The sequence below is a fragment of the Pongo abelii genome, chromosome 13 (assembly GCF_028885655.2).
Source record: "Pongo abelii isolate AG06213 chromosome 13, NHGRI_mPonAbe1-v2.0_pri, whole genome shotgun sequence".
NCBI classification, from domain to species: Eukaryota; Metazoa; Chordata; class Mammalia; order Primates; family Hominidae; genus Pongo; species Pongo abelii.
In genome coordinates this window covers 100,461,422-100,704,291 of record NC_071998.2, presented here as the reverse complement: position 1 = coordinate 100,704,291, position 242,870 = coordinate 100,461,422, and the positions used below count along the sequence as shown (strand labels likewise).

Below are 242,870 nucleotides of genomic sequence, written 5' to 3'. Positions count from 1 at the left end.
GAATTCACAGGAGCCTAAAATTAGAACCCTAGACAATGTGGAGCTATTGAAAGTTTCTGAGCAAGGGCTTACCATGACCAAAACTGTGCTTTAAAAGAATTGAACTCTGAAAGGACTGGCTTCATGGATATACAACCAGTGCAGTCACATAGACACAAAGAGCCCCATGCACAGAAGGGCCTTGCACTTGGTTAATGCACTGCTATTGTGTTGAAAGTTTCAATACTTTTGAACAATGGGCCCTTCATTTTGCACTGGGCCCTGCAAATTATGTGACTGCTCCTTAACTCAGGAGATGAAGGCTGAGTGAGTAAAATGAGGGAGAGTCAGGAGGCAAGGAGGCTTAATAATAATTCAAGTGAGAACTAGAAAGGATCTGAGGTGGAGTAGCCTTCCTAGTTTTATTAGATTCTATAAGTATTTAGGAGTAATAAAGGAAGCCTTGGGTCATAGACCCAAGGAAATCCTTTGAATCCCTCTGCCCCACCCTACACAACATGATTCTTAATTATGCCTAAGTCAGCAGGAAGTCTACGGGAAGTCATTGAAAATTTGTAAGCAGAGATGTTATAAAATTTATTCAACAAATGTTTATTGAGCACCTACTATGTACCAGGCATGGTGGTGGAATTAGAAACCTACTGGTAAGCAAAGGAGTCATAGTTGCTGCCCTAAATGCTGGCACAGAGGGGAGAAATTTGAGAACAGATATTACTGAGTTATAATCACTGCATAATTTGATCACAGTGCAAAGTGGCAAGCTGAAAGACAATGTAATGGTATGTGGGGGGTATTAGTCCATTCTCACACTGCTATGAAGAAATACCCAAGACTGAGTAATTTATAAAGGAAAGAGGTTTAATTGACTCACAGTTCCACATGGCTTGGGAGGCCTCAGGAAACTTACAATCATGGCAGAAGGTACCTCTTCACAGGGCAGCAGAAAAGAGAATCAGTGAATGCCAAGCGAAGGGGGAAGCTCCCTTATAAAAACATCAGATCTCATGAGAACTCACTCACTATCACAAGAGCAGCATGAGGGGAAACTGCCCCCAAAGTTCAATTACCTCCCACTAGGTCCCTCCCACAACACGTGGGGATTATGGGATTACAATTTTCAAGATGAGATTTGGGTGGGGACACAAAGCCAAACCATATCATGGGGGAAAGAGGTGAGCAGCACTCGCTCTGATACCTGCTTCAAGGACATGTCAGTAAGAACCTGGGCAGGAGGTGAAGAGTTCACTCCAAAATGAATTTAAATTTCATGTCAAGCAATGTGCCGTTTCAAAATGCAGTGCTAGCTTCCGGGACTTTAAAATCAGATCAACAAATCTCTAAGAATACAGCAGCCTTTGTAATATGGGTCAGCTGCACTTTTTTTTTTTTTTTTTTTTCATTTTCAGCAGGCACAACTGACAGAAAATGACCAGCTGGGACGTGGCTGAAAATATAGAGAATCATTTAGGATCATTTCAGCCTTTAACACTTGTTAGTTAGGACAGGAGCTAAGCAAAAGAACAGAACCCTTGCCCAGGGGATAACTAGACCTGCAGCCTTTCTCAACATTCCAAAGAACAGCTATTAATGGTCTAAGACCAAATGCCTTGCCAAGACATTATAACTAACTTTTTCTTTGGTTTATTCTGCCTACCCCAAGTCAGAGTTCCACACCATTGGCTTATACAACATGGAAGAGTCTAACAGAAATCTTGTCCTTGGGAATGAGCTGGCTAAGCTCTTGAACTTGTATCATCCCTGTCCCAAGAGCAGGGCTCATCTGTCTTACATGGTAAGACGAAGTTGGCAGAGATGGCTGTGAGCAGAGCAAAGGCAAAGATGTAGCTGCAAAGATGTCTGAGATTGTCATCTCCTCCTCAGAAAGTAAACAGATGTGCTTCTCTGTATTGTTCGCGTGCTTTGTCTCTTCCTATCTTCTTCCCTTATGGGAAGAAATTCCTTTAGCATAATAATGAATCAAAATTAAGTTTTCAAGGTAATGAGCATTAGCAAGAGAGAGATGAATTTTTCTGGTTGGTGCCCTGCTCTGAAGGATGCAAGGAGCCACTGTTAATCTTCCCAAGATTCTGCAACCTCAGATCAAAGGAATGGAGAGGTCCTGGGCTTCACTGTAAGGAGTAGCAGCTCAATGGAACCAGAGCCCAGGGAGTGGAATCAGAGGCTGGGCAGGAGGCAGAGGAGCAGAAGAGAAAAAAAGGAGGAAACTTTGGAAGCATTCTCTGTGCCGCAACCCAAGCTGTCATGCATGTATACTACACTTTTGTTTAACCTTCCCCTCCAGGATTGTGGTAATTGGTTCTGAGTGAGACTTGGGCCTCCCTGGCAAACAGCTAATCCTGCCTGCCCTTCTAGCTCTGCAGGGCATCATGACCCCAGTTATACAAATTTCATAACATAAACTCTTCCCAGGCTCTATGTCTCTATATGTTCTATTTCTTTGCCTCTAATTCTCTTTCTCTGTATTGACAGCCATTTGGTCATTCTCAAGATTCAACGTGCATTTTATTTCATACTAGAAGTTCTTCCTGACCTCCAAAGACTAGGAGGCTCCCCTTGTCTACAGTGCCAGGACACTCAGACACACTTCTCAGACATCTCTGACATGTGCATGGAATCGTTACTTGCATCACGGTCTCCTCCATTTGATGTGAACTGCTCAGGGGCAAGCTGGTCTTATTAATCTTGCATCCATACTAGCTTGGTCACTAGCACAGTGCTTGATGCTTTTAATTAGTGTTTAGTGAATGAAAGATGATAATAACAAAGGGCTAGCTTTTGAGAGGCATATATGCTACCCACTTGGAGATATGGACCCAAGTGATCTTCCCACCTCAGTCTCCCAAGCAGCTGAGACCACAGGTGCATGCCACCATGACTGGCTAATTTTTTTTATTTTTGTAGAGATGGGGTCTCCCTGTGTTGTAAGCCTCCAGATTACAAAATCCTAGTAGAACTTTCCATGATTTTTGCCAAAATTACATATGCTGAAATTTCCAGATAAGATTCGAGTGTAGCACAGGTATCTAATTCACTTCAGCAGACAGCACAAGTTTTCCACATGGGCATACAGTGGACTTACACTTTCCTGCTCTCTGAAGTTAGATGTGGTAATGTGATTTGCTTCAGTGAATTTAAGTTTTAAGAGTCAATGCATGGGTTGTGATGCTGCTTTTCACTCTGCCACAGCAACCTGCACCTATTAGATGGTAGTTACTCTATCCATTTGGGTTCCAGAGCAAAGACAATGAGGACCAAATCCCCCAGTTGACCCACAGTGGACACAGGCAAGAAGTAAACTTTTGTTTATTGAGGTAGATTATTACCACAAGTATAACCTAATTTTCCATGACTGATACACCACATGCAGGGTCTTACATTTTGTAACGACAAAAGGACCATTAAAATAGAGGGAAATTGCATCTCTCTGAAAGCTAAGGAAGAATGTCATCCACAAGTCATAGTTTTGAGGAATTTCAGTAAGATAAGATGAGATTAAGGAAAGGAAGAAAGGGATGATTTAAGTTACCTTCAAATAAATAATGCCTAGACATTTTTATTTCTCCATGCTAAATATGAACATAGTGAGGAAGCTCCCCAACCCCACTATCAAAAAATAATAATGGCCGGGCGCGGTGGCTCACACCTGTAATTCCAGCACTTTGGGAGGCTGAGGCGGGTGGATCACCTGAGGTCAGGAGTTTGAGACCAGCCTGACCAACATGGAGAAACCCCGTCTCTACTAAAAATACAAAATTAGCTGGGCATGGTGGCGCCTGCCTGTAATCCCAGCTACTCGGGAGGCTGAGGCAGGAGAATCACTTGAACCCAGGAAGTGGAGGTTGCAGTGAGCCGAGATCGCGCCATTGCACTCCAGCCTGGGCAACAAGAGTGGAACTTCGTATCAAAAAATAAATAAATAAATAATAACAATGCTCTCCCGATTTATATTGGCTTTGGAGAAAGAAGTGCCTTAATAGTTGCTACTTGGGCACACTGTAACAAGCACTAGCTTTGTTCCAGAACACGTGGCTTTACCTTCCCTAAGACAACACACAATATGCTCATACATGAAAAGCAAACTAGACCTCACCTCCCAGGTAGAGGTGGTGGTGTGTGGTGACTGAAAAACTTTGTGTTGCAGCTAATGCAGTGCCGAGGGACTGCCACACTGAGCCACCTCTTTTCCAACCAGTATTCATATGTTCCCTGTGTGGAAGATGCTGTCTCCTGAAACAAACCTTTGAAGCATGAAAGCAGGAATATATTTGGCATATTGCTGTTGGCTTTTAAGTCACAGAGAATAAAAATAGAAATGACACTATGTGAAATGTTATTCGCATTCTGAATAAAAAGTCTGTCTGAGTGAAATGGAAACACACACAGATTGATAGGGTATGCCTATCACACAGGGAGCAGGGAAGGGATAGGTGATGTGGCATATTAGGTAATGGAAAGGTCATACAAAAGGTTTAAAACCAGAAAAACATGAGACAACACCTATCCTTATTTAGCAGCTGAATTATTGCTATGATTTAAATATGTCCCCCAAAATTTATGTGTTGAAAACCTAATCCCCAGAACAACAGTATTGGGAGGTATGGCCTAACGGGCAGTGTTTAGGCAGAGCTCTCATTAATGGTTTAATGCTGCTATAAAAACAGCTCATGGGAATAGACATCCTCTCTTTCTCTTTGCTTTTCTGCCATTTAAGGGCATGGCATTCCTCCCCTCTGGAGGACACAGCATTCAAGGTACCATCTTGGAAACAGAGAAACCAGGCTCTAACTTTCTGGTGCCTTAATCTTGGATTTCTTAGCCTCTAGAATTATGAGAGAATAAATTTCTGTTTATAAATTACCCAGTCTCAGGTATTCTGTTACAGCAGCACAGAATTGACTAAGTTACCCTGGCTAAAATTCTTGTTAAAGCTCAGGTTCTTGATTGATGAAGATAATAATACTGCCTACCACTGGGCATTGCTGTGAAGGGAAAATAAGGTCATATGTGCACACAGGCAATTTGTAAATTGCAAAGTTTTAGTATAAATGGTAATTGTTGTCTCTGGGAAGGTCTGAGCATTATAAAGTCCTTTCTGAATCAGCTAAAAGCTGCCTCCTATATCTCCCTAATTCTCCAAATTCAGTCTCTGCCACATAGTTGGCATATGACAAATATTTGTTGACTAATAGGAAAAAAGGGAGGAGGGAAGGAAGGAAGGAAGGAAAGAAGAAAGGAAAGAAAGAAGGAAAGAAGGAAGGAAGGGAGGAAGGAAGGAAGGAAAGAAGGAAGGAAGGAAGGGAGCATGGCCCTGCTGACATCTTGATTTCAGACTTCTAATCTCTAGATTCATAAGAGAATTCACCTGTGTTGCTTTAATTCATGAAGTTTATGGTACAGGCACACCTTGCAGATATTGTAGGTTCAGTTCTAGACCACCACAATAAAATGATTATCATAATAAGCAAGTCATACTAATTTTTTGGTTTTCCAGTGTATATAAAAGTTATGTTTATACTATACTGTAGTCTATTAAGTTTGCAATATAATTGTCTTTGCTAAAAGCACAGAGTTTAATTTTAAAATGCCTTATTGCTAAAAAAAAAAAAAAAAAAAGAAAAAAAAAGCTAGTCATCATGTGAGCCTTCAACAAGTCATACAATATCTTCACAGTATCTTCACTGGTGGAGGGCCTTGTTAATGGCTTCTGACTGATCAGGTTGTGGCTGCTGAAGGTTAAAGTGATTGTGGCAATTTCTTAAAATGAGACAACAGTAAAGTTTGCCACACTGACTGATTCTTCCTTCATGAAAGATTTCTCTGTAGCATGCAATGCTCCTTGATAGCATTTTACCCACAGTAGAAATTTTTTCAAAATTGGAGTCAATCCTCTCAAATCCTGACGCTGCTTTATCAACTAAGTTTATGTAATATTCTAAATCCTTTGTTGTCATTGCAACAATGTTCACAGCATCTTCATCAGGAGTATATTTTGTCTCAAGAAACCACTTTCTTTGCTCAGCCATAAGAAGCAACTTCTTGTTCATTCAGGCTTTAATCATGAGATTGCAGCAATTCAGTCACATCTTTAGGCTCCACTTCTAATTCTTTTTTTTTTTAATACTTTAAGTTTTAGGGTACATGTGCACAATGTGCAGGTTAGTTACATATGTATACATGTGCCATGCTGGTGTGCTGCACCCATTAACTCGCCATTTAGCTTTAGGTATACCTCCTAATGCTATCCCTCCCCCTCCCCCCACCCCACAACAGTCCCCAGAGTGTGATGTTCCCCTTCCTGTGTCCATGTGTTCTCATTGTTCAATTCCCATCTATGAGTGAGAACATGCGGTGTTTGGTTTTTTGTCCTTGCGATAGTTTGCTGAGAATGATGATTTCCAATTTCATCCATGTCCCTACAAAGGACATGAACTCATCATTTTTTATGGCTGCATAGTATTCCATGGTGTATATGTGCCACATTTTCTTAATCCAGTCTATCATTGTTGGTCATTTGGGTTGGTTCCAAGTCTTTGCTATTGTGAATAGTGCCGCAACAAACAGACGCGTGCATGTGTCTTTATAGCAGCATGATTTATAGTCCTTTGGGTATATACCCAGTAATGGGATGGCTGGGTCAAATGGTATTTCTAGTTCTAGATCCCTGAGGAATCACCACACTGACTTCCACAATGGTTGAACTAGTTTACAGTCCCACCAACAGTGTAAAAGTGTTCCTATTTCTCCACCTCCTCTCCAGCAACTGTTGTTTCCTGACTTTTTTTTTTTTTTTTATACTTTAGGTTTTATGGTACATGTGCGCAATGTGCAGGTAAGTTACATATGTATACATGTGCCATGCTGGTGCACTGCACCCACTAACTCATTCCTGACTTTTTAATGATCACCATTCTAACTGGTGTGAGATGGTATCTCATTGTGGTTTTGATTTGCATTTCTCTGATGGCCAGTGATGATGAGCATTTTTTCATGTGTCTTTTGGCTGCATAAATGTCTTCTTTTGAGAAGTGTCTGTTCATATCCTTCGCCCACTTATTGATCGGGTTGTTTTTTTCTTGTAAATTTGTTTGAGTTCATTGTAGATTCTGGATATTAGCCCTTTGTCAGATGAGTAGGTTGCGAAAATTTTCTCCCATTTTGTAGGTTGCCTGTTCACTCTGATGGTAGTTTCTTTTGCTGTGCAGAAGCTCTTGAGTTTAATTAGATCCCATTTGTCAATTTTGGCTTTTGTTGCCATTGCTTTTGGTGTTTTAGACATGAAGTCCTTGCCCATGCCTATGTCCTGAATGGTAATGCCTAGGTTTTCTTCTAGAGTTTTTATGGTTTTAGGTCTAACATTTAAGTCTTTAATCCATCTTGAATTAATTTTTGTATAAGGTGTAAGGAAGGGATTCAGTTTCAGCTTTCTATATATGGCTAGCCAGTTTTCCCAGCACCATTTATTAAATAGGGAATCCTTTCCCCATTGCTTGTTTTTCTCAGGTTTGTCAAAGATCAGATAGTTGTAGATATGTGGCGTTATTTCTGAGGGCTCTGTTCTGTTCCATTGATCTATGTCTCTGTTTTGGTACCAGTACCATGCTGTTTTGGCTACTGTAGCCTTGTAGTATAGTTTGAAGTCAGGTAGCGTGATGCCTTCAGCTTTGTTCTTTTGGCTTAGGATTGACTTGGCGATGCGGGCTCTTTTTTGGTTCCATATGAACTTTAAAGTAGTTTTTTCCAGTTCTGTGAAGAAAGTCGTTGGTATCTTGATGGGGATGGCATTGAATCTATAAATTACCTTGGGCAGTATGGCCATTTTCACAATATTGATTCTTCCTACCCATGAGCATGGAATGTTCTTCCATTTGTTTGTATCCTCTTTTATTTCATTGAGCAGTGGTTTATAGTTCTCCTTGAAGAGGTCCTTCATGTCCCTTAATTCATAGTTCTCATCATTTCCACCACATCTACAGTGACTTCCTCCACTGAAGTCTTGAACTGCTCAAAGTCATCCATGAGAGTTGAATAATCAGCTTCTTCCAAACTCCTGTTGATGTTGATATTTTGACCCCCCACAGATTACAAATGTTCTTTTTTTGTTGTTTTGTTGTTTTTTGTTTTTAGACGGAGTCTCGCTCTGTGGCCAGGCTGGAGTGCAGTGGTGCGATCTCAGCTCACTGCAACCTCCACCTCTCAGGTTCAAGCAATTCTCCTGCCTCAGCCTCCCAAGTAGCTGGGATTACAGGCACACACCACCATGCCCAGCTAATTTTTGTATTTTTAGTAGAGACGGGGTTTCACCATGTTGGCCAAGATGGTCTCTATCTCTTGACCTTGTGATCTGCCCACCTTGGCCTCTCAAAGTGCTGGGATTGCAGGCATGAGCCACCACGCCTGGCTGGATTACGAATGCTCTTAATGGCATCTATGATGGTGAGTTCTTTCCAGAAGGTTCTCAATTTACTTTGCCGAGATCCATCAGAGGAATCACTGTCTGTGGGAGCTCTAGCCTTATAAAGTGTATTTCTTAAATAAGACTTGAAAGTAAAAATTACTCTTGGATCTATGGGCTGCAGAATGTATGTTGTGTTATCAGGCATGAAAACAACATCAATCTCATATATCTCCATCAGAGCTCTTAGGTGACTAGGTACATTGTCAGTGGGCAGTAATATTTTGAAATGAATCTTTTTTTGAACAGTAAGTCTCAACAGTGGGCTTAAAATATTTGGTAAACCATGATGTAAACAGACGTGCTATTATCAGGTTTTATTGTTCCATTTATAGAGAGCCCAGGCAGAGCAGATTTAGCATAATTCTTATGGGCCCTGAGATTTTCAGAATGGTAAATGATCATTGGCTTTTACTTAAAGACGCCAGTTGCATTAGCCCCTAACAAGAGTCAGCCTGTCCTTTGAAGATTTGAAGCCAGACATTGACTTCTCTTCTCTAGCTATGAAAGTCTTACATGGCATCTTCTTCCAATAGAAGGCTGTTTTGTCTCCACTGAAAATCTGTAGTTTAGTGTAGCCAGTTCCATCAGTGATCTTAGCTAGATCTTCTGGACAATGTTGCAGTTTCTACATCAGCACTTGCTGTTTCCCCTTATACGTTTCTGTTATAGAGACAGCTGCTTTCCTTAAACCTCATTAATCAATCTCTGTTGGCTTCAAACTTTTCTTCCGCAGCTTCTTCACCTCTCTCAGCCTTCATAGAATTGAGGAGAGTTAACGCCTTGCTAAGGATTAGGCTTTGGCTTAAGGGAATATTGTGGCTGCTTTGATCTTCTATCCAGTCCACTAAAGCTTTCTCCATATCTGCAATAAGGCTGTTTCACCTTCTTATCATTTGTGTGTTCACTGGAGTAGCACTTTTAATTTCCTTTGAGAACTTTTCTTTGCACTCAGAACTTGGCTAACTTTTTAGTGCAAGAGGTCTAGCTCTTGGCCTATCTCAGCTTTTGACATGTCTTGCTTACAAAGCTTAATCATTTCTAGCTTTTGATTGAAAGTGAGAGATGTGAAACTCTTTCTTACACTTGAACATTGCAGGGTTATTAATTGGCTTGATTTCAATATTGTGTCTCAGGGAATAGGGAGGACTAACAAAAGGGAGAAAGACAGAAGAATGACCAATTGGCGGAGCAGTCAGAACACACCAACATTTGTCTATTAATTTCATTGTCTTATATGCATGTGGCTTGTGGCACCCCAAAACAATTATAATAGTAACATCAAAGATCATTGATCACAGATTACCATACCAGATATAATAATAATAAAGTTTGAAATATTGCAAGAACTACCAAAATGTGAGACAGAGACACAAAGTATGCACACACTATTGGGAAAATGGCACTGATAGTCTTGCTCAACGGAGGGTTGACAGAAACCTTTAATTTGTAAAAAACACAATATCTACAAAGTGTAATAAAATGCAATAAAACAAGGTGTGCCTGTACATTCTTATGGCAGCCCTAGGAAATTTTACTAGGGGGTGAAAAAAATCTTACTCTTTTTATGTCTAAAGAACAGGTATACCTACAGTACATAAACATCAATCTCATACATCTATATATAGCTATATCCATGTTATTAAGATTTCATAGGCAGGAAGAGATTAGAAAAAAATGTCTAAACGAGCTCTTTATTCAGCTGTAATAGATAAAAGGTTGAGAAATACTGCTCTAGGCTGTGAAGAATTTGAGGAAGCCTGGGGGACTGGAAGACTAATTTAGTCAAAGGCTACTTTCTACTGCTGTTAAATTGCTATTCTTGTTCTTGGCATTTAAAATAAAGATTTCTGATTGTTTCTTCTTCCATTCTGGCTCAGATACAATTATCACAAATTCCAGAAAAAAATGTCTGGCTATCTACTTGTAATAGGATTTGTCTTAAAATGAGGCAGAACAATCACTGGCAATGTGCCACTTTTCAGTTTTGGGTCTCTTTGTTACATGTTCTCTTCTTGTCACAATTGTTGTTGTAAGGCAATGGATTTTACTTTTGGTCTCTGGAATTGCCAGTTTTGTCTCACAACTTTGATGTCTATAGGAAGACTAAAGGTAGCTGGCTATTTCTCCATTAGCCCTGCTTTTTTTTTTCTGACATTTTACATATAGCTAAAAGGAAATTGTTTATGGTTGTTCATCATCTGGCCCTCCAGGAAAGCCATGGAGTTAAGTCATATTCTATAAAGACCATGCAGTGAGCTGCCTGTTCTGGCCTGCTTCGAGTCTCAAACAGAGAGATGGTTGGCACAGCTCTAACTTTATTAGGGATATTGACAGAAACTACTTGGCAGTCGATGCAAAATGGAAGCCACTAGGGAGCTCCCAAAGACAAGTAACCCTGAGTCTTTAATGTGCTTGATTTACATCTCCAAATTCTTTACAGTGAATTACAATGAGTGCAATGATGTTAGCTGAGTAGATTTTGACAGGCATTACCCACCACTTCCATTGTAGTAGACTCTTAATCATCACGACTCCTCTGCAATGTTTCAGTTGGAACACAACGGCCTCCAAATGGGTGTGTGTGGTTAGAGTTACAGGATATTAAATGTGATCTTTCTTTTCATCACAGAGTTTCAGCTGAGAACAATAGGACGAGACCACCTACGTAGGATGGGCTAAGCATTGTGAGACAGGTGCTGCAGTCCTTTACTCATCACAGTGGGACAAGCCTGAGGATTTGTTAGAGATTGGGAAGTGGGAGCTTTTTAGAAAAAGACTTGATGTGCTGTGGCATTTCTCCCTCCCTTCCCACTGGGAAGTGGGAAAGAAGTAGGAAGTCATTCTCCAGTGTAATGCTCCCCCAACTGAGCTATTTCAGCTGCCAATGTAGGAAGTCACTCTCATATTAAGCCACATGAGCATGGGTTTCAGGTCTCAGAGAGCTTCATAGGTATACTTTGGAGTTTGAAAAACAGAATCTAGAACTGCCCCAAACCTGACACTGTCAAAATGTGAGATGTTGGCTGGCTGGCCAGAGGAGCAATTGGTGGCAGATTGAAGAAGGCTGCCTTGAAAGTCTTGCACTTGAAAAGTGTGGAAGGGCAAAAATGCATATCTTCTTCCCAGGTGTTAGATATGGATCCATCAGAAGGGAGGAGGTCTCAGGTTACCTGGAGGGATAAAGTGATGCCACCAGAGGGGATGACGGGGAGTCACTGAGGGCCAGAGGCTGTCTAGGAACATGCTACCTCAGGGAACTGCAGTAGGAGGACCCCAGGAAAGAGACCTCTGAGGAACCCAAGAACGAGCCCTGGAGAGGAGGGACTGGCATTTGTCAACTGCCCCATCCTCAGAGGGCACCAATGAAAATAACAACTGTAGCAGTCAAAGGAGCCATTTTCTGCCCCTCACCCTCTTTGCCTTTTGAGCCCTAATCCTGGAGAAGCCAGCGCAACAGAGCAGAAGAGAAAGAGTGGAAGACTGAGAAAATAGTGAGTGATCCAACCCCGACCCCCTTCCCCACTGCTGGTCTCCCGCCTGATATGGGTCCAAGCTGCAGGAGGAGATGAAAGATTGAAGTTTGCTATTCAACCAGTCTGGGCTTAATGCCTGGAAAGTTAGACAATGTATTAACCTGAGCATGACAGAAAAAGCTCAGGGAGCTTTCCAAAGTTTCATCCAGGGTCAGGAAAGGATGAGTCAACAGAGAAGTTCAAAGGGACAATAGTGAGAAAAAGTTGAGCTCGTTTAATAAGCTGATCATATGACACCCTTTGGAACAGAAATGCATCTGAAAGGTGTATCAGGATAGCCCACAAAATGTATCCTCAAATATAGGCAATATTATTCAACTGCCTCAATGTCTTAGAACAAAGGCAGAATTTGAGCAAATAAAAATATTGCTTATATGTGACTTCATAGTCCATGCTTATTACAAGGATTGAAAGAATTTAGACAATGCTGAGAAATCCTAAGCAAGTTCAGCCTGTAAACAGACTTGACAAGCCCATCATTACTGACGTTTTATTTCTTAATTTCAGGAGGCACTGATGTCTTAGAGGACTTAACTTCTATCTGCTGTCTCCTGAAGATACTCAAGGATCCTCAGAAGCCACATTTTTCCTTTCCACCCCGAAATTATTTTCCTAAGCATTCTGCTCCTCCTCTGACCTGGAAGGGTCTGCCATCTTCTTCCGGTCATGTTCAAGCTTCAGATCCTACCCAATTGAAGCTCTGTTCTGTTTTGTTCTCTACCTGCAACGTACTGGTCTTAGGAGCAGGTAAGTGCCAAGAACTCTACAAAGTCACAGGACACAATGGACAATAAGTTAACTTTTTTACTTATGATGAACATCTCATTTCTGCTACATACTCTTTAATTATTTCATTTTTGACTGGCTTTCCATCCTATTTTGATCCTCAAATAGCTCTTTTGCAACTCAGAATCTTCCAAACACCTCTCTAGAAAGTGTCTGTGCTTTGGAGTCCAAATATTCTATGTTACAAATGGACTTAAGCTTTTTTGTTCATCTAAGACTTTCAGGATCATTGTCTTGGCTAAAAAGCTTAGGTGTCCAGGAGATGGTAAGCTACCCCCATAACCTTGCTATCTGGTTGTTATGAAAGCAAGTCTCAGCCAGGGCTCGGTGGCTCATGCCTGTAATCCCAGCACTTTGAGAGGCCAAGGCAGGCGACTCACTTAAGCCCAGGAGTTCAAGACCAGCCTAGGCAACATGGCACAACCTCACTGCTACAAAAAAAAAAAAAAGCAAAATTAGCCAGGTGTGGTGGCATGTGCCTGTAGTCTCAGCTACTCAGGAGGCTGAGGTGGGAAGACAAATGAGTCCAGGAGGTAGAGGCTGCAGTGAGCTGATTGCCCCACTGCACTCCAGCCTGGGCAACAGAGGGAGACCCTATATCAAAAAAAATTTTTTTAATTAAAAAATAAAGTAAGTCTCATGCCACATGTATCTATCTGCCACAGATATCAATAAAACAAATTTTTATTAGTGAGTAGGCATAAAACCGATTATACAACCTCTTTTGTTTTTTAGGTGCTCTGACCCCACCTTTCATGCCTGAAGCAGATACCACAATATTCCAGAGGCAGGATTCTGTCACCCTTATTGTCCAAAGAAAGCACCAGAATCATCCCACGCCGTGGCTCAACTTAAAACCACTTAGGGACTAAGCCTCAAGTGCTACCCCTAAAAGGACAGGCTATAGGACTTGCTGGGGAGGTGACTGTCTCTAAAATATCATGGCCAATCCACACCTCTGGAAAATCTTTAATTTCAATAAAATGAGCCTATATCTAACATCTGTTATCCAGATTAACAAGACATAAATTTTATCCATGAAAATGCTTTTCTGACAGTTGATATGTTAATTAATGAAGTTTCTGATGGTGATTGAGATGTAGACAACTGAAATGAGGTAGCAGCTGCCTTTGGAGTATGGCCATGCTGATCACCCCTGGAGTGTGAACTGTTGATTAAGGCAAACTGACAGCCTCTAGAGAATAGCTCAGACTAAACCACACACACTCACACACACACACACACACCTTCACATTCACACACACACACATATCTACACTAAAGTAATTTAAAGTAAATTACAGACATCATAATAATATCATAACAATATACAGATAGGAACAAACATCTGCCCGAAGTAACTATTCTGTGTTGCTATGATTGACATTCACAACATTAATGAGAAAACTGATTTAAATACTGTAAAAATCATAAAATGTATTGATTTTATTCTTACAAAACTCAACTACCTTGTCATTTTTTAATTCAAGAAACAAAAAAGCATGAATTAAGTTAAATTCAACTACATCCTATATAGAACTAATGTCAACTTCTAACCCTTTTCTATGTGCTCACACACATAGACACACACTACATTTTACAAAATTGGAGAACCCTGAATATTATGTTATACACATTTGTCATTAAATATTTTTTTCAAAAATTTGAATTTACAAGGCTACAGTAAGCTATGATCTCACCACTGCACTCCAGCCTGGACAACAAAGCAAGATCTTGTTACTAAAAAACAAACAAACAAAACTTGAATTCAGATATCTATGTATTATTGTATCTGATAACTACATCATAATTTGGTAAACTAGTTCTCTACAATTTGGTAAACTAGTTCCCTATGATTTTTGATTATTTTAGGTTGTTTTGATCTTCTACTATCACAAACACTTTGTAACACTCAGGAGGACACAGTGGCACACTTACATTGGGACTTTTATGCAGAGTTTAGTGAAAGTACTATTCACAAAGTCAAGGGGAGGAGTTAGGAAAAGCAACCTCAGATAATGCACCATCCTGTGGCTGGAAATGCTGGGGAGCTGTTACCTCCCACAGGCTAAAATGTCTGGAAACTACAGAGAGCATGAGAGAGGGCTGCCAGACAGGAGCTGCAGCCTGCAGTAGGGGAATGCAGCCAAGCCACAATGACCTGGCAGGGAGGGAGCTGCAGGAATCAAACCACAGCCTTACTCCAGGCCCCCTGCCTGTGCCTCCCATCGGCCAAACCCAGCCAGAAGCCTGAGAACACGGAAGCCCATTGATGTGGCCCATATGGTCAGCCTTCCAGCATGAAGCAGGGTAAAGGATGGAGAGCCAGGCAGGAGGGGAAAATATGCCACAACCATCAGACATATTTCTCATCTTTATGCACAGAGTTCATCAAAACTTATGTTTAAAGAAAGATAAGTAGATGGTAAATAACTTCAATAATATTGGTGAGCACAGTGGGTGGTGGAAAGTGAGTTCTTTTCGGGACATGTTTAGAGGGCTCAGCTGCCTGATCCGGTGAATAAAGCTACAGCTGAATTCAGATCCAAGACGGAGCAAGCCAAGTCCCTGTGTGACTGGTGGTGAGCAAGTATTAACATTTGGCGGGGATTCTTGTGTTTCTGGATGGATCTATGGGGTGCAAGACTGTTTCAAGAGGCTTCTCATGATAATAGTTCCCGTTTTTCTAACCTTACTACCTGCCAGGTTCTGTGTTAAGCACCATACACCATTATCTTATTTAACACCAAACCACTCAATATGAATACTATTATCCTATTTTTCACAGGGGAGAAACTAAAGCTTGGAGAAGTTTGGCAATGTAGTCAAGACCACACACCTGCTAAGTGCTGGAGCCAGAATTTGGATGTAGATAGACCAGAACTCAAAGCCAGGCCACTTAACCACCCCCAGTAGATGCTTCCACCATCAGCTGTCCCACTCCAAACTGCTTTATGAAGGAATAAACAGTGGAAGCCTGGTGAATTCAGATTAAACCACTACAGGGTGTGTGGTCAATAATTAAAGAAATAGTGAAACCTCCTGAGAGTGCTACCCAGGTTACACTACAGTATTTTTTAAATTAGTAATAACAATAGTAGCATGCACTGGTCATTTCTTGAAGCTTTCTAGGCCATTGACTCACTATTCAGAAAACTGACGACATGCTAAGATCAAGCATTTATCCTGTTTTTCCTGTATGAAATGTATTTCAGGGCAACCAAACAGTTGGTAAAGGTATACTGTTTGGTTTGTTTGTTTGTTTGTTTTGAGACAAAGTCTTGCTCTGTCACCCTGGCTGGAGTGCAGTGAAGAGATCTCAGCTCACTGCAACCTCCGCCTTCCGGGTTCAAGCAATTCTCGTACCCTAGCCTCCCGAGTAGCTGGGATTACAGACGCGCACCACCGAGCCCAGCTAATTTTTTGTATTTTTAGTAGAGATGGGGTTTCGCCCTGTTGCCCAGGCTGGTCTCAAACTCCTGAGCTCAGGCAACCCACCTGCCTCAGCCTCCCAAAGTGCTAGGATTACAGGCATGAGCCACCATGCCGGGCCGATAAAAGTATACTTTTTTTGTTGTTGTTTTTGTTTTTGTTTTGGGGACGGAGTCTCGCTTTGTCGCCCAGGCTGGGCTACAGTGGCGCTATCTCGGCTCACTGCAAGCTCCGCCTCCCGGGTTCACGCCATTCTCCTGCCTCAGCCTCCCGAGTAGCTGGGACTACAGGCGCCCGCCACCACGCCTGGCTAATTTTTTGTATTTTTAGTAGAGACAGGGGCTCACCCTGTTAGCCGGGATGGTCTCGATCTCCTGACCTCGTGATCCGCCCACCTCGGCCTCCCAAAGTGCTGGGACTACAGGCATGAGCCACCGCGCCCAGCCAAAGGTATACTTTTTTTTTATAGAATTCCAGATAATATGGGCAGAAGAAATGATAGAAATGACACTTAGCAATCCCTAATGGAACAATCATTAGGACTAATTCTCTTCTTCTTTTACACATTTTGGGGTCCCTTCTTCGCCTCTAGAACATTAAGCAATCATTGGTGAACACTAAAATCATTGAATAACGGGTGGCAGGTGGGAAAACTTATGTAGAATGAATCAGGCTGACAGCTATTGAACCCACTGCTCATCTCAGTATAACGCAAAAATTGGGGCCAGGCACGGTGGCTCATGCCTGTAATCCCAGCACTTTGGGAGGCCAAGGCCGGTGGATCACGAGGTCAGGAATTTGAGACCAGCCTGACCAACATGGTGAAACCCTGTCTCTACTAAAAATACAAAAATTAGCCAGGCATGGTGGCGCATGCCTGTAATCCTAGCTGCTCAGGAGGCTGAGGCAAGAGAATTGCTTGAACCTGGGAGGCGGAGGCTGCAGTGAGCCGAGACTGCGCCATTGCACTCCAGCCTGGGTGACAGAGTGAGACTCCGTCTCAAAAAAAAAAAAAAAAAAAAAGAATTGGAAAATCAGGACACTGTGTATGTTGATGTGAGGCCTAGGAGCTATGCAGCAAAATCTGTGAATTATCCTTGCCAAAGTAACTGCTGACTCTGGATCCAACCAGGTCTCCAGACATAACTACCAGTCTATAGAAAATATAGGAGAGAGAGGAATAGAAAAACAAGTTAAAAACCATAGGAAGCAACTAGCCAAATTCAGAATGTAGAAAATTCTGCAGTAGAAATGACCACATTTCTTTCACAAATAAATGGCATGACAAAGGTGATGAAAGGAAAACTTGTAGATTCACAGACGTAGGAGAGGAACTGCTTAGCAGGTATGGGGTTTCCTTTTGGGGTGATGCAAGGGTTTTGGGACTAGATAGAGGTGGGAGGTGCACAACATTGTGAATATATCAAATGCCACTGAATTGCTCACTTTCAAATGATTGGTTTTATGTTATATGAATTTCATCTCAATATAAAGGAGAAGATACATCAGTCAAACAGTGTGTGGAGCTTGTTTGGCCTGCCTAAATGGAAGAAGGAAAAAAGAATGGCTGTAGAGTCTAGCAAATTAGAACCACAGGCTATCTCTGCTGCAAATTAGAACCACCAACTCCAATGATTTTAAGTTGGGAAGAGATAATTAAGGGTTTAAATGAGAATTTAATTCCTTTCTCAGGCTTAATACTTCCCAAAAATTATCTCCTAAAAAAATCATCCACGCTGTTTGTACCCCTCAGGGAGGGGGAGCTCATTACCTCTCAGAAAGCATCCTTTTCACCACAGAACAACCCTGCCCCTCTAGAACTTCTGCTTACTGGTCTTAATTCGGCTCTACTGGCTTACATTGATTGTTTACTAATCTTTCAACTTCAAGCATTTTGAAGCTATTGCCATATGAAAATTCTCCTTTCCGAGGTGACCATCTTTTTTTTTTTTTTCTCATTGAGAGAGGGTCTTATTCTGTCACACAGTCTGGAGGGCAGTGGCACCGTCATGCTCCACTGCAGCCTCAACCTCCTAGACTCAAACAATCCTCCTTCCTCAGCCTCCCATGTAGCTGGGACTACAGGTGCACGCCACCACACCTAACTAATTTTTTGAAATTCTTGTAGAGATAGTTCTTGCCGTGTTGCTTAGGCTGGTCCCAAGCTCCTGTGTTCAAGCAATTCTCCCACCCTCACCTCCCAGAGTGCTGGGATTATAGGCATGAACCACCACACCTGGCCAAGCTCATCCATCTTGAAGCAGAACTCAACACTTCATCCCAGTCTGCAGCAACAAATACCTTCCACCAAGCAAAAGAAAGGATATAAATTGACCAAAGATTTTATTGATGTGGTGGAAGAAAGATTCACAGCCCACTAATCCCCACCTAGTCCATCCCTTCTCCTCCACATCTTTCCCTTTGGCTGCTCTCTATTTGGTGTCTAGCTTTCTCCCCAAATCCCAGAAAGCCAGAGACCATTATTCCAAGAATGACTTTGCTTTCCACAAACAAAAGAGTGTTCAACCATGATGACTCAATGGGAAAGTTATCAATTACAAGTAACTTTTTCTTTTATAATTTTCTGTGTCACAAAAGATAGTATCTCCAATTCCTTAGACTGCTATATAAACATAATTTCCATTTCTCTTACTTTCTTAGATAAACATTTCAATTTACTCCCAGTAGTGATATTTATCTTCAGGTGTGGGGCCCCGAATCAAATGTAAAATCATGGTCTAAGCTGAAAAAAGTAGAAAAGGGCCCTCACCTCTATCATTCTAATAATTTTATTTTCATTGTTGTGGTCTAGGACCCCAAAAACTTTCATAGGGATAACTTTTCACTAGTTATTTATATTGAGGCTCCTGGCAACAGAATTCTCTTATTCATGTTTCTACTAACTCATGTCTTCCCCTGTTCTATACTTATGATATTGTATAATGGCTGAGATCTACAAGTTTTCTCTATTAAATGTAATTTTAACAGATTAGTCCATCATTTCAGTCTGTCAACGTTCTATGCACCCAGTTCCATTACCCAGCCTCTACCCATTCCTAGCATCGCATCTGAAAATTTAAGGCCCATGCTGTCTAGAAACTGCTAAAGATGGCAGAACTAAGCAAAGAGCACTATAATCTGCCCTAGAAATCTCTCTCCAAGTTAACTCTTCTCCATTAATCAACATTCTTGATGAATTCTCATGTTGGCACATTACTTTCTAAATGTTCCCAAGTAGGATTGTGGAATGTTCAATTTTTCTAAGGATCAACGTCATGTTCTTATTCCATAATTTTGTTTTTTTTGAGATGGAGTCTTGCTCTGTTGCCCAGGCTGGAATTCAGTGGTGCAATCTTGGCTCACTGCAACCTCTGCCTCCCAGGTTCAAGTAATTCTCCTGCCTCAGCCTGCTGAGTAGCTGCGATTACAGGCATGCACCACCATGCCTGGCTAACTTTTGTATTTTTAGTAGAGACAGGGTTTCACCATGTTGGCCAAGCTGGTCTCGAACTCCTGACCTCAGGAGATCCACCCGCCTCGGCCTCCACCACGCCCGGCCTTATTCTATAATTTCTGTAACCCACCCTTTTCCTGTCCTGAAACTTAGAGGCAGGGTGTGCAGATGCTATATACTTAAGAGTGCCCACATATTAGGAGGGACCATATGCATAGCAGATATCATAGATTGGAGCATTGAATATTATAAGACTCTTCCGGCAGGTGGCCATGAAGTATCCTATTCTTTAAAATCTGTATATTATGATAATTTCCCAACAGATGGAAGAAAAGCATCTTGATGAAGGGGTGCCTTTTTCTAATTCACATAAAGACTTCACTCTGCTGAAAATCATGTTGACTCAGCTCCAATCTGCTGGCCAGCACCAATTTTCTACAATTTCTCATAGATTATTGACAACAGCTTCATATAGTTCTAGCTCCTGTAATCTCTGGAAGATAATTAATCTGGGCCTGGTTCTCACTATTTTCTGAACTTTATTTGGCTGCAGTTTCCTTTTCACATACTCTTTGTTCTACCCTTTTTAGTTTGAAGACCATATCCTTGAGAGAGAGGACAGGAGAACAGATTGGAATCATTCTGTCTCCTTTGTCAGTAGCCTCTGGGTCCAGCTGCAGACTTATCATTCTCTTCTTCTTTTACACGCTTTGGGGCATCTTCTTCCCAAGTTTCCTCTTCCCACTGTTTTAGTCTGTTCTCACACTGCTAATAATGGCATACTCGAGACTGGGTAATTTATAAACAAATTTAATTGACTCACAGTTCCATATGGCTGGGGAGTCCTCACAATCATGGCAGAAGGTGAAGGGGAAGCAGGACACATCTTACATGGCAGCAGACAAGAGGATGTGTGCAGGGGAACTCCCATTTATGAAACCATCAGATCGTGTGAGACTTATTCACTATCACGAGAACAGCACGGGAAAGACCCACCCCCATGATTCAATTACCTCCCACCGGGTCCCTCCCATGACACATGGAAATAATTGGAGCTACAATTCAAGATGAGATTTCGGTGGACACAGCCAAACCATATCACCCACCCTCCTCCTAAGTGTGATCCACTAATCTTTGCCCATTGTCCAGGGCTTCCTCTCTGATCCCAGTGCACTGAAAACTGCCATTGATTTAGCTTCTAATCTCACACCTGCTTCATTGACATTCATCCTCACCAACTTCATGTGATTATCAAGCTCTCTCTCCTCTTTGGAATCAAAGGCCTCTTTTTTAATTTCCCCACAACACCTAAGTTTAAATTTCTTCTGAGTTGGTTTCATGTTCTGAAGAACCTGCCATTCAGTCTATATGAGAACTGCTGCCCAGCTGGCCTGCAACTTCCCTGGTAATGGTGCCTTTCCCTGTCATCATGAAAACATCCCTGAGGCAAATCTGTCACTACACCTGGTAGGCAATGTGGGATGAGAAACCCACAGCTCCTTTCTTCACACTTAAAATTCTACTTGATTTTTCTCCACAGAGACAATAAAGCATTTCTGCCATAAGGTGATCAATGCCATTTCTTTCTCTTTTTTTAACTGCCTTCCATTTGTCACTTCCTTGATTTACAGCTTATCACTTCCACAGTTTGTTTGACTTGCCCAGTCTCACACTGAAATGTGATCCCCAGTGTTGGAGGTGGCGCCTGGCGGGAGGTGTTTGTGTCATGGGGGCAGATCCCTCGTAAATGGCTTATTGCTGTCCTTGTGGTAATGAGTGAACTCCTGCTCTATTTGTTCCTGGAGGAACTGATTGTTAAAAAGGGCCTGGCACCTCTCTCCTTTCCTTTGGCTTCCTGGTCTCACCAAGTGGCAGACTTCCTTTTGCCTTCCTCCACGAGTGGAAGCAGCTTGAGGCCCACACCAGATGTAGATGCCAGTGCCATGCTTCTTGTAGAACCTGTAGAACCACGGGCCAAATAAACCTCTTTCCTTTATAAATTATCCAGCCCCAGGTATCCTTTTGTAGGAACACAAAACGACTAAGACACTTGGAGAAATGTTTTCTCTTCAAGCTCCCTCTTTCTAGTTTTGCCATTTATATTTCCCCTGTGCTCCCTCTATCAGGAATGCCATTGTTTATCACTAACTTAATTTGGGGCTGATGGTCAATGTTATAGCACCTTCTCCAATCATTAGAGTTGTCAAATTATTAAGGATGGAAGACCTGAATAGCAGGATTTTTATCCTAACAAATTAACACTCATTCATTCATCCATGAATTCATACATTTGTTCCACAATATGTATTGAGGATCTACTCTATGGCAAACACCAAGATGAATAAACTCATCATCTCCACCACCGGAAACCTAAAGGCAGATTTCAAATATAACTGGAGCACTGTGTGACTCCATTTTGTGCATGGAACTATATTAAAATATAGCTTGATAAAAATAAAATAAATTAAAAAGCAATTTAAACCATTCTTTGTGGAAGGTAGAGGATCATATTTTTAGTGCCCAGCAAAACACCTTTCCATTCCCTTTGCATAACTCTCTCACTATCAGTCTCTCCCAGCATCTGTCAAAACACTCCTGGGCACTTTGGGTCACCATGACAAAGTGACCTGTCATGCAAGGACCTCCTCACTCCCACCTCAGCCATCAGCATGTAGAAATCCTAAATAAAAATGCACAAACTCCTCAAAATAAAGTTTTTAAATACACAGATGAATTAGAAAGCAAGAAAAGAAATTCACAGATACCAACAATGAAAGAAGGATGCCCAGCTCAACTGGAGGGGCAAAAATGAAAGACAAATGGCTCATAGAAGAATAGTAACTAGACCTGGACCCTAGTGGTTGGGAGGCTCAGGGACACATGGCAAAGCCTCACATTCTTGCAAAAAAGGAAGATAGAATGGAGCCTCCACACCATGCCATGAGCTGTGAAGGGTTGCCTGAGATACCCCATTGGGGCATGATATTGCCACATGCTGACCTGGAAAAAGGAAAGGAGACATAAGCACCATGGTGTTGAGCTGTTTTGCTCTCTGGTGTATCCCCACATCCTAATACAATGCCTGGAACATAGTAGCTTATCAGTAAATAGTTTCCAAATAAATGAATGAATGAGGAATGGAGGAGGCCATATAAAAAAATAAATAAAAAGGAAAAAAGACTAATGTGACATAATCTTTGATGTATTTATACAAAATTATATGTGTGTATATTATAAGGAATTATATTAATTTTAACTATTTAGTGGAGATATATATAACTATGTATACATTATATATGTTTATGTGTGGATGTGTTTGTGTGTGTAAACTCGTACATGCAAAGAAAATTGCTGGAAGAAAACAAAATTTTGGAGAATAGAACTAGGGATCACAGGTAACAGGGAGAGTTTCTTTTTATTGTTTACCCCTTTGTGCCATTTGATATTTTTCATGCATATGTATAGCTTTTCACACACATGCAAAAAAAGTTTTAGAATAATTAGATATCTACTTAGTTACATAAAGAAAAAAATGTTTTGTCTATGTCACTCCAATTTTGTGATGATTTTAAATGGGACAAAATATAAGAAAAGTGCTCTCTAAACTGTAAGTTCTATGCAAATATGAATTGTTAGTATAATTCCTTCTGTTTAAATACCAGGTGTGGTTTCTGTCTCTGACTGGACCCTGATTGATATATGTTGGCACTTACCATAATAAGGAGCTGTAAACTTCCTTTTTGGGCGAAATTCTATTGGCAGTTCAGAGGGCCAGGTAAGGTGAATGAAGGCTGTCCCATGTTTCATGCAGGATGGATTTCCTCTTAGACTGAGAAGTAACAGATCTGGACAACCTCCACAGTCTTGGATAATCTTTTTTTTTTTTTGTAACTGAAACATAATGATTCACTAAGTCAGGGGTCAGGAATGGTTTGAAACACAAGGGAAAATCTCCCTCAGAGTAGCTCCTCTAGCTCCTCTCAAAAATTCATGAGTTGCTGTTGAATGGATTCTTTTATTGTGATTTCAGCTTTCCCTGTCTAAGTTACTGCTTCTCCTGCTAGATTTACTTAGAGATGGGACTGTCTGTTCTGGAACCTTCTTCCCAGTCAAAAGCAGAAATGCAATAGAAGTTTCTGCTATGAGAACACAGGCTACTAGACAGACATATTTTTTGGCCTTGCAATTTTTGGGATAAATATTTACTAAGCAGCCACAAAGAGACTGGCACCATTAAGTCTGCATGTCAGAAACTTTCAAGTAATAGTTTCTGCTTTGCGCCAGGAAAAGCAAATACCTTGTGTATTATCTCTTTTGTGATGAGAAGAGCAGACATCCTGATGGAGACAGCTCTTAGTGGAGCCATCACTCACTGTCATCTCAGCCCATTTTATCCCTGTGGTCATAGGACTCCACTGCCAGGGATCCAGGCCCCTACGTGAACATGCCACTAGCCTGGTGATTGTGCACTGGCATTGGCTCGAGACTTTGGTGTTGGCTTGGGCCTGAGCCAGCCCAGCACATATTTTCTTTATAGATTAAACCTGAACTAAAAATCAGACCAGAGGCAAAGTATGGCCCATAGTGGGAAGGAAACCTCTTCCCCACTCCTGCCCAGAACACTGCCAGGCACTGCAGGGACAACACAGGAGCACTTCAAGAGTTGGCAGCTTCAGCAGCCCTAGGAGACAGACCCCTTGCCATGAACATCAGCATCCCACCATGAGTGCTCACAGCAGCAGCAGAGTTGAGGCACTACTTTATGAACTCTCATAGGCAAAGGGATCAAGAGACTCCTCTGAAGGCAGGAGAGAAACTCACGGCAGAGGATTAGAGGTGGCCAAAGTGCTGACAGTTCAATGGAGGAACTCACATGAGATGTGCCCTGGAGGCTAGTTGACTCAGGAGAGGTTCAATTCAACACTAGTTGAAGGCCAAGGTGTCAGATCTTACAAGACACAAGATGCGACTGGGTTTTTTTTCTTTGGTGAACATGTGCTAAGTCCCAAAGATGGAGTGGGAACTCTAAGCTTAAAGAGAAGACTATAGTTCACCACTCTTAATCAATATAGTACTAGAAGTCCCAGCCGAGCAATTAAACAAGAGAAAGAATAAAGAGCATCCAAACTGGAAAAGAGAAAGTCAAATTGTCCTAGTGTGCAGACAACATTTATATAGAAAAATCTAAAGACTCTACCTAAATACCTCTTAGAACTGATAAATGCGGCCGGGAGTGGTGGCTCACGCCTGTAATCCAACACTTTGGGAGGCTGAAGTGGGCAGATCACTTGAGGCCAGGAGTCGGAGACCAGCCTGGCCAACATGGCAAAACCCTGTCTCTACTAAAAATACAAAAAATTAGCCAGGCGTGGTGGCGTGAGCCTGTAGTCCCAGCTACTCAGGAGGCTGAGGCACGAGAATCACTTGAACCTGGAAGGTGGAGGTTGCAGTGAGCCAAGATTGAGCCACTGCACTCCAACTCCAGCCTAGGTAATACAGAGAGACTCTGTTTCAATAAAAAAGAAAAAAAAACTGATAAATGAATTCAGTAAAGTTGCAGGATACAAAATCAGCATGCACAAATCAGTAGCAATTCTGTATACCAGTAACAAATTAGCTAAAAAAAAAGAAATCAGCAAAGCAATCCCATTTACAATAGCTACAAAACAAATATCTAAGAATAAACTTAACCAAGCAGGTGAAAAATCTCTACAATGAAAACTGCAAAATGCTGATGAAAAAATTGAAGAAGACACGCACAAAAAATGGAAAGACATTTCATATTGATGGATCAGAAGAATTAATGTTGTCAAAATAGCCACACTACCCAAAGTGATCTACAGATTCAATGTGATCCCTATCAAAATACCAATGACATTCTTCACAGATATAGAAAAAACTGTCCTAATATTTGTATTAAACTACAAAAGACCCCAAATAGCCAAAGCAATCCTGAACAAAAATAAAGCTAGAGGTATCATGCTATCTGAATTCAAAATATACTACAAAGCTATAATAATTAAAACAGAACGGTACTGGCATAAAAAGACACAAAAACCAATGGGACAGAATACAGAAGACAGAAATAAATCCCCTTATGCCAAGCGCACTGTAGCAAGCAAGGAAGATGCAAAACAGAATCTCAACTCTCCATTCCTGCCTCACCTTCATTGCCCTCTCCATTATTCCAGCTCTAGACATTTACTTAATCTCCTGCAGAAAAACAAATAATGGGATCTCCATCAGAGTCAAATGCATAATCAACCCAGGGAATGCAAGCAATGCGTAGGCACCTGACAGGCATCAAATGGATCAATAAGCAGAGAGGATAACTGAATAGCTGACAACTCTTCAGTCCAAGATAAGCATGAAGCTGATTCTCCAGGTTCATTGCCCAAAGCACCTTAAAGAACAGCAAGAGAACTCCTTGCAAGGCAAAAAGAAAGTGGCCCTGCCCTACCCATGGGTCACTCCCCCTTCAAGCCCTGGTGTGTTCTCTTCAGCATTTACATGGTTGTTGAAAAGCCAGGTCAACCTAGATTCAACTAAAATAGTGTTTAAAAACAGTCAGTGCTTGGTCCAGAATATGCTGAGAAAAAAGCCAAGATCTCATCTCAGCCCAAACTACCCCTGCCTGCCATGACAGTGTGCATAGAGGCACAGGAAAGTCAGTCCTACTGGGAAGCCTTAGTAATTACCACTGGAACCCACTGGATCCCACAAGGCTGGGAGAAGATGGCTTAATTAAGTGTAATCTCTGACAGTTCTGATTGGGAAATTGAGGACACAGTAACTGGGTGCCTTTTAGGCAATAATCTGTTCCTTTTGTTAAGACACAGCAAGAGTCTCTTCTTTTGCCTACAACAAACAGGAGAGCTGTAATTATGCCATGTCAAACTGCAGCTGGGTGTGCTATTTTGGATCTCATATTTTCCTGGCGAGTTTTACAACCAAAAAGATAAAGTGCCTCCCCACTTGAATGGAGGCTATATTTAAGGTACTTGAAGCACTGTAACACTCTACAGGCCTAACTCCACTTCTCATGGTAAAGAGAGGGTAGAAGCCAAAATCTGGTGGTTTATACCGTATGTGTATGCAGAAACTTTGTGTATTAGCTTCCTAGGGCTGCTGTAACAAACTATCACCAACACGGTGAGTAAAACACAGAAACTTATTGTCTTACAGTAACGGAGGCTAGAAGTCTGAGATCAAGGTTTCAGTGTGGTTGATTCCTTCTGAAGGCCATGAGGGAGAATCTGTTCTGTGCCTGTCTCCTAGCTCCTGGTTTCTTTCTGGCAATGTGGCATTCCTTGGTTTGCAGACGTATCATTGCAAACTCTGCCTTTATCTTCACATGGCTCTCCCTGTGGGCATGCCTATCTCTATGTCCAAATATCCCCTTTTTATAAGGACACAGTTATGTTGGATTAAGGCTCACCCTAATGACTTCATTTTAACTTGACCATCTGCAAAGACCTTATTTCCAAATATGGTCCACATTCACAGGTACTGAGAAGTAGGGCTTCAACATCTTTTGTGGGGACATAATTCAACCCATGACACCTTGGTTCTAACGAAATGTTACATAGATGCTCCCTGCTGGAAAAAAGAGAACAGTATAGACAAGGGTAGAGCTTCTCTGGTTGACATGAGGGTATGGAGTGGATGTTCTCAAGCCTCTTCCCATCCATCCTTTAGGTACCACCTTCCTCCTGCAGTCTCTGAGGTCTCTGCAGAGTGTGGTTCAACTTTCCCTGGTTTTAGAGCAACTAAACAGAGACAGAGAACCTGGATTTATTTATCCTCCTTTTTATAAATAAGCATGGGTCAAAGATTTATTTAACTCATTAAGAGAGCCAGTAAGAGGTTATAACCAGGTCAAATGATCATTCCAAGAATACACATATCTAAGTAATCTGGAATGCTGAAATGGGTCTACAAATAAGTGTAAAACTAGTCAATATCCACAGTGCAACAACCAACTGCATCTCCACTGGACAAAATTCATTTGCATTTCTATGGGTAAGAATCATGTGTATTACTATCAGTGTTCTACAAATTGCAGAGTTACAAAATAAAACTCCAAGGTAATGCAGATAACCAGGAAGGGTGCCCTAGATAAGACACCCAGTAGTCTTTTTTGCCGATTTCAAAGTCTTTCACAATTTTTCCTAGCAGAATATATGCCTCCCAGGTGCCAAGACTACCGAAGATACCATCAATTACTTAAGGCCTTTATGTCCCTAGGGGATGTGGTGGTCTGCTGGCTGGGGAGGGGTCAACCTCTTTCAAGTTTCAAGAACTATTAGGATGACACCTCTACCCCACCCAACCTATGTTGCTCCCAAGACCCTAACATCAGGGAAACAGAAATTCCTCTGTGGTTACAGGGATTCCTCGGCTCCTCCTGGGAGACCAGGATTTCTGGAATTCAGCACCAATCCTTTCTCTCCCACCCTTTGCCCCTGCTGCCAAGCTCCTGCCCTTACACACCCCCTCCCCAGGCCCACGACCTCTTCTCTCCTCCAGTATACACTTCAGCGATCAGTCCAGTCCTGAACAGGCATCCCCCTGAGGCCGCCTCCCTAAACTGGAAGTCCAACAGCCTCAAGAGCAACCTTTCTTTTTTTTTTTTTTTTTTGTCTTCTCTGTTGTGCCTCCTTACAACTTTTAGCCTTCAAGCTGAAAGCTGAGACCCAGAGACCTGAATTTTCCTCTTAGTGGCTGTGTGACCAAAGCTTCAGTTTCTATCATCCTAAGCTCTGAGTGTAAATGTGAGCACAGCCACTGCTGCAGTCTTCCATCCAGATCCTTTCCAGGACCTAGGACTGGGGCACTAACTCCACTAGCCCTGGAAACTACCCTCTGCCAAAGGGGGCTACCTCATCCAAGGTTACCACCCCTCTCTGGGAGCAGCACACATGCAGTGACTGGTCCAGGTGAGGTAGAAAGTCCAGCCCTCTTGCCTCAACTTGGGACATCTCTGAACGGCCACTCCAGCTTCAGAGCTCCCCATGGCATCAGCTGAGGTATCTGTTGCTACTACACACAGTTCAACTTCTCCTTCTCTCCAGTCCTGCCTCTTTCACTCCTTCTCAGGTGTGTTCCCAAGGGCTCTATCCAATAAATGCATTTCTTACACACAAGCCTTAGAGTCTGAGTCTCTTTTCTTGGAAACACAATCCTGAAACAATGAGATAATGCTAAGCATGTAATAAGGGCTCAAATATGCCACTAACAAGTTCTGTGACCTTCATTGAGTCACTTCTCTCTGGCCTCAGTTTTCTGAACTCTATAGTGAGGTTAGCCCAAAATAGTCACTAATATCCTTTTGAGCACCAACATTCTAACAGTTTCTAAATCTACACAGTAGAGAGCTAGGCATAGGCTTGGAAGACAGACACCAGCCACATCACTGCCCAGGCTTCCGCAGTACATGATTCTATGCTGATATAGTTCTCAGGAAAAAGTGGAATGGTAGGGCGTGGGGATGGTTTGTTTTCTGCTATGCTCCAATAGAGATTCCACATGGCAAGGTGGGAGGGGGACCTTCCCTGAGCACGGTAAGACAACCTGAGATTGTTTTCCTTCCACATGCTGCCAGGCTCCTGAAACTGATATCCCTGGAAAAGGCTGGCATCTTATAGAGTTACATTCTCCCATAAGCCAGCATCATCCTTAGCCAGGCCCTCCACATTGCAGATAAGAATTGAGATCTTGTCGGTCAGCACCATGGCTGCAGACACACTGGGGAGGGAGTTTTAGTCGCTTTGGGGTCACTGCTTCTTGCTCAGCAGTGCCCAGAAGCAGAAGCACATGGTGTAGCTCTCCATCCCTCAACAAGGGTACAGTATGGTACCCCAAACTGACATTTCTCATTCCCTGTTTAAGATTGAGAGGAACCTCAGGGACCCTCAGGGACCTTATAGTGCCCATAAACACAAATAGATCAGTGCTACACACACACACACACACACACTCACACTCACACACTCAAGGAAATACAAACAATTCAAGGTTACATACAGTTGCTGATTAGTTGTAAGAATCTGGACAACACAAATGTTCGAAGGCTCAGCTTATTCTTGTTTTTTTTTTTTCCTTTTTGAGACAGGGTCACACCCTGTGCCCCAAGCAAGAGTGCAATGGTATGATCATAGTTCACTGCAACCTCGAACTCCTAGGCTCAAACAAAATTCTCCCCCCTAAGCCTCCCAAGCAGCTGGGACTACAGGCACACACCATCAAATCAGCTAATTTTTTAATGTTTTTTTGAGACAGGGGTCTCAAACTCCTGTCCTCAAATAATCCTCCTGCCTCGGCCTCCCAAAGTGCTGTAATTATAGGCATGAGTCACGCCCAGCCTGGCTCAGCTTTGTAACCTGTAAAATGGGAATGTATTACAGTGTAAGTTTTACTATGTATTGCTAAGTATTACTATGTATTTTACTAAGTATTACTATGAGCTGCTCTAATAACCTATTAGAATAAACCCTAAAAATCTCAGTGGCTTAACACAATAGGAATTTATTTGTTGCTCTCATAGGGTCCGAAATAGGTGGCAGCTGTCTTCCAAGATGTGATTATAAAAGCAGCTTGCAGCTTCCAATATTCTGGCGCCTGTCTGCACAAGATGGAGGAGGAGAAAAAAACGTAGAGAGTCAGATATGGGAGCACTGTTTAGCCCAGGCCTGGAAGTAACACACAATACTTTCACGCACACACCTACAGCTAGAACTTAATCATGTTGCCATGCTTATTGGTAAAAGAGTCTGGGAAATAGAGTTTAGCTGTGAGCCCACAATGGGAAACAGGTTTGGGAGAAGCTACCCAGTCACTTCCAAGGGATGACAACCTTATAGGATTGTTGTTGACTTAACAAAGGCAATACGTAGTTCAAGTGTACAGCGAGTATTTAATAGATACTAATTGCTGCTGATATTACTACAACAAGGACAACTCAACAGGACCCTGGGAACTGGCTGGGGATGCCATGAGCGAATATGGGTCCCAGGACAGACATGGGTCTCAAGCTTGGGAGGGCAGCTCTGTCTTGCTTGGACCCACACAACACTCATAAAAGATTCTGGGTGGCCAACTCAATCTCACACTTCTGCTGACTTCCCTTGGGCAAGGGAGGGAGTGGTTTCAGTTCCAAGTTAGGAAGAGGCAGGGAAATAGTAAGTGCTTTGACTGCAGTTCAAATTCTTTCCACCAGCCAGGCATGGCGGCTCATGTATGTAATCCCAGCACTTTGGGAGGCCTAGGTGGATGGATCACTTGAGGCCAGGAGTTCCAGACCAGCCTGGCCAACATGGTGAAACGTCATCTCTACTAAAAATAGAAAAATGAGCTGGGCATGGTGGCACATGCCTGTAGTCCCTGCTATTCCAGAAGCTGAGGCTGGAGAATTGCTTGAAGCCAGGAGGTGGAGGTTGCAGTGAGCCAAGATCATGCCTCTGCACTCCAGCCTGGGTGACAGAGTGACAGAGTGAGACTCTGTCTCAAAACAAAAAAATTATCTCCACCTACCATGCTGTGGAAATTATTCTTCTGAAAATACCGGAAGGCTAACAAGACTTGCACACAGAAAAATTAATTATCCTTCCAAAGATACCCAATCAGGCTACAAGAAGGATATATGTTCTTCCCACTAATTTGATGTTGGCCTCACTCCTTGAGAAATAATAGCCCTGGCCTTATTTTCCTAGAGGCATATTTTTCTCTTTACTTCGTTTTTTTTTGAAGGGTCTCTATGTTAATCCCAAATACCTCTGCCTAAGACATTTGGGGCAAAAGCTTTATGATCAAATTTCTTCTCTCTCATCTCCAAGTTGCTCTCTTAATAGTAGGTCAGAGAAAAAGGTTTGTATTAATGCCACGACATAAAAAAGCAAATAAAAACAGTAATTATTTGACGACCTCGAATTCTACATTCCCTGCACACATGTGCACACGCACACAACACACATACACACCAGCAACAGCAGCAACCCTTGGCTAGATTTGACATTTTGGCTTTGAGGCATTAAAAAAGGGGGGGAAATAGGAAAAGAGGGAAATGACAGAAAAGGAAGATGAAGTATAGAATGATTGGGGGGAAATGTTAGAGAAACTTCTTTGGGACTTTATGTGCTGCAAATTGTTGCCCCACTCCTCCATAACCTTAGTTCTATTAATCTAGGTTCCTTATAAGATGAGCTACTGTGTTAGTTTGCTAGGGCTGCCCTAACAAAATATCATACACTGGATGACTCAAGCAACAGAAGTTTAATTTCTCACAGTGCCAGAAGCTGGAAGTCAAAGGCCAAAGTGCCAGCAGGGTTGGTTTCCTTTGAGGCCTCTCTCCTCGGCTTACAGATGGCTGCTTTCTCACTGTGTCCCCACATGGCCTTTTCTCTGTGTGAAATGCCCATGGTGTCTCTTCCTCTTATTACAGGGACACCAGCAATATCTGGTTAGGGCCCACTCTAATGGCTTCATTTTAACTGAATCACTTCTTTAAAGTCCCTGTCTCCAACTACTGCAGTCATATGTTGAGGTTCCAGGGGTTAGGGCTTCAACATATGAACTGGGGTGGGGGGGATATAATTCAGTCCATAACAGCAAGCTTGCAGCAAAAAAATTTCTTTAAGTTGAAAATGCAATAAAACAGAGAAAAAAATGGTTTTGTAACAAAACATATAGACCATTTGGAAGATATTGGTTCACCAGCTATTCAAATCTTTCAAATGTTGGCTCATTTGATTAGACAATATTAAAAGAATCCCATTTGTCAATATTACTACTAATCTTACCAGAAAAGTCTTTAAGTATTTGAGTTGTCAAGATCATGATGGCAGAAACAAATTTTCCAAAATTCTAGTTTTTGCCTGAAAACCTGTATTTTATCATTGGTAACAAATACTGTCAGTTGTTTTTCTTGAAGTGACAGGCTCCTTTTGTTCATTTTCAGAAAAACATCTGCCAAATACCCTAGTCTGAGTAACCACAGTTTGCCTGACAGTCATTCTTTTAAATAAAAATGGTGTTTCATGGAAAAAAGCTCTCAACTCCAACACACAAGTGCTTTTCTCTTAAGGCAATTATTGTACTTTGGAATGCAGCAAAAGTACTTTGTGCATACTTCATCACCTAGAATATCCTTTTAAAATGTGTACACAAGGGCCAAATTTAATAAAAGTAATAATTTTCTTACCATCTTTTTTTTTTTTTTTTGAGATGGGGTCTCACTCTGTTGCCCAGGCTGGAGTATAATGACGCGATCTCAACTCACTGCAACCTCCGCTTCCAGGGTTCAAACGCTTCTCCCGCCTCAGCCTCCCCAGTAGCTGGGACTACAGGCGCCCACCACCACTCCCAAGTAATTTTTGTATTTTTAGTAGAGACGGGGTTTCGCCATGTTAGCCAGGCTAGTCTCTAACTCCTGACATCGAGTGATCTGCCCACCTCAGCCTCCCAAAGTGCTGGGATTACAGGTGTGAGCCACCATGCCCAGCAATTTTTTACCACTTTTTAAGTGAAATTGGCAGGCTTACTTTTTCACTTCAACTGTGTGGCAGTGCTGTGGCAGTGATGAACAGCACAGTTGGACCCCATTGCCTGATTTCTGCTAAGGCCGCCAGCAGTACTACATACCACTGGTTTCACACCCCCAGTGCAAATGTCAACCCAGTGAACAAGGCAAATGGCATCTTAGTGTTTGCTACAGACTGAATGTTGTGTTCCCCCCAAATTCAAACATCGAAAATCTAATAGGCCATGTAATGATATTAGGAGGTGGGGCTTTGCGGGGTGATTATATCATGAGTGTGGAGCCCTCCTGAATGAGATGAGTGCCCTTAATAAAGAAGTCCCAAAGAGTTGCCTTCCTCCTTCCACCATGGGAACACACAGTGAGAAGATGCCGTCTATGGGCCAGAAACTGAGCCCTCACCACACACTGAATGTGCCAGCATCTTGATCTTGGACTCCCAACCTCCAGAACTAAGAGACATACATTTCTGTTGTTTCAAAGCTACTCAATCAATGGTCTTTTATTATAGCAGCCCAACTGGACTAAGACAGTTTTTACTTTGAAGATCCCCTGAAAGAGTCATAGGAACTCCTAAAAGTCCAGGGGCCACACTTTAAAAATAGCTGTTGGCTGGGCATGGTGGCTCACGCCTGTAATCCCAGCACTTTGGGAGGCTGAGGTGGGCAGATCACCTGAGGTTAGGAGTTCGAAACCAGCCTGCCCAAAATGGCGAAACCCCCGTCTCTACTAAAATTACAAAAAATTAGTCGGGCATGGTGGCGGGTGCCTGTAATCCCAGCTACTCGGGAGGCTGAGGCAGAATTGCTTGAACCCATGAGGCGGAGGTTGCAGCAGGCCGAGATCGCACCACTGCACTCAAGCCTGAGCGACAAGGGGAAAACTCCGCCTCAAAAAAAAAAAAAAAAATGCTGTCATAGATCAAGCTGAATTTCTCTTCAGTCTCCAGTAACCCCAGTTCCTCCAGCACCACTACTTCCTCACAGCCATCAAGTAACCACAAATGCAAGATTGGCATAGATCCTTAATACATACTTTTACACATGACTATATCCATAGAAAATACATAGGGTTTTTTTTCTCCATTTAGGTAAATATCATAGTGCACATGTTATTTTGCAATGTGCGATTTTCACATAACAATGTATTTTTTAAGATCTACTCAATTAGTTCCGGGCGCAGTGGCTCACGCCTGTAATCCCAGCACTTTGGGAGGCTGAGGCGGGTGGATCACGAGGTCAGGAAATCGAGATCATTCTGGCTAACACCATGAAAAACCATCTGTACTAAATGTACAAAAAATTAGCCAGGCGAGGTGGCGGGCGCCTGTAGTCCCAGCTACTCGGGAGGCTGAGGCAGGAGAACGGCGTGAACCCGGGAGGCGGAGATTGCAGTGAGCAGATATCGCACCAATGCACTCCAGCCTGGGCGACAGAGCGAGACTCCGTCTCAAAAAAAAAAAAAAAAAAAAAATCTACTCAATTAGGTTTAAACAGATCTTGTCCATTCTTTTAACTCTATAGTACTGCATGAAATGTATTAACTCCATTTTTTTTTATCGATTCTTTTACCACGGAAATTTCTCTCTTTTTCTTTTGAAAATATTGGTCCTACTTTCTTGTTTACATTTTTAAGCATGCATTTTGAAATGTATTATGAAATGTTCCATGCACCTAAAAGGCTCTATATAACATGCACGCAACGTGAAGAATAACAGGTATGAAAGCCCAAGGACAACGGTGTACTAACAACCCTGAGGGAGCCTCATATTTGGCAGGGACTAGTAATGTAGACTGCCCAGGGTAATTTGGGTCTGGTTTTCCACTCATGAGTTTTGGCAGGGCTTCCAGTACCCCATGAAGACATGAAAAGGCATCATTCTTGAAGGCTAAGATGAAACTTGCTCTTTAACTCAGGAACAAGGCTCTCCTTTTCTGGAACTGAAAGATACACAGTTTCCTTGTTTCCCTAAAGTGGGGCTCAGGTGGAAATGGCAGGTCTTCTTCCACTGTCCACTCTCAGCACAAGAAAGCACAATGACTTTTTTTTAAAATACTTTTCATATTTCTGAGGTCCCCAAGTTGTGCTGTGACAAACAAGTGATTGCCTTCGTTGATACTTAGGTGAAGTTTCAGCATTTTTTATTTTTTAAATCATAAGCATGTAGCATGTGCTTTTTTTTTTTTTTTTCTTTTTATTATTATTATTATTATTATTATTATTATACTTTAGGCTCTATGGTACATGTGCGCAACGTGCAGGTAAGTTACATATGTATACATGTGCCATGCTGGTGCGCTGCACCCACCAACTCGTCATTTGAATTTTTTTTTAGATACTTAAAAAAGAAGGGGCATTTTTAAGTTGGAGTTGAGGTTCAGAGGAATGAACATGGACTTTGCAGTAAGTCAGCAATAAATGCAACTTGCATCTCTATCCCTCAGCAGTGGTATGATATTAAGCAGATCACTTAGAGTCTTTGTCAGTTTCTGTGTTTGTCAAGGGAACACATTCCTCAGGCAGTCGCTGTGAGTATCATATAAGACAATATGTGCAAAGTGCCAGGCATAATATCAGGGCACAATAAATAACAGCTTAGGGATGCTTATATGTCAGCCAGGTGAATCATATCAAAACTTTTTGATGGATTATTTTAATTATCAGACTTACGGTTTTGACTTGAACCTACACTATTCTGAGAAACTTTATACAGCTCTTCATTTCTCCTTAGCTGCTCTTCAAACTAAACTCTGCCATCTGCTTCCAGCCCTGCCAAGTCACACAAGCTTGCTTTCCGAAGAGGCCACGACATGCACATGGCCGAGTCCAACATCATGCCCTCTTGGCAGCGATGACACCATTGACAATGTACTGCCTCTTAAGACACTTCCCTCCTTGGCTTCTGTGACCCTCATTTCCCCCGATTTACACAAGCTCCCAGGTACCAACATCCTTCATGGATTCTTACCTGGCCCCAAGTTTCCTCAGGGCTTGGTCTTGAGTCCTTATCTCTTCTCACTTTTCAATTCTCTCCCTGAGTGATCTCATTCACTCCCACACACAGGAAGATCCATATCTCCATCTCCAGACCCAGTCTCTCCCTGAACGTCAGAATCTGTTTTCCAATTCTCAAGTGAACTCCTCACATTGCAAAACATGAACATCAAAGTCAACATGTCCAAAATTCACCATCCCACATGACTTCATCCCAAATCTGTGCTGTGGGCTTCACTTTGGCAAATTCCCTGTCACCATCCCCTCAGTCACCTAAGTTGGAAGCACTGGGATACATTTAGAAGCATTGTGCTGATACCACTTGTATCAATGCTGCTTCTTTTAAAAAAAAAAAAAAATTTTTTTGAGAGAGTTTTGCTCTTATTGCCCAGGCCAGAGTGCAATGGTCTCGGCTCACTGCAACCTCCGCCTCCTGGGTTCAGGCAATTCTCCTGCTTCAGCCTCCCAAGTAGCTGGGATTACAGGCATGCGCCACCATTCCTGGCTAATTTTTGTATTTTTAGTACAGACAGGGTTTTGTCATGTTGGCCAGGCTGGTCTCGAACTCTTGACTTCAGGTCATCCACCCACCTCGGCCTCCCAAAGTGCTGGGATTACAGGCGTAAGCCACTGCATCCGGCCTTTTTTACAAAAATTCTGTTCAGAAACTCTCCAGTCAGTTTCCACTAGCCAGGTTCAGGCCCTTCCTACTGACCTCTCTGTCTCCAGTCTAGTGTCCCTTTATTAACTCCATTCTCCAATATGCATTCAGAATGACTTTTCTAAAAAAAAAAAAAAAAAAAAAAAAAAAAAATCACACACAGTGCCAACCAGATGTGGTCATATCATTTATCAGCCAAATTGAGACACCTCTGATAGTGAAAGAGTGTGCGCTATGAGTAATTACACTGGAACAACAGACAAACCCTCACTTTATACCAGGCACTGTGCTAAGTGCTTTACATACCCAATAAACTTATCCAGTAGCTATTATTATTATCTAATTGCAGATGAGGAAACTGAAGCTTAGAGAGATTAAATGGCTTGCCCATGGGCATACAGCTAGTATGTGGAAGAATGGGATTTGAAACCAGCACAATCTAATTCTAGAGTTCATCACCTTAACTACTTCTTATGCTGATCTTCTTAATCCTTTAAAAAAATGTGTTAGTCCTCACCATCCACTTCACAACAAAGCTTTCTGACATGGCCACAGCCTTCTCCCTGACCACTCATCCACAGGGACCCTTCCCTGAAGCTAGGCACAACTAGCTGCTTCTCTCCTCCATGCACTTGGTTTTTGTTTCTTCCAGAAATTTCCCACCATATCCTAATCTAATTCATCAAACTCATCAAACTCAGCTCATGGGTCACCTCTCCCAGGTTAACTGCCCCTGCAGTGGGCTCCTTCAGCATCCTGTGTGTGTATAATTCAGAGCATTAATTATGCTGTATTATTCTATATCCTATTCTGGTAAGGTTTCTTTTGTTGCCTTCTTCCAATTATTGTAGTTGAATGTGTTGCTTATTTTCCTTCATAGTTTCCTGTCTTCTGATCAGTGTATTGAAAACTCTAATTTCCCCTGTAAATACTGCTTTGGTTGTGCCTCATGCATTTTGACATGTGATAGATAACCTCTTTAACCCAAGGAGTTAAGGGACTTTTTACAAATTTTGGTTTTGATTTGGTTCTTGTTGGTTAGCTGGTTGGTTTTTCAGAAAACGGAAGACATTTTAGCTCTTTTGGAATATTCTCTGTCACCAGCTTTTATTGTTATTGATTTTTAATTTTATTGCATTATGACCACGGAATATAGTTTGCATGATGATGCCAAATCTTTGGAATAAATTGGAGCCTTTTCTGTGACCTAGAACATGGCCGATTTTAATAAATATACAATGTGTGCCCAAAAATGTATATATTATCTCAGGCTTATTAGTAATGTTATTTAACTCTTCTGTGTCTTTCTTTGCTTATTTTATGTCTGCTTTGTCCATTGGTACCCAAGAAAACTGTTAAAATGTCCAATTATCTTATTCAATATCATATTCCCAGTACTTAGCACAGGTACTAAGTGCATTACAGTTTGTTATTGAATAAATGGAAATACTGCCATGATGTATTTGATATCTAGGACTCACCTTGTTAGAAACAAATCATTTAGAAGCCAACTCAACTTAGCTCTGATTCAACATGCCCTTGGCCACGCCCATGCCACTCTGCAAAGGGAGAAAGGTTACAGAGCAGATCCAGGCCAGGGCCTTGGAAAGGGCCCGTGCAACGAGAGGCACTCACAGTTCTTTCATTTGTGAAAGTGCTTTCTCATGCCTTAGCTGTTTTGTGTTAGCTTCATGGCAGGACCACCAGGGAGGCAAATTGTATTTTATTATCCCAAATACACAGTTGAAAATCTAAAGGGCCACATCATGCTACAGGTCACACAGTCAATGACAGAGAAGCATGCAGAAGTCCCTTCACTGTTTTTAAAAAATTAGTCTGGGCATGGTGGCTCATGCCTGTAATTGCGGCACTTTGGGAGGCCAAGGAGGGTGGATCACCTGAGGTCAGGAGTTCAAGATCAGCCTGGCCAACATGGTGAAACCCTATCTCTACTAAAAATACAAAAAAATAGCTGGGCGTGGTGGTGCATGCCTGTAATCCCAGCTACTAGGGAGGCTGAGGCCGGAGACTTGCTTGAACCCAGAAGATGAAGGTTGCAGTGACCCGAGATTGCACCACTGCACTCCAGCCTGGGCTGCAGAGTAAAACTCTGTCTCAAAAGAAAAAAAAAAAAAAAATTAAAGGGCATCTTATTTTAAGAATTTGGTGATTTTCTCTTTAATTAATTTATTATCAACGGGGTATGACAGGCTGGGCACAGTGGCTCACATCTGTAATCCCAGCCCTTTGGAAGGCTGAGGCAGGAGGATTGCTTGAGCCCAAGAGTTTGAGACCACCCTGGACAACACAGCAAGACCCCATCTCTACACAAATAAAAAAATTAACTGGGCATAGTGGCACACGCCTGTAGTCCCAGGTACTCGGGAAGCTGAGGCAGGAGGATACTTGAGCCTAGGAGTTTCAGGCTGCAGTGAGCTATGATCATGTCACTGAATACCAGCCTGGGTGACAGAGGAAGACCCTGTCTCAAACAAACAAAAAGAGTATGGTTAATCAATAACAAGTGTTGGCAAGGATATGGAGTAATTGGAACCCTCAGACATCACTGGTAGGAATGTAGAATGGCGCAGCCTTTGTGGAAAACAGTCTGGCAGTTCCTCAAAAAGCTAAACACAGGACCGAGCAATTCCACTATTAAATATATACTGAAGAGAACTAAAAACATATGCTTACAATAACTTGCATATGAACATTCGTAGCAGCTAAAAATGGAAACAACCCAAATGTCCATCAACTGATAGAGAGACAAACAAAATGTGGTATATCTATACAATGGAATATTATTCAGACACAAAAAGGGGTGCAGCACTGATACATGCTACAACATGGATAAACTTTGAAAACACTGAACTCAGTGAAACAAGCCAAACACAAAAAGGCCACATATTGTATTGCTGCATTTATATGAAATGCCTGGAATGGGGAAATCTTTAAAAATAGAAAGTAGATCAGTAATTATTAAAGGCTTCAGGAGGGAGAATGGAGAGTTGCTGCTAATGAGTATGGGATTTCTTCTGGGGATTGTATTAGTCAGGACTATCTAGAGAAACAGAGCTAACAGAAGACAGATGATTGATTGATTGATAGAGATAGATAGATAGATAGATAGATAGGTAGATAGATAGAGCAATTGATTATGTGAACTGGCTCATGCAATTATGGAGGCTGAGAAATCCCACAATATGCTGTCTGCAAGCTGGAGAACTGAGAAAGCCAGTGGTGTAATTATCCTAATTCTGAAGGCCTGAGAACCAGGAACTCAAACATCTAAGAGCAGAAGATAGATGTCCCAGCTCAAAAAGAGAGATGATTAAATATTCTGCAATTAGATAGCGGTGGTGGTTGCACAGCCCCGCAGTTATTCTGAAAACGTTGAAATTGCACATTATTGTTTGTGAATCATATCTCAATTTTTTAATGGTATGGCAAATCAATAATTCTATATCACTTCTCTATATCCCAACAGAAAATTCCCTGGAAGCAACACAAAACAGTGTAGACTTTGGGAAAAGATGAAGCATATTTAAATTCTTCCCTTACACTATGACCTCCAGAACTTGAGCATTTTATTTAACTTCTCTAAGCGTCAGCTTTCTTACCTGTAAAATGAAGGCAAGATTACCTATCCTATAAAGTTGTTGTGAGGATTAAATGAAACCATCTAAGTAAAACAGCTAGTCCTCTACCACACATTTAATAGGTATGAATAAATGACTGCTCTTATCATTATGCTTTTATTATTACTATTATTATTTTCACATATTTCCGATCTTTCCTATCTAATAACTTAAGTAATATTTTTATTTGACACTTCTAATCACAGAGGTATCAAATGTTTCTTTTCTGTGAACATAATCTTGGTGAATTCTTAGAAAATATGGCTTAAAGGAAAATCTATTTTTAGCACACTGAGACATCTACTGGGCCTCCTCCATGGAATAAATAATAATTAACAAAGCAGCTGCAGGGAAAAAAAGCACATCCCATGAATTTATTCAATGTATTATGAATAGCAATAGAATTGTTTGCCCATTGCACCCCCTTGTGAGAGCTCAAGGTAACTACCTTTATTGAAGAGAGTAGGTGGTTCGGAGCCTTGCAACTCAAAGTTTGGTCCTTAGTTCAGCAGTATGGGCATCACATAAATGATTGTTAGAAACTTATTTACTTATTTTTCTCTCTTTAACTTTAGGTTATTTTAGGTTCAGGGGGTACATGTGCAGGTTTGTTACATTGGCAAATTGTGTGTTGCAGGGATTTGGGGTAGAGATTATTGAATCACCCAGGTAATAAGCATGGTATCTGATAGGTAGTTTTTCATTCCTTACCCTCCTCCCACCTTCCATTCTCAAATAGGTCCCAATGTCTATTGTTCCCTTCCTTGTGTCTACGTGTACTCAATGGTTAGCTCCCATTTATAATGAGAACATGTGGCATTTGGTTTTCTGTTCCTGTGTTAATTCACTTAGGGTAATGGCCATCCATGTTGCTGCAAAGGACATGATCTCATTCTCTTTTATGGCTGCATCATATTCCATGGTGTATATGTACAACATTTTCTTTATTCAGTTTACCATTGATGGGCATTTAGGTTGATTACATGTCTTTGCTATTGTGAATATTGCTGCAATGAACATACATACGCATGTATGTGTCTTTATGATAGAATGATTTATATTCCTTTGGGTATATACCCAGTAATGAGATTGCTGGGTCAAATAGTAGTTCTAAGTACTTTGAGAAATATCCAAACTGCTTTCCACAGTGACTGAACTAATTTACACTCCCACCAGCAATGTGTAAGCATTCCCTTTTCTCCACAACCTCTCCAGCATCTGTTACTTTTTGACTTTTTAATAAATAGCCATTCTGACTGCTGTGAGATGGTATCTCATGGTGGTTTTGACTTGCATTTCTCTGATGGTTAGTGACGTTGAGCATTTTATCATATGCTTGTTGGCCATGTGTATGTCTTCTTTTGAGAAGTGTCTGTTCATGTTCTTTGACAATTTTTTAATAGAGTTTTTTGTTTTTGCTTGTTAATTTGTTTAAGTTCCTTACAGATTTTGGACATTAGAACTTTGTCGGATGCATAATTTGCAAATATTTTCTCCTATTCTGTAAGTTGTCTGTTTACCCTGTTAATAGGCTTTTGTTTGTTTTTGTGGGTGCAGAGCTCTTTAGTTCAGTTAGACCCCATTTGTCAATTTCTGGTTTTGTTGTGATTGCTTTTGGCATCTCCGTCATGAAATCTTTGCCAGGGCCTATGTCCAAAATGATATTTCTTAGGTTTTCTTCTAGGGTTTTTATGGTTTTGGGTTTTACATTTGTCTTTAATCCATCTTGAATTAATTTTTGTATATGTTGTAAGGAAGAGGTCAAGTTTCAACCTTCTACATATGGTTGGCCAGTGATCCCAGCACCATTTATGAATAAGGATTCCTTTCCTCCTTGCTTGTTTTGTCAGGTTCGTTGAATATCAGATAGTTGTAGGTGTACAGTCTTATTTCTGGGTTCTGTATTCTGTTCCATTGGTCTATTTGTCTGTTTTTGTACCAATACCGTGCTGTTTTGGTTACTGTAACCCTGTAGTAGAGTTCAAAGTTGGGTAGTGTGATGCCTCCAGCTTTGTTCTTTTTGTTTATGTTTGCCTTAGCTATTTGGGCTCTTTTTTGGTTCCATATCAATTTCAAAATAGTTTTTTCTAGTTTTGGGAAGAATCTCAATGGTAGTTTAATAGAAATAGCATTGAATCTATAACTTGCTTTGGGCAGTATGGCTATTTTAACAATATTGATTCTTCCTATCCATGAGCATGAAATGTTTTTCTATTTGTGTCGTCTCTGATTTCTTTCAGCAGCATTTTGTAATTCTCATTGTAGAGATCTTTCACCTCCTCCCTCATTAGGTATATTCCTAGGTACTTTGTTTTTGTGTATGACTATTGTGAATGGAATTGCATTCTTGATTTGGCTCTCAGTTTGGACATTGTAGGCATATAGAAATGCTACTGATTATTATACCTTGATTTTGTATCCTGAAACTTTGTTGAGGTTGTTTATCAGCTCTAGGAGCTTTTGAGAACAGACTATGGGGTTTTCTAGGTATAAAATCATATAGTCTGCAAACAAAGATAGTTTTACTTCCTCTCTTCCTATTTGGATGCCTTCTTTTTGTTTTTGTTTGTCTGTTTTTGGGACAGGGTCTGACTCTGTCACCCAGGCTGGAGTGCAGTGGCATGATCTTACCTCACTGCAACCTCTGCTTCCAGGGCTCAAGCCACCCTCACACCTCAGCCTTCCAAAGTGCTGGGATTACAGACATGAGCCACCGTTCCTGGCCTAAAATGCCCTTTATTTCTGTCTCTTATCTGATTGCTCTGGCTAGGACTTTCAGTACCATGTTAAATAGGAGTGGTTAGAATGGACATCCTTGTCTTTCTCTGGCTCTCAAGAGGAATGCTCCCAGCTTTTGCCTGTTGAGTATGATGTTGGCTGTGGGTTTCTCATAGATGGCTCACCATTTTGAGGTATGTTCTTTCAATGACTAGTTTGTTGAGGGTTTTTAACATGAAGGGACACTGAATTCTATCAAAAGCCTTTTCTGCATCTATTGAGATGATTATGCAGTTTCTGTTTATAGTTCTGTTTATGTAATGAATCACATTTATTGATTTGCATATAATGAACCAACCTTGCATCCCACGAATAAAACCTACTTGATCATGGTGGATTAGCTTTTTGATGTGCTGCTGGATTTGGTTTGCTGTTATTTTGCTGAGGATATTTTGCATCTATGTTTATCAGAGATACTAGCCTGAATTCTTTTTTTGTTGCATTTCTGCCAGGTTTTCGTACTAGAATGATGCTGACTTCATAGAATGAGGTAGGGAAGAGTCCCTTCTCCTCACGTTTTTGGAATAGTTTCAGTAGGATTGGTACCAGCCCTTCTTTCTACATCTGGTAGAATTCGACTGTGAAACCATCTGGTCCAGGGCCTTCTCTGGTAGGTAAGCTTTCTATTACTGATTGAATTTTGAAAATCATTATCAGTTTGTTGAGGGTTTCCATTCCTACCTGCTTCCATTTTGGGAGCTTTATGTTTCAAGGAATTTATCCATTTCTTCTGTGTTTTCTAGTTTGTGTGCATAGAGATGATCATATAGTCTCTGAGGTTTTTTTGTATTTCTGTGGGGTCAGTGGTAATGTCCTCATTACTCCTATTGTGTTTATTAGAATCTTCTTCCTTTTTTTCTTTATTTGTCTAGCTAATGGTCTATCAATCTTATTTATCCTTTCAAAGGACCAATTTTTTAGTTTCATTAAGCTTTTGTATGGTTTTTCATGTCTCAATTTTTTTAGTTCAGCTCTGATTGTGATTATTTCTTTTGTTCTGTTAGCTTTGGGGTTGGTTTGCTTTTGTTTTTCTAGTTCCTCTAGGTGTGATGTTAAGTTGTTAATTTGAATCTTTCTAACTTTTTGATGTGGGTGTTTATACTATAAACTTTTCTCTTAACACTGCTTTAGCTGTGTCCCAGGGATTCTGATATGTTGTATCTTTGTTTTCATTCATTTGAAATAACTTCTTGATTTCTGCCTTGACTTCATTGTTTACAAAAGTCATTCAGGAGTATGTTGTTTAATTTCCATGTAATTCTATGGTTTTGAGAGATCTGCTTAGTATTTTCTATTTTTATTGTGCTGTGGTCCGAGAGTGTAGTTGGTATGATTTTGGTGTTTTTTAATTTGTTGAGATTTGTTTTATGGCCAAACTAACATGTGGTCAATTTTAGAGTATAAGCCATATGCAGATGAGAAGAATGTATATTTTGTTGTCATTGGGTGGAGTGTTCTGTAGATGTCTGTTAGTCCATTTAGTCAAATGTTGAGTTAGGGTTCTAAATATCTTTGTTAGTTTTCTGCCCGGATGATCTGTCTAATACTGTCATTGGGGAGTTGAAGTTTTCCTCCATTATTGTGTGGTTATCCAAATTTCTTCATAGGTCTCTACAAACTTGTTTTATGTATCTGGGTGCTCCAGTGTTGAGTGTATATATATTTAGGATAGTTAAGCCTTCTTGTTGAATTGGACTATTTATTATTATGTAATACCCTTCATTATCTTTTTTGATCATTACTGGTTTACAGTCCATTTTGTCTGAAATTAGAATAGCAATCCCTGCTCTTTTGTTTTCCATTTGGTTGGTAGATTTTTCTCATTCCCCTTACTTTGAGTATGCGGGTGTCATGGCATGTGAGATGGGTCTCTTGAAGACAGCATACAGTTGGGTCTTCCTTCTTTATCCAACTTGCCATTCTGTGCCTTTTAAGTGGGATGTTTAGCCCACTTATGTTCAAGGTTAATATTGGTATGTGTAGATTTGGTCCTGTCATCATGTTGTTAGCCAGTTGTTCTGCAGACTTGATTGTGTAGTTCCTTTACAGCGTCAGTGGTCTATGTACTTACATGTGTTTTTGTGGTGGTTGGTAAATCTTTTGTTTGCATGTTTAGCGCTCCCTTAAGGACCTCTTATAAGGTAGGCCTGGTGGTAACAAAAGCCCTTAGCATTTGCTTGTCTGAAAAGGATTTTATTTCTCCTTCACTTATGAAGCTGAGTTTAGCTGAATATGAAATTCTCAGTTGGAATTTCTTTTCTTTAAGAATGCTGAATATAGGCCCCCAATCTCTTCTGGCTTGTAGGGTTTCTGTTGCAAGGTCTGGTGTTTGCCTGATGGAGTTCTCTTTGTAGGTGACCTTCCCTCATCTCTAGCTGCTTTTATATTTTTTCTTTCATGTTGACTTTGGAGAATCTGATGACTATGTGTCTTGGGGACGGACATCTTATATAGTATCTCACAGGGGTTCTCTGAATTTTCTGAATTTGAATGTTGACCTGTCTAGTGAAGTTGTGGATATTTTTGTGGACAATATCCTAAAATATGTTTTCCAAGTTGCTTGCTCTCTCTCTCTCTCTTCCAGGTATGTTGTTGAGTCACAGATTTGGTCTCTTTATATAATCTCACATTTCTCAGAGGTTTTGCTCATTCTTTTTTATTCTTTTTTCTTTATTTTTATCTGACTGAGTTGATTCAAAGAACTGGTCTTCAAGCTCTGAGATTCTTTTCTCAGCTTGGTCTATTCTGCTATTAATATTTCTGATTGTATTATGAAATTCTTGTAGTGAGTTTTTCAGCTCTGTCAGATCAGTTTGGGTCTTTCTTAAAATGTCTATTTTATCTTTCAGCTCTTGTATTGTTTTCTTGGATTCATTAGAGTACTTGGATTGGGTTTTGACTTTCTTCTGAATCTTGATGATCTTCATTGCTATCCAGGCCCCGAATTCTATTGACATATCTGTCATTTCAGCCATGTCACCCTGGTTAAGAACCATTGCTGGGGAGCTAGAATGACTGTTTGGAGTGGAGACACTTGGCTTTTTGACTTGCCAGAGTTTTTGCAGTTGTTCTTTCTCATCTGTATGGGTTAATGTTTCTTTAACCTTTGCAGTTGCTGTCCTTTGGATGGGGTTTTTTGCTTTTACATTCCTTGATGCCCTTGAAAGTTTGATTGTGCTATATTTTGGCTTCAGTTGCTGGCTTTGTTTCTGTATAATATCAGCAGGGCAAGTCTCAGCTCAGCACTCTGGGGTTGCATGTTCTAAACCTGGAGGTCTGGTACCAGGCCTATGACTTTGTCCTCTGGCTCCTCACGCAGAGGTGTTCCCAGTCCACTGGCAACAGCCCTCCAATGCAGGAGGTGCTGGCAAAAGCACTTCACTAGGCTGGTGGCAAATACACACATGCTGCCTGGCAACAGTGGGACAGCAGGATGTGTGCACATCAGTGGGGGTAGGGTGGCAGAAGCAGGGTTCATGCACATGCACCAGTGGCAAAAGGGTAGTAAGGTCCATGAGTGCACAGATGCACATGGGCAATGCACTAGGTGGGAGGCTGCAGGCAAGTGTGTGCACTGGCAAAGCAGTAGGGGGGAGGCTGCAGGTGGATACACATCAGTGGGCCTGTCTGTCGAAGTTCTCCAGTGGTTAGGCAGGGTCTGCTGGTGAAGGAGCTATGGCAGCAGCCCACAGGAAGTGCCCTGGTTGGGCATCCAAGGCTGCACTTCCAGCAGATAGTCAACAAAGGCCAACACCACATAAAGGAGTATGGTAAGCCTTGGGGAATAGGCATCCCTGGCTGTGCTTTGCTGCAGCCATACCCACACCACCCCACTGGGCTCTGCACAGGCTAGAGTCCTGTCCCTGCCACCTCTCCAAGTAGCTCTCCCTGTCAGCCCAAATGTCCATGAGGGCCGTGGGGTCTCCTGCAGCTAAGATTCTAGGATTCTGGATTCTAGGATTTTATGGCAAGAGTGAGCCACTCCTCACCTATTTAACTCACCCCTTCCCAGGAGCTGCTAAGGGCCACGCATGAGTCCTGCTGCTCGGCAGCCCTGTGCAGGGTTCCAAGCTTCCTCCCCATCCAGCCCAAGATCTGCCTCCTCCCTCTATCCACTCTTACTGCCTTCCTTCTGAAGATCTGCTTGGAGTATGCCAGTTTTATTAATGGTTTGGTCTCTCGGTGAGAAATGCTTTTCCTGGCTCTATCTAGTCAGCCACTTTAGTTCCTCTCTGTTAGAAATTTAGATCTCAGGTCCCATCTTCTAGTCAGAATCTGCATTTTTATCACACTCTCCAGGTGATTTGTATGCACTTTAAGTTTGCAAAGTACTAGCTAATAGTGTATAGTAAAACACTTAGACTTTCACTCAGGAAACATTTATTGAGTGCTTTACTAGTGAATATTAAGTTCTGTCCTAGGAACTGGAAATACGAAGATAAGTATAATTCTTTCCATAAAGATAATTGGGATTTAAAACCTATAATAATTAGAATTAACTGTGTACTTTTTAAAAGGATAATTTTATGGCAAGTAAATTATCTTCCAATTTTTAAAAAGAAGAGTATGGCAAATCAAGAATCACAGATAACCATTCTAAATCCTAATAGAAAAGCTCCATGGAAGCAGCAGAGTACACACACAAAAAGTGTACACTTTGGGACAGAAGGATCATATTCAAATTCTACCCTTTCGAGTCAATGAACTCCAGAGGAGAGTTATGTGCACAGTTCAATGGTACACCAAGAATAAAACAACCAACTGTGATTGCAAGAACTGAAGGAGGGTTTAAGGGGGAGGTAGCATTTGAGATGGAGCAGGAGCAGGAGCAATTTAATGAGCAGGAAATTACCAGGTGAGCGACACTGAGCAGAGTATTCCAGACTGGAGGAATGCCATGAGCATATGCCCAGTTCAAAGGCATGTGATGTGTTAGAAGAATGTCAAGCTCTTTAGTGTGTCTTTGGTGGGTAAGGTATAGGTTAAAAGGCAGTTGTCTTTGGGGAATGTGATTGTGAGAAATTCTCGCTTCCTAAGGTATACATTTCTATAAGTTTGAAAGGTTAACAATGATGTTTTATTTCTGAAAAAAAAAAAGCAAAATGTTAAGTAAAAGGCTTTTCTAAAGAAGGCATTGAAAGCTCTGGAAAGTTTGGAAGACTTTCACCCTGAAAACTATAAATAAACTTTATTATACTAACCATATATTACTTCTCATAAAAACCAATAGAAAAAAGATTAGCATTAAAAAATTAAAGATTATAAGCTAACTGTAAGTATAATTATCTCTGATGATTATAGGAATTTGCAGTTTTGAGTTATATATTCTTGTAAAGTTTAATGTTTTCTTTTACAACAATCTGGAGTTATGTAGATAACATTTTTTTTCAAACTAAAGAAAACAGAAGTCAAATTTTTAATGAAGTTGTTTCTGGAAGGAAGGATATTCACAAATTATACATAGCTGCAAATAATAAGAGTTACTTCTAATTTTTAAAATTATTTTAAAAGTTAATTTATATAAATTAAAATAAGATTTTTGTCTGTATGCTGCCATATCCCACAAAATCACTGGATATACTGTCATCAAATCTGGGAGTGGGGATGACATGGAGGTGAAGGGGAGGAAGGGAGGAGAAGGAAAAGTGGCTATAGGCAGGTGGTAGGGAGTAATTAATGGGTGACTGAGCTGTGACACCCCTGAGCAACTCTGGATGTCCATGCAGCATACATGTGTTGGAATTTATTAACTGATAATGATATTAAAAAGTATAACTGTGCAACCATAGAAGTCATACTCCAATATCTCATACCAAAGAAAAAAAATCCCAGCTCACCAGCCAATCAAGAATAACAGCCAGCTCTTCTTTACCAAGTGAACTTGTTGCCCTATCACCCACCACCTCCACTCCTGAGGATGGAAATGAAGACAACTCTTGGCTGGCTGTTGAAGGAGGAATGATCACAGGTGGTGTATTCCACCCCTCTCTCCTCCTAGAACCTGGTCCAGGACTGTTTTTTGCAATGATGCTCCATGTCTTGCCTATTATTTTAGGCTAGTGACCATTCTTTTTGCTCCTTGCCCATACTGTAATGATTGTTAAGTATTTTTAATATTACCCTTCCTAGGTCCAAAACCTAGGAAGTTTCCTTTGTCACTAAAAGGACCAGCTTTGGGTCCTTTTGTAATTGACCAGCTTCCCTTGTCAATAAAAAGAGAAACAAATTAAGAGTACTAAGCGTAGCATTACCCAGTTGTAACTACAAAGGTGGAAAACAGTACACATGGGGTGGGGGGAGGGGACAGAAGGGCAAGAGATAAGCAGAAAAAAACTTTGAGAAAATAATGGTCAAATAGCTTCAGATTTGATAAAAACTATAAACACACAGACCCAAGAAGCTCAACAAACACCAAACAGAGAAATCTTAAAGAAAATCACATCAAGGCATAGATAATCAAATTGTTGAAAACTAGCAATAAAGAAGAAATGACAATAACAACAAAACCCTCTTTAAACCAGCTAGAGGAGAAAAAAGCACATTTCACAGACAGGAACAAAGATATGACACTAACTTTTTATGAGAAATAAAAGCAGCCAGAAAACAATGGAATCCATCTTTAAAATGCTGAAAGAAAAATCAACTATAATCCTAGAATCCTATGTCCAGTAAAAATACCTTTCAAAAGTGTGGCCAAATTAAAACCTCCTTAGAAAAAAAACAGAACATAAGGAAATTCATCACCAGCTAAATTGTTCTACAACACATGTTTTTTTGTTTGTTTGTTTGTTTGTTTGTTTGTTTGTTTGAGACAGAGTCTCATTCTGTTGCCTAGGCTGGAGTGCAGTGGAGCCATCTCGGTTCACTGTAACCTCTGCCTCCTGGGTTCAAGCGATTCTCCTGCCTCAGCCTCCCGAGTAGCTGGGACTATAGGTACACACCACCACACCTGGCTAATTTCTGCATTTTTGGTAGGGATGGGGTTTCGCCACGTTGGCCAGGCTGATCTTGAACCCCTGACCTCAGGTGATCTGCCCGCCTCAGCCTCCCAAAGTGCTAGGATTACAGGCGTGAGCCACTGTGCCCGGCCCAAGACATATTTTTAAAGGAACATCTTCCAGGGGAAGGAAAATAATATCAGATGAAAACTTAGATCTACATAATAAAATTAAGTACACTTGAAATAGTAATGATATGAGTAAAATTAGATTTTTCTTCATTTTTAATTAAAACGATTGACTATTTAAAGAAAATATAATATATTGTGGGATTTATTACATGTGTAGAAGTAAAATGTATAATGCCAGTAGTAAAAATGATGGAAGGAAGAAAGAAAAAAATCCTGTTACAAGATTCTTGGTCTAAAAAAACAGAGATTGTCAGATGAGATAAAAATGTTAGACCTAAATAAAGATACAGGTAGGTTAAAATTTAAATTAAGGAGAAAATGCCATGTTAACATTGAGCATAAGAAAGAAAATATCATGTTAAGATTGAGCATAAGAAAGGGTGACATTCAGGATAAAGAGATACAGAGGGACATTTTATTATAACAAAGACATAACAATACTGATTGTGCATACACCCAATAACAGCACTTTAAGTTGCATGAAGCAAAAACTGACAAAAAAGAAAAGATAAATTGGCAACTATAACTGGAGATGTCAAAATTCCTCTCTCAGTAATTGTTAAAACAAGTGGCCATAAAATTAGGTAGAACATAGGAGACTAAATAATACTATCAATCAATTTGACTTAGTTGATATTTATAGAATACTCAACCCAACAACAGCAGAACATACATTCTTTTCAAGTGCACATGGTACATTCACCAAAATATATCATGTTCAATCATAAAGTAAGTCTCAATAGATGTCAGAAGATTTAAATACTACAGAGCCTCTTCTCTGATTGCAATGGAAGTAAATTAGAAATCAATAACAAAAAAATCTGAAAAAACTTCAAATAGTTGGAAATTAACACATTTCTAATGAAATCATGGGTCAAAGGATAAATTACTTGGAAAATTGTAAAATATTTTGAACTGAATGAAAATTAAAACACAACGTATAAAAATTTGTACATACAAATAAAGCCATGATTACAAGGAAATTTAAAGCATTATCTCCTTATATTATAAAATAAGAAAGGTCTAAATTAATTATCTACACTTTCACCTTAACCTAGGAAAAAAAAAAACAAATTAAATGCAATGTAAGTAGAATGAAGAAAATAAAAACAAAAGCAGAAATTAATAAAATAGAATACAGTCAAACAAAAAAATCTATTAAACCAAAAACTAATTTCCCAGAAAAAAAATCAATAAAATTGATACACCACTAGACTGATTAAGTTAAAAAGAGAAAATATAACCAGTATCAGAAAGAAAAGAGGAAACACAAATTTCCAATATTAGAAATGAAAGAGGGATGCTACTATCGAGCTTACAGCGATTAAAAAGATAATAAGAGAATATTATTAACAATTTTTAGCCTATAAATGTAATAACTTAGATGAACTAGACAAATGCCTTAAAAGAAACAAATTATCAAAAATGACTCAGGAAGAAGACGGCAAATCTGAGTATCCCAATATCTGTTTAAAAATGTAAGTTTATAATTTAAAACCTTCTGACAAAGAAATCTCCATGCCGTTACCTTTACTGACAAATTCTATAAAACATTTAAAGAATAAATAATACCTATTCTACACAAAGTCTTATAGAATATAGAGGAGGAGGAAACACTTTCGAATCATTTCATGAGACCAACATTACCCTGACACCTAACCAAAATACATTACAAGAAATAAAAAGCAGAGATCAATAACCTTCATGATATAAATGCAAAAATCTGTAAAATCTCGACAAATCAAATCCAGCAATGTATAAAAAGGATAATACATCACAGACCAAGTGGCTGAATATTTAAATTTGACATTCAACTACTGTATTTCACCATATTAACAGACTTAACAAGATAACTCATGATTTTTTCAATACATGCAGAAGAATCATTTGACACAACCCAAATGTCTTATAAAGTTAAACATAAATGTACAGTAAGACAGCAATTTCCACTCCTAAGTATTTACCAAGAAAATGCTAACTTATCTACACAAAGACTTGTATGCAAATATTCATAGTATTGTGGTTTTATTCATACTAACCCAATACTGGAAATAATCCAAATGACCATTAATAGCAAATGGCCAAATTGTAGTTTATCCACAAGATAAGCCATGCCACAATAATAAAAACAACCTATGTTACATGCAATGACATGAATGAATCTCAACATTCTTATGCTGCTCTGAAAGGAACCAGACACAAAAAAATACATAATGTATGACTTCATTGATATGAAAGTATAAAAAAGAAAAATCTATTATGACAGAAAGCACATCAATGGATGCTTAGGACCAAAAGTGCATGGAAAATTAAATAAGGGCACAAGGAACTTTTTAGGATGATAGAAATGTTCCATATACTGATTATTTCACAATTATATTGCATGAAAATTTAAGGTGTATAAATATGTCAAAAGTCATCAAATGTGCACATAAAATGGGTGCATTTTAATATGCAAATTATACCTCAATAAAATTTTTTTTTCCAAAAGTGCACCATGGGGTTTTTTATTAAAAAAGAAGAAGAAGAAGAAGAAGAATTGTCCTTGGAGGGTCTTATAGTAGCTGGATATGAGTGTGAGCTGGACCACAGAATATTCTGGCATCACCAGTGAAGTCAGAGAAGCCTTCCTGCTGGGGCTTTGATGGTAGTTTGAAATCCTAACAGTCATACCAGTGTAGTGGGCATGGAGCAGTGCTGCTGATATTGCCAGTTCAGTGAAAATGTGAAGGTCTCAAGGCATGTGAGGAGCTTTGATTTACACTTTCGTACTTGGGTCATTTCCAACAATTCTCAGAGAAGCCAGACCTGCCTGGCTACATGGACAAGGGGACCATGTCTCCAGCCACTTTTCCAGGAACCTCCTGGTGCTGGTGCTGATGCTGTGATAAAGAGGGATGGAAAGAGAAATACCTGGGTAAGGAGGACATAGCTTTAACAACTGAGGGTCTGGTATGGTAGCACAAAGCTAGCTAGACAGGACTGAGTCTCTCCCAGGGAGGAAGTAGGAGTGAGAACCCAAGATTCATGGCTGGAAAAACAGGTAGAGAGGCACAGAGGAGACTTGCCCTTCCTTCAGGACCCAGATGGTCTTACATATCCCAATCCCTACATCCTAAGAACTTCCCTCCTCCCTCCTAATGCTGCTGGTGCCAAGTGCCAGCCTCTGGCACAGACCTCTCGCATGGATTACTCTACCTAGTCACAGAGCTGCTGCTTCATGACAATGGTTGTTTCACATACTTTCCCATTTTCCAATACTTGATGGCCACTTGTAGTCATTGGGGGTTAGAAACATGACCTTAAAATCAGTTTCACTCTCCCATTTTGCTGAGAAGGAAAGTGGAGCCATGGGAGGTGAAATCCAAATTACCAGTTAGAGAACTTCGGATGCAAACAGACCTGAGTTCAACTTCCACTCTCTCACTTACTAGCTAAATAAAAGTGGACAAATCCCCTACGCTCTTTGAACCTCCTTTGCCTTACCTGTAAAATAGGTACAATGACCCCTAGGTCATAAGGTTGTCCCTAGGATTACATAAGACAATTCTACCACACAGTAGCCCATCGACAATGGTCTTAGGCCAGGAGGCAGGAGATAGGGAAGATAAGGAGTGTTGTATCCTGCCAGGCAGTTTCCTGTCTTGACCACATCTCATTGCCTTCTCTGACCTTTACTTCTGAATAAATGGACTTCAGTGTTCATTCTGGTCTCTCATTGCTCATTAGTGTCTTTTTTCTTCTCTTTTCTTCTTTGATCTAATTAGAGGAATCTGAATACTTGAAGGTAGTTTTCTGATCTAGCCAATTCCCTTGTTCGGCTTTACAACTGAGAATGGTGACGGTGCCAGTAACAACAACGGCCACATTAATAATCCTGTTGGCTTCCTATCTCTCCCTCTTTAGAACTGGCAAAGGGCAGGGAACATGACAAGGCAGCAGACTGCCCTGGTCACTGGCAACCTAAGCCCTCTCACAGGAGCCACTAGAGCAGTAATTGCTACGTTCTCCCAACCCAGAGTGTTCTTTCCACCAGAGCACAGGCAAGCAGGAGGGACTGGGGAATGAGGCTGATTTTCGCAGGTCCCAGCCATGCCTGGAGGAGAAAGTACAGACACGTACATGTTCGAGAGGCTTTCAAACTCCAGGCCCAAGGCTTCCCTTTATCTGGAACTCACATTCTTCCCCAGGTGATCTCAGTCACTGGCCCCTTCCATCCACTTCCAACTCTACCCAATCCCTTCCTCCAGGTGGGGCTTGTGAGCCGCCTGGTGCTCGGCCTCTGATCGTTGTTCACTTCTCTGTGCATGTCTTTGCTCTGCATGATGTCATCAGGACAAGGAAGCAACTCAAAAATGGGCAACCAGAAGGGGCACTCAGGCCATCTGTCCTTAGCCAAGACCCTTGGGTCAGATTCCACTGGTGTCCTTGGTTCATTTCACTTCTGTGGTCACAAGAAAGCCAAAACTGCACAGTCTTCTAACCAAGTACATGTCATGTACCTACTGCTGAAACCTAGTAAGTGTCTATATTCTAATACTATAGATTTATCTGATGATTGATACTGCTCTCCCGATAATATCAATAATAGCTAATACTTACTGAGCATTTAACCCTGTCCCAAGAACTGTACTCAGTCTGAAATGCATGATTTCACTTAAACCTCACAACACTCTGTGAGGTAGTTACCATTATTATTCCCATTTTACAGATGAGGACACTGAGGCTCAGAGACACGGAATCACTCGCCCAACTAGGAAATAATAGGGGAGAAATTTGCACCCAAGCCTGAATGTTATTCTAATTATTATTCCCACCCTCACCCTGTCATAATCAATTACAAAGCAGAGGGGAACCTTTTCTCTGATCTAAGCTATACTATGTCTTATATGTGAACAACTTTTTAATGAATGAGACACAAGCTCTCCTATTAATGAAAAGAGAGAGATAGCCTTCTCTGTGTTGACAACGTAGCTTTACCCTTCAGGCCCAGGATTGGGATCAAGAAACAGCTGAACCTGGTAGTACACTGCTGCCAGAGAAAAGAAGAAACTAGTCATTTGGTTGCAGCTGAAACTGCCATTTTTGATCCATGTCTTTGGTATACTAATGCAGGCAATGACTCCGATTTTGCCAGGTGTTGCCATTGTCTGGGCTTTTATCCTGATGGCGTCGGCTGGATTCCATGCCCTGGAGGGCCACACTGGGGCTCTAGTAGGACACAGGGGGTTCTCAGTCTCCTGCCTCAACCGCCTGAGGGTGCTCTGATTTTCTTGCTCCCTGGTATCAACCCTGGAGGCTTCACTGCATGAGCGTATAGAAGAAACATTTTAAGCTCTTTCCTGAGAAGAGACTGCACCTAATCTGCAGGCTCCCAGCACCCCTCAGTGAGGCTGGATTTGGTGGGGGATGTGGACAAGCAGTCGGATGGGGAGGATTTTATGACAGCAGGACAAATGAGGTGCTTCCTTATGTAGAACCAAATGTCCTACTGAGTGATATAGGGTCAAAATACAAGTGTTGAAGAAGTCCAAGGAAGGGGAGAGGAATTCAGGCCACAGCGTAGGAAAAGTTTTCAGAAAAGCACAGAGATGTATTTAAGCAAAGAGACAGCATTCAGGTAAGAAGGACATTCTTAGCAGAGAACATAGCAGATGAAAGATTATCCTGAATGAGGACCAAAGGGGAGAGATGAGAGGTATGATATGTGGCTGGGGACCCCATTGGAATATAAGCATCAGAGCAGAGTGGCCCTGGAATGAGAGCAAGAGGAGACGGCAGGCTGCCAGGCAGTGCCATGAGAGGAGTGGCTTCCCAGGAACACCAAACTCGCAGAGCGTGCTGAATACAGAAGACATGGAAACAGGAGGCCAGTGACATCACCGCCTCCCACAGTCATGGGGGCCTAACATGGGACCCAGCTCCCAGCCCCTGGGGACACACTGAAGGTCACCTATAGGCAATGAGGCTAGAGTTCAGAAATTTGAGAAAACACTGAGTTGTGAAATCTTGTCCTCTCTCTGTATCTTTCCTGAATAAGACAGGCTAGGCGTTTGCTTTCCAGTTCACAGTGAGAGGCAGGAAATTGGACTCGACCTTGCAATCTTCCCAGGCTTTTGGCTCCTCTGTACCCACCCCCTCCTTGGCAGCCAGTGGGCACAGGCCTTTTGCCCTGGAAGCTCACTTTACAAGCCAGGGACTAGTACCATCACTGATGTCTTGGGTGCCTGTGGCCAGTCTTTCCTTCCTGCCTCATGGACAAGGCCATGGGCCTGGGAAGCAGGAACCTGTCTCCAACCTATGGTATCATGGCCCCTTTCCTTCAAGTAAGACTCATTGGACATGGATCCCAACACCTCCCTCTGCAACCTCCCCCAGTGCAATTGCCCCCTGAGGTCTCATTAGAGTTTCTCAAAGTCTCTTGCGCAGCACTCAACTTGGTCTTGGAGACAAATCTCATGAAAGGAGTCTGCCCAGAACTGAGCATCCTAGGATGGTTGCTTCCTGGGAAAGCTCCTTGGGACCCTCTTTTTCATCATCAGAGATACAGGAGCCATGAACCTGGATCCTTCCAAACAGGAGACTGGTTTCTCAGAAACCATTTCCTTATTCCTGCCTCCAGCTCCAAGGGCTTCCTATAGAACCTGGAAAGTTCCCGGCAGCTATACCTTGACTTACAGTTGGGGATTCTCAGGACTGGAACAGAGTTGTCTAAATGATGGTTGTTGAGTGCATAGGAATTTGAATAGGTGTCTGCAAATAGAAGCCAATCTTCTGTTGGGCATTTCTACCTGCAGGCACTAGGGCAAGGAGGCTGGTACCATCAGCCCTGTTTTAAATAAGAGAAAACTAAAGCACAAAGAGGTCTAATGGCTTGTCTGAGCTCACAGGGCTAGCCAGGGAGGAAGGCAAGATTCTCTGTCTTACTGTAAAGCCCAAATTCCTGACCCCTGTTCTCTGGTACTTTGCTGTCCAGTATGGCAGCCCCTAGCCACTACAGTAGCTATTTATATTGAAGTCTAAATTAATTAACATTTAGTAAAATTTAAAATACACTTCTTCATTGTAATAGTTACGTTCCAGGTGCTCAAGAGCCATAAGTAGCTAGTGGCCACCATGTCAGAACATGCAGACTTTAAACATTTCCACGTTTAGGGCAAATTTTCTGGAACAGCCTTGTAGTCTGAAGCTTGTTGTTCATATACTTGGGCAAGGAACTGGGCCACTGCCTCGACTCACTGCCCTCTCCCTACCCAATCCATTCACTAAAATAGCGCCACATGCATTTCAGGGCTGCTTACTCTGACTTGTCTTTCTTTCCTTGCTTCCAGCTCTCTCCAGTTTCCAAGAGTGTGACTGCACCCCTTGCCACTGACACACAAGTAAAGAATGAGATTTGCATGCTAAGAACGTGATTGTGTGGGCTTGGGCCTCCCTGCACACACACTGGCTATCTAGCAGGAGAACTGCCATGAGTGAGGTCCCCAGCCAAGGGGCAGGTTGTCTCAGTCTCAGCCTGGACATGGCTGATGCTTCTCAGGAATCAGTGTCCTCCTGGGCCCCATGCTGTGCTGTGGCTAATTGTCCCTGGAAACAAGACCTCTACTAGCTTCTGGGGTTGCAGAGGCTGACAAAGGTCAAGTTTTCCTAAGGCCTTGGATTCCTTTTGGCCTCTCTACACTCAAATCTTATGTCTGGAAAAGCACCCTCATTCTCTGATCAGCTATCATGTGGTTCCTTTCTACAAATAAACTGCTGAAAGGATTTGCCCAGCACATGGCCTGCTGGTCTTCCATGTAGAAGGCATTTAAGCTGGGTTGCCTCTACCTTCACAGCCACAATCCCCAATGCTGTCCAGGTGTGGAGAAAGGATGCTGTCTCTGCTTTTGTCTGCTTTCTAGCCAGATGGCCCATGATAAAGTGGAAGTCAAGATGCCAAAGTTCTTCCTAACCCAGCGTTGAGCAGGTAATTCCAGGCTGCAGGCTGCAATGACCAGCCAGTCAAGGGATCCTTATGGTTATCTTCTCGTTTCCTTTCCTCTAGGTTTGCCTCTTCTGTATCAGACTCAGACAGGAGGTTTCCAGTGGACACATCCTCTGAAGCAAGGATTTCTTTCCATGTGACTCTAGTCCTTTTCTCACCAACTAGGAAGTTGGTACATGCTTTAAGCCATTGGAACCACAAGGAGTAGGCATTAGGGACCCTTTTCCTGCCTGAAAAGCAGACCAAGAGCCTGTAGGAAGAGCAGCAGGATGACGAAAATATTTTGGAAGAAAGGCAGACTGAAAGAAAATGCATTTGTAAACGTTTGCTAAAGAGCCACACATTGATAGCCTATATTCATAACTATTCTATTAACTATAAAAAGAACCCCTACAAGTTGATAAGAAAAATTTCAATTGCAAACTCGATGCTGGGGAATTTTGGTTCAAATAGGGGAGGAAAGTGCATTCCAGGCACCAGGAACTGCCTGTATATATACAGAGAAACAACTGGCCTGAGCATGTTTTGAAATGACAAGGAGCTGGGTGTGGCTGTAGTACAGGAGAGTTGCGATTGCTAAAGCTAGGGAGGTAGAACTGGGACAGGCACAGAATGCCTTGCATACCATGCTGGGGAGTCTCGCTTATAGGAAACCAAGATCATATCCTGGATCTGATCAGGTTAACTTTGTAGACGATGCCTTGGGCAGGAGCATGACTGATGAACTGAAGCCTTCTTTCACAAAACCCCTACCAGGAATGTAACACAGACCACAACAGGATATGTCTGTTTTCCCACCTTTGCCTTTACACTTTTAAATTGCCTTTTTCTTTCTGGCTTCATTGACAGAGATCCTAGTTGCCTAGGCCAATATCCACTTCCTGTCTCTTGCATAGTAATAGAGATTCCAGCTTTAGCAGAGCACTAAGCTGCTTGGAATAACAACCACACTCCTCAGCCTTCCTCTTACCTAAAGCTAAGTTTCAGCTATGAAATGTAAATGAGAGCGTTGTGAAGCTGTCGGGAAATATTAAAAGACCACTGGAACATGTCTTCACCCCCTTTCTTCTTTTATCCCTTTTATTTATCTGGTGTGAACTGAGTTTTCTACTAAAAAGGATGTTAGCATGATGGTCGGAACTTATGCCATCACCTTGGACGGACCAACAAGATGGGAGAAACAAGAAAGAGCAAGCCTGGCTCCCCAGTGATTGTGGAGCTACCATTCCAGCCTTGATTTCTTACCTCTGAATTTTGTTTAAATGATAAATAATCTATCATATTTAGTTTAGTGTCATTTAGGGTTTTCTGTCACTTGCAACCAAAGTCCTAGACAAGAAAAGGATATGTATTTTTTGAGTTTTGTTTCACAAATATCTTCATCTTCCAGTGTTGCTGCCTTTAGGGAGGAACAGTTTATTCCAATGAACCAAAAGTTTAAGGAGGGCAGAGTACTCCCTGGAAGCAGTCATACCAGGCACACCCAGTGAGATATGCCAGCTGCAGACTCCCACAGCACTCCCACATTCGCAGTCTAGCTGGTCGCATCTCCTCTGCTGTATATTATTGATCTCACAAGGGCCTCCTTATCTGCCTTTGGGAGAAGTGTTTAGGCAGGATTGGCCTGAGAATCACATTTATCCTTTTATTCATTCACTATTTATTGGACATCTACTCTGGGCCTAACACTGTGATAGCCACGTTGAGAACAAGGACAGTAATGGGTCTGTTATGCTCTGCGCATATCAGACCACTTGAGGAACAGCAGATTATGTTCAGAGTACAGGGTCACATTTTGAGAGGGATATTGACAAATTTGAGCACATCCAAGGAAAAACTAGGATAGTAAATGTCTGTGCCCCACTCTAATCCCATGTTTTAATAAACTTAAAGCATGAAGATAAGGGAAATTCTGGCTACGGAAGATGTCCTATTTGGGTCTAACCAGAATCTTTTGTGTCCTTATTTTGGTAACTGACTCTCCTGCTTTGTAAAGGACATGCACCTTCCCATTCCTTGGGATTCTGGTGGGGCTCTCAACTGCAGTACTCTGACCTCCAGCTACAGGCACAGACACATGACCTGAATGAGACCAATCAAAGCCCTTCCCTGATATTTTTGTCTATATCCTTTTGGATTGTGAGTTAAAAGATATGTTTGCAAGGCAGGCCACGGTGGCTCATGCCTATAATCCCAGCACTTTGGGAGGCTGAGGTGGGTGGATCACTTGAGGCCAGGAGTTCGAGACCAGCCTGGCCAATATAGTGAAACCCCATCTCTAGTAAAAATTCAAAAAAAAAAAAAATGAGCTAGGCATGGTGGTGCACACCTGTAATTCCAGCTACTTGGGAGGCTGAGGCAGGAGAATCACTTGAACCCAGTAGGCAGAGATTGCAGTGAGCTGAGATTGCGCCACTGCACTCCAGTCTAGGCAACAGAGTGAGACTCCATATCAAAAAAAAGAAATTGTTTGCGGAGACAATGGGTACTCATAATCCCAGCCATTCAGAAGAGCTAGAAATAATGGAGCAAACACCCATCCAGAAGGCAAGCTGAGATGGAGTGCTCGGGTCCAGTCAACTGTGGAGATGGCACTGTCCTTGCCATTCAGCCATTGGCTTACAGGAGGTAATAAGTGTCTGTTTTTATTTACCTGGTTTGAACTGGGTTTTCTGTCACTTGCAGTAGAGCCTTGAGTAATGCAAGCCATGATCCCATATGTTAAAATCTACTCTCTGAAACAGGGATTGGTCATCTCTATTGGTTCAAAAAGCCAAAAACTGGACTCAAAGGTGGAAACGTCAGGGCAATAGGCTTGGGTTCAATATAAGGAGTTCCTTCTAGCAATTGGAATATTATTAATATGAGCTAGGAATAAGATTGACAGGTCAGAGGCTGGGGGCTGAAACAGGTGAAATTATGTTTCCTCTATAGCTCAATGAGTGTATTATTCTACGCGGAGAAGAAGGTAACCCCATTTCCTATATTCTTTTGAAGAAATTTGATTATTTTGTCATTGGAGAAAATAGAGGAAGAAAAGGAAATGCATTCTAACTGAACAAATACCTAGATTTGAAATGACAGCTTGAAGTTCACTATTGCATCCATCTATTCATCCATCCACCCATCATCCATTCACCAAGCCATCCATCCATTCATCTATCCATCTAGCCATCCAATGATCCACCTGTCTGTCCATCCAATAAACATCTACTATCTCTCACTCTATGCTGAACTTGTGCTAAATACTGTGTCTATAAACACAGAAGGCGTGGGCCTCATTTTTAACCTTAAGAGATACAGAGATCTTCAGAAGGAGGCAGACAGATCATCAAAACAATACCACAAAGGGTTAGAGGTGCTGGGACAAAAGTGTACAACTCACTCAATTACACCATGAACGAGCTACTAGGAAGAGTGAGGATAAAGTTGTGTTAAAAATGGCTCCAGAATAGAGATGATACCTGAGCTAGATAGAAAAGAAACACTGGTCAGGCAAAACTCAGATTGGTGGCTGTGGGGCGGGGGATAAGGTGAAAGGGGCACAAAGGCACGAACCATTTTTGGCCTTTAAAGAAAGGTAAGTGGTAGTCATTGCTAAAATTTGTGGTAAAACTGAGGTCTTGGGTTCAACAGAACCTTGTGTAACTGGATGAGAGCCTAGGGTCCACTGAAAGGCTGTAATCAGGGAGGAAATCTGACCTGAATTTAGGATTTTAAAAAGCTGTGCTCAACCGGGCGCGGTGGCTCATGCCTGTAATCCCAGCACTTTGGGAGGCCGAAGCAGGCCGATCATGAGGTCAGGAGTTCAAGACCAGCCTGGCCAACATAGTGAAACCCCATCTCTACTAAAAATACAAAAAATTATCTGGGTGTGGTAACAGGCATCTGTAATCCCAGCTACTTGGGAGGCTGAGGCAGGAGAATCTCTTGAACCCAGGAGGCAGAGGTTACAGTGAGCCGAGATCACGCCATTGCACTCCAGCCCAGGCAATAATGCGAGACTCCATCTCAAAACAAAACAAAACAAACAAACAAACAAAAGCTGTGCTCACAGTAATACAGAGAATCGATTTAAAGAGAGCATGTCTTAAGCTTCACAATCAGATATATCTGTTTTTCATCAAATATGTGTAATGCTTTACTGTCATGGTAAACTCCAAAGAGTTCAAAGCCCTAGAGTCAAAGATCTCCACTAAGGTCCATGCTCTGTCATTCGCTGACCAGGAGGCCTCAAGCAAGTTATTTAACTGCAGTGAGCCTCAGTTTCCTCATCTCTAAAATGGGGATAATAACTCACAAAGTTATTATCAAAGTTGTTGTGAGAATTGATGAAATAAATTGTGTGAAAGCATTTTGTAAATATCACATAACCACACAAATGCACAGGTTTGCTGTTTAGTTTTGAAGGACGTTTTTGTCAAGGTGTTATCATAATCATATAAAATTTACAATAATGTTTAATGTCTATAGATTAGAACTAGGGAATTTGGAGGTGACAGGGTTTTTTTTTGAGGTGACAAGGTAGACTGGATGGAGATGCCTGGGCTTTGGAATTCAGGCAGATCCAGATGACAGGTGATCATCGGTTTACAGGGAGGGGTTAGACATATGAACCTAAATTACTAGATTAGTACAAGAACGAAGGAAGAGGCAGAAATTGAGCATCACAAGCCAAGGTCCAAACTAAGTACAAGATCCAGGTGCCCACGTAGGCAGGAGACAGAGGCAATCAGCAGAAGTCTAAGTAGAAACCACAGGGCAGAGATCTGAACCACCAGGGCCGGTAGTATGAGAAGAGTTTGACCGCTGGTACCAAAGAACCCCTTCTGCAAAGACTCAAGTTTGTTCATTCAACCAATTGCATTTGAGACTCTAGGAAGACAAAGTTGAATGAGTCAAGGAGCTTACAAGCCAATAAGGAAGATAGACACACATGAGATAATTCTAATACAACCTTCTAACAACAAAGAGAAACAGAGTATCTTTGGAGGACTCAGGAGGTGCAGGTCCAGGCTACACTGTGGCAGGGATACCTCTGGTAGAATCTTAGAGGATGAATCAGAGTTAGCCAGGTCAACCAGATACTTTGGGGAATGAAGGAATGGCAGGCAGCAGGAATAGCAGGGAAGCAAGAAGTAGGAAAAAGAAGCAGTTCAATATTGCTGTGCCATAAATCAGGGACAATGGTCAGGGAGAGGTGGTTGCAGGTGATGGGAGAGAAGGCTGGAGGGGTTGACAAGAGAGGTACCAGAGCCAGCCTAGGAAAGCTGGGACTTCATCCTGAATACACAGGAAGACAAGGAAGCATTAAGCAGATGAGCAATAGGACAGGAAGTGCATTACTTAGAACCAAATTGCTATGACTGTGGAGACAAAGCAAGGGACTTGGGCACCGAAGAGGTGGTGGGCAAGAAGACACAAAGAAACAAAGTAGGAAGCTAACACTTGGAGTGAGGTCAAATGGAAAGGCCATCCCTGGAGAAGGAATGAGAAGCAAGTCAAAAGTGAGCAAAAGAGATAGCAGAAATTATGATTAAGGTTTAAATCTACATTTATTGACAGAGAAAGATGTCCACTAAATATTGTCAAGTGAAAAAGGATTGAAAGGCAGTATTTCACAACACATGTGAAACGACTTCATTTAAAAATGTGTTATATGGCCAGGCACAGTGGCTCATGCCTGTAATCCCAGCGCTTTGAGAGGCCAAGGCAGGTGGATCACTTGAGGCTAGGAGTTCAAGACCAGCCTGGCCAACACAGCGAAACCTCGACTCTACAAAAAATACAAAAATTGGCCAGGTGTGGTGGCATGTACCTGTAGTCCCAGCTACTTGGGATGCTGAGGCAGAGAATCACTTGAACCCAGGAGACAGAGGTTGCAGTGAGCTGAGATTGTGCCACTGCAACCCAGCATGGGCAGCAGAGTGAGACTGTCTCAAATAAAAAATTTAATGTGTTATGTGTATGTGCAAGTGGTCGGATATACACATACCTAAAGAAATATCTGGAAGGATAAACAAATTTATTTAGGTTTGCAGATTTTCTCTGGCTGTTGGAATTCCAGGTGACTTTTACTTTCTTCTTTATATCTTTCTGTATTATCCTTTTATTTCCACGATTGGAGTGTGTTACCCCTATTTTCAGAAAAAAAATCAATAAAGCTATTTTTCCATTTTGAAAAAATAATTTTTAATCCCAATGAAAAGTTTACCAAGTCACCCTTTGCTTCCACGTTTCCATGGTTCCTCATTGATCAAGTTTCTTGACACAGTCCACAGGGTATTTATGATGTGGCTCCTAATATGGGAATGTTGGCTACTGACCACTATTCTCACTATATAGCCTCCCCCCTCACAATGAGCCAACATCTCCCTAGACATATCCTGCTGTTTCTCCCTGTGAGTACATCCCACTCCCCTCTTTTGCTGCTAATATTTTCCCTTCTTCCTAATGAATGATTACTCTCCACAAGATTCAGCCCAGGCACCTCTCCTCCTAGAAGCCATTTCTTGATCTCTCCCAGTCTGAGTTTGGTGCCACTAGTTCAGTCCTCCATTTACGCCCAGTGCATATCTCTATCACAGCACCACCATATTGAATTCTGGTTGGCTGTGGAGTGTGAGTGTGAGTCCTTCTCCAATAGTAGATGATGTGTCTTTTTCCTCTGTCTCTCTCCAGTGTTCTGATACACAGCCAGACTCAAAAACTTTTGGTTAACTAAATGGATCTGTGAGTGATCTCTGAATCAGGAGAACTGGGATCCAGGATATATTTTATTATGGTAGTTAACAGTGGGTCCATGAAGATTTAGAAAGGTAGGTTGCTAATCTACTCCAATTCAGTAGTAGCCCTCCTCTCCTCTTTTTCTCCTCCTGCTTTGTCTCCTTCTTTCCTTTCTTTTTCCTTTTCCTACCCTACATACACCTTTTTCCCTTTTCTTTCTAGAAAAGTATTTCTCGCATTTTGATGCATGAAAGAATTACCTGGGAAGCCTATTAAATGCAGATCTCCAGGCTCTAACCACAGTTATGATTTCTTAGGTCAGGAGTAGGGCCCAAGAATCTGCATCTTAACAAGTATACCAGTTGATTCTCATCCCACTTTGCAAAACACTATCTTAGAAAATGTAGAAGTCTTCATTTTCCTTATCTACTAACATCAACTGAGTGAGGTGTGAATGGTGTTATCTACAGCATCCTCCATTTCCCAGTGATATTTCCTGATCCTATAAACTCAAACTTATCTCATTGATTCAGACTTCACATACATTTTGAGATACAGAGCAGCTTCTGGCTTGTTTCAAGTATGTACTGTGGCTAAGAAACATCTTCCCAAGGCTTCAGTGTGGTGGCCTGACTCACAGTGTGGTGACTTGGTCTTATTACACATCATAACAATAATTATCACCATGTCATGACCACAACAACTGCCACTTATTAAGCCCCTACTGGGTGCCAGATTCAGTAAAAAATATTCTGCTAGCATTGTCTCACTTAATACTCACTTAATACAGCAATTCCATGAGGCAGATATTATCATTATCCCCACTATCCCAGTGAAAAAACAGATTAGGAGAGGTTATGGTCAAGGTCATAAACTTACAAGTGGTAGAGCCACTTTGAACCCAGACTGCTCTAACTGCCTTTCCATTAAGGCTCCTAATTTACTATTCTGCCAAATATTTCCTATAACAATAATAACAACCACGTTAATAATAGTAACACTACATTACTACTTGCACCAAAATAAATTCCAGAAGGATCAAAGTTTTAAAGGTAAAAAGATGAAACATGAAAAGTATTAGAAGGACTTCAGGTACCAGACAAAATGAAGAAAGCCCACTACACCCTATCTCTCCCTAATCTCTAGTTACAACTAAAAACTATGAACAAAATATAAAAAGCAGTTACCTGAAAACTAAACAAAAGCATACAGATAGGGAATGGGGGTCAAATTTGGAGCAGCAAACCAAACAAAAATACATTTCCCGAGTTTTCCTCCCTTTTCTCTTTTCTCTTATGCCCAGTCATAGAACTGTTGTGGTGGCAGTGCAGGCAGCCCAAACTGTTTCTCTGGCCAGGATAATTGGGGAAAGAGGCCCCTGTAGTCGAAACATGTGAGAAGAATCCCTGTTGTTGTTTTTCCCTCTTTCTCCTTTTGCTTCTTTGCCTTGAAACTGTGGGTCCAGTCATGGAGCCGTGTTACAGCAGCAATGGCATAACAGATTTAAAACTCTAAGTAAAACCCTATTTTCCTGGCCAGAGCATCAGGAAAAAAAAAGGTCCTCTGTGAGCTGGGTCACAGGGGAAAGGAATTCCCTAATTCTGTGTATAAGACTGCACAAGTCCCAGGCTTAATCTTGAGCTGTGCATACACAGGAAAGACCCAGAGCAACATGGAAAAGGCTTTGGGAACTGAATTATTATTTAATCTCCCAAGTTTAATATTAACCCCTAAGTGGCACAATTAGGGGTTAATATGAGGCTTGAGTGAGTAATTAGATAGACCCAAAACACATAGCAAAGGTTTGAAAAATAAATTTACATTGGAACAACCACCCACTGAAGGGGATGAAGAACTTGCAATTTGAATCTAATGGGATCTGCTGGAACATAAAAATCAACATTTTCTATAGATTTTAATGAGACCCAGAGTCATAAAATAGTATTTTTAAATGTCCCAGAATATAATCCAAAATTACTCAGTATAGAAAAAAGAAGAAAAACATGTCTAATTCTCAATGGAAAGACAAAAGATACCAACCCTTAGATGACCCAATGTTGTATTATCAAACAAAGATATTAAAGCAACTATCATAACCATAGTCCATGAGATAAAGATGAACACTCTTGAAATTAATAGCAAGGTAAAAATCATCAGCAGTGAAATAAATCCTATAAAAAGAACCAAATGGAAATGCTGAAATTTAAAAATATGTAATCTGAAATAGATGATTCACTAGATGGATTCAATAGCAGAATGGAGATGACAGAAATAAGTCAGTGAACATGAAGACAGATGCATAGAAATTATCTAATCTGAATAATAGAGGAGATAAAGATTGAAAAATAATGGACAGAGCCATAGAGACTTGTGAAACAATATCGAAAGGTGGCCAGACATAGTGACTCATGCCTTGTAATCCCAGCACTTTAGGAAGCCAAGAAAGGTGGTTCTCTTGAGCCCATGAGTTCAAGACCAGCTTGGGCAACATGGCAGATCCCAATCTCTACAAAACAATTATAAAAAATTAGCTGGGCTTAGTGGCATGCACCTGTAGTCTCAGCTACCCAGGAGACTGAGATGGGAGGATCACCTGAGCCCAGGAGTTCAAGGCTGCAGTGAGCCATGATGACATCACTGCACACCAGCCTGGACAACAGAACAAGACCCTGTCTCAAAAAAACAAACAAAAAAAAGCCAACATCAGAAGATTTAATGTTCATGTCATTGGACTCCCAAAAGAAGAAAAGAGATTGGAAAAAAAATTTAAAGAAATAATGTCCAGAATTTCCCAAATTTCTTGAAAAACTTAAATTTACAGATTTAAGAAACTCAGTAAATTCCAAACAAAAGAAATTCAAAGAAAACCATCCCAGACACATCATAATAAAACTTCTAAATACAGCTCATCCTCAAATAATGTTTCATTTAATGTCATTTTGTCACACAGTTGAAAAGAAAAAAAATGAATTTCCAGGTGGGACCACTGTCTGTGTAGAATCTATACATTTTCACCATACCTGCAGGGTTTTTTGGTCCAGTACTCCAGTTTCCTCCCACATCCCAAAGCTGACCATATTAGATTAAGTGGCATATCTAAATAGTCTCAGTATGAGTGAGTGTGGGTGTGTATGAGTGTACCCTCCAGTGGAATGGCACCCCATCTGGGGTCAGCTCCCACCTCGCACTCTGAGCTGCCAGGTTAAGTTCCAACCACATGCAACCCTGAGCTGAAATAATTGGGTAAATAAGTATCTTACTTGTGTGTGTTTGCTTGTTTGTTTTGTTTGTTTTGAGACAGGGTCTTGTTCTGTCACCCAGGCTGGTGTGCAGTGGCACAATCACAGCTCACTGCAGCCTCGACTTCCTGGATTCAAGCAATCCTCTCACCTCAGCCTCCTGAGTACCTGGGACTACAGGCGTGTGCCACCACACTCAGCAATTTTTTTCTTTTTTTTTTTTTTTAGTTTTTTATAGAGATGTCTCACTATATTGCCCAGGCTGGTATCGAACTTCTAGACTCCCAAAGAGCTGGGGTTACAGGCATGAGTCACCATGCCCAGCCCCTTTACTTAATCTTTCTTAAATGTCTGTATAGCTCACACTTACTTCAGTGTTTAATGTTAGAAATGTTTTGACCTTTATTTGGAAGTTGGATGATGTTTTTGTGAGCAGAAATATACCATAGGAACTTAACTCATTTATTTCAATTAGCCTATGGTAAAATTAATGTTGTCATATGTCATTTTGCTGAAAGTCACTGTAAGTAACTACTTCCAAGAAAACATTGTGAAAACTTACTGTACCAACAAAAATGCGCACATGTACCATAAAACCTAAAGTATAATAATAATAATAATAAAATAAAATAAAATAAAATAAAAAAACATAAAAAGACGTAACTGAAATTTAATAAAATTTATAAGAAATTATTTACCTTCAAAAAAAAAAAAGAGTCTAGAGAAAAACAATAAATTACTTCTAGAAGAACAATGATGCAAATGACTATTGATTTCTCATTATAAACCACAGTGGCAACATTAACATCTTTAAAGTGCTAAAAGAAAATAACTTTCAACCAAAAATTGCATATCCAGCGAAAAATCTCTTTTTTTCTTTTTTTTTGAGACAGAGTCTCACTCTGTCACCCAGGCTGGAGTGCAGCGGCAATCATAGCTCACGGTAGCCTCAAACTCCGGGGCTCAACCTATCCTCCTGCCTCAGCCTCCCAAGTAGCTTGAATTACATGTGTGCACTACCACACCTGGCTAATTTTTTTTACTTTTTTGTGGAATTGGGGTCTCACTATGTTGCCCAGGCTGGTCTTGAATTCCTGGGCTCAAGAGATCCTCCTACCTTGGCCTCCCAAAGTGCTGGGATTACAGGTATGAGCCAATGTGCCTGGCCTCCAGTGAAAATATCTCAAAGGAATTTAAGTGAAATGAAGACATTCTCAGATGAGAGAAATCTAAAAGAAGTTGTCATCAGTGTGTAGGCTCTAAAATATTTGCTATAGGAAATTCTTCAGGCTAAATGGAAATAATACTAGAGGGAAACTTGGAACTTTGGGAATTAAAGAAAAGCAACAAACAAGGAAAAATATAGATATGTAAAATACTATTTTTTCCTCTTAATCTTTTAAAGTATGCATGACTATTGAAAGCAAAAATTATAGGATTGTCTGGGGGGGTTTTTGACATTTGTAGATGTAATAAATATGATACTTATAAAATAAATGGAGAAGGGTAAAGAGAACTATATGACTGTAAGGTTTCTACATTTTACCTAAAGTAGTAAAATACTAATTCTAAATATACTGTAAAAGTTTAGGTATGTACACTATACTCCCCAGAGCAAAGCTAAAAAATAAGTAAGTAAATAAACAAATAAGATACAAAAAATATATATAGCCAGAAAGCCAATTGATAAATTGAATAAAATACTAAGTATACTTAAATAATCCAAAAAAAAAAAAAGGCAGGAAAGGGGGAACCCCAGAGCAAAAAACTAGAAGAGCGAACAGAAAATAAGTAATAAAACAGCAGACCTAAATCCAAATATATCAATAATTATACCAAATGTAAATGGTCTAAACACAGCAATTAAAAAATAGAGATCATGGGGCATGGTGGCTCACACCTGTAATCCCAGCACTTTGGGAGGCTGAGGCAGGCAGATCACCTGAGGTCAGGAGTTCAAGACCAGCCTGGCCAACATGGTGAAACCCCATCTCTACTAAAAATACAAAAATTAGCCAGGCATGGTGGCATAAGCCTGTAATCCCAGCTACTAGGGAGGCTGAAGCAGGAGAATCACTTGAATTCGGGAGCTTGCAGTGAACCGAGATTGTACCACTGTACTCCAGCTTGGGCGACAAGAGCAAGACTCCCTCTAAAAAAAAAAAAAAGGTCATCTGACTGGATTTTTAAAAAAGAACCAACTATGTACTGTCTACAAGAAACCGATTTAAATTATTTATTTTTTAGAGACCAAATCTTGCTATGTTGCTCAGGCTAGCCTTAAGCTCCAGGGCTCAAAGGATCCTCCTACCTGTGCCTTCCAAGTAGGTGGGACTACAGGCACACACCACAGCACCCAGAAAAGAAAAAAAAAATTAAACATAGAGACATAGATAGGTTAAAAGTAAAAGAATAGGAAAACATATACCAGAACAGTAATCAAAACAAAGCTGGCTGGGCACAGTGGCTCACACCTGTAATCCTAGCACTTTGGGAGGCTGAGGTGGGAGAATCTCTTGAGGCCAGGAGTTTGAGACCAGCCTGGGCAATGCAGTGAGACCCTGTCTCTACAAAAGATTTAAAAATGAGCCAGGCATAGTGGGGCACACCTCTTCCTCCCCACCACCCTACCCTTCATCCCCAGCATGCAAAGAATGGTTCTGTCTTCACTAGGTTTTTCACCAGGTCTGTTACGCAAATCACTTGAGCCCAGGAGGCCAAAGCTATAGTGAGCTGTGATCGCACCACTGCACTCCAGCCTGAGCAAGAGAACAAGACCCTGTCTCAAAAAAAAAACAAAAAACAAAAAAAAAACAAAAAAAACCAGCTAATATGTCTATGCTAACATCAGATAGAGTAGACATCAGAACAAAGAATATTACCAGGTATAAAGGAGGGACATTACACAATAATAAAAGTGTCAATTGGTCACTTTAACCAGGAAGAGGAAGACATCACAATCCTAAAAGCACATGTACTTAAAACAGATCCTGAAAATACATGAAGCAAAAAAATAATAATAGAATGGAAAGGAGAAATAGATAAATCTACATCCTACTTGGAGGGTTCAACGTTTCCCTCTCAGAAACTGATAGGACAAGCACAGAAAATTGGTAAGGATATAGTAAGCCTGACCACTCTCAAACAACTTAATTTTTTTTTTTTTTTTTTTGAGACAGTCTCACTCTGTCACCCAGGCTGGAGTACAGTGGTGAGATCTCGGCCCATTGCAACCTCTGTCTCCCAGGTTCAAGCGATTCTTCTGCCTCAGCCTCCTGAGTAGCTGGGATTACAGGTGCACACCACCATGCCCACCTAATTTTTGCATTTTTTATAGAGACGGGGTTTCACCATGTTGGCGGGGCTGGTCTCAAACTCCTGGCCTCAAGTGATCCACCCACCTCAGCCTCCCAAAATGCTGGGATTACAAGCGTGAGCCACCAAGCCTGGCCTCAACCAACTTAATCTGATTGACATTTTTAGAACATGCCAAGAACATGCCACCCAACAACAGAAGAATATACATTGTTTTTCACTTCACATGGAACATTCAACAAGACAGTTGATATTCTAGGCCATGGAATAAACTTTAACAAATTTAAGAGTTGAAATCAGACAAATTGTGAATAATATTCTACTATTCTACCACCATATTAGTACAGATGTTTACTGACCTCCGATGATCGACTTAAGATTTTCAACTTCACAATAGTGTGAAAGCAATACGCATTTAGGAGAAACCATCCTTTAAATTTTCAATTTTGATTTTTTTTCAGGCTAGCAATATGCAGTATAATATTTTCTCACAAGGCTAGGCAGTAGCAGGCCACAGCTCCCAGTCAGCCATGCAATCACCAGGGTAAACAACAGATTCTCAACCATGAACTGTGTTATCAGACTGTATTAGGCCATTCTTGCATTGCTATGAAGAAATAACTGAGATTGGGTAATATATAAAGAAAAGAGTTTTTATTGGCTCACGGTTCCACAGGCTGTACAGGAAGCATGATGCTGGCATCTGCTCAGTTTCAGGGGAAGCATCAGGAAACTTACAATCATGGTGGAAGGCAAAGGTGGAGCCTGCATGTCACGTGGCCAGAGCAGCAGGAAGAGAGAGAGGGGGAAGTGCCACTCACTTTTAAACAACCAGATCCCACAAGAACTCTCTCAATATACAACGCCAAGGGGGGATGGTGCTAAACCATTCATGAGAACTTCGCTCTGTGATCCAATCACTTCCTATCAGGCCCCAATTCCAACATTCAGGATTACAATTCGACATGAAATTTGGGCAGGGAAGCAGATCCAAACCATATCATAGATGATTTTGCCCAACTATAGGCTAGGTAAGTGTCCTGAGCATGTTTAAGGTAGGCTAGGCTAAGCTATGATGCTCAGTAGGTTAGGTATATTAAACACATTTTCAGCTTACTGCATTTTCAACTTACTATGGGCTTATTGGGACATACCCCCATTGTTAATCCAGAAGCATCTGTATTTGTTTTTTTGTTTTTTTGTTTTTTCTTTTTTTTGAGACGGAGTCTCGCTCTGTTGCCCAGGCTGGAGTGCAGTGGCGCGATCTCGGCTCACTGCACACTCCACTCCCGGTTCACGCCATTCTGCCTCAGCCTCCCAAGTAGCTGGGACTACAGGCACTCAACACGACACCCGGCTAATTTTTTGTAGTTTTAGTAGAGACGGGGTTTCACCGTGTTAGCCAGGATGGTCTCGATCTCCTGACCTCGTGATCCACCCACCTCGGCCTCCCAAAGTGCTGGGATTACAGGTGTGAGCCACCGTGCCTGGCCTCAGAAGCATCTGTATTTGTACAGGAAAAAAATATGGAAGATTTCTTATGACTTTCATTTGTATGTGGGTTGGGGTATTAGAGGAGCTGTTTACTTTCTGCTATACACTTTTGTATTTCAATAGTTAATAAGGTCTATGTATTATTTTGTAATCAGAAAATAGTCCTGGGGGCTTTCTAGTCTCACTGCTTGACAGGTATAGACATGTTTTTCCTCATCAGTAACCCAGATCTCTCAAGTTTCCCCATGGCTTGGAATGCTTAACTCTCTAGACTATTGGAACCAATACGATTCCAGTAAAGTTAAAACCCAATGCCCTTTGGGTACACGCAAGCACAAAGATAGAAACGATAAACATGGGGATTCCATAAAAGGGAAGGGGAGAGGAGGAAGGGTTGAAAACCTACCTATTGGGTACTATGTTCACTACCTGGATCATTAGAAGTCCAAACCTCAGCATCACACAATAAACCCAGGTAACAAACCTACACATGTACCCCCTGAATCTAAAAGAAAAAAACAAGCTGGGTGCAGTAGTTGACACCTGTAATCCCAGCACTTTGGGAGGCCAAAGCGAGCAGATCACCTGAGGTCAGGAGTTCAAGACCAGCCTGGCCAATACGGTGCACTAAAAATACAAAAATTAACCAGGCGTGGCAGCGTATGCCTGTAATCCCAGCTACTTGGGAGGCCAAGGCATGAAAATCTCTTGAAACTTGGAGGCAGAGGTTGCAGTGAGCTGAGATTTTACCACTGCACTCCAGCCTGGGCAACAGAGCGAGATCCTGTCTCAAAAAAAAATAAAAAGAAAAAAACACAAAACAAAAAAGAAACGCAATGCCCTCAGCTCCCTTCACCTCACTGCCTCTCTTGGTTCATGCCTCATTTCTGGCAGCAGGTGGCCATTACCTTCTCCAAATCAAGAACCAAAATCATGGTTCTCATGTTAGGCTTTACATGTTTTTTTCATTAAGCGACTTCTCCTTTACTGCTTTGGGTTGGGAAGAAATCAGTTATGTGAATTTTCCTCTTGTTTGAATTATGTAGAAACCAGGAATTTATTCCACTTGTGAGTAGAAAGAACACAGTACTTTGTGTCAGAGATCCAGATTTAAATCACAGTCCTGTCACTTACCAGCTGTGTGACTTTGGGCAGCTTATTTTATTCTCTGGGCCTCAGTTTTCCCATCTGTAAAATAATTGGAGAGAGACTAAAACGATACATGTGCAGACACTGTAGTCATACCTCTTCTCCTTCTCCCTCCACCAAGGAAAGTTCTGTCTTGTTTTCCTTGGGCTCTCTTTCTTCTACCCCATCACCCCACCCCTCATCCCAGCATTTAAAGGATGGTTCCGTTGTCACTAGATTTTTCCCCCAGGTCTGTTATGTAAATCAAAGTAATTTTTTAAATATTTCAACTTATATGGGAAAGACATAGAGCTACTAGGTTGCAGGGAAAAGAAGAAAGAAGGAAGAAGGAGAAGCAGGAGGAGGAGGAGGAGGAGGAAGGAGAAGGGGAAGGGGAAGGGGAAGAAGAAGGACAAGGAGAAGGAGAAGAAGAAGAAAAAGAAGAGCTGGGAGCAGTGGCTTATGCCTGTAATCCCAGCACTTTGGGGGGCTGAGGCAGGCTGATCACCTGAGGTCAGAAGTTCGAGACCAACCTGGCCAACATGGTGAAATCCCATCTCTACTAAAAATACAAAAATTAGCTGGGCGTGATGGCGGTCACCTGCAATCTCAGCTACTCGGGAGGCTGAGGCAGGAGAATGACTTGAACCTGAGAGGCAGATGTTGCAGTACGTTGAGATAGTGCCACTGCGCTCCAGGCTGGGTGACAGAGCAAGATTCCATCTCAAAAAAAAAAAAAAAAAAAAAAAAGTTAGAGGAAACTAAAACAGGAATGTTTATTTTTTAAAATCAAGCTAGCTTGAAAGATTTGGGCTATGAGTTTGGACTGGGGAAAGAGAAGCTGCATGTGAGACAGGTGACTGGATGAATGGATGGTTGATAGATGAGGGACAGATAGAACAAATAGGAAGGGAAGAGGAGGAGAAAGGAAAGAGAAGATAAAAGAAGAAAGAGGGGCTTATGTAATGATATACTGTCTTTCAGTCCTTTTTTAAGAGACAGAAGTAAAAGTTCAAATTATTTTGCAGTGCCAGATTGCCATTTCTCAGCATGCAATGGTGCCTAGAAGAGGCCACTGAGTAATGCTAGTTTTGTATAGGCCACAGAGGAATAACCCTTTTAGCTCTCACAGAGGTAGAGAAGGTCCAATGAGATCATAGATACAAAATTATAATTGTTTTATTATTAAGTTTCTTCTGGCTTTCCAGTTGAATCTGAGCTCAGATCAGTTACCCAATGTTATGAACACCAAATAGCTTGGGTAACAGGGAAACTGTAGAATCGTAGTCTTTGCTTAAGTCTTTGAGGAAGGTACAAGTGTCACTTTACACATCTTTCAATCAGCCAAGCCCTACTGCATTGGTTTTGATCATGGGATCTCTCTTAGCCTGCGTCCCACTGTAAGGCCAACCTCTGTCCTTTCTCTTTCTCTCTCACTAGACTGAACATTTTAAGGAAGGGATGCTGCTGCTCATCTCTGTGTACCCCCACCTAGCAGGAATCTAAAACATGTTAGGCAAATAAATTTGGGATATTATGAGTCATTAACGATGTTCTCTGTGTCTGTCTCTGTCTCTGTCTCACTCTTACTCTCTCTCTCACACAAACACACATATACCCAATGGCTTGAACTTATATACAAACCTGGGGGGAAAGGGAAGAGGGGCAGATCCCTAAGCTGCATGAGAAAACCTGCAGTTGACTAAGTTTCTGCCATAAGGAGGAAGGAGTGCCCAAGAAACGGTTTAATTAAAGTTATAGAAAAAGATGGCCAGGTGCAGCGGCTCACGCCTGTAATCCCAGCACTTTGGGAGGCTGAGGCAGGTGGATCACAAGGTTAGGAGTTCAAGACCAGCCTGGCCAATATGGTGAAACCCCATCTCAACTAAAAATACAAAAATTAGCCAGGCATGGTGGCGTGCGCCTGTAGTCTCAGCTACTCGGGAGAATGAGGCAGGAGAATCGCTTGAACCCGGGAGGCAGAGATTGCAGTGAGCCGAGATACTGCCGCTGCACTCCAGCCTAGGTGACAGAGCGAGACTCTGTCTAGAAAGAAAGAGAGAGAGAGAGAGAGAAAGAAAGAAAGAGAAAACTAATTTTGTTTCACAGATCTGAATTTTGAGCCCCAAAATTCATACTCACTACAAGTGTTTGTTGAATGAATGAATGTGGGGGCTAGGGAGGTTCTGCTGCAGCAAGCTCTTGGTGGAGCAGTCCTGGCTGCTCTCCAAGGAAACCGGTAATTACCAAAAAAAGCATCCGCTTTTTAGTCCTTTCTTGGCCACTTATTATCTGTGGTTCCTTGAGTAGGTTACAAATTTCTTTGAACTTCAGTTTTCTGGCTTGTAAAGTGGGGATAATGATACCTGTCCTGCCCTCTTTCCAATGTTATCATGAGGATCAAGTGAGATAACATATATGAAGGTACTTTATATGAGATTACAATAAGGGCATGGAAATCACTCCTATCTTGTGGTCCAAGAAGCAAGAGAAAAGTAAATGAACTCAAGGATCAGAGTTCCATGGTACCCCTCTTGTCAATCAAACTGTTTTTCTAGAACTGGCAAGGAATAGCAACTAAGTTTTCCCTGGAACCACATCAGTGCTAACTGGCGGATATCAATGATCGCACTCTCAACTTCAGCAGAGAACACTTCATCAGGAAGAAATTCTCAGGGCATGAAACAGATTTATTTTCATTGTGAAATTGTCTGCCTGCTATGTGACAACAAGCTAAGCTCTGGGTGACTATTCCTGTAAAACACGTCCTGTGCTTAGCGCTGCTATTATGGGGTGAACAGACACAGCAAAGAATCAATTAAAACTCTGACACATTAAATGGAGCTCCAAGACCTGTTTCACAGGTTTCCCCAAAGGAAAATAATCATGTTACATTGTACTTTGGAAGCTGATTGAGGCAAGATTTCTGAGACAAGTTCTGAGGTTTCCAAGACAGACTTTAGCTTTTCTAAATCATTTTTTAAGTGCTATGTAAAGGATTACAGCATTCAATTCTCCAGTAGTCCAACAGCATCATGGTGGAGCAAGAGGGATTATCCTGTGGGCATCCTCCGGAAAACTCTAAGTTCCTTTCAAAAACTGCATTTAAAGAAATGATGAAAATATTGCAGTGCTTACATTTATGCCCATTTTGAAGTAAAACTGAAATTGCTTTCTATGTTATAACAGGGCTCTAATACAAAAAGAGGCAGCCATTGCATAGGAACTCCCTTTTAGGAGAAATTCTGGAATTTTAGGAAGTCTCACAAAAAGTGAATGAGAGGGCTAATGGTAGAATATGAATAATGTTTTTGGTTATCATGGCTTAAACTACACTTCTATGACAGCAAATGGGAATGTTAATGATAAGAACAACATGGTTTTGGCTCATTCAGACATCTGTGTAAACCATCTCTCAGTCTCATTGCCTGAATAACTTCTCTCAACCTGAACAAATAGAAGATTTTGAAGTTTGGGCAGTATATTTTCAGAAGTGCTGCCTACAAATGAGCTTCAGTGGAAATAAATAATTGAACAGGACCAAAGGAAGTCAAGTGTCAGCAATGATCATTGTTGAGGGACCAGTAAGGCTTGCGAACACAATTGGCGTGTCAGGAAGTGATCTGGAGGACTCAGCTAAGCCCCCATCTTTCAGATTAATTCAGAAGCAAAGAACTAGAAAGAAAAGAAAAAGTGACAGTAGAGTGTAGATGTCATAATTTCAAGTCATTTCACCAGGAGAGAGAGAGCCAGGCAGACAGAGAGAAAGAAAAGGAAACCCAGAATGTATGGACAAGACTCGACCTGCCCACTCACATGTTCAGCTTTGGTTTAGAGCAGGACATTTTCAGAGGAAATGCTCTCATGGTGCAGGAATCCGTTCAGCTAGGAAAATAAAAATGTTTGATAATTCTATTCAAGTAATATGCCCTACATCTTTTCTTTTTAAGTGTAATGAGTTGAGGAGGGGGTTGGAAACTCCCTTTTTAGCCAAGGGTGCTACTCACTATAATTTTTTAGAAAGACTTTGGTTCTTTTCTTGTTTAAGTTGCTATGTAAATCCTAAGGACCCCTCTATTACTTGGAAAAATACTTTTTGCACAATAATGTGTACTTGTGTTTGTTAATGCTTTCTTAATCTTTTTAGAACAGAGGCTTTGTAGGCTATTGATAGAGGCTCAGAAAATGCCAGGACCTTGGAGTCTTGGAGTCCTGCCAAGGTCCTTGGGGCTACAGAGAGGGAGCCAGGTCCATGCCCTGCCCTGCACCCTTCCCTTCCCTCAAATGCACACTCCAACCACACTGGGCTTTCATTTGCGATTTCATATTGGGGGGTGGGGGGGAAGGGAGGGGCAGGGAATATTTCCACAACTTAAAGCAAACAAAAAAATTGAATACCACTAAAATATTCAATCTTCTCATTGACAGAGGGGAATTTAACTTCCCAGAGACTTACAATAAGTTCATCAAAGGCAAGCCAGCAAGAGAAGCCAGGTCTAAGGGGAACTAGTTCTACCATACCGTCTTCCTTTCCCTTTGTTCAAAGGAGTTGGCAGGGTCTTTTCTGCCTTACCTACCCCTACCCCCACTTAGCTCTTCTCATATTCAAAGCCTTACATACACCATATCTTCCCTAAGGATAAAGCTGTGTGTAACCCATCCAATCCCACAAACATTTATTGAGCACCTTTGTGCAGCCCTGTGCCAGGTACTGGAGATTCACAGATGACACGGTCCTTGCCCTTGGATACACATACAACCTGTTATAATTAAAGGCATCGTATCATTGTGCTTTGACAAAAATTGTCTTGAATGTACTGTATTATTGTAACACAAGAGAAAGGAGGGGAAATGGTTTGATGGTTCTTCAAAATGTGAAACAATTACTGTGTGACCCAGCAACTTCATTTGTAGGTATATACCCAAAAGGATTGCAGATCAGTATACATGGATATGCATACACCATTCACAATGGCTAAAAGGTAGAAACAACCCAATGTCCATGAATGGATGAATGGATAAACAAGTTGTGTGATATATCAATACAACAGAATATTACTCAACCATAAAAAGGAATGAAGTTCTGATAAATGTGACCATGTGGATGAACCTTGAAAATATTATGTTAAGTGAAAGAAGCCAGACAAAAGGAAAAAATATTATTATTATTCCATTTATATGAAATATCCAGAATAGGCAAATCCATAGAGACAGAAAGCAGATTGGTGGTTGCCAGGGGCTAAGGGAGTAGAGAATGGGGAGTGACTGCTTCATGGTACAGGGTTTCCTTTTGGGGTGGTGAAAATGCTCTGCAACTAGACAGTAGTAATGGTTGCACAACATTGTAAATGTACTAAATTTCACAAATTGTTCTAAGTGGTTAATTCTATGTTATTGAATTTCACCTTAATTTTAAAAAGAGAAAGAAAGAAAAAAAGGAAGTAGAGGGCTCTAAAGAGGATGTATGTCCAGGTGCGGTGGCTCACACCTGTAATCTCAGCACTCTGAGAGGCCGAAGCAAGCAGATCACTTGAGGCCAGGAGTTCAAGACTAGCCTGGCCAACGTGGTGAAACCCCATCTCTACTAAAAATCCAAAAATTAGCTGGGCATGGTGGCACGCACCTATACTCCCAGCTACTCAGAAGGCTAAGGCACCAGAATCACTTGAACCCGGAGGCGGAGGCTGCAATGAGCTGAGATCACACGATTACACTCCAGCCTGGGCGACAGAGAGAAACTCTCTCTCAAAAAAAGAAAAAAAAAAGAGGATATGTAAAAGCCAGTAAATAAGCTTATCAGATCAACTGAAGATCAGCTCTTGCAAGCCTGGAATGTCTTTGGACTTTATTTATCCTGGGAGAAGTGGGAGAGCTAGTAAGGATTTTTAAGCAGGAACATGACTGGATCAGGTCTATATTTTACACTGAATTTTTTGAGTGGAGGCTGACAACAGCAGGGAGGTTCCTGGACCCATGGAAACGATATGTGGAGTCTGCCGGCCAGTGAATGATCATAAAGAATGTACCAGAATATGAAGTACCTGCCTGATCATGTTTCAGTTAAGTCGTTGTAATGATCTTTCACAAAATTCAAACTCAGGAATATTAACTGAGATGAGAAATACCAGCCACAATTCTTTTCAAATTGATTTTTTAAATACCATAAGCCCATCTTTTCGCACATCCTACCAGCTTTGGCATCCCACAGAGCTTTTAAAGTAAAATTAACCCACTTCATCTTCCTCCAAAGATTACTCATAAAGACCTGTCTTTGAACAAATACTTCACCAAGGAAGTAAGCCTGTTTTTTATTAGAGCAAAATGCAATCCAAAACTAGGTTTAGAAAAAGAGCTATGACCCACGATTAATAAAATTATTTTTCTTAGTCTCAATTTGAGTCACTTTAGCATGTCCCAAACTACTGCACACTAACTTTTTTTTTGGTTTTTTGTTCTTTGTTTTTCGTTTTTTGTTTTTGAGACGGAGTCTCGTTCTTGTCTTCCGGGCTGGAGTGCAATGGCGTCATCTTGGCTCACTGCAACCTCGGCTTCCCGGGTTCAAGCGATTCTCCTGCCTCAGCCTCCCGCGTAGCTGGGATTACAGGCGCAAGCTACCACGCCCAGGTAATTTTTTTTTTTTTTTTTTTTTTTTTTTTTGTATTTTTAGTAGAGACGGGGTTTCACCATGTTAGTCAGGCTGGTCTCAAACTCCTGACCTCAGGCGATCCGCCCGCCTCGGCCTCCCAAAGTGCTGGGATCACAGGCATGAGCCACCACGCCCGGCCACACTAACTTTTTAAGAGAACCAAGAGTTCGATCGGTAGCGGGAGCGGAGAGCAGACCCCAGAGAGCCCTGAGCAGCCCCACCACCACCGCTGGCCTAGTTACCATCACACCCCGGGAGGAGCCGCAGCTGCCGCAGCCGGCTCCAGTCACCATCACCACAACCTTGAGCAGCGAGGCCGAGACCCAGCAGCCGCCCGCCGCCCGCCGCTCGCCGCCCCCCGCCCTCAGCGCCAGTGACACCACGCCCGGCACTACGGGCAGCGGCACAGGAAGCGGTGGCCCGGGCGGCTTCACATCAGCAGCACCTGCCGGCGGGGACAAGAAGGTCACCGCAACGAAGGTTTTGGGAACAGTAAAATGGTTCAACTGAAGGAACGGATATGGTTTCATCAACAGGAATGACATCAAGGAAGATACATTTGTACCCCAGACTGCTAAAAAGAAGAATAACCCCAGGAGGTACCTTCGCAGTGTAGAAGATGGAGGGACTGTGGAGTTTGATGTGGTTGAAGGAGAAAAGGGTGCAGAGGCAGCACATGTTATAGGTCCTGGTGGTGTTCCAGTTCAAGGCAGTAAATATGCAGCAGACGGTAACCCTTATAGATGCCATCCACGTCGTAGGGGTCCTCCACCCAATTACCAGCAAAATTACCAGAATAGTGAGAGCGGGAGAAAGAACGTGGGATGGGAGCGTGCTCCCAAAGGCCAGGCTCAACCACGCCGGCCCTATTGCACGTGAAGGTTCCCACCTTCCTCCATGAGGAGACCCTATGGGCGTGGACCACAGTATTCCAACCCCCCTGTGCAGGGAGAAGTGATGGAGGGTGCTGACAACCAGGGTGCAGGAAAACAAGGTAGATCAGTGCGGCAGAGTATGTATCAGGGATATAGACCACGATTCTGCAGGGGCCCTCATTGCCAAAGACAGCCTAGAGAGGACCGCAATGAAGAGGATAAAGAAAATCAAGGAGGTGAGACCCAAGGTCAGCAGCCACCTCAACGTCGGTACCGCCGCAACTTCAATTACCCACGCAGACGCCCAGAAAACCCTAAACCGGCCGGGCGCGGGTGGCTCACACCTGTAATCCCAGCACTTTGAGAGGCCGAGGCGGGCGGATCACCTGGGGTCAGGAATTCGAGACCAGCTTGGCCAACATGGCGAAATCCCGTCTCTACTAAAAATACAAAAATTAGCCAGGTATGGTGGCGGGCGCCTGTATGTAGTTCCAGCTACTCAGAAGGCTGAGGCAGGAGAATCGCCTGAACCCGGGAGGCGGAGGTTGCAGTGAGCCGAGATCGCGCCATTGTACTCCAGCCTGGGGCACAAGAGCCCGAGGCATCGTCTCAAAAAAAAAAAAAAAAAAAAAAAAACCCAGAAAAGAAAACCCTAAACCACAAGGTGGCAAAGAGACAAAAGCATCCGATCCACCAGCTGAGAATTAGTCCGCTCTCGAGGCTGAGCAGGGCGGGGCTGAGTAAACGCCGACTTATCATCTCTATCATCACCCGGTTTAGTCATCCAACAAGAAGAAATATGAAATTCCAGCAATAAGAAATGAACAAAAGATTGGAGCTGAAGACCCTAAGTGCTTGCTTTTTGCCCATTGACCAGATAAATAGAACTATCTGTATTATCTAAGCAGCATGGGGTTTTTATTATTTTCACCTAAAGACGTCTCTTTTTGGTAATAACAAATGTGGTGTTTTTTTTTTTAAAGCCTGTTTTTTTCACAATACGCCTTTAAAGGTTTTTAATTGTTTCCGATCTGGTCAAGTTGAGATGTTTAAGAACTTCATTTTTAATTTGTAATAAAAGTTTACAACTTGATTTTTTCAAAAAGTCAACAAACTGCAAGCACCTGTTAATAAAGGTCTTAAATAATAATAATAATAATAACAAAAAGAGCCAATGGGATTACTTTGTACAGAGAATAAAAATCTGAATGAAACCAGAATGAAAATCTAATCTGTTCCATACTTCCTGAAGTAGCAAATTCAATGGAACTGACCAGAACCATAAAGAATCTATCAAATCAAATTTTAAAGGGGATTCAAAAAAATCTCCATCTTGTAGTTAGTGTACCTGCCAGCCAGCTTCCATTTGTCTTTTGAGAGTGGCCAGCTGTACTGACAGAAAGCCCAGGACCGAGGGGTTTTCTGGACTTTCAGTGCTAAGATCGGAACATTTGGGCACTCAGTTTCACTCCCACCAAAATCCCTTCTAAAATTCTTACACATAAGACTCATTCATTTGGAAAGTAAAAATTAACAGCAGAAATGAAGAGGAAAGAGGAAAACTCAGGCATTCTTTGGTATCCATAATGTGAAACGAAATACATTCAAAGAGGTAGAACACATTTCAATTGAGTTCTCATACTCACAACTCCAAACCTGTGTCCTATTACAGTGATGTGACTTTCAGGCAGAATGCAAGGGATTTTTTTTAACCTCCAAATCAATCACTTGGCAAATTTCTAGTGAGGTCCTATCATGTGCCAGACTGAGGATCAAGTGTTGGGATCCAGAGATGAAGATGTACCAGCCTAGCCTGGGGAGATGCTCACAGGCTAGAGGCCAAGCAGAGGGGATGTACTGGGTAACAACCATATCTCACATGATGTAATTAATATAAGCAGAGCTCCCAGCTTCTAGGAGCCTGACCATACATTATCTCTCATTCTCAAAACTACACCTGAAGATAGGTGTTATTATCCTCATTTTAAATATTAAAAATAAAACCAAAACTGAAGCCCAAAGAGGTTATAGAACTTGCCCAAGACCCCCCAGCTAATAGTGGCAGCAAGTGGGTGTAAACCAAGATTTTGAGCAAGAACCAACTGATTCCAACAGCTTTGCCTATTCTGCTATTCCCAGGACCCTTTTGGCATGATCAGGGTTAATAAGATCAAGGCCATCCAGATTTCTGACCTTAGTCCAGTTTGTCTTAGCCCTTCATCAGAGAGCACCCTATCTATACTCTGAGCTGACAGCAAAATTGCCAGGTTTTCAACATTCATGCTATCGTAGGGGCAGAATGGGGGTGGGAAAAGCTAGATATTATTGAGACATAACTAGTGGACAATTGAAAACTGCTGTTAGGGGTTAGATGCAGGTGACATCTACAGAAGAAAACTTTGGAGAAAAGCTTCATGACATTGGATTTGGCAATGGTTTCTTGGATAAGACATAAAAGGCACAGGCAACAAAAGCCAAAATAGACAAATTGGGCTTTGTCAAAATGAAAAACTTTGGTGCATTAAAAGACACTCTCAACAGAGTAAAAAGGCAACTCAGAGAATGGGATAAAATATCTGCAAATCACGTATCTGATAAGGCATTAATATCCAGAATTTATAGAGAACCCATAAAACTCAACAACGACAACAAAACAACCCAATTCAAAAATAAGCAAAGTACTAGAATAGACACTTCTCTAAAGAAGATATATCAATAGCCAATAAGGACATGAAAAGTTACTAAACATTACTAATTACTGGGAAAATGCAAATCAAAACCACAATGAGATATCACTTCACACCCATTAGAATGGATATTATTTGTTTTAAACCCAGAAAATGACACATGTTAGGAAAAGGATGTGGAGAAATGAGAACCCCTGTGCACTGCTGGTGGGAATGTAAAATGATGCAGCTGCAATGGAACATAGTATAACACTCCCTCAAGGAATTAAAAACAGAATTGCCATATGATCCAACAATTCCACTTTTGGCTATATTCCCAAAAGAACTGAAAGCGGAAAGATATATTGATACAACATGTTCATAGCAGCACCATTCACAATACCCAAAAAATAGAAGCAACCCGAGTGCCTATCAACAGATGAATAAATAAACAAAATATGGTATATTCATAAATGGAATAGTATTCAGCCTTAAAAAGGAAGGAAATTCTGACACGTGCTTCAACATGGATGAACCTTGAAAACATGCTAAGTGAAATAAGGCAATCGCAAAAGGACAAATATGATTCCACTTATGTGAGTAGTCAAGTTCATGGAGACAGAAGATGGAATGGTGGTTGCCAAGGGTTGATGGAAGTGGGGGAATGAGGAAATGTTTTTTAATGGGTACAGAATTTTAGTTTGGGATGATAAAGTTCTGGAGATGGGTAGTGGTTAGTGGTGATGGTGGCACCACAAAATGAATGAACTCAATGCCATTGGACTATAACTTACAAATAGTTATACTAGTAATGTTATGTTATTAATATTTTGCCACAATAAAATAAGAAAAGATGTGCTAGCCATGGTGGCTTGCACCTGTAATCCCAGTACTTTGGGAGGCTGAGGCAGGAGGAATGCTTGAGGCCAGGAGTTCAAGACCAGCCTCAGCAATATAGTGAGATGCCCGTCTCTACAATAAATAAATAAATAAATAAATAAATAAAAAGAAAAGATGGTATGCAGAGCATATGCATCTAGTAACTGTAAATCCCCACCCCCAACACATTCCATTTCATATGCTTTTAAAAAAACCTATTAGATGATGTGTTGTTGTTTAATAGGTATACAGTTTCAGTTTTGCAAGATGAAAGTTCTGTGGATGGTTATTGGTGATGGTTCCACAACAATGTGCATGTACTTGACACTATTAAACTGTATACTTAAATGCTTAAGGTGGTAAACTTTATATTGCGTGTATTTTACAAATTAAAAAAATGTTTTAATTCATTAGAAGCCTAGAAAGCAAGAGCAATTGCTAGCAACCCACCAGAAATGATGAGGAGTTTCTGAATGATAGAGAACAGATAGGAATGGACTGAAGGAGAAACAGGAATAAAGGGGCCTTTGCTGGAAATACTCACAAGAATTCCTGCTGTGAAAAAGGATCAAGGAGGAGGAGGAGTGATTTTCCAGGAAATTAACTGGGGCACTCTCTCGGACAGTGGTTCTCAGACTTGAGTGGGCATCAGTATCACCTGAAGGGATGGTTAAAGCACAGATTGCTGTGCCCCAGCCCAGAGTTTCTGATCCAGCTGGTCTGTGGTGGAGCCTGAGAATTTGCATTTCTAATAAGTTCCCTGATGGTGCTGATGCAGCTGATTCAGAGACCAAGATTTCAGAACCACTTTGAGAAGCTGCTGGACCTGCAGCCCTTGTCCCTCCTTCATGTGTCATGAGAGACAGAGAGCAGCATCTCTCCCAGGTGGAAGTGCTGAGTATAGATACTGAAGTCCCAGGTTCCTAGAAAATTCAAGGGGTGGAAGACAAGGAATCCTCATACCAGAGAACAACTACCAACATACAGCCTGTCCTTCCCCCACGATGATGGGAGGCACTTACTTGGACCATATCTACAATAATGATAAGCTTAACAGAGATTTCTAAAGTCAAACAAGAGTAGGCAGCCAAGAGTAGCCAAATATTTAAGGAAAGCCAACATCAGAGAAGAGCATCAATATCAAGAAAGAAAATTAACACATGAGGAAGTAGAATTAAGATGATTAGATATGTACAACTAATACTTGCAGACTCTAGAGGCACACATATACACACACAAGAAAGAAGAAGGAGGAGGAGGAGAAGGAAAAGGAAAAGCTGTTATACAAACACATAGATTTGAATTTTTTTAGACATAACATATATAGAGAGAGAGAAAAGTGCACTAACAGCACAGCTCATTGAATGTTTGTTTACACTGTATATACCCTTAACATGACCATCATGATCAAGATAAAGAATATATCTAGCCCTCCCAAAGGCTTCTTTCCCAATTAAAAACTGCCAAAGATAAACACTATTTTGCCTTTCCTCACCATTGATCTGTTTTGCCTGTTTTTGAACCTCATATAAGTGAAATCAGAGATTGTGTACACTTTCATGTCTAGCTTCTTTTGCTCATCTATGAGATCGGTCCTCTTTATTGTGCATAGCAGTAGTTTGACCTTTTTCATTGATATGTAGTATTCCATTGATAGACATAATACAGTTTATCTTTTCTCTCTACTGTTAATGGACATTTGCATTGTTTCCAGTTTGGCTCTTATAAATGATGCAGCTAAGAATGTTCAAATACATGTCTTTTGCTGAACATTAGAACTCATTTGTCTTGGGTATTTGCCATGTGACATTGTTTGGACATAAGATTACTTTTGCTAAACTTGAGTAAATACTGTCCAATAATTGACCAAAATGGCTGTATCCACCATTTAAAGTATGAGGATCCCAGTTTGTTCTATATCATTGCCAACACTAGATATTATAATGCTTTTAATGACAAGTGATGGGGGAGATATCATGTGTTTTTAAATTGCATCAGCCTAATGCATTATGATGTTGAACACTTTTTCATTTGCTTATTAACTATTTGGATGTCCTCCTCTGTGAGTAATCTTTACAGTTTTTTGCCTATTTTTTTGAATTAGATGGTATTCCTAATGATTTGTAAGAGTTCTTTATATATTCTGATTATGAGTTCTCTGTTGGATATATGTGTATTGCTAATATCCCTTATCAGTCTGTGGCTTGCCTTTTCACTCTGTTAATTGTGCCTTTTGATGAATGGAAGTTATTCATTTTACTTATCTATTTTTATTGATATGTAATAGTTGTACATGTTTTAAGGGTACATATGATACGTTCATACCTGCACACAATGTGTTATGATCAAACCAGTGTAATCAGAATATCCATCACCTCAAACATTTATCTTTTCTTCCAGTTGGGAACATTACAATTCTTCTAGCTATTCTGAAAAATATACAATAAACTACTGTTAACTATAACTTCCCTACTTACTATCAAATGCTAGAACTTATTCCTTCTATTTAACTATAAGAAGTTACTCATTTTATTTTATTCTTAAATTTTTATTTATTTATTTAGACAGTGTCTCACTCCATTATCCAAGCTGGAGTGCAGTGGCACAATCTCTGCTCACTGCAACCTCCCCACCCCTAGCTCAAGAAATTCTCATTATTCAGCCTCCCAAGTATCTGGGATTACAGGCATGCACCACCATGCCCGGCTCATTTTTGTATTTTTAGTAGAGACAGGGTTTTGCCATGTTGGCCGGGCTGGTCTTGAACTCCTGGCCTCCAGTTATCCGCCCACCTTGGCCTCCTAAAGTGCTAGGATTATAGGTGTGAGCCACCACACCCAGCCAGAAGTTATTCATTTTAATGAAGTCCAACTTATCAAGTTTTTCTCTCATGACTTATACTTTTTAGTATCCTATTTTTAAATCTTTGCTTATCTCAAGATCACGAGGATATCCTGTTACGTTGCCCTTTAGAATTTCATTATTTTATCCCTTTTATGTCTATGATTCATTATGACTTTTTGTGTATGGTATGAAAGATCTAGCTTTCTTCTTTCTTTTTTTATGGATATCCAATTGACCCAGCACCACTTACTGAAAAGTTGATACTTTCTCCACTGACTTGCTGTAGAATATTTGTCATAAATCCAATCACCATTTATGGCTGGGATTGTTGCTGGACTCTCTATTCTATTTCCTTTGTCTACTTATTTATCCATGTACCAAACTATCTTAATTGCTATAGCTTTATAAGTTGTTATCAGATATTAGAAGTCCTCTGTTCATCTTCTTCTATTGCCTTGGCTCTTCTAGGTCCTTTGCTCTCACATAAATTTTATTTCTTTATTTATTTATTTAGACAAGGGCTCACTCTGTCACCTACGCTGGAGTGCAGTGGCATGAATGCAGCCCACTGCAGCTTCAACCTACTGGGCTCAAGGGATCCTCCTGCCTCAGCCTCCCATGTAGCTGGGACCACAGGTGTGTGCCACTATGGTTAGCTAATTTTTTGACTTTTTTTGTAGAAATGAGGTCCTACTTTGTTGCGCAGTCTGATCTCAAACTCCTGGGCTCAAGCAATCCTCCCACCTCAGCCTCACAAAATGTTGGGATTATAGGAATGAGCCACTGCACCCAGCTTCACATATATTTTAAAATAAACTTGTCAATTCCACTTTAAAAAAAAAACTTGCTGAATTTTTATTGAGTTTGCATTAAAACTGCAGATCAATTTAAAGTAAATTAATATCTTATCAATATTGTGTCTTCTAATCCATGAACATGATTTATCCCTCAATTTATTTTAGTCTTCTTTACTTTCTCTCAGCAATGTTTTATGGTTGTCAGTGTACTAGTCTTTGAAATCTTTCATTAGATTTATTCCTAAATATTTAGTGGCTTTTGTTGTTATTGTAAATGGTATTTAAAATATTTTATTTTCTAGTTGTTTATTGCTAATATGTATAATACACATACAAATGAATTTTGCATATTGGCCTTGCATTCAGTTCCTTTGCTAAATTTACTTATCAAATACTTTATAAACTTCACGTTTTCTTCATATTAAAACATATAATCTGTAAATAAGTTTTATTTCTTCCTTTTCAAGAGTCATAACTTTTTAAAGCCCTATGAAGTATAATGAACAAATAACAAAATTCACCAATTTTAAGTATACAGCTTAAGGAGTTTTGTCAAAGGTATACAGTCACGTAACCACCACAATCAAGCTATAGAAAATTTCTATCTCCCAAAAAGTTCTCCTAGTGCCCTTTTGCAAAAATGACTAGAGAAAAAGTCATCTTGCTAGCCCCTTCCTGAATACAGAGAGAAAAGCTTGAGTTAATTAGCAAGAGGTTGCAGTATATAGGTCAGCTAGCTTCTCCTGAAGAGAGAGAGTGGCAGGCCAAGATTCTCCATGACGTTGTTTCCCAATCCTGGTTGCACATAAAACCAATGGGAGGACTCTTAAAATACCACTCCCTGGGCCCAGCCCTTAGAGAGTCTGATTTACTTCATCTGTGATGGAGCCCTGGAATTGGGTGTCTTTTAAAAGCTCCTCAAGATGATCCTCATGTGCAACCAAGGCTGAGAACTATTGGACTTTAGAGGAAGTTAATTTTTGCAGGTTGAGGTAGCTTTTTAAAATGGCAAAAAGCCTATAACAGCTAGGTGCAGTGGCTCACGCCTGTAATCCCAGCACCTTGGGAGACTGAGGTGGGAGGATCGCCTGAGCTCAGGGATTCAAGACCAGCCTGGGCAACATTGTGAAACCCCATTTCTACAAAAACATTTTTTTTTAATTATCTGGGTGTGGTGGTACACATGCCTGTAGTCCCAGCTACTCAGGAGGCTGAAGCAGAAGGATCACTTGAGCCAGAGGGGTCAAGGCTGCAGTGAGCCATGATCATACCACTGCACCTCAGCCCGGGTGACAAAGTAAGATCCTGTAAAAAATAATAAAAATAAACTGGCCGGGCAAGGAGGCTCACACCTGTAATCCCAGCACTTTGGGAGGCCGAGATGGGCGGATCACTTGAGTCCGGGAGGCCAGGAGTTTGAAACCAGCCTGGACAACACAGCAAAACCCATCTCTACTAAAAATACAAAAATTAGCCAGTTGTGGTAGTGCATGCCTGTAGTCCCAGCTACTCAGGAGGCAGAGGTAGGAGGATCACTTGAATCAGGGAGGCAAAGGTTGCAGTGAGCCGAGATCATGCCACTGCACTCCAGACTGGGCGACAGAGCGAGACTCCATCTCAAAAACAAAACAAAACCCAAACCAAAAAACTATATAGCTGTCACAAAAGGAAATTACTTAAAAGGAAAAGAATCAGTAATGATCCTATCAGTCTTGCACACAAATATTCTCAAGGCTCTGTCCACATGCAGACATATTTTTACACAATTGTATTCGTTGTGGCAATGCAACTTAGCTTTTACTTTTTCAGTTACCATTTATTATAAACTTCTTGTTTATATCCCTACACAGGGAGGCAGTTCAGGGTCATGATTCTGAGTGTGGGCTTTGGAGTTAGACAAACCTGGATTAAAATGTCAGGTGTTTCACGTATGAGTAGTGAGTCTTGAGCCAGCTCCTTAATGTATCTGAACTTCAGAGGCTCCAGCTGTGAAACAGGAATAATAGTACCTCCTTCATAGGTTCATTCTGAGGATGGATGTTTGTAAAGGCACAGCAGCAAAACAACTGGCACTCTTCAGGCTTTCAATGAATGGCAGCTGGGTTGGTTTGTTTGTCTGCTGGTTTCTTTGAGACAAGGTCCCACTCTGTTTCCCAGGCTGGTGTGCAGTGATGCGATCATAGCTCACTGTAGCCTTGACCTCCTGGGTTCAAGTGATCCTCCCATTTCCATCTCCTGAGTAGCTGGGACCACAGGTGCACAACATCAGGCCCAGCTAACATTTTTATTTTTTGTAGAAACAAGAGTTTCTTTATGTTACCCAAGCTGATCTTGAACTCCTGGGCTCTAGCAATCCTCCCACCTCAGCCTCCCAAAGTGCTGAGATTACAGGTGTGAGCCACCATGCCCAGCAGCAGTTGTTATTGTCATTGCACCAAGTAGTTATCCACTGAAAGGAATGACATCCCAGGGAGGTCATTGCAAACAGACCAAGGGGTTGAAAGAGGAAGGAAAGAATCTCATTCATGCTCAGCAACTGGGACTCAGGGACCCTCAGGAAGAGACTTGCAGAAGGCCGCATACACTATGTGTGTGTTTGTCTGTGCATGTGTGTACACATTTATATAAGCTCTAAACATATGGGAGTCTAGGCATGTATGGGGTGAAGTTACCACATTTGAGCATAATTCTGGAAAAGGAGAATTTCAGAGGGTCCCCAGGTCACCTGTTTCAATGGCCACACAACATAGCAACAAGAGCCATAAAGAATGAAATGCAGAGCCCAGTTGAAGACATTCTCTTGTTTTCTCTCCTTGACTCTTCAAAGGAGTCCTTGGGAAATAGGCCTGGAGGGCTGAAACTTATCAGGAGGTCAGACTCTGAGGACGAAAGAAAAGCATTCTTGTACCAGGTGGTATGCGACTATCAAGCCATTTAATCTGACTGTTTAAAAAAATGATATAGGCTGGGCGCAGTGGCTCATGCCTGTAATCCCAGCACTTTGGGAGGCCAAGGCAGGCGGATCACAAGGTCAGGAGATGGAGACCATCCTGGCTAACACGGTGAAACCCCATCTCTGCTAAAAATACAAAAAATAAGCCGGGCATGGTGGCACGCGCCTATAGTCCCAGCTACTCGGGAGGCTGAGGCAGGAGAATCGCTTGAACCTGGGAGGCGGAGGTTGCAGTGAGCCAAGATCGCACCACTGCACACCAGCCTGGGCGACAAAGCGAGACTCCATCTCAAAAAAAAAAAAAAAAAAAGATATAAATTTATAGACAAGCACTATTCCAGGCACTTTAATGAACGTAATTAAATAATTTAATCCTCACAACAATCCTATAAAATAGGTATTGCTATTATCCCCATTTTACAGATAAGGAAACTGAGGCGTAGAACAGCTAAGTAAACTTGTCCAAGGTAACAGGGTAAATGGTAGAGTCAGAACTGAAAACCCACAGATCATGTTCTTAATCACTATTGCACCCCAAGCAGGTGAAGCGGGACATATTAATTATATTATAATTAAAGTTGAATGGTCTTCATGAAGATACCATGTCATAATTTGCTCAACCATTCCCTTTTGATTTAGTATTTTCCACTTTTAACCTTAATAAACATCTCATGCATGTGACATCTTGGAATTTCCATCTTGGAATTTGTTAGCCCATTCATATTAGTTCTACATAATAGTCATTCCACAAATAAAAGGATGAACACAAGCACCCTTGTAAGCTCTGGGAGTACCAGGATGAGCAAGCTAGACCTAGTCCTTGCTTTTGTGGAAATTCAAGTCCAGTGGGAAAGGCAACTAAATCAGAGTTGGAATATAGTTTGATAAGTATTTTGGTAGAAAAACCTCAGATAATTCACTTGTGTTGAATTATCTCCTTAGGATGGTTTCCTATGAGTGGCATTCCTTGCTCTGAGGAGATAAATCACTTTATAGTTGTTATTACATGTCGTTGTAGTGTTTCCCAAGCAGGCTGCAGTTTACAATGCCACTAGCAGGTACGTGTATATTACTTTCACTACCACCTTGAGCAGTGTGGGTGGAATTCTTTGTATAAATAAATATACATTTATAAAAATATTTGTTTAGTGTAATAGCTACAAGGTTGGAAATGTGCAGCATCAGGCGTGCTAGTCAGCTTTTGCCGTGCTTCCAGGAGGTCCTGTTTATTTGAAGCCTCTTTATTCACCAAGTCAGCTCACCTGAATCTTGGCCATCATCCTCCATCAGGCCAGGCCCTGGACTTCCAAACTGTCTGAAACTTTGAGAGGTGAGGGGCCCACACTTTTGGCCTTTGGTCTATAGCCTGCACTTAATGCCACAAGACATTGGCTAGGATTTCTTTTCAACTTGACCAGATGGCTTTCCTGCAGGGAACTGTCATGATTTAGAAGCCTAGATAGCTGCCCTCCTGGTCTAGGGTAGGTCCTGAGAGTTTAACATATTCCCAGGTGCAGTTAATGCTGATGGTCCACACTTTGAGTCACAAGAACCTAAGACACCTTTATTCCTTAGACAAATCAGACAGCAAATAAAGCCCAGAAAGTCCCCATTATAACTCGCTAATTCCAGCTCTGCCACTGACACGCTCTAGGACCTTCGTCCAGTCATACCCTCTCTAAGCCTCAGTTTCCTTATCTGTAAAATGAAGGGATGAGACTAGATGCTCCCTGAGTCCCTTCTATGATTTTCATTTCCATCTTGGAATTTGTTAGCCCATTCATGTTAGTTCTACATAATAGTCATTCCACAAATAAAAGGATGAACACAAGCACCCTTGTAAGCACTGGGAGTACCAGGATGGGCAAGCTAGACTTAGTCCTTGCTTTTGCGGAAATTCAAGTCTAGTGGGAAAGACAACTAAATCAGAGTTGGAATATAGTTTGATAAGTATTTTGGTAGAAAAACCTCAGGATGCGAGGAAGCAAATAGAAAACAGATCTCACTCAGACCAGTGGGAATCCGAGAAGGCTTCCCAAAGGGATCATTCCTAAGCTGACACCCCAAGGATGAGAGGTGTGATGCAGGTGAAGCTGGGCAAAGGAAGTGGGACATGAACAAGCCAGAACTTCCCCCTCTGGCTGCAACTCTTTACCCCAACCTTTCTCCAGATTGCCATCTCTTTTTTTGTTGATTCATTGTTCTCTCCATTCCATACACTTGAGTGGAGGATCTACATGTCACACGCTCTCCTACGGGGCAGAGAGAGACTATCAAGGTGAGTAATGCCAGGCCTCGTGCTTAAAAAGACATGCCAGCCAGCAATTCCCATACAATGTGATAACTCTAATAACAGAGGTGGTACTGGGTGTGGGTGTAGAAGGTGTGTGTGCAAGTGAGCTCAGGAAAAAGCACTTAGGAAAATAATTTAAATTGTGTGGGCAGGATCAACAGGACTCTCGAGTCTTTGCTAGGATGGAAGAGGACTGGCTTTTGCTTAGTGACATTGTGGCCTTCTGTGGACGCACTTTGTGGCTCACCATCCCCTTACCTTAACGTACGTGAGTTTAACAAACCAGGCCATGGACAGTGCTGTAACTGAACAGTAGAGGGCACAAAGAGACCGTGTGCTTGACACAAACTGTCCCATACTTGCCAATCCAAAAGGAAACACTGTCAAGAAGGCTCTGAAAGAAAGATGAGGAAACAGTTGAAGCCCAGAGAGGGAAAGGATCACACAGCTGATCTCCAGCACAGCAAGCATGTTCCACCAGGCGCCTGCAGTTTACTCTTGTCATGCTGTCAATTTTCCAAACTCTCAATTCGTATACTTCAGGATGCTCCTAGAAGCACTATTCTTTTTCCTTTTTTTTTTTTCCTCTCCATTTCTTTCTTTCTTTATTTTTATTTGGGGAGGTAGGGGAGCCATGATGTAGAGGCATATTTCTGTTTATAAATCTCTTACAAATACAGTACAGTATAACACTGAGCTGTGCGCTTTCTTCCTAAATCTGAAATTGGAGTCAAGTTCCCTGGGGAAAATGCAATGGCGCAGAGCATGGGCTCTAGATAAATCTAGGTAAGTTTTGCCTCTTCTTGGTATGATCTTGGATGCATTTCTTTTTTTTTTTTTTTTTTTTTTTTTTTCTTGAGACAGAGTCTCGCTCTATCGCCCAGGCTGGAGTGCAGTGGCGCCATCTCGGCTCACTGCAAGCTCCACCTCCTGGGTTCATGCCATTCTCCTGCCTCTGCCTCCTGAGTAGCTGCAACTACAGGCACCCGCCACCACGCCCAGCTAATTTTTTGTATTTTTAGTAGAGACAGGGTTTCACCGTGTTAGCCAGGATGGTCTCGATCTCCTGACCTCGTGAACCTTACCGCCTCGGCCTCCCAAAGTGCTGGGATTACAGGTGTGAGCCACTGTGCCCTTGGATGCATTTCTTAATCGTCTCAAGGCTCTGGATCTTAATCTGTCAAACTGGGCATTGTTCACACATATACCTCACAAGGCTGTCAGGGTTAATTAAGTGCGTTGATGCAAATGTGCTCTTAACAGTTCCTGGCAAGGAGCACTTGCTCGATCAAAGTGTTCTCTTATTCTCAATCTCCTGGCTGAACAGCACTGGTCAGCCTCCCTGCACTGGTCAGCCTCCCTGCACTATGAGGAGTCCAGCCCTTGCAGTCAGCAAGTTTGTTTGGCTTCAAGTCCCAATGCTACCATGTCATTTATAGGCTGTGTGATCTTGAGGAAGTTCCTTCTCTGCCCTGGGCCACAGTTTCCTCATTCTTCAAACAAGGCTGATAAGGTCACTAGTATTACTACTGATGCTCCTCGACCTATGATGCAGTTACATCCCAGCGAACCCATCATAAGTTGAAAATATACTAAGTCAAAAATACATTTAATACACCTAACCTACTGAACATCATAGCTTAGCCCCGTCTCCCTTAAACGTGCTTGAAACACTTACATTAGCCTATGGTTGGGCAAAATCATCTAACGCAAAGCTTGTTTTATAATGAAGTATTGGTATCTCTTATTGATGTTCAGCTGAATGTGTATTGCTTTCATACCACTGTAAAGTCGAAAGTTGTAACGTGAACCCTCTGTACTACTTCTTCTGTTGCAGAAAGAATTCCTTTGGCTCAGTTCATAACACATTTTCTGATGCCCTGATACACCTTAGGCCAAGTGCTGGGTCCTGGAAAGAAAGAGACAGATGTTTGAGGAATCTAGAGGTCAAGTAGACTAGGCAGGCTGGTGGTCATGTTACCAGAGACTATGATGAATACAAGAGAAGGAGAAGTTAGGGGGCTCCAGGAAGTCTTCCTGGAGGAAGTAAAACGTTCAGTCGGCTTTTGAAGGATGAATAGGAGTTTGCCAGACTCCTTTAAAGTATGCTCTTTCTTATTCTCAATCTTCTGGATGAACAGCACTGGTCAGCCTCCCTGCACTGACCTTATCAGCCCTGTTTGAGGAATGAGGAAACTGTGGTCCAGGGCAGAGAAGGAACTTGCTCAAGATCATGTCCTTCTTTAAAGTCAATGGAGATGGTTTGTGGAATTATGAACCCTGAATGGGAGGTCTGTGACACATACCAGCCAGAGCTTTACTTCAGTTGTAACCTCAGGGCCCTCAAGCCCATTACTCCAACAAGTGTTCCTCTTTTCTCCCAAACACCCCTCTGGATAGAGGCAGGGGAGCCTTGGCAGGCTGGTGAATTAAACCTGCTTTAGAAGGAAGGAAGCCTTAATTACGGTGATTGGGAGATGGCAGGAGGCACCCAGACCACACAGATCACCTAGAGGCTGGGTCACCCTGACCAGCACCTGTCCAACGGGAGCATCCTATGGCCAAAGGTTCTCTGCATCTCTCTGCCTCCCATTGGACTGGGCATGACAATCTCAGCCTCTACTCTGCCTCCAGTGCAGCCATACCAGGGGCCCTCTAGCCTCCCATGAAGCTGTGAACTCTGCAGGAGGTGGGTGCCATGTCTGAGTTCTTTTCTGTAACCTCAGCTCCTGGCACAGAGCCTGGCTGAGAGGACCTCACTCAGTAAATGTTTGCTGAATTGAATTGAACTGAGCCCAGAATTCTTGACTCTTTCCAGTCAATGTTTTTGTTTTCCTGTCTTGGCAGGAGCAGAGGGAACAAAGAGGTAACTGGAGAGTATGTAATGAAGGGATTATTTAGAGAGACCTGAGCAGGATTAAAGGAAACCATAGCGAAGCACCCAGAGACCAGCCACTGCAGGAAGCTGTAACCAACCCTAGGCCTGCAGGGGAGAAGAAGGAGAGCTGGTGAAGGATTTGGCAAGAGCTGCAGCCAGGAGAGAGGACCTGCTTGACAGGCATCATGGATGCAATCATTGCCAAACCACAGCCTGCAGGGAGTGGCCAGGAGACTCAATGTCCACCCTCTCCTCCTAACCAGCTTCTGCTAGGGTCTCCCACTGGTGGAACCCAATGGAAGCCAGAGGCCAAAGAAGCCCAGATGGTCCGGGCCACAGAATGCAGCTGTGCAGGCACAGGGCAGAGTGACTAGAAGTAGAGAGCACATCTGGATGGGCAAGGGAGAACAGCCAGCACCAGAGGCTTTCCCCAAATTATGGTTTCCATCACATGGTCATCAGAACTACTTCAGGAGCTTGTTTCAAAAGCAGACTTCCTGGGCTCTAACCCAGACCTACTAAATCAAAATACCTATCTCCAAACTAGACCTAAATCAAATACCTATGAGGCTTGGGAATCCATAGTTGTAGGACATTTCCCCAGCTGATTTTAATTCACATGCATTTTTGATAACCACTATCTTGAACAGGTGCTTTGGATGGTATAGCAGTGGGTCCCATTAGAAGATATCTGGAAGTACAGAATTACAATAATTCTTAACTTGGTTAATTCATAATTTGAACCTATAGCATCACCTCCAGGTATTGGGACCTGATGATGTTGGTTCCCCAGGCCTGGGGGACCTCAAAGGATCAGGGAACCTCAATTCATTCATCCAATGTAACTGAGCATGTATTAACTTCCAAGCCCTGTGGAGAGTTCTGGCCACACAAAGGTGAATAAAAATGGTCCCTGCTTGGGATTTCCTAGGATAACTCTTAGATGCCATCTAGGGATTCTTCTGGGGCTCCAAAGATCATCCTCAACATGTGAGGATGACTTTTCAGTGCCTCTGCAAGCACCAGCTATGGCCAGGCAAAGTAACAAATCAAACCCATGGCTTCAACCACTATCTACACACTATGACACCCGAATACCTATGTCTCCTGAGTTCTGGGTATTCAGCTGCCTACAGAATATATGCTTGGAGGCCCCACAGTTCCCTCCTATCCACATGTGCCTAAGAGGACCCCTATTCCATCCCTGCTCACCTCCCAAGTCCCCTAACCTAAATGAATGGTGTCACCATCTGCCCAGTAGTTTAAGTAGAAACCTGGGAGCTCTCCCATTCTTCAGTAACCAGGTCTACCTCTCCCATCCCTTCACTTCTCTTGTTTACCACCAGCCTGCCGGGTGGTCTTCATTGTTCCCCTTTATTAGCGCAATGACCTAGCAAGAGTCCTTGCCTTCTCCACAATCATTATTGCCAGAGGGTCTTTTAAATAAGCAAAATACAAATATGTTACTCCCCTTCTTAAAATCTTCAATGCTCCCCAGTGCCCTAGGAACCAAGTCCAGACTCCCGGTTGTAGTATACAAGCTCTGTACACCTGGCTATGCCTGAGTTTCCACCTCATTTTCTACCACTTCCCACCATCCCCCTACACACACCCTTACACCCTCACCATGGACCTTAAATGTATATGCTTGGTCACCTTCTTCCAAGAATATTCTCCCCTTTCTATACCTGGTCAACTCCTCCTTGCCTGTCAAACCCATTTCAAGTATAATCGTATCCTTGAAAGCTTCTCTAACCCACCAGACAGGATTAGTCTCCACTTCCTCAGTATCGCACTCGCACTTCTTTAATTTTAATCTCACCACCTTATAATAGTTTATCTGTCCCTTCTATTAGCCTATGATCTCTATAAGGAATGGATCAGCCATGTCTAATTGGCCTTTGTATCCTGGTGTCTGGCAGAGCATCTTCCTATCATCATGAGTGAATGAGTGGGTTGATTTATCAACTGAATTAGTAATAGCCTCTTGCATGGAAAGGGGTCTTCCAAGAGTGGACCTAGGGCAGATGGTTTCATTCAATTTGCTAATTTTGACAGGAGTGACATCTGGTTTCACAGCTAGTGGATGCACCGGACACCCCAACAGGTTCTGTGCCGGTATAGTAATCAGGAGCAAACCCATCCCTCTAGGACTTTGTGATAGACAGGGGAGACACTGTCTTCATTAGTGATACAGTTTGGATATGTGTCCCCTGAAATCTCATGTTGAAATTTGATCCTCAGTGTTGGAGGTTGGGCCCAGTGGGAGATGTCTGGGTCATGGGGGTGGATACCTCATAAATGGCTTGGTGCCTTCTCCAAGGTAACGAGTGGGTTTTCACTCTATTGGTTCACCTAAGAGCTGGTTGCTTAAAAGGGCATGGCACCCCTCTTCTCTTGCTTGCTCCCTCTCTTGCCGTGTGACACATGGTGTCCTCTTCCCTTCTGCCATAAGTGAAGCCTTCCTGAGACCCTCACCAGAAGCTGAACAGATGCTGGCATCATGTTTCTTGTACAGCCTGCAGAACCATGAGCCAAATAAACCTTTTATCTTTATAAATTACCCAGTCTCAGGTATTCCTTTATAGCAACACAAAATGGATTAACACAGTTAGGCTCTTTCGGGCTGCAAGGAAAAGACATACTCAGGTTTCTCAGGTGATGATGTAAATGGCTAGATTAAGATAGTGTTTCTTGTATGGAGAAGTATAAGACCCCCGTGCCCTCAGCAGTAGCCCAGTACCTCTGGAGCAGCAACTCCAATGCAGGCATGGCAGGTAGATCTAATGGAGGATGGAATTAACGTTTCTTGTGCTAGGCATGGTGGCTCATACCTATAATCCCAGCACTTTGTGAGGCTGAGGTGGGCGGATTGCTTGAGCCCGGGAGTTCAAGACCAGCCTGGGCAACATGGTGTAACCCCATCTCTACAAAAAAATTTCAAAAATGAGCTAGGCGTAGTGGCATGTGCCTGTAGTCCCAGCTACTCGGTAGGCTGAGGTAGGAAGACGGCTTGGCCCCGGAAGGTTGAGGCTGCAATGAGCAGTGACGGCACCACTGCACTTCAGCCCAGACAATATAGAGTGAGACTCTGTCAAAAAAAAAAAAAACCTCTTGTATCTGCCAGCTCTTGCCCCAATAATGCTGCATTACAAACCACCTGAAAAATTCAGTGTCAAAACAACAACATTATTTGCAGTTTGGTTCTACTTCACATTTTTTCTCATTCTTCTGGGACCAGTGGTTAACTGGGCAGTCTTTTATGTCAGAAGCAGAAATATAAGCTTAACCCCATAAGCATATTTCAACCCTCTAATTGCCTCACATCTAATATCCCATTGGCCAAAGCAAGTCACAAGGCCAAGCCCAAAGTCAAGCAGGGGGAAATCCATCTACCTCCAGTGGAAGGAACTGCAAAGTCACGTAGCAAAGAACATGGCTACAGAGAGGAGCAAAGAACTTGAGCCATTAACACAGTCTACACACCTACCACACTCCTCATTTTTCAGGATGGAGCTCTAGTTACCTGGTCATCTTAGAAGCAGATATCAATGACACTATTTTGCTTCTCCTCCATATGATAAGCTCCGCAAAGTCAAGGTCTTCACTGTATTCCCAGAACCTGGAACAGTACATGGCATAGAGTTAGTGTTAATCAATATTTCTTGAATGAATGAAAACCCCCTCACCACTTCTTCACATTCTCACTTCCCAAGAGAAGGCCTCTGATTAGATACATTTGTTACCCTCAAATATGGCACAGACTAAGGAGTTTGGACTTTAACCAGTATGTAGGCCATGGGGAGAGCCACTGCAAGTTTTCAAGCAGAGGAATAGTTTATTCAAATCCAAGCCTTAATAACATTAAAATGTTATCAGTATTTGGGGGGAAAATTGAGAGGAGTCTGCAGATCAATCGGGAGGCTATTTGCAAGAGCCCTAGTGAGAGACAAGAAGGTCCTAAAATAGAAAGTGGGGCTTGGGAAGGATGTGAGAAATACTGGGGGGTGCCAAATGGAGAGAACATGTCATTTCTTTGTTTGGCAAGAGAGAGGGAGATCTTGGGACACGCGGCTTGGAGTCCAGACAACTGGGTGGATAGTTATGGATAAGGAGCAGGCTTGTAGGATGGAGTTGATCTGTTAGCTTGGGGCTTGTTAAGCTTGAAGTACATGTGGGACACCCAGCTGGAGCAACAAAAATTCAGAACTGGCCCTCAAAAGAGATTTCTCATTAATATCTTAATTAGCCATTTACATCAAATATTATATTTACATATAATATGCAAACTCTTCCAAACCTGCTAGATACCCCCATTAGTTAAAGATCAAGCAAGCAGCTTGTTGCATGTTGTTTGATTTTCATAAGTCTCTGCACAGAAAGCAGAAAAAGCCAAAGGCCAACATCAGGAAATCAGGATCAGAGACAAACACATGACTATGTCCAGGAGTAAACACCCTTCTTTTTTCAGAAGTTTAAACCCACCAAAGACAACCCCTAACTTTCACACACTCAATTAACAAGTATTTACTAGTCCATTCGCTGGGTTAGGCACACTAAGGATTAGAGACCTGGGGATGAGTAAGGAAAAGCCCCTGCCCTCAAAGAGCTTGGACTCAGTGAGGAAGGAAAGGTTATGCATTTAGGTAAGTGAAACCAGGCGTTCCAGGGGGCGCCAGGATATGAATGTCCAGGGGAGCTGGTAACAGGAGCTAGTCAATTTCATCTGACCAGAGGGTGGGAGATAGCAACAGACATCAAAGACTCTGGAGAGTTCTAAGTGGATGGGATGGACAAGAAAGAACATTCCACGCTGGATGTGGTGGCTCATGCCAGTAATCCCAGCACTTTGGGAGGCCAAGGCAGGATCAGTTGAGGCCAGGAGTTTGAGACTAGCCTAGGAAACACAGCGGGACTTTGTCTCTACTAACAAAAAAATTTTAAGATAAATTAGCCAGATGTGGTACACATACCTGTAGTCCCAGCTACTCAGGAGTCTGAGGTGGGAGAATTGCTTAGACCCAGGAGGATGAGGCTGTAGTGAGCCATGTTTGTGCCACTGCACCCCAGTCTGGGCAACAGAGTGAGACCCTGTTTCAATAATAATTAATGAATTAATTATTCATTAATTAATTATTCATATTAATGAATAATTAATGAATTAAGAACATTTCAGATATAGTACACAGCTTGAGCCAGGGCTAGTGAAAGATGTGAACCAGCATACTGCATTAGTGTTTTGGAAGGGCTGACACTTAGGGGCAGGAGGAGGGAAGGAAAAGGACCAGGGGAAGGAAAGAACAAGGTAATGCAGAGTTCAGAGCATACAGCACTTTAAACACCATGTGCAGGAACAAGAAATGTGTCCACGGTTTCCCTTCCCTGAAACATTTTATGTAGGAGGTCCCAAAGGCCTGGCTCTCCCTGATTAAGGAGGACAAGGTACCTCCTAAAGAACCCTGAATGATTACCTAAAAATGGATAAACAATTTTAATCTCCTTTATGTCATACTTATGATTAAATTCTTAAAAATCCTGTGCTTGGTGTTTCCGGTTTCAATGTGTGGTCACACACCTTACCTCATGTAGTCTTCATGGCATTCAGGAAGCAGGTGTTACCAAATTTTGTTTGACAGATGAGACACTGAGATTTAGGAGTCCCTAACAAACATTTCTCGACGTAAAAATGAAAGCTGTTTTTCAAAAAGCCTTAAAGATTAGTGTGATAATGTTTAACTGAGTAGGTGTGTGTTCTTTGTTCTCAGGAGTGAGAAAAGTGTGTTTGGCTGCCAGATGGCTTTTGGAGACTTGTGTTGGTTAGGCCAGCAAAAATGCCCTCCAATCTGTGGACCAGCTGCACCAGCTGCACCCAGGAGCTTCTTAATAATGTAGAGTGTGAGTCTCCCCCTCCAGAGGTTTTCAGATTTGGTAGGTCAGGGGTGAGAATCTGGAAGGAATATCGTTAAAAAGCTCCTCAAGTAATTCTGATGCACGGCCAGGTGGAAGATTGGTCAATTGCCTCTTTTGGTTGCAAGGATAATTTGAGGCCCTGATGATAAAAATGTGGTCTGTAAGCTACCTGTCTCAGCATCACTCAGATGCAGTTTCCTGGACCTCTCCCAGACCTACCAAATTAGAAATCTCCAGAGATGGGCATATTTTAAACAAACTCCCAAGATCCATTTGTTCATTTATTTACAAATATTTCTTCAGGTCTAGGTATGTGATAAACACCATTCCAGGCACTGGGATGTAAAGGCAAATGAGGCCAACAATGTCTCTCCCCTAAAGACACTTGCATTTTGACCCAGGTCTTTGAATGCTGGAGTTTGAGAACCACTATCTCAAAATAATACAGGGATTCAACCGAAGTTCCTATTGGGACTGCCTCAGTTATCCATTGCTGGTAACAAAACACTGCTAAAACTTAGTGGCTGAAAATGACAATGGTTATCCCCCCCTCATGATGCAATGTGTTGGCTGGGTGATTCTCCTACAGGTCTGCTCTGGGTTTGACTGAGATAAACCTGGCATGGCTGGGCCCCTCTCCATGAAGTTGTTCATCTCAGCCTTCTTAGGGCATGGTGGTTTCAGGTTTCCAAGAGGGCCAACCCCAGTGTGCCAATGCCTATCAAATATCTACCTGTCCTATGACAAACATGGCAGGTAGATATTTGATAGGCATTGGCACACTGGCAAAACGAAGTCCTATGGCCATGCTCAGCCTCAGCATGAAAGGGAAATTCACAGGAGTGTAGACACCAGAGAGTCACTTCTTTGGGGATCACTGCATTCTGTCACAGTTACTGTGGCTGCCCTCTTTGTGTATCTTCTCACTTCCCCACTGTTCTCTAGTTTAAACTCCTAGGTGAAGGAATCCAATTGGTCTTGCTAAGCACGTCCATGGCTCACAGTCACCCCTACTCATGGGGATTTTAGGACTCAGCAGGATTGCAAGCAGAGCTGGTGTAAAGGAGATGAGAAGGACACTAGGGGTATCTTAAGCACCATGGCTAAACCTCCCATAGGAGAGTCATAAAATTCCCATGGTCAGTGCTTTATTCACCTTGATATAAAAATATGCCCCTAAATATTTTATGTATTTGTTGCTGGGAGCAAAATTAAAGTTTTGTGTTTGATATTGATTACATGGATTTTTTAATGTTTCTTTTTGATTTTTGGAATAACACATATATGCTGTAGAAGTTTTAAAAATACAAAAATGAAAATTAAAATCACTAGTCATAGCATTATCTAGAAAAACCTTTTAGCACATTTGCTTTCACATTTTTGCTCATAAATTGTGTTCTTCTTTACAGAGTTAGGCCAGCAATACAGCTTTCTGTCTTACACTCTTTGAATGCTGGAGTTTGAGAACCACTCTCTTAAAATAATGCAGTGATTCAACAAGAGTTGAATCACTAGCATTATCACTAGTGCTAGCATTTTCCCACGTCATTACAATCTCCTTGTAAAATAATTTTGAGTTATATAACAATCAGTGAGACATACTATTTCATAATGATCCAGTTGCTTGTTTCATATATATATATATATATATATATATATATATATATATATATATATATATATTTTTTTTTTTTAGACAAAGTTTCGCTCTTGTTGCCCAGGCTGGAGTGCAATGGCGCAATCTCGGCTCAATGCAAACTCTGCCTCCCTGGTTCAAGGGATTCTCCTGCCTCAGCCTCCTGAGTAGCTGGAATTACAGGCATGCACCACCACACCTGGCTAATTTTGTATTTTTAGTAGAGACAGGGTTTCTCCATGTTGGTCAGGCTGGTCTCGAATTCCCGACCTCAGGTGATCCGTCCGCCTTGGCCTCCCAAAGTGCTAGGATTACAGGTGCGAGCCACCACGCCCAGCTGTTACATATTTTTTGGCAATTATCAGCAGTGCTATAATGACTCATTTCTGTTCATAAGCCTTTATCTGCATTTGGATTTTTCCATTGAATAGATGGGGTTCATATCTTTTCTTTATATAGCACAGTTTTTAAGATTACTTCAATGTTTCCTAATAAATAGCTAAAGAGATATTTTCCCTCCTGAATGGGACCAACACTTCCCTCTGTTGCATATGCCATATGGCTTTGCAGAATGGGTCTATTTCCTTTTGCTCCATTTCCTCTTGTTTGACAGGCCTTGTCTATCCCCATTTCCGTGCGGGTACACAAGAGAACCAGGCTGGGTTGGGTTTTCAGTGACTTTACCAGAACTACAGACAGAGCTGTACATGTTCCCACGGTCACCTCTTTATCCAAACCATGGAAAACTGCCCTTTTTTTTTTCCTTTCCATAACTGGCACAAGCTGTGTTTGGGTCAGGAACCCAACATGAACTACAAAGACTGACCTCCACCCAGGGAACTTGAGAAGAAGCTAGATAACACTGTTGGGAAATTATTCCCTCATGTGAATTGGCATTTGAATATGTGCTAGTATTATGCACATTTTTAAAATATCACTGAACTAAATGTAATGGAAAATAATACACTGGCCTTAGTAAGTCAAGGAACTTGGCCTGTCTTGGGCACATCAATAAGGTAATCCAATGTCAACTAATTCACTCACTCATCACACTCTCAGTAAGTGCTAGATTCTATCTAGAAGCCCAGCATAAGAAAAGATGTTAGACAGTTAACAGTTGGAGTAGCAGACTTAAACAACTGTATATAACGTGTTAAAGTGAGAATCTAGTAGATAATGCAGAGGGAGAGGCCCCTGAGCCTACCTAGGTAATCAAAGAAAGCTGGTTACTGCAGATTGTGCAGGACTGAGAGAAATATGAAGGTTGCCTCAATGCATTTACCCTACAGTGTGAGAATAAAATACTGTCACAGAGGCTGACAACATTGGGGCAGCTTCCCATGATTGATATTGCACTATACACAATTCTAGATTGCAATGAAATCAAAACCATGAGACACTAAGAGGATTTTAGCTTCCCTTTATTTCCTGATAATTTCAATGAGGGATTTTACTGACTTTTTAATTCTTCTGCTCAAATATGGAGGTCATAGGCCCCAGAGCTGGTTTGCAATTAGCTCACTCAGCAATACAGATGGACAACAAAGGAATGTGCCCCTCACCTGTAGATTTTCCTTTAAAGAAAAAATAGAGATGGGGTCTCACTATGTTACCCAGGCTGGTCTCAAACTCCTGGCCTCAAGCAATCCTCCCACCTCGGCCTCCCAAAGCAGTGGGATTACAGGCATGAGCCACTGCCCACCTGTAGACCTTCTAACACAACTAGATGACTCTTGGGTGTGGAGGTTGGTGGGTGGAGGGGACATCCTGACTTACTTGTTACACATAGGCAAGAAATTTAGACTCCATAGTGATATCCAATCACAGATTAGTTATACCTTATTTGGGACACTGCTGGACACATCTTTCTACATCTATCTATATCTCTTTTCTATCTCTCTACTGGTTGATTACTAAGCTAGCAAGAAAAATTCTGGAAGGACTTTTAACAAAGAACCTTTAGATACAACATCACCCTTCTTGCTCACTGCAGAAAAGCAAGCAATTTTTTGTAAGGGGCACATAGCCCTTTACATATCTTGCTTAGACATAATAGTCACAGCCTATATGGCTTCAGGAAGATCTTTCTAAAAGGGGCACACACATTGATAACTCAATGCAAGTCAAAATGTGATGAGAAGCATAAAAGAAAACAGATCAGTCCGGGCGCGGTGGCTCAAGCCTGTAATCCCAGCACTTTGGGAGGCTGAGGCAGGTGGATCACGAGGTCAGGAGATCCTGGCTAACATGGTGAAACCCCGTCTCTACTAAAAATACAAAAAATTAGCCGGGCATAGTGGCAGGCACCTGTAGTCCTAGCTACTTGGGAGGCTGAGGCAGGAGAATGGCATGAATCCAGGAGGCAGAGCTTGCAGTGAGCCGAGATCGTGCCACTGCACTCCAGTCTGGGCCACAGAGCGAGACTCTGTCTCAAAAAAAAAAAAAAAAAAAAAAAGAGAGAAACAGACCAAATACTCTCTGGTGCAGGGATTAGAGAGCTCATAGCTGGTGGAGATAATCTGGGAAGAGGCAGTTTCTGAGATGGACTTAACCAGGATTTCAACAGGCAGAGACAGTCGAATGTGTTGTTTCGGGAGGTTGATATAGGTGACCTTCATTTTTCAAGGGAAAGCAAGAAAGAGGTTTGTGCCTGTGCTTGAGCTGGGATGACCAAGGCTGGGCAGGGGGCGACATTCAGGACCCAACTGAGAGACACCCAAGAAGGTGAAAAATAGGGAAAGAGTAATGTTTTCTGATATGATAGCTGGAGAACTTCATAGGGATAAAGAAGAGTGTTATGGATGGAGGCCTCAGTGGCTGCTGCACAAAGTGAGTCCCTGAGCTCTGCTTGGGCATCTCAGCAGGAAGTCCTATGACCCTTATCAATCTTCACCCCTTATGTGAAGATGATGTGCCTTAGGAACTCTGCTGTCCCTGGCTGAACACGGATTCCTTTAACTTCACATGTGACTCATGTTTACAAAGGCATCGCTGGACAGTCCGTTTGGACTGTGATGCAATGACTGTGTGTACCATGGAAAAAATGAGAAAGACATCCTAGCAGGACTCCAGGGCGCAGTTGAGGAAATCCTGTGGTGTGTCATCCGTGCAACACTAGAAGCACCAGATCACTGGGCAGGCTGAATAGCATCCCCCGTTCTTAAAATGTCACCAGGAATTCGGAGCACAGTGTTCTCCTGGGCCCAGGACAGGTTTCCAGTTTCTCAGCAATGAAATGGTAAGCCAAGCAAGAATAGGTTTTCAGATGACCGTCTTTTCATGGATGTGACTTCCAGCAGAGGGCTGAGCAGTTGGAATTCTCCATCTCACTTCTCGGGCCATTCTGTTACCACCTGTATCAGGGAGGCATCATTCCTGATCCCTGGGTCACTGAAACCATTTTTCCTTTTCTTTTATCCTTATCCAAAAGCTCTCTTCTGTTCCATCCCTCAGCCACATGAATTTCCAGTAGTAGTGAGAGTTCTTGACCTCCAGCTGTTTCCTTCAAGCAAGGTATGCATTGTTGTGCCCTGGTCATTGTTAGAGCCTTGGCTTGTTAAGAAACCTGGGCTTTGCACTTCGTCAGCAAAATTTGGAGGCAGCCAAGATGGAAAACAAAATAATTCTGAAAAAATATTAGGCATGCTTCATTACTTTTTTCCAAATGAGAATGTTTTTATTTAAAATAGGTTATACATCACATGGTAGAAAATTCAGACTGGGCACTGTGGCTCATGCCTATAATCCCAGCACATTGGGAAGCCAAGATGGGAGGAATGCCTGAGCTCAGGAGTTCGAGACCAGCCTGGGCAAAAAGGCGAAACCCCATCTCTACAAAAAATACAAAAATCAGCCAAGTGTGGTGGCATGCACCTGTAGTCCCAGCTACTTGGAAGGCTGGGGTGGGAGGATTGCTTAAGCCTGGGAGGTTGAGGCCACAGTGAGCTGAGATTGCACCTCTGCACTCCTGCCTGGGTGACAGAGATAGACCCTGTCTCAAAAAAAAAAAGAAAGAAAGAAAAAGAGAGAGAGAGGAAGGGAGGGAGGAAGGGAGGGAGGAAAGAAGGGAGGGAGGAAAGAAGGGAGGGAGGAAAGGAGGGAGGGAGGGAGAGAGGGAGGAAGGAAGGAAGGGAGAGAGGGAGGAAGGAAGGAAGGAAGGAAGGAAGGAAGGAAGGAAGGAAGGAAGGAAGGAGAGAGAAATGAAAGAAACAAAAATAAAGGAAGAAAATTCAGAAGGTACAAAAAGGTTTATGGCAAAAAGTAAACTTCCATCCCTCCTCTGCCCTACTCATACAGTTCCTCTTCGGGAGGTGATGACCTTTCCAGTTTCAGTTTTGTGTGTATCCTGCATACTTCGATGTGTTTATTTTAAGGTCCACTGCTCTTAGCAAACATCACCACTACTATCCCTATTACTGCTGCCTTTACAGTCACATGGTTAGCTTGCTTCTGGTCCCAGGAGAGCATGGTGGATGACATCAGAGACCCAAGGTCAAGAGCAGAGAGCCTGAGAGCTGAGGGTCCCTATTTGTGGGTGGGGCATGCCCTTTCTCCATCTCCTCTTCCCCTCTCCTTCTACCCCTTTCTATGGGCACCTCCTTTAAGAAGTTGATGTTCTGGGCCAGGCGCAGTGGCTCACACCTGTAATCCCAGCACTTTGGGAGGCCGAGGCAGGCGGATCACAAGGTCAGGAGATCAAGACCATCCTGGCTAACACGGTGAAACCCTGTCTCTACTAAAAAATACAAAAAATTAGCCGGGCATAGTGGCGGGTGCCTATAGTCCCAGCTACTTGGGAAGCTGAGGCAGGAGAATGGCATGAACCCGGGAGGCAGAGCTTGCAGTGAGCCGAGATCACGCCACTGCACTCCAGCCTGGGCCACAGAGCGAGACTCCGTCTCAAAAAAAAAAAAAAAAAAAAAAAAAAAAGTTGATGTTCTGATCCTCAGTTCCATCCATCCAAGCATCAGTGATACCTAGAAGACCATTAGTAACATTTTCCATCCTTTAGTTTATTACTCAGACTATGTTCTTGGTGTACGTATATTGGAGGTCATAGGACAGAAGTTAATAAAACTTAGGTGTACAAAAGATTCTTATAGGCTGGGTGCAGTGGCTCACGCCTGTAATCCCAATACTTTGGGAGGCCAAGGCAGTAGGACTGTTTGAGCCCAGGAGTTTGAGACCAGCCTGGCCAAAATAGCAAGACCTCATCTAAACAAAGACACAAACAAACAAAATTAGCCAGGTGTGGTGGCGTGCACCTCTAGTCCCAGCTACTCCAGAGGCTGAGGCGGGAAGATCACTTGAGCCCAGGAAGTGGAAGCTGCAGTGACCCATGGTCACATCACTATACTCCAGTCTGGGTGACAGAACAAGACTCTGTACCAAAAATAATTATTATAGTAAATTATAAAATGCAAGTTCTTGGGTGCCACACCCAGAGATTCAGAAGGTTCATGGCTCAGGCCAGGAGTCTTGTTTTCCACACGGACTTCTTCCCCCATGGTGACCTGGTGACTGTGATCTGCATGGCTCCTGGATCACACCTCCAGAAACACTGCCTTCAATATTATTACTGACTCTCATCCCTAGAATCCTCTATTAGGGATTACTGAGTATTTCCTTCATCATTGCCAGTTTTTCAAAGCCATGACCACTGTATGACTATTCTACATTACCTGGGTGTTTTCCTCTCTCTTTGTTTTCAGTATACGAACTTTGAAGCTGTGGTTGAGAGACTCCTGACAAACCCATTTTCCCTGAGTTTTGTAAGATGACACCACCCCTTTCAGGGAAGGTGATTGTTTCCGTCAGCTGCAGTTCAGGATGCCAACTTCCACTCTCTGCATGTCTCATCGTCTCAGCTTCTGTTGATGGAAGCGTCCTCAATGCTCTGAGTTTCCAGAGCAGGATCTTAAAGTCCCTAAACTTACGTTTTTTTTTTTCCATGTGGTAGCAAATCCACATGGTGGTTCACAGGTCCATTACAGTCTGGTCCTCTGTCAGTTTTACAGTGTGGACTCCCAAAGAGTGTTTTTCAAACTCCCTCCATCCTTGAGGGTTCCCACAAGTGTCCTTGAAGGTCTGGGAATCATCTGAGTTTATTGTTTAATGTCATCTTTCCATCTCTATGATAATATTAAAAATATATGCATAATCTGGACTGTCTGGCTGACCCCCTTATAGCGGAGGGCTGCTATATAATTTTGGTTCCCTTATTTGAATCTGTATTTACCACCACACTGGCATCAACTGACCACCCCAAGGGAAAGAATTTACTTTTTGATGAGTTGACAAGCACATTTGGCAGCCATGAGGTTGGCTTGGCTCCCTGTCCAGCTGAGACTGAAAGGCTGTCCTTCTTGGGACTAGAGGATGAAGGGAGGACCCTACAGGTTCTGGTGCCTGATACCTCTCTGACTCCATCTCCTGCAGCTTTCTCCCTTGCTTCTTTAATCTAGAGATACTCCCTCAAGGACCTTGGTATCGCCCATCCTATTCTCTCTGACCAGAAGATTCTTCCCCCAGATACCAGCAAGAATAACACCCTCAACTCCTTCAGGTCTTTGCTTAAGTGTTTGCTTAAGAGATTACGTTTCTCAATCCTATTTAAAATTACAACTCTCTGCCCCCCATCCCTCTCCCTACTATACTTACCCTGCTCTTTTTACAATTCATTTATTTATGATGTTTATTGTTCCTTGTACCTTGCTCTATTAGACTGTATGCTCCATGAGAGCAGGGATATTTTTGTTTTGTTCACAGATGTCTCCCAAGCACTTAGAGTAGTGCCTGATACATAGTAGGGTATATAATAAATATTTAATGAATGAATTTACCAGTGTCTAATTGACAACAACCCCTTCATCACTGCTTTTGTACTTATACTAAATTTATCAGTTTAACAGACAAAATCCCTCTTTTACAGTGATAATTTGCAGAGGAAAGCCTTTTATTTTATTTTTTATTTATTTATTTTTTTTGAGATGGAGTCTCACTCTGCTGCCAAGGCTGGAGTGCAGTCAGTGGTGCAATTTCGGCTCACTGCAACCTCTGCCTCCAGGGTTCAAGCGATTCTCCTGCCTCAGCCTCCTGAGTAGCTGGGATTACAGGCATGTGCCACTGCACCTGGCTAATTTTTGTATTTTTTTTAAGTAGAGACAGGGTTTCACTATGCTGTCCAGGCTGTTCTCAAACTCCTGACCTCAGGTGATCTGCCTGCCTCGGACTCCCAAAATGCTGGGATTACAAGCATGAGCCACCTTGCCCAGCCGAGAAAGACATTTTTCAATGGATAAAACATTAGGCTGAAATGTTTGTGTTTCTCAAAGTGAGATCCATCAAGTCCAGGAGCCTCAGAACACAGGCTCAGGGGATGAAGTGTCCTGAATTTGACTAACACTTCTCTAGCATGTTCCTGGCTGACCACCCTCTCGCTCCTGAGCCAGAAATAAACATCTTGCTGTCATTCACCATGCCTGGTGACTCTTTGTCAGTAGACAGGGTGGGCTTCACCCTCCATGAAAGGAGCCTCTCACTTTTTTTTGAGCAATTCTGGAGTAGCCATTTTCCCTCTCTTTACATCATTTTCTTTAGCTTGCCAACTTTTGAATTTGTTTCATTTTTCCAGATTATGAAACAAACATACATAAGATTTAGAGAACTATAAAGACATACAAAAAAATAGACACCCAAAGACTTGAAATTCTCCTAATTTGTAAAAGATAACTTCTGTAGCCTGCCTCTCTGCACATAAATGCAATACTCAGACACACCACCAATAATATTTTGGTGCAGTTTTTCTAGTTTTTGTTCTATGTGTATGCATTAAATTGAAATACAGGAAGTTGCCGATGTTCAACCATTTTGACCCATAAAATGGCAATTTTATATTTATTTATTTGAGACAGAGTCTTGCTCTGTTATCCAGGTTGGAGTGCAGTGGCACAACTAGGACTCACTGCAGCCTCAATTGCCCTGACTCAAGTGATCCTCCCACCTTAGCCTCCCAAGTAGCTGGGACCACACATGGGTGCCACCACATCCAGCTAATTTTTCTCTTATTTGTAGAGACAGGGTCTCGCTACATTGCCCAGACTGGTCTCAAACTCCTGTCCTCAAGCAATCCTCCCACCTCAGCCTCGCAAAGTGCGGGGATTACAGGTGTGAGCCACTGCACCCTGCCTGGCAATTTATAGTTCAACCTACTTAATTCCCACACACCATACCATGTGTATTTTATATCATATTTTTTTAATGTCATTCTAACAGCACCACTTGCCCACGTATTTATGGATTCTCGGGCTCTTCATAAGCTTGCATTAACAGCACAAATAATTGATGAGCATTAGCATCTCAGCTCAGAGCACTGCTTTGTAAATCATTGGAGCAGTACAAGTAGGGCAGACTTCCCAAGTCTTGATGCGAATGACAATCCTCGTGATTCTTCCAAGAAACTCTTCCTATAAATTCCCTTAGCCAATTGCCTGCATACAGTGCCTGGCACCTGACTTTCTGCCCCAATGGCAGCTTCTGGGAATGCTGCTAATAACTATGTTTAGATGTTCATCTCTTGTTCCTCTTGTACGAATCTGGTCCATTACCTGTGATGTATATTCAGTTTGTAGCATATCTTACTCTCCAATAAAATGATGCTCTTTTGTTTTCTTTGTTGTTATTGTTTTTCACAGTTTCTTCATTTTTCAGCCAGGTACAGTCTACCAGCACTGAGAGACAGAGCTGACTATATTTTTGAGCTTCACAGGAGGAGGGCTGCTCTTAGGGTCCTGGCTTTCTCTCAGCAAACATCATCAGGACTATCAGCTCTCTGTCATTTCATCACAGAAAAGTCCCTGAGGAGTCCATGGACCAGGTAGTTCCATCATGTTGTGATCCTGCCTCCAAAATGATTGCCCAGAGACGGTAATCTATGTGGGTCCTCTCTGGACCAGTCGATCTGGGACTGAGTACAGCTCTATTCCCAATTGGGCTTTAATTTGCTCTACACTTGGCTGAGTTCAACAATAGCCTAAGAAGACTATGTGCCCATTCAAAAGCCCCATTTACATAAGGTTTGGGAGCTTATGATATAAGATAACTGTCATTGGTAATAATAACCTTATGTCACTCCAGGTGCAACAGCTTAAAAGGATAGACTTTAACATTTTGGCCCCAAGAATAAAACAGTAACAGGAGACTAGAACATTTAAAAGTAATCTGTAGCCTACAAACACATCAAAGGGTAGAGAAAATAAGGCAAAAAACCCCACAAAATTAAATGACATATAGCTTCTGTTATCATCAATACATGGTAATCTACTAAACAGAGAGGCAGTGTGTCCTAAAACCTAACACCCTGACTTTGAGGTCAGATTGACTTGTGTTCAAATCCTCACCCCCTTAACAGCTGTGAACAGCCCCTAGATTGTTTTCTCTTCTGTAAAACTGAGCTAAAACACCCACTCTGTAGAGTGATGGTAAGGATTAAAAAGAGAATATATATAAAATATTCATCATACTTGAACTTGATAATAGCAGTTATTGTAACTAGATATACACAAAACAAGAATTTTTAATTTGATCTTTTAAATGCTTATTATTGCAAACATGTCATTGTGACATTAATAAACTTTAAAAAAACACCCAAACTTACTACTCCAAAAAAATGACTAGTTAATTTTCCCATATTTCCTTCTAGTCTTGGTGAATGTGTCAACACCATGTTTATACAATCTATTTGTGTTTTTAGCTTTTTTTTTTTTTTGAGACAGAGTCTCGCTCTGTCACACAGGCTGAAGTACAAATGGTGCCATCACAACTAACTGCAGCCTTGACCTTCTGGGCTCAAGAGATCCTCCCACCTCAGCCTCCCATGTAGCTGAGGCCACAGGTGCATGCCACCACACCTGGATAAGTTTTTTTTGTAAAGATGGGGTCTTGCTATGTTGCCCAGGCTGGTCCCGAACTCTTGGACTCAAGCTACCTTCTCACCTGGATCTCCCAAAGTGCTGGGATTACAGGCATGAGCCACCTCACCCGACCTGTTTTCTGCGTTTTTTTTTTTTTTTTCATTTAACATTGTACGGTAAGTTTTCCCTGCTGCAACATGGTCTTTTTAACTTAGTGTAAGATAGTTATTATTTCAACTAATATACCATAACCTAATTAATCATCCCTCTGTTATTGAGTACTTAGTTTGTTTCCAATTTGGGGAGTATTCTTTCATTTTGTTCCTGCTTCTGTTATGGTGATTTAAAACGCATGATTTTTTAAATATTTAGGTCTTTCCTTTAGGTGTAAGCATGTTCCTAGCTCAAATTTGAGGGCATCGTTTAAGCTAACAGCTGTTAGCTGTGGGAAAAGAAAAGGTAGTTTCAGTCTAGGGGTCAGCAAATAAAGACAACTTCGAAAATTCACATATCCTCCGTTGACCTCGGTTTCCTCATCTCAGCAGTTGGCAAACTGGCATGAGGATGACGGCTGATTTTGGTAGGCACTCAAGAAATGGATCTTTAAGGTGGTCTACACACGTTCACGTTCCTTATGTCATTCAACTTCCACTCGGGGGCCCAGATCGAAGCGTAGGTATTCACAATGGTTGAAGCACAGAGAATAAGGCAGTGGGGAAAGGACAGAGAATGCCTCCTGCTGAGCCCGGGGGCGCTGGGTGGAGCTCTGAGGGGGGCGTCGCCTGCCCCTCCAGGGGGCTCCTCCTTCCGGGGGCTCCGGCCCCGCCCGGCTCCGAGCATGCCCAGTGCGCTCCCCGCCCGTCCGAATGGTGCTGAGCGGTCGCCGCGGCTCCAGGTTTTGCTGGCGACTCGAGGCCGGGCCGGGCCGGGCGGGGCGCGGGCGGTCCTGCCCCTGGACTCCGGGCTCCGTCGGAAATCCCCCCCACGCGACGCACGGGCGGCATCCGCTGCAGCGGCGCTATCCCGGGACGTGCGACTCCGGGACAAGGACCGAAATGAGGTTCCAGGGGCTGCCGGGGCCTCAGTCTATCCCTGGAACGACTGCCCCCAGGACGTGGCACCCAGGCCCGACTGGAGGGTTCCAGCCATCTCTGCATCCCTTCGTTCACATATTCAACAAATAATGTTTGAGCGCCTAGTGTGTGCCAGACGGTGTTGCGGGGGGGGGGGGGGTGGTCACTGCAGTAAAGACAAGCAGAGCTACAGCCCCAAAGCTGACATTTAGGAGGGAAATACAACATGAGAATTAAACAAATCGGAGGAAAAGCCAAAGTGACCGACCTCATCTGCTCCTCTGCCTCCTTGCCGTTCCCTAAGCGGTCCGGCGCTCTTTTGGGTCTTTGCACTGGCTGTTCCCTCGGCCAGGAATGCTCTTCCCCGCTTATCTACGTGGCTGAAATACCACTATCACCTCAGTGTCACCCAATCAGACCGCCCATCAGCTCAAGGGCCCTATCCGACCGCTTCACTGAAAATTCACTGCTTACTTCCAGCCCCAAATCTCCTGACCCTGCTTTTTCCTCTTAGAACTTATCACTTTCTAATATAATGCATAGTTTGCTAATTTGCTGTTTATCTGTTACCTGTCCCTCTTTCCCCAAACTCCACTGGGGGACAGAATTTTTGTCTATTTGTTCCCCACGCGAGAAAAACCAGAATAGGTGCTCAATAAATATTTGCTGAAAATGGATAAATCATGTTAAATGCTATGAAGAAAACAGAGTACATGGAGTGGCCAGGAGCAGAGGGCTAATCGAGGAAGGTGGTCAGGAAAGGCCTCTCTGAGGAGGAGACCTTTGTACAATGAGAAGGCGCCGGCCACGTGAAAAGCTGGGCAAGGACGTCCCACAGAGGGAAAGGCGGGCGCCAATATCCTGAGGTTAGTGAAGTTCGAGTGTTTGATGGACAAAAAGGTGCTCTAGGATCCGCAGGAAGGCAGGTGTGAGATGAGACAGAAGTGGGAAGCAGGAGCACAGATCAGGTAGGGGTCCCACGAGCCTTGGGGAGGTTTAACCAGGGAAGCTTACTAGTGCCAAGGGACGAGCACTGGACTGGAAGTCAGCGGGACCTCAGCTCAACCGCGCACTCGTCGTGCAAGACTCCTCATTTCAAAGTTTCTTTGGGCGCCGACTTCTTGCCTTCCCTAGGCATGAAATCACTGAGGGCCTGGCACACAGTAGGTGCCCAGTCATGGCTGTGGAACGAATGGCTGCATGCATGCGCCAGGGAACTCAGGACCTGCCCGGAGCTCGGCGGAGAGCCCCGGTGGCCCTAGGAGATGCGTCGGGGAGCGCCAGCCCAGGGCGGGGGCGGGAGAACACCGCAGGCCGGCCCGGACGCCCGCCCCCCGCCCGGCGCGCGGGCCCGTCGCGGCCAGCCCGACCGGCGGGAACCGCCCGCGGGCGGCACTGGGCATGCTCAGACGGCGGCCAGGTCGCGCCGCGAGCGAGCTTCCGCGCCGCCCGCACGCGCGACCTACCTGGGCGCTCCGCGCCCCCGGATGCTGCAGGTACGGGCCCGTGCGACCCCAGCGGGCCGGGGGCAGGGCGCGGGGCTGCCGGTGGCCGGGGTCGCGCTTGGCGCCACCCCGCCCCCACCCGTCCCTGGGGCGCGCGGCGGACGCGCGGGCGGGCTGGCGGGTGCGGCTGCACCGGGATCCCCGCACCACGTCGGGGCGGGGAGGGGGCGCCCCGCTGCGCTCACCTGGCTGGGCCGGGGCGGGAGGGCGCGGGCGGGGCGCCGGGTGGGGCTCGGCCGGGGCGGGCGGGCGGCCGGGACGCGGCGCCGGAGCGTGGGCGTGCGCTCCAGCCAGGCAGGGGCGGGCGCAACCCGCGGAGCCCGTGCGGCCGGCACCCCCGGAGGACCCCGTGCCGCCGCGACCCCGGCTCGGGGCACCGAGGGGGCGCACAGCCCGCGGGGAGCTAGCCGAGAGCGGCGGCCAGCGCTCGGCTCCCAGGGCGAATCCGCCTCTCGGCTTTCAAAGATGGCATTTCCTGGGCCTGGCACGAAACTCCAGCGCCAATAAATCCTCCCCGTTCCGCGGGCGATATGGAATGATTTATCAGGTACCTGCGGTGAGACAGCTGCAGAGGGGGGAGTGTATGTGAGAGTGCCCAGCCCCCCCGAAATTCCCATTTTCAGCTACCTAAACTTACTGAGAAGTTGCGGTTGCCTTAAAAATTCATGGGAAGTTGAGACAACTTGACACCTGGATTTTCCAAGCTGGTGGAAAGAGCTTGTGACTTGGAAACTGGAGACCTCCGTTCAAGTTGGGCTCCCCCTTGGCCACCTGGTGACCTTGGGCAAGTTGTTTAACCTCTCTGGTCCTCAGTTTCCTCCCTTGCAAACAGCTGGTAATAATGCCCACCTCGCTGGGTTGTTGAGTGGATTAAGTGGGATAAATTATGTGGAGGTGTTTGGCACCGTGCCCGGCACAAAGCTGGCAAGCAGTTGGCGTGATGTGAATTTAATTCGTTTAGAGACCCTCGTGGCTCTCATTTCAGCAGGAAATTTGAATTAGGAAACCATCTTCAGGGCCTAGTGGTGCAGTGACAGACCCTGTCTCTGTGCCCAGGAGAACTTCTGCCGAAGTCAAGGCCTTCGGAAAAACAATTTAGCCGAATTGTAATCAGAGAGCATCTCCTTTAAAAGCAGTTTTATACATTCAGAAACTCCAGAAGTTGGCAGTTTGGCTTCACTTACAAAAGATGATGCATCTTGCAAATGTTTAAGCAGATGATGGGAGAAAGTACAGCCGGCTAAGGAAGATTTCTGTTTTAAAAAGCTCCCAAATCCAACTTTAAGTGATTATTTAGATCAGGGTTTCTCAGCCTTGCACTATTGACATTTGGGGTTTGATAATTCTTTGTGTCCTGGGCATCGTAGGATTTAGAAGCATCCTTGGTCTGTAAATTCCAGTAGCAATTCGTGTCCCCCAGTTGTTCCAATCAAAAATGCCTCCAGTATTGTCAGATGTCCCCTAGGGAGCAAAATGCCACCCCCGCACCCCTTTAGAACCACCAATTTAATTCTTGCTTTCTGTCATTAGCCCAAGTTGTTTGAGAATTTCATCTTGTGCTTTTGTAATAACTAACCTTTGCATAGCCTTATAGAACTTACAGAGTACATTCACCTGTATCATCTCATTTAATCTTTACAACTCCCTTGTGAGGCTGGTGTCACTCCCATTTTACAGATGAGAACGTGGAGGCTCTGAGCAGCCAATTATACAGTATGTGGTAGAGCTGGGGTGTAACCCAAGTCTCCTGGTTCCAAGGGCAGGTCTTTTTCTTCTGCATCAAGCTGCCTGTCCCTTTGTTGTATGGAGGAGGCTTTGATATGGATGACTTTCCGGATGATTAAATCAAGATGTGAAGTATATTGGAAGTTGGAAACTTTTCTGAGATTGACTAGTTGAAAATTAACAACAGTAAGCTATTATCTGACAGAGTAGGCCATTCTAGTTAAATATTCTAGTTTATAGCGAGCTCCCATAAATCCCACATGCAGTTAATGGAATACCAATTTGCAGAGAATTAGAGTAGAATAGAACGTGCCTAATACTCTGTATTGATCCTGCGTTGTCTCTGGTGATTTGCCATCTCCTAAAAAGGGACTCATATATGCAAATTAGACATTAGCTGGGGAATATAAAAGGTCAAGTTACTGAAGGCATTTCAGAGTAGCTGAGGCATTTATTGAACTTCTATATGGCAGATGTAGTGCTGAGTGGGGATGTGGGGTGCACCCCAGAGAATCCAGGTTGCCTGCATCCACTTCCCTGTAGGAAAGGGCAGGCCCTGGTCAGGCCAGACAGGTGGTGGGCCCTCAGACAGCTTGGGGCAGGAGAAAAAGCCCAAGTTACCATGGAAGCAGATTCAGGATCCCTTATCATATCGTCAGTCATGTCTCTGACCCCTCGATTCATCTTTTATCATACAGAAGATACTCTGGTAGTTTTAAGCATTCTCATTCAAGTCTCAGAGACCTGGTTAGGGAGGCAAGGTCAGAGACAAATCTTATCCCTGGAAAAAGTTGGGGCTCCGAGGTGGTAATTGGCTTCAGAGAATTGAGAGCAACGCTTTGTTGGCTGTGAACTGGAAGGTTTCACACACAGTGGGGTTTGGTGCTGCCAAACCCCACCCTGTTCCCCACCTTGCAGATAAGGAAACTGAGCTGGCAAAGGTAGAGTGGGGCCAGGAGCAAGAGGGACCAATTTTGACCTTCTGAACTACAGGTCCAGGCACACAAGAGACATTTTCTAGGACAGGCATAACCTACCAGAAGGGCTCAGCTTTGGGTATGGGAGGGAGTGAGAAGACATGGCACCCTGCCTTTCCCCAACCCTCAGGGTTTGTGGTGGTTGAGAAGAGACCAGCAATTTGTGGTCCCTACATCTTTCCCCAGGAGAGCTCACCTTCCAGCATTGCGGTCTTGGAAAGCAGGGACAATGCCTCTTTATCTTTTCCCAAGATCTGTTGTAGAAGCTGGAATGCTGAAGGCACCCAGCACATACCCTGGTCTGGAAGGGCTGGTGGGGGTGGGATAGCCTACCCAAGCATCAGCTCTTCATACCAACTCTAATAGAGACAGGAGGAGACCAGGTCAGTGTCCAACTGCTCTTGGCTGGGTCCAGGTGACCTCAGAGCCTGATCTTATAGGTGTCTTCTTTCCTCTGGCAGAGAAGGACCTGAGAAGTGCTTGGTAAGCCCCTGGCTGAAAACTGATTTGGTAATGGGTTCTAAGACCCAGAAGTCTGGCATCTCCAGAGCTTCTGCTTGTGTGTGCACCTGAAGCTTCCCACTGCCCCCAGGTTAACTTGTTATTCTAAGACCAGGTGTGAGCACAGATTTAAAAGCAAATTGAGACATTTATTGAGTCTCTACCATGTATTAGGCCATAGGGCTACAGAGGTGAACGCTGAACCACTGCCTTGGAAGGATTCATGGTGGATTTGGAAAGACAGTTTGTATATGTGTATGTGTGTCCCCATCCATCTGTCCATGGTCCTGTAAGTACTTTAAAAGGATAAGCTAGATGCAAGAGACACCAGAGGATGCAGCCATTCATTCTGATGGGCATCAGGAGACACTGTGGGGAGTAGTTCTAACCATGGGGAAAAGTTAGTTCTAACTTCAAGGCATAATTCGAATTAAGCCTCAAAGTTAGGAACAAGATGGCATTTGGGGCAGGCAAAACAGCAGGGGCAAAGGCATGAAGAGACTTTGTGGATCGTAGGCGTGGTGACCCTTCTCCAAGTCCAACCTGGTCTCGAACTCCTGGGCTCAAACAGTCCTCCTGCCTTGGCCTCCCAAAGTGTGGAGATTATAGGTGTGAGCCACCGCACCCAGCCAAGTCCAGCCTCTTGGTGTTCACTAATAAAGAACCCACCTGCTGTGGTTAGGGTCTGCCTTATCTCTGTACATGGGCCAGGCCTCACCCAGCCCAGGGCTAAGTGCCTATTCTCCTTGTTTTTACCTGGATGGGAGCGATGCCACTGTGTTGTCTTTGAGGCAGGAGTAACTTCTGCAGGGATGCCTCTGGTTTTAGTTATCAGCATAATCTGTACTTATTGGTTGCCACACACTGTTGTGAATGCTCTCCAAATATTAACTTAATTCATTTAATCTTCACAGCAACCCTGTCGCCAGACTGCCTCCCAGGTACAAGTAGGTGGGGGCTGAACTCCTCTACCCAGTGTATGTCCCTCTGTGGGTGATGCTCTGATTGTGGCCCAGCCTCCCCCTGGCTGCCTTTACATAGATGTGCCCGGAAACAGCCCGGTCTGAATTGCAATGGAGCACTGACCCCATTTCCTTTAGGGGACCGGCAGGACTCTGCTGACTGCGTTTTCTGAACCAAAGAGTGGGATCTGTAGTGTGAAAAAAGAATGTGTGTGCCACTGCTTTGTGCAAGAGGAGGCCTGAGAAGTGTTTGGATACTGAGAGAGTGGAATTTTTGAAACATTTTGATGGTTTATGTGGAAAGTTAGGACAGAGGATTTGAAATTGGGATAGTCCTGGAAAATTCAGGCCCCATGATTTACTGTTAGGATACACAAGCTTTCAGTAAATGTTTAAGCAGTGTAGAGTGAAGTGAATTTTTTTTACTGAGCCCCATAGGGAACAAACGGTGCATTTTAGCCTCAAAATCTGACTGATTCCTTCCAGCCCCATTTTACAGATGGGGTGAGAAAACTGAGGCTCAGAGAGACGAAGTAACCACCAAAGGGCACAGTGTTTGTAAGCAGTGCAGCCGAGATTTGTCTTTTTGGTTTTTTTTGTTTGTTTGTGTTTTAAATGTAGAGAAAGGGTCTTGCCATGTTGCCAGGCTGGTCTTGAATTCCTCGGCTCAACTGATCTTCCTGCCTCGGCCTCTCAAAGTGCTGGAATCACAGGCATGAACCACTGTGCCTGGCTGCAGCCAACATTTGAACCCAAGTCTGTGCCTAGACAAATCATCTGTTGTCAAAGTCAAATAAAATATAAAAACAGATATTTCTCTAAATTTAAAATGTTTTGCTTGGGAAGTAAGAATAATTTGGGAAATCTATACAGACCAGGTGGTCTTTGGTTTGGAAAACAAAGAGAAGGTTGGGAGTTTTATTAGAATGAGAAATGTTATGTATTGTTTTGAAAAAAGTCCATCGGCACTAGAGAAGCTCTTCGGGAGCTGGCAAGCTCTGATTGTTGCATGATGGTGGTAGATAAAACTAGTCTTAGAGTCACACCAATTTGTTTCAGTAGTTATTAAATAAAACTGGTTTTAGGTTATAACAGGCAGTTTTAGCAGCCAGGCTTGCAGAGAATTATATTTTTGGAGCAATGTTATGTGCCCTGAGTATTTTTCCCCTGGCCTCTCGACTCTGATTTAGTTGGGCATGACAATAATGACCCAAATTGTATAATCAACTTCCACCCTGTAAAATGAGGATCATAATTTCACCTATTCCCTTTAAGTTGACTGTTGTCAATGAGCTAATGTGGAAAACTAACTAAGGCAAAACTTGGCATAGAAAAGGGGTCCCTCGCTTTGTGGTCAGACCCCTGACCCTCCAGACAAGTGCTTTGATCTGTGTTCAGTGCTGAGAGTCGCTGTGGGTGAGTGAAGGTCCCTCCTCAGCCAGGACCACAGGTTCTGGTTCTCAAGACTGAAGGGATGTTCCAAGAGGGAGCATCCAGGACTGTACAGGGGCCGTGGCTGCCTGAATGCTGTGCTGATGAGGGGCCCCTGGCGTAGGAGTGGGGTTGGAGACCAGGCCCATGCATGTCACCTCCCTCAGCCACATCAGCTCAAGGGCTAGCCCAGAGGTTCTTAGTGAGGGAGGCAGCAACCAGCTCCATCGGCTGTCCTTTGACCACCAGCCACTATTGGGCCTGGGGAGGGAAGGTTGGCCTCTGAGCTCAGTCTTCCCCACTGGCTCCCCCCAGTCCCCTCCCCTGGTCTGGTTCTCAAATGCATTCATGGTTCTTGTGGAAGATAAAGTGTCAGGGAACACAAGAAAAATTATGCACGATGCTTCTCATGAAAGCAGCTGGTCTACTGTCAGCACTGCCACGATCTGCACATGCCCTCTCCTGCTTCCAGTGGATTCTCTACTCCACAGATGGGGAAGTCTTCCATACACTCCTATTTCTCTCAAAATGAAGACAAAGCTGATCTCTCAGCATCTCCTGCAGGCCCTATGTTCATGCTCTTTGAACCCTCACCTCACCGTGCTCCTTCCTGCTGCAGGGACTGCAAGAGCCTGGGACCTTCTCCCCCTCCCCACTGATTACTTCATCCTGTGGGTCTCAGCTCCATGATTGCAGAGCCTTTGCTCACCTTCCTGACTTGAGTTAAATTGTTGCTATAAATGTTCATGCCACCAGATCTCTCTCCATTATAGCACTTTTCCTAGTGGCAATCTTGCAGTTAATTAATGTAATTATTTGTATTAGTACCTGTCTCCCAGCTACACTGTAAGCTGTGTGAAGGCAGGGTCTCTTTTTTAAAAAAACTTTTTCTAAGTTTTATTTTTTTCTTTTAATGTTTTATTTTGATCCAATTCAGACCCATAGGAAGATTGTAAGAATAAATCAAAGAAGTCCCATAAATTCTTCACCCAGATTCCCCAAACATTACCATTTTATTCTTTTTATTTTATCCCTGTGTGTATATATATATATATATCTATCCTGAACCATTTGAGGTTTATTTATCAATGCCTCCTTTCCCCCTGCATATATTTCCTAAAAGCAATGATATTCCATAACTACAATACAAATTTTAGAATCAATAAATTAATATTGATACAACATTGTTTAATCTATAAACCTTAAGTTTTATATACTTTTTTTGTTTTTTTTGTTTTTGTTTTTGAGAGAGAGTGTCCCTCATTCTGCCACCCAGGCTGGAGTGCAGTGGTGTGATCTCAGTTCACTGCAACCTCCGCCTCCTGGATTCAAGCAATTCTCCTGTCTCAGCCTCCCGAGTAGCTGGGATTGCGGGCATATGCCGCCATGCCTGGCTAATGTTTGTATTTTTTGTGGTGACGGGGTTTCACCATGTTGGATGCTGGTCTCGAACTCCTGACCTCAAGTGATCTGCCTGTCTCAGCCTCCCAAAGTACTGGGATTACAGGCCCAAGCCACTGCGCCTGGCCTAGATGTTAAGTTTTGCCAGTTGTCTTAGTGATGTCCTTTTTTATAGCAAAAAAAAAACTCTTATAAATGGGTTGCGTACAGTTGCCATGTCTCATTAGTTTCCTTTAAACTAAGACAGTTCCCCAATTGTTCATTGTCCTTCAGGACCTTGACTTTTTTTGTTATTGTTGTTCCGAGATGGAGTCTCGCTCTGTCGCCCAGGCTGGAGTGCAGTGGCTCAATCTCGGCTCACTGCAGCATCCGACTCCTGGGTTCAAGCAATTCTCCTGCCTCAGCCTCCCGAGTAGCTGGGATTACAGGCATGTGCCACCACGCCTGGCTAATTTTTTGTATTTTTAGTAGAGACGGGATTTCTCCATGTTGGTCAGGCTGGTCTCGAATTCCCGACCTCAGGTGATCCTCCCACCTCGGCCTCCCAAAGTGCTGGAATTACAGGCGTGAGCCACCGTGCCCAGCCGGACCTTGACGTTTTTGGAAAGTACAAGCCAATTATTTTGTAGAATGCCCCTCATTGAGTCTGTTTTAACTCACTATTTTGTCCCCAGTGCCAAGCACATTGCCTGGACCATCAAATGCCCTCAGTAAATATTTGTTGAATGAGGAGAAGGAGAGATGGAAGGAGGTGCAAGGGGAAAAGTCAGCAGGTTTTCTGCGTTCTTCCAGCCCCATGCCTTTCCCTGCTAAGTGTATTTTTTTTTTTTTTTTTGAGATGGAGTCTTGCTCTGTCACCCAGGCTAGAGTGCAGTGGTGCGATCTCAGCTCACTGCAGCCTCTGCCTCCTGGGTTCAAGTGATTCTCCTGCCTCAGCCTCCCAAGTAACTGAGATTACAGGTGTCCACCACCACGCCTGGCTAATTTTTTGTATTTTTAATAGAGATGAGGTTTTGCTATGTTGGCCAGGCTGGTCTAGAACTCCTGACCTCAAGTGATCCACCCACCTCGGCCTCCCAAAGTGCTGGGATTATAGGCATGAGCCACCTCACCCGGCCTGGATTTTGTTATTTAGTTGCAGTCATACTATATACAGGTTTGAATCCTGCTATTTTTATAACAAAGCTTTCCCCCAAAAAGAGAGGCTTCCTGAGAAGATAGTGAGCCTGCTGTCCTTGCAGGTATACAAGCAGAAGCCAGATGATGGTTTGGCAGGGATACTGGAAAGGCAAATGGAACATTTGATGAGGGGTGAGACTCATCAGGCTGGGAGTCCCTGCTAATCCTGGGTAGCCTTCTCTAACTGCAGCTCTGACTTCACAGGCCTAGGGCCCCAAGAACAGTGCAACTAGAATTTATCATCCCAACCAGAACAATTTGAGAATAAAAAGGGGTGCTATTAATAATTGCACGTGACTGACGGGCCTCAGCCGGGACTGCCCTAGGTAAATCTGGATGTGCTGTCACCCTATTTAAGAGTGACTTTGAGGTTGAGATCAGTGCAGGGTGAGCTAGCATGGAAAACCCTCTAGCACTAGGAATCTTCTACCTGGATAAAGACAAAACTAACCTCTGCATGGCCTGCAGGCCTGATGTTTGTGGCTTTGGTCCCCACACCTCTGTGGTCCCACCTCCAGTAGGATGCCATTCCCCAGCTTTGTGCCTGCCACACCGGCCTTTTGTCAGCTCTCACCTCACTATGGTACCTTTCTGCCACAAGGACTGGCAGAGTCTGGAACCTCACTCACATACCCAGGCTGGATGGAGGAGCAGGGACAGAGTTTATGATAGATGGACAGGGAAATGAACAAGCCAGCTGTGCTTCCTACTGACCAATTTCTAATAGAATTTAAGAGCCAGGGTGTGTAAGCAAAGAAGGGCAGGAGGCGGGAGTCACCCTAGACCTTATCTTCTTTCCTCTAGTGCTCACACTTCCACCTCTTCTTCCTGCACCAACGCCCACATCCCTGTTCCAGCCCTAGTTCTGAGATCATGACTAAGTCGCTGACCTTTGGCAAAGGCAGGGAAGCAGGTGGCATTGGGGACCCAGGCAGAAGAGGATGGGCATTGGATGAACAGTAGGTGCAGACAGGGACTTGGATGCAGAGAAACCAGGCGGGAAACCAGCATCTAGGGATCCCAGTAACAAGGTCACTACAGGGCCATTTATCAGGAAGCCTAGATTTGTAATATCAAGTGCCCAGACACTCGGTCAAGGGGTCAGGCTCTGGGATCCATACAGTCTGGTTCTTTAACTTATTTTCTGCCTAGAAAAAAATACAAACCTTGCCTTCTTGGATTAAAAATTATTATAGGATGAAAATGTGAAGATAATGGAGCTATTTTCTGGGAAGCATCCCAGTCATGTGAACTTTAAGAACACTGTCCAGTGCAGTCGTGTTTTTATTACTCTAGGCATCAGCAGCTTTAATGGAAAAGCCAGTTAGTAAAGGAATGTTCCAGTTCTTAGAATGCAAGATACTAGTACTGCTGAATGTTGGAAAGATTTTCTGGTTAACTGTGTTATTAGATTTTACTGCTTAAAAATGTACTTTCAGCCCGGTGCGGTGGCTCATGCCTGTAATCCTAGCACTTTGGGAGGCAGAGGCGGGTGGATCACCTGAGGTCAGGAGTTCGAGACCAGACTGGCCAACATGGCAAAACCCCGCCTCTACTAAAAATACAAAAAATTAGACAGTGCTGGTGGGTGCGTGTAGTCCCAGCTACTCGGGAGGCTGAGGCAGGAGAATCACTTGAACCCGGGGTGTGGGGGAGGAGGTTGCACTGAGCCAGATCATGCCACTTCACTCCAGCCTGGGCAAAAGAGCGAGATTCCATCTCAAAAAAAAAAAAAAAAAAAAAGTACTTCCCTCCTCCCTCCAACCCCACACAGCTGCTTAAAAGCATTTCGTTTGGGATCACTTTTTACAGGACAGGTCACAGTGTCAGAACTGGAAGTGACCTTAGAAAAGCCTTTTCTGGCTCCCTCTTTTGTGGATGGAGAAACTGAGGCTCTGCAAGGGATGTAACGTACTCAAGGGCACATAGTCAATGGCAGAGTAGGAACTGGTACCCATGTCTCAGAATTTCCAGCCCCCAGATCTTGGGTGTGTTTTCTACATCTCATCCAAGGAAGTTTATCAGATGGGCCATGTATTTTTATTATTTTGTTAATTCCTTTTGGCATTTCTCTGACTATAGAAATAAGTTGTATTGGCATTGAAGCAGTTAGGCATTTCTTGCTGAGTTTCTCTATGTAGAAGTTGCTAGGCTGTCTTTTTCTTCTTTTCGTTTTCATGTAGAAAAGATGATATATACCTTCCATTGAATTTCCGTATCCTATAGCGGTGTTTCTCAAACTATAGCACATCAGAATCACCTGGAAGGCGGGAAGGCTGGTTAAAAGAGGCTGTTAGGCCCCACCCCCAGAGCATGTGATTCTCTTGGTCTGAATCAGAGCCTCTGGTGAGGCTGGAAGGTTTGCATTTCTAACAAGCTCTCTGCTGATGCCACTCATAGGGTTTCATGACACTTTTAGATAATATGCTCTGCGCTTTGCGGCCAGCTGGGCCCTCCCTGCTCTTGCCATAATGGCCAGGGACTGCTCACTTGTTAAGACCAGAGGCAGGTTCTCATATCTCAGCCCATTTGGTCAGAGAAATTCCTCTCTGTTCCAGGGCTTCTGTGATGCTCCTCTCCCCTCCTGTCTTCCACACCTTGGCTCTTCCTCTGCTGCCTTTATCCTCTGCTCTTACTGTCCTGCAGGCCTTTTCAGGTAAACTCAGCTGGTTCTATCAGCAGGGGCTCACAGGTCTGTGTCTCCGGCCTGATCATCTCTGGGTATATTAGTCCATTCTCACACTGCTAATAAAGACATACCCAAGACTGTGTTATTTATAAAGAAAAGGAGTTTAATTGACTCACAATTCTGCAAGGCTGGGGAGGCCTTGGGAAACTTACAATCATGGCAGAAGGGGAAGCAAACACAACCTCCTTCACATGGCAGCAGCAAGGAGAAGTGCAGAGCAAAAGGGGGAAAAGCCCCTTATAAAACCGTCAGATCTCGTGAGAACTCACTATCACAAGAACAGCAGCATGGGGGTAACTGCCCCTGTGATTCAGTTACCTCCCACCTGGTCCCTCCCATGACACATGAGGATTATGGGAACTACAACTCAATGAGATTTGTGTGGGGACACAGCCAAACCATATCAACTGGGCATTTCCAATCCTGTATATATCACATCTGCACAACTCCTCATGAGTGCCCCCAGGCCCCTCCTCTGCATTTCTGAAACAGAGCTCATCACCTTCTTTCTTAAAAATGCCCTCTCCTCTAGTCCTCTCCACATAGTCTTCCTGCTTAGAAACCCAAGGTCACTCTTCACTTGTCCCCCACAACCTGTCCTGGACAAGCCTGTCCACCACACCTCAGAAATCCCTTCTCCAGCCCACTCCTCTTTTCCACTCCACTCAAACTGAGTTCTCTCGCTTCTCCCATTTGCCTCTTTTGCTTACTGTCACAAATAGACCCCTTGCGCCTGTACCTCCTTCACACAGCTACCAGAAAAACGTTCCCTTAAAAAGCACAGAAGATCACCTCATTCTGTGCGGGCTCCATCTGGCCTTGCTTTTCCCCGTCTTTTCTCCAACCCCGCAAAATGTATGCTATAAGCCAGGGCTTCCCAAGCTTTCGTGTTAAAATGCAAATACATACTCAGCAGGTTTGGGCTGGGTCCTATACTCTGCCTTTCCAGCACCCTCCCAGGTGATGCCAGGATGGGGTCTGTAAGCCACCACATGTTGAGTGGCTGGACTCTAGGGGAGATCTGTGTTTCACAGAGTCCTGCAGACCTGTCTTCCGTCTGTTCGTACTGCAAGAATTTCTAAGTTTTGTGTTGTCATTGTAATGTTTCCTGTTGTATGTAAAGTTAACCTTAAATGTTTTCAATTGTAAACTTAGATTTGCTGTTGCAGCGGTTATTTGCTATTGAAAGAATCTTCAAAGACCAGGAAAGGCTTCAGTTTTCTTCAGTTACTAAATAGGTCCAGGTGCATGGGTGTATGGGGGTCGGGGGGGATCTTGAGAATGTTTTTCCTTTAAGGGGTACACACTGCAAAGGGGTTCCCTCTCGTGAGCTGCTCCAGGACAGAGGCTCTCCCTTACTCAGTCTTTTCAGGATGGTGGTGGAAGGGGAAGGAGAAGAGTCTGGTTTCCGTAGGAGGAGATGAGTGTGGAAACTGATGATTCCGGCAGGCAAGACTGGGCGGGGAAGGGGAGCTCTCCTGGGGAAGATGCTGCCAGTCATAGGAGAAGAGGGCGAGGATCTGGGGGCTGGATCTTATATGACTCTTTTTATTTTTACTTTTTATTTTTTATTTATTTTTTTTTCTTGAGATGTACTCTCGCTCTGTTGCCCAGGCTGGAGTGCAGTGGCATGATCTCAGCTCACTGCAAGCTCCGCCTCCCGGGTTCACGCCATTCTCCTGCCTCAGCCTCCTGTGTAGCTGGGACTACAGGCGCCCGCCACCACGCCCGGCTAATTTTATTTGTATTTTTAGTAGAGATGGGGTTTCACCGTGTTAGCCAGGATGGTCTCGATCTCCTGACCTCGTGATCCGCCCGCCTCAGCCTCCCAAAGTGCTGGGATTACAGGCGTGAGCTACCGCGCCCAGCCGACTTTTTATTTTTTTTAAGACAGAGTCTCACTCTGTTACCCAAGCTAGAGTGCAGTGGTGCCATCACAGCTTACTGCAACCTCCATGTCCCAGGTTCAAGCGATCTGCCCACCTCAGCCTCCCAAGTAGCTGGGATTACAGATGCGCACCACCACGTCTGGCTACTTTCTGTATTTTTAGTAGAGATGGAGGTCTCACCATGTTGCCTAGGCTAGTCTTGCACTCCTGGACTCAAGTAATCCACCCACCTTGGCTTCCAAGGTGCTGGGATTACAGGTGTGAGCCACTGCACCTGACCTTATATGACTCTTGATAAGGCTTTGCTGTTGAGGAGCCAGCTGGGGAAACCACTGGTAGGCATGCCTGGGAGCCAGGCTTTGTCCTAGTGCAGGATGGGGGGGTCACAGAGGGCTGAGGACTGCGTGAGGATGAGCAGTCAGGAAGTAGAGCCATGTGCACCTGGGACAATCAGGATCTTGCCACAGCAGGAGGGTCAGAGAAGCAAGTCCCAGGTAGATGTGGGGTGAGGGAATGGGGTGGATATCAAACAAGGGTGCTGCTGACTTTGACCAGCCTGCTCCAGAAACCTCACTACCCTCCTGTCGCCTCTGAAGTCCAGGCACCTCAGTCCACCACTGAAGAGTTTTTCAGGATCTGGCCTCTGCCTCCTCTTCCATGTGTTCTCCACAACTTTCGCCCCTCAGTTCTAGCTCCCAGCCAAGTGTCTGTTCCTCACTTCAGATTCAGATGTCTGTCCTCAGCTCCAAGCTTCCACAGAGGTGGCTCGGCCAGGCTGCCGTGCTCAGTGTTAGCTCTCAGCACAGGTGGTGAGCCTGGGACCATCACCAGGCCCCCACTCACTCACTCCAGGGCCCTGCTCGAGCCTCCTGAGTTTCGGTCTCCACCTCTCCACACTGGAATGCCAGTGGTGTCTCCACCTCACAAGGTCGTGTGATGATCCCGTGGTGACACAGCAGCATGCTAAGTACTCAGGCACTACTGGCTCAGCTGTATGGACAGAGGGACTGCTGTGGGACATGTGTCCGCAGCTTGAGGTGGACAGAGCTGTGGTTAGTGTGCGCCACCCAGGGCAGGGTGGGGCTCAGGCAATTCTGCCTGAGGTGGACACTGCAGAGGTTGGCTTTAGTTCACCGCGTAGATGTCGAAGGCACCAAAAGATGGCAGCTCGCGACAGAGTGAAGAGGAGGAAGTTGGAATTGGAATGGAGATCGCAGCCTGTCACACTTTATACAAAATGATTCAGATTCTGTAGGTCAGGGGTGAGGCCTGAGACTCTGCATTTCTAATAGGTACTCAGTGATGCCGAAGCCGCTGGTCCAGAGACTGTACTTTGAGCGGCATTCATCCAGAATATGATTAATGATGGGGAGCCTTGTGGAGGAGAAGGTAGAGAAAAAACATGCACAGCTTAAAGTATACCCAGCTTTCTGCCTGGCTGCTTGGAGACACCTCAAAGGGGCAGGTGTATCCAGGCATCTGGGGTCTGTCGGGTTCAATTGGAATCAGATTGTGAGTGATGATGGAGACTGATTGTAAGAGCCCGGTGAGAGCTTTGGGAGACATACGGAGTGATTTGATTTTGTTGCTTGATATCTCATCCCTCACAGTCTGGCTTCACAGTTATATCCTCCTTAGAAGGCATCGCTTTCTGCCGGAGGCTGAGCCATGGTCACACCCTGGAAGGTCCTCTGTCTTAGCACTCCCCACATGGAAAGCTGTGATTTCTGCATCCCCCTCTCTCTGATTGGTTTGTGAGTTTCCAGAGAGCTAGGACCTGCGACAGCCTCTTAACCTTGTACCCCAGCACCTGCCTCACAGCTGGTGTTAGAGAGAGGGGTGGATTCAGGTTTTGAAGGAAGAGTGAGTAAAGCCTGTGATCAAAAGGGAGTAGGAGAGCCCAGTACCGAGCCAGGGCATTGGAGCCTGTCGCTGTGGACAGGAGGCCCAGCTATGGCATTAGCAAGGCCTTTGGTGAAATTGCCAGGAACATGGTCTAAAGGGGACTCGCATATTGGGTGTCAGCTCTGAGGAGTGAGGGCTGAGCTGTGAGTTCTCTGAAGGTGTGGAGGGCTCCACTGGGGAATGGCAGTTTCAGCCAAGAAGCTATCATGTTGATCTGGGAGCCAAGAGCAAACCTACTTTTCTTCTGCTGCCTTCAGGAAAGGACAGGTGCCCAGATTTATGCAGACCGGGGATCAAGACTTTTCTCCCTGTGCATCAGGGCACTGATAGCAGCTCTTCCCGAGGCTGAGTAGAAGCAGCAGATAGGGCTCCAACGTGGGGCAGTGTCTAGAGCAGCCCACAGCCTTAGCACCTGCGAGTGCTGAGGAGGACCCTGTGGGTTAATGTCAGTTTCATTTTCCTGAGGAGGAAATGGAATCTCAGAGAGGTTCAGTAACTTGTCCAAAGCCACAGATCTGGGAAGTGGAGGAGGCAGCCCGGCACTGGAGCTGGTTTCTCGGGGAGGAGTGGGTCCAGGTATGGATTAAAAGGCCAGAGCATTGCAGAGGTGGTGGGGCAGGGCGGACAGTGGATAGTGGGAGGGAACCCAGGAAGAGGAAGCAGGGTTGGGGATGCAGAAATGGGACAGGAGGCAGCAGAGAGTCAGGGGACGGAGATTTAAGCAGTTTAACACCCTGGCACCAATAAAGCATTAGGTGACAGCATTTAAAACCAAAAAAATTTGATCAGTTTGACTTTCTTCTAACTCGTCATTGCTCATCATAGAAAATAACAGAAAAGTTGAAAGAATAGAAAAACTAACATGTGTGGGGTTTTTTTGTCTTTCAGATTCCTTTGTTTTAATTAGTTGCAGTTATCCTGTAGATACAACGTTATAACAAGCCTCTTAATATTCTAATCACACAGACATCCTGTGGCTGTTTTGTGGCTTACTTAACTGGCCCTCCGAAATTGGCAAGTAGCTTTTTTGTTTGTAATTTTCAGTGTTATAAATGTTGCTGGGAGGAAAATCTCTGCAACTGAAACTTTTTTTCATGTCTGAATATATCCTGACAGCAGGTTCCTAGAAATGGAATTACTCAGTCAGACTACCTCCCAGCCCCATTGGAATGGTATACTGTGTTAGTGCTGACACAAACCTTCTAAAAGTGCAGGTGTAAGCCCTGTGTGCATTAGTTGTTCATTCATTCATTCGTTTGTGCATTTCACACGCATTTCTTAAGCGCCTATGGGCAGAGGCTCCATTTTCTATGGCCTGATCAGCAGGGGAGCAGCTGCCAGCATCTTGGACCTGACCGAAAGGTGAGGGAGTTTCTGACTGTACACGATGTCCCAGCCCTCCCTGTCTTTGTCACAGGCCCAGGAGCGCTGGACAGCCTGCGGGTCCAGAAGTAAACTTGGGTGCCTCTGTGGCTGCAGGGTCCAGGCAGTGCCCACCCATCTGCCTTCCCCTTTTGTGACACTTAGCGACATGCTACACACTGAGTATGGGGTTCGCAATTTTATCAATTTATTCATGCATTCCATAGATACTTAGTGCCTCATATGCACTGGACACTGTTCTAGATGCCATGGAGATGGCAGTTCACTACTAAAATCTCTGCCTTTAAGGAACTTACATTTAAGGAGAAATCTAAAGTAGGGCGAGAGGGAGAAGGAGTGATCAGGGAAGGCCTCACTGATGAGGTAAAATTTAAGCAGGCACATGAAGAAACTGAGTGAGAGAGCCAGGTGCATATCTAAGGGAAGGGTGTTCAAGGAGAGGGAACAGCACGTGCAAACACCCAAGGTTGGAACAAGCTTGGCACCACCTGGGAACATACAGAGAAGCATGAGACCCTGGTGGAGCAGAATGAGATCTAGCACTCAGGGTTCATTTCCCCGTCCCCTTTGGAGATTTTAGAACCAGAGGGCCACCCCTCCTCTGTGAAGCAGTTCAAACTAACCTCATGTATTTCTCTTGCTTATCTGTAGTGGGCCATCACTGAGACCTATGTTTGGTGGGGTCTGGCTTTGGAAGTCCCTGCCATGCCCTGCCCTGCCCTTGGGTTTCCTTATCTGTGCAATGAGGGACTTGAACCAGGAGACTGGCAAGGGTACATTGGGCTTTCCTCTGTCTTGTCCAGTTAGGCGCATGAGTTAGATCTTGGGTCATTTTTAGGTTAATATTAGGAGTGTGTAAATGCCATTGTTGATATTTAATTCTTAATATGTTTAGCCTATTAGATTTCCTTTGTTATGAAAGAGTCTCCCAGCCAGCTGTGGGCAGCAGTCATAAGAAGTGAGTGGAGGGATAAACCCAGTGGTTTATCCATCAGCCATCCCTCCATCCTTCCATCCATCCATCCATTCATCCAACCATCCATCCATCCAACCATGCATCCATCCATCCATCCATCCATTCATCCCACAGTAAGTTATTGAGCACCTGTTGGGTACCAGCCACTGGGCAGGCTGCCTGTGCAGCAGTGGTGAGATTTTAAAGACTCAGACCCAGGCTTTTTGTGTAGGGATGTTAGCTCTGCCAGAAGATCGTGCTGGTGAAGGACTCCACTCAGCAAGACCAGAGCAGCTAACACCTCATACCATGTACAAAAATTCACTCAAAATGGATCAATGACCTTAATAAAAGACCCTAAAGCCATAAAACTCCTAGAAGAAAACATAGGGGTAAACCTTCACAGCCTTGAATTTGGCAATGAATTCTTGGATATGACACTAAAAATGTAAGTAACGAAAAATAAATTGGGACTTCATGAAAATTAAAGCTTTTTTGCATCCAAAGGCATTATCAAGAAAGTGAAAAGGCAACCTATAGAATGAGAGAATAGGCCAGGTGCAGTGGCTCCCACTTGTGATCCCAGCACCTTGGGAGACTGAGGCAGGCAGATCATTGAGTCTAGGAGTTCAAGATGAGTCTGGGCAACATGGCGAAACCCCGTCTCTACAAAAAATACAAAAATTAGCCAGGTATGGTGGTGTGTGCCTGTAGTCCCAGCTACTAGGGAGACTGAGGCTGGAGGATCACTTGGGAGACGGAGGTTACACTGAGCCAAGATGGTGCTACTGACCTCCAGCCTGGGTGACAGAGCGAGACCCTGAAAGTCAACAGCCCACACTAACACAAAACAAATTTTAAAAATGGGCAGAAGACTTGAATAGATATTTCTCTAAAGATGCACAAATGGCCAGTAAACACATGAAAAGAGGCTCAGCATCATTAATCATTATGGAAAATGTAAATTAAAGCCACAATGAGACACCACTGCACACCTACTAGAATGGTTATGATCAAAAACAGGAAACTAACAAGTATTAGCAAGGATGTTGAGGAATAGTAACCCTCTTATATTGTGGTGGGAATGTAAAATGGTGCAGCCTCTGTAGAAAACAATCTGATTGTTTCCCAAAAAGCTGTACATAATAGGGCCAGGACGGAGGCTCAGGCCTGTAATCCCAGCACTTTGGGAGGCTAAAGCGGGTGGATCGCTTGAGCTCAGGAGTTTGAGACCAGCCTGGGCAACAGGGCGAAACCCAGTCTACCAAAAGTACAAAAGCTTAGCTGGGTGTGGTGGCACACACTTGTAGTCCCAGCTACTAGGGAAGCTGAGATGGGAAGATCCATTGAGCCTGGGAGGTGGAGGAGGCTGCAATAAGCCGAGATCGTGCCTTTGCTCTCCAGCCCGGGCAACAGAGCAAGACTGTTTCTCAAAAAAATTTTAAAAAGCTATAGATAGAACTACCATATGACCCAGCAATCCTACTCCTACGTATATACCTGAAAGAATTGAAAGTGGACTCGGACAGATACTTGTACACTGAAACGATAAAATTTAAGCGTTGCAACACCATTCACAATAGCCAGAAGGCAGAAACAATCCAAATGTCCAATGACAGATGAACTGATAAACAAAATGGAATATCATTCAGTCATAAAAAGAAATAAAGTTCTGATACATGCTAAAATATGGAGGAATCTTAAAAACATTATGCTAAGTGAAATAAGCCAGACTCAAATAGACAAATACTATATGGTTCCGCTGATGTATCTAGACTAGGCAAATTCATAGAGGCAGAAAGTAGATTAGAGGTGGCCAGGAGTTGGAGGAGGGGTGAATGGGGAGTTATTGCCTAATGGGTACAGAGTTTCTGTTTGGGATGATGAAAAATTTCTGGAAATAGTGGTGATGGTTGCATAACATTGTGAATATAATTAATGCCACTGAATTGTACACTTAGAAATGGTTAAAGTGGCAAGCATTAGGTCCTATATATTTTACAATTTAAAAAAAAAAAAAAAGACACACTTGTTTACCGGAGATTTAAAAGAACAGAAAAAAAGAAAAAGAAAAAAAGACCAGAAGAGGTAGTGGGAGGAGCACGTCTTTGACAGGAGCCACTGGTTTGGATTCTACCCTGCCACTGGGTCCCCTCAGAAACACATGGGGTAACCTCATGGGTGAAGCCTGGTCCCCTCTTTTGATGTGAGAGTCCAGTAAGATGATGAGTGTGGGCTCTCTCCTGGGTCATGGGAGTTGCTCAGGGAATGCCTTCCCATCCCCTTTAATTTCATCTTTTCCATTGTAAAAGATCATTCTACCTGGTAGAAAAGACAGAACACAGTTAACGTGGCGATTTTGCACAAATCATCATCAGTTACCTTGCTCATGTTTAGCCATCCTCCTCTAGGTGGTGGCCCAGCCCCTGTCTGTCATCTCATTCCTCCTCTCTTTGGTGTTTTTGCCCTAACTCAGGGCTCGTTGGGACCCCCACTTCCTTGGCATTGGTGCCTGTCCTTGGTCACAAGCTTCCTCTTCCTTTTCTGGGTTTACTGTGGATTCTTTCTGAAATCTGAGCTCTGCTAGTGAGAAGTCATCTGAACACCCAGCCACAGTTATGTACATCCACGTGGTGGAATATCGTAGTCATAACAGAAAGGGTCAGGGAAGTGTTTGAAATACCTGGACGAATGTTGGATAGTGATCATGAGAAAGAGTGGAATATATGATTGCATAGACAAGTTCAACTTTTTAAAAAGCACAAACAAAATTGTTGGTTGGCTTGTTTTGTTCAACCTGAGCACATCAGAGTCCAAGCCCTTTGTAGCCGCTGGTCTGAGCCTCCGTCTCCTTCCCCTCCAAGGTTCACTACCATCTGTGGTCAGATCCACCTTTTTCACAGCCACCCAGGGAGATTTCTTGCTGCCTGAGCCTCTCTCCTGGCAGGTTGAAAGAAGCTCAGAGTTCAGACACCATGAGGCTGTCCTGGATCCTCCAGAGACCCAGGCCCCTGCTACACCCAGGTTGCCGCCCCCTTGTTAGTCAGTTACTCCCGCCCCATGACTGTCCTCATCAGATCCTTGGCTCAGAGCCAGTGCATGTGCCCCCAAAGGTGAGTGAGCAAGAGTCTTATGGAGCTCTAGTTTGCTGAGAAGCTCAGCTTCCCATGGGCCGGAAGGAGTCCTGGCAGTTCCGCGATCCCTGGAGGCAGGTGCAGTGGGAGGAGAGACTGACTGGGGCCAGGGCTGGCCACCTCACTGAGGTCCGGAAGGAGAGCTGGTCATCAGGTAGGAGCGGCCCCAGGCCAAACCCAGAGCCTGGCCTCAGGAAATGAGGTGGCCTGTTTCTGCCCTCCCGCTGCTGCTAATAATTAACCCAGGGACGGCTGCCTGTGAGGCTGGAAGGGCCTTTAGACATCATGTGACACACTCCAGTCCAGGCCTTTTGCAAAAGTGGGAGGAAGTCATTTACTACATTTCCTCAATTCTGAAAGGCACGCTGGCCACACTTTAATGCTTCTGAAATCACCATGACTTTCACAGTCACAGGGTACTTTGGATGTACTGTTTCTTTAAAATAACCTTGCTGAAACACCTGTTACATCAGGTGTGTCATCTTAGAGCAGAGGGAATATGGTGATAAATACCCAGATCATTACTCAAGTTTCTAATGTTGCAGAGTTAATTAGGGGGCAAGAAGGTTTTCTGGGCCATTTCCCTTGTAAGAGGAAATTTACCAACATGAGAGCCTCGGGAGTGTTTATAAAGATTATCTCAAAAGGGTAAGAACATACCTTATTTAGTAAGTTACAGAGACAATAGTGACTAAGTGTGGGGCTCCGTTTACCACCTCCAGTGAATCACCTGTAATTCATCTCCCTCCCAGTCACGTGGATCAGTGGACTCAGAGTGGGTGGTGTGTGATGCCCCCACCTGAGCTTGGGATCATCACCCTGTTTGAAGTCTGCCTGTGTGACCTGTGTGTGGTTCTGAGTCGCGTCTCCCAATCTTGTAAAATGGTAACAGCAGTGCTACCTTCCAGGCCCATTCAAAACCAATCAGTCAGGAGTGAGGGGTGTAAAAATACTTGGAAATCGCTGAAGCCTGGTAGCACAGGAAGCCCAGAAACAGGAAAGGGAATGGCCCAGGGACTGAGAAACGACAGGTGGGAAGGGCAAGAACGTATAGGCAGCATTCACAGAGCTGGTGTTGAGTGGCTGTGGCGGGCCAGGCCCTGTGCTGCATTAAGAATGAAATCTCTGCTCCCTACAGTTATTTACAGAGGAGGAAACCGAGACAAAACATTAATTTGTTCAGGTTCGTGTCCACTTGGGAGTGGCAGAGCAGAGACTAGAACCCAGGTCTGGCTGTTCCTTCAAACCTCCAGTGGACTCTGGCCTGGCAAGACCCCTCCTGTCCCAGAGTACTCCCAAGCAAAGATCTTCCTGGTCCAGTCACGGACCACTCTTGAAATCAGTGAGAGGGTTGTCTTTATCTCTGTATTCTCAGCTCACAGCACGTGGAAGGCCTCAGTACAGATAAATGCATCAACAGCAGCAATGACATATATTATTTCCTTTTTTTCTTTACCTTTTATTTTTTAGTAGCAATTATACATTCCTTTTGTTTACTTTTTACAGTTTTTTTAAGGTTTACAACTTGTTATTTTGATAAACATATACATTTCATTCAGTTGTTCCTAAATGCTGTTCTCCTGATTTGCATTTTGGCATGCCTTTTAGAAGTCTTTTTTAAGAGTTTCCTTTCATTAATTTGCTGACCCCATTTTATCAGGGTACAAAGCCCTGGAAATCTGAATAGGCTGCATAAAAACATTTTATGGTTTCTAGAGGCACACTGGCAACCAGCAGGGTTACCGAACCTAATATAACCTGAGATGGCCCCCTGGATTAAAACCTTACAGGCAGAGAATTTTAAAGCTGGAAAAAGCTTTAGAGGCCTCTAACCTGGGAAACCGAGCCAGAGAAAAGTGAGTTAGTGACTTCACGAGTCACCTGGCTGATCAGAGACAAATAAGATGATGCTTCGTGGGGGTAAGTGGAGAGTATTTTTCTCTGTTTCCTTGAGATAAAATTATGGCGAGGGACACTGGTGGTGAGGATTGGGTTTCTCTGGCCGGACCGCCACTGGCTTCAGACTCCTTGGCAGGAACAGAGGCTGGCAGGATGGTCCGGTTGTGAGATTCCAGCTTCTTGGCTGGGATGCACCGTGATTAGCACATCTCAAACCTTTCAAAGTGACTTTAGCTGTTTTCTTTTCTGAAGGCTTCTGCTGCTTTTGGCTGTAAAAGGGTGGGGGCCAGAGCCTAAGATAGAAATATCGTGGACTGACACCCAAATGGGCGTGTCTGTGCCTGAGAGCAAATATTAGCAGAGTATTTTTGTAAGGTTTATGCAACTTGATTCATGTCCCTGTGGAGTAAATGTATTCCATCCTGATTTCCAGTCTATCTGGGGCCTAGTGGAACTACTCGGAGGGAAAATGAAATGAGATCAGTAGCTTAATTTTAGGTAGAAACAGCTAAATGTAAAACATATTCCATTGTCTATTTTTTGAGCTTTACATATTTTTGCTTGTTACAGTCCCTCATCTATTTCACGGTTTGATGGGCCATTTCAGTTTTTTCCAAGAATGAGGTATTCATTTAGAATTATTTCCGATGAGAAAATATACATGTAAGGAAATTCGGTTTTGAACAATACCACATTGAGGCTTACATGTACAGAAACTTAACTTTGGAATTGTTGAAACAGAAGTCCTGAAAGCCCAGAGTTCATCTATCCCACTCTCCACTGTCAGTCTGCCCTCTGAGGCCTTCTCACCAAGGGTCTCATCCAGCTTCTCTGCTTGATTACCTATAGTGATGAGGAGCTCACTCTCTTACAAGGCACTTCCTTCCATATTTGTGCAGGTTTAACTGTTTAAAAGCTCCTTCGTCTGTTGAAGAGAAATATGTTTCTTTCATCTTCTACCCATTGAACCTTTGGGACCTAAAAAAATCAGTCTAATGATAGTAGCTAGGTGCAAGTTAATTTGCATACACATTATCTCCAGTGATTAAAACAACCTTAGGGAAATCCTTTCTCTTTTAAAGATAGGGAAACTGAGTCTTAGAGAGGGTAAGCAGTCTCTCTAAAGTTAATCTCTCAGTAAGTGATTAAGCTGAGGTCCGCCCACAGCTGTCTGATTCTGATGCTGGTAACTTTCTCACAGCCTTACATTGTATCCTAATTCCTCTTCTGTGTGACAGCCCCTTGGATTTTTGAAGTACCTAATCTTATCCTCTCTGAGATTTCTCTAAGATTTCAGTTATTCCTCAGGAACGCCTGCTAAATCAGTTTCTGTGGAGTTCCCATACCGTGCGTGCATTTTCCCCTCCCAACCTTTGCACATGGGGTTTGCGGTGTCTGGAATGCTGCAGCTTCTCCCTGGCGAATACCCCTTATCCTGCAAGACTCCCCATGAAATTTCTGTGAACTGGTCCCGACACCCACCCCACCCTGGTGGATCCGGAGCCCTCCTCGTGTTCCTCCAGCACCCTGGGCCTTCATCTCCCCTATAACTTGATACTGCCCACTCCCTGGCCTGGCGCAGAGACGGCGCCCAGGAAATGAATATCAAGAGTAAATGATGCGGAACTCCTTTGCCAAAGTAGCAACCAAGGAGGCTAAAAGTAATTGTAAACAAGATTGACAAGCCCGTGAAATCGTAGTCAGATGCAGGTTGCTTGGAGGCTGTCGGGGGGACAGCTTCTCTGGGGTAAGTCCTGATGTCATTTTCCTCAGTATGACTTGGTTAAAACACCCCATGGGCTAGCATTTGCCCTGTTTTTCTCCCAGGAGGCAGGTTTGGTGGCTCTTAGGTGTCTGGGTTCACCAAGGTGGCACGCAGTGGGGAAAGGTTACCAGTCACCATTCAGTGACTACCTGGGCAAAACCAAATCTCATTTCTTTGCAACCCACCCAAGACATCCACATGGGTACCGAGAAGCAACCCAGGGAGAGTCGAGTCCTGTGAAATTTGGGGGTGTGCTGTTTGACACTGCATCATAATCAGATTTCCTAAAACTCTTTAAAAAAAAGAACTTCTAACACAATCTAACTTAAAAAAAAAAACTCAGGAAGATGGCGTTATAAGTCAGGAGAGAGTGGTCACCTATGGAGGGGAGTGTCTGGAAGAGGACATGAAGGGCTCCTGCTGGGCTCCTGGGGAGCACTATATTTAGCATTTGTACTTTTTCTCTCTGTGATACTTCAAGAAAAAGGTTTTTCTTTAAATTGAATGGCTTCATTTAATATACTCAGCATGAGTTTTCTGCCGGCTTCGAGGCAAACTTTGTGTTTTAGTTACTAGCTTCTCATCACAACACTGAAAACCCAGCTCATGGCACTTAAGAGATTGGTTTCTCTTTATAGCAACATTACCTCTTTCCCGAAACTGCCTGCGGCTCCCGCAGCATTCTTTATCTTGCCCTTCAGGGAGCTTAAAACTACTACTTCTTACCCTGCCAGGATCAAGTATAACTTTTATTTTGTTAGTTTTGCAAGTGTCATGGTGTTGAACCTATAAATAAAACCTATAAATAAACCCCAACTCCATAATAAGAAAACTATTTGACATTTTGAAGTTGTATGAAAAGAAGGCCAGTAATTACAGATCTTAGTTTGAATACAACAGGTCCTACAAATGACTCCACCCGGGCTTCCCAGGGGCTTCAGTCAGAGAGCCACTCCCCGAACAAATTACAGGATCTGTGGAACAAATGATTTGATCCCAAAATTGTACTTTTGGAGTATCAGGATTGACAACTGCAAGATGATTCGACGGAGTATTGTGCTGTATTATTAAAGTGACCTGTGTGAGTGTGTCTCCCTTGTGCTAGAGAAAAATCTGAAGATTCGAGTATTAAATCTGTTCATAAATCATTTTTTAATAAAAGGTATTAACACTTTCATAAATACCCAAATTTTTTAAAAGTTTTGTTCACCAGCACTGGCACTATGCTTTAAAAATGTTATTTAAAAATTAATGTTTTGGTATATAGGTTCAGGATAAATTTGTTTCTTGGCTTTAATGTTGAATTAGCCATATGAAGTATGCCTCCCTGAATAAGGATGTTTGTTTTTCTAGTTTAGCAAGTAATCAGTCACGATTATGTTTACACTAAAACCTAATTTTAAAAATAAGTTAGTGTATTTATCTTTGTATTGTTATGTAGTATTGTACTTTAGAAAATTTAAAAGCCAGGAAAGGCTAAAAACGGCAGAAGGCAGTGTTGATCAATTTATGAAATTATAGAGTTATGAGGAAAAAGATTAAATTCCAGGTACCAGTTGTACAGTAATTTTGTTATCAACTGTACTTATTTTAAAACTAGTAAAGGGAAATGTATAGGAAAGTGTTTTCTAAGATATTTGGGCATTTACAAATGAAAACTGAAATGACTAATTTTTAATTAGTTGGGCTGAATTTCATTAAAAACATTCGCAAAAAAATAAAAATGATAGTGAAAACAAATATTAAATAACATTTTTAAAAAGAACATTTTCAAACATTAAAAAGCCTAATAAATAGCACAAAATGTATGCATCTTGTTTTCTTTCATTGCTGCTGCTTTAAGAAAATGCTGGTTGACTCAACGGGTTTCTGAGGAAGGGTGTGTGCATTGTGTGGCCTTTTATAATTTGGACAAATTGTTAAGAATTGGTGTTGGTGAATGATGTGGACTCATTTGAGTGAACAAGCCAAGACATCTGGTTATGTAATATCAAGTGATACAGTCCTTTTTGAATGATGGCAGTTTTCCTGTTGCTTTCTCTATTTAGACAACAGTACTAATCCCAGCACTGACATATAGACTGGAAAATCTGTTACTTCATCAACAATGATTTAGGAAGCACTTCTCCCAGACTAAGTGACAGGACAGCTGCTAAGCTGCGGAAACTCTATTTAGCTCTGGGAAGTGGCTTGTAATATAGACAGTAAAACTGACATAAGGATGCCCACCTAACCAAGACCCTGGCTATAGGCATAGACAGGCAGAACCAAAAGGAACTCTGAAGATTGTCTGGTGGAAGATTTTCCACTGTGTGGCTCTCAGACCAGCTGCACCATTGTCATGAGGGTCAGGGGATGTTTATTTAAAATGCAACTTCAAGCTGGGTGTGTTGGTATACATTTGTAGTCCCAGCTTCTTAGGAGGCCTGAGGCAGGAGGATTGCTTGAGCTCAGGAGTTTGAGGCCAGCCTGGGCAACATAATGAGACCCTGTCTCTTTAAAAAAAAAAAAAAAGTGACTTCCATATGACAAGTAAAACAAGGCATGATCCTGATTTGGATTGTGGATCGGGGGGAGAGAAATAAAGGACATCTTTGGAACAATTTGCAAAATTTTAGTATGGACTGGATATTAGATAAGTGCTTATCATGTTAAATTTCTTCAGTGCGATAATTGTACTGTGGTTATGAAATGCCCTTGTTTGGGGGAGACACATGCTAAAATATTTCGAGATAAAGGGGCATGATCTCTACAGCAAGTGGTTCAGAGAAAAGCATGGTGTGTCTGTGCGTGTATACAGATGAGAGAGATGGGAAATAAAGTGTATGTGGGCTGGGCACGATGGCTCACGCCTGTAATCCCAGCACTTTGGGAGGCCAAGGCAGGCAAATCACCTGAGGTCAGGAGTTCAAGACCAGCCTAGGCCAACATGGTGAAACACTGTCTCTACTAAAAATACAAAAATTAGCTGGGCATGGTGGCACATGCCTGTAGCCCCAGCTACTCGGGAGGCTGAGGCACAAGAATTGCTTGAACCCAGGAGACAGAGGTTGCAGTGAGCTAAAATTACGCCACTGCACTCTAGCCTGGGCAAGAGTGAGACTCCATCTCAAAAAAAAAAAAAAAAGATGCGCATGTACCAAAATGTTAACAATTGAATCCAGGGCAAAAGGGTTATACAGGAGTTTGTTTTTCTTGCAACTTTTCTATAAGTCCAGAAAATTATTTTTTGTTTTACAATGCAGTTTCCTGGGCCCTTACTGAACCAAAATCTCAGTGGATGGTAACCAAGAATCTGCATTTTTAACAAGTCCCCAGATGATTCTTGTGTACGCTAGTTGTAAGTCACTGGTTAAAAAGAAAGTCTCATTTCAGTCACTATTTTTTTAGTATCTTGATCAGTGAGCAGACATTCTTAGTTTGAGCTCATCTTAGTGCTTAATAAATGATAAATAAATCCCCACCCAAGTGTTTGTAAATTTTTTTTTTTTGGATGAGGTCTTGCTCTGTTGCCTAGGCTGCAGGGCAGTGGTGCAATCATAGCTCCCTGCAGCCTTGACCTCCTGGGCTGAAGCGATTCTCCCACGTCAGCCTCCCAAATACCTAGGACTACAGGCAGGTGCCACCACATGCAGCTAATTTTTTTTTTTTTTTTTTTTTGTAGATATGATGGTCTCACTAGTAAATTTTATCTTTAGAAGGGAATACCCCACTTACTTCAGAGGAGTTTAAAGAACAGTTAGGCCTGGCTTTAAACAGACTGGAATGAGAAGCTGTCCTCTTTGAGGTACCGACAGCAGTAGGAAAGCGTGGTTTCTGTCTTACTAAAGGCGTAAGCAATGCGAGTGATTGTTGCTTGTTGGGGCCATGGTTGCCCCACAAAGAGCTCGATACCACGTAATGCAACCCAGCATCTGTGTGTCTACAGTGACAAGAGAGAACAACCCTGGTACTATATTAGCTGCTAAATGAATGAAGCATGTGTCTGCAATACGTTAAATATTGGCATTTGACGAGAAGCGCACTTAATTTGATGAGTCATTGTCTAGGGTGGCTGATAGCACATGTACTTTTCCATGCTAGAAATGCCCTTCTCTAGATCAGTCATCTGTTGGAGCTCAGAAATAGCTAAAAGGGGAAAAAAAAAAAAGGAGAGGAAAGAAGGCGCTTTCTGAGTTCATAGGGAAGAATTGGGGAAAGGGGATTGAGCTACGGAAAAGGGCTTCTATACTACAAAAAAGATTTTTGAAATAAGCTGAACTGTAAGCGATAAGCAAGAAAGCAGAGCTGTCCCTGTTTCCCGTGAAGAATGCCAGCGTAGGAGGTGGCATGTCTTCATCTGGTCGCCACTAGGTGGTGGCATTGGGCTAGGCCAGCTTGATGTAGGTTGATTCCTGTAGCGAGCCACCCGTGATTCATTTATACAGGTTACTTACAAATTGGATATTTATAAATCAAGATTGTTTTCTTCTCCTTTTTTTCAACTGAACTCATATTCTTCAATTAGAGACCTAAGTCCCTTACTTTAAAAAATAAGAATATGGAATACTTTGCCATTTATTTATTTGAGATAAGAGTCTCACTCTGTCGCTCAGGCTGGAGTGCAATGGCGCATCTCGGCTCACTGCAATCTCTGCTTCCCGGGTTCGAGCGATTTTCCTGACTCAGCCTCCCAAGTAGCTGAGACTACAGGCATGCCCCACCACACCCAGCTAATTTTTGTATTTTTAGTAGAGATGGGGTTTCACCATATTGGCCAGGCTGGTCTCAAACTCCTGACCTCAGGTGATCTGCCCACCTGGGCCTCCCAAAGTGCTGGGATTACAGGCATGAGCCACTGCGCCGGCCTCTTTATTTAAAATTATAATAGTGGAGTTGAGTTTGCTCTGTCATTTGCATGTGTTCCTCTCCCTTCTTTCTGTCTATGGTTCATTGGCTTGCGAAAGAACAGTTTCCCAGATCCGAATGTAGACAGACCCTTTGGAAATAAAGCAGCGGCATTACCTTTTCGTTGTCTCAGGCTTCAAGGCAGCCAGGGAGGAGCCCTGGTAGCAGCCCTGTTACCCAACCCTGACTCCCAGGGCTCTGGTGTCTCATGGGCCCAGGGCGTGGCAATTTGTGCCAGCATGCTACTGCTTCGGGTTCCCCTGAGTTTGTAGAGCGGCTCAAAGATGTATCACGTATCTATCACCACTATCTTTTAACTCTAGCAAGCTGTCTTTATTAAAGTGGATACATAAAACCTTAAGAAATGGAACATTCATATATCTGTAAGTCATTTGAAGTCAGGATTGCCCTACAAAATCTGGAATCTGTAGACAGCACCCAATGGCATTAGAAGCTTAACGTTAATAAAAGGCCTTTCATTGAGTGCCTGATATGTGTCCCACATGTGCTAGGCACTTTCCATGTGCCACTCTAACTCTCATGGTCTTTATTGTGCCCCTACTGTTTGCAAAGTGAGATGTTGCCTCTTTCTGTATTTTCCAAGTATAATCTTTGATTAAAAACTGTATTCACAGCCTGGCGCGGTGGCTCACACCTGTAATCCCAGCATTTTGGGAGGCTGAGGTGGGCGGATCATGAGGTCAGGAGATCGAGACCATCCTGGCTAACATGGTGAAACCCTGTCTCTACTAAAAATACAAAAAATTAGCCAGGCGTGGTGGCGGGCGCCTGTAGTCCCACCTGCTCAGGAGGCTGAGGCAGGAGAATGGCGTGAACCCGGGAGGAGGAGCTTGTGGTGAGCCGAGATCACGCCACTGTACTCCAGCCTGAGGGACAGAGCAAGACTCTGTCTCAAAAAAACAAACAAGCAAAAAAACCCAAAACTGTATCCACAGTAGAGCTTCTTTTGCTATTGTTTAAAACATTCTAAAGCAATAATGGATTTTTAAACTCATGCAAAGAACAGGCTTGGCTTCCATATTATAAAATGCATCAGCAGCAGCTGTAATCATTTGTGGTCAGAGAGGCCAGCATGTTCCTGGTTGCCTTGTGGCTTTGTTTAGAATTAAGAGGCTTATAAAGGAAGCCATAGAAACCCTGAGTTCCCCAATTGCTGTAGTACAGGAAACAGGGCAGTTAGTCAGCATCCATTGTCCTGACCAGATTGTTTAAGATGTAATTTCAAGACAATTTGAAAATACCACATGGCTCAATTATTGGGTTATTCAACATCAGGCTCATTCTTACCAAGGTTTGCTTTAGGAACCATTGTAGGAAGATTTCTGCAGCTTTCATAGAATACCTATTTATGACATTGTCATTAGGTTTCAAGCCCTTTATGTAACAGAGATGAGTGTGAGAAAGGGAAGTCTGTCTCTCCTGGGTTGCTGGTGGGCTTTATTTTGTCAGCTGGCTGTGTGACTGTGCTGGACAGCATCATTGCTAACCACAGTGAAATGAATAAGCCCCAGTGGCACCCACGCCAGCACGAGCAGGAGCTGCTCAGGTGAAGTCTGGAAATCAATGTCCACCATTGGAGCATCAGCCCATGTGACTTTCATTTGGAGGCACCTGTTTCAAATCCTAGTTTTTTTCTGCCTGGGGTCATTGTGTGACTATCTCTGCTTTAGCTGTTCCACAGAACAACTGCCCACCTCTTATCACACACAGTGAATTCATCCACATAGTGCATGGCTTAGATTCTGCAGATCCTGTATTCTAAGGCCATCCATCCAAAACACACCCTGAGGTTCCCTGGAAACCCACTCCTCTAGTCCTCGTTTCCCTGGCTGTTACTTTGAGGGCTTCCCAAAGGGAATGTGATCCTGTGCCACACCTGAGGATGCTGAATCACCACTGGGGGTGCGGGGACAGGCAGTTTTTAAAAGCTCCTCAGGTGATTCTGATGTGCACCTCCCACTAAAACCAACTTGAAATGGTTCTATTGTGTCTTTTGAAAAAAAAAGTAACCCACCTGAGATTCTTAGACAAGAACTAAAAAATAAAATTGACATTTTAAAGTCAATGTGGTTAAAACATTATGGAACACATTTGTTGTCTTTTGATAACTTTTTGTATTACTCAGAAAATGCATCCCTGCTTCTGATGACATTTTCATTGGAAAGGGCAAGGCGGAGGTGGTGGGGTGGGTGGAATTTTATAAGTGACTGAATAAGTTCCTTTGCACTGCTGGTCCCAGGAAGATTTTTTTTTTATTAGTATTTCAGACTCCCTATCCTTATCTAAGGAAGAAGGGAGGTTTGCTTGGAGCTCCTTAAATATAATGATATGAGACCAAGTGCTTCTCTTCCTGGATGTACTTTCTGCACAGCTTTCATTGTTGTGGTTTCTCTTTCTGCATCTAACCGGTGCCCCCTGTCATTCCCTGAAGCTTGTTTCTTAGTCCTCCAATCGCTTTGGCCACATCCTTCTGAGAGCTGAGTCACTCACTACTCCTTGCTACTGACTCCCAAATCTTTTCTCTGGCTGCACCCTGACATTAGGTGCTACTTTTCCAATTACCCGTGACTTGCGTCTGCCACAATGGACCCTGGCAGCAGCAGCAGCTTGGTCATCACCTGGGAGACAAGATGCAGACTCTTGGGTCCTATCAAGACCTACTTGAATCAGAGTCTGCATTTTAACAAGATCCCCAAGCACTCTGTATGCACACTGCAGTGTGAGAAGCACTGGTCTATGGGACATCTGTCTCCCCTCCCCTCTGCCTTCCTTCTTTCTTTTCTTGCTTTCTTTCATTTTTTAAGAGATAGAGTCTTGCTGTGTTGCCCATGCTGGGCTCTAATTCCTGGGCTCAAACAGCCCTCCCACCTTGGCCTCCAGAGTAGCTGGGACTACAGGTGCGCACTACCGTAGTTAGCTGCATTCTACTTAGACCCTCCCCCATTTTTCTCTGTCAAATTTGTCTATCCTGTTGTATTGCTATACGGTATTGTTGTACTGCAGTACTGCTATGTAGTCTGTTATATAGACTATAAATTTTAGCTTCATTTTCTATTTCATTCTTCGTTCCATTCATTCAGACATTTACTAACTGTACCAGACCTAGGTTTGGAGGTACAATGAGCAAAAGCAGACCTAGCCTTGTGGGGCTTGGCATCTAGTGGGAGAAGCAGATATCAAATACACATGATGAGTTCTAAGTGTGAAATGAGGGTGAGCACTAGTGAGTGAACTCTGTCACACAAATCTGTGACTGGTTAGGGAGACCAGGGAGGGCTTCCCAGAGGAAGTGATGCTTGTGCTGAGCACTGACGATGAGCTGGAGTTAATCAGATGAAGAGGAGCAGAAAGAGCTTTGCAAGCAGAAGGAATAGCATATGCAGAGGCCCAGCTCATCAGAGAAAGTTCGTGGAGAATTAATAAAAAAAATGTTAACTTACTCTCAGGCCCTTCATCTTTATTTGCTCTTCCACCCAACACTGTCAGATTTATATCTTCACCATTCCCTGAACCAATTTGATTTGTAGAATTACTTCACATATTCTTTTTCTTTTTTTTTTTTTTTTTTGAGACAGAGTTTTGTTCTTTTTGCCCAGGGAGTGCAATGGCGAGATCTCAGGTCACTGCAGCCTCCGCCTCCTGGGTTCAAGTGATTCTCCTACCTCAGCCTCTGGAGTAGCTGGGATTACTGGCACATGCCACCGTGCCCGGCTAATTTTGTATGTTTAGTAGAGATGAGATTTCACCATGTTGGCCAGGCTGGTCTCGAACTCCTGACCTCAGGTGATCCGTCTGCTTCAGCCTCCCAAAGTGCTGGGATTACAGGCACATGCCACCATGCCTGGCTAATTTTGTATGTTTAGTACAGATGAGGTTTTATCATGTTGGCCAGCTGATCTCGAACTCCTGACCTCAGGTGATCCGCCCGCTTCAGCCTCCCAAAGTGCTGGGATTACAGGCGTGAACCACCGTGCCCGGCTGCTTCATGTGTTCTTTGTAGAAGCCTAGATCCTCCCACCTACGTGATATAGTCATGTCCTCAGTTGCACACCTTTCCAGTCTTTTTGCCTACCTCTCCACCATTGAAATCACCAGTTAAACCAGTTTCCTTACTGTTCCCTAATATCATGGTCAGATTTTGAATGCCCTCTAATTCTCGCTTCATAAATATTATACTCTCTTTTTCAAAAAAGTAAACTTGTTATTAAAACATACATATGGAAAAGTACACAAATCATAAATGTAAAGCTTGGTAAATTTTCACAAAGTGAGTACACCAGTGTCATTAGCACCCACATCACGAAACAGAATATTAAAAGCATCTCAGAAAACCCATCTCTCCCTTCTCCTCACTACACACAAAGGTAACCGTTATCCTTTTTTCTATCAGCGTTGATTAGTTTTGCCTGTTTGTAAACTTTATATAAATGGAATCATGCAGCAGATAATCTATTGTGTCTCATATCTTTTGCTCAACATTAAAGCAATTGATTCACGTTTTGCATGTAGTGGTAGTTCATTTCTTTCTTTTGCTGTATAGTAGTATATGGTATGACTGTACCACAGTTTATCCATTCCACATTTGATAGATGGGGTCTTTTCCAGTTTAGGATTATTATGAAGATTCTTTTTTGTTGTTGTTATAAATTATTATTTTATTAGATACATATTTTGGTCCAAATCTTTGAATTGTTGTGACTTAAAAAAAAAATTTTTTTTAACAGGTCCCGAGTACATGTGTGGGTTTGTTATATAGGTAAATTGAGTGGCTTGGAGATTTGGTGTACAGATTATTTTGTAAAATGCGTCATAAGCATAGTACCTGAAAGGTAGTTTTGCAATCCTCACCCTCCTCCCACACTTCACCCTCACATAGGCCCTGGTAGCTATTGCTTCCTTCTTTGTGTCCATATGTTCTCAAAGTTTAGCTCCCACAAGATGCTGGTACATGTCTTTTAGTGAGTGAATATACATTTTTCTGCTGGGAATGTGCCCATGGCTGAAATTGTTCTATCATAATAAATGCATATGTTGAGCTTTAGTAGATACTATTCAGCAGTTTTCCATCGTACAGTGGTTGCACTGAGTTATGCTTTCACCAGCAGCGTGTGAGAGTTCTGGTTGCTCCACACCCTCTGTGGTTTTGCCAGTCTTGAATCTTAGGGGTTCTCTGCTGGGTGTGTGATACTATTGCTTTGTGGGTTTAATTTGCATTTCTTTGACAGCTAATGTGGTTGAGTACCTGTTCTTGTTTTCTTCGTATTTTCTAAGGGGTTTTCTGTTACTTCCTCTCACTAGGTTAGCGGGAGCACTTCATATATTCTTCGCAAATGTATATATTGCGAGTATCTCCTCCCACTCTATTAGTTGCCTTTTTGCTGCCCTAAATGGTGTCTCTCAATGAATAGAGGTCCTTAATTTTAATATCAGTTTATCAATGAGTCTTTTCGCGTTTGAAATCATATTTATACCATGTTTAGTTCTGTAAAACCTTAGAGGTAGAACACAAATACATAAAATTGTGAAACATAAATAAAAATTTAAAAGCCTGGGAAATATAAATTAGAAGACTCAGACCAGGGAGGTAATAAGACATGCAAATAAGCCACGTAATTCTGTGAACGTACAATTTAGCAATACATTTTGCTTAGAGCATCTTAGACGTCAAAACTCAATTGGAAACATGATCTGCTATGTAGTTCTCATTATCTGTGAGTCCCTCAGACAGTATCGAGAGGATGGGATCTGACAGGTATCTGCACTCACAAGTAACTGATGATTCGCATATCAAAGCACTAACAGGTATATCTTATGTTACAGGTTATTCAGCGATAGTTATGACCTCCCGGTTACGTGCGTTGGGTGGAAGAATTAATAATATACGCACCTCAGAGTTACCCAAAGAGAAAACTCGATCAGAAGTCATCTGCAGCATCCACTTTTTAGATGGCGTGGTACAGACCTTTAAAGTTACTGTAAGTTCTCTACTTTTTTTTTTTACTTTTCCTGAATTAATGCTCCTAACAAATAGTTTTCATCTCTTGGCTTACAAAATGAAGAAAAAAAAAATTTTTAATGAAAGCTTGAGATCTCAGATCTTGTATGTTGAGATTGCACTGGAAATACTTAAAAATGTTGCCCCCATTTCACCTCTGCCCTGAGGGTCTTCCCCCTACCCTTCTGTGTGACATGAACTGTTTGATGCTCAGATGTTGGTGCTTCTGGGAAGTCCTCATCCACTTTCTGAAGGAGACTGGTTCAGGAAGTGGATGAGGACTCCACGGAAGCACCAACATCTGGAGGCATCATGGCGCCCTATATATGCTTCATTAGAGCCCACGTCAGGTTGCATTTTTTCAAGTAGTGATTAGGGTATATGTTGCCCATGAAAGTGAGCTCCTTGAAAACAGGAAAGAATAGAAAGGGTGTTGTTTCCCTTGTGCATGGCACAAGGCTGGGCACACAGCATGTGCTCATTAAATGTGTGAGTGAGTGGGTTGTGAAACAATCAGCCTCACAGATGGCAGGGCTTGGAGAGGTCCTGGCTCATCCCACTTAAAGCCCGTGGCAGAGCGAGCACTAGAAACGAGGTCTCCAGTCTCCCAGGCCACCTGCAGGAAGATACTGGGACCATGGCTGCCTATGGTGCCCACCCACCCCAGTCACCACTGGGCCCGTGACCTTTGCCCGTCTCTTCCATCCTCTGGCCAGTCCTAACGGGATCAGTCCCAACCCTGAACTGGCTGCTGGGATCTGCCCCAACCTGTAAAGTTCAGTGTGCAAGGAAAAGCATCAGAAGAGAAGACAGGGTGAGAGAACAATTGAGGGAACAATAAAAGGCCACAAGAATGCAAGGGGTGACAAAAACTGATCCTTGGGTCTTCCGCACACCCCATACAAGTTTGCCCACTGCCGATCCCAGGTGACATGGACCTTAATGCAGGCAGGAGGAGAAGGCAGTTTGCATGGAGTTTAAGCACGGTGGGTGCTGTATCTCCTTTTCAGCAGGGATGGGGCGGTGGCCCAGTGCCTTGGCTGCAGACGTCTCCCTGTCAGTGCAGAAGACTCAGGTGGACGACCAAAGTCATGGAAGTTTGGGCCCTTTGCCTGGCAGAGAGTGGAAATGGGCAGTAGAGATGGATATTTCCCAGCCTTCTGCCCCACTCTTCCACCCACTTCCACAAGCACCCAGGCCTCCAGCTATTCCCCAGTGTCAGGGCATCATTTTTTTGTAGGTGGGAAACATTGTTGTAACAAGTAAAAACTCCAGCAAGGAAATTCAGTTGTCTAGTTAGGTGTCTCCAAAGTCTAATTAGGGGGTCTACAACATATACCTGCGACTTGTTTCTTCAGAAGCCACTTTGGAGGAAAACATCCTCTCAGGACTGTCCAAAAGAATATTCTGTGATTCTGGAAGTATTCTGTGTGTGCATTAACCCACAGGGGAGCTTCCCAGCCACATGTGGCAATTGAACATTTGAAATATACCTGAAGAACTAATTTTTTTTTTTTTTCCCTGAAACAAGATCTTTGTCTGTCACCCAGGCTGGAGTGCAGTGGTGTAATCCCAGCTCACTGCAGCCTCAACCTCCTGGGCTTAAGCAATCCTCCCACTTCAGCCTCCCAAGCAGCTGGGACTACAGGCACACACTACTACACCCATCTGATTTTTTATTTTTTGTAGAAACAAGGTCTCACTAACTTGTCCAGGCTGGTCTGAAATTCCTGAGCTCAGGCAACCCTCCCACTTCAGCCTCCTGAAGTGCTGGGATTGTAAAGCATGAGCTACCATGCCTGGCTTAAATTTTGTATTTTATCTTAATTGAAATGGAAGCAGTCTTTAGTAGTTCATAGTCCCCACTTTGGATTGCTCAGCTTTGGTTAACATTTCTTAAAGTGTGTCAGAAGCTCCTACGATGTGTGTTAAAGATGTCAATCCCTTGTCGTGCCTGGGTATTTTGAAACTTGCTCTCTGTGGGGTGGGCCTGAGAATCTGTATTGTAATTGCTCCCCGAGTTGTCTCGATGTGCTGTGCAGTTAGAGAACCACTGAATTAGGGGTCTGTTAAAAGTTGTAAATATTTCCCTTAAAAAGCAACTACTTTGGTTCTACAAAACCTTGTCTTGTATCTGATTTCCTTTTAACATAATCTTTCATAGAATTTTGTGATTACACAAGCTCCATGAAGGTCACAAATGTCTCTTCCAGATGCTGTACACTAATAGTTTAGTATGTGTCTGGCTTGTTTGTTAAAATGTGTGTTTGTCTGTCTTGGAGCTGTTCTTTAACCATTTATCCTCTTCCTGATGAAAACATGACTGTTTGTTAGTGTATAACTCATGTATTCATTCAGCATATGTTTACTGAGCACTTACTATGGGCCAAGCTTTGTTCTGGGTACAAAAAATGGCAACAGTGCACAAAACAGAACAAAACCCCTGCCTTTTTGTAGCTAACATCCCAGTGGGGAAGATGGGCCATAAAAAAATACATGCTGAGTCGGGCTTTGCAGAAAAATAAAGTAGAACAAGAGGGAGAGAGTGCCAGGGCAAGGTGAGGTTACCATTGTATAGACGTAACCAGAGACGTCCCCACTGATGAGATGAAAGAACCATGTGGTCGTCTGGAAGGGAGCACATCCCAGGGAGAAGGAACAGCGGTGCAAAGGCCCTGAGGCTGGAGCCCACTTCCTTTGGTTGCAGAACACAGTGGAGTCTGGAGTGGAATGAGCAAGGGGGGAGGGTAGCAGAAGATGAAGGCAGAGAGATAACAGGGGTAAGGGGTGGGGGATCACATGGAGCCTTGTAGATCATTCTGAGGGCACAGGCTTTTTTTTCCTACACCAGGTGGAAAGCACTGGGGCTCTGTCCACAGTTGACAATAGGAGGGATGGGGCTGAAAGACTGGTGTGGCAGTCCAGGGCAGAGATGATGACCATTGGACATAGTGGCTGTGTGGGGCTGGCTAAGAGGAAACCGAGCCCAGAAGTACTTTGAAGGTGGAGTCAATAGGGTTTGCTGATAGATGGGATTTGGAATGCGAAAGAACAGGAGGCCTCAAGGTGAATCCCAGATTTTTGGCCTGAGCAATGCAGCAAAATAGAGTTGCAGTTTATTGAGATGGGGAAGACTGTGGGAAGAACAGGTCTGAGGGTAGAAGTAATCAGTTCTGCTGTGGGCATGTTGTGGGGGAGACGCCTGTTATTCATCTATGTAGCAGTGTAGGAATGGTACGAGATAGAAGAGTCAGGAGGTTAGGGGATGGGTCCAGGCTGGGGATGCAGATGTGGATGTCACCAGGATAGAGATGGGATTTCAAGCTTGAAACTGGAGGAGATCCCCTGAGAAGCAAGTAGATGGAAGCTGCGAATGGTGCTTAAGGGTAGGAGAGGTGAGGAGCAGGCACTAAAGGAGTCTGAGAAGGACCAGCCAGGGAGGCGGGAGGAGGCCAAGAGCAAATGTCTGAGAATCCCAGCAGGAAGAGGAGTGATCAGTTCTGTGAAAAGAGGAGTGAGCATCACATCAAGCCTTAGAACAGTCTGGGTGCAGTGGTTAATGCCTGTATTCTCAGCACTTTGAGAGGCCAAAGCAGGAGGATCCCTTGAGCCCAGGAGTTTGAGGTTACAGTGAGCTAATTGTACCACTGCACTCCAGCAGGGGCAATGGAGCAAGACCCTGTCTCTAAAAAAATAAAAATGAAAGTCTTAGAGCCTGGCAAACAGTGAGCACCCAGAAATTCTTAGTTAGGAACACCATTGTTCTTATCACATGGCTGCCACCCCAAGCTTCCAGCAGCCTGGTTCAAAGCTGAGTCCCATGGAACTTGAGAAGTTGGAGGGCCTGGTTGCAACTTGGAATATCCCTCACTTTGTGTCTTTCTATGTGTAGGAATTGTTTGCACAGTCTCATTCAGACTCTTTAGCCCAGCCCACCTTGTGACCAGGAGCAGGTGTCAGGGAAGCTGACTTGGATATCAGTCATTCTTCTCTCAGCCCAGGGAGCGAGCCCTGGTGGTGACCTGGTGCAGCGAAGATGACCTCTTGCAGGCAGGGTCCAGGCCAGGAGGCCTTTTCTTATTATAAATGTGTTTTTTTTATTACATTTCAATTCCTCTTGAGAACTGGGTGAATTATGCAGAAGAGATACCTGTATATGTGAATTATGCACTTCAGAAGAGGAGATGTAGTAGGAACAAACAAACCTGAGTCAGGCAGTCAGACTGTCCTTCAGCTGATGGTGCAAGGCACAGAGCCTCTCAGTGCCTCTGCTCGTTGGCAAAGGAGATGGTGATGACTACTACACTTTGCAAAGTTGCTGCAAAGATTAGGGATCATATATAAAAAGCACATGGGCATAATGTCTGGCTCCTTGTAGATGTTCAGTAAATTGTGGTTAATAATATATGTTAAATGTAATATAAAATCATATATAAATAATTCCAACAAGGGGAGCGGCTAGCTTTTTGACATCTGGTAATGTGCAGTGTGTGGACTGGGTCATTCTTTCCCCACCTATTGTGATTCTCTTCTGATGGATGGTGCCCTGGGTAGAAGGAGCAGGAGGTACAAGCGCTCTTGGGCAGCAAAGGGGGCATGTTCAGGAAATGGGCGTGTCTCATGTTCCCCCACTTCAGACCGAATAATCTGAGGCTGCCCCAAAGAAGTCTCTGCAGGAGGGGACTGACAGTTATCTAATTCTCCCAATGCTGGTCACTGTGACCTATTTTCAAGTACATTATTTGCTCTCAGGCACTCAAAAAAAGGAGCTACCTTTGCTGTTCTATACATGGTCTATTTCTGACTCATATTGTCCTTTAGTTAAATGGTTTGGTTCAAAGGATTCCTGCAAAGTCTGCCTGTTAAAGTAGAATTTGCAGTTTTCCAAACACTCCATGCTGTTTGCCATCCCTGGGCCTTTGTGCCGGGCCATCTGATCCAAAGGCCTGTTTTTAGCTCGTGCGCCTGGAGGGGAGGGGTGATGCTTGGCGCTGTCCTCCTCCCAAACCCAGATTGGGGGGTTGCTTCCTCTACGGCCCCAGTCGAGATGACCATTTGTGTGGTCCCCTTGGGTGTCCACTGTGCCTCGACTGTTTCACAGCCCTTGACGGCCTTTGACACTCTGTTACAGCCACTGCCTCCACGGCTGGGGCAGGAAAAGGGAGCTTCTTATGGCCGTGTCCCCATTCCCACACCATGCCTGCCCCATAAACATGGAGCGGGGAAGGCAATGGAGTCCTGCTCTGAATAGGCGTGTGGTTGAACGTGCCCCTCAGCTTCCCACTTCAGATGATGGGAAGGGGAAGCAGGGAGGCAGATAATCCCACAGGGTGGCCCAGGACACATCACTCTGAGGGTATTTTGAATGGCATTTGAGTATTTTTAGCTGTCTTCCTTTAGGCTGTTAGGTGAGAGCTTTCCTTTCCTCGACATACGCTTCGGTGGCTTCTCCAGGAGTAGGAGCCACAGGTGTGTCCTGAGGAGCCAACAGAAACCGCCCTGGGGTTAGCATTTCATTGTGGGTAATCCACCGGAGGCCACAGGGAGTTAACTGTGATTATGAGAGCTGAGTTTTCCGATTTAGACATTATCACTTGGGAATTGCAGCTAAGGGGGAAGGAAGAAATCTTAGACAATTAAATTAAACTCGTATTGTCTTAAATTGTGTCGATGTTGTTTTTCTTAGCCCTACTTCCCATATGTGCTGTGTGGCTTCTTAAAATTTATTAAAGCTTTTCTTGTGGTGGGAAGTGTGTGTGCATAGCATTTCTGAATATTTTAACTCTTTTTTGCCTACAGTAAAGATGTTTTTACCACCAATTAATTTAAGACTTTTCCTACTTGATAATTTCTTTTGTTCTAGAAACAAGACATTGGCCAGGTTCTTCTGGATATGGCGTACAACCACCTGGGTGTGACTGAAAAGGAATATTTTGGTTTACAGCATGATGACGACTCCGTGGACTCTCCTGTAAGTGCCATTTTTAAAAAATGTGCTGAACTCCTTCACGGTTTGCTTTTATATTTTATGTTTTCTTGTCCAACAGAGATGGCTGGAAGCAAGCAAACCCATCAGGAAGCAGTTAAAAGGTTGGTGTGATCTTTTCATTTCAGTCGAACATTAGGTGTTAGTGTATCACAGCCTGTTTCTCCCCTCCAATCATCAGTGCCTGTGACATCTGGTACCTGGAGTTCTGGGTGTCCAGGAGTCATGAGTGAGCCGACTTCTCCCTGTCTGACTTCTGAGTCAGCAGAGATGCTTCCAGATCAGCCCTCTAGGATCCGCCCCAGCTGTGGGAAAGAAGGGGAAAAGTGAGAGCAGGCAGCTCAGAGCAAGGGAACCCACATTTCTGTATACAAGGAAGGAAAAGGAAGGAGGATGGCCTTTCTTAGCCCGATGTGAGAGCCAGGGTGGAAAAGAGAGACAGACAGATAGACAAACACAAACACCTCATACTTTCCAACAGCATAGTTGCATTCACGGAAAACCGAGCCATAAGTAGGTAATGTCACCAATAGAAAAGATTAAGTCTCCCAAACTACCGCTTATCTCTCAGGAGTGGATCCCAGTGCTGCAGTTAACTCCCAGTTGGGTGGGCAGTCAGGCCACACCATAGTCCACCCTCTGCCCTGATCTGCTCTCAGCCTGATGTTCCAACATTGCCAGTGTTGTTCCCCTTTATGCCACTCATGCCCCAGACAAACCTGGCTGATCTGCAGGGCCTCCCAGTGCCTCCCCTCAGTCTGTTCCATCTGCTGGGAATGCTTTTCCCTCCCACTTCCCTCTCTCGAAATCCTGCCTTTCTTCAAGGCTGCTCAGATCTCATTTCCTCTCCTAGAAACTGTGGGTGGCTCGACATTCTCTTAGATTTACCATCGCCCGTGTTGGGGTTCTGAACGCTCTTGTCCTCATCTGTGTTAATTGCCTTTAGTTCCCTCTCAGAACTGCAAGTTCCTTGAGGTTAGGACCCTTGTTATATTTCTCTCTGCATGCCCAAGGTGCCCAACACACAAAAAAAGTGTCCAGTGCATGGCGGAGTGGAGAAGGGCAAGTGGATTTGCGCATGCAGGTGTGCATACACAGGATGCCCCCAAACACACACACACACACCTGCCTCAGCACCCAGGCAGGAAGGAGTAGACACAGTGGCCTTCGCTCCCATCTCACTGCTGCCCCCACAGGGAGCCAGATTCTCCAAGTTCTTCCCTCCCATGAGCTGCGTCCTCTGCATTCAGAAGTAGCCGTGGGAGCCTCAGGGCCACTTGCAGACAAATACCTGCCTCATCCAAGTCCCCAGGAATGAGTCCACACAAGGCATGAATAGGTGTTGTCATTCATTCTCTCATTAACTCCTGCTTTCAGTGAACCTATCCTGAGCTCAGACTGTGGCAAGGTGCTGGGCTAAGCCCTGGGAATCTAGTCCAGATCAAATTTGGAGTCTCCCCTCAAGGAGCCCACAGCCAAGTGTGCACACAGCCCAGAGGGTTCGACATTCTATGGTAGTAGTAAGCACACAATAGAGGACAGCCAGAAAGACAAAGAGGCTATGCCTGCAGCGCAGAGATGAAAAGTTTTAGAAGAGGGGGAGGGGAGGTGAACAAGCATCCCAAGGCAGCAGGGGGACATTGTTCTCCCCAATGTGCAGATTGTCATAGCGCCATCCGCTGGTACCTAGACATGTGGACAGGTGTACTCAGGGGCACACCCCCACTAGGGATTCTTTGAACACATGCTACAGATGAAGAAAGAAAGCACTAAAGAGCAGGGAGGGTAGAGGTCAGGATGAACTAAGGTAGAGGTGGAGATCTAGCAGGCTAGTGAGAAGGACTTGAGTTGCAGAGAGCAAGAAAGTGCTCAGTGCCTAGATAGGGCTGGTGGATATTTACTGAGCGATGATGGTGAAATTGACATGAAGAAGATCTCGGGATCTTAGCAGCACAATCTGATCTTCTCCTGTTCCCGTCTCTATGAGAAGAAATGGACTAATTTTATCCACACAAGCAAATTGACTCTAGATGTTGATGCGTAAAGCCATATTTGAATATGTTCATTGTGTGATTTACTAGTATACTAACTTAATATACTTTGCATTAAAAGCATGAGATATTTTCTAGTTTAAAAATGATTTTGAAATGTGGTATAGCAGAATCAAAGATCTCAGTACTCTAATTCTGGTTTTGTCACCAGCTGTGTGACCTAAGGCAAGTCACCTCTAATTGGCTTATCTGTAAAATGGGGCTACCAGTAGCAGCCTAGCCCACTCATAGTCATGGTGGTGTTGAAATGCAGGAATGTACATGAAAATGCTTGAAACGTATAAATGGCTACACAAACGCAGGCTATTATTTCTTTTTAAATTTTACATAATAATGCCGATTTAAGGATTTTTAATATTCCTAATACAGATAACGGAGTGCAATGTTTAAACACAGCCCTAAGATAAACGTGTGATAGGAAGTAGATGATAACTTAGTCTGTGCTGATGTTGCGTAAATATTTTACTTTTTGAAGACATGGAGATAACAGTCAACTAACTTATGTACTCCATGTTTGAAATTAGCCCTTTTATAATGGAAAAAGCTGTGGTTGAGTGAAAAAATGCATCACTTATGGAAGAGAAGCAACTTACATACATTGACTTTGTCAAAGGGAAAATTTAATTTGTTTTTGAAAAATGTTGTAGGAGGTTTCCCCTGTACCCTGCATTTTCGAGTAAGATTTTTTATACCTGATCCCAACACACTGCAGCAAGAACAAACCAGGTAACAACATTTTTTTAAAGTTTTCTGTTTAGTGTATAAAAATGAGTAACCACTAAAAATGTACTCTTCATTTTATTACTATGGCCAGATAACTTCATTTGGGTGTAACTGCACCAACAATGATGATCCAAGTAAAAATCTGGGGTGCACATACTGACATTTTAATCAGCTAATGAGTTTTCAGTCTTGGGCCTGCTTCTCTTATCTCCTGATTTGGTGCCATTCCCAGCATACTCCCATCTGCCACCTCCTACCTCTCCCACCTCCTTCCACCTCCCTGGCCTCTCCTGCCTGCTGAACACACTGTGCTCAAAGGACAAAAAAGTCATTTTCTACCAATGTAGGCAGGATGTAGAAGACAAGTTTGTAAAACAGTCATCCACAGGTCAAATAGCATGATGTCTCTGAAGGGCTAAAATCAAGGCCCTTGAACTTGAAGATAACAAGACATCTCTTGTTATAAGAATTTTCTTTCTTCGTTTTTGTTTTGAGACAGAGTCTCTCTCTGCACCCTGGCTGGAGCGCAGAGGTGCGAGCTTGGCTCACTGCAACCTCCGCCTCCCAGGTTCAAGCGATCCTCCCACCTCAGCCTCCCGAGTAGCTAGGATTACAGGCAGGTACCACCATGCCTGGCTGATTTTTTTTTTTTTTTTTTTTTTTTTAACGGAGATGGGGTTTCACCGTGTTGGCCAGGCTGGTCTCCAACTCCTGACCTCAAGTGATCTGCCTCCCTCAGCCTCCCAAAGTGCTGGGATTATAGGCATGAGTCACCAGGCCAGCTTTGTTATAAGAATTTTCTGTCAGATCCCCAGTTTGCAAGAGTTAGAAAGGAGAGCAGGCTGGATTCAGCTTGTCTTCTCAGTGAATCAGCAAGTACAGGAAATATGTGAACCAGATAAAGGAAAGACGGCTGTGATAGGAGTTGTTTACCCCTCAGGGCTTGGAGTCTCTCCCAACCCTGGGCTGGTACTTGGGTTTTTCTAGGTGTGAGGGACAGAGTATTTGGAATGGAGGAGGAGAGTGTAGCACAAGAAAGTTGTTGCTGTTTTAACACAGACTGCACAAACAAACTTTCCCTCCCCTGTGGCAGCGTTAAGCCCTTTTATTATTGATCCATTTATTTTTCTTAGGGAGGGAAGCTATTTCACCAGAAAAAAAGCGATAGATGCTTAGTATTGAATCCTGTTCTACATTCATCATGGCCAAAAGACATAATCAAGGAGGCAGCATTAACTCAGATACAGAGTGTTGTCTTGTTTATTTTTTTTTAGTAGTAATTACATCACATTTTAACTTGTAATATGTTGAAAGGCCAAATATTAATCAGTTACTGTATTTTGCCTTCTTTATGCACCTCCTCCCTCTACTATAGCAGACATTGGGAATTTGACTGTATTTTTTATTACATTTTAAGCCAATGTCCAAGGTGTCTGGTATGACACATCAGGTGACCACACAGAAGCATGCCCTGTCCTCTGAGTTTTCCCCATACCAGCTCTTTATGCTGGTAAACTGGGGATAGGATAGAAACACTCAGCCCAGCAGGTTACTTCGTAAGCTGATGGACACAGAGCTGGTGATGAAATCTATAAGAATGTGTTTGAAATGACCCTACCAAGGTTTCCTCAGGCCAGTACTAAATAACACAGTCTGGGCCAGGCATGGTGGCTCATACTTGTGAGCTTCCCAGCACTTCAGGAACCCAAGGTGGGAGGGTCACTTGAGGCCAGGAGTTTGAAACCAGCCTGGGCCACATAGCAAGACCCTGCCTCTACAAAAATAAAAATAAAAAAGTAGTCAGGTGTGGTGGTGCATGTGTCAGCATCTCAGGAGGCTAACTAGGAGGATCACTTGAGCCCAGAAGTTCAAGGCTGCAGTGAGCCATGATCAAGCCATGTACTCCAGCCTAAGTGATCGACTGAGACCCTGTCGCAGAAAAAAAAAAAAGGCTCTGTTGAAGGGATGTCTTCAAAACAACATAATATGTGTGTGTTTACATGTATATGTGTCTTTTATATATATTATATATAATGTGTGTGATTATATATGTATGTACATGTGTACGTGTGTGTGGTTCTAACCAGTGGGTTTTTTAAAAATCACAACTCCTAAGTAAAAATATATTTTGTTTCAGAATACAGTACACATATATAAATTACTGAAGCAAACGTTTTATAAAACTATAGTAAGTACCAAGTACTCTGAAGTTGTCTATTCTGTTTTATTTCCTTTTTTTTTTTTTTTTTTGAGACAGAGCTCGCTCTGTCACCCAGGCTGGAGTGCAGTGGCGTGCTCTCAGCTCACTGTAACCTCTGCCTCCCGGGTTCAAGCAATTCTCCTGCCTCAGCCTCCCAAGTAGCTAGGACTACAGGCGCGTGCCATCAAGCTCAACTAATTTTTGTATTTTTAGGAGAGATGGGGTTTCACCATGTTGGCCAGGATGGTCTCAATCTCTTGACCTCATGATCCACCCGCCTCGGCCTCCCAAAGTGCTGGGATTACAGGCATGAGCCTCTGTGTCCAGCCTTACTTCCTTTTTTTAAAAAACATGCCAACTGTGACCCATTAAATTGATTGTACGACCAACTGAGAGGTTCCAACCCCAAGTCTGGATGGCACTGCCTAAACTAGTGATTGTCACCTGCCTCCTGCCTCCCCATAACACTAGAGCCCCAGGTTTGTGGCATCTACTGGGCACATTAGAGCCCTCCAGTGGCCAAACTTGAGGGAGAGGATTCCTACGGCCAGTGCAACCCAGGAGTTTGTCTCCAGGGCCCATCCTGGCCATTGGCCATCCACTTCCATACGCTGTGGAAGAGAAGCCCACTTCTCTGGGAGCTGACAAAATCTTCCTGCTGAGCCTTCCTGTCATTTGAGGGACATCTGTGGAAATGTAGGGCATTCATGATGGAGAGAAGCCTTGGGTACGAATGAAGGCTGCCTTCAGGTGTCCGAAGAGTAGCATGGGAAAAGGGGAACTAGATGTGCACGGTCATAGAATTATGGCCAGTGGGTGGAGGCTACAGGGAGGCAGATTTTAGCGCAGAATGAGTAATAAACAGTGTGTGTGTGTCTCTTCTAAAATTCACTGGTTGACAACTGACACCCCACCCCCACCTTCCATCTTAAGAAGGGTGGTATCCCATTGTGGAGTAGAATGTAACTATGACCTTCTGGGATTTGGGCACCAGGGTGGGAGCCACCCCCATAACTCTTATAGAGTTGGTGGGCCACCAGGACTGCCAGATATATATATATATATATATATATTTTGAAACAGGATCTTGCTATGTTGCCCAGACTGGCCTCAAACTCCTGGACTCAAAGGATCCTTCCTCAGCCTCCTGAGTAGCTGGGATTATAGGCACATACCACCACGCCCAGCTGCCAGATCATTTTATCTTGGACCAGGCTTCTACCATTAATTCACATGCTTTAAAAAAATTTAAAAAATGAAAAATAAAAAAACTTAAAAGATTTTACCTATATTCCTGGAACATAGTTATCTTACCCCAGCTTTGTAGTTCCTGTTTAAGGAAATTCCCTCTGAAGGAAATTTTAGCTCTCAAGAGTCAAAGAAGATGTATAGAGGTGGTATCTGTTAGTTTTTGTTGGTTTGTTAAGGATCTAGGCAGAGAGGTCATTACACTTTTCTGAAATTGAGGTCACAGGTGGGGTACCCACAAGAGAGGTCATTACATTTCTGAAGTTAGGCATCCCAAGCATCTCTTCTAAAGAACTATCTTGTATTCTAATTGTTAAATAAATATCTTCTTCATTGTGAGCCTCCACAACTGCTGTTTCTGATAAATTTAGATCATTCTTTGCAGAATTTTATATACTGGCAATCTCAAAACTAGGCTCCTTCAAGATTCCTAGGAAGTCTCCCAAGCTTGGGTTGGGTTCCACTATTCTAGTTTCTTTGTGTATGATGCCATGGGGTTGACTCAGAAACTTTGCTCAATATATGACAAGGCAGCATTTGGTGAGTGGTGATCTCCACATTTATCTTCTCATTTATATCCCTAGGAAGACATACTGATTAGCTGAGCTTGTCAATGAAAGCCCAGGTTCACCATTGGATTATCTATAACTCTCCTTTCTCTTTTTTCTCTCAGTAGCATTGTAGGAGGAGAGAACACTTAATTCTGGTTGAATGTCAGCTTGGATAACATAGAAACAAACTAGAAAGAACTGATGATGTTCTCCTAGGTGGAAAAGATGGAGATTCCAATACCAAATAGGTGTGAATCAGCAAATGTATGTTATACTGTCTCTCAAGGCCAGGTGTTCAATACATTGTGGGTAGTTAATTATAATCACAGTAATAATATTAGAGTTACGACATGGATCCTAAGCTTTTTAGCCATTAAACATATAAGAAATTTGTAGCATAGTGAGTTTTTTTAATAACATTATCATCCAGGTTAAAATAAGACAAAATTGACCTCACATATCCTATCTGAGCTCCAATTTTGTCATCTGTAAAAATGGAGTTAGTGGTACCTACCTTACAGAGTTATGAGGCTCAGATAAGAGGGAAAGTTACAAAGTAGTACCACGTACACAGCCCGGAACTGTGCAAATAGGAGGTTGTAATACTGTTTGAAGCATTCCCATCTCAAAAAGCCGGTTCCTTGACCTTTATAAATTTGAAGGAATAATGAAACTGATTTGTTTAAATTGTCAAAATTATTTCTCTCCTGCCCCTGTGCACTTCTGCCCTGTCTATATTAGATTTCAAGAGGTTTCCCTTTTGTCATCTTGGCCAGACACTGGAATGTCTATCCCATTTGAATCTGGGTTTAAAAAAGCATGGGAGCTAGTGGCCAAGTGTCACATGTATGCCGCATCCCTAAATAGAAGTCTCCCCAGGGCGCTTCCTGACCTGCGCAATGCTGCTGACGGCCTCCTTTTCCCCGCTCCCTAGGCAGAGGAGCAAAGTCACAGGCCAAGGGGCCTGCCATGACTTGCCCACAAAACAGGTCTGGAGTTTGGAAGTTACATTTGCTGGTTGCCCAGAGATGAGTGCAGAATTCAGCTTGGAGGTCCTGGAAACTTCTAGTTTACTGATGTTTATGCTTTTGCTCATGCACCCACAGTTCCTGGGACATAGAATGCTCACCTGGGGGTTTGCACCCCAGCCAAGAAGGTGTCTTCACAGACTCCCCTCCTTTTAGCAGCTTCATACAGATGGAGCTTGAGTGGATGGATCCTGGCACAGTGTTCAGAACAGTGGCCCTGCCAGTGTGTGGGCGCCGCTTGTGCAGAGCCCCTGTGGGTTCTGGTCCTCAAAGGCAGGGGCGCTCACTGACAGTGGAACCCACAGTACCAGCCCATCTTTGGTGGGCTGTTTCCACCCCATTCATCCCTGCTCAGCTCTTCATAGGACAGCCCGCGCTGGCAGAAAATTGCCCCCACCAGTCAAGACGTAGGGCATCAACATGAGCCATCAGTAATGACAGGGCAGCTTTGCAGAGCGTAAGGTAGCACCTGATACCTTGGACCAAAACCGTTATTTTTATATATCTTTCACATGTACAGCTCTTGTCTTTGACTCATCAAACTTTCTTTTTTTTTTTTTTTTTTTTTTTTTGCTTATTTCAGTTTGAGTATGAATTAATGAAAACAATTGTTTCATAGGCACTTGTATTTCTTACAACTGAAGATGGATATTTGTGAAGGAAGGTAATGAGAATTTTACATTTTTCTTTTCCTGTTAGACTAGCAAAATTCCTGGTTTTAATCCAATGAGTGTTTATTTCTGGTAACAATATCAAATCTAAACAGAGTGGATGTGGAAAGCATCCTGTACAGCATTAGGCTTTGGACATCTGTTTTTATTATACCTCAGTCTTGGCTGACAGAGGCTAAGGATTGATAACTATGTTTCATGTTATTTCAGTTTTATTACAAAGGATGCAGCTATCTTTCTGGTAAAGACCTGACAAATTTTAAAGGGAGGAGGGGACCCAGAATGTACAATGGGCTTCATTCAGGAAGGCAGATCAGGCCTAATTTGGGTCTACTTCTAAGCCCCTTAGTACCCACGGATGACTCATTTTCTCTCTGGGAGGCTTTTTGCTCATTTGGCTGTGATTCAGTGCTTCTTGTGTTACCAAGACCATCTCAGTAGCTAGAAGGGAAAGGAAATTCCAAGCCAGTGGTCCCTGAGCTACCTCCTTTTCTTGACTTAGGGAAGAAACTGCAGCAGGTAAACTGGTGGGAAGAGCACAGCTTATTCCCAGTCTCTTCACCGCACCCCCAACCCCTGTGAGTTTAGCCCGGGAGAGGAGGGTCTTCAGAGGATACCAGCGTGCTGTATCATGAGGGAGTTGGAGTCTCACTGGGGAAATGAGACCGTATCCCATGAAGCAATTAGGAAACAAATAGAACCAATATGGGCAGTAGAGACAACAGTTGTCATAAGATTTGAGGAGCTCCTGCTGGTGTGAGCTAGAAAAGTCTTTGTAGATTGCTGGGATGAGCCAGAATTGGGTTGGGTAGAGAAGTGAGGAGGTGGATTTCCCTGGGCAGTGAGAAGACACCCCACCCCCGACAGTCCCACTTGGAAACCACATGCTGAGAGCTTACAGGAGAATAGAGAGGGCTGTTCGTGTCCTACGTAGGCGGGCATCTTACATCCAGCAGGCAGAAGAGAACTGTTGAAGGTTTTTAAGCAGGAAGGATGTGGCAAAAGCCATATCCACAAAGATAGTATCACTGTGCACAAGGGAAGACTGGAAGAGGCCAGGGGCAGTTCAGTCTGGATGGAAGGGAATGGACAGCCTTCAAGGAAGCTATTGTAGCATCCAGGCCAGAGACCTGGGGGGCATGGCAGTGAAGTTTGTGGGGAGAGGAGGTGGAAAGTTAGAAGCAAGAGATACCTTGAGGAAAGGATTTCCAGAGCTGTTGACTGTGGAGCACTCATAGAATTATAGAATTCTCATCACTTAGCTCATCCTGCCATTCAAGGTAGGAATGAGTCACTTCCCCAGCACAATCTACAGGTCTTCGGGCTTCTGCTTGATCACCCCCAGTGAGGGGGAGCTCACCCTTTCATGAGGCAGCATTTTTACATTTTAGGGTAACTCAAGGTTGAAATTACTGACCCCTCTCCTGGGTCCAGGCTGTCCTTAGCAGCTGCAGAAACCCATTCTCTCCTTCTCTTCTGCACACTTAGTCTTTTCCACAGATAGTTTGCAGTCACCTTTTTATGAGACAGGCACCGAACTATGCTGGTCAAATAAGGCCAGGGCCTTGCCTCCTCAGGAACTTTTAGTCTAATTCTCTAAATAATGGGTTGTCTTCAGTTTTTCTTCTCCAAACAAAATGCCCCTTGATATTTCCACGTGAGTCAGGGCAAATCTGTTGAGGCCACATCCTGGCTTAGATCTGTGGCCCTTGTCAAGTCCTCACCGCCTCTCTGAGGAGAGGGTCTCTGCTAGCAAACGCTTCTCAGATGTGGATCAGGCTATTTGTAACCGTGGGTCTTTTGACAGGCCCAGTGGAACATACCGAGCACTTTTCCTAGGTGTCAAATTGTCCCGATTTGTTTGAGCTGTCCATGGTAGCCGGTACTCAAGGTGTCATCTCCTTCTTTCCAAGATGGTTGATCTCGTCCAAGCCCTTCACTCAGCAGGTGGAGACCCTGAAGCCCAAAGTGAAAGAAAGGGATGTGTTTAGGAACATGCGGCCAAGTTGAGAGCAGAACAGAGGCTTCTGGTGTTCCCTAGTATGTATTTGGAACAGTTTTTGGAATGTCTTTCTTTCTGATTTCTTCATAGGATTGCTTCTTCCATCTAGAGGGAACCTCCTCAGCCTCTTTCCTAAGTTGTTCCCCAAATCCCATTCACCTGCTCTTTCTCCAGCAAGGACACTGGCTTAGATTTAATCGAACCCCGTCTTGTTAGGAGAGCGAATAGCTGATACTCATCCTGTTTCTGCCTATCCTCCCCATGGGCTCTCTAGATCTCCAGATGAACAAACAGAGGTGAGATCCCAGGACCGCATCTGTAACCTTGGGGAGATTATTTGCAAGTCCCAGCAGGAACACAGCATCACTTGAGGAATAATGGGGGCCCCTCAGATAGGGAAAGTCGTCTTCATATGCAGCTGCAGAACTAGCACACAGCGCAGTGGACAGGAAGCGGAACCCCTGGAGGGCCACGTTATCAGAAAGGCGGAGTGATTCACATCTTGGGTACTTCACGGGCTGCCATAGAAACTGTGTTCTCCACTTCTCACTGGGTTGCTGGGAAGAATTTTTAAAGTCCCAGTGGCTCCCAGTGTTGCTGTTAAGGATTCCTCCGTTTATCAGAGACCTCCCTACCCTGCAAGCCCTCCTTCCTGCCCTCTCCTAACCTGTTCTTTCCAGCAGTGACCCCTGCTCCAGGTCTGCTGGTGAGCTCCTGGGCAGGCCGTGAAGTCTGCAGTTGAATGCAGAAAAGAAAAGGGAACAATCAGAGGATTCAAAATATGCCTAAGACAGAGGTGGAGTCATTGGCAGAAACAGGGCACCTGGGAAAGCAGTGAGTTTAAGAGGAAAGGAGAACAAGGCCAACCCAAGTCCATGATTACAAGTGAATGGCACGAAGACTGAGAGACAGATCACTGAACTCTGTAGATCTTCAGGAGGGCAAATAGATAAAGGAATCCTAAGTCATCTTAATTAGTTAATTTAATTAAGGAATTGCAGGTTTTAAAATTAAAAATACCTTTTTACTTGCCCCTCCTAAGAGGATGTTACTATTTTAGAAAGAGGGTAATCAAGAACCAAAGGGTCATTAGAACTCAGGAATTTAGTTAGAGAGCCCTATGATGAGTCTCAGGTCTTTACTAGAAAGATTTGAAGGCTGCCCATTTATCTCAGAGTACAATTTTTTTACTTTTTTTTCCCTCTTAGAGATATGAGCCTGACCCTTCTTGACCAGTCAAAACGCTGGCCATCATTAGACCTTTAGTTTCATGGTATTTGTGATGGATATTATTTTAAACATGAAAAGGTTTTATTTTTAAAAAATTTTAGTGTGTTACATTTACCTTTACTGTTTGAGATTGATGTGTTATCGTAAAGTTGCTTTTGTTACATTTCATGGTGTTTTGTAATGGTTGATCAAAGCAAAGAAAGACGTGTTACTACACGTGACCTGTGAATGTTTCAGGCTGTTGTTGGTTCTTGTGACTTTGCTAATATGTTTTTCTCCTGACAGGTTAACCTGCCCTCTTAACTCAGCAGTGGTTCTAGCGTCCTATGCCGTACAATGTAAGTCACAAAAGGAGCATTTCACGGATGGACAGGTTGTTCTGATCAGTGTATGGAGAAAGTCACTGGTTCCTCCTGCTTGACCAAGTCCCTCTTCCCCAGGAATCCTGCTGGGCAGCATATCTCTGGCTGTCCAGATATGTGCTTCTACTCAGACTGGCACTCTCCTGTAGCATAGGGATGTTGGATTAAGAAAGGTGGTTAAGGGGAAAGGAGTGAATGAGCTTTGGTGTGAAGTTTTCTCCAAGGGAGCCCATCAGACAGTAGACAGCTGTTGCACATTGCATTTTCCAGAACCTTTGCTCAGGCATTTGATCTGATCTTAATACAAATCTCAGTGGGACAAATATTTGTATCAGTCATCTCTTATACACATGGAAACCTAGACCCAGCTACGTTAAGAAATTTGCTAGGAGTCACCCCTGCTGCTTGTTTGTGCTACTCTAAAACACTGCTGTGATCTTAGGAATATCTTTTTAGAGTTGCAATATAGCTAATGGATTGTATATTGATCTATACCAGTGCTGTTCAATGGAAATATAATGTGAGTCATATATGTAACTCTTAAGTTTTCTAGTACACTCATTTAAAAAGGTAAAATGAAACAGGAGGTTTTCTGTGTTTTATTTAATACAGTATATTCAAAATATTAGCATTTTAACTTAATGTACAAAGTTATTAGCAAGATATTTTATGTTTTTTTAATACTGAGTCTTTGAAAATCAGTCTGGATTTTACACTGACGGTACATCTCAATTTGGACTAACCGCACATAGCTAGTGGCTACCATATTGGATAGAAAGTCCAGATGGAATTTTCTTCAAGGCTGGTTTAAACTGGAGTAGGAATCCGCTCGTTCAGTTGGCAAAACTTTATCGAGGGTATATTCCCTTCCAAGTCCTGCAGGTACATGCCGGGTAGGCACAATGAAAAGAACGTATAGCCAGATGACAGCAAAATGTCACTTTATAGTAGCTAGCTTTGTGGTGGCAATACAGTTCATCGGCATAGTACTCAGGTAGAGCCATTTGCAGCTCAAGACCTAAGAAATCTCCTCTACCTTCCCATAAGCCCAAACCATCTTGGCCTATAACCCTGTTGACCTACTGTGTGATAGACAGTTAAGGCAGCAAGATGATCAGGTCTGAGAGCAGGCACTGGCTGAACTACACACCCTGCTCTGTCTCAGAACAGGCAAAATAGCAAAAGAAGGCTGACAGGGACTGCTGAGGTGGCCCTAGGTCTGCCTATTTCCCTACCAGCAAAGAACAGAAATGAAGGAGGTGAAGAGCAAGGTGGCTGGGCCTGCAGCTTACCCACCCACCTGCATGGAACCAGGAAGTGGAGGGCAGGGGACATCAAAGATGACCACCTGTGACCCTATTCACGAGTAAGACGAGTACCAGAGTTAGTCTCTCCATTGATCCTGCATCTCCTCCTCCCCTAGTGGGAAACTCAAAACAGATGAATGGGCCTGGGTGGATTTGAACCTTCCCTTCTCCCTACAATATACCTGGGACAGGCCTGGCCATTTCACATCCATATGGGAAGTGGCATGGTCACCAGTCAGCTTGTATTCTTATGATCTCTAGACCTTGTGAACTCTGTCTCTGCCAGGCCAATCAGCTGAGGAGACGGAGCCTCCCCATATCTCAGAGCAAGTTTGGTGTTCACAGCCTGAGCTTCAGGTTTATGAGGCAGGAACACTAACTAGAATATAGGCATATTCAATTTAAATCCTGGCATCCCTGGCCAGGTGTGGTGACTCAAGCCTCTAATCCCAGTATTTTGGGAGGCTGAGATGGGAGGATCCCTTGAACCCCAGAGTTTGAGACCAGCCTGGGTATTATAGTAGGACCCTGTCTCTACAAAAACTGAAGAATTAGCTGGGCATGGTGGCGTGCACCTGTAGTCCTAGTACTTTCTAATGCTGAGGCAGGAGAATCACTTGATCCCAGGAGGTTGAGACCAGCATGGGCAACACTGTGAAGCCCCATCTCTACAAAAAATAGAAAAATTAGCTGGGTGTGGTGGTGCGGTGCCTGTAGTCCCAGCTACTAGGGAGACTGAGGGGGGAGTATCTGTTGAGCCCCAGAGGTTGAGGCTGCAGTGAGCCATAATCATGCCATTGCACTCCAGCCTTTGTGACAGAGTGAGACCCTGTCTCAAAGAAAAAAAAAAAAATCTGATGTCTCCGGTGGCCAGTTACGTGGGATTGCCTCTCCGAATCTTGGTTTTCTCACCTGTTAAATTGAGGTGACGAGTGATTTAAGACAGCTCTCAATATGGCTACTTGGTTCAAATTAAGCAATAATGTGAAGGTGATGTGTAACTAAAAATTCTTTATTGTTGGACCATCCCTGGCTGAGTCATTGAGAACTGGACTGGAGCCATATACCTAGGTCTTGCCTTTTCCACTTGTACCTGCCCGACTTTGAGCTTCTCCAGACCTCAGTTTCATTACCTGACCCATGAGGATAATAAGTGTCTCCTTCAAGGGTTGTAGTGAAGATGAAATGAGTGACTGTATGTAAACCTATTAGAATAGTGCATGGCACGTGGCAAGTGTTAGCTCTTACTGTATTTTCATGTCTGCCCAGAAGAAAGCTGTCAGGGAATTGCCTGTTGTAAACAGTAAATTCTATTTAGAGTAAAATTTAAAAAGCAAATAAAGAATTCTATCCCAGGCTTCAGTAGTCAGGTTCCCTTCTGCAAAGAACTGATAGAATGGGGGCTAATGAAGTTGTGGGCACCTAAAAAGTACAAACTGGCTTCAGTAGAAATAGTCACATTACTATCATGCTAATAGAATCATGGCTTATCAGGCAAGCAGTTTTAAGTATAAGCTTTTATCCCTCCACCCTCAATAAATATATATATTGCAGAGCATACATTTCTTTAAGATTAATACTTGTGCCAGGCATGGTAGTTCACACCTGTAATCTCAGCGCTTTGGGAGGCTGAGGCAGGCCGATTGCTTGAGCCCAGGAGTTTGAGACCAGCCTGGGCAAGATGGTGAAACCCTGTCTCTACAATATATACAAAAATTAGCCAGGTGTGGTGGTACACCCCTGTAGCTCAAGTTACTGGGGAGGCTGAGGTGAGAGGATTATTTGAGCCCTGGAGGTCGAGGCTGCAGTGAGCCGTAATTGCACCACTGCACTCCAGCCTGGGCGATAGAGTGAGACTCTGTCTCAAAAAAAAATTAATTATTGTATATGAAATTACTGGATCAAAAGGTACACCTACATTTTATATTTTGCTAAATTCTTCCAAGAGGGGCATCTAATATAAGTCCTCACTGTGACCAGCTAACCAAAAGCACATTTTCTTATTACATAAAAAATAAAGTCCGGCACAGTGGTTTGCACCTGTAATCCCAGCTACTCGAGACACTGAGGTGGAAGGATTGCTTGAGCCCAGGAATTAGAGGATGCAGTGAGCCGTGATCATGCCACTGCACACCAGCCTGAGCAACAGAGCAATCCCATCTCTTAAAAAAAAAAAAGTGATCTTCAGGTAAAGTACCCGAAAATATACAATGATGGAAAATTGTTAATGGCCTGTCAAGGCTTTATGAGGCTCAAAGAATAAAGTATATTTTTTGGAATATATGTTTATTCCAGAATGTTCCCTGCACCTGTGCCACATGGAGGTCTGTACCAGCCTTGGGGTGCACAGATGGATAAAACACACTGCTCTGCCCAAGGAGTCTACAGCCTGTAGGGAGGCAGATGTGGATGATAGTAGCAGTGGAGATGGCCACCAGGGATGCACTTCATCCTGCTTAGGGAGGGGGGAGAGCATCTGGGAAAACGTCCTAGGAATGACCCCTGAGAACCGCCTCTAAGATCAGGTTGGAGTTGAATGAATAGCAGGTAAAAGTCTTTCCAAGTACACCAGCTGGGCAGCTTGAAATGCTGTGGTTTGGAACCTGGGATGTACCCTCTCTTTGTTGCAAAACATAAAATATTATCAACCAGAAGAAAGCATGGAACTTAAAATGACAAGGTATTTCCCACATAAGCGCTTCCTTTTTTGTTTGCTATAATAAGCTTTTGCATGTGTTGCTTTCTCACAGATAGGAAAATGGATTACTTAGGAGTTTGGAGCATATAGTATAGTAAGTAGGTAAGAGTAGGGACTGTGGTCAGAGTCTAGCCTCCAAATTAGCAGCTGAGCAACAGTGGCAGGCCCCTTTGGGTCTGTTTCCTTATCTGTTTAGTGGGGATAAAAAGCATTGCCTATATCACAGGGTTATCATGAGTAACATGTGGGATGATGTCATTGAAATCGATGTGAAACTGCCCAGTGTTTTGCAAATGTTTATCACTGTTTAACTTTGTTTCCCCCTAGTGGTTAGCACAGAGCTTTGCACAGAGTAGCCGCTTAGGATTTAAAGGGAAAACCACCCCACAGGGAGGCTCATTGGTTGTGTTCGAAGTTCAGAACATTTGTCAGCAACTTGCCTAAAGAGAGAACCTTGCTGTTCGTGTTCGCAGAATGATACCGGGGATGGGACTGTTAACTGGTATGATGGATAACCTTATTGGGATCCAGCAGGTTCTCCTTGAGCTAATGAAACCAACAGAGTAAAGGTTCGTAGGACTCCACCTTGAGGCTCAGGAAAGTCATTTACAGCATTTGGTTGGCCTTTGGGGACATGATTGCTGCCATCAGATGGCCAGCAGTGGCTCACAGGCCTGGCAGGCAGGCTGGTGGGGTGGTAGGAGCACTAACTGGGGTTCAGATCACCTGGGTTCTGATCTTGACCCTGTCCTAAAGGTCTCTTTTCCTTTCCAGACTGCAGTTTCTTCACTCTTAACATGAGGGCTTTGAAGGAAGTGATTCTAATGGTTTCTAGCACTTTCCTCATTGGGCATGCTGTGTCAGGGCATTTAAATGATTTCCTGTGAATGATTACGCTTAACCCTGCACAAACTCACCGGCCACATAGCCTTGACATTTCTTTCCACAACTTGGCCACATTTGGCTGGCCTTAACAGCCTCTGGTCTAACCTTGACCAAGTCTGCATGCATTGGTCACTTGGCTCTCTGCCCTTTTCCCGTTCCAGAATTGAACTTTGCATCAGCCTCTATACAGATCAGTTCTGAGCACCCAAATGTCTGAGCACCTACAGTGTGCCATGCCTGGTGCTGGGCCCTAAAGGTGAGTCTGACCCACTCCCAGCACTTGAGGCACAGTGTAGGAAGGAAACAGATCCCTTCGTTATGGTGTGGATCTCAAAAGAGCAGCCCTGTGGTGTGAGGGCAGTTAGGTGAGCAAGGCTGAGTGAGACATAACCTTTGCATCTGCCCTTTTTTTTTTTTTTTTTTCTTTTTTGAGACAGAATCTGGCTCTGTCACCCAGGCTGGAGTACAGTGGCGCAGTCTCGGTTCACTGCAACCTCTGCCTTCCAGGTTCAAGCGATTCTCATGCCTCAGCCTCCCAAGTAGCTGGGATTACAGGCATGCGCCATCATACCCGGCTAATTTTTGTATTTATACTAGAGGTGGGGTTTCACCATGTTGGCTAGGCTGGTCTCAAACCTCTGACCGCAGGTGATCCACCCGCCTTGACCTCCCAAAGTGCTGGGATTACAGGCGTGAGCTACCGTGCCTGGCCGCATTGCCCTTTCAACTTTATGGTGAAATTCACCCAAGCAGCTACCTGTCTCACCCACTTCCCTTCTGAGATTGGCCACAAAGTATCACCATATCTTTCCCATACTCTGCCCTTGTAACAGAGAAGGAGTTATTTGATTTGGAAATCTTTGGTGTTGAATTGAGAGTCCTCAGGAGATTCCTGGCATTGCAGCAAGCTGCAGGAAGAAATTCATTAAAATATTTGGAAAGATCAGGGCTAATTTTTTTTTAAAAGATGAAGTAGAAGCGTTTTTTTGTTTTGTTTGTCAAGAAAATGGAATACGAGATTGGTTGCCCCATTAGAGCTAGAGATTATCTTCTCAATTCTGTTTTTAGACAAACGGGAAAACTTTGTGGAGAAGGGAAATGGATGTCCTCAGGTCCCATAAGCCTGGTCCTTGGCTCTTCACCTGGTGCCATCCTTTTTCCCAGTTTCCTCAATGGTCCGGACACCCAAATGGTTTGAGTCCTTGAGGCAGCCATGGACACTTGTACAGGTTGAGCACTGCACAACTCTCAAGAATGCCTATCACATCATAGGCATCAACAATTCAATTCACATTGGCAGACAACAGTCAAGGATCTCAAGGGAGCAGTACCATTTGGCCCAGGGGCTAGTCTGGAAGTCACCCTTCCTTTTCCCTCTGCACCTGCAGGTCCCTAATGTGATTCCCCTGATAGCCCCAGAATCTCTCTTCATATCTTCTGACTCCCCTTAGAATGTGTCTTTCTCCCTAGGAACTTTGCTGTTGCCTGAGCCCTGACCATTCGGCCCCACTCCCACCCACCCATTGTCCCTGTGGCCTCTGAGCACATCCTGGTCCCCTTTCTTCCACACCTCCCTGAATCCCAGGGGATGGGTCAGGATGTGGAGAGTGGTCAGGTCGGCTGGCCTCCCTTCTGCCTACACCCAGTTTTTAGAGCAGATTGGTCCAGTGTTATGGCAACCTTGGGGTATGGCAGAGAAAGCCTGCACCGTGCGTGGCATATGGATTGTGGCATTTCCCCCAGTGGGTTCTCTTTATCCAGTGGCATGAGTGCAAACTGCTGTGCTGACCACAGTGTATGGAAGAGGTGTGGGATTAGAACAGGGCCTAGGTTCAAACACTGTCTCCCAGTTTTCTCCCTCCGTGTCCTTGGGGAGAATGAGAATTTGATTGGATCATGTGTGATAGTATCTTAGCCCATAGTGAAGGCTCAGATAAGTGTGGAATCTGGAGCTAGTGAGAAGCTTCAGTTCATGTGGTGCAGAACTTACCAGAAGAGTATTTCTAATTAATGTTATTCTGATGATGCTGTAGATGCTTATAAATACAAACCATATTAAAAAGGCAAAACTAATTATGATTTTCCCCTTCTTCTGTCTTGATAGCTCATTTTGGAGACTATAATTCTTCCATACATCATCCAGGCTATCTTTCCGATAGTCAGTTTATACCCGATCAAAATGATGACTTTTTAACAAAAGTCGAATCTCTGCATGAGCAGCACAGGTGAGGGGGGCTGGGGTGGCCTACTTTGGGAACTTGGGTTGGGTATTTTCAGACATCATATCCCTTTGTGTTTGATGCAACCTCTTTCTTTTGTGCATGAATCCTCTTTCAAGATGTCGGGGGTTTTTGAACCTTTGAGCTGGTATGGTGGCAGATATATTTGGCATAACTAGCATTTCTGTAAAGTGTAAAATCCAGTAAGAGTTTAGGGTGATAGCTGCTGCGTCCTTTTCAGGATGTCATTGAAATCAGTAAATTCCTGAAGGAAATGCCCATTTTGAAATCTGATTGCCCCACCAATGTACTGTACCAAGGTAAACCTCTTAGCAGTTTACCACATTTAATAAAACAAGTTGTTCCTTCAGGTCTTGTTAAACAGACAGACATATGGACATACAGTGCTGACCAGTCTCCTGTGTTCAGTTCGTGAAAAGTGCCCTATGTCCAAGTGGGGAGCACGAGTCTTCTGCAGTTGCCCCTGCATATTTGTTGCAAGCCTCAGCTCCAACACATATGCCCAATTCTGGCTGCTCTTCCCCTTCCTCGTTTTGCTTAAAGCTACAGCGGCAGCTGTGCAGTCCATGTCAAATAAAGGCCACCCTGATGAAGAAGGCCAGCTCTCAAGGGGCTGCTCTCTTCTTGGGAAAGCCATAAAAACAAAGGCCAGGCAACCAAGTGTCCTTTCTAAGAAGGCATTGCCAAACCTCTCTCCCAGAATTACTCCCAGGGCAGAAGTCAATGTCCTAAAATAGTACGGGGCCAGTGGCGTTTGAAAGTTGAAGGCCACTGCCAAAAGAAGAGATAAAGGCAGAGAGACCTAAAGATTCCCTACTAATTAGCAACTTGGAATAATTAGGGCAGGGATTCTGAAAGGTAACAGTCTTCTCTGTCTGAATATTGAGAGCCCACTAAAGGGGAAGTATTATTTAATTTAAAAACGAGAGGGTTAGAGGGAGTCACATTCAATGGATAAGAAGAAAAACTTGCTTTAGTAGAATTTAGCATTAGATTGCTTAAGATTGATAACATAAGGCATTTAATAACCTTACAGAAATGGTATCAAATGTTCTAGATTTTTTTAAATTGGAGTTAATGTCCTCTCTTTATTGGATGAACTCTGCTTTTTGTCTTTTCTTCTGTAGTGGGCTAAAACAATCAGAAGCAGAATCCTGCTATATCAACATAGCGCGGACCCTCGACTTCTATGGAGTAGAACTGCACAGTGGTAGGGTATGTATTCTTGTTATGTCTTGGCTCAAACATTATGTTTTTATTTTAATCTCTGAGAGTTTGAAAACTTCTTTGATGAAACTATTTCTTTTTCATTATAACAGGACTTTTTAAAAGATATTTGGAAGGTTTATTAAGTAATGGTGAATTTTTTGTTGGTCATTTGTCCAGTTGCTTTTTTTTAAATGTTTGCTTTTGTACTTGAAGACTTTTCCCTTTTGAGGGGTTAGGGGACTAGAAACTGGTAATTTTTGTAAGACCATTTTATATTATGGTTTTGGAAGGCAAAAAATAGGTATAAATTCATTTTTCAGGTGACAGTTTAAGGAGCCAAGATTTCTACTACTTAATCTCAAGTGTTGCTCAAATTGGAGCTAGTTACTCAAATATGATAGTTTTTTTGAAAAGATTGTGGTGATATGATTGTGAAAATCAATAAATATTTGAAATTAGTTGTGGCTACTTTAATAGGATTTACTAACATCTGTCATCTGCCAAGCAATTTCTATGCACCAGTGGATTATTTCCTGCGATAATACCATGAGTTCCATATGTTATCATTAACCCCATTTTACAGATGGAGAAACTGATACTAAGGGACTTAACCGAGGTCACACAGCACACAACTTGTAGCTTCAGCACATGACCCCTCACTGTCTAATTAGCATCTGACCTTTGAGCAGTGGCATACGTTTTCTACCTGTGATTGGCCCGCATCATATCCAAAAGGAAGCAAAAATTAATTGAGTACCTACTATATACTAGCCTTTATCCAGATGCTTTCATATGAGACCATAAGGTCTCACCTTGGGATCATAGAAACCATGTGAAATCGACATTCTAGTTATCCCCGTTTTATAGATGAGAAAACTGAGGCTCATAGAGATTGAGTAAATGATCAAATTTTAAATCTATGTATTTTCATAGTTTATAGAAACACTTCCATTTATTTTTGTTTCACTTCAGTCCCTTGACAGTCCTGTGAGGTAGGCAAGTTGTGATATAGGAAATAAGGAAGGAAAATGGTGTTAGATCTTACAAAATATCAGCTTTGGGACTTGACCATTCATTTTTATTCCATTTGCAGATAATATTTTATCTTAGATAGAATGTTTCAGAGAACTTTAATCGTTGGTGAAGTAGGACTTTATGTCTGCCTGAGTTGAGCTGTGCTCTCCCACCCCAAGAACTGTCAGTGAAATGACCCTCAAGGGCTGTGAGGCCAGATGATACCTGCGTGGCAAAGACCCCCAAGTTATCAGAGGGGGATTGGTCATACTAGGCTGTTCTACGTGAACTAAAAACCTCTAAATCTCCATAGCTTCATATCATAAGGTTTATCTTTCAGTAATTCAGAGCTTGCATTGAGTCCAGGAGTCTTCCAGGGCAGCCCCCAACCCCATCCATTGCAATAACTCAGCAGTCGAGGCTGCTTCCATGTCATAGCCATCTTTGCATGTGGCCTCCATGTTTGTCACAAGGGAACAGGAAGCTGCAGGGTTACACACCAGCTCTTAAATGCTTCAGCCCAGAAGAGACATACATTCCTCCTGCTCAGAGCACAGTGGCCAGAACTAGTCACCGAGCTCTGCCCTCTGCAAGGGGAGCTGGGAAATGTGGTGTTGGGCCTGGGAATTGAGTGGACAGTAACTGCCTGTGCTGCAGGGGTTGAGGTGCATACTGAAAGACCACAGGATTAGGAGATTTGAGACCTGGTCTTTGGCCCAGCCAAACCATTCATTTGTTTTCCTTGTTCACTCAGTTTTGATTTCCTTTGCTAATTTGTTCTGTCACACCTGCTTCATACTCTCTCTGTTGTGATCTCAAGTATCATATTTAAATGCAAGTCTACCCTTCATCAAGCAAATTTGGTTTTGTTATAAGCGTGTGATTTCTGTGGGATACTGATAGTGAATACTGCCTGGACTTTCCACCATATCAGCACTGTTTTGTTTGTCCAGTTTCTCTAACTCCATGTTCACATTGTGGTTCACAAAGGATTTGTCCCACGGCAAAGGGGAATGGACGTTTCTTATGTCTTCCACATGCCAAACTCTCTTCTAGAAGCTCCATATGCCAAGCCCCCTTCTAGGTTTTCATCTTCTCTCATTTCAGCCAGATAAAAACCCTTCGAGGTGGGTTCTATCATCTTTATTGTACAAGAAGAAAAATTGAGTCTCAGGACCCCAAAAGTATACAGCTAGTAGGTGCCAGACTGAAGGTTCACACTCAGTTGTAACTGACTCAAACCATGCCCCTTCTTTATAATTACTAGTATCTGGGTCAGGCACAGTGGCTCACGCCTTTAATCCCAGCACTTTGGGAGGCCGAGGCAGGAGGATCCATTAAGCCCAGGAGTTCAAGACCAGCCTAGGCAACATAGTGTGACCCCATCTCTACAAAAATATAAAAAATTAGCTGGGCGTGGTGGCACATGCCTGTAGTCCCAGCTACTTGAGAAGCTGAGGTTGGAGGATCACTTGAGCCCAGGAGGTTGAGGCTGCAGTGAGCCATGTGTGCACCACTGCACTCCAGCCTGGGCATCAAAGCAAGACCCTATCTCTCAGAGAAAAACCAAACAAACAAAAACCAAGTGTCTGATTGGGAAAACAAGAAGGTAAATGACTCAAGAGGAGGAACTATTTTATTTTTAAATTTTATTTGTACTCACCTTGTTCTCAAACATTTAAAACAGCTTGTAGCGGCTGTGTCTTCTGTATCCTCATTGTCCACAGCAATGCCCATCACTTAGGCTCGTATAAATGTTGGATACACTGGATTTAGAAGCAACTTTTTTTTGTTTTGTTTTGTTTTTAAAACAGGGTCTCCCTCTGCTGCCTAGGCTGGAGCATGGTGGCAAAATCACGGCTCACTGTAGCCTCAAAACAGCCTCAACTTCCCAGGCTTAAGCAGTCCTCCCACCTCAGCCTCCTGAGTAGCTGGGACTGCAGGCGTACGCTACCACACCCACCTAATTTTTTGTATTGTTTTGTAGAGACATGGTTTCGCCATGTTGCCCAGGTTGGCCTCAAACTCCTGGGCTCAAGGGATCCACCCTCTTTGGCCTCGTAAAGTGCTGCGATTATAGGCGTGAGCCACCTCACCCAGCCAACAGTTATTTCTTAAGTAGATTTAGAGTCAGCAGTTCTACATGTATACATTTTCATCATCATTTCAAAATAGCTAAAGCCTTTACAGTAATGGAAATTGAAATTTGCAAAAGCTTTGCAAAGGGGTGAGGCCTTTCTGATTTAGTGCTGATTGTTGAAAATTTAAAGCTTGAGTGTTCATGTAAATGACTCCGTGGAATGAGTGGGCTTATTTGGTAACTTTCTAGACCAGTGGCACCCACATGTTGCTTGACAGGCTGTGTTCACTTTAGAAGAATTTGGTACTTAGTACTTGGATCTTAAGTATCTGTTAAGTGGGGTTTTCAGTGGCATTTTCCCGTTTGGAGCCTATACATATTACTATTTATAACAGCGTGGGTGCTTTAAAGTCACCAGAGGGCATAAGCATGACTGTAACAAGCTGTGGATCTGAGATCTTCCTTTTTACAGGATCTGCACAATTTAGACCTAATGATTGGAATTGCTTCCGCGGGCGTTGCTGTGTACCGAAAATACATTTGCACAAGTTTCTATCCTTGGTAAGTGCAAACAGTTCTCATTATTTTGTGAATCATGCTTTAAAAATATGCCGAACAAAAGTAATGTTACCTCCCGTTCTAAACGTTTATTTCTAAAGAAAGGATAGAGAGTGCCCCCCAAGTTTTAACCTCTGACCTCTAAATTTGATCCAGATTTGGTACTTAGGAAAATTTGAGTTTAGTTTTCATTAGCATTCCCCTCCCCCAACTCACCCTGTGGTTTGGGATACTCTGGAAACCTGGTGGATAAAATGGCACAGGCAGGCCTTGGCATTAAGGAATTTTTCCTGGGCAACGCATTGGTCAGAATTCAGAGAAGAGCTTTCTCTGGGCAGGAACCATCGTTTCAGTTCTGTTCCTCGGTTATTAACTGAACCTTTACCAAGTGTCCAGCTCTGTTCTAAACTCTAAAGGGATCCAAAGACGTGTACAACTGAGCGCTTGCCCTCTGGGCTCATGGGCCTGGTGGGAAGAGACCTGTAGGCCAGCCTGTCCCGCATTACTCGTGAGTGGAACTGAATTTTGGAGAGAAATTTAAGTTTAATGTGCCAGGCAACAGGGAGCTTTCTTAGGGGAAACACCACCAAAATAATACCATCTACATAATGATAACGTGATGGTGCAAGGAATGGGGGTAGCACGCATCGCCAGGAAGGTAGAGGAGAGTGAGTGCCGTAGACGGCAGGAGATGCAGATGGAAAAGGACAAACGGGGAAAAAACATGGAGTTTTGGCAAAACAGTGGCAGCAAGGAAGGAAGTTAGGGAATGGGGATAAGAGAAGATTTGGTGCCAGGTATGTGCCACACAGAGTTTGACCTTTGACATCTAAATCTGCTCCCCAACTTGGGAACATAGAATTTCATTACCTGAAACACAAAGGTGTTCATCACAGCATTATTTATGACAGGAAAAAAACCTGTAAGTAACTTAAGTAAAATTATGGAGTATTATATAATAATATATATAATATTAATGAGTTAATAATATAATACTCTATTGTTATATAATATACTCTATATTATATATAATAGAATAATATATATTACACATAAATATATAATTATATATAACAAAATTATTGTTATTAATAGCAGTAATTCTTATTGCATGCTTACTGTGTCCAAGTCCTATTACTGTGTATTTTCTTTGATTTATCTCCTTTAAACTCCAAATAGGCACTATATGGGTTATTATCCCCAGTTTCACAGAGGAGGAAACAGAGGTACAAAGAAGTTAAGTAAGAACCTGTCCAGAGTGACACAGCTCATAATCAGAGTAGTTGAAACTCACATCAGAGTCTAGCTCCAGAGCCTGGACTTTTGTTTCAACACTAAAAATGGTATTTGTAGGAAAACGCTTAAGTAGCATACATACTTAATAGATGCTATTCAGTTAAGTTTCAATATATCTGTTTTCCAGAACTAAAAAATGTGACAGCCCTGTTCAATTTGACACTGAAATCAGTGTAACAGGTAGCAGGATCTTCTCTCCATCTTTCATTCACCTCGTCTCTGTTAGAAGCCCCTCAGAGGAAGCAAGAAACTCCAGCCTGCTTGGTGGGCTGGGGTGTGCCCAGGCAGCTCTCTGGCCCACTGAGGACTAAGATCAGGCTAAGCAGAGGGCACAATGGGAACACGGCTGATTTTTCTGCGCCCAGCCCCTCCAGATGCTGGGGGACTTCCTCCAGGTGCCACAGGCCTAAAGCCCCTTGGGTCCAGCCTAACTGTGACCAAACCTCCTAAGGGCCCACAGACAAGGGCTGGACCCTCACATTGTGGAAAAGATGTGGGTCCCACAAGGTCACTGCAGGAGACAGAAGTGGGAGACTTGGTCAGGAGAAGCAGGTTTGTGAACAGAAGCCTTTTTGGCAGAGCCTGCAGGGACTCTCCAACCCCTGGGCTCACCCACAGACCTGCTGAAGCCTCCCTCACCCTTCAACATCAAGACAGCTCCTGTCGAGGCCTGGCCCCTGCCTCCAGTGCAAACCTCAGAGACCAGCGGGGAGACCAGCGCCAGATGGTGACCCCAGGGTGACAAGGAAGGTGCATGGGCAAGTGCCCAGGAGGGGCAGGACATAAGAAGGGCCCTGAGCATGCAGGGGAAGGCACTCACCAGGATCTGAACACCAGCTGAGCTTTGGCCCAAGGAAAATTCTAGATAAGAAGGGGCAGGGTGTGTAGGTCCAGAGATAAGAGAGAATCCAGCTAGTGAGGGAGGAGGAGTGGGGCAGGCCAGGCTGGAGCTGGCTATGGGCATGGGGAACAGCAGGAGAGGGGCCAGGTCATGGAGGGCTTCACAGGCCATAGGAGCCTATAGGCTCAGTTCTTAGTGCTCTTATGAGACTCTAGGCATTCCTGCATGCAGTGCTCACAGTTACAGTGATTGATTTACTTCTATGCATCATTCTTTATGTGGTACCTGTCTCCCTCACTCGATTATAAGCCTCTGGATGGCAGTGGCTCCATGTCCTCTTCCCTCTGTCCCCAGGGCCTGGCATAGGACTTTATACATCCTAGGCTCTCAGTGCGTTTTTTTTTTTTTTTTTTTTCTTATGAATGATTGAAGGGCAGTAGGGAGTCCCCCTGAGGCCCCAAGCCTGGAAAGGACAGAGTTCATGTCTGTGCATAATCAGATTTGACAGCTCAGGGAGAGAGCTGTCAGGTGGGGAAATTGGGGTCAGCATGGGAAGGGATGCTGAGCTGGGGCCCTAGGAACCATAGGAGGCCTGCCAGGCCCTCCTACCCCTGTATATGAAGCCAGGGGTGGGGGGAGTAAGAGGTCCACAGATTCCCATGGGCCAAACAAGGCAAGATAAGAACTCAAAAGAGGAGTTGATTCTTCCAACTTGTTCTGCAAAACAGGAATTTTTGCATCTGCCAGTTGGCACAGGAGAATCGTGAGGAGACTCCCCAGACTTCAGGGAGATGGCAGAGCAGTAACACACACTAGAAAGAGTATCTCCAGAAGGGGTGAGCCCAAACACCCTTCTCATCCTTAGACTATTAACCTGCAGTCACCCAAAAAAAATTTACTTCACAGTTACATCTACCAACAGATTGTTGAAAATAGATGTGTATTAGGTAATATCTGATATGTAATAGAGGTATATTGCTGATCCATCTGGGGGAATGTCCCATGAATAGTTCAACTTTCGTTTTACCTACACAGCCTCTCCATTCTAGAATGCTCTACTAAGGTCTTTATATGATCCTAGAGAATAGTAAAATTCCTTCATTTCCCCAAAGTGTTTCAGAAGTAAAGATTCCAGCAGGAAAATATGCACGCTTTGTATGGATTACAGAAGTTTTGCATAAATGAATGATAGTCAACCGTTGGTGTACTTGGGGGATTGGTTCCAAGACCACTTGTAGTTACCGAAATCTACACAGACTTGTCACACAGTTGGCTCCGCAAAACTCGTGTATGTGAAAAGCCAGCCCTTTGTATATGTGGGTTTCGCATCCTGCAAATACTGTTTTCCATCCATGTTTGGTTAAAAAGAATCCCCCAGATAGTGGACCCCACATAGTTCAAACCTTTGTTGATCAAGGGTCAACTGTAAATTTATTTTAAAAGTTATGTTTTTAATTAAAGGAACAAGCATTGCAGGCCTACTGTGTGACAAGGTAGGGACTTGACATTCCTACTCTGCTTGAATCCTCACAAGGCAGCTCTCTGAGAAGGGCAGTGTTTTCACCGCTGTTGGGAAGACTTCATAGTGGAGAGCTTAGGAGCACAGGCTTCAGAGTCAGCTGAGACCAGGGTACAGGTCCTGGCTCCAGGAATTTCTAGTGGAATGATCTTGAGCACTTTGGTGATGTCTCTGAGCCTCAGTTTCCTCATCTGAGAACTGGGTATAACAATATGTGCTTTTCAGGATTGTTGCAGGGCTTCGTTGAGGGGATGTTTATAAAGCTCTTAGTAGCAGCCTAGTATCTAAAAAATGTTCAGTTAATGGTGACTAAATTCTGTTATCTTGCAAATGTTAAGTAGGCTACTTGACACGTGGCTGTTAAGTAATGGAGCTGGGGTTCGGACCAGGTCTGTCCTCTTTCAGCTGCTCCATGCTGCTCTCAGCTGTCTTCCCCATGTATATACCAGCTCACACAGAGCTGCAGTGCCACAAAAGCAGCTTATAGCAAAGAGAGCGCATGGCCCGTGTTTCTTGTTATTTAAAAGCTACATCATAATCCAGTGGCCCTTATGCAGTCAGCTTCAGTCAGCTACTTGGTATTAGCCTGCAGCAATGGGGCTGCCATCATTTCTACAGAGAAGTAAACTCTAGGCAGCCAAGAGCCCCCACTCATCGGGATCATGGAATAAAGGACATGCATTGAGAGGCATCAGCTTCAACCTGGCTGATCCCTGATGTGCTTTGTTTGTGTTTTATTTTTTGAAGGGTGAACATTCTCAAAATTTCTTTCAAAAGGAAAAAGTTCTTTATACATCAGCGACAGAAACAGGTGAGTAGTTATGTCTGTGCTTGCTTTGTTTCGTGCGTATGTATGTGTGTGATTAGAGACAGGGTCTCGCTATGTTGCCCAAACTGGGCTCAGAGGATCCTCCTGCCTCAGCCTCCCAAGTAGCTGGGACTAGAAATATGCACCACTTTGCCCCGTTTCTTGTGTTTTTAAGTTACTTCAGCTTTTAGTTCTTTAAGGGCTGAAGGCAGTTTGCTATGTATATAACAGGGAAGAAAGAGCGTGCCATTGTGGAGCCAGAGTCTAGAGGATCCAGTAATTGTATAATTCTGCTTAGCTGGTTGGAGGATTAACTTGCTTTGGAGTCAGAGACAGTGGTTTCAGATCCTGGCTCTTCCACTTACCAGCTAGACAGGTTACTTAACGTTCCCTAGCCCAGGTTCCCTTGTTTCCAGAAATGCTATAATGCCCACTTCTTAGGGAATTGTGAAGATTAAATAAAAGAGCATTGGTCAAAGCACCTGGCAGAGAGCTCACCGCAAAGTAGCAGTGAATGTCAGCAAGGTCAGTTCTCTCCCATGATGTGTTGAAACTGCACGATGGCTTGGTAGGTGTATATATCTCATAAGCAAAGTCCATAGCACTGTGATAACTCCGTTTGCTCATTCATACAGATATATAGAACTTAGAGGAGAGGAAACTGAGGCTCCCACAGCTAGTGAGTCGGGGGAGCTGGAATTTGAACCAGATCATTACAAATCCGAGACACCTGCAAAGTCTTTCCACAACACTACACCCTTATCTTTTTATGCTGCATGATTTTCAGTTACTGTCACTGTGTCCATTTCCCAATTTTTCAGAGGTAATATGTGCTTAAAATGGCCTCACAGAACCATGAACTCTTAGGAATGAGGACACAAAAGCTCAGAGCAGCTAGGACTGGAATCTGGATCTCCTGACCCCTCAGTGCAAGATTCAGGGTGGCACAAAAATGCATAAGATGGCAATTTAACATGAAAACAGAAAACCTGAACTCATGCAGAATGCAGGCAAAGCAAATGATTAAAATGATTATTACGTATGAGCACTGGATTCAACTCTGTGCTTTGTGGAAAGCAAATAGAGAAAAACCCAAAGGGTTATAAACTTGCTGTTGTCTGATAGATGAAAGAGTATTCCTTCAGGAGAGAGATGTTCCCAGAGTTAAAATTTAAAAGGAGTGTATCAGACGGTTTTTATCTGGTTGCTCCAAATATATTCAGCCTAGAAATGTAAACAGATTTGAAATAAAAGCATTCGTGAAGGAGCGCAGATGATGATAAAGAATAGATTCTGGTCATCTTTATTACCATGTTCATAAAGACGGTTAACAAATCGTGCTCTTGAATATTCCGGTACACTGGTTTGTGGCCAAGGCATTTTGAAACCAGTTTTCTGCTGTCTGTTGCATCTTACCTCATTTCGCCAATGTGGGTTAAATGCTTGCAAGTCCCTGCTCCTCTGTCTGTGTGGGTGAAATCTTGACTGTTTTTCCTCCCAGGCTGAATCCAGGGAACATATTGTGGCCTTCAACATGCTGAATTACCGATCTTGCAAAAACCTGTGGAAATCCTGTGTTGAGCACCATACGTTCTTTCAGGCTAAGAAGCTACTACCTCAGGAAAAGAATGTTCTGTCTCAGTACTGGACTATGGGCTCCCGGAACACCAAAAAGTGAGTGTGCTGTAAAGACTGTGTCCACTCTAGGCTGAGATGTAAATACATCCTGGTCATCAGTGAATAGAGGACATTGTTAGGCAGAGGAGGAAACCCATAGCCCAGGGGCTCCAGGCATTGGATCTCTGAACCATAACTAAAAGTCTCCTGGAGTCAGCAGTGTCTAAGGGGTATCTCGTGTTCCCAGCGTTTGTTTCTCTCCTCTCAACTCTGCTGAACTCAGCGCTTCCAAGCAGTCAGAATGGCAGCTGTACCCTGCACCATGACATAATAAAGGAAATGGAGCAATGGCTCTGTGTGTCTCCTGGTGCCAGCATACTGGGCTATCCCAGTCTGATGCCACTATGCCAGCCTCTCCCACAGAACATTAATTCCATAAGATGCTCTATAAAAATGAATGAAGGAATAGAAAAACATTTCCAGAGTCAAGTGACTTTGGTATATATTGCCTATAATAATTACAAAATAACAGTAGTAATCACAGTTAATAATTACTGAGCACGTACTTTGTGCTGGGCACATAATTATATTTGACTCTTACAACTCTCCTTTGAGGTAGGTACTATTATCCACAGGAATGATATTCAAAATATTTAATGACTAGTACAGGAAAAGAAATGGATGTAAATTTATATATATTTATATATAAATATATATATAATATATAAATTTTTAAATTCTAATTTAGATTAAAATTTATTCTCTAAATAAAATGACGTACAGTAAAAGAAATGGATGTACATTTATATATATAATTCATATATACATTTTAAAATTCTAATTAAGATAAATTTATTCTCTAAATGAAATAACCATGCAGTTTGTATTTTTGTTTTCTTTGTTCTAAGACTACCCTCTAAGTATGAGGTAGCATAAATTGTCAATTTATTCTTATAATTTCTTTTTTCTTTCTTTTTTTTTTTTTTTTTTTTTTTTGAGATGGAGTCTTACTCTGTCACCCAAGCTGGAATGCAGTGGTGCCATCTTGGCTCACTGCAACCTCCGCCTCCCAAGTTCAAGCGATTCTCTTGCCTCAGCCTCCCAAGTAGGAGCACACCACCACGCCTGGCTAATTTTTTTGTTTTAGTAGAGACAGGGTTTCACCATGTTGGCCAGCCTGGTCTCGAACTCTTGACCTCAGGTGATCCACCCACCTTGGCCTCCCAAAGTTCTGGGATTACAGGCATGAGCCACCGTGTCCAGCCTATTCTCTTTTTTTTTTTTTTTTGAGACGGAGTCTCACTCTGTCGCCCAGGCTGGAGTGATCTCTGCTCACTGCAACCTCTGTCTCCTGGGTTCAAGTAATTCTCCTACCTCAGCCTCCCGAGTAGCTGGGATTACAGGCGCCCACCACCACGCCCAGCTGATTTTTGCATTTTTAGTAGAGACAGGGTTTCACCACATTGGGCAGGCTGCTCTCGAACTCCTGACCTCAGGTGATCTGCCTGTCTCGGCCTCCCAAAGTGCTGGGATTACAGGCGTGAGCCAGCACGCCAGGCCATAATTTCTAAATCATTTGTTGGTTTTTCAAAATTGTTTTCGTGATTTGTTGTTGATGTGGCCATTACTGACTAAATGAGACCCATGTCTGAGCCATTATCTATCTGATATGTGGAGCTGCATCAGACTGTTCCAGTTACTTTCCTAATACATTGATAATCATTAGGGAACTTGTAGACTGAATAAGTAGCTAATTTCTGTTAGTATCAGTGATACTATTTGTGGTGCTAAATGCTATCTCTCAGCTTCTGATGAACCAAGAGCGAATATATTAAGTTTTTAGCTCTTATAATACTGTTTAGTATTTTTATACATTCAGTAGATCTACTGTTGAAAAAGCCGTGAAAATAACTTACTGGATTATATCATTGACTTAAATTGGACCTGATCCTCAGGCCAAATGAGAGAAGGAATGGGGAGGCAATTGAAAGCATGCCCTCTGTTGCTGAGCTGCCTGGGTTCAAATCCTGCCTCTGTCACTTGAGCTTTAATTTGTTGCTTCTATTTCTTCATCTGCAAAGCTTTGTCATCTGCATGCATCCAATGCCAGCAGGGCTGGGTTCTGGTCTTGTATTGTGGCACAAGGAAATACCCCTATTTTGGTGACTGAAAGCAACACCCATTCGATTATATCTCATGATTTTGTGAGTCAGGAATCCCAGAAGGGCTTGGCCAGATGCCTCTTCTGCTCTGTGTGGTGTAGATAGGGATTTCTCAGTGAATGTGGCCAGAGGATCCAAGATAACTTCTCTTGCATACCTGGTGTCTTGATGGAATGGTTGGAAGGCTGGACTCACCTGGACTCCTTAGCATCCCCATCTGGATGCTCCAGGAGGGTGGTTGAATTTCTTACATGGACACTCAGGGTTCCAGGAGCCAAAGGCAGAACCATTCAGCCGCCTTAAGGGTGAGACCTGGCACTGGCACAGCGACTCTTTTGCTGAAAGCAGTCACAAGCCAACCCAGATGCAAGACTCAAAGAACTTGCAGTCATCTTTAATCTGCCACAGGGGATCATTTGGGTTGGGAGGATGGCTTGGGAGGACAAGTCAGCAGTTCTTTTACTACCTGTGCCAGCTTCAGCATACTGGTGAATTTCAAGTCTCATTACCTCCATTTTACAGATGAGGACACTGAGGTTTAGAAGGGTCACATGACTTGCCCAGCCCCTAGATATACAGATACACATCTGCTTATTGGGCCTTCTGAAAGTTTCCACATAAAAAGAAATTTGTTGGGTTATTTTCCAAGCTTATGGGACAATGGAACACTTTTTTTTTCAGAGAGTCCCTATTAATAACCCATGACACATTAAACCTTGGAGTCGGGCAGTTTGCTCCCCTTGTTTTGATCCTGTGCTCTTCATCACTGCCAGTGTGGTTTCTGATGTAGGCCTGCCTCAGAGGAAAGAGTCTCCCAATGATGCTGTTGTGAGCATTTTGATTAGGGTGACAACAGCATTTCTTAATGTGAATTAGTACAAGATGTGCTACAGGGCGATTCGTATTGTTTATGTTCTTTCGTTTGTTCTTTGTTCTGTTTTTGTTGGTTGGTTGGTGTCATGCCACAAGGAAATATGTAGAATGTTTTCATAAGACATTAAAACCTAGTTTAAAATTTAGAGATGTCAGAACCAAAGTTGTCACACTTTGACAGGGTGACAGGCTTCATGCTCTATTCTCTCAAATAATTCATTCTCTGAGGGGTCTAGATAGCTAAGATTTAAATTCTCTAGGTATAAATAAAATTCAAAAGTAACCTTCAGGGTAGCACATTTCAAAGAACATAGCCTGAAACTGTAATTTTTTTTTTTTTTTTTTTTTTTGGAGACAGAGTCTTACTATGTTCCCCACACTGGAGTGCAGTGGTGCGATCTTGGCTCACTGCACCCTCTGTCTCAGGGATTCAAGGGGTTCTCATGCCTCAGCCTCCCAAGTAGCTGGAATTATAGGCATGCGCCACTACACCTGGCTAATTTTTGTATTTTTAGTAGAGATAGGGTTTTGCCATGTTGGCCAGGCTGGTCTTGAACTCCTGACCTCAAGTTATCCACCCGCCTCAGCCTCCCAAACTGCTGGGATTACAGACATGAGCCACTGTGCCCAGTCTGAAACTACTTTCTAAGCGTATTTTCAGATTCTCTCTCAAAGATTTACCAGTGATTTGTAGTGACAGCTCCTGCCGACTAGGATGATGAAGAGTACCTGAAAAGATGGTTAATATTTTTACTTAGGCCAATGTGAATAAAATAAGAATTCCTTAAAATCACTTGAGCTGTATTTCTGTGTGATCCTGGAATTCCTTCTAATCTGGTTAGGTTTGATTATATTCTGGAAACAGCTTTGTTGCTTGAGTAGTGAGGGCAAGAAAGGATTTTCACCCGAAGAGAAGAAATCACATAAGGAAATTCCAGGACAGACAGGAATCGCTTTTGAGCTCTCTTCCTCTACTCCCCATAACCTTGGCATTAACCTGCCATCCTTCAGACAAGAAGCATGTGTAGACTGTTTCACACATGCAGTAATTTCTTTCCTGTTGAACATCAGTGTAGAAAGTGAACCTGCATCTGGTTTTTCAGGTCGGTAAATAACCAATATTGCAAAAAGGTGATTGGCGGGATGGTGTGGAACCCAGCCATGCGGAGATCCTTATCAGTGGAGCACTTAGAAACCAAGAGTCTGCCTTCTCGTTCCCCTCCCATTACTCCCAACTGGTATGTCCTCCTTTTTTTTTTTTGTACTACCCAACAGTGACACTTTATCTCTTTTAAAAATAAAAACTCAACTTATAAACTCCTAAAGATAGATGACCTACAGTCAGAGTTTACATTTGCATTTTAGGCTCTTGGCGGAAGTAACTGTTTTCATGAAGTACACAAGTCTAGCTAAATGTTTTCCATTGTGTATAATGCTGAGATGCTCTTTTTAAAAAAACTTATTAGATCTAAATGATTTGGGAAACTCGAGCCTGCTGAAAGGCCTCCTTTGGAATCACAGCACATATTAGCATATTAAACACTCTGAGACGTCCAATGATAAAGAAGTACAGTTAGCTTTACTTAATTCATGTTTTCCATTAATATCCCACAAAATAAACTTTAGAGAAAACTAACGCAGGTACGTGATGTAAATGATGTAAGGATGTGTGACCTTCAGCAGCAGAAGCAAATGCGCATCAGTAAGTAGCCAGCCAACTTAAGAGGATGGACTCAGCTTAAAAAGAAATAGGTGGTCGTTTGGTAAAGTGGGAAGGGCACTGGGTTTGTAGCAGAAAGACCTAAACTCAGGTTTTGGCCCTTCTGTTAATAAGTTTCTTTACCTCTGTAGCCTCAGTTTCCCCATCTCTAAAAAGATGACAAAAACTACCACAAATGAAATAATAATGTACAAGTACGTAGTAAGCTTTTAAAAGAGTCAGGTGGAATTATCATTATCTTACTATAATGGTCCCCAAAGACATCACACCATTTTTGTGAATACCTCCAAAAAGGCTAGGGGCCAGAGGGGAAACCTAGCAGGGAAACATTGCCCCCAGCTCCACACTGGAGTAAGAGTGTGTGGCTGTAAATACCTGAGCCAGGATCTGCTAAGCCTAAGAGAAACTGGGAGACAGGCAGACAAAGGAGATGCTGTGCTGGGCCTGTTAGGGAAGGACCCTTCACTGGGGGCATAATGCTCTGGGAAGGGACAGTGACAGTATTTAGTGTTAGAAATCATGACATAACTGAATAGATTTGCTTCTTGGTTTCCAACATTTAGATACCTCATTCTAAAGAGGTAAATTTATGCTATAACACAGCAGCTTAATTTATCTGAAAATCTCATTGGCAGCAATGCCAGGGGCCCAGAGAGCCCAGGACTGGATCCAGGGGAACAGCGGGGTTAGATGTTGCCACACTCGTGGCCCGGAGCTCCTGTGGCTATTTATAGGTCCTCTCCTGAGGAGTCACAAGAGCCTTTTTACTTCTGCTTTGGACACAGCATTATTGATTATCCAGGCCCAGGGGGATTGCAAATCATGGAGGCCCTGACAGTCCTGAGGAGAAATGGCTAACAAAGAAAGGGACGATGGAAAAACTGTGAGGGAAAATAGAACTTAGAAAGCTTGGCAGCCTGGGATCCCCTGCTGCAGGAGCTGACGCCCAGGTGCCACACTGGATGCCCTGAGAACACGGCCTCATTGGATTCATTCTCAGGAGCAGGTAAGTACAGCTGAGACCCAGAGAGGTGACATGCTTTGCCCAAGGTCACATGCCTACTGCTGCTGTTGGAGGACAGGCCAGTGTTTATATGCCCATCTAATGCATATAAACGTGTTTAATAAGGGATATATCTTAAAAAGCAAACATTGTCTCTTGGATCAAGTGAAATTCACATGAAGGGATGTCATTGAAATAAGGTTGGAGTTCTGCTGAGAAATGTAGTTTGGCTTCTAAACCTTTTGTTTGCATTGTTCAAATTAATCAGAAAAATTCTCTGAATAGCAGTCCATATGGCCTATTTATGTCTTGAGAGCTTGAGTCCTCCTGGAAGAATAACTTACCCTTAAGTCAATACCCATCACTTCCCAAAGGGCGTAAACCCATCTAATTCTGCCTGTTTATACAGCTGAGGCTACTGTTCTGGGAGCCACCACTTGACTGAGAGTGTTAGGGATTTGTGTCACCCTTGGTGCCTTCTGCTGGGGTAGTAATGAGTTAACCGGCTCTGAATGTCAGCCTCCGCCAAGGAAGGCATCCTTAGAAAGGTCAGGACATGAGGTTCACTGGTGTCTAATAAAATTTTTAAGTGGAATTCGCTTTGAACACTTTGCACTCAACGTTTTTCCCACCCAGGCGAAGTCCTCGGCTCCGGCACGAAATCCGAAAGCCACGCCACTCTTCTGCAGATAACCTTGCAAATGAAATGACCTACATCACGGAAACAGAAGATGTATTTTACACGTACAAGGGCTCTCTGGCCCCCCAAGACAGTGATTCTGAAGTTTCTCAGAACCGAAGCCCGCACCAAGAGTAAGAAACTTGTGTTGTTTTATTTCTGGGTATTTGCTTTTTGGCTGTTGCGGAATTTGCTCAGGTCCAGGTTGCCATTTGAGAGGAACCAAGAGCCGGTGCCTGCAGCCAGCTCCCAAGGGTGCCTTCTGCCAGGATAAGAACATAAATCAGACTCTACCTTTTCACCCGGAAGACAGTCTATGTGCCTGGGGTCTAGAGTTTGTACTTCTTTTTGTCCATGACAAAGACTTTCTACTCGCTGAGTACTTGTTAGTCTCTTGAATTAATCTCCTCTCCAGCTCACAAGCAAAGCCCAGTTTAATCATTCCATATTCTAGAGGTACAGACTCTAGGGCCATGCTAACTCTGATTTATCTAGATTATTAAAGTTTTACCATCACATGATTTCAAATCATTGGAAATATGCTTGCTTCTAAAAGCCTTCTCCGAACAACAGGGTTGTAAGGGGTTTTGTTTTCAATTAATAGTTAGTATAAAGAAACAAACATGTTAGAACATCTCTAATTTTCTTTGAGAAATTTTTGTTAAATTTTTATGTCTTACCCCCCCCACCCCCCTTTTTTAATGTGACAGAGTTCCCTTATAGCTCAAGGCCAGAAAAAATGTCTGTCCTGAAAGACTGGTTGCGTGCTTTTGTTATTCAATAAGATATATTTAACCCATTTGTTTCCCTTTTTGCTTTGGTTACCAGGGAGTTCAGAACTGCACATTAGGCTCAATTGTATTCACTTCCCTCAGCCCAGATTTCTTGTATAGTACCTTCTCTTCCTCCTTTGCCTTTGCTATATGGGTCTTTTTTTTCTTATTTTAATGGATTTATAGTTACATATCTGTACGTTTTGGGGTAAACTCGCAAATCATTTTTTTAAGTAGGTAAGACATAGATTCTAAATTAGGTTAAAGCATGATAGTAAAGGATCAACTGTTAGGAAATCAACCATAGTCATTGGGTATCTATTCTGTTAAGCCCCATACTATGTCTAAAATATAGAAAGATAATGGCCCCCCTAACAGCTGAGGATTAGCAAGCAGGCACATTAGTTAATCTATAAATTTTTTACCACTGTAGCTAGTAGGCTGAAAGCATCAAATGCACCCTGGTTGTACTCCAGGCATTTGCAGGTGAATTGCAAATCTCCTTCCCATTTATGTGTGAGGCTGCTACCTCTCCTCTGTCCTTGCCCACAGCAAACATGGTTTCCCATTTATCTGTGTTCTTAACACCTCTGGTTAAATAATCCCTGTGGTCATTGTTTCCTTGTGGCCTGAGCTTGGATGATGCTTTTGCTAAATGGTTGCTATCTCTTGTTCCAACTTGCAGCCTGCTGCCCCTTTGTCAGGGCTACAGTGGATGATTGTGAGTTCCTTTGTGTGACTTTGTAGCTTTTCAAACCACAAGCACATCTAGAAATACAAGGCAGGAATGCAGGCATGTGTGAGTAGAGCCATTTTGAGTCTGCAGTGGGGCTCTGCGGCTTTGGCAAAAGGAGAAAATGGTTTAGGGAAGCATTGGAGGGCTCTGGAAAGCCCACTCACGCCTGCCACGTCAGAGCTTCCTGTGGTGGTTTGCAGTCCCATCACAGAATTGTACAGCATCTAAACCTTCCATGTCCAGTACAGCAGCCACCAGCCCTAGGTGTCTATTCAGATTTAAATTAATTAAAATAATAAAAATGTAAGCATTCAGTTCCTCAGTTACACGAGCCTCATTTGAAGTGCTTGACAGCCACACAGGAGTGGCAGCCTCCATCTTGGCCAGCACAGATACAGCCCATTCCCATCACTGCAGAAAGTGTTGTCAGCAGCACTCATCTAGACTAACATGTTTATTCCATCATTCATTTAAAGGGTGAACCCCTAGAACATCTACAAGTGAAAAGTGCATTTTTCACGCAGAATTCATGTGGAGTAGGTTTGGAATCATCACCTTGCTTGCAGTCTGGGCGCTCCACACCACTCACCCAGCTGCTCATCTGTGGCATGGGGCAAGTGGGTAGCCTCTGAGCGCCCTCACAGCCCAGCACCCTCTGTCTCTTTATGCAATCAGTGCCAGGTGGGGAGGGATGCATTCTGTCCAATGACATGTGGACGCTGTAGAGGGCTTGCATTCATTCCCAAGTCCAGCGGCACACTTTATACATCCTTGGCTGGTCATTGAGGGGAACACCAGAGCAAATCAGAGAAGTTGTTTCAGGGGCCTCCAGGCCAGCTGGGCAAATAGCACATTATCAGCCTACGCTGCCACAATCCAGGGCTCTGTCGCTTTGGTGAAAGGAAAAGGGGGGCTTAGGGAACAGTACGTGTCCTACATCAGATTTTCCTCCTGTGGTCTGCAGTCCCATCACGGAGCATCTAGACCTTCACAGTCCAATACAGCAGCCCACCAGCTCCATAGGACTATTTACATTCCAGTTCATTAAAATTAAATAAGATTTAAAATTCACTCCTTCAAGCACTGTTTGATGTAAGTGATTTCTGGCCCTATACATTGCACAATGATTCTTCTTGAAACCCCTCCTTGAGACCTTGTAAAATGTGTCATCTTGGGGCACTTTTTGTCTTTCAGCAAATAACAGTGGTTCAAAGGCAGGCTTCCTTGCGGGGTTTGGCAGGTGCACTGACGAATAGACATGTCGAGGTCAAGTTAGTGACTGTGCTCTGCAAGTGGGATGAACAGCCAGAAAAGCAGCCCCCGCCACCTCTGTTAGGTGGGAGACCTCTTCCTGCTGGTGGGAAGCCACTTTGTGCTGGATCTTCAGAGGAGGCTGGCCCTCCTGAGGGTCTGGGGACCCCCATTGCTCCAAGTAAGAAGTACAGACTGGTCTGTACCTGGTGAGAGAAAAAAAGAAAAAAAAAAAAACCTGTTGGTTAGTTTATGTGAGTATTTGCAAAATGTTTACGAAATGTTTGACATGTTTTATACAGCAGGTTTGTGTTAAGAGGCAAAAAGAAGCATTCTGTCAGAGAAATTGGATGAATAATATCACAGACAGTGAGGAGGGTTCCTTTTAAGAAGAAGAATTAAGTGCGATGTTCTGTACTCGTTTAAAAAAGAAGAAAGAGAGAAAGAAAGAAAAAGAGCGGTTAGATTTGGCTGTAAACCCAGAGTGGCGCAGCTCAGGCTGCCTGAGTGCCATCTTCGCGGATGAGTCACTTGCTGGTTTGTTCCGTATTTATAGCAGCACAGCAAAGTTTATGATTATAGTTATGTGAATGCTTGGCAGTTTGCTTTGTGCCCAAGTAGGCTGCACTCTTTTGTTGCTCCCAAGGTTCTATCAGCCATTGTGTGTTCCTTTCCCTGCTTCCGAGTGAAGACCAAATTCTGCAGAGAAGTAAGTTTCCTTCGTGGCAGAAATGAAAAACCTACCACTCTCCACCCAGATAAAAGGGAGAGAATGTTCCCTAAAGAAAGAGACATGCAGAACAGAAACTGGGAGAAACACATTGTAGAGCAGTTTAGAGTTGTATTAGAAAAACTTTCTGGTTGCTATTTTATCACAGTTGTCTTGATGGGTCACCAGCATGGCACCCTCCGAGTGGATGGGGCTTCATGCCTGCATAACTTTGCTGTTTGCCTCTTTCCTTAGAGCCTGCCTTCTTCCATGCGATTTGGGGCAGCCATTGCTTTTTATTTCAAAAATTCTGTGCTGGCCAGGCATGGTGGCTCACGCCTATAATCCCAATACTTTGGGAGGCCATGCTGGTCAGATTGCTTGATCCCAGGAGTTCAAAACCAGCCTGGGCAACATGGCAAAACCCCATTTCTACAGAAAAATACAAAAATTAGGTGGGCACGATGTTGTCTGCCTGTTGTCCTGGCTGCTTGGGAGGTTGAGGTGAGAGAATCACTTGAGCCCAGGAGGTCGAGGCTGCAGTGAGCTGTGGTTGCACCCCTGCACTCCAGGCTGGGCATTGGAGTGAGACCCTGTCTAAAAAAAAAAAAAACAAAACTTCTGTTCATTGGAAGGAACCTAGGGGATCTCCTTCTTTAGCTTTGGCAGCAGTGTAGGAATTCCCCCAGGCCTGAGCATCCTGCCAGCAATGGAGAGTCCCCTACAGTGCAGCAGTGTGCTCTGTCGTTAGACAGACCAGGTGCCCACTGTTCTTCCCAAGCTGTGCTGGAAGCCTCCTTGATGCTGACCCAGCATCAAGGTTCCTGCCTTGAACTCTCAGGACAATACAGATGGTGTCTGTTTCCAGTTCCACCTGCCAGCCTTGGTTACTGTTCCTTAAGATAGACAATTCCAATGTAGTCACTTTCCACCCATCACCCTCATAACCACCATTCTCCAAGTGCAAATGAGCCTTCTAGAGGGTGGCACCAGATCTGAATGTGGAGGAAGGATCTGCATACCATTCCACATGTCCCCCTCGGAGGACACCAGGCAGGGACAGGGTTTTGTTCAGAGTGTTTGTGTCCCTTTTCCTTGAACCTTGCCTTCTTGTTTGAGTCCACTTGCGTGTGGATGTCTCTCAAATACCTGAAACCCAATATGATCCAATCTCAGCTCCTCATGTTGGTGTCCAGCCCATGGCTGTTCCTGTGTCTTGGTGGTGGGGGGCCATTGTTTCAGTACTACCCAGTTTGCACCTATTTGAAACATCAGTCGTCCCTCACTCCTCCTTTTCTTTCACTGTCCCTATGCCATTTCTCATCGTGTTGATTCTACCTCCCAGACATCTCTTGCATTTGACTCCTCCGCCATCCCCACTGCATTGCCCCCATGCAGCCACCATCGTCTCTTGCACAGTCTAGCTCAGTTGTATCCAAACCGTTCCCATCTTTGGTGTCACCTCCTTCCACACCATGCTTCAGAAGAATAGCAAATTTATCATTCTGAAATACACATCCAAGAATGTCACTTCCTGCTTAAATACCTTTTCTCTGCTTTTTCAACATTTCCTGCCTTTACCTGTGCTACTGCTTTTGTTTGTGTGTTTGTTATTTTCAGTGTTTTGCCAGAATGCCCTCTTTTTCCCACTAGACTACCTGTTCAAACTCCTATTAATTCATCTTTCAAACTCAAGCTCAAGTGCACTTGCTCCAGGAAGCCTCTCCTGGCCTCACACAGTACCCTAGACATCTGAGCATCTCCACTGTAGCATGATAATATTATTACTTGGTTAATTGTATTTCTTCTCCTTTGGACTATGAATTCTTTGAGGGCAGGGATAGTGCCCTATTCACCTCTCCTTCCTTAAAACCTGACATGGTTATTTGGCATTTAATAGACATTCAGTGACTACTTGGATGGATGGATGGATGGATGGATGGATGGATGGATGGATGGATGGATGGATGGACGGACGGGTGGACGGACCGACGGACAGACGGACAAATGGTTAGATGAAACTGGATGGGGCCCCAGGATACAAACTCCTAAGTTTTCACAATGGGATGCCCCCTCTGCCACTTCCACATCATGTGTCCATATCACATGAGCAACATCACACCATATTTATCTGTACCCCAAGAACTCAAACATATTTACTTTGACAAGTTTGGTAACTGTCATCTGTGAGCAGGACTATGTGGTAGGTGCCCCTGTGGGGCATCTGTCAATGAGAAATTCTCCTCAGAGAATTCAGGGATGAATTGACTGAGGTTTAGCAAGTGCTTTCTTGCCAATTAGGTGTCTGATATCTGTAGGGGAAGCCTAGACAGATTCATGATCTGTTGTTCCAGCAGGAAAGAGACTGTGAGCTCAGAAAGCACCATACCTGAACCGTATCCCCTCTGCCACCTTGATCTTGTGCCCTTGGCATTTATTACAGCCCCAGATGAGCTGTTTCCTGTGGTGACTGTCTCCACGTCATAAAAATGTGTATTGGAAGACAGTCTTCTTTCTGTTACTCAAGGACCCTTATGTAAGGAGCCATGTGGGAAATTTCTCCAGAAATTTTATTCAGAAGAAACCGTGCCCTCTGGGTGAAGTGGTATGCGTTCCTCTAGCGCCGTGCTATTCCAGCTATGGCCACAGGCCAGCAGCTGCAGCACCTGAGAGCTGGTCGGAATGCAGAATCTCAGACCCACACAGGCCTGCCGAATCATACTCTGCATTCAACAGGACCCCAGCTGATTCATGTGCACAGCACATTCTCAGAAGCTCTGATCTTGCAGATGCTGAGAACCATTTAACTCGCCTTCTCTTTGCACCTGAGCTTCCAGATTTCTGAGTAAATTCCTTGCTCTTTTAGAGTAACTCACCCAGTCAGCTCGGGTGATCCTCTTGGTACCTTGCCAAGAGGTTTTATTCTTCATTCACTCAGCATTTCAGTTGAGTACTCCCTGTGTGCCTGGTCCTGTGTTCCGAGCACTAGGAGAGGAACAGAAAGAGCACTAGGGTCTCCTGACCTTGAGAAGCACCCAAAACAGGGCCCCTGTTCCATCACACTGCAATTTGAGAGCAGGACTTTGCCCCTTTTCACAGGCAGGAGGCGGGGAGGTCTTTGTAATTTTCTAGGGTTTAGGGAGAGCTTCGTGCGGGAGTGTTTCTTTCATGGGAGTGTTTCTTTCTGATGCCTGCTGCCTTTACAGTTCAGAAGCATGTGTTTTCTGGAGGGTGAATACTTGTTTGTCTGCCTGATGGTCAGTCTGTGTCTCACATTTCTCTGTCTCTGCCCCTTCCTCCCTAAGAACCAGGGTGTGGTCAGTCCCACACTGGCTCCTTCATGGTGTCTTCCCCGTCCTGCCTCAGGGACAAACCTCTTCTGCTCCTTCCCCCCCTAGTCATTGGCTCCATCCCACCCTCACCATCTTCTTGCATCCCTCATCCTGCCCCTTTCTTCACTCCACTTGTGGAATTCATGGGGCAGCTCCCCTGCGCTCCTCAGTCGCACTGCATTCTGCCCAGCGAGGAGGAGGTGTTAGGGCTTTGGTGCCTTCACCCCTGGCCACACTGTGCTGTGGCCAGCTGCCACTTACTCATTGCATCTTCTCATTTGATATCCTCTTCCTCGTCTGTCTGTCCATCTTGCACACTGAGCAGAACATCACCACGCCCTACAGAGCACCTGTGTACACAGTTGAGCAGGCCAAAAATCAGCCATTTGTTGAAATAAATGACAGAGTAACCCCTCCAACCCTGCTTAGAAAATAGGTTAGGGCAGGCCGGGCGTGGTGGCTCACACCTGTAATCCCAGCACTTTGGGAGGCCGAGGCGGGCAGATCACGAGGTCAGGAGATCGAGACCATCCTGACTAACATGGTGAAACCCCATCTCTTCTAAAAATACAAAAAAAAAATTAGCCGGGCGTGGTGGCAGGCGCCTGTAGTCCCAGCTACATGGGAGGCTGAGGCAGGAGAATGGTGTGAACCAGGGAGGTGGAGCTTGAGCTTGCAGTGAGCTGAGACTACACCACTGCACTTCAGCCTGGGCAACAGGGCGAGACTCTGTCTCAAAAAAAAAAAAAAATAGGTTAGGGCATAAAATGACTTGGAATATAGTATTAGTACTAGCAGCAATAGTAATAGTTGCAGTACTGTTGTCATTTAGTACCATGGGCTAGTTTAGACAGACGGCTCACACCTGTAATCCCAGTGCTTAGGGAGGCCAGTGCAGGAGGATTGCTTGAGACCAGGAGTTCTAGACCAGCCTAGGCAACATAGTGAGACCCTGTGTCTACAAAAAAATTTTAAAAGTCCGGGCACGGTGGCTTACGCCTGTAATCCCAGCACTTTGGGAGGCCGAGGCGGGTGGATCACAAGGTCAAGAGATCGAGACTATCTTGGCCAACATGGTGAAACTCTGTCTCTACTAAAAATACAAAAATTAGCCGGGCATGGTGGCGGGCACCTGTAGTCCCAGTTACTCAGGAGGCTGAGGTTGGAGAATCATTTGAACCCGGGAAGCGGAGGTTGCAGTGAGCCGAGATTGCAGCACTACATTCCAGCCTGGCAACAGAACGAGACTCCGTCTCGAATAAAAAAAAAAATTAAAATTAGTTGGACATGGCGAATGCCTGTGGTCCCAGCTACTCAAGAGACCAAGATAGGAAGATCTCTTGAGTCGGGAGATCGAGGCTGCAGTGAGCTGTGGTCACATAACGGCACTCCAGCCTGGGCAACAGAGCATTACCCTGTCTCGAAAGAAAAAAAATGGATGGGGGGGGTGGGGGAGGGAGAGAGAGAGAGAGACAGAGGCAGAGACAGAGACAGAGACAGACAGAACGAAAACTGGAAATACCATTTTAACTTGTTTTGTAACTGCCAAGCAGTTGCCCTTTCTGCCACTGGGTGATGCTCTTGTAAACAGTGAAACCTAGCAAAGATGCCGTATTTGGGGGGAGTTTTTTAAAGCTTCCTTTTACATAAGTGAAAGTCATGCTTTTTCAATCTGAAAACTGTGTACAACTTCAATTCCAAAATATTCTCTTTCTGAAATGCCTTCCCATCCACAACACCCTACCCTCAACCAGCCACTTGGACACCATAAGGCCAGACTCTTGTCCTGCTGTATAGCTGTGTCTCCATTGGTCTGTCACTGAATATTTTATTCAAATAGATTGTGATTATGAATCATTCTGTGTGAATATGATACAGATTTTATATTTAAATTAAGCTCATTTAAACTCACTAGGAGAAAGAGAAGCATCAATTTTATAAAACATCCATGGATAAGGGCTTGAAATGAAGGTCAAGAAAGAGGCAGTAGCAGCTGTCTTTTGTCTGGGTTTCACTGAATGACTTGGTCTCTGTGCTTCTCCCCTCACTTCACTTTGGATGAGGTTAGGGTGGAGCAGAGTCTTAGAATGTAGGAGAGCCCCATATTCATCAGCTCTGTAAGGTGTCTGTGCTGGGCCTGTGGCTCCAGAAGGGGCTGGTGTGGGTGATGTAGAGACTCAAGGGTCCTGTCCTATACAGTGACAGCAGGCATGGTTAATCCCTGTGACTCTGAGGGGTTAGAAATGGGGGTCTTGGGAGTGGGCTCTGCATGGTCTGGAGAGGGAAGAAAGGCTCAGGACGCACATCGGTCAGGCTTCTGTGTGCTAAGCCAGGAGAAAGCCATGTGACCCTGGGCGAGTTACTCAGCCTCTCCTGACCTCAGCTTCTTCATCTGTGAACTGGGAGTTAGAACAAATGACCACAAAGTTCTGTTCAGTTCTCATCATCTGTAACTCTCTAAGACAGCGCTGTCCAGCAGGACTTCCTACCGTGGTGAAATGTTGTCTAACTGCACTGTCTCATACAGGAGCCACTGGCCGCATGTGGCTAGTGAGCATGTGAAGGATGGCTGGTTTCTTGTCTTAATTTATTTAAATTTAAGTAGCCACATATAACTAGTGGCTACCATACTAGACAGTGCAGCTCCACGATACAGAAGAAACTATATTCGATAGAGGAAAATGAAACAAGATCTCAGCGTGGCAGTTCATGGATGTCACAGGCAAATCATGCCAACTAGGAATAATATAAATTCTCCTGAATGCACAACAACAGTCCCATTTCCTTTGAGGAGGCAAGAGTCCTATGAAGCAGAACCATCCGCAGAAATGAGACAGAAGGAAAAAAGCTGTCAGAAGGGATGGGCCGTGCATCTGCGTGAGCTTGCCTGGCAGAGCCTGGTTCAGTAATGAAACCACCAGAGTAGCTGGACACATTTCCCTGTCACCCTTCTAAAGCAGCAGGGAAGGGAGCAGAGTTTTCAGCAGTTTCCAGATCCACCCTGCCTCCTATCCCTTTTCCCCAAAACCATGTGACCGTGTCTAGGCCAGATGCGGGCAGGGGTGGTCAGTGGGCCCTGGGTGTACTCAAATCCTGCTGACAACCTATGCAGCTGAGGCTCCAGGGAAACATACAGCCCCCAGCTGCCAGGCCCCTACAGTCAGTAGTGTTTGCTCTAATAAAATATTAACCCAGTTATTAATATCTCCTCCTTCCCTATGATGAAGGAGTTTATCCGAGAACAATCCGGCACAAAGCTACCTGACCCAGAAGTCATCCAGTTCTGTGTCTCCGTCTTCAAATGCTCCAGGCTCCTGCTCACCTGACGGCGTTGATCAGCAGCTCTTAGATGACTTCCACAGGGTGACCAAAGGGGGCTCCACCGAGGACGCCAGCCAGTACTACTGTGACAAGGTGAGCGAGCGCAGGCAGCCGGGTGATCCACCCACCCAGGGCTTCCCGGCCCCTTGTGGGCAGCTGAGTAGCTCTGACTAAATGAAAATATCTTATCACCAACTGCTGGAGAGAGATGTGATGTAAATGACCACTTTCAAACATTTTCCAGAATGATAATGGTGACAGCTACTTAGTCTTGATCCGTATCACACCAGATGAAGATGGAAAATTTGGATTTAATCTTAAGGTACGTTGCGTATTTATAAAGGAAGTTTTGTGCTGGGAAGCAATCTTTCGATGAGTTTTTAATTTGCATTACACATGTGCTGCATTCCTGAGCTACATAAGGAAATTGGTTCAACCCTCAGAATTGAGAGTTGGGGAGTTTTTTTGTTTTTGTTTGGTTTGAGATTTTTGGGGTTTTTTGTTTTTTCTTTTTAAGAAAAAAACTCACTTTATCGCCCAAACCTAGAGTGCAGTGGCATGATCGCAGCTCACTGCAGCACTGACCTCCCCAGGCTCAGGTGATCCTCCCACCTCAGCTGGGACTATAGGGATGCACCACCATACCCAGCTAATTTTTTTCATATTTTTTATAGAGATGGGGTTTCACCATGTTGTCCAAGCTGGTCTCAAACTCCTGGCAATCTACTCACTTTAACCTCCCAAAGTGCTGGGATTACAGGTGTGAACCACCGTGCCCAGCCTAGAGTTGAGAGGTTTTTTTTTTAATGTGGCCTTAACAGCTGCTGAAGGCCAAGTGCCTGCTCTGTGCCTGGCATTGGCTATGCATTAGATTCATAGCACCTTCTTAAGTTCTGATAACAAGCGGTAAGGTCAGTATTTTTAAACCCATTTTGCAAATGAATACTGAGGCTCCCAGAAATGAGGGCACACAGTTGGCAAACAGATCTACCCACTTCAGGAATGCTATTAAGAGAACCCCTCAGCATTGCTAAAGCTGATAAGAGAAAACAATTCAAGTTCAACCTGCAGGGCCACCACTCTCCTCCAGGCACCTTTAAGCAGCATCTGCAAACTAAACCCACAGGCCAAATCCCATCTGTTTCTGTAACTAGTTTTTTTGGTAGCAGCCACACCCATTTGTTTACTGGTGGGTTAATGACTGCAGAGTTGAGCAGTCGAATCAGAGCCCTCACTGCCACAAAGCCTCTCTGGCCCTTTACAGAAAACGTTTACTCACCCCTACTCTAGGACAAAGTGAGGGAGGACAGGTGGTCCCCTACCCCCACAGCTGCCATCGTGCACAGCTCATCTGCCCCAGCAGCTGTGTTGACCAGCGCTTACAAGCCAGATACACTCACAGGGTGTGCCCGTTTCCCAGGCCTCACTCGCCTCTGCTGAAAGCCCCTTTATATATATATATTTTTTATTATACTTTAAGTTCTAGGGTACATGTGCACAACATGCAGGTTTGTTCTAGCAGCACTCAGAAGACATGCTGTGGAGTTCCTCTCCTGGGGGCGTCTGCGTTTTTAAGGAGGAGCTTGCTCTCTCTCAGTGCGTCTTTTAGTTCATGGACTGTGGGGATGGCAGAGGGAGGCTTCTGAACAGAGTCCTGGTCAGCCCACTGGATCCAGAGGGGTCAGGAATTTGTTCCATATTTCTGAAATGACGTGTGATTCGAATCAGTCATAGTGAAGTTTGAAGCCTCCCTGTACCAAAGACTCACACATTTATTGGTACCTCCATGTTGTTGATGCTGTGAGCTACTCGTTTGTTTTTTGTTTGTTTTTTAACTTAAAAAACATTTTTTTGTTTTTATTTTAAAATGTTTACAGGGAGGAGTGGATCAAAAGATGCCTCTTGTGGTATCAAGGATAAACCCAGAGTCACCTGTAAGTAAATACATTCCATGTTATTCCTCGTGTTTGTTTGTTTCCCCCTAATTCTAACAGGTTTCTGTTTCTGAGTCCTGTTTCTTTTTTTGCCAGAGCAAAGAATGTGCTTAGATACACATCACCATGTTTTCTAGAACCTTGCTGCTCAGTGTGGTCTTTGAAGCCATAGCACCCGTGTTACCTGGGACCTCATTAGAAATGCATAATCTCTGGCCCCAGCTTAGGCCTGCTGAACCGGAATCTGCATTTTTAACAAGAGCCTTGAGTGGTTGGTGTGCATTCAATTTTGAGAAGTCCTTTTCAAGAGAAGGAAACTTAGGCAGTCTGCTGTTCTGCTCACTCTAAGTGGGCACGTGGGCCGCGTGCCTCTTCTCACCATCTTTCCACCAGTGCCCCTTTTGTCCTCTGTGTAGGCCTCCTAAGAAGAGCATTTGCTTTGTTTTTCTTTCAAATTTATTTTGTTGTTTTTAGGCCAGGCATAGTGGCTCACACCTGTAATCCCAGCACTTTGGGAGGCCGAGGAGGGTGAATCACTTGAGGCCAGGAGTTTGAGACAAACCTGCCTGGCCAACAGGGTGAAACCCTGTCTCTACAAAAAATACAAAAATTACCTGGGTGTGGTGGCGCACAGGTGTGATCCCAGCTACTCAGGAGGCTGAGGCAGGAGAATTCCTTGAACCCAGGAGGCAGAGGTTGCAGTGAGCTGAGATCACGCTGCTGCACTCCAGCCTGAGTGACAGAGTGACACTCTGTCTCAAAAATAAAATAAAATAAAATAAAATAAATTTATTTTATTGTTTTTAAAATAATATTAAGTAATTTTTTCCTTTAATTTTTTCATTGTGCATACTCAAGGTGTACGACATGATGTCTTGTTATACATATAGTACTGCGGTCAAACAAATTAACATGTTCATCACTTTCCATAGTTAACCTTTTTTTTCTTTTTTAAGAGACAGGGTCTCGCTCTGTCGCCCAGGCTGGAATGCAGTGGAATGATCACTGAAGCCTCAAACTAGGCTCAAGCGATACTCCTGCCTCAGCCTCCCAAGTAGCTGGGACCACAGGTGTGTGCCACCTCACCTGGCTCCATAGTTACCTTTTAATCATCTGCTTTTTTAAAGCAGTAGGAGTCACTGTGCCTCCTTACGGTGAACCATGTTGGGATTTTACTCTGAGGTAGTCCTTAAGCTCTTGTCATTTAACTTTTGTTACTGTTTATGGTTTCTATAAATTCAGAAGGCTTTCTTTCCTGTGCTGTTCAGTTCATTGCTTCTCTCCATAATGGTTTTTGCCTCTGCTGTGAAGCTTACAAAAGCTTTCACCTTTGCAAGACAGAAAAATACTCACCTCTAGCTGGCAAATCATTTCCTAACAGTATATCTAGGAAACAAAAGGCTGGAAATGGTATAGTTATATTATAATAAGTGAAGGTTGACTACCACGGAGAAATGGCTTCAGCAGTTTTTATATCCTTATTCTGAAATGTTTATAACTTATATTCTGAGCAGTACTTCTTTATATCTTACAACCATTTACCGTGTCTGCATAGCAGTGGATGCATTATAAAAATAATGACAGTACTACCCGAGGGAGAGAAGGCAAACTTGATCATGGTCCCAGGTATCTGGGAGCAGAGCGAGTCAGCGTTCTTCCCCCAAGGACTGCGTTATGGTAACAGGAGAAACTCACTTTTCCCCACCACCCAGGCGGACACCTGCATTCCTAAGCTGAATGAAGGGGATCAAATCGTGTTAATCAATGGCCGGGACATCTCAGAACACACGCATGACCAAGTGGTTATGTTCATCAAAGCCAGCCGGGAGTCCCACTCACGGGAGCTGGCCCTGGTGATCAGGAGGAGAGGTAATGGCCACCTGGGGGGAGGAGCCATAGGGACGCTGTGCTAGCAAAGCCGCGCCTGCTCCAGCCCTTTATCTGCTCTTGAAAATGTTGAGTTTGTAGCCAACATTTGAAAATCAAAAATCTTCAGGTAATAACCCAATATTTGGCTTCTCACTTGAAAAATGTGAAGATCTGCCCCCAGGAGGCCTGTCCCCATGTGGCCAGTCTTCTGGAGGGAGGCAGCGCCCACCCACCCCCTTTATACAGGACATGAGCCCCCAGCTCCCAATTCCTCCCAGGCCCAGCGCAGCCCACGTCACATACTCTCTAAGTGGCATGACTCTGCAGACATTTGCATTTTCAGCCCCTTCTTGAAGGATCGGATGATATTTTATTCGTGCGTGTTTGATTTTCTCGGGGAGGCAGTGAGGAGAGCAGGGTCTGACTGTCTCGGGTGATTCCTCACTCTGCCTCTGCGGGCTGGGGGAGCTTGCAGGAGTTACATAACCAGTCTGTGGTTCAGCTGGCTCAGGTGTGGAGGAGGACAGCAGTGGTCCCGACTTCACAGGGTTGTTGTGAAGATTAAATGGCACTTGGGGCCGGGCACAGTGGCTCACGCCTGTAATCCCAGCACTTTGGAAGGCCGAGGCGGGTGTATCACTTGAGGTCAGGAGTTCAAGACCAGCTTGACCAACATGGTGAAACCTCGTCTCTACTAAAAATACAATAGCTGGGCGTGGTGCCATGTGGGTATAGTCCCAGCTACTCAGGAGGCTGAGGCAGGAGAATCGCTTGAACCCAAGAAGTGGAGGTTGCAGTGAGCTAAGACTGTGCCACTACACTCCAGCCTGGGTGACAGAGCGAGACTCCATCTCAATCAATCAATCAATCAATCAATCAATGGCACTTAGACTGGAAAGTACCTGCATTGCTGCCTGATGGGAGCAGAGATTTGAGGGACAGCCTCTACTGAGCATCACACTGTTGTCTTTATAGTTGTTGTTATAAAATAATACGTCAAGTTCCTTGAACACCCTGCACAGCTGTAAAATACTGAAAGTGAATGAAGGTTGTGTCTGCAAAGCCCTGCGTTTCTGCCTGCCTCGCATGTTTGGCTCACACTCCATACTGCTGTGCTCCTGCGTCGGCTCTGCTCCCACTACAACTCTCAGTCCAGAGCCACCAGGACCAGCTCTGACCCCACCTCCTCCGTGAGGCCTTACCGGATCTTTCTGGATCCCCACCTGTGCAAGGTTGGGGGGTGTAGGGGGGTGGTCCTAGCTTTGCTTTCACCTGTATTGAATTTAACATGAAGCAAAAACGTGCACTAAAGAGGTAGGGCTGAAGCACAGAAGAGATGCTAGGACTACGATATTTACGTGGGAGCCTCCCACATAGAAATGGCCCTGAGTTAGGGATTGAGCTCTCAGGAATGATGGTGTCACAGGGAAAGCTTGCGACCTCACCCTCATTCCTGAGAAAATGCCCATTTTAGGCGAGTAAATGAAAAAACCTGAGAAAGAAAGGGGAGTCAGGATGGGTAGAAGAATAACCCGGTCAGAAAGAGCAAGCAGAGACAATATGCTTTTTTAAAATTCTTTCTCTTTCCTTTACCTTTGACAAAAGCCTCTGAGTGCTAAACACCATTATTTAAAACTAACCAGGAAGATTAGTATGTCATTTTATGTAATTAACACATATTGAATCATTCACCTAGAAGTAGTATCTTTGGTGAAAATGATTACCATGTAGCTTAATCATTTAATAAGATGTTTTGAACCATCTGCATTCAGGTGTCATAGGTGTGATTTGTTTGAGGGAAACTGATAAACCCGAGTGTTGCAACACAAGTCAGATGCACTGTCTTGTACATTACAGCTGTCCGCTCATTTGCTGACTTCAAGTCTGAAGATGAACTGAACCAGCTTTTCCCCGAAACCATTTTCCCCATGTGTCCGGAGGGTGGGGACACTTTGGAGGGATCCATGGCACAGCTAAAGAAGGGCCTCGAAAGTGGGACAGTGCTGATCCAGTTTGAGGTAAGACCCTCTGGAGGCTGAATTCCGAGGCTGAATCCCACTGCCATGTCACCTGTTGGGCTGCCGCTGCCTCTGAGCAGTGGAGGAAATGAGGCAGAGACACGAGCCCTCGTTTCCTTGGTCGAGATGATTGTGTGTTTCACAAACCAAAAACAGTCAACTGAGTCTCTGAGGACTGACAGGGCGAGGCCTGTGCTTGTCGTGGATAACAGGGCACAGCAGGCAGCCCCCTCTCAGGCTCTGAGCAGCAAGCAGGAATCAGGATGGCCACCCTCACTGAACTCTGTCTCACCCTCTTATTCTAGTAACATTTGGTAGTCATGGAGAAACATGCCAGAAACTGAGGAGGAGGGACTCTGAGTGTGTTTAACTGCCAACACAAAAGCTCAAAACTCCCAGCAGTGGAAGGTAGTGGAGAGGTGGCTGTGGGTGAGCAGCCCACGGTGGGTGAAGGAACCAGCTCTCTGACCACCCCCAGCCATGCGCTGGAATTTGGAGCAATTAGTGTCATCCCATGAGGGCACAGTGTCTTGCCCTCCCAAGTTGCCCAGAACCCTATAAACACAAGTAAGAAACCAAACTCAAACCCCCATCTTCCCCAGGAGAACGTGTGATTCATAGGATTCAGGCTGTTGACAAAGGTACACACAGACATTTTTTATAAAACAAAAGGGAACCAAAGGAGACTCAGCTTTTAAGCCGGTTTTACTGATCACTAACAGAATTAAAATAGAATGTGTTCATCTTCCAAATTTATTTTTTTATTTTTATTTTTTAAATATGTTGTTGTTGTTGTTTTAAATAGAGACAGGGTCTCACTATGTTGCCCAGGCCAGTCATGAACTCCTGGACCCAAGCAATCCTCCTGCCTCGGCCTTCCAAAACGCTGAAATTACAGGCGTGAGCCACCACACCCAGCTCATCTCCCAAATTTATTTAAAAGTAGAAGAAAACAGAGTAATTCCTGTAATAAAAGAAATAACACCAAAAAGCATAAAATAGGTCAACAAAAGAAAATAGATCATCATTAGAAATAACAACAGTCTGGGTTCATAAATTCAGGAAGAGAGTCTCACTTGGGACTCAAGAACAGAAATCAACAATGCATTATTTATTAGAAAACCACATAAAGGAAAAAGAAGCAAAACTCGGACTTTTGTGAAATGTGTGTGACTGCAGAGTAATTCAGGAAGGCATGAGTAATAGGAATGTAGAAAATGAATGCAAAGCAGAGAGCTTTGAGTGAAAGATTGCTTTAATGTGTTTTCACATGCATCATAAAATCAATGTGCATTGAACAGCAGTAGAAAGCAAAAATCCATAAGTCAAAAAGTAAAGGTGACTGACTTCCCCCACAAAACAATCAACAGGGAATTAATTAATTAATATATTTATTTATTTATTTAGAGACAGGGCCTCTGTCACCCAGGATGGAGTGCAGTGGTGCCATCTTGGCTCACTGCAGCCTCCACCTCCCAAGCTCAGGTGATCCTCCCACCTCAGCCTCCCGAGTAGCTGGGACTACAGGCATGCACCACCACTCCTAGCTAATTTGTTTTTTATTATTCTTTTGCAGAGATGCAGTTTTGCCATGTTGCCCAGGCTGGTCTCAAACTCCTGGGCTGAAGCAAGCCACCTGCCTCAGCCCCACAAAGTGCTAGGATTACAGGCATGAGCCACTGCACCCAGCCATTTAAAATTTTTAATTAATCATCTTGACACAATATAAAACAAAAATTATGTACCTTATGGAAATGAAGTCTGGATAAAAGGGTAGTAACAATGTAATTACTTGAGTAGAACTAATAGATATATTACTGAGTATTCTACAAAGGGAAATAGCCCTTTTTTTCAGTGGCCTACAGGAGGCTGTTCACACTTTTGGTTAAAAAGAAGAAAATGTAGGCTGGGTGCAGTGGCTCACGCCTATAATCCCAGCACTTTAGGAGGCTGAGGCGAGTGGATCACCTGAGGTCAGGAGTTCAAGACCAGCCTGGCCATCATGGTGAAACCCTGTCTCTATTAAAAATACAAAAATCAGCCAGGCGGGGTGGCAGTCACCTGTAATCCTAGCTACTTGGGAGGCTGAGGCAGGGGAATCACTTGAACCCAGGAGGCAGAGGTTGCAGTGAGCCAAGATCAGCCTAGGCGACAGAGCAAGACTCCATCTCACAAAAAAGAAAAAAAAGGAAATGTAGAGGTTATCTTCTCTGGCTTGCCTTTCAAAAAAGTTCACATTTTGAGCAGTAAAACTCATTCATATTTTTACACACTCCAAAATTGAAACAAGGAAGAACTTAAGAGCCAGTCACAGTGCATATCAGTTTTTTTGGTATTAGAGAGGACAGGAAAGGCAGTGAGAAGTAGTTTGTTTGTTGATTTAGCAAGTGTGTCTTGGGTATTTCCCCTGGATCAGGAACCTGATGAGGGAAGGAGAGGGGAGTTTCTGGCCCCAAGGAGTTTACAGTCTAATTTTAGTGTATTTTATGAGATATATCATGTGTATTTTATGAGATATATCATGTGTCCCAGAAACAGCTGAAGACCAAGACAGGGTAAGATGTTATTATACAGAATGTATATTCTGCAGCAACTGGAGGTGAGGGGACTCCAGGAGATCCCTGGAGTGAGATGTGGGATTAATAAAGGGGTGATTAGGATTAAGTGTGTAGGGGGGTAGTGTATTCCAGGAAAATCTCAACCCAAATGCAGACAAAGCTCATGGGGTATCAGATAGCATAAAGAGACAGGCCTACCTGGGTGGACAGCGCAGTGCAGATCCTGGGCGATGCCTCTGGGTGACCACCGACCTTCAGCCCCGCGAGAACTGGTTCCAGTTTATCAGATAGTCCACAAGGAGGCGCTGTGGGCTCTCACTGAGGAAAAGCCAAAGGCTGGTGTTTCCGGTGTTCGTGAACCCTCCTTCACGCAGGTGGCTCCAATTCGAGGTATGTTTTACATACAGGAATCCCGCAGGTGATTTCCCTTGAAAAGTATTCAACTTTTTAAAAAGTTTTCAAAGGCATTAAAGATAAATACCCACCCTGTCCCTTACCAGTGTTTCTCAAAGGGTGACCCTCCGACAACTTGTATGGAGATCACCTGGGGAGTTTATTAAATCAAGGCCCTGCCCACAACTACTGGATTGGCAGCAGCAGGATGGGACCTAGATACTGATACTTTTAACAAGATCGGCACCTGTTTTGATGCACACGCTGTTCCAGAGGAGAGGAGGTGAAGACCCAACCGGAACCACTGCTGTGCATCTGAGGCTTTGTCTTTGGAGGGTATTGTGGGATGATAGCATAAGAAACAGAGAACGTATACATTTTAGGGTTGCGTTTTAGTGTGTACACGTTTCCTTCATTTTTGTCTATACAGTTCCTCAAGTAGGAAATTTAAGTAGGAAACCCTTCTTTTTAATAAAATCATTTGCAGAATTCCAAAATATAGAACAGATGAAAGCAAGTCTGCTCTGTGACCTGTGATGGAGCCAGTAGGGTCCTCAAAGCCCAGCCACTTCAGTCTTCTTTCACTGGCCCCCAGGGAGCCCTAGGCTAGACAGACCGTCATGTGAAAACCACTGTTACAGGTGCGAGAATGGTGTCTTACAGAGCAGCCAGAGGAGAGGCATAGAAAAGGAAACCAGATAAAATGGGAAACTAATAGGAAAGGAAAGCTTTCATGAGCACTTACTGTGTGCCATGGGCTTTAAAGGATATCACCTTAGGTAATTCTCACAAGAGCCCTATATAGATGCTGTCATTATCCCAGTTGTCGGCATGAGGGAACACAGTCTTGGACAGGTTAAGTGACCTCTTCCAGGTCTCACAGTAAATGTCAAAGGCTGATTGGAACCCAGGCTGGCCAACTCAAGAGCTGGTTCTTAGCCACTCTGAAATAACCTTTGAAAACTACAAAATGCTGTTGATGTGTGAGAGCTGTTATTAGAATAATAGAACATCTGAGCTAGAAAATATCTGAGAGGCTGTCTCCCTACACGGAGCCAGACAGATTTTAAATCCTGGCTCTACCCTCACTTCCTGTGTGGCCTTAGGCATGTCCCCTAACCTCTGTGGCCTCTGTTTCCCCGTCTATAAATTGAGTATCTTGTGAGCTCATTTAAGAGTTAGATGAGATAAATACTTAATGTGTTGTCTGGTATGTGGTCAAAGTGCCATAAAAATAATAGCTGTTATTATTTGTAAATAAAGGGAGGCTCCAAGAGTCTGTAGAACATGCCCGATGTCTGCGTAAGAGGTCGTCACAGGCTGGACATGAGGGCTCATGCCTCTAATCCCAGCACTTTGGGAGGCCAAAACGGGGGGATCACTTGAGGCCAGGAGTTTGAGACCAACCTGGGCAACATAACAAGACCTCATCTCTACTAAACATAAAAAAATTAGCCAGCCGTGGTAGCACACACCTGTGGTCCCAGCTACTTGGGAGGCTGGGGTGAGAGGATCACTTGAGCCTGGGAAGTTGAGGCTGCAGTGAGCCGTGTTGGCTCCAGTGCACTACAGCCAGGGTAACAGCTAAAAATAAAAAATAATAAAAAAATAAAAAAGGTAACTGTTGTGCTGGGTTTGGAGCTCTGGGTCGTCTAGTTCTGCTGTTCCGGTTCTCTACCTCCTCCAGTGTGGTTGGCGGGTGGGCATCCTGGCTGATGGAGGCGTACACTGGACAGGAGTAGGAAGAGGAAGGGGCTGTTCCCCAGCAGGGCCCACCGCAGGTGTCCACACCACCCACTCCATGACACGAAAGACCTGCCCTGGGGTAGCCTTAATTCCCTTCTGCGAGAGCTGGATTCTATCAGCACTTGCTTTGGAGCATTTTTTTTTTTCATAAAGGGAATTCCCCAGTCCCTCCTGTGGCTTTCAGTAAACAATCACAAGTGTGTTCCAGAGAGCATTTGGTCCCAGCTGTCATAAAATCACACTTAATAATTAGCATTTCTAGAGCACTTTGGAACCTAGCAAGTGTGGTGCACATATGTTGTCTCTGTTAACTCTCACAACAGTTCTGTGAAATCGATATGGCCAGCATGATTAGGATCACCCTTTTATAGATGGAGAAAACGAAAATCAGAGAGGCTGAGGGACTTGCCCAGTAGCACACAACTAGTCAGAGATAGAGCCACGATTAGAATATATGTTAAATATCTAGGCTAGGCATAGTTGCTCATGCCTGTAATACCAACACTTTGGGAGGCTGAGGCGGGAAGATCGCTTGAGCCTCGGAGGTTGAGGCTTCAGTGAGCCATGGTCATACCACCGTACTCCAGCCTGGGCTGCAACAGAGCAAGACCTTGTCTCAAAAAAATAAATAAATAAAAGTTGAACTTATTGGCAGCAAGTCGCCATTGCTGAGTGTACCCAGCCCTCACCCTGTCCTCCAACATTAGCCATTCCCTTTGGTAGCCACACTGTATGAGCTACATCAATGGGAGCAGTTTGGTGGTGTTTTTGATTGGCCCCAAACTGCCTAAATACTCTTTGTGTAGCCAAGGTAGGGTGTTCCTCTTTCTCTTACGTAAAGGAGCATAATTGGGGTTCACACTGACCCCAGAATTACCACTTCCAGGAAGCTCTTGTTTTTGTTTGTTCCTAAGAAAAACTTGCAGCTTAATCTACATGTTCCCTGAGTTGAAGTGTCCATTTAAGCAAAGGACAGGATCTGCATTTGTTATAGACTTTCCTGGATAAAAGCTAAGTGATGATGCTAACCTGTCCTTTATTTGAGAACCAGCTTCCCAGCAACAAAGGATCCCAGTGTCCATTTTCGTCCAGTGACCAGGTGACTCACAGCTTCCCTGCCTCCTTGCCCACTGTTAGTTAAGACCTCAAAAATGAGGAACACCACAAGAGAATGCCTGCATCCCCCAGTTGATGGATTACAGCAGTGGCTACAAGAGACCACCAAAGGTCATGTCAAACTCAGATACCCGGCCCCTCCACTTCAGCGTCCACCATCTTCACCAAAACCAGAAACCATCTTTTTTCTTCTGGCCCCTGTTTTTACTTTACTCACTCCTACATTGCCCATTATAGAAGATAGCCATTAATGTCAAAACAAGTGACTCACTGGCTCCTGTGATAATTATAAAAGGTGCATTTGGAAGGGCAGAGGTAGCTGAAAACTTTATGAGAGGTTTAAATTGACACCTGTAGAAATTAATGAGAGCAATTTCTTCAAGATTAGAACCCTTTAGACCGAGTCTCATTCCGTGGCCCAGGCAGGAGTGCAGCGGTGTGTGATCTTGGCTCACTGCAGCCTCTGCCTCCCACATTCAAGTGATTCTCGTGCCTCAGCTTCCTCAGTAGCTAGGATTACAGGCATGCGCCACCATGCCCAGCTAATTTTTGTATTTTAAGTAGAGATGGGGTTTCACCATGTTGACCAAGTTAGTCTACAACTCCTGGCCTCAAGGGATCTGCCCACCTTGGCCCCACAAAGTGCTGGGATTACAGGCATGAGCCACCATGCCCAGCCCAAAAGATTGCATTTTTAAAAACAGTTTTCCAAATAGTTTTGTTTTTTTTTTTTTAAGAAAGAAAACATCATCAGTATAATGTGTATCTGGGATACACGGAGCAAACTGGGGGCTTTGGAATGACCGTGTGTGCAGCTTTTACATTTCAAGTGCCAGCGACCCACCTAAAGGAAGTGCTGCCATAACTTATTGTTGTGTGTCTGTCTGAAAGGGCCCCTGCAAGAATACTTCTTAGGTTTGCCAGCAGTAAAATCTGCATCTGGGACCGTGCCTGGAAAGGGGCACTATGGAAGGTCCCAAAATTACTAGCAACGAATTCAATTCAGCAAACCTTTCTGGGAAGGTAAGTGGAGGCTCCAAGACCCCGCTAGATGGTTTCTCTTGCCCTCTGGCTGGGTCAGATACAAAGGAGAAGGGATGTCTCAGTGTGGGTGAGCTACCCGTGAGTAGTGAACTGTTAATTTGTCTACCAAGTGGTACTAAAACAACCTCTTGGGGTGGGCTCTTTGGGAAAAATGGGTTACCCTCAGCTTTGTTATAGGGCACTATGTCTAAGAAAGCTGAAATTGCTTTGAAATTCTCTTGGGCATGCTTTATTCACATGGTTGGCACTCATTTTTTGAAAGCAGCAGATCCCATTATTCCTTGAATCTACAAATTTTTATTGAGCACCTACTATGTGCCAGGCACAATGCTGGCTTGGGGTTTGTGGCAGTGAACAAATGAGATTCCTGCCTCCATAAAGATAGTGCCGCAGTGGCTAATACAGCAAACAGCCATTTTGAAACTTGGTTCCTTGGAGTCGACTCTGGGTTTTTGTGGAGGGGATGAAAGGCAGTCTGCTTCTGGCCTTTGCTGTCTCCCTACCCATGGTTTCTTTGATTCCCGGTCCCCCTTTTTTTCCTGTCCTATTCCCTTTTTCTTCCCCCTTCTTGGGTTCTCAGCCTTCAGGAATTCCCCTTTTTCTGTTCATAGAGTTGATGGAGTGCTTGCTTCCACTTGCAGGGCCTTGCCAGCATCCTCTGGTTAGAGCCAGTTGGGTGTGTGAAGCTCTCATCTGAGGGATGTGAGTACACTGCACACCTTTGGTTGAGTGAGGAGATTAGAGTCACCTGATGCCTTCTCTAATATTATAGTAGGTGACTTGTTCTAAGAAGAAATATTTAAGTCAAAAAACCATCCATCGCACCCCTACCACACTGGAGAGCATCTGCTCCCACCATTCAAATTTTTTGTCTTTGGAGGCCAGAGCTGGTGATATTGATACTGTAATTTCAATACAGTTGTTCCTTAGCAACCCCTCTTAACTGATCTTTTTATAATTTACCGTTAGTTTCAGAGCTTCTTATAAGTATACTCTGATAGAATGAGAACAAAGCATTTTAGGACATAAAAATTAATAATTTTTCATGAAATTCAGTGGTTTTGTCATTCTGTATCTGTGACCCTGCCTCTCAGCCTCCTGGTGGCTCCCATTCTAGGACAGAATCTAAGGGATCTGCAGCCAGGAGCTGTTGTCTCCCTCACACTCCTTCAGCCCAGGAATAACCAAAGCAAATTGTTGTGTTTCCGATGAACTGGAAAATGAAAAAAGAATGAAGGTTCTCTTAAAAGCCATGTCTCATATGCTGGCCAATATCACAAAGCCTTAACTCATTCTGTTCCATCCCTGATCCTTCCAGAAAGACATACCTGTGATTCCTACACTCACTTTCCACTCTGTCCCTCCCCCTTCTCAGAGCAGTGTTTCATAACCGGACTGCCAAGCAGCCCACAGGGCCTGGAGAAGAGTCGATAAATTTTAGGAACTTGAGGCCACGCGCGGTGGCTCATGGCTGTAATCCCAGCACGTTGGGAGGCCAAGACGGGTGGCTTGCTTGAGCACAGCAGTTCAAGACCAGCTTAGGCAACATGGTGAAAACCAGTCTGTACTAAAAATACTAAAATTAGCTGGGCATGGTGGCACACACCTGTATACAGATCCCAGCTACTCGGGAGGCTGAGGCAGGAGAATTGCTTAAACCCAGGAGGTGGAGGTTGCAGTGAGCCAAGATCGCACCATTGCATTCCAGCCTAGGTAACAGAGTGAGATTCTGTCTCAAAAAAAAAAATTAGGAACTTGAAAAAATAAAAAATATAAATATATATATAGAGAGAGAGAGAGAGAGAGACACACACACACACACACACTAGGAACTTGAAAAAATAAAAAATACATATAGACACACACACACACACACACACACACACACACACACACACACACACACACACACACACACACACACACACACACACACACACACACACACACACACACACACACACACACACACACACACACACACACACACACACGGTCTTCCTCTGTCGCCCAGGATGGAGTGCAGTGGCACAATCTAGGCTCACTGCAACCTCCACCTCCCAGGCTCAAGCAATCCTTCCACCTCAGCCTCCCAAGTAGCTGTGACTACACGCATGTGCCACCACACTTGGCTAATTTTTATATTTTTAGTAGAGATGGGGTTTCACCATGTTACACAGCCTGGTCTCGAACTCCTGAGCTTAAGCTGTCCGCCCACCTCAGCCTCCCAAAGTGCTGGGATTACAGGCATGAGCCACTGTGCCCAGCCGAAAACCAACTCTTAACACTTAGGAAACTAAGTGTTTAAATCCTGTTTCTACTAAGTTGCTTCAGTCCTATTCAGTGTTAGCCTTTGCAGACATAAATATGAGTGTGTTGTCAAACTTTCCAAAGGCCAAAATAACCTTAACTTTGATTTGTCCACCTAGCTTTTTGTAAAAATGTTGTGCTTTTTAATTTTATAAATAGATTTCTTTTGTTGTATTTCTTTTTCTCACTTTAGTCATTTGAATTTAAAAATAACAATTCTCATTGTGATAATTCAGATAATTCAGAAATAACCAAAGTAAAGTAGTCTCCTGACTCCTCCTATCCCCTTCAGTTTCTTCCCCCCACTTTTTTTTTTTTTTTTTTTTTTTTTGAGATGGAGTCTCACTCTGTTGCCCAGCCTGAAGTGCAGTGGCGCGATCTTGGCTCACTGCAAGCTCTGCCTCCCTGGTTCACACCATTCTCCTGCCTCAGCCTCCTAAGTAGCTGGGACTACAGGTGCCTGCTGCCACGCCTGGCTAATTTTTTTGTATTTTTAGTAGAGACAGGGTTTCACCATGTTAGCCTGGATGGTCTCAATCTCCTGACCTCGTGATCTGCCCACCTCAGCCTCCCAAAGTGCTGGGATTACAGGCGTGAGCCGCCGCGCCCGGCCAATTTCTTTCTCTTTGTTATAATTTACAAACAATTTTTTATGTATCCTTCCATACTTGTTCCAGTGCTCATGCAGATATATCAAATACACATGCATACACACACGATTGTGTCTTCAAACATTATATACACTGTGTGTGTTGCTACTATATGATCATCATTGTATAAATTATTCAATGCCTTGTATTTAATAGATATCCTTCTAAATCTGTACTTTTGGTCTGTCATATTCTTATTACTTGCACAGAATTTTCTGGTAAGACTGTACTATCATTTAAGTCAACATTCCTTCACCTTTGGGGAATATCCAGGCTGCATCTGGTTTTCTGAGAATAAATATTTTGCTGGGGAGAAACTTCCGTGACATGTATCTTTATGTATTTCTGTTGGATAAAGCCCAGAGTGTGCACATTTAAAAAATTTTAAACACTGCCTGGTCTGGCGTGGTGGCTCACGCCTGTAATCCCAGCACTTAGGGAGGCCGAAGCAGGTGGATCACTTGAGGTCAGGAGTTTGAGACCAGCCTGTCCAACATGGCGAGACCCTGTCTCTACTAAAAATACAAAAATTAGCCGGATGTGGTGGCACGTGCCTGTAGTCCCAACTACTCAGGAGGCTGAGGCATGAGAACCACTTGAGCCTTGGAGGCAGAGGTTGCAGTGAGCTGAGATCACACCACTGCAGCCCAGCCTGGGCAACATGTCTCAAAAAAAAAAAAAAAAAAATGTAAACACTACCATAACACTTTTTAACGTATGATTTATCTTAGTAGGATTAATCTTAGTACTTTACAAATTTATCAACAGATCATTACTGCTGAGATACATTTAAAGTCTTATGGTAATTAAAGCCTTTTTCTGTAGCTCTGCTTTTCTGCTAGACCACCTCAAGTTGATTTTATTTACACTTTTGTTGTTTGAAAAAAAATCTCTTTTTCCCACCAGGTTAGCTTTACTATGTTCACTTAATTGTATATTCACTTAATTGTTTATTATATTCACTTAATCAGTTAGAACTAAAATGCCATTTAGGTATATTTAACTTAGGTGCCCGCTTTCTGCCAGAGTCAACCCAAAACCTCTAATAAATCATTAGTTTATTCCTAAAATGAACTCACAGAGTTTATTAGAGACTGCAGTTATTTAAGAAGTTGTTCAGCTACCTGATGGTTATGAACTGAAACTGTAAAGGTGGTGAGTAGCTAGCTGAGCTCTTGGAGTGTTTGGAAATTCTAGACATTTGGCAAATGTATAACATACGGCACCATTATTGTGACCCAAACTCTCCATGTTAATTATCTTCTGGGGAGTTCTGTGTAATTTATTTATTTAGTAAGAGAAAAAACAGACTAACAGAAGCCAATTTACAAAACAATACAATTTGCAAAAACATAGAGGGAAAAATCCTTTTTACCCTCCCTATTCAAACTGCAGACACATCTTTATTAAGGATGTTGGCCACAATTTGGTGAATTTATCATACATCCCTGTAGGGCAACTTGGTTATATGTATCGAAACTCAAAAATCCTAGCACTTTCAGAGGCCGAGGTGTGTGGATCACCTGAGGTCAGGAGTTCGAGACCAGCCTGGCCAACATGATGAAACCCCGTCTCTACTAAAAATACAAAAATTAACCAGGTGTGGTGGTGGATGCCTATAATCCCAGCTACTCGAGAGGCTGAGGCAGGAGAATCGCTTGAACCCCAGGGGGTGGAGGTTGCAGTCAGCCGAGATCACGCCACTTCACTCCAGCCTGGGTGAAAGAGTGAAGCTCCGTCTCAAAAAAAAAAAAAAAAAAAGCAAAAAAAACCATTAAAAATATTATTCGGTATAGTAATTCTCTTCTTAGAAGTTTGAGTAAAAAAAATTTCAAAACAGCCTAATGAAAAAGTAGGATAAAAGTTAAATTATAGTAAACTAGATTATTGAGCCATTAAAGATTATGTGTGTAAATAATATTTAATGACATGGGGAAATAGATACTATGTAATAAGTAGGAGAAAGCAGCTTGAAAATTAGGATAGTTATTTCCCAGAATACTCTATTAGATGCTGAGATTTTCCATGGCCAAATTAGCTTGAGATATGTTTAGCTGATCAGAATTTAACAAATGTATGCATTATGCATTGCAGGACTTGTCTTGTTAGAGATTCATAGAACATAAAATAAATATTTTCCAAATGTCTTGACTTTGAAACTTTTTCTAAGGAATACTTACTATCTTCTTTTAGGACACTTAGGTTGGATAGAACATAGCATAAGAAGTGCCAATATATAGCCAGGTACGGTGACTCACACCTGTAATCCCAGCACTTTGGGAGGCCCAGGCGGGCAGATCGGTTGAGGTCAGGAGTTTGAGACCAGCCTGGCCAGCATGAGGAAACCCTGTCTCTACTAAAAATACAAAAATTAGCCAGGCATGGTGATGCACACCTGTAGTCCCAGCTACTCGGAAGGCTGAGGCACCAGAATCGCTTGAACCTGGGAGGTGGACGTTACAGTGAGCCGAGATTACGTCACTGCACTCCAGCCTGGGCAACAAAGAGAGATCCTGTCTCAGGAAGAGAAAAAAAAGTGCCAATATGTTGTTCAGTCTCATTTTTTGCTTTTAAAAACATAGTATATAAATGTATTATGTGTTTACATATATATGCTTCTGTTCATTTGTGTTCATTTAGGCACAGAAAAAATAAGCTGGGGAAAATATACGAAAAGCTCATCTCAGAGTTGTGAAATTGCTGATAATTTTTTTCTTTATATTGGTCTGAATTTCCCAAATTTTCCGCAAAAAAAAATCACTTCCAACACTGAAAAAACTGTGTTTTTAAATTCCCATAGAGTTAATAAAAACCACTGGTGAGAAGGGATTAAAAGGAAAAACAGTCATATAGAAAAGAAAACATAAGCCTTGGAGTCAGATCTCAGTTGTTGTTTGTGATCTCGAACAAAGCATTGAACTTGCAAAATAAGAATACAATTAATACCTCTTACAGGGCTGTTGTGAAAATCGCGTCAGAAACCGTACAAACATGTCTAATACGTGACTTTAGATATGCAAAGATTGTGTTGTTTGAGATTTTTCGTAGTGATTACATGTGTAGGGAAGTACCTCTGTAAATGAAGTTTACTATATATTGGGATAAATATTTTTCCTGTGGAAATAGACTTCTGAAATGATTAATGAAATGCTCTCGTTCTTAAAGGAAGGGTGTGGTTCACTACATTGAACTGAAGGGAAATGATTCTAGACTGTTTTAGATGATTTCCATTTAATTTTGAGTCAGAATTCTTCCCCCCCCAATCTAGTTGCTTTTAGCTCTTGTCAAATAGTTGTCATAAAGACAAAGTTTCACTTACCATGCTCCATGACCTGAGACCCAGACCCTTCCTATGGCATTTTTTCAAATTAAAAAAAAAATTATTAAAGAGTTTTGTCAGTTTCTCATGGAACTGTAGAATTTCTTATTGGGAAGATTTTCTTTTAGTATATAACACATAATCACTTTAAAATGTTAAGATTTTGGTACTGTGAATGATAAAGTATGTTTTCACACTTTCTTCATCTGATTTTTGCAATGCTTGCTTTTTTCTCTATTTCTCACATAGCAACTCTACAGAAAAAAGCCAGGTTTGGCCATCACGTTTGCAAAGCTGCCTCAAAATTTGGACAAAAACCGATATAAAGATGTGCTGCCTTGTGAGTATCCGGCATGAATGCCTCCTTCCCCCCTACACTGAGATAATGTTTCCCTTTTTAAAACAGATTGTCTGGTATTCTGGAACGATTTTCAGTGTGTCTGTAAACACCACCGTCTTTATTGCAGCCATTTCAGAGTCGAAACAGTTGGGGAATAGTGTTTATGCTAATGAGGCAGAGCTGCAGATGGGGCTGGGAACTGAACTCTGGTTTACTTGGTATGATAAAAATAATGCTCGGAATAATCGGTAAATTTTTCTCTTCCCCGCAGATGACACCACCCGGGTATTATTGCGGGGAAATGAAGATTATATTAACGCAAGTTACGTGAACGTAAGTTAGGAATCTGGATGATGCTGAAGAGCACATTCACCACTGTCGCAACGATGATGAGGGCCTGTGTGGGGCTTTGCAGTTGACACAGTGCTTTCCCGTTCACCACCGCATTTCAGCACCACAACAGCCATGGGAGGGAAAGCAGAATAGTCTCATTTTACAGAGGAGAAAACTAAGGTTCGGAGAGTTAAAATAATTTGGAAAGTCACAAAGCTAACAGAAGATGGGACCAGACTTGTTCTGTGTTTCTAATTCAATCGTCCACATGCCCCTGTACTGAGTGGCTTCCATTCAGGTGTTTGTTTTTGCCAGTGATGAAACTGTCTGTTTCTCTCCATGTAATGAGTGTCATCCTGCCTTAAAAAAAAAAAATGAGAAAAATAAAACCTCCTGTGTACATATAAGCCAAAAAGAAAAAGTGGAATGTTTCACATGTTATGGGAAAAGCACTTATTTTCTCTCTAAAAACACATCTTGGGCACCTTACTTGGCCTCTCTAGACTTCCATTCCTTCTATCTGAACCTGGGGTCAGACTTTCTATAGCCAACCAGATAATAACATGTGATCTTTGCATTTGAAATGTAACCACTTAAAAAGATTAAAAGCCGCTCTTAGCTTGCAAGGTGGCAGACAGATTTGGCCTTCAGGCGATACATGGTCTGCCAACTCCTAAATAGATGATTTCTCAGATTAAGTTCTCAAGTTATAGCAAAGTGTCAGGAAATGCCCTAATAAAAACTGGTCTCATCAGTGATTCCACCTGTTCCAAAGCAGCTATGGGATTCATTGACCCTCACTTCAACATTCCCGGTGTCTTAAAAGCAGAGCATCAGAAACGTTAGGGGCTGCAATACCATAAAGACCAGTCTTTTCATGTAATCCCAGGACTGAGGAAGCCATTTATCCAAGCACCAGCCAAACCATTAATTAGAAACCTTCCTATACCTTGCTCACCTGAGAGTGAGTGAATTCCAGTGCCAGCTCAAAACTCAGCAGGTTCTGAGTGTTCTTTTGTCAAAAGGACTCAGTCCAGAGGGCAAAAAGGAAACATGGAGCAGGAATATTTCTACCTGAAACATTCATTTCAAAACATTTCAACATTTAATGTCAAGATTGACCAACTTCATGATACAAGCATTGGAAGCCATGCAGAAAGCAAAGTGCAACAAGAATTGGTGGTGTAAACCTGTACGGTTTGTGCTTTAAATAAATGTAAATAGATTTTGATAGAAAACCCTGCATAGGGAAAAGACTTAGGGGTAGGACTGGTACATACGGCTGAAAATGCAGATAGCCAATATTGATTATATTTAGGATAGAGCAATGAAAGTCATTTAAACTCTTCTGCCATCTCACAGACAGATTTCTGATTTTTGCCTACTGAGTACCACACACTTTTATCTTAAAGATCTAATGCTGGTGGTTGTCAGATATTTTTCACGAAGTTTTAGAAATAACTTGTTTGCTTTTCCTTATTGGCTGTGAATTGATAAAGAGATATTTTTCTGGTGCAATATCAGTTAGCAAGTGAAAGAGTTTAAAATCCAGTTCCCTGTGCACCCTGGGGCAGCAACAGATTCTAATACTTTACCAATTTCTTACCAGATGGAAATTCCTGCTGCTAACCTTGTGAACAAGTACATCGCCACTCAGGGGCCCCTGCCGCATACCTGTGCACAGTTTTGGCAGGTTGTCTGGGATCAGAAGTTGTCACTCATTGTCATGTTGACGACTCTCACAGAACGAGGGCGGGTAAGTAGCTTGATTTCTAATTCAGATGTGTGCAGTGTCACACCCTGCTCTGTGGAACACGAATCTCAGCGCTGAGAACGGTCTTCAGTGTCTCCTGGTCCAGCCCGTTATGTGACCCTAAGTCTCCTCTACAGAGCAACCTAAGTCTCCTCTACAGACACCCCTAGTGACGGGAAGCTCAGCCCTCCTCCTCCCCAGTCCCAGCTTGGATCCATTACAACAGGCCAGAAGGCACTTCCCCTAGCCTTACTTCATGTGCCCCAAAACCCCTGCAGTGACGTGGCCTTGCCCATTCAGGACAAGTGCTGGTCCTGAAAGAGCAATGTGTGTGCCAGGTTAACCATGGCCTTTGTAAAAAGGAGAAATTACATCACTGTGCCATTTTCCATAGAATCCATTTGGGCAGCTCAGCGCTGTCCCTGTCTTGTCTGTCTGCGCTTCTCTTCCCTGTAAAGTTGACTCTGCGTTTTCAGCAGGAAGGTCATTCTTCTCCTCAGAGAAAAGAGAGCCCCCCTGCCCAGCAATGGTCTGCTGTCTTAGGGCTGATGATAACCCTAAGGGTTGGTTGCCCTGGATAGCAGCCCCCTTCTTCCCTCGTTCTGCTTTTTCCAGCTTGGGAGAAAAGGCCCTTTCTGTGATCCAGGAGACCTCAGCTTCCTCCAGCCACTCCTATGGCTGCTGTCTGCCAGCTCCGTGCTGCTGACAGCCCCTCTTTTTTGTTGATGTCCACTCTGCACCAGAGCTCATCTGAGGTCTCCGTTGTGACCTGGAGGGTTTGTTTCCCAGCCCTTTCTTTCTCACTGAAGCCATTCCAGCTGCTTTGTCAGTTTCCTGCATTAGAGATTCCCATCTCCTCTGAGGTCTAGCATTCCCTTCACTATCTCTGGCCCCGGAACTTAACCTCCCCTGTTTATCCATTGGTAGAAACCTGTTCTTCTGAAATCCAGGGTGCATGTTTCCTCCCTCTTCTGTTGCAAACTCTTGGATGACAGGATGACCTCAGTCCTTTATCCTGAAGGCCTTAACCTGTCCGCATCACCACCCACCAGTTCTTCCAGATTAGGAGTCCATCACTCCAGGCAGCAGCTTTGCCCCTTTCTCTGAGAGATGAAACTTTCAGCATCTGCCATTTGTTTTCTCCCATGCCATGCATTTAGTAGAGTGGGACTCCCAGCAGGTGTGCAGCTGGCTGGAGTCCACCCCCGCTCCCCAGCCTCGCTGTGCTACTCTCAGGTCTGCAAGTGCAGAGAGAGCCTTCTTTGAAGCCTCATATCCCCAGCGGTCAGTGGGACACTCCCCCACAAGATACTCGATTTCTCCCTTTTTAAATTCCCACCCAAAATGTTTTTCTTTGTGCTCTCCCTTGAGGCTCATGGGTTTCTTCTTAGAAACATTGCAATTGAATAAGTTATTCTCCCTCACTTTCCATCAGAGATGTTTCTTTTGGAGAGAAATATCATTTTTTGCAACTACACGTGAATAACACAGGTACTTTTCCTGGCCCACTGGCTGTCAGAGGCAGGGCCTTTGGGGTCAGAGGAGGCGTTTGAGTTCTGGGACCACCGCTTTCCACTGTTTAACCTTGCACAGGGCTCTGAGCCTCAGTTTCCTCATCACTAGAAAGGAGGTGGTAATGCCTGCCTTTTGGGATTGTTTTAAGAATTAGCTACCCTGGACTGGCTGCCCATCCAGTAGTGGGTGCTCCACATGGCGTAGTGAGTCAGCATCCTGGCCTCCTTGTCTCACAGGGCCAGAGGCAGATAGGTTTGCTGCTCTGGGCAACATTAGGAGCCCCTGGGTTGCCATGAGGATCATGTGAGGTGACAGGAAGAGGTTTGAGGCAGCACAAAGCTCTATGATCCCCCTTGCTCTTGTTATCTGTTAAACACACTGTTTGGTGAAATGTACACTTAGGCAACGAGGCTCTTGGGCAGAGAACTTATCTCTGAGTCAGGTTTCATCAGGCCCTCTGGTTGGTTCAGCAAATGGATCTAGGCACTGATTCCTTCCACCTCCTGAACCCAGACCCATCTGCTCATTTGTTGATAGGACACATCTACCTGAGTGTCCTCACATACAAGGTGCCTGAAGCTGAAGCTGTCAGCCATGCACCTGCACCCAGGTAGTCCACGCCCTGAGCTCACCATTCTGGCCAGTGGCACCCATCTGTCCAGTCACCCGAGCCAGGAACCTGGAATTGGCCTTACCCCTTCCTTCACTTCCCACATCCACTCACCACGGTCTGCCGCCGCCAGTCTCCCCTCTCTGTCCCCCAAACCCTCACCTTCTCTCAGAGCTTTTGCATTTCTCTCCTAGGAGCAGCAGCAGCAGCCTCCTTAGTGGCTTCCTGGCCTAGAGGCTCCCCCAGCCCCCGTCTCGTCCATCCCTTGGCACGGCTTTCAGTGATACCTTTCCAGAGGGTTGCCTGGTCCTGCCATTTCCCTGCTCAAACCCTCTGGTGGCTTCTCAGGTGCACCACGTAAAGTCTCACCTTGAGACTGGTACCTTCTGTGCAGGTGTATTGTACTGTCTGTCGTTCCCTGGGTACACCATGTGCCTCTTTACCTCTTGACCGTGTGTGTCCCATTCCCTCTGCCTGAATGATCCATCCTTGCCTTGCCAACCTGATGAAGACCCTTGTCCTTCAATACTGAGATCTGCATCCCCTCTCTCCAGGACGTTACCTCCTCCTGTGTGAGCCACCTGTGTCTCTGACTTCCCTCTTTCTTTCCTTTTCACCACATTCCCCCAACACCGATTCGAGAGCACCTTGAGGACAGTGTCACATCGTGTCTCATTCATCTCTGCATCCCCAGGGATGTTTATTAACTAAGTGAGCAAGAAAGCAAGCTTTTCACAATGAAGCCTTCTAAATTTGGCCCATGACTCCCACTAAACCCTATCTGGTCCATCTTCCTGAGATAGTGCTCTGTCTCCTTCTTTGGATGTTATCCATCGTTAGAAACCTGTTCTTCTGAAATCCAGGGTGCATATTTCCTCCCTCTCCTGTTACAAACCCTTGGATGACCAGATGACCGAGCCCTTTATCCCTAAGTTCCTATCTCATCTTCATCACTACCCACCAGTTCTTCTGGATTAGGAGTTGGTCACTCCAAGTGAGCAGGTTTATGCCTTTCTCTGAGAGCTGAAATTTTCAGTATGTCCCATTTGTGTTCACCCATGTCATGCATTTAGTAGAGCAGGACTCACAGCAGGCATATGGCTTGTCTTCCACCCAGCTTGTGACTTGTTCCCTCTGGTCCAGAAAGACGCATCCTTTCAGAAACCATCTCCCTGGTCAGCTTTCCCTTCCTGAAGCCTCTTCTCGAAACCACACTTGGGGACTGGAAATGAGAAACAGGCCCCACTCAGGCTTGCGAATCCCTGAGGACAGAGCATTCTGAGTTCTTCTGGCAACATCTGCCCAGGGTCTCGACCCCAGCAGCATGTTCCCGGCCTCCTAGCTTCAGTGATCTTCGTTGTCCCTTGACGACTTCTCCAGAAGTGCTTCTTCCCTCATATGCTCAGCTTTGCATATGTTACTGTTTAATTTAACCACAGCCCTAGGAAGGTGCATTTTCTTGTCATTCCAGAGTATTATCAACCTGGCTAAGGGTTCACAGGCCTGTTGTGACATTACAGCTCTGCCCCAGTTCCTCTGTCTGTGATCTGACAGACATTGATTCATTCTCTGAGCCTCAGTTTACTCATGCAAAACAGAGACAATCATAGTACCTACCTCATAGGGTTGTTTTGAAGCCAAGGTAAAGCCATGTTCATGAAAGGCACCATTCAGTGCTTAGCATCTACCGTTCTGAAGATATGAAGCTTCAGCATCATCGCCCCTCGCTGCAGCAGCATTAATGTAGAGACTGAGGCCCAAAGAAGTTAAGTAATTTGCCCGAGATCACTAACCAAATACGTTTAGTAGAATTTATTAACCAGGGTTGAAACTCAGGATCTCCACAGACTTGTTCTTTCCACTACACCCCCAATTTTTCCAGATCCAAATTGAACTGCAATTTGTATTTGGTCAGAGGTAAAGAGAGTGTCTAGTACTGCTCAGATTCACTGTGGAATAAGGGGAGCCTCTCTGGCAGTACAGATATTCGTAGTTCTGCCTTGCTTGGGTTAATCTTGTCAGAGAATATCTTCCCTGCAATTATCCTGTGGGCGGGACCGTTGGGAGCCTACAGGGCAGGGATTTATCCTTCCTGTGCAGATGAGGAGGCGAGAGAGGGCTTGTGTCTGTAATTCTGCCTTGGGCCCTACAGCCCTTAATCCCTCATGTCTGAGCAAAGTCACAAAACGGCTACTAACCGAAATTACCCATGTTTAAGGTTTCCAAGTAAATTCTTAACTCCAGCTTTCCAGCAGCATACTTTAGTTTGAAGTATTCACTGTGACATTTGAAAGTAAGAATAGAGAGGCTGTTTCCCAACAGATTACATGTCTTATGGTTATACCACTTTTCCACCCCGAACAAATGTAATTTTTGCTTAAGTTGCTATAACCACATATAGGCTCAGGGGAAAATGCTTGTTTAATGACTTAGGATTTAACTGATAGAAGGATCTATGGTGGGATGGACAGCCTAACCCTGAAGTTTGCTTAGAAGCCAGAGGCAGGTGCTAAGATGGCTTACAGGACAAGCTGCAGGTTTTAAAAGCGGGGATAGAAATTGGGGAGGGTGGTGGGATCAGCCCGTCTGTGGGGACAGCACAGCCATATTGAGAGACACTGGGGTGCCATAGGAAGAGTGCTGGACTGCATCACTGTGGCCCCATGGCCTTGGGCAAGTCACTTAATCCCGAGTAGCCCTGGGTTTCTAGTCTTCTGTGTGGGATATCACCTCTTTAGGGCATCACCTAAGAAAGCCTTCAAGGGCTTCAGAGACGCTGCTCCAGTGAGAAAGGTGTTCATCTCGATTTGTGAGTCCCTTAATCTGGGTTTTTGTGGAACCTCATCACTCTTACTCAAGCTGGTATGTAACCCATGACAGCAACAGAAGTAATGGCCACCCCGGCCTGCCCCGCACAGTGGCTAAGCACTGCACACCCATGCCAGCCGCCTCACCAGCATTGAGGCAGGAGCCATCTCCGTCTTCCCAGTGGAAAACATGAAAATCAGAGAGGTTAAGCAACTGTTTCGACATCATCTGGCTGACAAATGGAGGAGGAAAGGATCCCGGCGGCGTTGTGTGTGACACCAGATGTGTGCCCTTAACTGCTGTGCCTGGAGGCCTCCCCCTCAAAAGGGTGGGGAGGATGGTGGAGGAGGGGTGCAGGAGGAGGGGCCGTTGGAGGCGGGGAGGGGCCTGAGGGGCTGGGGTCGGAGAGGGTAGAGAGGTTGCTCACAGGCTAAGGTCCTGCATCTGAGGCCACTGGTGCTCTTCCAGCGAGTGGCCCGTGGTGATGAAGATGCTGCGTCTCTCGTCCTCCTCCTCCAGGCTGCAGCCTGGGGCTGAGCGGAGACCTGTGGCCTGGTCCCTGGCAGGCTGCTCCCACCCTGCGCTGAGAAACAGCTGATGGACTTGGCTGAGTTTGTTTTCTCCCATCAGCGCTCTCGGGTGTGCATGAGAGGATGCCTAACCCGTCCGCCTGTCCAGGGTTAACTGCTTGCAGGGACACCCCACAGAGGGGGCTCGCTTACTCTCGGTGGTTCCTTACAGACCAAATGTCACCAGTACTGGCCGGATCCCCCTGACGTCATGGACCACGGCGGCTTTCACATCCAGTGTCAGTCAGAGGACTGCACCATCGCCTATGTGTCCCGAGAAATGCTGGTCACAAACACCCAGGTGAGCCACAGCCTGAGGGGCACGGTGGAGGGGCAGGTGCTGAATCAGCAGCCACTGTCATCCCAGGTGGTCACGCTTCTAGGTGTGCCCTCTGTTTCCACCTGGCAAGCATGTCAGTAAGTGCGCAAGACTGCCCATCAAAGAGCCGGGGCCCAGAGTTCATAGTGGCCCTAGTCACAACAGGCACGAGATACAAACAGCCCAGTGTCCATCGATGGAGGAATGGATAAACAGCACGTGGTCTGTCCATACAATGGAATATGATTCAGCCTTTAAAAGGAAGGAGATTCTGACCCCTGCTACAACACTGGGGAAGCTTGAGCGTATTATGCTAAGTGAAATAAGCCAGACATAGAAAGACACATACTGTCGGATTCAACTTCTGTGAAGTGCCTAGAGTCGTCCAATTCATAGAGACAGAAAGTAGAACAGTGGTTGCCAAGAGCTTGGGGAAGGAGGAGAAAGGAGATCTATGGACATTATGCCATATGGCATAATGGGTGCAGGGTTTATGTTTGTGGGATATTTTAAAGTTCTGGAAATAGGTAGTGCTGATGGCTATACAACATTGTGAGTATTCTCAGTGCCGCTGAACTGTACATTTAAATGTGGTTACAGTGGTAAGCCTCGTGTTAGTATATTTTGCCACAGTTGAAAAAAAAAAAGAAAAAACCAGTTAGCATGTGTGGCCTCTAATGGCAAGTACCATAGCAGCAAATGGAGGAGATCACTGGGCAGAAGTGATCAAGGAAGACAGCCCTGCAGGACAGGCCCACGGCTGAGCCTGAGAGGGGATGGGGATCTTTAGGGAAGGAGGGAAGGAATTGCTAGGGGCCACAGCAGGGCTGTGCACAGAGGGAGAAAGCATCAGGAGACAGGGCCACCCTGTGTCTGGGTTGGGGCTGGGTCCTCATGCTCACCACCTGGATGGGCTCACCAAGGCCACTGCGTCTCTCACAGACCGGGGAAGAACACACAGTGACACATCTGCAGTACGTCGCATGGCCTGACCACGGTGTGCCCGATGACTCCTCTGACTTTCTGGAATTTGTAAACTGTGTGAGGTCTCTGAGAGTGGACAGCGAGCCCGTCCTAGTTCACTGCAGGTATGGCGCTTGCTGTTTGTTAGTTTTGGAATCCTTTCCCCATTGGAAAAGGCCTGGAGAGAATTGGCAGGCACCAGACCCACTCTACATCACACAAAGTAGTGTGCCCTTACAAACCTCTGTTGACTGTGGTTCTTCACCATTTCAAAAGTTATTTGGAATTTTATGAAATCCTAACTTTGTGAATGTAGCACAGAACTGAAGAAGAAAATCCCCTCACACACCCTTTCTCCTGTCCTTCTGTCAGCTGACCTTCGTCATAGGTGTAAGGGAGTGGGTTTGGCGCTTCACAGTGGCCCTCTTTCCACTGCCTGCTGGCCCCCAGTCTCAGATGTGTGAGGATAGGCTGTCTCAGCCTGTTTGAGAGCACGCCCTGAGTGTGCATTTTGTCTTCTCGAAGGCCAGGGGGGGAAAGCCCCTTTGGAGTCAGCGGGGAACTGCTCACTGGGCCATGCAGAAAGGCTACTCAGACAAATCCCAAGTCTCTCTTCTCTCCCCTCTCCAGTGCTGGAATAGGTCGAACCGGTGTGTTGGTCACTATGGAAACAGCCATGTGCCTAACTGAGAGGAACCTGCCCATTTACCCACTGGATATTGTCCGAAAAATGCGAGACCAGCGCGCCATGATGGTGCAGACATCAGTGAGTAGGAATCAAGTAATAACGGTGGCTGGCACTTTCTGAGCACTTACACCAGGCAGGCCTGAGAGAAGGGCTTTGTGAGTCAACAGACTGCAGCTCAGGGGGACTGAATCACTTGCCCAAGGTCACAAAGTGAGATGGATGAGATGGATGTCAGTGGCTACAGCCCACACCCATCTCACCTCTGAGCTCTGCTGCCTCTGTGGTTTATTTCCTGCCAGCCCGTCTGTCAGGGAACAGCCCTGGTTGCATTCTGTATCGTTAAACAATCATTTGTCCATCACCCACGCCCCCCCCCACCCACCTAGACCTGAGTACTCCTTTTGGCTCAGTGGATGTTGCATATGACCCTACTTTGAGCTCTGTCCCACCCGTGTGGTGCCTGAGTACCTGCTGTGTCCTCCACCAGCAGGACAGAGCTCAAAGTAGGGTCATGTGCAACATCCTCTTGTCCTCAGGAGGAACTCTTGGGGATAACTCTTGGGGATTTCCCCTGGAACTGCAAGTGGGGCAGTGAAGCGGTGTGGAAAGAGCATGATTAAGGCCCCACCACAAATGGAACAACCTTTGCATAAGTCCTGAACCTCTCTCCAAGCTTCAGCTTCCCTGTGCAAAATGGGGACCATCCCACATTCATTCATTCATTCATTCATTTGACAAAGAATGGTGCAGAGACTGAAGCTTGCATGTAGTAGGAGAACTGGATTAGTCTATGCTAAATGTCAGCAGTGATGAGGGAAGTTCAGGGCTGTCTGAGAACATGGTAGAAGAGTATCTAAAGCAGGATTTGGAAAGTCTAGGAAGGCTTCCTGGAGAAGTGGCTTCTCTGGTAAAAACCCCCAGGATACATGAGGAGTTAGCAAAGAAAGGAGCAGGAACTATATGTTCCAACCAGCTCTGTCTCTTCACAGGCTGTGGACAAAGTTTATAAGATTTCCCTAATAGATTTTTAAGCTTTGGTAGTTTTATAGTAGTTTGTACCCAGAAAATCTTGTTAAGAGAAAAAAAAATCGGCTTATGTTATTAGGGCCATTCTCTGCCCTGTTTTTTGGTATGGAAGACCTCGTGGCTGGTTAAAAAGAAAAGTCCATCATCCTGGTAGATTTTCCCAGCTGGAAGCTGGGCACGGTGGCTCACGCCTGTAATCCCAGCACTTTGGCAGGCTGAGGAGGGTGGTTCACTTGAGATCAGGAGTTCGAGACCAGCCTGGCTAACATAGCGAAACCCCGTCTCTAATGAAAATACAAAAATTAGCCAGGCATGGTGGCATGTGCCTATAGTCACAGCTACTTGGGAGGCTGAGGCAGGAGAATCGCTGAACCCGGGAGGTGGAGGTTGCAGTGAGCCAAGATTACGCCACTGCACTCCAGCCTGAGTGACAGAACAGGACTCTGTCTCGAAAACTAGATAGATAGATAGATAAATAGATAGATAGATAGATAGATAGATAGATAGATAGATTAGATAGATTAGGTAGATAGATAGATAGATAGATAGATAGATTAGATAGATTAGATAGATAGATAGATAGATAGATAGATAGATAGATAGATAGATAGATTAGATAGATAGATAGATAGATAGATAGATAGATAGATAGATAGATAGGATAGATAGATTAGATTAGATAGATAGATTAGATTAGATAGATAGATTAGATAGATAGGATTGATTTTCCTAGCTGGAGAAGCTCAGTCTAAATACTTTTATCCCCCCTGTATACTTTGCTACAATATGTTTCTTAGGTATTTGCTAAGATAAATAACTGTATCCTGCAGAGCCTCTTTCAGTGGCTCTGCTTTGTAAAACACAATCCAGACTCCTTACCCCAACACAAGGTGCCCACAACCAGGTCCCAGCCCACCTGTGCAGCCCCTACTCCTCCACGTGCCTAGGTGTTGAGTCCAGGAGCAGGCTCCCTGACCCCGTTTCTCAAAATGGGCTCTTACTGAGGCTTCCACACTTCCAGTTACAAGAACGGCTGCCCCGCAGGGACTTTTGCTCCTTCCCGACTCCCCCAGACTGCCAGTTTCTCCCTCTGTCATGTCTCCATGACACTTTGCCCACCCCTCTCTGGGAGTGCCCCCTCCCCGCATCATATAGGAACTAGGGCTTCACAGGTGTACCTGACCTGTGGCCCAGAGTTGGCGCTCAGGGAATATTTACAAATGCTGCAAAAGACCCACCGGTCCAGGGTGTGGTAGGCAGCATTTCCTGGAGCTACAGGACTTGACAGCTTTTTTTCTTTTCCAGAGCCAGTACAAGTTTGTGTGTGAAGCGATTCTTCGTGTGTATGAAGAAGGTTTAGTCCAAATGCTGGATCCTAGTTAAGACAACTATGAAAACGTTCATTCCTCTTTCCCAAGGGCATCCTCCTTGAGAGAGGAGGACAGACCTCTCTGGAAGCAGCAAGAGGAACCAGTAGCTGTGGGAAAGGAATGGGCACCTCTGAACCCAGGCACTTTAAACTTCTATAGAAAAGATATCATGTACATAGGAACTGGTGTAGATAAGCATGCAATTATGGCATCATTTAGGCCTGTATTTCTATGGAAAGATACAAAAAGGATCTCAGTTTGGGACCTGTCCTAATGCCTTCTTCCCTAACATCACCACACACACCCCTGTCGGCATTCTGAAGCAATTGAGACCGGACACCCACAGAGTTGTTGACCTTCCAGCAACAAGATGGTGTGGTTATCTTGGGTCATTTGGATGTTTTGTTTGTTTCTGTGTGTCAGACTGTAAGGGCTGAGCTTTCTGTGCTTCTAGGTGGAGCTGAAACAATTCAGATTCACCCACCCCGATGCTAAGGAAACCCTGACGAATGTACTAGATGGCAGGGCACTGGGGGTCAGGCTGAAGGCTGAGCAACACCTCTCTGCCCTCCCTCCCTTTGTCCCATCTCCCAGCGACTTCCAATATTCATGTTTCTGTGAATTGTGTCCCTCTTCAGGTTCCCTCTTGGTGCCTGACCTGGATTAGTAATGTGCATTCAGGTGAATTTTCAGCTGAGGCTCTGAAAACTGGTACTCTCAGTGTGTTCTGGTCATCTTGTGGCTTAGTTGTAGAAGCAGGTGTGTCTCTTGCCTCTGCTTGCCTCCTACTGCACACTCAGCACCCAGGACTGGAATCACCGACTACTGAATCTCCTACATGTATTGCTGCTACTTCAAGCTCCTCCACTTGAAACCTTATGATTTCCCCAAGGGGAGATGGGACAATGTCATCTAAATATTCTGAATGTTTGGCCTTCTGAGAAAAGAGCTTCTAGTAATTGAACCATGGGAAACCCAGCCTCTGGAGGGTTGGCCACGGGGGTGTGTACATGTGTGTGCCCAGGGGTGAGTGTTTCTCAGGATTCCTAACGATTCAAATTACCGTTGAGTATATATAAAGAATGAGTCTCTGTATAGAAGAACAAATGTGTGCATTCACCCCCAGTCACAATGGTCTCCATTGCATTTCAAAGGAGAGGATCAGACTATCTGAATATAAACACAATCTGATGTTAACTTATTCTAAGAACACCATCATTTTGATTGTCCTAAAGAATTCTGCCTTTGTGAATACTGTGTTAAATTTTTTTAAATTTGTGACAGGATTGTAGCAAATTATTATTTAAGGAAAATAAATTGCATAAACATTTAATGTGGTATTTTTAAACAGCGGTTTTTATGTACTCAGAAGAGGAAGTTAAGCCAGGTTCTTAATGGTATTTATAGAGAAGATGTTTTCATATTATAATGCACATAAATGAAGCCATTTTGATATTCAGCAAATTCGGTGCCAATTGAATAGTTTGCTGGTAGCAAGACGGATAAAGACCTATATGGGAGGTTCTTTATCTCTAGAGCTAGCATATTTACTTGCATACTTGCTGTCTTTTCCACACGGATATTTTACTGCTAAATGGCAGAGGTGGGAGGGAGATGTCACACAGTACCATAACCCCATACTGAAAACAAGAAACCACCAGAAAGTTTGCAGCTAAGGGGCAGGGGATTCAGTTCCTATGCCCACTCAGCACTAACTACTTGCAGGCCTGGTTGCTTAGAAGGTCTACCTCTCTTTCATTATCTGTAAAATAAAAACAATACTTAGGACTTTAGTTTGAACGTGAGGATTGAATAAGATCACACTATTCATGTGACTTTTTATCGGCTAGAACAGCAACAGACGCTGCTGTGGGAGAGTTACTTAGAAAAGTTTAGTTATCAGTGATTAGCCCAAAAACACATCAGTCAAAAGTAGAATCCACTGGGTTTTTGTTTCTCTTTTTAGAGACAGGGTCTCACTGTCGCCCAGGCTGGAGTACAGTGGCATGATCATTGTTCACTGCAGCCTCAAATTCCTGGGCTCACGCAATCCTCACACCTCAGCCTCCTGAGTAGCCAGGACTGTAGGCGCATGCCACCTCACCTGGCTTTTTTTTTTTTTTTTTTTGGTAGAGACAGGATCTTGATGTGCTGCCTAGGCTGGTCTCAAACTCCTGGCCTCGAGTGATCTTCCCACCTCAGCCTCCAAAACTGTTGGGATTATAGGCGTGAGCCACTGCGCCCAGCCTAACTGGGTTTTTATGAGAGGAAAATGGAAAATGCTCTTCTAGAAGAGAGAGAACAAGAGCACAAAATAATCTGGACTCACAAAAATTCAGCAAGCTCCAAGCAAGCGGGGGGATGGAGGGAACACTGGCATAAATTTAAATGCCATCAGGATATTTAGCAAATCATTACTGTTTGGTAAAAATGCATCATCGCCCTGTGTGCAAAATGCTTGCAAAGTAGTCTTTGGAGATGGGTGTTTTACTGTTTATTTTCCAAAAACAAATGCAGCCATTACGGTCACATAAATTTCTAAAAAGCCTACCAAAGGTTGCAAGCGGCCTTTTCTGCCACTGGGCAGGCCAGCAGTTCAGACCCAGCAGACGTTGCCAGGAACAAAATCCAGGAAATACTGGGAAGAACAAGACAAGAGAATTACCTAAAAGAGCAAACAATTCAAGTAAATCCTGTAGCTATCACCAATTAAAATCCATAGCTCAAGATTCCTGTTTCACCGCCTTATACACTTAAGCAATTATACTTAAGCCTTTTTTTAGTCCTAAGTGAAGAACTGCATCAGAATCAGGATAAATATTTTGCCTGGGAAATTTGGCTGGATATGAATGGAGAAGACATTTACATCCTACGTTCTGGCACTTTCTGAAAGATCTAATTAAACACGTTGATGTGCCAGTTTAATCAAGATGAGAGATCCCTGCTGGTGTCACCCTCTAGGACCTGCACTTGGTGTTTTGACTTTCCAGAAGAAAAAATGCAACTTTGGTTAGGGGGCAGTGGTTGGATCACACAGTTGTCTTTCGTTTCCTACCACAGTAATTCATATTTAAATATGCTTTTAGATTAGTGTGGACGCTATTGCTGCTGTGTTGCTACCTGACCTTTTTTTGGGGGGGAGTACCTCAGAAATGAGCATTTGAGGGCAAGCGAAAAAGCCCTCTTCATCCTCCAGAGGCAACAAAGAGGCAGCAGAAATGGGGAAAGATTGTGAGAGGCAGGGCTTGGGTCTAGACCTGGGCTTAGGCAAGATATGTTGCCCTCAACCCTGAGTTTTCTTATATGTAAAAAGGGAAGGTTGGGCTGGACTAGATGAGGTCAAGATTTGCCATTCTGGGAGCCTGATATTCCAGAGAATTAAAATTAATCCTAAACCAAAGCTTTATGGCTGCTACAGAGACGTGTCACATTTCTGTGACTTGTCACCAAGAGTTTGTCCCTCAGACTTTGGCGCTGTTGAATTCAGAGACAAGGATGGCCGCCTTCTGGTTCTTGCCTGTTGTCCTCAGCTGAGAGCAGTCTCAGTAAAGATGGCAAAGATTCTGTGACTTCAGACCGGGCACCAAACGCTTGGGAGTCTGATGGCCGGGCTGGGCCACCATTCTCATAGCTCTCATTCTGTTTGGAGCAACCGAAGGATTTGTGTGAAGTTATTTGGAAAAGGACCTTAACTGAGCAGCAATCTCTTTTCTGTACATTTGGAATGTTTTTCATTCTGACCTGTTCTGTCAGTGATTCTACTGAAAAACAATTTGATCAATATAAAAATGTTCAAGCTATGCAACACTGTTATTGTCTGTTGATATTTTTATTCTAATTGATTTCTGCAAATCTTTTCTTATTTGTGTTTGCTTTTTCCTTTCATTTAGAAATCAACTCTTTTGGAGGAGAGTGCTCTCCGCTCATCTCCACCTTCCCTTTGGTCAGGAGCATGAACTCCCGTCTTGGCCTTGTCCTGGGGTATTAGTCCATTCTCATGCTGCTAATAAAGACATACCTGAGACTGGGTAATTTATGAAAGAAAGAGGTTCAGTGGACTCCCAATTCCACGGGGCTGGGGAAGCCTCACAATCATGGTGGAAGGCGAATGAGAAGCAAAGTCACGTCTTACATGGTGGCAGGCAGGAGAGCTTGTGCAGGGGAACTCCCATTTATAAAGCCATCCAACCTCGTGAGACTTATTCACTTCCACGAGAACAGTATGGGGGAAACCTCCCCCGTGATTCGGTTATCTCCACCTGGCTCCACCCTTGACATGTGGGGATTATTACAATCCAAGGTGAGATTTGGGTGGGGACACAGCCAAATTATATCACCTGGTGTGGCAAATTCTATATCCAAATTAGGTTCCACCATCCTGACAAGAGTAGCTTTCACATAGTACAAGTTCACCTTTTGTCCTGCAGGGCTGCCAGGGTGGCTCCATGGTCACCAGGTTCCCACGTTCCTCCCCACTTGTTGCTCGGCCATCCTCAGTCTGCAGCTCCACCACACATTCCAGCTAGCAGGAGGGAGGCAAGGGGAGGAGAAAAGCGTGACCCCTCCCTGGAGGGGGCACCACATGGGTATTGTACATCCTGTTGATCAGAACTTTGTCACAGGGCCATACCTACTGCAAGGAAGAGAGTAGAGGGAAGGTCATTTTTATTCCAGGAAACCACGTGCCTAACAAATTCAGGGCTTCTATCTCTGAGAAACAAAATAATAGGTTTGAGGGACAATTAGTGCTCTCTGCCATCACTCAACCCTTTGGCTGTCCTTCTTCTGTGATATAGAATCCGCTCTGTTGCCCAGGCTGGAGTGTAGTGGCATAATCACAGCCTACTGCAGCCTTGATTTCCCAGACTCAAGCAATCCTCCCACCTCAACTTCCCTAGCAGCTGAGACTATAGACATGTGCCACCACACCCAGCTAATTTTTAAAAATTTTTGTCGAGACAGGATCTTGCTGTGTTGACCAGGTTGGTCCCAAAATCCTGGGCTCAAGTGATCCTCCCATGTTGGCATTCCCAAAGTGCTGGGATTACAGGTGTGAGGCACCACACCTGGCCCACCACAGCTTCTATAGCCTGCTTACTCCTTGGGCAGTTTTGGGGGAGTCCCTAAGGTTACTTTCATGGTTCAGGAGGACCAGGCATGCAGTTTCTTAGACAACAGAATCCATCAGCTACTCACAGTGGAAGATCTGCTCTGCTTCTGCCTCTTCGACATAAACGTGGTTGCCTTGAGGCTGCCTGAAAGAGAAGCATGGGTAGGAGCAACACCCTTAGTCTGGTCTTTGAAGAAACCTGGTTTGCATTTTCTGGCAGAGAAGCCTTATCTGTACTAAGGCTGCCACTTCAAAGCCACTGCGCTTAATAGCTGCAGTTTGAAGGACAAAAGCAGTTGTCATTTTCAGTGCTTCAAGACTTTAATCAACTTTGAGTACAGCTATCGACAGCACCTCTCTGAGCAAAGCAAGATTCCCTCCTGTCTTAGCCTGCTTACTGTTGCTATACAGGAATACTGGAGGCCAGGCAATTTATAAAGAAAAGAGGTTTATTTGCCTCATGGTTCTGCAGACTGTACAAAAAGCATGGCACCCACATGTGCATCTGGTGAGGGCCTCAGGCCTCTTCCACTTATGGCAAAAGGTGAAGGGGAGTGAGTGTGTGCAGATCACATGATGAGACAGGAAGCAAGAGAGAGCGGGGAGAGGGGCCAGGCTTTTTTTTAACAACCTGCTCTTACCAAAATGAAGAGAGAACTCACCCCATCCTCAGGGAGGACATTATTCATGAGGGATTTACCTTTATGACCCAAACACCTCCCATTAGGCCCCACCTCCAACTTTGGGGAATGCATTTCAACATGAGATATGGAAAAGACAAACATCAACTATAACACCTCCCATCTCTGCAAGCTGGCTGGCTGTAGCCCCAGTTCATCTCATGTATATAGGACTGTGAAAAGCAACAAGGAGCAACATTCACACCTCTTGCATTCTCCCACCATTTTCTCTTGTGTGTGTGGCCTCAGTCCGAATGTAGTTCATCTTCCACATACCCAGTAGCAGATAACAATTTCATCAATGTTTAGCCATTACACAAAAGACAATATTTGTATCTTTGCCATCTGCTGGCCCACGAATTCCACTAAGCCACTGCCACATTTTAGATGCTATTTGCAGCATTTTGTCTTCAGGTATCAAATTCTGAATCTGAAAGTCAAAGTAAAGGTGGTTCAAGCAAAATGGTTTATTTCTCTCTCACATAAACACCAGCAGCCCAGAGCTGGTACCACTCACTGGGGACCCAGTTTCCTCCAATCTGGTCACTCCACTGTCCTGAACACACAGCTTCCACATCATAGTCCAAAATGGCTGCTCCAGCTCCAACCATCACATCAACATTCCAGCAAGAAAAACAAAAGAATACCCTTTCCCTCTAAGTATACCTCCTCAAAATTTCATACACTACTCTGACTTACAAACAGTTGGCCAGAACTTAATCATATGGATATACTGTGCTGCAAGACAGGTTAGGAAAGGTAGTCTTTATCCTAGATGGCAGTACACAGCCAAAATTCAATAGGCTAAATTCAAGAGGCTTTTATTGAAGGAGAAATTATTATTAGGGCACAATTAGCAGCTTCCCCTGCATATTCTTTTACTTCAGATCTACTAAAGGGCTGATTCATGAGGAGTTAACTTTACTCAAGACCGAGCATACAGGAACAAATGCAATTCTATCATTTAAGCAAGACTGACCCACTTTTTTTTTTTTTTAGACAGAATCTCTCTCTGTCTCCCAGGCTGGAGTGCAGTGGCGCAATCTCGGCTCACTGCAACCTCTACCTCCCGGTTTCAAGTGATTCTCATGCCTCAGCCTCCGGGGTAGCTGGGATTACACCGCACCCTGCTAATTTTTGTATTTTTAGTACAGACAGAGTTTCACCATGTTGGCCAGGCTGGTCTTGAATTCCCGACCTCAGGTGATCTGCCCACCTCAGCCTCCCAAAGTGCTGGGACTACAGGTGTGAGTCACCACGCCTGGCTGTGACCCACCATCT

The 242,870-nt window shown here is 43.7% G+C and overlaps 1 protein-coding gene and 1 pseudogene across 4 annotated transcripts; both read left to right on the top strand.

Moving 5' to 3' along the window:
• The first annotated feature begins 47,986 nt into the window (after nt 1-47,986).
• LOC100457362 (Y-box-binding protein 1-like) lies at nt 47,987-82,774 on the top strand (annotated as a pseudogene).
• A 34,285-nt stretch (nt 82,775-117,059) lies between these two features.
• PTPN3 (protein tyrosine phosphatase non-receptor type 3) lies at nt 117,060-237,132 on the top strand. Of its 4 annotated transcripts, NM_001373942.1 has the most exon segments (26): nt 117,103-117,158; nt 151,691-151,845; nt 157,729-157,836; nt 157,913-157,955; nt 160,550-160,628; nt 166,272-166,316; nt 169,841-169,893; nt 176,912-177,032; nt 178,175-178,262; nt 181,823-181,911; nt 186,312-186,375; nt 187,874-188,046; nt 192,128-192,262; nt 194,384-194,560; nt 204,455-204,641; nt 204,793-204,870; nt 206,426-206,482; nt 208,195-208,351; nt 210,209-210,369; nt 223,755-223,845; nt 224,117-224,178; nt 225,788-225,934; nt 231,606-231,734; nt 232,695-232,840; nt 233,346-233,481; nt 235,735-237,129. In NM_001373942.1, coding segments are annotated over 25 exon segments (2,742 nt in total). In that variant the 5' UTR covers nt 117,103-117,158; nt 151,691-151,707; the 3' UTR covers nt 235,813-237,129.
• Nucleotides 237,133-242,870: the final 5,738 nt, after the last annotated feature.

Excerpts from the sequence above, each read along its gene's own strand:
- PTPN3 (XM_054519359.2), top strand. The coding sequence starts at position 151,708 with ATGACCTCCCGGTTACGTGCGTTGGGTGGAAGAATTAATAATATACGC. Across the intron at positions 208,352-210,208 it reads CCTGGTGATCAGGAGGAGAG|CTGTCCGCTCATTTGCTGAC; the intron begins GTAATGGCCACC and ends TGTACATTACAG. Across the intron at positions 231,735-232,694 it reads TGCTGGTCACAAACACCCAG|ACCGGGGAAGAACACACAGT; the intron begins GTGAGCCACAGC and ends CGTCTCTCACAG.